Consider the following 282,880-nt stretch of genomic DNA (forward strand, 5'->3'; position numbering starts at 1 on the left):
AGCAACAATGAATGGACATCTGGCCAGATTGAAGCACTGGGACAGCAGTCAGCATGTTAAAGCGCATATTTTTAAACTTTTAACCATTTTTTGGATTTTTTTCCAAGTTTTACCACCTTACCAGGGGCAAGGCCACCCAGTGCAGCCCCTCACCCCAGGGACAGGTGTCAACATCAGGGGACAAGACTCAGCAGACCCGGTTCAACACCTCCAGAACCAGGGAGGCCCATGAAGTGGGCCCTGGACCGCCCTGGTTCTCCACAGGCTTCCAGAACCATGGGGCCCGGTTCAGAACCAGTGCACACCCCAGGGATAGGTGTCGACACCAGGGGACAGTAATCGGCAGGGCCTGGGTCCAGAACCAGGGACCGGGCCCATGGAGATCCTCTCCCCAGAGACAGAGCACACCGTCTGACCTCCACACATCCACCTGCGGGGCCCCTGGACCGGGCCCATGGTCCAGAACCAGGGACCGTGACAAAGACTAAGGAGCTCATAGTGGATCTGAGGAGGACAAAAACACCTGTGACCCCTGTTTCCATCCAGGGGCTTCCTGTTGACACTGTGGAGGAGTAGAAGTACCTGGGAGTGGACTTTAACAATGATTTGGACTGGACTAGAAAAACCGAGGCGGTCTACAAAAAGGGCCAAAGCCGACTATTCTTCCTGAGGAGGATGAAGTCCTTTAGCATCTGTGGGACGACGCTGAGGATGTTTTATGAGTCTGTTGTTGCTAGCACGCTCTTCTTCGCTGTCACATGCTGGGGCAGTGGGCTGAGGGTCGCTGAAAACAACAGACTGAACAAACTGATCAGGAGGGCCGGTGATGCTGTGGGGGAGCAGCTGGACACCCTGACCACCGTGGCAGAGAGGAGGATGCTGTCCAGGTTTCAGTCCATCTTAGATAATGACTCACATCCTCTCCACGACACACTGGTCCAGCAGACCAGCTCCTTCAGCAGGAGACTCCTCCCACCCAGATGCTCCACAGAGCGCCACAGGAAACCATTCCTACCTGTGGTCATCAAGCTCTATAACGCCTCCCTCAGTGATTCAGACCCCCGTAACTGACATTTATTCATTCCTTGCAATGTTTTTTGTACATCACTTTCACATTATCTGGATTTATAGCTATACATATGCACACACATATCTATCTATATATACATCTATATATATATACACACGTTTTTTGTATCTGGATCGTGTAACAAAAGTAATTTCCCTCTGGGATTATTAAAGTATTTCTGATTCTATTATCTTTTAACTCTTCATCGTTAAGTTACTTTTATACATTTTCAAAGGTCCACATTTGTGAGACCATATTTTTCTATAATCTGTTTGCTGCTGAAAACACCAGAATTTCTCCTTTGAGGGACAATAAAGGGATTTTCTAATCTGAATATAAAAAACAGATCTGGCTCATATTTCAAATAATGGGAATTTTACTTGAATGCTTTGATATGGTGAGAATGTTTGTTGAATCTCATATCAGTTTAGATGTATTATTAGACCAGATAACTATTTTCTTACTTCAGTCCAGTTCCTTTATTCTGAGCTAAAAAAATAAATGCAAAAGCAAAGAGATGAGCTGCTGGAGGAACCAGGAGAGAAATCAGAGGAATGAGGAGCAGCAGGGAAGCAAACTGTGTTTAGCCAGTTTAAGAACAGCATTTATTATAATCAAGCTCCGCCTACTGAAAAAGCAAACTTTACTCTGATTAACCAACTCAAATCCTCTTTGTTTAGACAAACTGCTTTTTTAGTCCAGCTGTTCCACCAACATTTCTATGTACAACATTTCTTAGTTCTTTACACTGAATGCAGTTAGTTCTGTTTTTAAAGTGAGAACCTGCAGATGGAAACCAGCAATAACCAACTCTGGTACATCTTGTTTTAAGGTTCTCCACACTGAGAGTAGTGTATAAACAGTGTGGTCCTGTTTCTCTGACTGTGACTAACTGGATGTGCTCTCTTCATCCTCTGACATGGGAGCTGGCTCGGAGCTCGTCTGCCTGGCTGTGTGTTTCCTGGACGGGGCCGCCTGTGGAGCTGGTTGACAGTTGCCTTTTGTATCTATGCTTCTTTTTCTACGTCTGCTTCTGTCTCCTTGAACCCCAGTGGGCCTCAGCAGATGGCCGCTCACACTGAGCCTGGTTCTGCTGGAGGTTTCTTCCTGTTCAAAGGGAGTTTTTCCTCTCCACTGTCGCTACAAGCATGCTTAGTGTGAGGGATTGCTGAAGAGTCAATGAGTCGATGCAATCAGCTGGTTTTCCTTAGATAGAAAACTTTGAATCAATCTGACTGGATGATCTGGTTGATCTGTGAGATGAGATGAGATACTTGCTTTCCAAGTTCTCCCCATCGGATGCGAATCCACTTCCTGTCTTCATGAAGACCCACAGGTCCTCACATATAGACCAATCATCTTCTAGCTCCTCTACATCACGGCACATGCAGCCGTTCACTCGCTGACCGAAGCCATCCTCTGGTCACCATAAAACATGGAGGCGTCGTCCTTTAAGCTCCCAGACACCAAAGGGGATTTTCTGGGTTTGGAATGAAGACGGGACGCATGGCGCTCTATGTACAGATTTATTCTAAGAAAATCAGGGTTATTTACAGGCAGAACGGAGAAGCTGGATCCTCGGCTCACTTCTTGGACACCTTGGCTTGTTTGTTCTTAGGGGGCGCCCACTTCAGACACACGGTGTCCACTGCAAACAGGAAACAGAAGGAAGGTTGAGTCAAACGGCGAGGAGGCTGCTGGCGGCGACGCATTCGGCGCTCACCTGTGATTGGTGGTTTCTTGTACTGGGCACTCTTCAGGTGTTCCTCCACCAGTTTGGGAGTGACGCAGATGACGTGCTGACCCTTCCAGTATTTCACCATGTTGAGGGACTGCAGCGTGCTGATGATGTCACTCTGGGTGATGCTGGTCATCTGACTAAAAACAAAACCAAGGCTGCTGTAAAGCATCAACCATTGCTGTAAAGCAAAGCTCTGTTTACATCTTCAAGCTTTCAGTCAGATTCTGTCCTGAGAAGAAATCCCAGATGGAAACCATTTTAAACATCAAAATAATAACGATGGTTCTCAGAGAACCTGCAGATGTGACAATCTGAGCCATGGATCCGGAAACGATGACAGATGAAAGCAGAGATGATTGTTTTAGTCGTGCTGCACTGCGACACGCAGGCTTTAAGCTAACCATGCCTTCAAAATTTGCTAATCCAGCCTTCCCCAGACCGCCATCTTGAATTCCCCTTCTACTTAGGTAATCTGGTGCCAAGCTCAAATCGCATAAATAGCGAGTCGCATCCTATTGATCATGGGTGACGCAGTGGAAGGGGGCGCCGTTATGGATGGAATGTCTAATATCCCTCCAGATGATTCCACTGACGGAGGAAGCACCTTGCTCTGTTTGCTAACAGCTTAGCTTCAAACTTGGGAAAGTTTCTAACAACTACAGGATTATTTTGGAGGTTATTTTGTTCTTTGGGACGATTCTGTCCGTTAGCGATGATTTAAGGAGGCGTTTCGTTTGCAAACTGTATAGATATTGTGTCGAAGTCTATCACTGAATACTGACACCTGCTGGACATTTAAATTCACTGCAGGCAGTCTCTTTCACAGACGGACACCGATTAGATGACCTATAACAGGCATCCCCAAACTCAGTCCTCGAAGGCCGCTGTCCTGCAGATTTTAGAGGTTTCCCTGCTTTAGCGCAGCTGATTATGATGATTGCAGTAGACCAAAAGCCTGTTAATCAACTATCAATTAAAATCAGCTGTGCTGGAGCACAGAAACCTCTAAAACCTGCAGGACAGCGGCTCTCGAGGACCGAGTTTGGGGATGCCTGACCTATAACATGATTTAAGCTATAATGTATTATTTATACTTTGAATTGAAAATATGTTTGATATTTTTAGACGCAATAAATAAATGTGAACATACAACGTGAAAATGTGAATACGGATGTTTTTGGACTAGAATTTATTTATTTACATTTTTCCAACATAACCAATAAGGAGTTTGTGAATTTGGGGAAAATGAACAGAGGAGAAAAGGGAGAACCACAGAGAAAATCTCCTGCTGATGACTCGGTTACTGGATGCAGGACTAGAGGAATCTGCTGTAAACAGGAGGAGATGTTGCTGAGAAAGAGTCCAAAATGGGAAACCTTCATCTGCTTCAGGTTGGCCATCAGAAGCAGCTCCTCATGAAAGCTGAAATCCTCTGGGCCCTGGATGGCCCCCAGGCAACTCTAGGACACCCCCGCCCCAGAGTTCCCAAGTACCAACCTGAGGTCTTTGATGGACAGCGTTCCCCTGAAGTCCCTCAGGATCTCCAGCAGAACCCAGGACCAGTAGCTCCTGTAGCTCAGCTTCCCCAGATCGGACAGAGGCTTCTCTGGAGAGCCCACCGTGTTCTCCAGCTTGGACAGCTCGTAACCTGAGGACAGCAGAGACAAGAAGAGCAGCCATCATGTCAGGTTCTGCAATGACAAGGTTCCCTGCTTTCAAACGGGTCCAAACTAACAGAACTGAGCCTGAAATCAGAATGATGGAGGTCTGCGGTGGCGGTGGACCCCGGCAGTAACAGGTTTGGGTTGCCCCTCTGAAGGAGACCTATGCTGGAACATGACCTATGGAGCAACTACCATGAGGCGGAGCGTGGCTGGGCCGTCATGGAGGCCAAACCAGGCTCTGGGAGGAGGTCAGACAGACTGTTGTTCTGGCAAACACCTCTAGAGGGGTTAGCTTTGCTAACCCTGTTTATGATGGGAGGGGGGAGCTGCTGACCCTGAAGAGGACATGGTTGGACGGTGAAAGGAAGACTTAATCCAGCTAACGCCTCCCTCTGAGGAGTTCCAGGCACGTCCCCCCAGGAGGACGACCAGGACACCATGGAGGGACTCACATGTCAAACAAGCATCTATGACCTCATCCTGCTTATTTTCACTACTGTCGGAGTGAATCCCCTCCAGGTGTGGACATAAAAAGGCCTCTGGAGGTCAGAGGTCCTGCTGTGACCCCCGAGGTGGGGTCTGAGGGGGCCTAGGCCTCCACAGATGGCTTCTTGTGTCATTCAGAAAATGTTCAGATGTCCTGAAAGCAGGACTCACCAGATGTTTTCTGGTTTTAATGAAGACTAAGTTTCAGAAATAAGCATTCACATGAAAAACAAGTTTTATTTCTGATCTTCACTCAAACACGTCCTTGTTTTACTCACTGAAGGCGATGAGGAACTTTCCGTATCCGCGGCGTTGGTACGGCGGCAGCGTGAGAATACACGCCACATTGTTCCCATCTGGAGACTCTTTTTCCTGCAAAGCATCAGAGCAGAAAGGAAGCAGGTTGAAACAACAAACTGGACCCGTTTCAGAATCCAGGTCAGAACCCAGAACAAGTTCTGGCTTAAATCCCAGCGTGATCGGAAAGGCTGCGTTCTTTACGGCAGACCTAGGAGAGCCGTGCTCTTTCAGGAGTCGATCCATCGGACATATTAGGCAACATTTCTCAGATATCTGTAGGTTTCCAGGCTGAGTTGGAAGCAAACATGGCGTCTCATTCACCAAGATCACATGATGTGTTCAGGTTCTTCTTCCAACTTCTAGTCAGTACGCCTCAAATCTGCTGTTTTTCACATGAAGCCACCAACCAAAGGATTTGCTGTTAAATTTCATTAAATTCTTCCATATTTCATCAGGAACTGGTGCCTGAAAGGATTGTTAATCATTAGCAGTATAAAATCATCCATTTCGTAATCATCAGTCTTTAAGTTTCAGATTCTAAAGAAAGAAAGGCTTCAGGCTGTTGAACATCCAGGAGTTAAAGTAGACCCCCCACGTAGCTGTCCTCCAGCAGTGCCTGAGCATCCAGGCGATTGGGTAACTGTACGCAGAAAGCGTAGTCGTGGATCTCTGCCCACTGGTCACCACCAACCCGTTCACGTTTCTAACCGGTTTTCCCCACTCAGTGACACACCCACTGAGAAGCCCACTCTGGTGATTGGCAGCTCCATAGTCAGAAACGTGGCATTAGAGATAGGGGTGGGTATTGCCAAAGAAGTCACGATGCGATTCTATCACGATGCATCACGATACTTGAATTATTGCGATGCATTGCAATATTTTCTCCTCCATGTTTTGTTTTTGAATGACTCGGCGCAGTATCCCACGGCCGGAAATGCTTGTGACACAAGGCAGCGTGCGTCAACACATTTGCAGCAACATTTACTGGACTGGAAGTTGTATTACACTTGTTTTTGGCTGATGTTCGCCAACCATTCATGCAATTTTATTTATTCATTTTTAAAATTAATAATCGATACTTGGCGTCAAGAATCGATGCAGTAGATCACGAAAATTAGAATCACGATGCATCATCATGACGATTATTTTGCACAACCCTAATTAGAGACACCAGGGACCATAGTCAAATGTTTGCCGGGGGCCAGAACGGGCGACATCACATCCTACCTGAAACTACTGGCTAAGGATAAGGTTAAATACAGTAAGATTGTTATTCACGCTGGTGGTAATGACACCCGGTTACGCCGATCGGAGGTCACTAAAATTAGTGTTGCTTCGGTGTGTAAGTTTGCCAAAACAATGTGGGACTCTGTAATTTTCTCTGGTCCCCTCCCTGATCTGACCAGTGATGACATGTTTAGCCGCATGTCGTCATCCAACCGCTGGTCGTCTAGGTGGTGTCCTGAAAACAATGTGGGCTACATTAATAATTGGCAATCCTTTTGGGGAAAGCCTGGTCTGATTCGGAGAGACGGCATCCACCCCACTTTGGATGGTGCAGCTCTTCTTTCTAGGAATCTGGCCACATTTATTAGTCCTCCAGAACCCTGACCCCCCAGGGTGTGTAGGGGTCTTAACCCCACACTGCTGTGGATGCTGCCGGGATCGAACTGGGTACTTACAGCCTTCTCCTAACCACTAGACCAACACATCTCCCACTGGTGGTGGGTCCGTGGTCCATGCATGGTTCTGCTTCAGCAGGTCTGGGATGGACTCACCTTGGAGAAGTAGCCGACGATGTGCGCCCCCTGCTTGTTGACCTCAGTCAGGATGTAGAAGATGAAGGGCTCCACGTCGAAGTAGAGAGTTTTATGGTCCAGGAAGAGCTTGGCCAGCAGACAGAGGTTCTGACAGTAGATCTGCACACAGTCCAAACATGGTCTCTGCTCTCTCTGAGCTGCACAGAGGCAGACGCTGCTGAGCTCACCACCTACCTTATGATCCCGGCCGTCCACCTCATAGACGGAGATGTTGCTCCTCCTGTAGATCTCCTTCCCTGGAGGCTGCCTCCACTGGCAGTGAGACTGAGGAGCAGAGGGATCAGAGCATCAGCAAGACCAGCTGTCAGGTTGGGAGCAGCGCCACCTGCTGCAGGACTCACCAGGTGGTATCTGAACGTCTTCTCATACTTCATGTATTTCAGGCAGTACTCGCAGATCCACAGCTTGGGCTGCTTGCCGTAGTCCTCTGGGAACGGCGAGAAGTACCAGGCGTCGATCTCAAAGTTCCCGATCTGGATTTTATCCACGTATTTCACTTTGGTGATCTGTGGAGCAGAAACAGCTGTGAGAAGATGGCTGCCGCAGACACATCAGCTAGAGAGAACCACGCACCGCCTCATGCTCCTTCTCCAGCGCCGCCGTCGTCGGGTCCATCTCCGCGTATGTCTGTTAGCAGGAGAGCAACGTCCATCAGACCAAATTTAAATGCAGGCGGTTCTGCAAACAACCCCTCCCACCTTCTGCACGTGGTTGATCTCATCATGCTTCCTCTTCTGGTTGCGCGTGATCTTCCTCTCAGGCTGGTCGCCCAGGTCTCCCACTCCTCCCATCTCAGAGCTCTTCCTCACCGCATCCTTCACCGTCTTGGTAAGCGCCAGGCGGGACTTGCCCACCCATTCGTCCAGGCGGCGGTTAACTGCAGGCAGACACAGCAGCAGCACTAAGTCCTCCTGCAGGACGGCGGCCAGCAGACGGACCAGCAGCTCTATACTCACATCCCACATAGTGAACGTAGAACTCCTCTCTGCCCTCCTGCTCGTTCAGGCGAGACTGAATCACCTCCGCCATGTCTGCAACATCCAACAGGTTTACATTAGAAACAAGCAGCGATTTCAGCAGCAGGAGTAAAACCGCGCCGCGTCAGCTGGACACGTCTGCAGGGACACATTTGGTGGGTTTTAGCCTCCACTCCTCTAGGCGCTGCGTTTCTATGTCTAACAACAGATCCACTGAGCAGCAGCTGCAACATCTGGAGACAATGCGTGCTTTGATTCATAAATACCACCACCATCCGCTGATCGTGCTGCTCTGCACAGATCTGTCTGCTTAGCTCCAAATGTTGCAGCGTAGCGGGGCGGAGAGACACGATGCGTAGCATGAGCCTAGCTTAAAGGAATAGTACACCCAAAACATGATTAGCCTTCATTTTCTACTCACTCCCATGCTGAACAACACTCTGGAGTACTTTTTTGATATCTCAAATGCATCTGGAGATCTGGGAGGCTTCTTGCTGTCTGCTGACATTCAAATAATGGAGGTGCCCAACGCCCGAGGCAGAAAGGTCCATAAAAGTCCACAAAAAACGTGTCAATATTCCTCCATACTGCTCTTCCAATGTATTCCAAGTTTCCTGAGTGGGTAGCATCCAGAATTTACTCGAAACGAAGTCATTTAGAATGTTTTTAGAGCATAAACAGTAGTGTATAGGATTCCCTGAAAGCGCGCACATGCACGCTCACGATTCTACGGAAGCCGGCAGACCAAACCAGCGCATTCAGCTCGGCAAAGAACTCATGCTCTTCCTCAACACTGAAGTCCTCAGACATTTTTCTTTCGTTGTTTCTTTCTTTGCACAGGTAAACAGCACATTTCTTCTTCTACGCTTGCATTATTGGCAGAGCAGACTCTGAATGCGCACTTTCATCTGGTTTGGTCTGCCGGCTTCCGTAGCGTCGTGAACGCGCATGTGCGCGCTTTCAGGAAATCCTATACACTACTGTTTATGCTCTAAAAACATTCTAAATGACTTCGTTTCGAGTAAATTCTGGATGCTACCCACTCAGGACACTTGGAATACATTGGACGAGCAGTATGGAGGAATATTGTAACGTTTTTTGTGGACTTTTATGGACCTTTCTGCCTCGGGCGCCATAGACCTCCATTATTTGAATGTCAGCAGACAGCAAGAAGCCTCCCAGATCTCCAGATGCATTTGAGATATCAAAAAAGTACTCCAGAGTGTTGTTCACCATGGGGGTGAGTAGAAAATGAAGGCTAATCATGTTTTGGGTGTACTATTCCTTTAAGATGCTGCTGGAGCGCTCCAAGGCTACATCCACAGGAAGCAGAATAATGCATCAGCACAGATTAACAGAGCTGTAACTTATTTCGATGAAGAGAAGGCTCAGTGATGTCATCAAACAGGAAACGCCTGAAGAAAAATGATTGTTTCTGAAATGTTAATAAACTCCATAGTTGGTCTGGATGCCGACTCTTTGCTCTGATCCTGGAGGATCTGCAGCAGGTGATTAACATCGTTCCTCCAGGATGCTTCAATAAATCATCTTTTCTTCAGAAAAATTCACGGAGCAGCAGATCAAAGTCTGTAATCAGAAAACGTCATTTTGGGCCCAGAGACATTTTATTCACCAATCCGCCGTTTGATTTACAATATAAACAAGTGGCAGCCTGCTGAGCATAGAGCTATGAATCCAGAGTCCCACTCCCACAGCCTGACACTCTGGGTCCCTGAGCCAGACCTTTAGCCCCCCACTGGGGGGGAGGGGTTAAATACAGAGAGGGAATTTGTTGCTCTGACATCATGCCAGCAGAATGATGTTAATTAATCGGTTTAATCGATTATTGAAATAATCAACTAATTTATTAATTAATCTAGAGACTGTAAAACACGCCTTTAACTGACAGAGAGGAATTACAACACAAAAGTTAAAAATATATATCAACATTTTACATTTGAGATTAAAAACCATTTTCCGTGCTCTATAATCCAGAAATCTTCAAGTAAAAATTTTTAGCTTCACCAGTTAAATTTTCAAAAAAGAATTTTTTTAAGATCAGATCATTAAATGAAAAAAATTATTGACAGATTAATAGATAATGGTAATCGTCAGCTGCAGCACCAATTTATTTATGCATTTATTTAATTTCTCAATAACAAAAGGAGTCCAAATATTGAAAGCATAGAAAAGAACCTGGCCTGGTATTTATAATTAAATTGTGTTTTTTCATTAAATGTAAACTTTATATTTCTGAGACACTAGATTTATGTTTTAATTTTCTGCCATAATCTTCAAATGTATAAAGATCAAAGGCTTTCCATTTCTATCTTTGATCTAGCCTGATAAACCAGACTAAACCTGAGATTAAATGTGTAATCTAGTCTGGACCCGATGAATGAGACATTGGAAGATTGTTGCTGAGATCAACCAAACCACGTCTGTTCCTATTGGCCAACGCTCTGACCAATGAGAGCAGCTGACTGTGACGCAGGAAGCGCCATAGGAAGCTGGTGGGGGGGTGGAAACAAACAGCCTGTCGGTAAAACGGCGAAAACGTCGTTCTTTTAAACGAACGAGCGTAGAGCCGCTTCCTGATCACGTTTCAACGAAAGTCTGATCCTTCCAGATTCCAAAGCTGCGTCAAACCAGATCTGTTCAACCGCTGTCGCCATCTTCCTGGTTGAACTTCTCCAGCGTCGCGCAGCTTTGTCGTCACGCCCTCAAAACCCCGCCCACTTTGCATCCAGACATTCAAAACACATCTCTGTGTTGTGATTGGCCCGCCAGTTCCAGGGCCTGGGGCATTGATGGAGGCTAGACCAATCATGATCCTGGCCGCTGGTGGGCGGGGCTAATTTACCAGACTAACTTTGAGACATTTTCTGGAAAAAGGAGCAAAAAGCAGCTGAGAAGCTTCCAGAAATGTTCTGATCATTGAGATCCGGATCCATTAAACCCACCAGAACCTTCAGAACCAGCAGAACCTTCAGAACCAGCAGTCTGGTTCTGGCTAACCCTAACCCATCAGAACCATCAGAACCAACAGTCTAGTTCTGGCTAACCCTAACCCATCAGAACCAGCAGAACCAACAGTCTAGTTCTGGCTAACCCTAACCCATCAGAACCAGCAGTCTGGTTCTGGCTAACCCTAACCCATCAGAACCAGCAGTCTGGTTCTGGCTAACCCTAACCCATCAGAGGTGGAAGCTGCGAACCGGAAGCTAACTTCAGTGATGTAAACAATCGGTGCTTTAATAAAAACATCATTTGATAATTTACCGACCAAAATATCTTGTTTCAAATAAGCTTAGATTTCAAAGCGTCTGTTAATAATGAGATAAACGCAGATTGTTTCGGTTATTAATGAGTTAAAATGCTAAAATGTCTCGGCTGTAATCGTTAATTCAATATTAGATCTTTTTGTGGTAAAACTATAGATCAACATGAACTAGATCAGAGACAGAGCAGTTAAACGATGTTTTTACTCACGCCATGTTTTATCCGTTCTTTGACACAAATAAGTTTCTCCTATTTCCACCGACACTTCTTGCTCCCTGCCGATCCCGATGTCGCTCCCTCCATCCGGGGTGAGCTGATTACTTGAGCCCCCGGCTTCTCTGGGCCTGCCCAGGCCCTCCGCTTCGTCCTCCTCCCCGCCGCTTCCGTTAGAGGAGCAGGCTATGGGGACACTGCTGTCCAGGTCTCCCCGCTCGCTCTCGGTCCGACTCGAGTCCAAGTCCACGTCCATGTTGAGCTCGGAGTCCTTAGTGGAACAGAAACTCTTGTGAAAAGCGTTCCCGCCAGTCATCTCTGGACGCCTTTAAACTCGCAAACAGCGACTCTTCTTCTTTGTGAGGTTCAATGGCGGAAGGAAAACAACGTGATGCTCTTTACCGCCACCTACCGGTAAGGCCTGTGAAAAAAAGCTATTTTATTTACCTGCTGCAGTGGTGGCTGGCCAGTAGAGGGCGCCATGGCTCCGTCTCACCCACCCAATGACCCTGATAAAAAAATAAAATATTTTTTTTGTAATTTAATTTAAATTATTATGTAAAATATTTTGAAATATATTAATAAATATGTTTAGATTTTTTTTATTGAAAATACTTTATAAAAAAACAAATATACAGATATTACAAACAAACAAAATATACAGAAGGTCAATAGACAGGTGCTGTAAAATAAAATACATACAAAAAACGAAATACATTATTAATTGGAAAATTTCTCATAAATATCCATGGAAGTATGTCTCTGTTTCAAATGAATTAAAGTAAGAATTTCATCCACTCTTTGAATTGGTGCAACAAAACATCTGAAGTTGGCGGACCTTTTGGAATATTTGTTTATACGTTTATAAACAAATATTGTTTATATGAATTTAGCTTAGAAAATGATTAGGTATGTGAAAAAAGTACCATTAGTGTCTCCATGGGCAAATTACAGTATTACACTCCTATAGTCAATTACAGTCTATGTTTTCAGTTTACACATTATATTTTGTCCAAGAAGAGTCCAAAGATTAATAGAGTAGATACAGGGATAGAATAAATTGTATAAGGATTCTGGTTCCATATTTTAAAAACTGCATTTATCTTCAATATCTGAGAATATCGAAAAATATAAATTTGTTGAATATATAGAGAGCAGAATTTTGATATGAATCTCCTCTATCTTATTGGAGATAATAGTTATGGCTCAACTTGAGGATGGCAGTGCAAATCAGGATAGTGACCTACAAAAGATACACAGCAAACAAACAAAAGGAAAACCATGCACCAAACCATGAGCACCACCACCCGGAAGGAAGTCCACAAACTGTAGTTAAAAGCCTTCAACTGATCCAAAATGCTGCAGCCAGAGTTCTGATGAAAATGAAAAAGAGAGATCATATCTCTCCTATCCTGGCTTCTCTTCATTGGCTTCCTGTTAAATCCAGAATAGAATTTAAAATCCTCCTTCTCACATATAAAGCCTTAAATGGCCAAGCTCCATATGATATCAGAGATCTGATTGTTCCTTATGTTCCTAACAGAGCACTTCACTCTCAATCTGCAGGTTTACTAGTGGTTCCTAGAATTTCTAAAAGTAGAATGGGAGGCAGATCTTTTAGTTATCAGGCTCCTCTCCTGTGGAACCAACTACCAGTTTTAGTCCGTGAGGCAGACACCCTGTCTACTTTTAAGGCTAGGCTTAAAACTTTCCTTTTTGATAAAGCTTCTAGTTAGAGTGGCTCAGGTTATCCTGAGCTATCTCTATAGTTCTGCTGCTATAGGCTTAGACTGCTGGAGGACATAGGGACCCCTTTTTCATCATTCTGCTTCATTCTATCTCTATTCTCCCACTCTGCAGAATCTATTAGTTCAATCTCTAACGTTCTGCTCTCTCTGCTTTTTCTCATAGTAGCTTCATCTGGTCTGTTCCTGTTTGGCTGTGACTCCATCCTGGAGAGAAATATCAGCTGTGCTGCTGCCATCAACACCTTTGTTTCTAGATGTTGGAGCTTGGCCTGTTTTCCAGTGTAGTCCTGTTTCTCTGACTGTGACTAACTGGATGTGCTCTCTTCATCCTCTGACATGGGAGCTGGCTCGGAGCTCGTCTGCCTGGCTGTGTGTTTCCTGGACGGGGCCGACTTTTTACAGCTGCTTTTTGTATCTCTGTGGCACAGGAGAGGTATATTAATGAACAATAAAAAACAAGCTGCGGTGAATGTGAGCAGAGCTATAAAAGAGCCTGTAAAAGTAAAAATTATTTATTTAAAAGAATAAATTCACTAAAAAAGCGAAAATGCAGCAGAGTTAATGGATGAGTCTGTTTAACACTAGAAATCCCAAAGATATGAGAATTTTCTTCAGCCTCCAATCTTCCCCAATGCACCATTAGAGCTGTCATTGGACAACCATTTCACCCGCTTCAGTTTTAGCTCAAGTCTCTCTCTTTGAGAGTATTTTACCTGAGAGCAAGGGGGAAATCATATTTGTAATTAAATATAACTAGATCTACGTCATTAGTGTCGCCAACACCACAATGATTTCAGCAGAGCCACCAGCGCAGCGAACAGACGATAACTGATCTGTACAATGATGCATGAGCTGGAACGCTGTAGAAAGCAACAATATTTATACAATAATGACCATTATTTATTTGGGGGGAAATATAACTCCTCCACTGCAGACATGCAGACAGCAACGTAAGACTGCAGTAAAGTTGGCAATAAATTCACAGATTCTGCATTTTTGATTAATAACTCGTCAGCAGATGATTTATTCTACAAAACAGACACCTCTCCACAACCAGAGCAATGCAGACAGTGAGCTACAACCGTAGTTTCCTAAAAGCGAGTCTCCTGTCGCGCTGGGAGAATTACATTGGACCCTATGGGGAGCTCGCTGCTCCACAAATGCTCCGTCTGCAAGTTGCAAAATAATCAGAGAGAAATATTCAAAAGCGTCACCAAGGAGAGGTGGATTATTATCACATTTATTAATATAATACTTTTCTGAGGAATTTCCAAAAGCCTAAATAAATGGCACCTCTATTCTATAATTAGAATAAGTATAAAATGAGCAATGATTAAACTATAGATCACTGTACTGCCTTCAAACTTGTAACCTCATCAAGTTCACAGTACAACTCTTACTTTTGGAAGATAGGCCAAACTTTATTTTTGGAGATTTTTTCTTTTTTATTATAAGCATATAATAGCCAATAATTACACTATAGATTGTTGTAATGCCTCCAAACATAGATAACCTCATCTAGTTCAGACTACAACTCTTACTTTGGGAAAATGTGCTAAACTCTATTTTTTTTTTTAGATTTTTTCATTGTTATTCTAAGCAGGCCAGGTGTGCAATCTCTGCAACAGGAACCACAGCATTGAGGGTTGTGTTCACTGCACAAAGTATACCTGTCACACATGCAGGAAGGACTCACCTTGTCTTAGTGGTTTAATTCTTATTTTGTTGTGTTTTCTGGTTATTTTCAGTTTTCTAGGTTTTTATTGGTTGCCCCCTGCTGCCCTCTTGTGTTCACCTTTTTCCGTAGCTCCTTTTTTTGTTCTGCTCTATGCGCACCTGTACCCAGTCTGCTCATTAGTTCTCTCTTTGTCTCAGTCTCCCTTAAATACCCTCTCTGCTCAGTTCACAGGTTTTCTTCCTTTTATGGTTTGATCATGAATATTTAGATAAGCTGTGCTCTGATTGGTTGGTTTACAACGAGCCAAGCTGCTGAGCAAAGACGCATCATAGCAACAAGCACTCACTCACTGAAACATCGTTGATTTGGTAGGGGGACCAGACGTCCTCTTTTTCCTGGACATGTCCTACTTTTCAGACCAAAAAAAATGTGGTCAGTCGCTCCGCCCCCGGCTGGCAGCTTAGCAACAGAATCAACCTTCCAGCTGCGGTTGCAATGGCCTGGGTTTGTGGGAACAGCCCCTGGTTTCTATAAAATAAGTTTATCAAATCCAGCTTTTAACTTTCCAAGATTTTGAAAGCTGTCTTTGATAAAATGCTTCGAGCAAATGAAAAGCTGAGCATCAAACTCTGCAGGGATCTCCTGATAAATAGAAATAATCTATGCCTGTCGAGTTTTCTGATCGTTGGGGAGACTCTTAAAATGTTCCCTTTTCTCCGGTCAGCCTGGAACGCTGCATTTCCTCCCGTGGTTCTGGCTCATCAATAGAGAAACTGCCTGATTTGTGATTCTTGTAGAAGTTTACCCAACTTTAGGCTGAACAGCTAAACTGCTGTCTTCCATCGACCTCTATTCATGTTCTTGGCCCAGTGAACCAGTGAGCTGGTCTGGATGTCAATTTTGGGGCGTGACAAAAGTAAAGGACCAGAACCAAATAAGGCAACATCCCCGAGTTTATGACAACTCTGTGCTTCATTGGATTCGCCCGTTTTATGGTGGAAGATTAGAATTGTGAGATGTGCAGAGAAAGGAGGTGTTGATGGAGTTTGAACTTCTCTGTACGTCCATTTCACCCACTAAACTATCGTCATTCATCTATGACAATAGAAACTCAGTTTGCATTCTATGACCCCTTTAAACCAGTCCAGTGCAGGATAACGAATGGCCACAAGGTGGCGTTTGTGGTGCCAAAAATAAGGAGCAAAGAACAAAACCCTGCAAAGTTCTTAAGACTGTATTTACTTTTCTAGAAGTTCTCTTTACTTTGTTGTTCACACTCTTAATTGTGTGAAAGTTAAATTGTGATAAATCCCTCGTTTGTTTTTCTCTACAAACTTGGTTAGTTTTGCTGATGTTGCTTAACCAATAAAAACATCCATCGCCTATAAAGTTCTCATCTAATCTGAAGTCCAGAGCTGCTGGTCTGAGGAACACAAACTCAGCTTCTCCACACATTTAAGATCTTCCTCCCTCCAGGTTCATTTACTCTACAGACTCTCCCAGTTAGAGCATCATTTAGTCTGATGGAGACAGAACTGGTGAGTTCAGACGCCAGTGGGGCCGCCTGTCACAGGTGTGCTGTGCTCAGGGAGGAGGAGCAGGTAAGAGGTGCTGGGCATGGCCTTAAACTGGCCGAGGCGTGTCTGCAGACCTGCTGCAGGTTATTATTGCTAAACCAGGTCAGTTGACTTTAACTCGCAGCAATGGCTCTCTACAAGGTGGTTTGTGTGGCTGCTCTGCTGACTCTGCTGACCCAAGGTAAGAATCCCACCTGTCCGGTTCCTTCACTCACTTCATGCTGCATTTACTCCAAGATGAGGATAAAACGAGAGAAAAGGTCAAACCTCAGAACATAAGCAGCTATTAGTCATTAAAGGTTTTAAGGTTACTTCAGGAAACCTGCTGAACTTATTTGCTAACCTGAACTTCCCAAAACTATCATCTTGCTCAGAAATAACTTAGCTGCTAGAAAAACATGAGTGGACATGATACAAAATCCAGATTTTTAGGAAAAACAGGATTTTTGCGTAAAATAAATAATCGTTTGCTGGAAATTATCAGGAATAAGATCAACTGGAAATTAAATACCTAAATGGAAAGTTTTTAAATGTTCAAATTGTAAAAGATTCAACTTGTGGTGATATGATTCGAATGTTCTTTTATATATTTTTCATCTTGAATTGAAGTGTTTAACTCATTTATTAGGATCGGAACCTGTTGTTTTTACGGCTTTATAAATAAAGATTTAAATCTCTGCATTAAAACTAACCTTTAAACAAAGAGAAGGTTTTTGAAAAGGTGATTAGTTCAGTCTAAATGATGCTTTTAGGATGCGTGTTCTCCATAATGTCATGTTTGACATTTATCGGTCATTCATGAAACCAAACAAAAAGCTTTCGGGTGAACATTTGCCACCATGACTCCCAGTTATGACGGTTTCAGGAGAGACTCCTGACTTCACAGCTATTTCTATGAGCTACAGTCTTTGAATAAACGTCAAACCATTTGAGTTGTCAGAAAATATCCTGAATTGTTTGGCTGGATGAAGTGATGATAAGAAAGTCACCGGTGAAGAAAGCAGGAACATTCCTGTAGCTTTAGTCAGAATAAAATAAAAGAAATTATTGTTCTAAAATAAGACGATGGGAGGAGCGGCGGTTAGAGAGCGTCAGCTCTGCTTCGACGACACAATCAACATCCAAATTAAGTTTCCTTTATAAAGGTTTGAATGAAAAATAAAGTCAATTAAAGGATCAAATCCAAACTAATTCTATGAAAAAAAAATTGACATTAAGAATATTAGTCACAGTTATAAATAATCCTAATTCCTCTATTTCTTCTTCTGAATAAAGAATCAGTAAAAATTTTCATCTGTTTATTTTAATCTGAGCTAATTATCAGTGATCTTAACAAGAATTAAAAAGGTTCAGATGAGTGAGACTAACATCTATTAACAGACAACTGCACAATATTTAAGCATAAAGTTCTTCATTTTTAGGTTTTATCAGCCATTAGCTATAAATATAGAAACTTCAGAGGGATTTAGATAAAGCAGAAGAGGAGTAACAGCCAATAAATGTATACATGGATGAATATTTCAGCTCCAGAAGATTTCAAGGCTTCATCTACTAAACTTATCGAATGCTTCTTGGAAAAAGATCCAGATTACAGAGAAAGACAGCAGCACTTTATTGCTGAAATCAAATCCTCGTGAACCTTTGATTCCTGATTCCCAGGCTGCATTAAACACGGAGTCACTATTTATAGAAGATATCAAACAGACAAGTTTGTTTACTCATGATTATTAAGTCCAGCTTTATTGATCCACTCTATTAAATGTTCTGATGTTAAATTAGAAATATGCTACGTTGTGGGGACCGAGTGGATCTTCCTTTGAAGGGAAAATAAAAGTGAGCCCAGAATAAAATACAGAAAAAAGAAAAACGGCCTGTAATGAAACTTCCTCTCAAACGAAGCCCTTCAAACGCCCCAGAGGCTGAACGGGCCATGCGCCCCCTACAGAGCAGGCAGCCGATCATCTGCAGCATTAAACTATGAGCATCATTTAGTTCACATTTTAAAAGATTCTATCTTGCAGAGATGGAAGACGAAGCTGTGATGGACGTCCTACCTCTGCTCCAGCGTTATTTCCCATAAACTGTTTCAAATCTGGTTTTGCTACATTTTATGGCTGCTGTTGTGACATCATCATTGTTTGGAAGGATTGTACCTGCTGTTCCAGCATGATGAAGCAGTAAAAGCTGCCAGGCTGGTTTCAGTCAATGGTTCTTCAGTTCTCCACAGCAGGATGACTGCTGCTCTGAAACATAAAACAAAGATTCAACTAAATGATTTGAATCGCATCCATTTCCTGAACTGATCCAGTTCTTCTGTTTTCTTCTTTCAGATTCGGCTTCACAGCTGTCAGGTAGGAAAATGCTTCCATGGGGGAAACTAACCTGCTGCTTTGCTTTCTGTCATAGTTTCTAGAAGTGCATTTAATATTAAAGCATTTTATAAAATATATTTATAAAATATATTTGCATTAAAGACTGAAGTGAAACAATCCAGTTTATTTCTATGCTCCAGTGTTCATAACTAGTCACCTCAGGTCTATTCATAGATCCAGATCAATGGCAGTTAGTGGCTGAATAACATTGTTCCTCACTTTAGAAAATGTTCTTCCAATGACCTTATCTCCTGACGTTTGTTTACACATCACAGATCTAACCTACTTCCACCGTCTGTGGAATAAGTCAGGTCTGCAGAGAGTAGCAGAATCCTGGCAATGCTTTTCTATCTAACAGGAGTCATTACTGCATTACTGGCAGATGAACAGGAATTCAGCAGATTTAGCAGATTTTACTGAAGAAGTGAATTCATGTCCATTTCCCTGCAGACTGTGGTCGGCCACAGCTGAACACCAGGATTGTTGGAGGACAGGCAGCTCCTGCTGGCAGCTGGCCCTGGCAGGTCAGTCTGCACAGATCGTCTCACTTCTGTGGAGGATCCCTGATTAACAACCAATGGGTTCTGACTGCGGCTCACTGCGTCCCAACGTAAGTCCCAGCAGGATCCGGTCTGAGGCCTTGATGATGGAAAGCTCTGGTTCCACACAGACCGTTGATTTTAGAGACGGAACCACGGCTTCTTCATTGATCCCATAGATTCTAACTGTTTAGTAGAAATAGGATTCCTTATCAGGCCGATGGTCTGGAAATGGTCAGAGGAGCAGAGGTGAAGCATGTTGGGTTAGAAAGGCGGTGCTGACAGCTACGACCAGCCGAGGTCTCATTCCTGGATAATTCACACTCATTCGCCCACATCACCTATTGGCAGAGATGGGAAGTAACGAAGTACAAATACTTCGTTACTGTACTCAAGTAGATTTTTCTGATATTTTTACTTTACTACTTATTTTTATCGCGACTTTTTACTTCTACTCCTTACATTTTTACACAAATATCTGTACTTTCTACTCCTTACATTTTTAAAAATTGGCTCGTTACTTTAGTTTTGAATCATTTCAATGGAGTTACCGTTATTATTTTTCACGTCATCAATACCAAATTCAATCTAATTGGATGGGAATCTACGTTGCATTTGACGCACCACTACAAGATGAATCGACAGATTCGGCGGTATTCATTGGCGGCAAATCATTGCAGCTTGGTGGCGGTGGCGTTAGCATAGTAGCATGGACGACGAGATGATTGAAAATGAACACAACGGAGATCTAGTCCTATTGGCAGACATCCATTTAAAATGTAGGCAACGGCATGAAAAAAGTGGTTTCTACTTTTACTTTTATACTTTAAGTAAATTTATAAGCCTGTACTTTGTTACTTTTACTTGAGTAAAGAAGTTTAATCAGTACTTCCACTTTTACCAGAGTATTTTTTAACACAAGTATCTGTACTTTTACTCAAGTACGGAAAGTCAGTACTTTTGCCTTCTCTGCCTATTGGTTACCAGCAGTGCTGGGCACGTTACTTTGAAAAAAGTAGTTAGTTATAGTTACTAGTTACTTCTCCCATAAAGTAACTGAGTTACTAACTGAGTTACTCCACAATAAAAGTTACTAGTTACTAGCAAAAGAAACTATTGTGTTACTTTTGCGTTTCTCGCCCCCGTAACCCTCACCACCCAGCCCCCACCTTCCGCCGTGTGTTTCAAAGCCAGCTGAATAGAGCGGATGACAAAGACAAGAACCTGCAGAGAGTTTAGCATTTATTGCAACTCAACGTAAATGACATCAGAGGGGAACGCTATCTGACAGCCTATAAACCCGTCAGATGGCGTTCCCCCTGCTTAACCCTAACCCTGAACAAGAACAGCTACAGTTTCCCTTGTTCTTTGTCGGTATCGAAGCAAAAGGTGTCCATTACTGCAGCAGTATTCAGAGCTACGGCTCTGCATGTCTTTGGTGGCGTTTTGCTCCAACTTTGATCCCTTGGCTTGATTTATGTTAAAGAGGCACCGTCAACAGAGAAACATGCTTTAGTAACTTTGAAGTTCTCTTCCATTTACAATCCCAGAGTAGAAGGAGCTCTGTTGGTCCGGGGAACTGTGATGGAAGGAACAGACCAACCAATGCTAACACTCCGTAGCTTCAGTTTGATACCTTCATTCTCCATCCGGTCTGGACTTTAGCTGCTGTTATTGCAAACCTTTGGCAGATGAAACCCAAACCGCTACCATACCATACCAACTTTATTTATGAAGCACTTTATACACCGACAGGACAGGACCAAAGTGCTGTACACAATCCTAAAATACAATGCAATTATAAAATAGAAAGGATCGAGTATAAAATACATATTAGTGCACAAACAGAATAGAACAAAGTGAAACCTCTCAAATTGTGTGAAAAGCCAAAGAAAAAAGATGAGTCTTAAATATAGCAAGAGCAGAGGCCTGTCTTCTGCTCAAAGGCAAGGGTGGGTGCTGGACCGCCAACCCAGCAGTCAATCATGTGTCTCTTCTGGGCGTTTTTCACAGCATGTCCTCCAGTGGCAGGACGCCTGTAACCATGGCCTCAGTCTTGTTCCTGTAAATCAGATCGGCGATGAGGCTAATGACGTTTCACGAACACACGAGGGTTAGGGTTAGTTAGTTAGGGTTAGTTAGTTAGGGTTAGTACGAGTACTCATACTGACAAACAGACCTTTTTCTTTCTTCTTTAAGTTCAGTGGCAGATTACATCTTCACGTTTGGGTGCATCTCGCCGCCTACCATATCGGCTGTTCAAATATTCTGTTCATGCCGTCCCCCGTTTCTGGTCAGACGGGTTTCATGCTCGCAATGTTTAGATAAGAGGGAAACATTCTTTCTATGCGCCTCACAGACAGCTTTTACTCTTTGTTGTAGATCAGGCCTCTTGTTTATCCAGTTTTAATTATTAATAACTGGGTGTTTGCTCACATGCTGGCCTCCTTAAGGTTCGGTGCTCAGATTCTCACTCCTCCACCGTTCATTATGAGGCTGCAGCATATCTCAGTTAGTCCCTGGTTTCAGGATGGCTCCTCTAATTATTAATTTAAATCAAAGCTTTTATTAAATTTTAAAATATCATCTCTTTGCTAATAACCAAATTTGAAATACGCAACATAGAAAGTAGCCCACGTGCTGCTGGTTCAATTCCTGAGAACTTCTCATCATCTTCACATGCAGTTTCACTCCAGAGATGCTGATATAAAATAAAATAAATCAAATGTTGATGAATGTTACCATCTAGGGTCCTCCAGAGTCGGCATCCTGCAGGTTTTCAGCACATCTGATTTTCATTGACAGCTGATTAACAGACTTTTGCTGAACTTTAATCATCACATTCAGCTGTGCTGAAGCAGGAAACCTCTGAAAGCTGCAGGACAGCGGCCCTGCTGACATGGCTAACCTAGGATATAACACTAAATGCAGCTATTTCCAATTAAAACAGTCAATTCACAAAGAAATCAGAGTGAATTTGCACATAAAATCCTCGTTTTACTATTTATTGTTCAGTAATTTAACTTTTTTTTGAATAACTATTTTTATGTTTAAAGTTTAATTTCTTTTTATTCCATAAAGAACGGAGAAATATTTGTAAATTTATGATTCAGCTGTGAACATCAGCCCAAACCCAGCATATTGAGCACAGAAAATGTGGAAACATGTTTATTTTTAGTTTCAAAAGGTCTGTTTATAAAACGATTATAACCTAACATCCAACATTTTTACAAGCATAAAGCAAAGGTTGCAAAAACTGGAACAAATTTTCAGAAATTAAAAGTGAAATAATACATCACCGCCTTTCACTTCCCGATCCGTCCCATCAGCTCATCATCAAACGAACATCTGGGTCAATTTTATTTTCTTAATAAGACATAATTTATGTTTTTCCCTCCCTAAAACTAATAAGCGTACTAAACTATAATGTGTTAAAGGATAATAATGTATTTACTGATGAAATAAAAGCATTTAAATCCTTCCTGTTTCATCCTCTGTTCCTGATCTGTAGGAAATGGGATGCTACGCTACTTCCAGGAGCTAACTTTATCAGCTTTGGATTTAAACAGAAATCTAGTCTTTTTGAGTTTAATGTTTTACTTTCATGTTAACATTATGCTATATAGCGCGTGATCTAAAGAAAGAAACAACTATAATGCAGATAAACATGATTTAATCAGATTTACTGCTCTGATCATGATGACGTCAAAGAAGCTGTTTAACAGAGAAAATGGAAAAAGCATCAAATTATCAGCACATCGTCTACATTCAGCAACAGGATTAGCTGAACAGGACTTTGCATTAACAAGCAGTTGCACAACTATACCTAATAATTCAGCAGGTTAGTGTAGTTCACCAGCAGCAGACTGTTTTATAAAAAGTATTTCATAAGTTTTCATAATGTTTCAGCTAATTCAGCCCGTTGGGTTTGAAAAGACTGCTTTACTTTACAATCTATGCCGTGCCTTCTTTGTCTCCTTACATGATGACCTCAGTGGAAATCCAACCGGTATCACAGTCTATCTGGGCCGTCAGAGTCAGCAGGGATCCAATCCTAATGAAGTCAGACGGACAGTAGCGACGATCATTGTTCATCCAGACTACAACGATCAGACCAACAACAATGACGTTGCTCTAATGAGGCTCTCCTCAGCCGTTACTTTCACCAGCTACATCTCACCCATCTGCCTGGCGGCCTCTGACAGCACCTTCTACAGCGGCACGGACTCCTGGGTCACCGGCTGGGGGAACGTTGGATCTGATGGCAAGTTTTTATACGACAGGTTTTTCCAAGTGCTGAAAGTACAGGGCAGGGCAGCACAGAGTGAGTACCATGGATAAACCTCTTAGAAACTGCTAGGTTGAAGTTCCTGGATCAAGGGTTTCTTTCCACACAGTCCTTGAACCCCCCCAATGTACCAGTAGCAGTGAAAAGCTATGCTGAACTTGATGCTATACATACAGTTAAGGAAATATTCCTAACCAAAGGTGTGAACCGTCTCTCTTGTTCCTGGTGAGGAAACATTTTGAAAGGACTGTACCTTTACCTGGATTTGTGTGTCTTCAGACCCTCTTCCTTTTCCTCAAAACCTGATGGAGGTGGAGGTGCCAGTCATTGGAAACAGGCGGTGTAAATGTAGCAACTATGAAGTGAGCACCATCAATGACAACATGATCTGTGCAGGACTCCTGGAAGGTGGAAAGGACTCGTGTCAGGTGATGATCTTAAACTGTTTAAAGACACCTTCCTTGTTTAATCTACTCAAACTGAAATGTTTCTGCTTTTCAAGGGGGACTCAGGGGGGCCAATGGTGAGCAAACAAAATGGCCGCTGGATTCAGTCCGGAATTGTGAGTTTTGGTTTTGGCTGTGCTCTGCCGGATTACCCGGGAGTCTATGCAAGAGTCTCCCAGTATGAAGCCTGGATCAAAGCCCAAATCAGCAGCAACCAGCCGGGATTCGTCACTTTCACGTCTCCTGGCACGGACAGTGACCTCAGCATCTCCTGCAGCGGTGTGCCACCAGTCACGACCCCCGAACCACGTAAGCCCCCATGTCCCCGCATTTATTCATTTCTAATTTCATTCAAGCTGACTTTGATGAAAGGCGTAGAAAATTAAATGTGAATCTGTTGTCTTAATTCCCAGCCTTGTATTGTGGCCGGGCCCCATTGAATTCTGGGTTGGATGGCAGTTCTGTGGCGACAGCTGGTCAGTGGCCCTTCATGGCAAGCCTGCTAAAGAATGGACAGCATGTGTGTGGAGGAACCCTGGTGTCGATGGACTATGTTCTGAGCAGTGCTGACTGCTTCTCAAGGTGACTTACAGAAGATCCTCATAGGTTTTGCTCAGTTCAGACTGTTTTAATGAATGGATTCGACGTTCAGCTTTTATCTCTATCAGGGGCCCCCAACTGAAAGAAGTCCAGTACCTTAATCATGCAAACAATCTGAGGTCCAAAGACAAAAATACTTTTATATGAAACTGACCTGTTGAAAAATCAGTTGAACAGTAAAGTGAAATTCAGTTTAAGCACCAAAGAGACTGATGTCATCATAACGTCTCTTTAAATTTGCACTCAGCTGATTCAGAACATATAAGACAGACTGACCTTAGACTGGATGCAGGTCAGACCATTGCAAATCCTCCTGTCCATTTATCTCTAAATGCATGTTTTTCAAAGTCAGATTTCTGAACCTTTGACAAAGCCACTCATCTCTACGCCACCAGGTTGGTGTGCTGTGGGAAAGTCACGAGCTGGAAACTTTACAACCTGCCGTAGAGGACTTGGGGCATGTCTTCGTCACTGTTGTCAGGAATTTAAGATGCAATTTGAGGTGCATTACCGCCACCAGGTGTTGACCAAGTCAAACTGACATAGCTGTACACAGCTGGAAAGAAGAACATTTATGTTTTGCTACAGGAGTAAATGCTTTGCGGTCTGGATGTAACCATTTTAGGTCCAGACTTGGCGTTGGGGACCCTTGGACCATGCAAGGTTAGGTTGGCTTGTTTCCTGCCTCAAATCACATTGGGTGCCTGTTTCATGACTGATTATTCAAGAGGTAGATCGTCAGATCGCGGCTCTGATATGATGCAACAAAGATTATTTGAAAGCCATTGGAAACTGGAAGGCCTCCCAAACACAGGAAGGTCATTGATGGCCATAGCCATGGCTGTTCCAGGGCCCATGAATGACTCATAGGTTTCCTTCCAAACTTGTCAAAATGAACTCCTTAATGGTCAGTCTTGTTCTGTGCTTTTTAACAGTGATCAGACCTTAAAAGATCTTTTCTGTCATAAAACGGGACAAATGGACCCAATATTCAAGGTGAGAAAGCCAGTAGGAAGGTTCAAAACATTTATTACAAAAACCCAGAACAAAACAGAAGCATGCTGCTGTGGATGTGCGGCTCCTGCGGCTGCAGGAAGGGGGCGGGGCACCGCCCAATCACTGACACTCTGGTTTAACGGATTAGTCCACTCAGGAATGGACAGATCTGGGTTCCAGGAATCCATCAGAGCATGAAGGCAGGTTCAGAGTCCCGTGCGTCGAGCGTCCAGCTCAGACAGAAACACACAGACAGGCAGAATCCAACAGCAGTCCAACCATGGTTCAGGCGGGCAGATCAGGCAGGGATAGACAGTGGGTGAGAGGGAATAGAATCAGGAAAACAGAATCACTCGGGAAATGCTGAAACTGGTTGAAACCACTGGTTAAGGATTAAACTAGCCTGAAGACACTGGGTTGAAAAAGAATCTCGTTCTGGAAACAGGGACATGAATCATGGAAATAACTAGAACTGACTGACAGGACACTAAAAGAAGGCAAACAGGGAATTTAGGGCTCCAGTAGGAGAGCGACTGCACAGAAACCAAGAGAGAGCATAGGGTTATTCAGAAACCAGCCCCAGACCCCCAGCAGGGACCCCACCTAAGGGCAGGCCACCCAATGGACCCCAGGTCTCCCCAAGCCCACCCGAGATCCACCCCAGCATGATATAACCCCAAAAGACCATGTAACCAGCCTCCAGAAGTCCCACCCAGGGGCTTCCAATGCCCCCCTAGTAGGAGCAAACCTGCCTAGATCTAAACCAAACACCCCCTTCATAAGCCACAGTATCCCACCGAACTGAGCCACAGGCATCACACTCCTACTAGGAAAGGTAGCCGATTGAAGGTGTATAGAGAGATGGATTTGATGATGAGGAGGAGGCTTTCTGTGGGTTCATACACTATATTGCCAAAAGTATTTGCTCACCCATCCAAATTATTGGAATCAGGTGTTCCAATCACTTCCATGGCCACAGGTGTATAAATTCAAGCACCTAGGCATGCAGACTGTTTTTACAAACATTTGTGAAAGAATGGGTCGCTCTCAGGAGCTCAGTGAATTCCAGCGTGGAACTGTGATAGGATGCCACCTGTGCAACAAATCCAGTCGTGAAATTTCCTCGCTCCTAAATATTCCACAGTCAACTGTCAGCTGTATTATAAGAAAATGGAAGTGTTTGGGAACGACAGCAACTCAGCCACGAAGTGGTAGGCCACGTAAACTGACGGAGCAGGGTCAGCGGATGCTGACGCGCATAGTGCGAAGAGGTCGCCAACTTTCTGCAGAGTCAATCACTACAGACCTCCAAACTTCATGTGGCCTTCAGATTAGCTCAAGAACAGTGCGCAGAGAGCTTCATGGAATGGGTTTCCATGGTCGAGCAGCTGCATCCAAGCCATACATCACCAAGTGCAATGCAAAGCGTCGGATGCGGTGGTGTAAAGCACGCCGCCACTGGACTCTAGAGCAGTGGAGACGCGTTCTCTGGAGTGACGAATCGCGCTTCTCCATCTGGCAATCTGATGGACGGGTCTGGGTTTGGCGGTTGCCAGGAGAACGGTACTTGTCTGACTGCATTGTGCCAAGTGTAAAGTTTGGTGGAGGGGGGATTATGGTGTGGGGTTGTTTTTCAGGAGCTGGGCTTGGCCCCTTAGTTCCAGTGAAAGGAACTCTGAATGCTTCAGCATACCAAGACATTTTGGACAATTCCATGCTCCCAACTTTGTGGGAACAGTTTGGAGCTGGCCCCTTCCTCTTCCAACATGACTGTGCACCAGTGCACAAAGCAAGGTCCATAAAGACATGGATGACAGAGTCTGGTGTGGATGAACTTGACTGGCCTGCACAGAGTCCTGACCTCAACCCGATAGAACACCTTTGGGATGAATTAGAGCGGAGACTGAGAGCCAGGCCTTCTCGTCCAACATCAGTGTGCGACCTCACAAATGCGCTTCTGGAAGAATGGTCAAAAATTCCCATAAACACACTCCTAAACCTTGTGGACAGCCTTCCCAGAAGAGTTGAAGCTGTTCTAGCTGCAAAGGGTGGACCGACGTCATATTGAACCCTATGGATTAGGAACGGGATGTCACTTAAGCTCATATGTGAGTCAAGGCAGGTGAGCAAATACTTTTGGCAATATAGTGTATCATCCAACAGAGGGCCGGATCTATCAAAGGTTTGCGTGTATAAAAACGTGAGCTATTTCACTGCGCACGCTAAAAAATGTACAAACTGATCTATCAACAGCGTGCTAAAAGGATTTGGTCTTTAAAACGTGCTAAATAGCGCCTCTTATCCATTTAGTACTTTTTCTGCAATGAATATGCAATATGGGGCGTTTACACGCAAAAGTGCGTCTTGTGGGAGGAGAACATGTAAATATATTAATTTAGCACTCGCAAAGTGATTTATTAAACCTGAAAGCAATTTTGCTAACGGTATCTGACTCTATATTTAACACGTTTCAAAAGAAGGTGCAAATGGTCTGTATGCGTAATTGCGCACACATGGCAGCGGTTATTGCTGCAAGAAGGAGACATGGAAATGAAGCAAGGAGACGCAGAGAACACATTTTTTCACTCCGTGTGAATATTTTTGGAATGAACGAGGAAACGATCATCAAAACATTTCGTTTATCCAGCATTGCCATTTTGGAGCTGCAATTCCAGTGATTTGCTCCTCACAGAGCGTCAGCTGTACTTGTTCCTCAATGCTGGTCAGAGGCATCTCATCTACTGTGCCCCCTCCTGCTTTGTTCGCAGATGTTTTGTTATATGCCAGTTTTTCTTTGGTTCGCCTTCTAATATACTGGTATCTTCTTTTTACTTCATCCACTGTTCGCAAGGTTTCACCAACAGCTTTTACTTTATTACAGATTTTTTCACATATAGCATTCCTCTGTGTGACAGTCACACTTTTTTGCTGTAGCTCACTTAAATGTTTGTTGGCTTCATCCACCAATACCTCCATTTCCATGGGGTCGAATTTCCTTTTGCGCTTTCTGCTGTCCAAACTTGCCATGCCGCAAACCACAAAACGCGCAAAACCATCATTTAAATAGGGCGTCTCCAACAGTTTTGCGCCTGCCACCAGTTACGCAATCGCTCTTGTTAAATCACCCGCAAACCATGGTTCAGCCCCTCGCGCAAAATTCCAGTTTGCGAGCGCAAATTACTGCACGCAAAATTGGATCTTGATAAATCCGGCCCTGAATGTCTTGTTCTGCTTAATTTTTAGCCAGTTTTTATTTTACCAGTTCATGGATTTGACCAATCTCTGATGTTGTTTAAGCATCTTAGATATTTTACAATTTCAGTCCAACTCAGTCACTCTTTTCTCCTCAGTCCACTCAACGTGTCTGAGTGGATGGTGGTGTTGGGTCGCCTGAGGCAGAATGGATCCAATCCTTTTGAGATGTCTCTGAATGTGTCAGAGGTCTCTCTGAGCAACCTGTCAGATCCCAACGTCGCATTGCTTCGACTATCCACCCAACCAACCCTAAGCAGCTACATCCAGCCCATCTGCCTGGACAACGGCAGAAGCTTCCCAGTCGGATCTACATGCTGGGCAACTGGGTGGAGCTCTGGGAGAGGAGGAGGTGAGTCCAGACACAAACATTGGTTCATCAGAAATAAAGACTGGTACATAGCTGCAGGGATGTTTTATTTATCTCTGTTCCAGAGGAAGAAGTTCTGCAGGTGTTTAAAGCTCAGGTCCAGAGCTGTGGTAACAGGACCTCAAATGAGAGCATTTGTACGGAGCAGTTTCCTCTGCAGCAGGTGAGTTAAGATGTTATCATTTATTTTAGAGTCAGTTTGCACCATAATATCCATCTGAGCTGAAGTGACCTCAGAGCTCTGATCCATCCATTGTCTGAACATGGAGAGGATGGACCAACTTCCAGGACATGGATGACCACCTAGACCTGGTATCCCAGAACTTTCAGATATCTTCTTGATCCAACACATCTGAGTTACGGTTCAGTTACCTGCGCAGTAGAGGTTCTCTGCTAAGGACCAACAACTGTGATTCAGGTGTGTTAAAGCAGAGACACAGTCCTCCAGGACCTGATTCTGCCACCCTGACTAAGAAGTGGCCAGAAGTGCATTCATCAGGAGGAGTATGGTGGCTCTGGAGGAGCTGCATGGAGCTACAGCTCAGGGGGAGATATCTAGTGGGGCATGTTGGCCTAGTGGGTTGGAGCAGTGCACTCGTGTTCTAGGAAGGTTGGTAGTACCTTGTTCGATCTCCACAGCCTCTGCTCTGGCTCCCTGAGCAAGACCCTTAACCCCTGATTACTCCCTGGGTGCCGCACAATGGCAGCCCACTGCTCCCCAAGGGGAGGGGTTAAATGCAGAGGTAAGATTCTCCAAAGTGAGATCAATAAAGTTAAATTCTTCTAGAACTTCCAAAACTTTGACAGGAGTTTTGTTTAAAGGTTAGACCTGCAGCAGACCTCCTTTATTTTCACAAATATCGTCACATTCAATAAACTAGTGTTAGATTTTAGCAGAACCAGAACCAGGCTGACCATGAGCAGAAGCTCGGAGTTCCTCCCACTTCAGGGTTCAGGTTGCTCTGTGTCCGTCTGCAGATGTGGAACTTTTAGGTTGTACTGAGGAAATGTTTTCTTTTCCCGCTCAGGGTGACTCTGGAGGTCCACTCATGTGTGAACAGGACGGTGCTTGGTTCCAGGCAGCAGTGGTGCTTCCAGCCAACGCCTCCGCCGTCCTAAATCGAGAGGATTCTGTGATGCTCTTCAACAAACTCAGTCGATATCAGAATTTCCTGACTGAGAAACTTGGGACGTTTTTATCCCCAGAGCCCAGCGCTAACAGTACATCATCCAGCGGAAGCTCTCAGGCTCATTTCTCCTTGTGTTTCCATCTCCTCAACTTTGTCATATTTCTGCCTCTCTTTTCATAGAGATGCCTAAATCCATGATGGAGGACAAAGATCTCCTGAATCTCTGTCTGATTATAGATATTCAAAGAGTTTTTCTGTGGCCTGATTCTCGAGATGATCTTTCTGATCTTACATCCATTACAACTGACTCTGTTTGGACAGTTTTACAGAAAAGAAAACATTTTAATGTTTCAGCACTTCCCCACATGTTGTTTTTTGTTTTTCGGGTTGATAGACATAATGTGTGAATTTTCTGGCTGTAAGACAAACTGAGGAAAAGATAGAAGAGTTTAACTAAAAGCTTAGATTTTTTGATTTTATGTGATTTTCTGCTTGTTTAACTTGGTGAAAATGGAGGTTTTAAAAAGTGTCAATGCTTTTTATTGCTGCTGTAAAGTTTACCAATATGTTGAAAAAGTAGCTTAAGTTGAAGAGTGAAATAAGTTCATAAGCAAAATACATCAAGAGATTGTTGATTAAAGAGATTAATTTTAATGTCAGAAGTCTGATTGGTTAAATATGTTCATTTAATCTGAATTACTGTGACGATGCACTTATTATGCACAATATAGCTTGATAAAGATAATTCTAATGACATTATAATGATAATTCTTAACATGGTGTGGTGCTTGTAAATTAACTGATTGGTTTGGGGAGTTTTATGGTGTATATTGTTTACATAATTATAAACAAATAAAGATAAATATCAATAAAAATATTGTGAGTTTAAAGTTGACTCCCAGTTAGGGGTCTGATATTTACAGGAAACATTTTTCTACACGTGGGACTTAAAGTTGATTCCTGATTAAAGTTAAGATCAAGTTTTTTTTAGCATTTAATCTACATGCGCAGCAATCTCCTTATTTCATTGTTTGTAAATTCTTAGTCTTCATGACAAACACAACAAACAAACACTTAAATTCAAAGGCAACTGGACTTTGGCTGTTTTTCTGAAGATGTTTCCTCTCCCATCCAGGAGTCTTTATTCTGTTGGCTTCACTAGAACCAAGCTCTGATGTATTTAAGCAGCAATTAGGTTCATTCTTCTCTGTCTTAGACTCAACTTCATTTATCCTTTGGGATTACTCCTTCAGAGAAATTCTGAACACAATTTTTCTTTTTTTCTTTTTAAGATGGCAGCGCCTAAAGGCAGCGGCTTGCTGCAGCTCCAGACAAATACACAAAATATGCCGATTAGAACACTTCAAAGTATCTATGCGTCTATGACTGCCAGCGCCTGCTGGAGCTTCGGTAACAAAATGATGTTTCTGGACTCTTAAATACAGAAACTCTTGACCGTTTAAAAGCTGTGGAGTGCTTCGGATGGACATAAACACCAAAGGAGCAGGCCGTGCTGGGTGCGATGGGGTAAACGGGGCTGCAGAGGTGTGCTAATGGCGAAGCTAAGAAGAAATCCCTCAGACCTTTGTTACCATCAATCCTGCTCTTCAACATCTACGACTCAAACTCTCTTCAAATAAGGAGATTAGTAACTGCTGCACCATCATCCTGACTGAATCATGGCTTCATTCATCGATACGGGACAATGCTGTTAGCCTGGAGGGTCTCCCCCAACACCTCCCCGATTGAAACAATGACCTGAGCTGTAAGATTAAAGAAGGTGGGGGGGGGGGGGGGGGGGGGGGGTGGGGGGGGGGGGTGCATGTAAACAGCAGCTGGTGTTAAAATGCTGGATCAGTCGCCAGCTTCTGCTCTCCAGGACATAGAGAGTTCTCGACTGTTAACTGCAGGCCGTTCTATCTGCCCAGAGAGTTCAGTGTTAGCATCACCCCCCCCCCCCCCCCCCCCCCCCCCCACCCCCACCACCCCCCACCCCACCACCCAGCGCTAACACTAAAGAGGCCATGAAGACTCTATACCAGGCAATCTCTGAGCTCCAATCTGCACACAGAGGCTGTTTCCATCATTGCTGGGGATTTTAACCAGGCTAACTAGAAGACTGTTCTCCCTCATTTCTACCAACATCTAGACTTTGCAATCTGGAAACTGTTTAGACCTGGTTTACTCTAACATCAAAGATGCATTCAGAGCAGCCCCCCGCCCCCACCTCGGTTCATCAGACCATCTCTCTGTCATACTAATTCATGCATGTAGGCCCAAGTGCAAAGAATCAGGCACCTTTGAAAAAAGGACCTCAGGGACAAAGGACACACCTTTGAAGACCAGTCTTAAGATTTTGGACAGAGAGGACAGATGGTGTGAAAGAGGGGTGAAGGAATCCTTCTTTATGAAAAGAGAAAATTCATCAATGATCAGTTTGGGAGGACTGAGGTTTCAGCTTCCAAGCATTTACAATTCAGTCCTGAAACTCATTCCAAAGAAATATAGGACCTCTGATCATGAAACAAACAAAAGGCTCCAACAATCCATGAGAACAAGGAACGGCTGTTTGATTAGCATCTGACTGGAATGTTCTTAGGAGAATTAACCTAACTGCTGCTTAAATACATCAGAGCTCCATCTACAGATTGATCTAGTGGAGCCGACAGAATAAAGACTCCTGGATGGGGGAGGAAGTGTCTTCAGAGAAACTAAGCCAAAGTACCTCCATTTAAGCCTGTTTTGTGCTCTTTTTTGACTTAATGTCTAAGTCATAAAAATCCGCTTTTGCAGTTTGATGTCTCAAACTTTGTAAGGTAAGTGACATTGCTTTGAAAGAATTGATGTCACACTTCAGCTGAATCTCTACTTCCTCTTCATACTGGGTTATTTCTTAAACCAATACAATTTCTAAGACTTTCAAACCTAATGAGTATAACCCTGCTTAGAGTTCTTTGAAATCTTATTGGCTAGAGTGAAAAAAAAGGTTAGCTGGCTTCTTAACCATCCCCTTCATGATGTCACCCTCCTATTGTAGTTATCAGAAAGTCCAGTCCAATCCAACCTGCTACCACACCTAGTCTACAATCACTCTTACTGTCTTAACAGCTGCATTCTGAGAAGCCAGTTTTTCCTGTCTCTCTTTCTTATAAACATTTTTCCTCTTCTGTCCTTGTTTATAGAAGACACAAACTAACTGGTTCAGAACTTCCACTATGATACAGCAGCTTGGTGTTCCCGCAGTCTTATGACTCATTTTGAACTTTGTACTTTAATAAACCTGAATAAAAGATTTTCATCATTATATTGTTTAGATAATTATATTTTTCCACCTTAGAAAATTTCATAGTAACAAGACAGTTTAGTAGATTTTCTGTTTAGCTTATTTATTTAGCTCCAACTCACTTCATATAATCTCAGGTCACTTTATAGATCCAGATCAACCCGACCAGCCAGTCAGATATGTTCAAAGTTTTATATTTAAGCAAAACCAGCTGATTACATTGACTCATAGTTTCTTCAGCAAATCATTAACACATACATCATGTCAGTTATTTCGCCCCAAGCCTTTAAAACAGCAATTATCAAACCATTGTTGATAAAGAGAAGCTTGAACAAACAAATCCTGCAGAATTATAGGCCCATCTCATACCTCACCTTCACCAGTAAGATTATTGAAAAAAATTGTTTCAACTGTTTAATGCCTTTTATCGATGACTGGCTGCTTCCAGTCAGATTTCTCCACCAACCACAGCACAGAGATGGCCCTGATAACAGTTTTTTTTTTTTTTTTGATACAACGCATAAAGATCAGATGAAAATCAGATCAGAAAATGCATTGTCCACATGTTTTTTTAGCAAGCTTTTTGAAAGAGGAAATATAGCAGCAAGATTTAAGCAAAATGTAGAAATTAACCCTCCCAACCCCTTTTCATAACAACTGGCAGTTAAGAGGCATAAAAATAGAGCTTTGGAAGCAGATAGCTTGTATTTCTGGAGAGATGAAAAGGTGATAAGAAATTGAGGAAATGCACCTTCTGAACTGAACTGTTAGGACCAGAGATTGAACCCAGGTCACCAGTTTGGCACGTTAGAGTGGAAACCATGGAGCTACAGTCCAGGTCCATTGAAAACCCCAAGTGCAGCGATCCTACTAAAAAAGATTCAGTTTTATTTTTGTATTAAAAAAAAATCAGTTCAGTTTAAAACAGTTCATTTATTTAAAAAAAATACAAACTAAAAAAAAAAGTCCTGGGGCATTTCAGAAATAAAAAAATGACTAATGATCCAAAACAGAACAAAGATGCACAGACTGTATTTTCCAAAAAAGGTTTGAACCTAAACATTTGAGACTGAGATATAAAATACAATATGCCATAAAATGTATTAAAGTAACTATTCAATTAAATTACTTAACCAAACTAAGGGTCTCTCTCACCCCCACCCCCCCACCCCGGCTGCTGAACTGAGTCCCTTAGACGGCAGACTTAGAAGGTCTTTCGTTGCATTACTCATCACCATGGTAACGGTCCAAGCTCTGGCAGCTACTGTTGCCATGATACACAAACATGATGCTCATACCGTAAACATTTAATTAGGCCTAGATTTTTTAAACTTTATTTTAAAGGAACAGTCCACTTATTCCAAAAGAGTTGAAAAGCAATCCACTGGACTTTGTTTTTCGAGTTTCATTGTTGAACGAAGCCTTGTTTTTGTTTAGAAAACATGAAGATTGAAACGTCTTTGACTTCTTTGTTAGCCTGTAATGCCACATACCTGTCTATGCCTCTGAAAGGGGTGTTGGGGCTTACATGATCAGTTCAGGCGGGACTTAATATGGCTTACCCTCCATGGGCAGTGTGAGAAGTTGGTAAGGGGAGGAAGTAGCTACCAATTCGGGAAGGCCCCAGGCCAGGGGTCGGCAACCTGCGGCTCTTTAGTACCCCCTTTTTTCAAAAATGTATAAATTTTTTGTTGTAATATGGTGAGCAGGAGGTCAGACAAACATTCACTGTTTTCCAATGCTGTAAAATGTGTATGATAAATAAATGTAAACAATACATGTAAATATTTCTTTGCATAATAGCCATAGAGAACAGGAGTCATAGCCTACAGCACGTTTCAGCACAGCCTGGTGTCAGATAAACAAAGCAGCAGGTATATGAATCTCAGAGGGAAAAAAGGAAGATAGCTGATGAGAACAGAAGATTCAAAGGAGAATGGAGTGACTCATTTGTTTCCATTATCAATGCGGAAGGATTGACTGCATTTTTGTTTACTAATGTCAAAAACTAACGAGTAATTTGGAAAGGCATTTCCAGGGAAGGCATGCTAAATATGCAGCATCACAAAGTTGGGACTTAGAGAAAAAGTGTGATTGCAGAACTTCTGGATAAATTACAGGAGCGCAAAAAATAGATTTAAGGAGTGGATTGCATCTCCAAACTCCACTTTCTCTGCTAGTTTTGTTGCAAGCATAGAAAACCGTTCATAGATCTAACAGGTAACACTCTGATGCAGGGATGTGAAATTTCTTCCATTTTTTTTCCTAAAAAAACCTCCAAGTAAAAATAACACCAAGGAAAGCTGGAGACAGACTATGTGGGATTTAAGGGTTGGACAGCACTGCTCTGATGGATGTCAGCTGCTGCTTGATTTCTCATGATTCAAACAACTCTTTGACTCACTGTTCTGACTCTTGAAAAAGATGGTTGCATTTTCCTGCTGCTCCTTTTCCTCCCTGCTCTGTCTCTTCTTTGCCGTGTCTTGTCTTTTCTGAGCTCTCTCTTCCTATCATCCAACAAGGGATGATAGGAAGAGAGAGCTCATTTGCATTGAGATCATTTGCATGGAGAGACCAGCTGACCTAAGGCGGATTTATACTTCAAAACTAGGTCTTCTGCATGGGTGTCGCGGTAGGCGCAGAGACATCCCTGCCGCCTCCGCAGACACTCTGCTGCACCTCTCCCAAATTGTAGGTCACCACAGATGGCACAGCAGACAGGAAGAATCTGATTGGTCAAATCTACATCCGCTCTAAACTATGCGTCTCCTGTTTAAACCTTACCGGCTTGCTGTGTTTGTATGACCACGGTTGTGGAAAACGACTCATGCAGTTGGACCAGATAAAAGAACGAGGTGCCCAAAAACGCTGGGACCTTTTTTCCAACTGGATCCCCGCTCATTTTCGCCCTTATGTTCCTCCGTTTTCGCACAAACTGGCCCCCACTTCGGCCGTATCTAGACCCACAGCTAGTTCGTGCTTTTCCCCTTTTGCGTTGTGGGGTGGAATAAACAGACCACACTTCAATATTAAACATAAATCAAAGATGGCTGCGTCATACCCACAACAAGCTTACTGCGACACACTGCTGCGGGACTATAACCAGCCCTTTAGTCCTCCCCGGGTGACTGAGCTCCTCACAATATCTCTATGGGAGAGCCTAGGCACGCTACGAAGAAAAGTCATTTCAGCTGCTTGTATCTGGGATTTTGTTATTTCGGTCATGACCCAAAGCTCAGGGTAGGAACGTAGATCGACCGGTAAATCGAGAGCTTTGCTTTTTGGCTCAGCTCTCTCTTCACCACAACAGACCGGTACTGGGCACGCTTCACAGCAGACGCCGGATCAATCCGCCTATTGATCTCCTGTTCCATCTTCTCCTCATTCATGAACAAGACCCTAAGATTCTTAAACTCTTTCACTAGGGGCAGCACATCCTCCCCGACCCGGAGAAGGCACTGCACCCATTTCTGGCTCAAGACCATGGTCCGGCGATTTGGAGGCACTGATCCTCATCCCGGCCACTTCACATTCTGCTGTGAACCACTCGAATGAGATCTGTAGATCATGCCCTGATGAAGTTAATAGAACCACATCATCTCAGACGCAATCCTAAGGACACCAAAACAGATCCCCTCAACACCTTGGCTGTGCCTAGAAATTCTGTCCATAAAAGTTACGAACAGAATCGTTGACAAAGGGCAACCTTGGCGGAGTCCAACCCTCACCGGAAACGAGTCCGACTTACTGCCAGCAATGCGGGCAAGGCTCTGACACCGGTCATACAGAGACCTAACAGCCCCTATTAAAGGGCCTGGTACTCCATACTCCCGGAGTACCCCCCCCCCCCCCCCCCCCCCCCCCCCCCCCCCCGAGGGACACGGTCGAATGCCTTCTCCAGATCCACAAAACATGTAGACTGGTTGGAAAACTCCCATGCACCCTCCAGAATCCTGCTGAGGGTGTAGAGCTGATCCAGTGTTCCACGGCCAGGATGAAAACCACACTGCTCCTCCTGAATCTGAGATTCGACTACTCGACGGACCCTCCTTTCCTGAACCCCAGAATAGACCTTACCAGCGAGGCTTAAGAGTGTGATTCCTCTGTAGTTGGAACACAGTATAAATAGTGTTGGTACTGCACTGCTTTCTCCTCTTGAGAGGCCGGATTGTGGACCAGAATCACTTCAAAGCCGTACGGAAGTCTTTCTCCATGGCCTCTCCGAACTCTTCCAACTCCAGAGTTTTTGCCTCAGCGACCAGCTGTTGGGATTTTATGTTCAATGCCCATCCATGTTGGATGCCATATTAATGTTCTATTCAATTCCCAGCCAGCTGGAAATTTATATTTCTAATACTTTAAGATGTTTATTTCCTTCCCCTCTAGGGGGGGTAAATATCTTATTAATCAGATATAATTTCAGCTGTTATATATTGTTTATGAACACACACCCTACTAACTGTGTGTTAGAACAATAAATGAAAGAGTGATTCAAGCTCTAATCGTGGTCAAACAGTTAATTCTGCACATAAATGGAATAAATTCACCACAACTTCTGTTCAAAATATAAGAGTTTAACAAAAATTATTCAGCTCCAAGTCAACATATTTCAGTTTAAGTCTCTTAACTAAGACTAGTAAAACTAAACTAACTAAACTACTTTGTACAAAGAGGAAGGAAAACATGGTTGAAAACTACATTACAGTTTAAGGTGGATTTTGTGTTTGAAAACCAAAGTTTATCTGGAAGAATTTGGGATGTGATTAAATTAGCTTTTCACTAATTTAGTAAAATTGGAATTGGAAATTGGAGACGGACGTTAGAAGAAGGAGGTTTTACTACAGGAATGAGCAGCTAAGATCTCGCAAGAGCTGAGAGTAAGGCCCCGTCCACACGAAGTCAAAACGAACACGAAACGCTGATATTTTCCAAAACGTTTGCCGTAAAGACGGAGACGTAAAATAAATGTGAGCGTCCACATGAATGCATGAAAACGCTGCAAAATGTATGCCAGGCCTGTAAGTGGCGCTGTGGTGCCAAAGCAAAAATAAGCGACGAAATGTTGGGCATGCGCAGTAATATTTATACATGTTTGCCCTGCGGGTCCATTTTCGTGGTTCCGTCAAATTCAGGTGATGAACTATGTCGTCGATATTGCTCTGTTCTTCCTGGAGATATTCCAGAAGAAGAAGATTCTGTTGTAAGGCCGACAGCAGGGTGAGTAGCATGAGCAGCAACCATTCAACACAGTACGGCGCCATTGTTGTTGTGATACTGTGTCGCGCATGCGTGTTTAGAGGCGACGCTATGACGCATGCGTGTAAAAAAAAAATGCGGTTAGAGCATAAGATGGAAACGCGAAAACGGCGTTTCGAAATCTTCCCACTCTGAAGGCTGAATAAAAAAAAGATCGTTTACAGACCCCCGAAACGCCGGCTTCGTGTGGATGAGAGGCTGGTTTGGTGAAAAATTTGTGCGTTTAGGCCAGGGTTCGGCTTCGTGTGGACGGGGCCTAAGTAAAATGGCGACATACATGTAATTCAAAACAAATCCATTCAGGTAAGTACAAGCCAATAATTGTAAATTTAAAAAAAGGCAGGTTTAAACTTTAATTATTGTCCCTTATTTTCCGAGGGAATGAACTGAAAGACGAGACCTTGACAAGCCTTGAGAGCTACCAGGACAAGTGTTTTGACAACATCGTAATGGGGAGCCGAGGAATCCCGCATCCTCATCAATGCCTTCTACTAAACGATGTCGATCTAGCTCAACCAGTTCTACTTCTACTTTGTCTCCAGACAGGAGCTTCAGCGATGTCCTGGAATCCATCGATGAAAAGCTAACTAGCCTAGACGCTCGCCTCGCCTTGGTAGGAGTCCCGCATAAGGAGTTTCAAGCTCTCTGAGAGTAGCTGGAATACAGCCAAGCGCAGCTAGCCTCCGTTACCGCTGAGAACGAAGCGCTGAAGGGGAAGGTCACCGAACTCACTGAGGGGATGATCCAGCTGTCCGGCGAAAATAAGAAGATTAAGGAATCCATTCTGGACTTTCAGTCGCGGAGCATGAGAGACAATCTTGTCTTCGCAGGAATTGATGAGCGGCAGGAGGAGGATCCCGAGGCGACAATCCGTGAGTTCCTCCAGCAGAAGCTAAAAATCCCGGCGAATCAGGTAAAAAACATCACCTGCCATCGCGTTAACCGGCTCGGAGGTAAGAAGCCTGATAAAACCCATCCTAGACCGATCTTAGCTAAGTTTGAGCTTTACAAGCAGAAAGAGCAGGTCAGGAGTCAGGGCAGAGAGCTGAGAGGAACAGATTTCAGCGTTAATGACCAGTTTCCAAAGGAAATATTAGATCCATTCTTAATCCTAATCACGAAGAAATATATCAGTAAATGCATCAGAGCTACAGTAGCAGTTGACAAACTTTATATTAATGGTCAGTTGTTCAGGGATCAGAAGATCACTCCTTGGCTTTATTAGATGCACAACAGGTGGATTTAAAACCTGTGACACCTGATTAAAGTGTATAGAACATTTCACCGTGATAAATGAAATATATGTACAGCTCTAGTTCCCTACTGAGTTCTATTAAGAGTTCTGGAACATTCTGGCCCCAACGTTCCACAGAATGCTGCAGGAAACTCAAGTTATTGGCAAATTTCTAGTTAATATGAATTCTGCCACTATTAGTCTCCTGCTTAAGCCAGGCAAAGATCCTATGATTCCCACCAGCTATCGTCCCATATCCTTAATTAATGTGTAAAGCTTTAGCAAAACCATTAGATAAAGTCACTCCTCTCATAATCCACCCAGATCAAGCTGGTTTCATTAAAGGAAGGCAGTCAGCCGCTAACACACGCAGACTGCTGAATTTAATAGAATAATCCTACAGTAAAAATATAAAATCCTACATATTGTCTTTAGATGCAGAAAAATCCCTGCTTGAAATTATCCTCATCAAGGCAAAGAGACAAGAACAGCTGAGCGAGGCGACTATAAATGGGCTGAGAAACAACTGAGAGGAATGAAGGTGATTGGGAGAGCGGCAGGTTCACCTGCTTCTCTAATTAACAGAGCTGAACAGACAGGCAGAGGTAAACAGCCAGTCAGGCCAAAATCAGCCTGAAGCTGCGTTCTAATTGTCTAATGTTTACAGCAGAGCTGATGCTTGTATAAACATTGTCTGCTGGGTAACAATAAATACGTCAAATTTAAAGAGTCTGACTGGTTTGGCGCTCATTAACAAACACAAGTAAACTGTCTGGAAAATAACTTCCTTCCACAGCAGAACTGGTTCATCTAATGATGAATCACTGCAAACAAAAACAACAGAAGATGTTTGTTGGCTGAATTCCTGTCAGCAAAAAGCTTGAAATAGTTTCACTCTTTCCTCTTAACGTGCATTCCCGTTTGTTTTTTCACATTTTTTTTATTTTCCATTGCTCTCAAAACGAGATTAAAACAACAAGATAAAAAAAGATTTTAAAAAAACAATCTTCAGTTCCTGTTTTCCTCTTTCCCTCCTTAACCTGCGTAGAACTTTATTCAACGCAGTATTGATCTTTTTAGATTCATTTATTTTGTTCTGAGAGAACTCTCCTGTCTTCATTTAGATCTCTGTCAGTGATCAGACCAGTTTTCAGAAATATTTCCTTCCTTATCATAAGCTGCTGGCACCAGTAAGGCTGCCAACTCCTTGGCCAGGCACTGGTTTCCACCCTAACCACCACAATTCATCTTTGTTTGCACTTTGCTGTGAAAGGATTTTGAAAACATTTGACTTGAACCTGAGTGTATTTTGACACATATTTTTGTGCAAAATATGGGACCATTGGCAACCGTGAGCACCAGATCTAGAGGCCAGAGGCTCGTTCCATGAAACCCGCTCAACCATCTGGGATTCCCCCCAGTCTAACCAGTCCACATTAACAGTAATCAGAACCAGCTTTACCACCAAGCTGACTGTCAAATCGCTTAATCATCCAGCTTGAACTGGTCATTAATCTGTGATCTGTGCACAGATAAAGGGCGGGCTTAAGGGAGTAGACCAATCAGAACCAGGAGCGCAGAGCGCCGAATTTCTGAGAGGAACAAAAACTCATCTAAAGGTGCAGAGCAGGAGGAAGAGATGTAGTTTAACACAAATCTCTGTATCAATATATATATATATATTGATTTACATATATATATTTTAAAGAATCCTTCATTTGCAGCAATTTTAGCATTGCAGACCTTTGGCACTCAGTTGTGCAACGCGGCCTCCCACTTCTTTTTCTACTCTGGTTGGAGCCTGTTTGTGCTCCTCTCAAGGGAGTAGTACACACCGTCGTAGGAAATCTTTAATTTCTTAGAAATTCCTCGCATGGAATATCCTTCATTTCTAAGAACAAGAATAGACTGTCGAGTTTCAGATGAAAGTTCTCTTTTTCTGGCCATTTAATTTTAATTTAATTGACGCCACAAATGTGATGCTCCAGAAACTCAATCTGCTCAAAGGAAGGTCAGTTTTGTAGCTTCTGTAACGAGCTAAACTGTTTTCAGATGTGTGAACATGATTGCACAAGGGTTTTCTAATCATCAATTAGCCTTCTGAGCCAATGAGCAAACGCATTGTACCATTAGAACACTGGAGTGATAGTTCTCTATACACCTATGTAGATATTTCACCAAAAACCAGACATTTGCAGCTAGAATAGTCATTTACCACATTAGCAATCTATAGAGTGTATTTCTTTAAAGTTAAAACTAGTTTAAAGTTATCTTCATTGAAAAGTACAGAGCTTTCCCTTCAAAAATAATGACATTTCAATGTGAGCCCAAACTTTTGAACAGTAGTGTATATATGTATAAACTCATTGACTCGAACCCCTAACAAAATGACAATAAAGTTTGTCAAAGTCTTTTGTTTTAGAGGACTAGTGGCTCTTTTTTTTATTTTTTTTTATGGAGAGTAGGCTGACAGCAAAGGGGGGATGAGAGGGGAGAGACATGCGGGAAAAGACCAAAGCTGGATTGGAACTCAGGTCCCCCGCTTCGAGGTGTAAGGCCTCCATTTATGGGACGTGTGCAACAACCACTGCACCATCAAAGCACGTTTGCTAGTTTGTTGTGATGTAAGAACCTCATAGCAATCACCTTTCATCCTAATTTAAACAGCTGTGCTTTAACGTTTAACCAATTTAACAGGGACAGGGGAGCAATTGACTGCGGCTCTGTGTGCCAGGGGCCCCTGCGCCTTAAGGGGCCATGAGTCAGACCCCTTAAGGCGCTGCTTTTATCCCTGTGGAAGATAGGAGCCATGAACGCTGTCCAGAGGCCATTTTCCTCGATAAGTTTATCAACTGGTGCTACAGTTCTGAACGCATCCACAGGTGGCGGCAGGTAGGGGAGGGGCTGGTAGTTCTGGGCCCTTCCTCCAATACATCCAGGGGAGTTTTATTAAGGGGGAGATTGAAATCCAAAATAGAGCAGGCTGCACAGAATTTTCCATCAGCCTTGTGGTCGTTTGTTGCTGGGCTCCTCGTGGCGAATCCAATACTCTGAATCTGTTGGGCTTTTCCTCCTTGAAGCGAATGTGAACATCCTAGATATTATCCCATCTCACCTTTGAGTTCAGCGACCGCAGCCAGCCTGCGTTCATCACACCCAGCATACGGCTCAGCTGCTCGCTCACAGCCTTATTGAACGTGGCGTCCACTGTTCCCGATCAATGCTCCGATTGCCGCTGACATCCTCTGTAGTTGTAGAAACATCAGGCATGCTCCACATCCAAGCAGAAGAAATCTAAGTGTCATAAATCCAAACATGTAAACGTTTTCCACATCCTTGAGTGACAACATCGTAAAACTTTAGCCTGTCTTTGATCAAATGCATTGAGAGAGCAGCTGACCAGATCCAGAAACACAGCAAAGCAGGTAAAGAGCAGGGAGATGCGCCTCATCTCAGAGCAGAATACAGAATCATTATATTATTTATTCTTTTTCTCCTCTTTTATCAACATTTTCAACACAGCAGGAACAGTCAGAGCAACCACCACCTTTCCTCTGTCAGAACCTCAGAAAAGCTCATCTCTCAGAGCGGCTGTCGTAGAAATAGAACATTTGGTTTGTCAATAAAGCCTGTGCAAATTTTATTAATCTTATTAATTTATTAACCTCCCATCAAATTATTGGTATAGATTCCTTCAGATAAAACATTATATCACAAGTCATAAAGAGGTTTGGTCAGAAAAAACCCAAATAAAAGAGAAGAGTAATTCATGAGCATTACAGAGAAGTATTATCTAAGAACTATATATCTACGTGGGTAGTTGGCACCTTTCAAAACACGAGCAAATCAAGACAAATTGGAAACTAGAATAAAGATTCTATGTGGGACATGAGACGGTTATCATCAGCAGTCTGTTACTGAAAGAATTTGATCAGATACTCTGATGGACTCCGAGGGACACTGATGGACAACAATGGACTCTGATGGACAATGATGGACTCTGATGGACACTGATGGACACTGATGGACAATGATGGACTCTGATGGACAATGATGGACTCTGATGGACAATGATGGACACTGATGGACTCCGAGGGACACTGATGGACAATGATGGACTCTGATGGACAATGATGGACTCTGATGGACAATGATGGACACTGATGGACTCCGAGGGACACTGATGGACAATGATGGACACTGATGGACAATGATGGACACTGATGGACAATGATGGACTCTGATGCACAATGATGGACTCTGATGGACTCCGAGGGACACTGATGGACAATGATGGACTCTGATGGACAATGATGGACTCTGATGGACAATGATGGACACTGATGGACAATGATGGACTCTGATGCACAATGATGGACTCTGATGGACAATGATGGACACTGATGGACAATGATGGACTCTGATGCACAATGATGGACTCTGATGGACAATGATGGACTCTGATGGACTCCGAGGGACACTGATGGACAATGATGGACTCTGATGGACAATGATGGACTCTGATGGACAATGATGGACACTGATGGACAATGATGGACTCTGATGCACAATGATGGACTCTGATGGACAATGATGGACTCTGATGGACAATGATGGACACTGATGGACTCCGAGGGACACTGATGGACAATGATGGACTCTGATGGACAATGATGGACTCTGATGGACAATGATGGACACTGATGGACAATGATGGACTCTGATGGACAATGATGGACTCTGATGGACAATGATGGACTCTGATGGACAATGATGGACTCTGATGCACAATGATGGACACTGATGGACAATGATGGACTCTGATGCACAATGATGGACTCTGATGGACAATGATGGACTCTGATGGACTCCGAGGGACACTGATGGACAATGATGGACTCTGATGCACAATGATGGACTCTGATGGACTCCGAGGGACACTGATGGACAATGATGGACTCTGATGCACAATGATGGACTCTGATGGACAATGATGGACTCTGATGCACAATAATGGACTCTGATGGACTCCGAGGGACACTGATGGACAATGATGGAGTCTGATGCACAATGATGGACTCTGATGGACAATGATGGACTCTGATGCACAATAATGGACTCTGAGGGACTCTGATGGACTTTGATGGACTGTGATAGACTGATGCACAATGATGGACTCTGATGGACAATGATGGACTCTGATGCACAATGATGGACTCTGATGGACAATGATGGACTCTGATGCACAATGATGGACACTGATGGACAATGATGGACTCTGATGGACATTAATGGACTCGCATGGACTCTGATGGACTTTGATGGACACTGAGGGACTCTGATGGACTCTGAGGGACTCGGATGGACTCTGATGGACTCTGATGGACTCTGATGGACTTTGATGGACACTGAGGGACTCCGATGGACTCTGAGGGACTCTGATGGACTCTGAGGGACTCGGATGGACTCTGATGGACTTTGATGGACACTGAGGGACTCCGATGGACTCTGAGGGACTCCGATGGACTCTGAGGGACTCTGATTGACTCGGAGGGACTCGGATGGACTCTGGTGGACTTTGATGGACACTGAGGGACTCCGATGGACTCTGAGGGACTCCGATGGACTCTGAGGGACTCTGAGGGACTCGGATGGACTCTGAGGGACTCCGATGGACTCTGAGGGACTCCGATGGACTCTGAGGGACTCTGATTGACTCGGAGGGACTCGGATGGACTCTGATGGACTTTGATGGACACTGAGGGACTCCGATGGACTCTGAGGGACTCAGATGGACTCTGAGGGACTCTGAGGGACTCGGATGGACAGCTCCACTGGATGTTTCAGATCAAATCAGTTCAAATTATCGCAGTAAATGAGGGAATGTACTTCCTTCAGTAAAATCTATTCATATCTGTGAGACGTCAAACAGGTAGAAGAAGGCGGGTGTGTGAGCTGAGGTAAAGATAAGGTGAGCAGTGGGCGTGTCCTTAGACAGGTAACTTTTAGAGCAGCAGAGGAAGGAATGAAGATCATTTCTTGCACCGCGGCTGATGCTACCCTGCAGTTATGCTGCTCCTTAAGAAGATCTGTGTGATGGCTCTGCTGATTCTGCTGACACACGGTAGGAACCTTCATCTGCTCCATGAGAACCACCGTTCTTCTTATCCATGGGATACTTTTCCTTCCTAAACAATGTTCAAAACGAGCTGAAGCTGTTGGTTAATCAGGTTCTCAGATGCTGATGGATGTTTACAAATTCATCCCAACATTAAAATGACATCATGACATCAAAATGTTATTAAACTTGGAAAATGCATTTTTCTCTCCCACTTCTAATAGGATTTAATCTTTGCTCTTCGTTTAAGTCATTCTGGGCAGATTCTTACATTGTTCAGTTTTAGGCTGTAAAAGCTTGTAAGGAATTAAAATTTCTGGACAGAAAAAACTGCTTGTTCTCACCACCTTTTGTTTTTTCAAATAGTTCATTTTCAGATTCTTCTTCTTATTGTAGTGTTTTATGACAGGAAACAAGACTCACCACCAGAAAAAAAATGATATAATAATAAATAATAATTTTCCAAACCATTTAATTTAAACAAACATAATAAATAAATACTCAATCAAAGCTGTCCCTATCATTTCTAATTTATCTTAGGTTATCATCACTCATTTTTTTCTGAGTTAAACAATCTGTGGCATCTACTATGAACAGCAGGGGGTGCTGCAGACAACTGATACTAACTGAAAACCTCGAACCTTTAAAGTTATATGCAAACCATGTCAAGTTAGCTGCACCTCATTATTAGAGAGAAATAGGAAACAGCAAATGATTAATATGCTTATAAATGGAGGCAGAACTGCAGACTTATGATCAATGAAGCAGCAGCATTTCATAGGAATAAGCCAATTATTATTACTATTATTATTATTAGAAAATTATAAATTACTGCAAAGCTGCAGATTTAGGTTTGTACAGAACTAGATGAACCAGAGCTGCTTCACTTAAAATCCTGCTGCAGCTGGAAGAAACAAAACAAAGTGGATTTCTGATAGATGTGTTTGGGAATGAGGAGAAAAGTTATATTAATAAGACAAGAGAGCCTCATCTGCTCCTCAGTCTGTTCATCAAAATTAGAACTGATACCTTTGAACAGTCAGGAGCCGAGATGACGTCAGATCAGATGAACAGAGAAAATATAGATATATGGTATTAGAGCAGAATGATAGTTTTTGACACCATTTAATCAGGTTTTACAAGTGAGTATTAGAGATCATGATTAAATAAATTTAACCCCAGAATTTCAATTCTATTCAGTTTATTTCTATAGCAGCAATTCACCTCCTGTCATCTCAGGTCACTTTATAGATCCAGATCAACCAGATCATCCAGTCAGATTGGTGGACTCATTGACTCTCAGCAATCCCTCACACTAAGCATGCTTGTAGCGACAGTGGAGAGGAAAAACTCCCTTTGAACAGGAAGAAACCTCCAGCAGAACCAGGCTCAGTGTGAGCGGCCATCTGCTGAGGCCCACTGGGGTTCAAGGAGACAGAAGCAGACATAGAAAAAGAAGCATAGATACAAAAGGCAACTGTCAACCAGCTCCACAGGCGGCCCCGTCCAGGAAACACACAGCCAGGCAGACGAGCTCCGAGCCAGCTCCCATGTCAGAGGATGAAGAGAGCACATCCAGTTAGTCACAGTCAGAGAAACATAAATGAGGTTATTCATGTTGATCTGGAACCAGTACCTGGACTGCACCAGTACCTGGACTGCACCAGTACCTGGACTGAACCAGTACCTGGACTGCACTGGTTCAAGTCCAGAAACAATGGTGCTAAAGACTTACTAAGACCAGCCATTGGGTTGCCTTTTAACTGGTATGTTATGGTTCAGAGCAGCATTGAATAAGGCTAGTTGTTAATATTTGAGGCTCTAATCATGTTTAATGTTAATGTAAGGTCAATTATCACTAGAATAAAACCATTCAGGTATGAAATCACAGTTCATCTAAAACTGTTCTTTACCAATTTATCCCAGGCAGCATTTCAAAAAACATTAAAAACAGCGATTAGACCATACTTAATTTATTCTATTCATGGTTTTATTTGACAAAGAATCAATTCCTATAATTCGGGTTAGATTTATTCTGCATTCTGTTAAGACTGGTTTAATGACTAAGATTAAACAGGTTCTTTTATGAAGGGGGATTAAAACCCAGTCTGACGGTTTTAAAACTACAAAAAGAGGTAAATTATTGTACTACAAACTTGGACAGAATTGTTTGTTACCTTTTATTTAATGAAAGAAAAACAATGGTCAAATTAATAAATAGAATCTCATAAACTAATAATAAATAAAAGTTTTATTGAATTTTAGAAATAAAAGTTGAAAGTTGCTCTACAGCGAGGCTTCAAAAGAATTAAAAAACAAAGGGACACGTTAAAGTGTGTCGACCAATCAGCATCACAGGTCTCTACAGTCTAGTAATTTGGCTATTGGGCTACAGCTTGGGAGAGGTGGTGTATACCACACTCAACATGGACCAGTGGAAAAGACAGAAAATGATAGAGCAGCATGTTAGAGCTAAAGGCTGTTAATGATAGACTCTGTGCACTTTGAAGCTCTTTTTCTGAAAAGAAATCACACAAACTCTTTAAATAACACTTTATATGTATTAAATAACCAGGAGACCAGAGAACAGATTCTGATTCTAATTCTGATTCTGATTCTAATTCTGATTCTCAGATCAGAGAAGTTGCTCAGAGTCACAGAAGGCAGCTGCTTCCTCTCAGGAAGCGACTCCTTTTAACATTTAAAGAAGCATTTTATCCAGTCTGCCACATCATTTGATGTTACATCCTACATGTTAGCAGATGATTAGGCGTCCATGGCTCCAGCCTGATCAAAATATTCCGCTTCATGCTTAGCTGAAGGACGCCGCTTTCACTCCGTTTGTCACGCAGAGAATGAAAATTATAACTGTTTATCCCGACAGAGAAACTGTGTTAATTAAATTAGCTATTGTGGAAAACATCACTTCTGACCCGTAACAGGCAGCTAATATTAAGGTGCAATAAACTTACGCATCCTCAATGGGTTAGGGTTAGGATTACTAGGCTATCAGATCATCTCCAACCAGCTGATGTTCCTCTGAGAACAGATTATTCCGATATTTAGGATCCGTGGACTGAAGCCGACCTCCTGGATGCGGCTGCAGGTGGAAAACTGATGATAAATCAGAGATGGGTGATAGGAAAGGGGAACTTCATAATCATCATCATCATCGTCACCATCGTTTGATCCAAAGTGGATTTAATGGGAGACGACCAAGGAGGAACCATTGAAGGGAGGCACCCATCAAAACCAGACTGGAGTTCACCAAACTACATGTTGACCAGAAACAAGTCTTCTGGGAGAATGTCCTCTGGACATGGAGACAGACATGGAGACATGCTGTGGAACATGGAGGAGGCTCAGCTGAGATGCCTGCTTTCTGATGAGGAGCGGTCTGACTGACAGGAGCAGGAACCAATGATGGCCGAGACTGAAGCCACCAGGAACCATCATTTCATTCCAGGCCTGTTTATGTTTTAAATCATTCTGGATGAAAACCAACGTCTGACTTTATTCATTTTATGCATTAATTCTTTTGTTAGTATTTCTGACACTATTATGTTGTAAAGTTTGTGTTATAATCAGAACTGAAAGTTCAAATCATTGAATCATCATGGAGGAAGAAGCTGATCTGATGGTGTTAAATGCCTCTCCACCTAAAAGCGTCTCACTTATCAGAAAAACCTCAAATATGAACAGTATGTTCTGTGCTTAAAGGAAACTGGTCTGTGTTTACATTTCTTTCACACAAACTGGTTAAACTGGTCTAAGGAGTCTAGACTCTCAAACATCCTGCTCTTATTTTGGGACGTAATGTCCAAGAAAATCACCAGAAATACGACAAACATGGAATAGAAGAAAAACTGCTCTAATAGAGTTTATTCAGTTTAAATATTTTTGGTTTCTAACAGAGGGATGACTGAGGGATGACTGCCTCAGGACCTCAGGAGCTCCGCTTCCTCTGAACATCTGAACTTAGGAAGCTCCACATTTCCAGCCGCTCTTTCCTCACAGCAATGATCAAAAACTGCAACATGTTTAAAAGTACGGAAGCGTATTACATTCACCAAAGATTAAAAAAATCTGACAGTAATTATGAGATCATATCTATATATTTGGTGATGCTTACTTGAGCCCGTAATGTAGAATCTCTCATAACACTGGTGATCATGATGACTTATTAAGAATATCTGTATCTGTTCCATTGAACAGTTCTCTGGTCTAACATGAAATGCGTTGAAGTTCCGCTCCTGTTTATCACTCGTACTCGTACTCGTAGTCGTCGTCTCCCGCTTTATCCGGAACGGGTCGCGGGGGCAGCAGACTAAGCAGAGACTCCCAGACTTCCCTCTTCGCAGACACCTCCTCCAGCTCTGTTGGGGGAAGCCCTAGGCGCTCCCAGGCCAGTTGAGAGACATAGTCTCTCCAGCGTGTCCTGGGTCGTCCCCTGGGCCTCCTCCCGGTGGGACGTGCCTGGAACACCTCCCGAGGGAGGCGTCCAGGGGTGCATCCGAAGAAGATGTCCTAGCCACCTCAACGGACTCCTCTCGATGTGGAGGAGAACCGGCTCTACACTGAGCCTCTCCCGAATGACCGAGCTCCTCACCCTATCTCTAAGGGAGAGCCCAGCCACCCTGCGGAGAAAGCTCATTTCAGCCGCTTGTATCCGGGATCTCGTTCTTTCGGTCATGATCCAGATTTCATGACCATAGGTGAGGGTAAGAACGTAGACCGACCGGTAAATTGAGAGCTGTTTATCACTTCATCAATAAATCCATCTTTACCTCTGGGTGTAGGCAACTATCGTCCAACAATTAGTCCCTGAGAGGAGACACTGGGGTTACTACATTCCATAAAGTGCAGCAGTGATTGTTGGGACTCAAAATGGTAGAAAAACTGGAACCATTTATTGGAAGGTCAAATTCACATGCTGTCCAATAACACCATGCAGATCATCATCATCATCATCATCATCATCATCATCATCATCATCATCATCACAGCGTCTGAGGCCCCGTCCACACGAAGTCAAAACGAACACGAAACGCTAATATTTTCCAGAACGTTTTTCGTAAAGATGGAGACGTAAAATAAATGTGAGCGTCCACACGAATGCATGAAAACGCTGCAAAATGTATGCCAGGCCTGTAAGTGGCGCTGTGGTGCCAAAGCAAAAATAGGCGACGAAATGTTGGGCATGCGCACTAATATTTATACATGGTTGCCCTGGGGGTCCATTTTCGTGGTTTAGTCAAATTCAGGTGCTGAACTATGTCGTCGATATTGCTCTGTTCTTCCTGGAGATATTCCAGAAGAAGAAGATTCTGTTGTAAGCCCGACAGCAGGGTGAGTAGCATTAGCAGCAACCATTCAACACAGTACGGCGCCATTGTTGTTGTGATACTGTGTCGCGCATGCGTGTTTAGAGGCGACGCTATGACGCATGCGTGTAAAAAAAATATGCGGTTAGAGCATAAGATGGAAACGCGAAAACGGCGTTTCAAAATCTTCCCACTCTGAAGGCTGAATAAAAAAAAAAGATTGTTTACAGACCCCCGAAACGCCGGCTTCGTATGGATGAGAGGATGGTTTGGTGAAAAATGTGTGCGTTTAGGCCAGGGTTTGGCTTCGTGTGGACGGGGCCTTAAAGCATTAACCCCTGAATATGCTGCCTCATCTCAGCCTTATTTATTCCGTCCTGAGCCGTGGAGTCGATGTGTGAATCTGTGTGTCTGTTTTGGCTTTTCCTGAGTGTTTATGCGCATGATAGCTTGATACGCACATAGGAATCTATGTGGAAATCTGTGTTACATGGTCTGAGCTAATTTATCTAAATAGGAAAAAGATGTTATTGCCAATTTTACTTGGTGCCTGGATCTGCTCTTTTACCTCAGCTTACCATTTTTTATGTGTGCAAGGGTTGAAGCTGCAGCATTTTGGATCAGCTGAAGGCTTTTAACTACAGTTTGTGGACTTCCTGATAGTAAAGAATTACAATAGTCCAGCCTTGAAGTAACAAATGCATGGACTAGTTTCTCAGCATCACCCCTGGACAGGAGATTGCTCATTTCTGCAATATTCCTCAGATGAAAGAAGGAAATTCTAGGAACCTCTTTGAGCTGGGATTTAAATGACAGGTCCTGATCAAAAACAACACCAAGATTTTTTACTTTATCATCTGAATTCAGTTTAATCCCATCCAAATGAAGTGACTGACTAATCAGCTTCTTTTTCAGAGACTCTGGTCCAAAGACTATAACTTCTGTTTTGTCTGCTTTCAGAAGGAGAAAGTTAAGAGTCATCCAGGTTTCTATGTCTTCAGACATGCCTGTAATCTATGTAATGGGTTAGCTTCATCTGGATTATAGACAGATATAGCTGGGTATCATCAGTATAACAGTGAAAATTAATCCCATGCTGTCTAATAACTCTACCGATTGGGAGCATGTATAAAGTAAAGAGAATTGGTCCTAGCACTGATCCCTGTGGTACTCCACAGGTAACCTTTGAGTGTGTTGAAGATCTATCATTAACATGAACAAACTGAAATCGATCGGAAAGATCAGATTTAAACCAGTCTAGAGCTGTTCCTTTAATTCCTACTAATAATCCAGGCTACACAGCGTAGCCACTCAACCTGAAAACTTCTAAAACGTTTTTCCCACTGGCTGAAAAAACAGTTTAAGGCAAACAATCGCCTTTTAGTGGCAGTGGGAACAGCTGACTTACCCATGTTAACCTGAGTCTAACAACTTGTCAAGTGACCCGGTTTAAAATTGCTTTCAAGCAGCTCGGCTTTGATCGGCATACAGAGAGAACATAGGACCCGGGTCAACCCGCTAATATACCTGGTATCGTCGAGCACAACATAGTGACATCATCACGCCAGTCGCTTTTGATCTAACAAGTCAAAATAACTATGCTTACAGTTGAATAACATGGAGAGGGAATTAATAAATGACACCCCTGGCTCTCCTCCATGTTGCACTCCATTGTTTACTGATTTCTGTGGCAGTGGTGACATCATCAACACTAATCCAGCGTGATGGCAGGTCAACTTGTGTTAAACCTAGGTTGATCGGCTAATTTCAGAGAGAAAGCGGCTTTAGAAAGCGAGTGGCTGTGTCTGTTTTTAATGATCTATTGCTTGTGTTTGTGAGAACTTTGACAAAGTAGATATCAAGGTGAGAAGCACAATCAACATTTATTGTGTTTATTTTTAATCAAGAGGAAGTTGAACGGAGTCATTGGGCCGCCTGATCAGGAACCCCAGAGCAGACCTGACCATGCATGCTATGAACATACATTTTCAATTATTTATGCTTTTAAATAAATGATGGTGGATTGTGCCTAAACTAGCATGAAGAAACATGTCCAATACTATCTCTATTCTTTCTGTTTTTCAGAGTCTAAATCTCAGCTCTCTGGTGAGTCTGTTTCTGTCCACATTGCCTACAACCATTCAATACTTCCCTCTTCTGCATCACTGGCAGATGAACAGGAAGTCAGCATCATTTAGCAGATTTTACTGAAGAAGTGAATTCATGTCCATTTCCCTGCAGACTGTGGTCGGCCACAGCTGAACACCAGGATCGTTGGAGGACAGGCAGCTCCTGCTGGCAGCTGGCCCTGGCAGGTCAGTCTGCACAAATCATCTCACTTCTGTGGAGGATCCCTGATTAACAACGAATGGGTTCTGACTGCGGCTCACTGCGTCTCAAAGTAAGTCCCAGCAGGATCCAGTCTGACGCCTTGATGATGGAAAGTTCTGGTTCCACAGCAGGATCCGATCTGAGGCCTTGATGATGGAAAGTTCTGGTTCCACACAGACCGTTGATTTTAGAGACCTAAAAGAAAAAACTTACATTAAGATTCCGAATTTCTCCTGGCTTTCTGAAGGAGTAGATATTGGAACTGATCACAATCTGGAGGAATTCAATGAATTCATAGAACTTCTGGTTATTCAGTGAGCTACAGTAGATCATTTCCTAGAAAGAAAAAGACAAACTAATAAAATATCTGAGTGCACCCTAGGAGCACACAGGGTGGTTATCACAGATCCTTCTCCTGGCTGTTGCTTGACTTTATAACCCTCATTTCTCCAAACAGACCTAATTTATGTTTTAGGGACATGGTTCCTTTATCTGATCAAAAATGTATTTCTTCTAATGCATACATTATTTGCACAGTTTGTATTGGGATCAATTTATTCTATTCAGTTTATTTCTTTAGCACCAATTCATAACGCATCTCATCTCAAGGCACTTTATAGATCCAGATCAACCAGATCATCCAGTCAGATTGATTCAAAGTTTTCTATCTAAGGAAAACCAGTTAATTTGCATCGACTCATTGACTCTTCAGCAATCCCTCACACTAATCATGCTTGTGGCGACAGTGGAGAGGAAAAACTCCCTTTAAACAGGAAGAAACCTCCAGCAGAACCAGGCTCAGTGTGAGCGCCCATCTGCTGAGGCCCACTGGGGTTCAAGGAGACAGAAGCAGACATAGAAAAAGAAGCATAGATCCAAAAAGCAACTGTCAACCAGCTCCACAGGCGGCCCCGTCCAGGAAACACACAGCCAGGCAGACGAGCTCAGAGCCAGCTCCCATGACAGAGGATGAAGAGAGCACATCCAGTTAGTCACAGTCAGAGAAACAGGACTACACTGGAAAACAGGCCAAGCTCCAACATCTAGAAACAAAGGTGTTGATGGCAGCAGCACAGCTGATATTTCTCTCCAGGATGGAGTCACAGCCAAACAGGAACAGACCAGATGAAGCTACTATGAGAAAAAGCAGAGAGAGCAGAACGTTAGAGATTGAACAAACAGATTCTGCAGAGTGGGAGAATAGAGATAGAATGAAGCAGAATGATGAAAAAGGGGTCCCTATGTCCTCCAGCAGTCTAAGCCTATAGCAGCAGAACTATATAGATAGCTCAGGATAACCTGAGCCACTCTAACTAGAAGCTTTATCAAAAAGGAAAGTTTTAAGCCTAGCCTTAAAAGTAGACAGGGTGTCTGCCTCACGGACTAAAACTGGTAGTTGGTTCCACAGGAGAGGAGCCTGATAACTAAAAGATCTGCCTCCCATTCTACTTTTAGAAATTCTAGGAACCACTAGTAAACCTGCAGATTGAGAGCGAAGTGCTCTGTTAGGAACATAAGGAACAATCAGATCTCTGATATAAGACGGAGCTTGGCCATTTAAGGCTTTATATGTGAGAAGGAGGATTTTAAATTCTATTCTGGATTTAACAGGAAGCCAATGAAGAGAAGCCAGGATAGGCGAGATATGATCTCTCTTTTTCATTTTCATCAGAACTCTGGCTGCAGCATTTTGGATCAGCTGAAGGCTTTTAACTACAGTTTGTGGACTTCCTGATAGTAAAGAATTACAATAGTCCAGCCTTGAAGTAACAAATGCATGGACTAGTTTCTCAGCATCACCCCTGGACAGGATATTGCTCATTTTTGCAATATTCCTCAGATGAAAGAAGGAAATTCTAGAAACTTTTTTGATCTGGGATTTAAATGACAGGTCCTGATCAAAAATAACACCAAGATTTTTTACTTTATTATCTGAATTATAGTTTTTTTTTATAAAATGTTTTATTGTACTTGGAAATATAAATTTCTTTATCTGCAAAATTCTAACTACCTGAATATTTTTTCTAACTGGCTGCTTCTTTCTGGTTTTTAGTTTAAATGTTCGGTCAGTGAGAATTAATCAATGGATCTTTATTTATACCTAAAACTAATACGTTGGCAGGGAGTTAAGGAATTTTCACATGAAAATTACTCTGAATTAAAAACACTCATCATTTATTGAACAGGATGGAATAATTTCAGATTTAAAGAACTTTTCTTTTAACATTTGTCATTCAGTCTAAGTATTCAGCCTCTTTCTGTTATTTTCCTGAGATGTTTGGTTATACTTTTTTATTTCACACTCACAGATTAAACATCTGATGTCACATGTATGACGATAGAAATCATAAATGTATTCATGTTTATTGACTTACATTTACAAATAAGCTTTCTCTCCCTGATTATTTAATGATAAGAGATTATTGCAAGAAAAACATTTTAAATAAGACTTTACAACTTATAAAGGTGAAACGACTATAAATGATGACGGCAGATTGAGCAGATTTTAGTCTTATTGAAGGATTACTGGGTTTGCTTCATCAGGAAGGAAACAGGATTACATTTAAAAGAAGATTTTTATAGATCTGATGGTTTTTGTAGATCTGATCGTTTTTATAGATCTGATCGTTTTTATAGATCTGCAGTCGCATCCTGCCTCATCATCACACTTCATTCATCACATACATGTTCTTTGAAAATAATGAGACTTCAATGGCTCCAGCCTCGTCAAAGTAACACACAGCACTCTTTATATATAGAATTAGATCATATATAAAGTTTATCATATTAAAGCTCATTGTTTGTTTAATCATTGGATTTGGTCCACTCGCCCAGTTTTTATAGAGTTTTTAGCTAATCACTACTTTGGTTTGGAGAATAGTGATTTTCTCTGCAAACTAAAATTCATGCCTTTTTGTCTCGTTACATGATGACCTCAGTGGAAATCCATCCGGGATCACGGTCTATCTGGGCCGTCAGAGTCAGCAGGGGTCCAATCCCAATGAAGAGAGACGGACAGTAACGCAGATCATTGTTCATCCAGGCTTCAGCTTTTCCACACTTGACAACGACATTGCCCTAATGAAGCTCTCCTCATCTGTAACCTTTAACTCCTACATCTCACCTGTCTGCCTGGCTGCTTCCGACAGCAGCTTCTACAGTGGAGTCAACTCATGGGTCACCGGCTGGGGCAACATCGGGTCCAGTGGTAGGTCACGAAAAGTCCTGATGTCAGTCCAGGAGAACCTTTGTTAGAGCTGAAATATTCTGTGATAGCCCAGGAATGTCTGACAGCCACAGTTTTCCCTTCGGGAGGAATGGGACTAAATTCCAGTAAACTACTGTAAGAAGCTTCTTGAAGGGAACCCAGAACACTTGCCCCTGGTTGCACTGAATAATCAGGACACGGATGGAAGATTTATAGAGAATTTCAAACTCTTTCTCACCCAGTTCATGATGATTTTATCATTTTAAACTGAATCATTTTAATAACACTAATTCAAGCAGAAAACAGTCTGATTTCTTTTCAGATGTTGGACTTAAGGTGTATGTTGTTTTTAAACAGTGGGTGTAAATGTTTGATTTGGACTTTAAGTGCATCATTTTCTCACTGTTTAGATCAACTTCTGTATGCTTTACCTTCAATATAAATAGTGTGAATTTATGTCTCCTCAGCACCTCTGCCTTTTCCACAAAACCTGATGGAGGTGGAGGTACCAGTTGTGGGAAACAGGGGATGTAAATGTAGCTATGGAGCTAGCACCATCACCAGCAATATGATATGTGCTGGCTTAACTGTGGGAGGAAAGGATGCCTGCCAGGTAAACATCTTTGCTGCTAGCTGCTGGGTTCAAGCAGATCATTGCATCTCACCACAACATGTTTCTCATTTTAAAGGGAGACTCTGGAGGTCCAATGGTGAGCAAGCAGAGAGACCGCTGGATTCAAGCAGGAATTGTTAGTTTTGGACAAGGTTGTGCATTGCCAGATTTCCCTGGAGTCTATTCTAGAGTTTCCCAGTATCAGACCTGGATCAACGATCATATAACTACCAACCGTCCAGGCTTTATTACCTACACACCCGATGAAACTACAACTGACCCTGACCTCAGCGTCTCCTGTGCAGATGTACCCCCAATTATATTACCAACCACTACCACCACAACTACCACCACTACTACCACTACTACTACTGCTACCACAACTACTACTACAAGCATTATGAAACCAAAACCTACAACTGGCTCAGTAGCAACAAATCTAAACACAACCAATGTGACCAAGCCAACAACCAAACCTATAACCACCACAGCAACATCCAGTACAAAGACCACCACCACCTCTCCACAGCCCACCATCCCCAGGCGTGAGTACTTATCATTTTCAGGATACACACTGAGACATTTGGTGTCATTTTTTTCTCTCTGTGCTGATTTTGGGGTTCAGCTGCTTGGTCTTAAACCAACGCCTGGGCAGGATTTTCTCGGGAATGGTGTCTGACTACTGTACCGTGATTGGACAGGATTTAGATAGGCATGTTTAGTTTGGAAAAGCAGAGATACCTCACTTATCTTTCCAACTTAAAACTTTAGTTGTGCAGTTCACTAGTGATTTAGGCGCTCACTTCTTTATGAAACTCATAACCAAACCAATGACTATAACTGGCTCAGTAGTAACAAATCTCAGCACAAGACAACATCTGCTCACCTGTTTCCCCAATAAATGACCCTAGTGGGGCATTCCCACCTCTGTGGCCCTGCCCCCCTGCTGTGTTGCAGTCTTTCTAAATATTGCCTGAGCGACTATGAACTCTTTTCTGGTCTGCGCCTCTACTTTCAGTTCTCCACCTGCCCTGTGCTTAGCTCCCTCTTTGTGCCCCCTCTCCCACCCACGCTGCATCGATCTTCAGTGATGTGTGTTAAAACAGGGCGATCTTCGGCAGCTGAGCTTCTCATGGACTGTGAATTCTTGAAAGAAGTGACATCTTTTTTCTTGCTCTTGCCACCTTGAGAACAATAATAATTGCATCTGTTCTTGTGGAATATGTAGAATAAAAACTGAGTGCTGATATCTTAGTGTTTTAGCATTTTAATTGACTGTTGTTTTACCCTTTTCTCTCCAGCTCTAGTTTGTGGGCGAGCTCCACTAAACACCCGTATTGTAGATGGAAGCCCGCTGGTGACTGAGGGTAAGTGGCCGTGGATGGCGAGCTTGCAGCATTTAGGGAAGCATGTGTGTGGAGGGACGCTGGTGTCAGAGGACGCCGTTCTGACCAACGCCAAATGCGTTTCAAGGTGAGCTCAGCTGAGAATGGTGGCCATTTGTGTGACTTGATTTGATTAAAATTTGCTGATTTGTTTCATTTCCTGTCTGAATTATTCTTTTTTAATTGAATGAAATTCAAATTAGAAAAGAATACTCTTACCAGCCACTTTATTACATACGGCTTGCTAGTACCAAGCTGGACTCCCTTTTGTCTTCAGAACTGCCTTAATCCTTATGGCTTCAAATTCAACAAGGTGCTGTAAACATTCCTCTAAGAGTTTGGTCCATTTTGACATACTAGCATCACACAGGTGCTGCAGATTCATCAGCTGCTCATCCATGACGAGAATCTCCCGTTCCACAAATCTTAAAGGTGGATTGAGATGTGGTGACTGTGGAGCAGACATGGGCAATGTGGAGTCAACAAGTCATCTCCATGTCATGTATTGGTTCTACCCAGCCAATTAACCAGGTGAGTCCAATCTGCACAGGTTAATTCACGGTGAAGATTGGACTCACCTGCTTCAGTGGCTGGGTAGAAGCAATACATGACATGGAGATGACTTGTTGACTCCACATTGCCCATGTCTGCTGTGGAGGCCATGAAAGTACAGTGAACTAATTTTCATTTGTTAGAAAAGAGTTTGCGATGATTTTCGCTTTATGACTTGGCGCATTACTCTGCAGGAAGTAGCCATCAGAAGTGGATACACTGGTCATAATGGGATGCACATGGTCAGCAACAATACTCAGGTATTTTGTGGCATTCACATGATACTAGAGGGTCCAAAGTGTGCCCGGAAAATATCCCCCAAACGGGTACACCATTACCACCAGCTTGAACCACTGGTACAAGCAATGATAGATCCATGCTTTCCTGTTGTTGAAGCTAATTCTGACCACTAATGTTCAAATGTCACAGCAGAAATCAAGGTTCATCAGACTAGACAAGGTTTTCTATCGTTAATGGAGAAATGTTTCCACCAATACTATTTCTGCAGTTGTTTGGTCCTAATCAACCATTTCTTTGTCCCTCAGCTCCCTCAATGGGTCTGAGTATACCGTTGTGTTGGGTCGTCTGAAGCAGAACGGATCAAACCCTAATGAGCAGACTTTCAATGTGGCCAACATCACTTTGAGCAATCTAACAGGTTCCAACATTGCATTGCTTCAGCTGTCCACCAAACCCATCCTAAACAATTATGTTCAGCCCATCTGCCTGGAAAATGGCAGAAGCTTCTCAGCTGGATCTACATGCTGGGCCACAGGCTGGAGTTCTGGGAATGGAGGAGGTAAAATCACAGAGTGACTGCATTATCAAATCTACATGACTGATCACTACCATCAAATTCTGGATATTATCAAACACATTTCTTTTCCATATTTTAGAAGAGCAAGTTCTTCTGGAGTTCAAGACCACTGTTGTTGAATGTGAGAATATATCATCTGCTGACAGCATATGTACCCAGGTGTTTACATTGGAACAGGTGAATATTTCAACATTATTGTTATTATGTTATATATTGATATACATTTCACTAATTCTACAAAAATGGCTGGAAAGGCCAAAATATTTCAGGTCCTTTGATCTTAGAAGGTTCTGGGTTCGATTCCCAGCCCAGGATCTTTCTGCATGGAGTTTGCATGTTCTCCCTGAGCATGCGTGGGTTCTCTCCGGGTACTCCAGCTCCCTCCCACAGTCCATTAACATGACTGTCGGGTTAATTGGCTTCTCTAAATTCTCCTTAAGTGTGAGTGTGTGCGAGAATGGTTGTTTGTCCTGTTTGTCTCTGTGTTGCCCTGCGATGGACTGGAGACCTGTCCAGGGTGGACCCCGACTCTGGCCCGTGGACCGCGGGAGATAGGCACCAGCACCCCTCACCACCCCTGCTGGGATAAGCATGACAGAAAATGGATGGATGGGTGGATGATCTTAGAGGAAAACCAGAGACAGATTTTAGAATAGATCAGCACTACCTGATACCAAGGAAGGCCAGAAAGTGTTTGCTGTTGTGGAAACCCATATAACAAAACCGACAAGTTCATCTTAAAGAAAGCTTGTTTTGTAACAGAGCCAGTGAGATGGGTTGAGGAACAGTGTGTGGAAGTCTAAGAGGGAAACCAACCAACCAAACCCACCACAGTCTCAGTCAAATGAACATTTCATCAGGAGAATAAAATACCAGTTGTTTTGAATCAGGTCTAGTTGATCGGCACTAGGTCAAGTTGTTCGGCACTAGGTCAAGTTGTTCACCGCCAGGTCCAGTTGTTTTAAACCAGGTCCAGTTGATTTGCATCAGGTCAAGCTATTTTTGGTGCCAGGTCCAGTTGATTTGCAGCAGATGCAGCTGTCTGGTACCAGGTGCAATTGTTCAGGATCAAGTCGAGTTGTTTAGCACAAAGTCCAGTAGATGGGCATCAGGTCCAGTTGTTCAGCACCAGATCCAGTTGTTTTGCCCAACGTCCAGTTGTTAGGCACCATGCCCAATTTTTCGGCACCAGGTCAGTTGATTTGCACAGGTCCAGTTTTTGGTACCAGGTCCAGTTGTTCTGCATCAGGTCCAGTTGTTTGGCACAAGTTCCAGTTGTTCGGAATCAGGTCCAGTTCTAAAGCATCAGGTCCAGTTGATTGGCATCAGGTCCAGTTGATTTATATCAGATCCAGTTGGTTTGCTGCAGGTGCAGTTGTTCGGCCAAGGTCCGGTTGTTCAATATCAGGTCCAGTTGTTTGGCATCAAGTCCAGTAGATTTACACCAAGTCCAGTTGATTTGCATCAGGTCCAGTTTTTCTGGCATCATGTTCAGTTGATTTGCACCAAGTCAAGTTGTTCGGCACCAGGTCCAGTTGTTCAACATCAAATTCAGATGATCTGCACCAGGTCAAGTTGTTCGGCACTAGGTCCAATTGTTCAACATCAAGTCCAGTTGTTTGGCATCAAGTCCAGTTGATTTGCACCAGCTCTAGTTGTTTGGCAGCAGGTTCAGTTGTTTGGCATCAGGTCCAATTGTTTTGCACCAAGTCCAGTTGATTTACATCAGGTCCAGCTATTTAGTCCCCAGGTCCAGTTGATTTGCAGCAGGTGCAGCAGTCTGGCACAAGGTCCAATTGTTCAGGACCAGGTTGTTTGACACCAGGTCCAATTGTTTGGCATCAGATCTAGTTGTTCCGCATCATGTCCAGTTATTCAGCATCTGGTCCAGTTGTTTGGCACCAGGTCCAGTTGTTCAGGTGCAGTTGTTTGACACCAGGTCCAGTTGTTCAGCACCAGGTCATTTTTTTCAGCATCATGTCCAGTTTATTTGCACCAGGTCCGGTTGTTTGGCACGAGGTCCAGTGGTTCGGCATCATGTCCAGTGGTTCGGCATCATGTCCAGTTGTTGGGCACCGTGTCCAGTTGTTCGGGAACCATATTCAGTTGTTCGGCACCAGGTCCATTTTTTGTTTGGCATCAGGTCAAGTTGATGTGCACCAGGTCCAGTTGTTTGGCACCAGGTCCAGTTGTTTGGCACCAGGTCCAGTTGTTTGGCACCAGGTCCAGTTGCACGACATCAGGTCCAGTTGTTCAGCACCAGGACCAGTTGTATGAAATCAGGTCCAGTGGTGCAGCATCATGTCCAGTTGTTTGGCATCGTGTCCAGTTGTTCAGCACCATGTTCAGTTGTTTGGCACCAGGTCCATCTTTTTGGCATCAGGTCAAGTTGATGTGCAGCAGGTGCAGCAGTCTGGCACAAGGTCCAATTGTTCAGGACCAGGTTGTTTGACACCAGGTCCAGTTGTTCAGCACCAGGTCATTTTTTTCAGCATCATGTCCAGTTTATTTGCACCAGGTCCGGTTGTTTGGCACGAGGTCCAGTGGTTCGGCATCATGTCCAGTGGTTCGGCATCATGTCCAGTTGTTGGGCACCGTGTCCAGTTGTTCGGGAACCATATTCAGTTGTTCGGCACCAGGTCCATTTTTTGTTTGGCATCAGGTCAAGTTGATGTGCACCAGGTCCAGTTGTTTGGCACCAGGTCCAGTTGTTTGGCACCAGGTCCAGTTGTTTGGCACCAGGTCCAGTTGCACGACATCAGGTCCAGTTGTTCAGCACCAGGACCAGTTGTATGAAATCAGGTCCAGTGGTGCAGCATCATGTCCAGTTGTTTGGCATCGTGTCCAGTTGTTCAGCACCATGTTCAGTTGTTTGGCACCAGGTCCATCTTTTTGGCATCAGGTCAAGTTGATGTGCACCAGGTCCAGTTGTTTGGCACCAGGTCCAGTTGTTTGGCACCAGGTCCAGTTGTTGGGCATCGTGTCCAGTTGTTCGGGGACCATGTTCAGTTGTTCGGCACCAGGTCCATTTTTTGTTTGGCACCAGGTCCAGTTGTTTGGCACCAGGTCCAGTTGTACGACATCAGGTCCGGTTGTTCAGCACCATGTTCAGTTGTTCGGCACCAGGTCCAGTTGTTGGGCACCGTGTCCAGTTGTTCGGGAACCATGTTCAGTTGTTCGGCACCAGGTCCATTTTTTGTTTGGCACCAGGTCCAGTTGTTTGGCACCAGGTCCAGTTGTTCGGCACCAGGTCCTGTTGTACGACATCAGGTCCGGTTGTTCAGCACCATGTCCAGTGGTTCGGCATCATGTCCAGTTGTTGGGCACCGTGTCCAGTTGTTCGGGAACCATGTTCAGTTGTTCGGCACCAGGTCCATTTTTTGTTTGGCATCAGGTCAAGTTGATGTGCACCAGGTCCAGTTGTTTGGCACCAGGTCCAGTTGTTCGGCACCAGGTCCAGTTGCACGACATCAGGTCCAGTTGTTCAGCACCAGGACCAGTTGTATGAAATCAGGTCCAGTGGTGCAGCATCATGTCCAGTTGTTTGGCATCGTGTCCAGTTGTTCAGCACCATGTTCAGTTGTTTGGCACCAGGTCCATCTTTTTGGCATCAGGTCAAGTTGATGTGCACCAGGTCCAGTTGTTTGGCACCAGGTCCAGTTGTTTGGCACCAGGTCCAGTTGTTTGGCACCAGGTCCAGTTGTTGGGCATCGTGTCCAGTTGTTCGGGAACCATGTTCAGTTGTTCGGCACCAGGTCCATTTTTTGTTTGGCACCAGGTCCAGTTGTTTGGCACCAGGTCCAGTTGTTGGGCATCGTGTCCAGTTGTTCGGGAACCATGTTCAGTTGTTCGGCACCAGGTCCATTTTTTGTTTGGCACCAGGTCCAGTTGTTTGGCACCAGGTCCAGTTGTTCGGCACCAGGTCCTGTTGTACGACATCAGGTCCGGTTGTTCAGCACCATGTTCAGTTGTTCGGCACCAGGTCCTTTTTTTGGCATCAGGTCAAGTTGATTTGCACCAGGACCAGTTGTACGACATCAGGTCCAGTTGTTCGGCACCAGGGCTAGTTGTTTTGGCACCATGTTTAGTTGACTTGCACCAGGTCAATCAATCAATCAATAAAGTCAGTCAATCAATCAATCAATGAGATGTCCAGGGAGGGGGGTGCTGACCCTTGTCCCTCTTCCTTTTCTCTGATAACAATAACAGGAACATAAACTTCTCTCTGATTCTGAATTACCTTCCCTGTCCAGCAGAGCCGCATATCTCACCGCATGTTTTGAAGTCCACTCTCTCATAAATTCTCTCCATGTGGTGAAATGTGCACCAATTTTATTTCTCCTTTTATAACCGTTTTTTTTCTTCCATTTTTTTATTTTGCTTTTCACTCAATATGAAATATCGATGTTCCTCCATTGCAACGGAAAGTGGGAGATGGAGGCTTCTCTTATCTAAAATACCCACACAGCAGGGCATCTCCCGTTGGGTGCACCACCCCGGATGTATTTATAAACTACTAGTTCTAAGCTCTGGGAATGCTCTCATTTTTTGATCATGTTATCAGACTTTCGCAGAATATGTTTTTATTAAAGCAATACTGGATGGTAGCAAAGCTCTGCTTCCCCCTCCGGAGGTGCTGGACGGTTTCCCAGACCAATAGTCTTTCTCCATGGCGCTCCGCCTCATGGTAGCTGCATGCTGCCTCAGGAGTCACACAGCCAGCCAGGGTCCATAGTTCCCCTTCAGGTGGACAGCCGCCCTTACTGCCGGGGTCAACCACCTTCACAACTACAGACCTTAATGCCAAAGCTATGGGCAGCTACTTTACAAAAACCCTATAGCTTGCAGCTTCCTTGTGATTTTTTTAATAACTACTGCCATATTTTATTTCTTCTCAAACAAAATGTCAGCTGACCCCACTGGAAAGTCTAGATTTTTGTCTACTGAGACAGAGTGTAGAAAGAACCACATTATCAGAGCTACAAACTACTGAGTCAGGGTTCCACCTGTAAACTTGTATATATCTCTCCAACTTTTATTTATCTACCTATTTATGGATCCCATTTAGTCTCTACGGGAGTAAAGACTACTCTCCTGGGGACCTTTTATGATTGCTCTGTGGCTCTAGAGGTAAATTTGGGTTTTAATATTCCTGTTTCAGAAGTTTTGGGTGTCTCTAAAAGTGGAGGTTAGGCCCCACATAAGGTCAGCATATGCCCCGCCCCCCTGCTATAAAATTAACATTGTGGCCACCTTTGCTTTGTTGCTGCTTTGTCACTATATGAAGCAACTTTTCAGACCTTTCCAGCAACTTTATTCACTACTGATACACCTAAATTAAAAAACAAAATGTTTTCATTGGTTTGGGGACCTAAATTTCTATACTTGGTTGATTTTAATTATTGATTAATAAAACATAGGCCTGTGGTTTTTACACGTTCCTTAATGTTCCTAAATGGTTTTCCTGATGGAAGCGAAGTAACAGCTGATAGGATAATGGTCGATCTCATGAGTCTGCTCTGTCCCAGTGGTTCTGGAGAGTCCGGTCCGATTCAGCTCCCTGAGGAACAGGAGCAGTTTTTAGACCCTCTTCTCCAAGTGGGAGGTGTTCTCGGTCCAGAGGAGATGAGAAACTCCCACCTGCAGGAGTGAGGGGTTGGAAGACCTCCTGTAGAAAACCATGACCAATTATGGACCACCTTGGCCCATTATAGACCACCATGGCCCATTATAGACTACCATAACCAATTATAGACCACCACGACCCATTTTAGACAACCAAGACCCATTATAGACAACCATGGCCCATTATAGACAACCACGACCCATTATAAACCAACATGGCCCATTATAGACAACATGACCCATTATAGACAATCAGTGTTGTGCCTGAACGCGTTCATTGAACGAAAGTTCACTCGTTCATATTTTGGGCGAACGTGAACTGAACGTACTGCATTATTGCCTGGTGAACGTTATTGTGAACTCGTTCATTCTGGCGTCTGTGAACGGCAGCTCTCTCAGTTCAACTCCGTTCAATAGGTTGCCAGATTTCTATAAAGCCCTCCAGGCGAAACCCCGGCTAAATCACACCGTAAACAGGCCTTAATATGTAGCGGGAAAAACACCCAATCTGGCAACACCAGCTACCAGCGTCGTAGCCTACAGCCGCGTGCGTCATCAAAACAAAATGCAGCGTGGAAGCAACAGCAGCATGGAGGCGACTTAAAACAGGTTTATGACCAGGTGTTCGGTGAGGATGATGGCAACAAGTTTGCCCGCCGGCTTTCAGTAAAAAAATCCGCACTTCAGTAACCTTAAATTCCTACCTCAGCCTGGTCCCTCAGTTTGTGTTAGTAAAATCTTCTTGAGCGGAGGTCTTCAACAGGGGATCCGCGACCCCTAGGGGGTCTACGGAGGTACTGCATGAGGGTCTGCATGGTTAGTTGATATTTTTATATTCCCCCCCTGCAATTTTTTTCCCCCACTAATTGAAATGTCTTTAAATACTCATTAACATGAAATCAACGCACTGTAGTAAACAGATAAATGGAGGCAGAAGATGTCTTTCAGTCATCAATGCTCACATTCAGCGACACACAGGAGCTCTTTCAAGCTGGGCACCGTTTCCTTCACAACACCTGTCCCATCAACCAGGAATCAGAATCAGAAAAACTTTAATAATCCCAGGGAGAAATTAATTTCTTTACATTACTCCATCTGTAATAGAGTGACTATAGGACACAATTTCATACAATATATATAAATAGGGGGTCCCCGCTCCATCTCGCCATCAGTTTGGGGGTCCTTGGTCTGGAAAAGAAGACCCCTGTTCTTGAGGGTTTTACTATCCATGTAACTTGTTTGTTAAACCTGCCTGGTATAATTTTCCAGGATTCCTTTTTAGTATGTATTGAAATGGAATTTCAAATGGAAAAAATTATAAAAAAAAAAAAAAAAACATTTGCACCTTAAAGACTTTTTTCCTATTTTTCTTTTAATAATTACTCATAAAAAAGACCATTCAAGTAGCACATTTTTCCTGATGTTTTTGATAATATACTGTAGGGGTGAAAGCTGCAGCTGCTACTAGTGTGAAGTGAATGGACAGCAACGAAGCATTAAAGCAACAAAGGGGAAATGCTGTCCCCTCAATGCTAATGTAAACCCTGGTTGGATAAGGATTCAAAACTGGATATGAAGATGAAATTTGACGCACAGTGTCAGTGTTACAACTGATAAAATAATTGCTGTCTGTGGTTCTACAGTAGGCTATGGTGTAATTGAGCAATATATGAAAAAAAAAGAACTATGAACTAGTTCGTTTTTTGGAATTGTGAACTATGAACTGAACTAGTTCATTTTAAAATGTGTGAACTGAACTTTGAACTAGTTCACGTAGAAAGAGAACTTTCCCAACACTGTAGACAATCATAACCCATTATAGACTACCATGACCCAGTACAGACCATCATGACTGATGACCAATTATAGACTTCCATGACCCAGTATAGGCATCCATGAGCCATTGTTGACAACCATCAACCAGTAGGACCACCAATGAACCATTGTAGACCACCATGACCCATGATAGACCACCATCTTCCATTAAACACAGCCATCGCCCAGTTCAGAACACTGATAGCCATTATAGACTACTATCGGCCAATATAGAACACCAAGGCCCATTATAGTTGATTGTGATCCATTATACATGACCGTGACCTATAATGGCCCACCAAGACACATTATAGACCACCCATCATCCATATGGTCACGTAGGCCGCCTGTGGACCTGGTTGACAGTTGGCTTTTGTATCTATGCTTCTTTTTCTATGTCTGCTTCTGTCTCCTTGAACCCCAGTGGGCCTCAGCAGATGGCCGCTCACACTGAGCCTGGTTCTGCTGGATGTTTCTTCCTGTTCAAAGGGAGTTTTTCCTCTCCACTGTCACAACAAGCATGCTTAGTGTGAGGGATTGCTGAAGAGTCAATGAGTCGAAGCAATCAGCTTGTTTTCCTTAGATAGAAAAGTTTGAATAAATCTGACTGGATGATCTGGTTGATGTGGATCTATAAAGTGACCTGAGATGACATGATGTGAAGTCCACTGTTACCTCCTGTAGACCACATGACCTCCTGTAGACCACTGTGACCTTCTGTAGACCACCATGACCTCCTGTAGACCACTGTGACCTTCTTTAGACAACTCAGACCTTCTGTAGATAAGTGTGACCTCCTGTAGACCACATGACCTCCTGTAGACCACAGTGGCCTTATGTAGACCACCATGACCTGCTATGCAATGTTTATGCAGCACCCTGATTTGTGGTTCTTTTCAGGGTGACTCCGGCGGCCCACTCATGTGTAAACAGGATGGATCTTGGTTCCAGGTCGTCGTTCTGTTTTTTGTTGGCATCTCTACCAGACCAAGAAGACAAACTCCTCTGATGGTCTTTGAAAATCTGAATCGCTTTGAGGACTTCCTGCTTCAGTCTCTGGGGACATTTCTGAGTCCGACCATTCGAGAGAACAGCACCGTCACCAACGGCACTGTCGACTCCACAACTGCAACCATCATGACGACCAGTGGAGGGACTCAGACCCACATGTCCTCTGTCTTCTGCCTGTCTCTACTTGTGGTGTTTTTTCTCCAAGTCTTTCTGTAGAAATGTCCAACTCCACCTGTTACCCGTTGCATCGGAAAAATGACTGTAAGCTGTTGTTCAAGGAAGAATCTGCCTGATTTGGACCAATTTCTAAACCTGCTAAGGAATCTTTGAACCTTCTGGTTTCTATCCTCAGTAAGAGTCATGGTAATGCTTTCTTTATTGGGGACCAGTGAAGGACCTGTTTACCTTGCAGCTTTAGAGGTCCCACAACACTTATGTTTCCTACATCTTTGGACTAAAGAGACGAATCAAGCCGCCTTTGGTGAAACAACTTTTTTCTGTGGTTCTGAGACGTCCAAACTTACGTTTCTGTCCCTCATTGATTGGTGTGTTGGTTTTGATGATGGTGTGGTTGGTCTCTGTCTCCTTTATGCTTTGATTAAAATCTGAACCCAGAATCTGTTTAATAAAAATCTACTGAGGAACAATGAGTGCCTGTGGTTCTGCATGTTATAAAAGCTTCACCGTCCAATCAGAACATGGCTGCTGGGCAGAATTACTCCTTTAAATGAATTAAAGCTGAAGTATTCCGATGACACCAGGTCAGTTGTTCGGGAACCATGTTCAGTTGTTCGGCACCAGGTCCATTTTTTGTTTGGCATCAGGTCAAGTTGATGTGCACCAGGTCCAGTTATTTGGCACCAGGACCACTTTGATCTCCTCCTCCATTTTGGATTTGATTCATCTATCTCGTTTACAGAGATATGTATCAAAGGCTTTAAGGCTGCTGGAATAAAATGAACTTTAGCTCTAATTTAAACACTGCTGATCCAATCCTCCATTGTAGCTGCTTTAGGTTTTAACCATTTTCTGGGGACAGTCTTTTAGAAATATAAACCACAGTTTTGTTTTATTTTTTTCAGTGTGCAGTTATTAAATGTTTCCAAAATAGAGGACTGCACATTTAACTCAGATTTTCCCATTAAAGATGTTGTATAAGTGATCAAATCTCTGCTCCCAGAATACTTTGATTACAACTCCAGAAAATGTGAAAATGAAGAGCCTTCTTTGTGCCAACATGTATTTTCATTTCCCTAAAGTCCTCTCTGAGCTAAGGCTAGGGTTGCAACCTTTCTCCCACTTAGAAATCATGGATGGTCTGAAATTATTATTGTAGGTCCATTTCCCCTGGGAGACGCATTATCTAAAAAAAAACATATCACAATAGATTATTTTTTAATTATTTTTTTGTATGATCCAGCTGCAAGTAAGCATTTGAGCAGTCCAGAGGATGAAGAGAGCACATCCAGTTAGTCACAGCCAGGAAAACAGGACTACACTGGAAAACAGGCCAAGCTCCAACATCTAGAAACAAAGGTGTTGATGGCAGCAGCACAGCTGATATTTCTCTCCAGGATGGAGTCACAGCCAAACAGGAACAGACCAGATGAAGCTACTATGAGAAAAAGCAGAGAGAGCAGCAGAGATGGCAAAAGTACTCACTTTCCGTACTTGAGTAAAAGTACAGGTACTTGTGTTAAAAAATACTCTGGTAAAAGTGGAAGTACTGATTAAACTTCTTTACTCAAGTAAAAGTAACAAAGTACAGGCTTGTAAATTTACTTAAAGTATAAAAGTAAAAATAGAAACCACTTTTTTCATGCCGTTGCCTACATTTTAAATGGATGTCTGCCAATAGGACTAGATCTCCGTTGTGTTCATTTTCAATCATCTTGTCGTCCATGCTACTATGCTAACGCCACCGCCACCAAGCTGCAATGATTTGCCGCCAATGAATACCGCCGAATCTGTTGATTCATCTTGTAGTGGTGCGTCAAATGCAACGTAGATTCCCATCCAATTAGGTTGAATTTGGTATTGATGACGTGAAAAATAATAACGGTAACTCCATTGAAATTATTCAAAACTAAAGTAACGAGCCAATTTTTTAAAATGTAAGGAGTAGAAAGTACAGATATTTGTGTGAAAATCTAAGGAGTAGAAGTAAAAAGTTGCCATAAAAATAAGTAGTAAAGCAGTGGCGGCTGGTCAGTAGGGGGCGCTTGGGCGCCGCCCCCTTTAAATTGTTTGGATAATAAATGATTTCTGAACTGCAAAATACTTAGAAATATATTTATTCCTACTGTGTGTCGAATAGAAATGTTAAATTTATTAAAATAGTAAATACATAATTCTATTTAATTGCTCACATTGTACACACTTCCTATCCTGCAGGGCGCCGTTCTAATGAGAGTGTATGTAGGCGCATCAACTTGTGGCAAGCAGGTGATCTGAGGCTGACTTTTAATTGGTTATTTAAGGTTTTCAGCAGGGCGCAGCGCTCTGCGTCCCGGACACACCCATTCTGTTGTGTCATTACTAGTAGAGTGTCAGTACTGGCTAATTTTTTTTTAAAACATTGTGGGATTGGACAATCCCCGATTTGACTCATTAGCGCAGCAGCAGCTGCAGTTCGTTAGGTCGATTCACGTTTACGTTTGCAAAGTGGAGTGGTTTACAAAAAAATGCTTTTACAAAACGTTCACTTGAAGAAAAAAACAGGATACTCAGTGTAGAAGACCATGAAAGGATTGCTGCAGAGGTGACTTGTTGTGGAAAATCACTGTTACAATGGTTTATAGTACTGTTATTTACAGAGGCGTGCACAGACATTTTGGGGGGCAGGTGCTCAGGAGGGGGGGCGGGGCACTTTTTAGCGCACGTGGAACACTTAATTATAAAAAAAAATACATGCATGTTGAATGAAATTTGACTTTTATTTGTAACATTCTCTAAACGTGAGTTTTCAATGAAAAAAAGTCACACCACCAACAGAACAGACTAAAGCTCATCTTTCTTTTTCTTTCATCTGGCTCATCTCCCCGTTTTCCCTCATCCATCTGCTCTCCCTCATCCTGGTCTTTTTCTGTCTCTGTGTCTTCCCTGAACTCTTCCTCATCTCCTGTCCTGGTAGATGTTGATGGTATAGAGCTTCCCTGCTGTGACTGGCTACAATATAATAATAATAACCATCATGACAATAATAATGATAATAATAATAATAATAATACGGTAATAATAATAGCTTTAACAAATATGCCACATTAGTTTAAATAATGGGCTATTAGGGCAACATGACTGGAAGTCTTGTCACGTGGATATGACTTTTGGTAGCCTACAAAATAATAGCTATTTTAATACCTGCTGCACAAACCACTTAAAAATAAAATGTGAACAGCTTTTAAGATTTTTCAATATGATTAACCCTCCTTTCTTGGCATTGTGCTGCAATTATTAAATCAATATACAATTAAGACAATAAAGTGACCAAAATGTGTTAATTTATGTTGCCTAACAAAACCTATACAACAGAAAATGTTTCTGACTTTAATCTCAGAATTCTGACAGAATTCTGACTTTTTTATTGTCAGAATTCAGTCAATAAAAAAAAAAAACGAGTTTCAAAAGGGCATTTTCTTTGATAAAGGGCAAACTTCTTAGTGCTTTAGCACCACCTAGTGTCTATGTATGCACTGAGCAACACCTTAAAAGCCTATCCAGTGCTCAATCGAGGTAAGCTGAAGACAGAGCTTACTCTCATCTACAGCAAGGAAGAGTTCAAAGCCTGTTGTGGTGCTGTGGGCCTATTCCAACAATCTAGAAGAAGTCTTTTCAGAAACTGTCACGCTCTTGAAGATCCTCATCACCACACCCATGACCACAGCAGAAGCTGAAAGGTGCTTTTCAACTCTGAAAAGAATCAAGACTTTTCTGAGAAACTCAATGACTCAGGACAGGCTGAATGCATTGGCCATGTTGTCCATGGAGAAAAGACTAGTCACAGAGATGACTGACTTTAACAAGAATGTAATTGAGAAATTTGCAGGGCAGAAGGAAAGGAGGGCAAAATTCATGTTCAAATAGTGCTATTTTTTAAGATTTGTTTTGTTTGTTTTTCAGTTGTTTGTTTTGTGTGCGCCCCCCTCAGTTTTTTTAGCACCAGCCGCCACTGTAGTAAAGTAAAGTAAAAATATCAGAAAAATCTACTTGAGTACAGTAACGAAGTATTTGTACTTCGTTACTTCCCATCTCTGGAGAGCAGAACGTTAGAGATTGAACTAACAGATTCTGCAGAGTGGGAGAATAGAGATAGAATGAAGCAGAATGATGAAAAAGGGGTCCCTATGTCCTCCAGCAGTCTAAGCCTATAGCAGCAGAACTATAGAGATAGCTCAGGATAACCTGAGCCACTCTAACTATAAGCTTTATCAAAAAGGAAAGTTTTAAGCCTAGCCTTAAAAGTAGGAAATTCTAAAAAAAAAATAAAAAAAACTCTTAAATAGGGGATTTAAATAACAGGTCCTGGTCAAAAATATTCATTATTTAATTATTATCTGAAGTTTAATCCCATCCAAATGAAGTGACTGACTAATCAGCTTCTTTTTCAGAGACTCTGGTCCAAAGACTATAACTTCTGTTTTGTCTGCATTCAGGAGCAGAAAGTTAAGAGTCATCCAGGTTTTTATGTCTTCAGACATGCCTGTAATCTATGTAATGCAAAATTCACTATGCTAGGTGGGTAACCCAGTGTCCTGTCTGGTGATGTGGCAATAAGAATAATTGTCAAAAAAAGAAAGTGGAGCAGAACGGCTATCGCCATAGTGTTCCAATGATTTATGCATAGAAATCGCTTTATTATAATCATGCAGGGAGTTTTATATATAATATGGACACTGCGATGTTAGCAGAACAGGAAAGGAAAAACAGAAAAAAATAGACCTTTTTAATTATGTTAATAATATTTCAGGGCTCTGGGTTAGGAGAATAAATCATCTTTGATGTATTATAAATGCATCTTACATATTTATATTATCTTTTATGGAATAATTTGAATGATTAATTCCAATCATCATATTATATTCGTATATTTATCTAATGAGTTACACTAAAACAGTCTTTATTTCAGTTTATCAACTTTTCCATTTATCTGATTGGTTTTGATGTGTTTGATTTTTAATTTTAAATCTAAACGGACATATGAACAAGGATGTTAAATTCACATCCAAAATGTTTTATTTAGATAAATGTTTAATTAATACCAGTAACCCCAGTAATGTTTGCCTGGTGTGTATTTTCTATCCATGCAGGCTGCCTGTGTTTCCAGTAAAACCATCAAACTGCTCCTGATTCAGTTGGTTTTAATGGCGGCCGCACTAACTGCTGCCAATCAGCTGTTCAGAGAGACGGTTTATTAAAGGAACTAGTGACTCTCTTAGTGAGCGAATAGGTGTCATCGATGTGAACGAACTCAGGAACCAGTAATAGTTCACTCAGCATCCATCATTATCTCTCACCAGTTTGTGGGCAGCGATTCGTTATTTCATCATCCTTCCTCCCTCAGCAGAAATTCGATGATATTAAGGAAATAAAGGAATTACTGGTCAAACTGACAGGTCAGTGTTTCTGGGCTGCATAAGAAAAGAGGGTGAGGATCCCTACTGCTCCAGGAACCAATGATTATACTGATTATAATCAACTGTGTGAAATGCAGCAGTGTGGAATAATGTTCATCCTAACTCTGGAATGTTAATTCAAAAGTGAGTGGTTAAGGGACGATAACTGGCATCAAACATCCTGGGATCTTTGATGGATTCTGCTTCCTGATTCTGGCGCCCAGGGAACAGTGTGTCTTGATCAGGGACCCAGAGTGGCAGTCTGTGGGAGTGGGGCTCGAACTCAGAATCTCAGGGATCCTAGCGCAGTTTCCTAAAGGCCTGGTTCTCCTCACGCAGCAGCGTGTCGCGGATATTTCTGATTTATGCCAAATATTGAAGCGTGTTCTGCGCCATTCCACAAAGCAAGAGGGCCAATCAGGAACCAGCTGTGGGTCTGTGGGATGGATGGATGGATGGATGGATGGATGGATGGATGGATGGATGGATGGATGGATGGATGGATGGATGGATGGATGGATGGATGGATGGATGGATGATGGATGGAGGATGGAGGATGGAGGATCGATGGATGGATGGATGCATGGATGGATGGATGGATGGATGGATGATGGATGGAGGATCGATGGATGGAGGATCGATGGATGGATGATGGATGGATGCATGGATGGATGGAGGATGGATGGATGGATGGATGGATGGATGGATGGATGGATGATGGATGGATGGATGGAGGATCGATGGATGTATGGATGGATGGATGATGGGTGGATGGATGGATGGATGGATGGATGGATGGATGGATGCATGGATGGATGGATGGATGGATGATGGGTGGATGGATGGAGGATGGATGGATGGATGGATGGATGATGGGTGGATGGATGGATGATGGATGGATGGATGGATCGATGGATGGTGGATGGATGATGGATGGAGGATGGATGGATGGATGGATGGTGGATGGATGGTGGATGGAGGATGGATGGATGGATGAATGGATGGATGATGGATGGATGGATGGATGGATGGATGGATCGATGGAGGATGGATGGATGGATGGATGGATGGATGGATGGATGGATGGATGGATCGATGGATGGTGGATGGATGATGGATGGATGGATGAATGGATGGATGATGGATGGATGGATCGATGGAGGATGGATGGATGGATGGATGGATGGATGGATGGATGATGGGTGGATGGATGGATCGATGGATGGTGGATGGATGATGGATGGAGGATGCATGGATGGATGAATGGATGGATGATGGATGGATGGATGGATGGATGATGGGTGGATGGATGGATGGATGGATGGATGGATGGATGGATGGATGGATGATGGATGATGGTGGATGGATGATGGATGGAGGATGGATGGATGATGGATGGATGGATGGATGGATGGATGGATGGATGATGGGTGGATGGTGGATGGATGATGGATGGAGGATGGATGGATGGATGATGGATGGTGGATGGATGATGGATGGAGGATGGATGGATGGATGATGGATGGATGGATGGATGGATGATGGATGGATGGATGGATGATGGATGGTGGATGGATGATGGATGGATGGATGGATGATGGATGGAGGATGGATGGATGGATGGATGATGGATGATGATGGATGATGGATGGATGGATGGATGGATGGATGGATGGATGGATGGATGGATGGATGGATGGATGATGGATGGATGGATGGATGGATGGATGGATGGTGGATGGATGATGGATGGATGGATGGATGATGGATGGAGGATGGATGATGGATGGATGATGGATGGATGGATCGATGGAGGATCGATGGATGGATGGATGGATGATGGATGGATGGATGATGGATGGATGGTGGATGGATGATGGATGGATGGATGGATGATGGATGGATGATGGATGGAGGATGGATGGATGATGGATCGATGGAGGATCGATGGATGGATGGATGATGGATGGATGATGGATGGATGGATCGATGGAGGATCGATGGATGGATGGATGATGGATGGATGGATCGATGGAGGATCGATGGATGGATGGATGATGGATGGATGATGGATGGATGGATCGATGGAGGATCGATGGATGATGGATGGATGGATGGATGGATGATGGATGGTGGATGGATGATGGATGATGCATGGATGGATGGATGATGCATGGATGGATGGATGGATGGATGATAGATGGATGGATGGAAGTGAAGTTGTGTCCATTCTAGGGATGCAGATCTATTAATGGCTGTTATTCGTCATTTTTATACATTAATGTATTTGAGCCCTTTATAAATAATGCAGGCATCTGTCTAGAACTATGAATATCAGAGTACTGTGGTTCTATTGTGTTCTCAACAATAGGAAAGCATTCAATAAGTAGCTGTAGGTCCATCAGCCACCACCCTTAGAGAGGCTCCACCCTTAGAGCTCCTCCACCCTTAGAGTGCCCCCACCCTTAGAGCTCCTCCACCCTTAGAGCGCCCCCACCCTTAGAGGTCCTCCACCCTTAGAGCGCCCCCACCCTTAGAGAGGCTCCACCCTTAGAGCTCCTCCACCCTTAGAGTGCCCCCACCCTTAGAGCTCCTCCACCCTTAGAGCGCCCCCACCCTTAGAGCTCCCCCACCCTTAAAGCGCCTCCACCCTTAGAGCTCCTCCACCCTTAGAGCGCCCCCACCCTTAGAGCTCCTCCACCCTTAGTGCGCCCCCACCCATAGAGCTCCTCCACCCTTAGAGAGGCTCCACCCTTAGAGCTCCTCCACCCTTAGAGATCCTGCACCCTTAGAGCTCCTCCACCCTTAGAGTGCCTCCACCCTTAGAGCGCCCCCACCCTTAGAGCTCCTCCACCCTTAGTGCGCCCCCACCCATAGAGCTCCTCCACCCTTAGAGAGGCTCCACCCTTAGAGCTCCTCCACCCTTAGAGATCCTGCACCCTTAGAGCTCCTCCACCCATAGAGTGCCCCCACCCTTAGAGCTCCTCCACCCTTAGAGCGCCTCCATCCTTAGAGCACCCCCACCCTTAGAGCGCCTCCACCCTTAGAGCTCCTGCACCCTTAGAGCTCCTCCACCCTTAGAGCTCCTCCACCCTTAGAGCTCCTGCACCCTTAGAGCTCCTCCACCCTTAGAGTGCCCCCACCCTTAGAGCTCCTCCACCCTTAGAGCGCCTCCATCCTTAGAGCACCCCCACCCTTAGAGCGCCTCCACCCTTAGAGCTCCTGCACCCTTAGAGCTCCTCCACCCTTAGAGCGCCCCCACCCTTAGAGCTCCCCCACCCTTAAAGCGCCTCCACCCTTAGAGCTCCTCCACCCTTAGAGCGCCCCCACCCTTAGAGCTCCCCCACCCTTAGAGCGCCCCCACCCTTAGAGCGCCCCCACCCTTAGAGCGCCCCCACCCTTAGAGCTCCCCTTACACCCTTGGCAGAATTTTCCAGCCTCTGAGGAATGATGGCAGCAAATCATTTATACAGGTGGGTCATAAAATTAGAATATCATGAAAAAGTAGATTGATTTCAGTAATTCCATTTAAAAAGTGAAACTTGTATATTATATTCATACATTACATACAAACTCATATATTTCAGATGTTTATTTTGTTTAATTTTGATGATTACAAATGACAACAAATGAAAATCTCAAATTCATCATATCAGAAAATTAGAATATTGTGAAAAGGTTCAAAATTGATGGCCCCTGGTGCCACACTCTAATCAGCTAATTAACTCAAACCACCTGCAAAAGCCTTTAAATGGTCTTTCAGTCTAGTTCTATAGGCTACACCAGTGGTTCCCAAAGTGTGGGGCGCGCCCCCTAGGGGGGGCGCAATGCCATTGCAGGGGGGGCGCGGGAAGCGGTATGGATGAATGAAGAAAAAAAAAAAAAACAGCGCTTGCTTGACTGAGCATAATGGACCGTTGTGACACTGCAACCCAGATTTGAGAAGATCTACAGCAACAAGGAGGCTCACTACAGCCACTGAAAAGATGGGAGGATTAAAGTACAAAGAAAAAACTCTCAGGGAGCTGTTCAATGTTTTCACTCCATTTTGCACAGAGGCTTTTTTAATGTATAGATTATAGCAAAGTTAAATATTCTTACAAATAAAAAAAAAATAAATATGTTTAAAATAACACAGACAACAAAGAATCCTCTTCTAATCTACAGTATAGAACTATTAAAAAAATACAGTTACACAAGTGTTCCTACAGATGGTGTAGTTTGTTTTGTTGCAACCTGAAGTGTGAAATAAACTTCAGTGGAGTTTGAAAACAAAATATGTGTATAGATTTTTCATATCTGGTTGAACGATGTGTGTGACCCGTTGATTTGTTTTTTTTTTGTTTTTTGTTTTTTTTGGGGGGGGGGGGCGTGGAAATTTTATTGTAATCCAAAGGGGGGCCCAGAACAAAATCTTTGGGAACCACTGGGCTACACAATCATGGGGAAGACTGCTGACTTGACAGTTGTCCAAAAGACGACCATTGACACCTTGCACAAGGAGGGCAAGACACAAAAGGTCATCGCTAAAGAGGCTGGCTGTTCACAGAGCTCAGTGTCCAAGCACATTAATAGAGAGGCGAAGGGAAGGAAAAGATGTGGTCGAAAAAAGTGTACAAGCAAGAGAGATAACCGCACCCTGGAGAGGATTGTGAAACAAAACCCCTTCAAAAATGTGGGGGAGATTCACAAAGAGTGGACTGCAGCTGGAGTGAGTGCTTCAAGAACCACCACACACAGACGTATGAAAGACATGGGTTTCTGCTGTCGCATTCCTTGTGTCAAGCCACTCTTGAACCACAGACAGCGTCAGAAGCGTCTTGCCTGGGCTAAAGAGAAACAGGACTGGACTGCTGGTGAGTGGTCCAAAGTCATGTTCTCTGATGAAAGTAAATTTTGCATTTCCTTTGGAAATCAAGGTCCCAGAGTCTGGAGGAAAAGAAGAGAGGCACTTCATCCACGTTGCTTGAAGTCCAGTGTAAAGTTTCCACAGTCAGTGATGGTTTGGGGTGCCATGTCATCTGCTGGTGTTGGTCCATTGTGTTTTCTGAGGTCCAGGGTCAACGCAGCCACATACCAGGAAGTTTTAGAGCACTTCATGCTTCCTGCAGCTGACCAACTTTTTGGAGATGCAGATTTCATTTTCCAACAGGACTTGGCACCTGCACACAGTGCCAAAGCTACCAGTACCTGGTTGAAGGACCATGGTATCCCTGTTCTTAATTGGCCAGCAAACTCTCCTGACCTTAACCCCATAGAAAATCTATGGGGTATTGTGAAGAAGAAGATGCAATACACCAGACCCAACAATTCAGAAGAGCTAAAAGCCACTATTAGAGCAACCTGGGCTATCATAACACCTGAGCAGTGCCACAGACTGATCGACTCCATGCCACGCCGCATTGCTGCAGTAATACAGGCCAAAGGAGGCCCAACTAAATACTGAGTGCTGTACATGCTCATACTTTTCATGTTCATACTTTTCAGTTGGCCAACATTTCTATAAATCCTTTGTTTTTATTGGTCTTCAGTAATATTCTAATTTTCTGATATGATGAATTTGAGATTTTCATTTGTTGTCATTTGTAATCATCAAAATTAAACAAAATAAACATCTGAAATATATGAGTTTGTATGTAATGTATGAATATAATATACAAGTTTCACTTTTTAAATGGAATTACTGAAATCAATCTACTTTTTCATGATATTCTAATTTTATGACCAGCACCTGTATTCTCCTTTCAGCACAACGGACAGAGATTCCACTCTTCATCTGTTTAATGGAAAGTTTATATTCAGCCCAGATACACAGAAACACAGTGAGCATCTGAGTCAGCGCCACGTCAGCATGCCGTCAGCGCCACATCAGCACGCCGTCTGCGCCACATCAGCACGCCGTCAGCATGCCTCCAGCGCCACATCAGCACGCCGTCAGCACGCCATCAGCCAACGTCAGCGCCACATCAGCATGCCGTCAGCGCCACATCAGCACGCCGTCAGCCTCTGGAGGGTCGGTTTGTTGGACCAATGACATCCTGTTTGTGTCAAACACATGTGCCTCCTCCCAGCCACCGCCGCCCTTCTTCTTCTTCCTGGCGTCAGCGACGGGAAACGTTCTGCTCCTGATCTCATCAGTCGACCGGGGGAACATGGAGGACGCAGAACTGGCCTGGTGTCAGAGCTGACACGATCCGATCGGCATGACGATGGAACGGCAGATCTATGTATGTGAAGGCCAGAGGCGTCTCTAGGCTCAAAGGATGGGGGAGGCGGGCCCCCGCTGCTGGAGCTCCTGCCTTACTGGAAAAACCGTGGAGGACTAGACCTGGTGGATGACCTGAGGACCTGGCGGATGACCTGAAGACCTGGTGGATGACCTGAGGACCTGGTGGATGACCTGAGGACCTGGTGGATGATGGATGAAGGCTCGGTTCAATCAGCTGGTGTCTCCACCTTGATGTTTAGGCTAGTAGTCCTGCTGGAAGGTGGACCTCCACCTCAGGCACATGTCCTCTTTAGCCTCCACCAGTCTCTTTATTTCGAGCCAGCTTCCTGTCCCACACCATAATGCTGCCTCCACCATGCTTCATTGTTTCCATGGTGATGATCATTGCCTTCTTTCACATCTGGTGGTCTGAATGACGAGCTGGAGGCGGGGCTAGATAGAGCCTGGGATCTAGAAGCTCGGACCGAGAGCGCCCTCTACTGCTCAGCATGGAAATAACCAGTTCAGACCCGCTGGTCAGCCGGAACGGGTCACGGTGAAGATCAGCTCTGAAAAAAGCCTTCATCTCTGCAGGTCAGAGTATAAACTCCAAACGGATCAGAACCGGGCCTACTTGATCCGGATCTCAAAGCAGAGGCAGTTGCAGGAGTCGCAGTCAGGAGGCTGGCAGGTGCAGGCGCAGTCCAGGCTGAGGCACTGAGGAGGAGAGCAGAAGGTAGAGATCAGGTGCACCTAGGAGGCTCTGCTGCTCTTCTACCAGGACCTCATCAGAGAAGAACTTTTGGCTGAAGCCAGAATCTTTCAGAACATAAATGTTGGCAAACTCAGCCACGTCCCAAAACCGCCACATATTTCAGTGACTTGGACCTAACAGAGACGTTTCTGCTGCCTGAACATCTCTCAGCTTCACCATGGAGCTACTGAAGCTCCATGGTGAAGCTGAGAGGAACCGGGTCAGATGTGGTCTCCACTTACAGCAGGAGCGGAGCAGGAGGGCAGGAAGGCGCTGAGGCTCGGCAGGCGGCAGTCACACAGCTGGGCCAGGTGGAGGCAGCGCTCACACAGCGACACATCGGGGCAGCAGCTGCAGCAGCCGGGGGAGCAGCGGTCCTGTGGAAGCAGCACACCCATCGGATCAGTTCCAGGGTCTGATCAGCTCAAAAAGTAAAAAATCTTGGTGTTGTTTTTGATCAGGACCTGTCATTTAAATCCCAGATCAAAGAGGTTTCTAGAATTTCCTTCTTTCATCTGAGGAATATTGCAGAAATGAGCAATCTCCTGTCCAGGGGTGATGCTGAGAAACTAGTCCATGCATTTGTTACTTCAAGGCTGGACTATTGTAATTCTTTACTATCAGGAAGTCCACAAACTGTAGTTAAAAGCCTTCAGCTGATCCAAAATGCTGCACCCAGAGTTCTGATGAAAATGAAAAAGAGAGATCATATCTCTCCTATCCTGGCTTCTCTTCATTGGCTTCCTGTTAAATCCAGAATAGAATTTAAAATCCTCCTTCTCACATATAAAGCCTTAAATGGCCATGCTCCATCTGATATCAGAGATCTGATTGTTCCTTATGTTCCTAACAGAGCACTTCGCTCGCAATCTGCAGGTTTACTAGTGGTTCCTAGAATTTCTAAAAGTAGAATGGGAGGCAGATCTTTTAGTTATCAGGCTCCTCTCCTGTGGAACCAACTACCAGTTTTAGTCCGTGAGGCAGACACCCTGTCTACTTTTAAGGCTAGGCTTAAAACTTTCCTTTTTGATAAAGCTTCTAGTTAGAGTGGCTCAGGTTATCCTGAGCTATCTCTATAGTTATGCTGCTATAGGCTTAGACTGCTGGAGGACATAGGGACCCCTTTTTCATTATTATGCTTCATTCTATCTCTATTCTCCCACTCTGCAGAATCTGTTAGTTCAATCTCTAACGTTCTGCTCTCTCTGCTTTTTCTCATAGTAGCTTCATCTGGTCTGTTCCTGTTTGGCTGTGACTCCATCCTGGAGAGAAATATCAGCTGTGCTGCTGCCATCAACACCTTTGTTTCTAGATGTTGGAGCTTGGCCTGTTTTCCAGTGTAGTCCTGTTTCTCTGACTGTGACTAACTGGATGTGCTCTCTTCATCCTCTGACATGGGAGCTGGCTCGGAGCTCGTCTGCCTGGCTGTGTGTTTCCTGGAAGGGGCCGTTTCTAATAATTTGCTGATGAAGATTCTCAGTCATTCCATGAAAATTTAAATACAATCCACTGGACTTGGTTTCCAAGGTTTAAAGACGTTTCGCTTCCCATCCAGGAAGCTTTCTCAATTCAAATGTCTGGATCCAGAGTGAGTTTGAGTCTTTATAGACGAGGCCTTGTATCGCTTGGAAACATGCTAACAGAAACCGATGAGCGGGTCGTTTGGTTCCATAGTTAGCCTGTAATACCTGAAACCTGTCTATGATTCTAAAGCTTAAGACTGAAGTCTACTATAATCGACACAGGGCAGAAGAGATTCACAAAAAGCTACTTAGTGAGAGGATTACAGACACACTTCACAATTGAAGCTCTCGCACAAAATAGATCAGACAAGGCAGAAGTTATCCAACCTTCTCCCTAAAACCTTGTTTGAAGAAGTTGCCATGTTTGTTCATAAGGTCAAGCTTTCACAACATCAAAAAACAAAAGAAAGACAACAAGCTAAATTCAAAAAATTACAACAGAAAGCAGCGTTTAAACAAGAGAGCAACATGACTTAGGAGGAAGACGCCAACATTGAGGTCGAAGACAGGTGGGTCAAAAACCTGTCTAGCAGACCACTGACTAAACCAGAGACGGATGTTCTGAGTAAAGGCCTGAATTTTGCCATTTCTCCACAAGAAGTACCCATTATGGAGCTGATCACTGGCACTGAATCGGCCTTCAGGAACAACAACTTGGCTGAAACGGAGGCAGAGCGACTCAGACTGATGGTAACAGCCACCCTGTCCAGCGCCAAACCACCTCCTTCCAACCTCACACCCCAGGAGATGAAAGCCATAACATCCCTGAGCCAGGACCAAAGCATCACCATGATACCAGCAGACAAAGATGCACCGTGGTCCTCAACACCTCAGACTACCAAGACAAAATGATCACTCTACTGAACGACACTAATACCTATGAATCCTGGAAAAGAGATCCAACCAGCGGCTACAAAAAGAAAATAATAAACTATCTCAAATAACTTGAAAAAGACACGGTAATTAACAGCACAGGCTATTTCAGATAATATCCAGGGGAGGAAATTCCAGCTTATGTGGACTTCCAAAGATTCCCAAGGAAGGAAAACCACTCAGGCCCATTGTCAGCAGCATTAACTCAGTAACAGACAACATTGCTAAACGGCTTACTAATATCTTAGCTAGGCTTGTCCCGATCCAATCCACGTATCGGATCGGGATGCCGATATTGGCAAAAAAATGCGTATCGGCAAAGCATGTAAAATGCCGATCCAGACTGCCGATCCAGTTTTTTAAAAAAAATCCGGGTCCGTATTTTCCAGCTTCGCCGATTGAAACGATCCATTCCACTATTTTGCGCCAGTGTTTCCCTGTTTTGCATTTTTATTAAAACTTACAAAAATACTTGCACCTTTAACTGTTTATGGTTTTACTGTTCACTGTGCAATTTCAGATTGCTATTCATAATTTTGTCCAGTTTGTGTTTATCTCTTAATAAACAGGTAAGTTTGTTGTTACCAAGCATTGTGTTTTATTCAATCTCACCTAATTTAGCTGGCTAGATGTTATCAAGAGTACTAAAACCCTTTTCAACATGAGTCTTACAACTAAGGCTAAATACATTAACTTAAACTTAAATACATGCTCGGATAGGCTGGTATCGGCCAGTATCGGTATCGGATCGGAAGTGCAAAAACCTGGATCGGGACATCTCTAATTTTAGCTGCCTTGGTAGGAAACACATCACATAGAAAACTCCAAAGACTTTGCTAACAAAGTCAAACATTTGAGGATGAGACCAGGAGAAACCCTGGTATCGTTTGATGTTACTTCACTTTTCACATGCATAACGATAACAGAGGCAGTGGAAACAGTCGGGACGCGTCTTCAACAAGACAGTGACCTAAACAACAGGACTAATTCCACTCCGGACCAGATCTGCACGCTACTGGGCCTTCGTCTTTCCACAACCTATTTCACTTTCAGAGGTAATTTTTACAGACAGAAGCATGGCTGCGCAATGAGATCTCCAGTATCACCAATTGTAGCCAATCTTTACATGGAAGAAATGGAAAAGAGAGCTTTAGACACTTTCAATGGAACACCACCAAGCCACTGGTTTAGATACGTGGATGAAACTTTCATCAAAATCCAGCTAGAGGAAGTGGAAGCTTTCACCAAACACATCAACTCTGTTGACCGTAACATCAGATTCACCAGAGAGGATGCCAAGGACAACAAACTACCCTTTCTGGACTGCCTGGTGAGCCTGGAAGGAGATGGAAGCCTAAACATTGAAGTGTAGAGGAAACCTACTCACACAGACCAGTATCTTCTTTTTGACTCACACCCCCCACTGGAACACAAACTCTCAGTCATCAGAACCTTACAACACCGGGCAGAACATGTCCCTACTAGAACAGAAGCACAAAGAACAGGAACACATCAGAGATGCTCTCCAGAACTGTGGATTTCCAAACTGGGCTTTAATCAAATCAGCAAGGAAATCCAAAAGACACGCAACAGAAGACAGCGATGGGAAAAATAAAAACATCTCCATCCCTCATGTTGCTGCAGTGTCTGAAAAACTCAAGAGGATTTTCTCCAAACACAAAATCCCAGAACATTTCAAACCAAACCCTTAAACAGAGACTAGTTCATCCTAAAGATAAAACCTCCAGACCCAATCTGAGCGGAGTGGGATATGCTGTTCAGTGCAGAGAGGAATGCTCTGATCTTTATATTGGAGAAACCAAACAACCTCTCCACAGACGCATGGCCCAACACAGAAGAGCGCCCTCCTCTGGACAAGACTCTGCAGTACATCTACACCTGATGGACAAAGGACATTCTTTGGAGGACCAGAATGTCCATATTCTAGATAAAGAAAATAGGTGGTTTGAGAGGAAGGAAGCCATCTATGTTAAGAGAGAAAAAACAACTTTAAACAGGGGGGGGGACTCAGATTCAGGTGATCCCTTCCAGATATCACCAAACCCCCCACCCCATCACAGAGGAACGAGGGACCTACCCGCTCCAGCCGGTGAACAATACCTCCTTAACAATCATAGACAGGTTTCAGGTATTATAGGAGACAATTCCCCCCTTTTAACTACAACCCCCCCCTTTTAACGACAACCCCCCCCTTAACGGACAGAACCGGACCAACCTTGAGGCAGTATCGGATCCACAGCCCCACCCCCAGAACCGCCATGTAGAGAGCCACGGTGATCATCATCACTGCAGGCAGCGGCACGGCGAGGCCCCAGACCGGCAGAACCTGAGGATCAGGAGGGGGGACAAAGGTCAAAGGTCAGCGCTGCAGCAGAGCCTAGATCCGTCTCAAACTCCTGACCTGCATGCTGCCGTCTGGCTGGGACAGAAACCAACTGGCCCGGGTCAGTGGTCCTCCGCCAGACTGGGACTGCTTCACAGGAGGAACTTCTGAGCACCGAGGCAGCGAGGAGAGGTTCTCTGTAGATCAATGAAAGATAGAACTCAGAGTTCTGTTCTATTCAGCTTACTTCTATTAACTCCACAGCAACCCCTCACACTGAGTATGCAGAAAAAAGATCGAGCAGAACCAGAACCAGCAGGACCAGTGAGACCAGCAGGACCAGTGAGAGTCTAATCTAGTTTCTGCAGATTTCAATTATTTGGTCCTTGAACGTAGAAAACCCCATGATAGGATCCTTCAACTGACAATATGATGATTTTATTATAATAATGATAATAATGATGATGATGATGATGATAATGATGATGATGATGATGATGACTGCAGCGTTCTATTCTCAGTCAGCAGGAACCAATTAAACATCATTGGGGTCCAAATAAAGAAAATCATCAACCAGTAAAGGTCTGGAGACATTTTTAATGATCTGTTAATTTAAACAGATTTTAACACTGAAATAACATGAGGTTTTTATGCCTCCATGTTATACATTGAATTTTAAAACAAATAGAAAATTTTTCCATTTTAAAATCTAAAGTGTTTTTTATAGTAGAGAACAACAATCGTTCAGTTTGGTTTATAGATAATTTCCTGATTCCCATATTTTCTCAAACCCCTGAACTGAGCGTTTGTTATTTTCTTTCTTTTTTCTGTCTTAATGTTGGCAGTGGGCTTTAGGCTGCCCTGCAAGGCTTTAAACCTGGGTTTAACCGAAGACTAAGCCATTCTCAAGCACATATCAAGGAGCTCATTTTGAGCCTGGATCCAGATTTATTGTTGATTCTGTTCATGGTGGAGAATCCTGCTTCACAGCAGCAGGTTGAGCCAAACATCCTCTAAATGTGCAGGGTCATCTTTGAGCACGCCATTTCACTTTTCTTTCACCAGTTCACCGCAGTTCTTCCAGCAGTCCACACTTTCTCTGCTCTCTTTTTCTCATGGTCTTCTCCTTCTTTCCCATCGCCCGGCTTGCCACAGGTTTGCCTGCTGTGTCTAAAAGTAGCAGCAGCAGCAACCCAGACTGACAGCAGCTCATTGGATCATTTGGATCACGTGCAGCCTGGAGCCGGACACTCCCCAGGGCTTTACCGTATTAACAGGAGAAGAGGAGCAAGCGAAGTTAGACACTGTTGTTGGACAACATGCGGTAATTTATAAATGTTTTACATCAGGTTGGGTCCAGATCCACTATTCTGTGACCTTTGCCTTAAACTGTAAGTAATACGTCTTTCATTACAGAGACAGTTTCTCTCCCATTCTGCTTCATTCTATCTCTATAGTTCTGCTGCTATAGGCTTAGACTGCTGGAGGACATAGGGACCCCTTTTTCATCATTCTGCTTCATTCTATCTCCATAGTTCTGCTGCTATAGGCTTAGACTGCTGGAGGACATAGGGACCCCTTTTTCATCATTCTGCTTCATTCTATCTCTATTCTCCCACTCTGCAGAATCTATTAGTTCAATCTCTAACGTTCTGCTCGCTCTGCTTTTTCTCATAGTAGCTTCATCTGGTCTGTTCCTGTTTGGCTGTGACTCCATCCTGGAGAGAAATATCAGATGTGCTGCTGCCATCAACACCTTGGCCCCGAAGATCTGGATGATGTGGATCTATAAAGTGACCTGAGATGAAATGATGTGAACTGGAGCTATAGAAATAAACTGAATATCAGAGATCTGATAGTTAGCAGTTAGAGAGACTCAGGGTTCAAGCAGCCGATTCTTAGAGCGAGATCTGTTTGCACTGGATCTATAGTGACCTGAGATTACACGTGTTATGTGCTATAGAAATAAAGTGAATAGAGTTTACTCGCCTCAGACCCAGACTCTTCAGACTGTAGCTTGATGTAGAGGCAAAGTTCGGCTGGACATAAACAGCCTTAATGGACCCGAACCGGAACCCGCGGTCCCTCCTTTAACACTGAAGATCCCGGTGGGTTACCATGGAGACGGATGGATCCTCGCGAGGGACAGAAAGAGCGAGATTGATGTTTTTTCTTCTTCTGATCAATTTCAGTTCAATTTATTTCTTTAGCTCTTATTTAATTCTTATCATTTCATCACAGCTCACTTTATAGAAACAAATCAAGCAGATCAACCAGGCAGCGTCATCGGGCTGATGACGTCATAGCGCCATCTCTCCGGATTTAAAGGCTTTTTTTATTATTAATTTCAAAAACTATCAGCTATGAAACAAAGATGGATAAATTCTAGAACAGAACAAGTCTCTCAGGAATATAGATATTAGGCAGCTAGATGCAGATAAAAGCTATAAATATAAAATTAAAACAAATATAAACATCACTAACTTGCAGCAATCAAGATGTGACCAACATAAAATAAAAACAAAAGTAAAGTGCAGTTTCCTTCTATAGAAACGCTTTTATTAGATTTTCTGATGAGAAAAACCATCTGGGAAAGATCCCATCAGCAGAAAGTTTCCTAAACATTCCAGAAGTTTTCACTTTATCTTAAATATTTGTGTTCTTAGATCTATGAATGGAAATCTTAAATTTTAAAAATTGGTTCACAAAGAAAAAATGTTTCAATCTCTCAATGTTTATCAGACTAAATACACAACATTCTGTCATTTATTTCAACTCTGATGACAAAAACTTTTAGTTTGATATACTTCATGAATTATTTTAATCTGCAGAGGCTGAGTTTTATAATTGGTTCTTAGGTTAGAAAAGTGAATGAAATTGTGAAACATTCCTTTAATCCAGACATTTTTAGGCCAAGGAGCCCAAACAGAGTGAGACGAAGCAGCAGGGAGGGACCCCTTCATTTTATTTATATATACAGTAAGAAATGGTGTTCTATCAAATTATAGTCACCCTATTACAGACGGAGTAATGCAACTAAAGTAATCCCTCCCTGGGATTATTAAAGTATTTCTGCTTCCTGGGACAGGTGTTGTGATTGAAACGGTGTCCAGCTTGAAAGAGCTCCTGTGTGTCGCTGAATGTGAGCATTGATGCCTGAAAGACATCTTCTACCTCCATTTATCTGTTTACTGTCTGTTGGAATCATGTTCATTTAAAGACATTTCAATTAGTCAACTCAGCATGTGACATCTAATATTGCGGATCTGAATACCTTCAACCCAGAGCAGTGGGGAACTTTCAGAGTAAAACCAGTAATTTTTAACTATAACAGGAGTTGAAGAGTTTTTCTAACTGTGAAAGTTGACCTGGATCTAGACCCAGTTCAGATTCTATGACCACCTCAGATGTTCTGTTATCTAAGGAAGAACGGAGAACCTTCAGCCTGTGAAGGAATAAGTTTCAGCCCTCTGCAGCTCTGCTCAGCAACACAGGACAAAGGGAAATATTCCTTAAAATGTAAACCTGCACTATCTGATAATTACCTGCTAAAGTGGAACCTTCTTTAGGGGAGAACTCTGTTAAATCCTGAAGGTTATTAAAAAGTCAGAGAGGAAATACTGTTATTTCTTCACATTCTGTGAAGATGAAAATGTGGAACATTTTGAACAAAGCCAATAGTGTCTAAGATAGCATTAAAGGCTGGTCTTAAGCTATCGCCTTCAATGTCAGCATGGATGTTAAAATCTCCCACTATGATGATCCTGTCAGTATTTAATACCAAATCAGAAAGGAACTCTGAAAACTCATCTAAACATTCAGAGTAAGGACCTGGTGGACGATACAAAGTTACAATAAGAAGAGGTTTTCTGGCTTTGCAGTTTGGATGAAGCAAACTAAGGGTTAAATGTTCAATAGATGTAATTATTAACAATCTTTGGATCAATCAGTCGGTCAGTCTGACAGATCAATGTTTCTCTTTGCCCTGAATCGTTCTCAGCCCAGTAAGAACCACTGAAACCAGCAGGTTTATTCCCATCAGCGCTCCAAGAGATCAGAACCGGTCCTGCAGCTTCTGACCCAAACGGGCCAACCTTCCTGCACCCAGCCCCCCCCCCGAAAGCACCCGCTGCAATAAATGGAGACTCGTCGTTTTATTGAAACACCTTCAAAGTACAAAACAAAAACGTTACATGAAGCGGCGGCGCCGGCCCGAGGCGCCTGATCTAAAAATAAAGGAGGGAACCAAAGGGTCATGGAAGGAGGAACGAGCATCACCACTCGTCCCTGATGTGTGGAGCTGCAGCGGCGCGTCTGTGCCCCCAGCAGGGAGGGGGGGTGGAGGCGTTACAGAGTCCCATGTTTCAGAGGTAAGGGGGGAGCAACAGCAGCACATGGGGGGAGGGAGGGAGCGGGGGTCGGGTGTTTGATAGGCTTCCAGGAAGGGGAGGGGGTCTGCTGACAGCTTCTAGAAGCCGTGGACTTTGAGCTGCTCCTCCTTGGCCAGATCAATCTGCAGGACGAAGGAAATCAATTAAACTCTGAGTGGCTAACGAGGCGCTGAGCGAAGGCGGGATGATAATCTCACCTCAATCAGGAACTGGCAGATATTTTTACGCTGATCTCCTTGCAGCTGGATCACTTCACCATACTCCGGGTGCTCGATCACTGTCCCATTGCAGGCGAACTTCTGTTCAACAATCAGAAGAAGGTCTGAAGCGTGAGCCGAGCTGTTAAATGGCTCCATAAACAAACACTGGGATGAAACCAGACTGCAGCCCGGTTCTGATCCGAACCAGAACCGGGCTGCAGCGGGAGCAGAAGCACTTTTACCTTCTTGAAGGCCTTGACTAGCTTCTTCTTGTCATAGTCGGCTGAGATGCCCTGGACAGTGGTGAGGGTCTTCCTGCCGTTCCGCTGTTGGATTCTTATGTGGATGTAGTCCTCTGTCCCAGCTGGGAGGCGGTCATCACCCTTAGTTGCATCAGCAAAGGGGTCTGAAAGAAACAACACATTAACTGCTGATCTATCTGCTCTAGATCTATAGGGAGGGTCACAGCAACTGCGCAGAATCAGCAGCTAAATATACAGACTTCCTGTTTCAACAATAGAGCGATCAAAGGGAAGCTAGCAGCAGTTAGCATCGCTAAGGCCCAGTAATGGCGGCCAGCAGGGCCTGAGCTCCGCGGAGGATTAAAAACTTTATCCCTGAAGCTTTTAAATCCGCTACAGTTTGACATCAGTTCATCACTTTACTGTGAAAAAGAGTCAAATAAAAAGAATAAAAAGAGTAAAGGCCGTTAAAGAGCTGGCTGTGAACTCCCGCCCTTCCCCCACCCTCTGCGGCCACCATCAAGCTCTCACCGAAGGTTTGGAGGTTCTGGATAGCGGACATACGATAAGATTTGCTTTCCTTTCGGATAATAACTTGATGAGCGGATCGGCGGCTGACTTTCTCTGGTTTCTGTCCGGGAGGGTCGGATTCGCTGGGACGCGGAGGCGCTTCTGTCTCACCAGCTCTAACAAAATGGAGACAAGAACGGAGAAAACAAGTCTTTATAGGCCCGCCCCGAAAATGACGTCACTGCGCACAAGACGTACCGATGGAAAACTCCGCCACCAGGACGTTTCTCAATTTTACCGGAAAGTGACGTCATTGCGTCGTAACGCGATCTCATGTTTACGACAAAAACAAACCCCCAAAAAAGTGAAGTGAATCAAATCTGGTTTATTTAGATCAAAGTAAACTGCACTGTCTGCCTGCACCAGAAATATCACCATGACAACAGTAGTGCTTTTACTGAAATTATTTTATTATTTGGGACGTTATTTCAGACACAAGTATACAATATATTTTCTTTATGTTTCAGAACATAAAGAAAGTTTATCTGGAAGAATTTATCTTGAAAAATTCACAAATTTAGAACAATTGGAAAATTTTCCAACAATGCAAATCCATGAGGTGAATAAAACATTATTTGGCCAAATATTTGTTTTATTGAATGATTTGCTTAATCAGGAACCAAAAACCTTTAGTCAAATGATTCTTTATCCTCTAGCAGCGAATAGACATCAGGATTCCACTAATGACTCTTGGTCAGACTTGGTCATGGAAACGTAACGAGCATCTGAGGAACACATGAACACTAATGTTATATCAGGGTTTAAACCCTTAGTGAATAAAGCTGGTCTAACGGGGGGGGAGGGGGTTCTTCCTTTGTCCCGTCTGGCTCAAACCACCGACTTAGACTTATTGTAATTTTGTACAATATTTTGTTTACAAAATGACATTTAGTTTAGTAAATATTTCAGACAGTAAATGAAAGAAAATAAGAGAAAATATGATGCAAAAAACGAATTGATGTGGAAGTTTAGAGCATTAGTTTATATGGTGCAGATGTGCAGTGTTTTGGTTTGGTGTCATCAGTGTGATGCAGAGTTGGTGGAGCCAGTTGGGCTGAGAGGAGGTTGCAGAGCAGAGAGGCCTTTTATAAGCAAAACTACATCCTCTTCTCCAGTGATCATGCTCCGATAAAACATGCATTGCGGTGCAGTGGGGCACCAATTCACATCATCTCAGGTCACTTTATAGAAACAGTTCAACCTGATCATCCAGTCAGATCGATTCAAAGTTTTCTATCTAAGGAAAACCAGCTGATTGCATCGACTCATTGACTCTTCAGCAATCCCTCACACTAAGCATGCTTGTAGCGACAGTGGAGAGGAAAAACTCCCTTTGAACAGGAAGAAGCCTCCAGCAGAACCAGGCTCAGTGTGAGCGGCCATCTGCTGAGGCCCACTGGGGTTCAAGCAGACAGAAGCAGACATAGAAAAAGAAGCATAGATACAAAAGGCAACTGTCAACCAGCTCCACAGGCGGCCCCGTCCAGGAAACACACAGCCAGGCAGACGAGCTCCAAACCAGCTCCCATGTCAGAGGATGAAGAGAGCACATCCAGTTAGTCACAGTCAGAGAAACAGGACTACACTGAAAAACAGGCCAATCAGCACAGCTGATATTTCTCTCCAGGATGGAGTCACAGCCAAACAGGAACAGACCAGATGAAGCTACTATGAGAAAAAGCAAAGAGAGCAGAAGGTCAGAGATTGAACTAACAGATTCTGCAGAGTGGGAGAATAGAGATAGAATGAAGCAGAATGATGAAAAAGGGGTCCCTATGTCCTCCAGCAGTCTAAGCCTATAGCAGCAGAACTATAGAGATAACTCAGGATAACCTGAGGTTTCAAGTAACAAAGTACAATACTTTGTTACTGTACTTAAGTACACTTTTTAGGTATCTATACTTTACTCCATTACTTACTTTTCTTCCTACTTCTGACTTCTAATCATTACATTTTCACACCAGTATCTGTACTTTCTATTCCTTACATTTTAAATCAATTGTTACTCGTTACTCATGGCTTCGGTTTAATGTTTCTAAATCTTTATTTCCCGTCATGTGCTCCATCCAATGCAGATCATTGGCTCCGCCCACATCTAGTGAAAACTAGTGTGATTGGATGAGTCGTAGAACCCAAACATTCATTGGTTAGCTAAAGGAAATCATCAGAAGCAAGCAGGTGTTCTTCAAACTGCTAACGTGAATTGTCTATGCCATGCTACAATGTGGGATTCAGAAAAAGATGTTGAAATGTCTGAAAGGTCGGACACAGGCGAGAGCGTATCTGGAGACGGAGACCAACCAGACCTCCCTCATCCTTGGTCCTATCTCAGAGGATTTAGAGAAATAGGGCAAAAATTGAGCTTTAATTCATAAAGTGGCATCTGGCTGTTTTCATTAAAGGTTACTTTATACTTTAAGTAGTTTTTGGAGCGCATACTTTTTTACTTTTACTAGAGTAAAGAGGTCAGGTTGATACTTTAACTTTTACCAGAGTGTTTTTAAACTGCAGGATCTAAACTTCTACTGAAGTAACAAACGTTTGAACTTTAGACATCGCTGAGGATAACCTGAGCCCCTTAACTATAAGCTTTATCGAAATGGAAAGTTTTAAGCCTAGTCTTAAGTCTTAAATTAGTCATTAACAGAGATTATTACTGAAAGTTCAGACAGTAAAACTGATGAATAATCAGTGATTTTCACTCTCAGTCATCCAGGTCAGGATGAAACATGTAGTTAGAACTGAAGTCTGGATGAGAAGAGAAACATCTAGAAAGCTTCACCTCCTGCTGCTTAAACTGAAGCTTTCCAGCTCCTAACCAGCTGGTGGCGCTAATGCGCATCTGCAGGGTTTACAACCATCCAATAAAGTGAAGAAGAAGAAGAGGAGGAGGAAGAGGAGCAGTGGGAGGAAGGCTGAGGAAAGCTGTTTGCTCATCAGCTGATCCGTCACATGACTTCCAGTCTGTTGAGTTTCCTTCTCCTCACCGACCTGAAAGGTTCGGTTCTCCCCCGGGAAGGCATGAAGCTGCAGACCGAGTGACCAAGACACGCTGCCGGGTTCAACCAGCGAGCTGAGCCTGGTTCTGGTAGGTCTGAGCCGGGTTCTGGTGGGTCTGAGTCGGGGTTCTGGTGGGTCTGAGCCCGGGTTCTGGTGGGTCTGTGTCGGGGTTCTGGTAGGTCAGAGCCTGGGTTCTGGTATATGTGAGCTCGGATTCTGGTGGGTCTGAGCCCGGGTTCTGGTGGATCTGAGCCCGGGTTCTGGTGGATCTGAGCCTGGGTTCTGGTGGATCTGAGCCCGGGTTCTGGTGGGTCAGAGCCTGGGTTCTGGTGGATCTGAGCCTGGGTTCTGGTGGATCTGAGCCCGGGTTCTGGTGGGTCAGAGCCTGGGTTCTGGTGGGTCTGAGCCCAGGTTCTGGTGGATCTGAGCCCGGGCTCTGGTGGGTCTGAGCCCGGGTTCTGGTGGGTCTGTGCCGGGGTTCTGGTGGATCTGAGCCGGGGTTCTGGTGGGTCTGTGTCGGGTTCTGGTGGTTCTGAGCCGGGGTTCTGGTGGGTCTGAGCCCGGGTTCTGGTGGGTCTGAGCCGGGTTCTGGTGGTTCTGAGCCGGGGTTCTGGTGGGTCTGTGTCGGGTTCTGGTAGATCTGAGCCCGGGCTCTGGTGGGTCTGAGCCGGGTTCTGGTGGTTCTGAGCCGGGGTTCTGGTGGGTCTGAGCCCAGGGTTCTGGTGGGTCTGTGCCGGGGTTCTGATAGATCTGAGCCCGGGCTCTGGTGGGTCTGAGCCGGGTTCTGGTGGTTCTGAGCCGGGGTTCTGGTGGGTCTGTGTCGGGTTCTGGTAGATCTGAGCCCGGGCTCTGGTGGGTCTGAGCCCGGGTTCTGGTGGGTCTGTGCCGGGGTTCTGGTGGGTCTGTGCCGGGGTTCTGATAGATCTGAGCCCGGGCTCTGGTGGGTCTGAGCCGGGTTCTGGTGGTTCTGAGCCGGGGTTCTGGTGGGTCTGTGTCGGGTTCTGGTAGATCTGAGCCCGGGCTCTGGTGGGTCTGAGCCGGGTTCTGGTGGTTCTGAGCCGGGGTTCTGGTGGGTCTGTGCCGGGGTTCTGATAGATCTGAGCCCGGGCTCTGGTGGGTCTGAGCCGGGTTCTGGTGGTTCTGAGCCGGGGTTCTGGTGGGTCTGTGTCGGGTTCTGGTAGATCTGAGCCCGGGCTCTGGTGGGTCTGAGCCCGGGTTCTGGTGGGTCTGAGCCGGGGTTCTGGTGGGTCTGTGCCGGGGTTCTGATAGATCTGAGCCCGGGCTCTGGTGGGTCTGAGCCGGGTTCTGGTGGTTCTGAGCCGGGGTTCTGGTGGGTCTGTGTCGGGTTCTGGTAGATCTGAGCCCGGGCTCTGGTGGGTCTGAGCCCGGGTTCTGGTGGGTCTGTGCCGGGGTTCTGGTGGGTCTGAGCCGGGGTTCTGGTGGGTCTGAGCCGGGGTTCTGGTGGGTCTGAGCAGGGGTTCTGGTGGGTCTGAGCCCGGGTTCTGAGCCCGGGTTCTGGTGGGTCTGAGCCGGGTTCTGGTGGGTCTGAGCCCGGGTTCTGGTGGGTCTGAGCCCGGGTTCTGGTGGGTCTGAGCCCGGGTTCTGGTAGGTCTGAGCCGGGGTTCTGGTAGGTCTGAGCCGGGGTTCTGGTAGGTCTGAGCCGGGTTCTGGTGGGTCTAATCAGCACCAACATGGCGGCCAATGGGTTGTCTTTTTTCTGCCATCCAGGTAATAAATAGAGGTCCGTGGTTTGGGAGGAGGAGCAGGAGGAACAGGAAGTGGGAGAGAGCTTTGGGTTCTCCAGCCTCCATCTTGGCTCCCTCTAGATGATTAAACAGTAGAGCTTCTCCAGGGCTAGCTTAGCCTTAGCTGGTGGTAGCATGTAGCTGCTATGATTGTAGCAGAGCCAAGTTAATCTTCTGGCTTCAGGTGTTGCAGTTTTAGTTGTAGATGTTATAAATAAATGAATAAACTTCAGTAAACATGAGGAGATAGCCAGTGTTTGATTGTGTTCCAGTATTTGTGCTTCTCCATGTGAAGAAAGCTTCTGTGAACTTCTTGTCTTCTCCACAGACGTCTCCTAACTGGAAGAGATCTTTCAAAATGGGTCCAGAAGGAAAGAAGCTCCTGAACATCATCATCCTGGGCTTTGGCTTCATGTTCATGTTTACTGCTTTTCAGACATGTGGAAACATAGAGGTGGGTTAGTTTCCATGTGCTGGTCCTGGACCAGCAGAGTGAGCTCCTCCCCCTTACTTGCTGTTTCTTCTTCTTGTGTTTTTAGCAAACGGTGATCAAGAGCTTCAACAGCACCGAGTTTCATGGGAGCGGCTATACCAGGTAAGCTGTTGGTAGGGAGGCTCATGGAGGGACCATGGTGTCTGTGAGGAACCAGCACCATGGACAGTGCTCCAACTCCAACCACCTATCATCCATCAATCATCCATCCATCCATCCTTCCATCAATCATCCATCCATCCAGATATCATCTATCCATCAATCCTTCCATCAATCATCCATCCATCCATCCATCCATCAATCCTTCCATCAATCCTTCCATCCATCCATCCATCATCTATCCATCCATCCATCCATCATCCATCCATCAATCCTTCCATCAATCCTTCCATCCATCCATCCATCATCTATCCATCCATCCATCCATCATCCATCCATCAATCCTTCCATCAATCCTTCCATCCATCCATCCATCATCCATCCATCATCCATCCTTCCATCAATCATCCATCCATCCAGCTATCATCCATCCATCAATCATCCATCCATCCATCCATCCATCAATCCTTCCATCAATCATCCATCCATCCATCAATCATCCATCCATCCATCCAGCTATCATCTATCCATCCATCCATCATCCATCCATCCATCATCCATCCTTCCATCAATCATCCATCCATCCATCAATCATCCATCCATCCATCATCCATCCATCCATCCATCAATCCTTCCATCAATCATCCATCCATCATCTATCCATCTATCCAGCTATCATCTATCCATCCATCCATCATCCATCCATCCATCCAGCTATCATCTATCCATCCATCCATCCATCTATCCAGCTATCATCCATCCATCCATCCATCATCCATCCATCCATCCAGCTATCATCTATCCATCCATCCATCCATCTATCCAGCTATCATCTATCCATCCATCCATCATCCATCCATCTATCCAGCTATCATCCATCCATCATCCATCCATCCATCCATCCAGCTATCATCTATCCATCCATCCATCATCCATCCATCCATCCATCCAGCTATCATCTATCTATCCATCCATCCATCCATCCATCCATCCAGCTATCATCTATCCATGCATCCATAATCCATCTATCATCCATCCATCTATCATCCATCTATCATCCATCCATCCATTCATCTATCATCCATCCATCCAGCTATCATCCATCCATCCATCATCCATCCATCCATCCAGCTATCATCCATCCATCCATCCATCCATCCATCCATCATCCATCCATCCATCCATCCATCCATCCATCCAGCTATCATCTATCCATGCATCCATAATCCATCTATCATCCATCATCCATCTTTCATCCATCATCCATCCATCCATCAATCATCCATCCATCTATCATCCATCCATCCATCCATTCATCTATCATCCATCCATCCATCCATTCATCTATCATCCATCCATCTATCATCCATCCATCATCCATCCATCCATCCATCAATCATCCATCTATCATCCATCATCCATCTTTCATCCATCAATCATCCATCCATCTATCATCCATCCATCCATTCATCTATCATCCATCCATCCATTCATCTATCATCCATCCATCCATCATCCATCCATCCATCCATCCAGCTATCATCTATCAATCCATCCATCATCCATCCAGCTATCATCTATCAATCCATCCATCCATCAATCATCCATCTATCATCTATCCATCCATAATCCATCTATCATCCATCCATCTATCATCCATCATCCATCTTTCATCCATCTTTCATCAATCATCCATCCATTCATCTATCATCCATCCATCAATCATCCATCCATCCATTCATCTATCATCCATCCATCCATCCATCATCCATCCAGCTATCATCCATCCATCCATCCATCCATCCATCCAGCTATCATCTATCAATCCATCCATCCATCTATCATCTATCAATCCATCCATCATCCATCCATCCAGCTATCATCCATCCATCCATCCATCAATCCATCTATCATCTATCCATCAATCCATCTATCCATCCATCTATCATCCATCCATCAATCCATCATCCATCCATCTATCATCCATCCATCCATTCATCTATCATCCATCCATCTATCATCCATCCATCCATCCATCCATCCATCATCCATCCATCCAGCTATCATCCATCCATCCATCATCCATCCATCCATCCATCATCCATCCATCCATCCAGCTATCATCTATCCATGGATCCATAATCCATCTATCATCCATCCATCTATCATCCATCATCAATCTTACATCCATCATCCATCCATCCATCAATCATCCATCCATCTATCATCCATCCATCCATCCATCCATTCATCTATCATCCATCCATCCATTCATCTATCATCCATCCATCTATCATCCATCCATCATCCATCCATCCATCCAGCTATCATCCATCCATCAATCCATCATCCATCCATCTATCATCCATCCATATATCCATCCATCCATCAATCCATCATCCATCCATCTATCATCAATCCATCAATCCATCATCCATCCATCCATCCATCTATCATCCATCTATCATCCATCCATCATCCATCCATCTATCATCCATCCATCTATCCATCCATCCATCATCCATCCATCTATCATCCATCCATCAATCCATCATCCATCCATCTATCATCCATCCATCTATCCATCCATCTATCATCCATCCATCTATCCATCCATCTATCATCCATCCATCTATCCATCCATCTATCATCCATCCATCTATCATCCATCCATCTATCATCCATCCATCTATCCATCCATCCATCAATCCATCATCCATCCATCTATCATCCATCCATCTATCATCCATCCATCCATCAATCCATCATCCATCCATCTATCATCCATCCATCTATCCATCTATCCATCCATCCATCAATCCATCATCCATCCATTTCTACACCTCTGTAATCAGAAGCAGAGGATAAAAGAAAAATGGAGGATATTATGGTAAACGTTGATAGAAGCAGACATGCTAGCAGTTAGCCTGGTAGATGGAGAAGCTTATGACCTTCATGGAGCCAAGATCTAACATTCCTCTGAGAGCAACAGGTTTAAAGCTCTGCTACCAGAAGAAAGGTGGAGTCCACTTCATCCGCTTCCTGTTTAGCATTAGGATCCCATGCAGGTTGTGCTTCATCGTAGATGCTCCTTTCTGGTTTTGGATGTAGAAGTTGGAGCTGAAGCATTCTGATGATGATGGTAAAGGATGAAGAACCTCCTGATGGTTTAGATTGTTTAGAGAAAACTGCAGATGTTTGCACAGTGGGCGTGACTGTATCCACCTGACCGAGGTCTCCTGGCATCTGATCATTCATCTGAAGGTCAACCAGATAAGGTTCAGGATGTTTCTGACCAGCTTCCTCTCCCCTGACAGCATGGCCATCATTTATGGAGTCTTCTCTGCATCCAACCTGGTGGCCCCCTCTGTGGTGACGGTCATTGGGCCCCAGGTCTCCATGTTCCTCAGCGGCCTGTTGTACAGGTTGGTCTCCTCACAGTGACACAGCTGAAGCTTCCTGGGTAGCAGCAGAGCGCTAACAAGTCTCTGTATCATCCTTCACAGCGGCTACATCGCCATGTTCATCCACCCATTCACCTGGAGCTTCTACACGGCGTCTGTGTTGGTGGGAATCGCTGCTGCAGGTAGAGCGAGGCGCCAATCGACCCAGAAGCTCCTCTGCCTCTTGGTTGTGGTGTTAATGTTTTGCTCTGGTCTCCAGTTCTGTGGACGGCGCAGGGAAACGTTCTGACCATAAACTCCACCGACAGAACCATCGGCAGGAACAGCGGCATATTCTGGTCGCTGCTGCAGTTCAGGTAAAGCTGACAGTAGAACTTAGGCCAAGTTCATAGTTACTAGGCCATGAACAGGTCCTACCTCAACATGAGGAGGAACCCATGAGGCGATGAACAGGTCCTACCTCAACATGAGGAGGAACCCATGAGGCGATGAACAGGTCCTACCTCAAAATGAAGAGGAACCCATGAGGCGATGAACAGGTCCTACCTCAACATGAGGAGGAACCCATGAGGCGATGAACAGGTTCTACCTCAACATGAGGAGGAACCCATGAGGCGATGAACAGGTCCTACCTCAACATGAGGAGGAACCCATGAGGCGATGAACAGGTCCTACTTCAACATGAGGAGGAACCCATGAGGCGATGAACAGGTCCTACCTCAACATGAGGAGGAACCCATGAGGCGATGAACAGGTCCTACCTCAACATGAGGAGGAACCCATGATGAGGAAGAACCCATGAGATGATGAACAGGTTCTACCTCAACATGAGGAAGAACCCAGGATGAGGAAGAACCCATGAGATAATGAACAGGTTCTACCTCAACATGAGGAGGAACCCATGAGGCGATGAACAGGTCCTACCTCAACATGAGGAGGAACCCATGAGGCGATGAACAGGTCCTACCTCAACATGAGGAGGAACCCATGAGGCGATGAACAGGTCCTACCTCAACATGAGGAGGAACCCATGAGGCGATGAACAGGTCTTACCTCAACATGAGGAGGAACCCATGATGAGGAAGAACCCATGAGACGATGAACAGGTTCTAGCTCAACATGAAGAGGAACCCATGGCGAGGAATAACCCATGAGACGATGAACAGGTTCTACCTCAACATGAGGAGGAACCCATGAGGCGATGAACAGGTCCTACCTCAACATGAGGAGGAACCCATGAGGCGATGAACAGGTCCTACCTCAACATGAGGAGGAACCCATGAGGCGATGAACAGGTCTTACCTCAACATGAGGAGGAACCCATGATGAGGAAGAACCCATGAGACGATGAACAGGTTCTACCTCAACATGATGAGGAACCCATGATGAGGAAGAACCCATGAGACGATGAACAGGTTCTACCTCAACATGAGGAGGAACCCATGAGGCGATGAACAGGTCCTACCTCAACATGAGGAGGAACCCATGAGGCGATGAACAGGTCTTACCTCAACATGAGGAGGAACCCATGATGAGGAAGAACCCATGAGACGATGAACAGGTTCTACCTCAACATGAGGAGGAACCCATGAGATGATGAACAGGTCCTACCTCAACATGAGGAGGAACCCATGAGGCGATGAACAGGTCCTACCTCAACATGAGGAGGAACCCATGAGACAATGAACATGTCCTACCTCAACATGAGGAGGAACCCATGAGACGATGAACATGTCCTACCTCAACATGAGGAGGAACCCATGAGGCGATGAACAGGTCCTACCTCAACATGAGGAGGAACCCATGAGACAATTAACATGTCCTACCTCAACATGAGGGGGAACCCATGAGGCGATGAACAGGTCCTACCTCCACATGAGGAGGAACCCATGAGACGAGGAACAGGTCCTACCTCAACACGAGGAGGAACCCATGAGGCGATGAAAAGGTCCTACCTCAACATGAGGAGGAACGCATGAGACGAGGAACAGGTCCTACCTCAACATGAGGAGGAACCCATGAGACGAGGAACAGGTCCTACCTCAACATGAGGAGGAACCCATGAGACGAGGAACAGGTCCTACCTCAACATGAGGAAGAACCCATGAGGCCATGAACAGGTCCTACCTCAACATGAGGAGGAACCCATGAGGCCATGAACAGGTCCTACCTCAACATGAGGAGGAACCCATGAGACGAGGAACAGGTCCTACCTCAACATGAGGAAGAACCCATGAGGCCATGAACAGGTCCTACCTCAACATGAGGAGGAACCCATGAGGCCATGAACAGGTCCTACCTCAACATGAGGAGGAACCCATGAGACGAGGAACAGGTCCTACCTCAACATGAGGAAGAACCCATGAGGCCATGAACAGGTCCTACCTCAACATGAGGAGGAACGCATGAGACGAGGAACAGGTCCTACCTCAACATGAGGAGGAACCCATGAGACGAGGAACAGGTCCTACCTCAACATGAGGAGGAACCCATGAGATGAGGAACAGGTCCTACCTCAACATGAGGAAGAACCCATGAGGCCATGAACAGGTCCTACCTCAACATGAGGAGGAACCCATGAGACGAGGAACAGGTCCTACCTCAACATGAGGAAGAACCCATGAGGCCATGAACAGGTCCTACCTGATAGAACAAGGATTCTAGACTTCATCTCCACCTGCTGACAGGTGATTTCTCCTAAATAGATACATTGATCCACCATCATTCAAGAAAAACACCTGTAATGTTATCATGGTCACAACAAACTATGAGAAGCTGTTTTTATATGTATTTGTTTGCCTGAATATGTTTCAAACTTGATAAATAAACATTTAATCAAGCTGATGAAGGTTAAAATGTGTAAATATTTCTAGGTATATAAAACTTAATTCCTGGTGGGATAATTTAGTTTTTACTTTTTGCTACAAAAATGTAATTTAGAAAATATGTTATTACAGTTCTGACTAGGTCAATTTGATATTAAAGGATCTTATTTTACTGATCTACAAATGGAACAACAGAGAGGAGAGTGCTTTTAATAAATGTAAAAACGGCTTGCCATAGCCCACTTCATATAAACCTTCGCCTTAACTTGAGCAACAATCTTCTCCTCCACCATCTTCCGCTCCTGTACAGCTGTAGCGCTGTTTCTGTCTTTTAAACACATTCTTCAATCGTTTTAATTTCTTTATTAAATCTGTGGTTCTAGTAGGGTGAAATAGGCACTTCCTGTTGTCACGGTGACTCGTCGATTCGGGGGTCCAATGATAATGGCTTTTCATCCTTGTTGCTCACGTGCTAAACTCTGAGTTAGAGTTAATTAAATTAATTCACAGCAGCTTTTATGAAACTGAAGAGTTTCCAACTTTAGGCTAGATTTTTTAAAAGTTGCTTGATGAAGCAGACCTCAGGTTTTCGTCCATATTTACGTTGTTTGCTGGTTTAATGAGCTTCTTTCTCTCTACAGTTTGTTCTTCGGGAACCTCTACATCTACCTCGCCTGGCAAGGACACGAGCGCATCTCTGGTAGGAAACCAGCTCTCATGCTGCTCTGACTCAGCCTTCAGCTCATCACAACCATCTGACTCACCTCTCTCTCAGACATGGACCGCAGGACCGTCTTCATCTCGCTCACTGTCATTAGCTTAGTTGGCTGCTTCCTGTTTTTCCTGATCCGGAAGCCCGACCCGGAGGCCTCTTCACGTTCTGAGGTGACAGAGTCTCTGCTGCAGACAGACTCTGCAGACGGCTCCACAGACAGGTGAGCTTCTGATTGACCACAGGTCGTTTAGGTGTTCTCAGACCCAAAGCCCAGGCAGAGGGAGAGATAAATGGCTGAAGCTCTTCTGCCGAACTCCCAGAATCTGGGTTTGCTCCTCTCTGCCCAGCAGAGCAGCAACGTTATGGAGTTAATGAAAACGGTTCCCCGCCCACCAACGCCTCCTCCATCCTTCATGGTCTTTACTGCAGAGCAGCTTAGCACTTCACAGAACCTGGAGCTTAGCTCGCTGGTGACCTGCAGATGCAGTTAGCTTTGGTTTTCACTAATGTCTAACGCTGGTTTGCAACTGAGCTGAGCCAGAAAGGAGCAGAGAGTGGAATCTGAGAAAGACACGTTGCTTCTAAATGGTCAGAATCAGAACATTATCCCTACAAACAGGCATGGTGGTGGCTGTATGATGCCAGCAGCTTCTGTGTCTACAGTCTACCTTAACAGTCTGCATTAACAGTTTACAATAAGTCTGCATTAACAGCCTGCTTTATGTCTACATTGTCAAAGGGATCAATGCTTGACAGTGTCCTGGTTCACTCGGGTCGTCCTGAGTTTTCTAGTTGTGGTGGGTTTCCTGCTCTAGCTCCAGCATAGGTCCAGTCTAGCTCCAGGTCCAGTCTAGCTCCAGGTCCAGTCAAGCTCCAGGTCCAGTCTAGCACCAGGTCCAGGTCCAGCCTGGGTCCAGTCTAGCACCAGATCCAGTCTAGCTCCAGGTCCGGTCTAGCTCCAGGTCCGGTCTAGCTCCAGGTCCGGTCTAGCTCCAGGTCCGGTCAAGTTCCATTTCCGGTCAAGTTCCAGGTCCAGTCTAGCACCAGGTCCAGTCTAGCTCCAGGTCCAGTCTAGCTCCAGGTCCAGTCTAGCTCCAGGTCCAGTCTAGCTCCAGGTCCGGTCTAGCTCCAGGTCCAGTCTAGCTCCAGGTCCGGTCTAGCACCAGGTCCAGTCTAGCTCCAGGTCCAGTCTAGCTCCAGGTCCAGTCTAGCTCCAGGTCCGGTCTAGCACCAGGTCCAGTCTAGCTCCAGGTCCAGTCTAGCTCCAGGTCCAGTCTAGCTCCACGTCCAGTCTAGCTCCAGGTCCGGTCTAGCACCAGGTCCAGTCTAGCTCCAGGTCCAGTCTAGCTCCAGGTCCAGTCTAGCTCCACGTCCAGTCTAGCTCCACGTGCGGTCTAGCTCCAGGTCCGGTCTAGCTCCAGGTCCAGTCTAGCTCCAGGTCCGGTCTAGCACCAGGTCCGGTCTAGCACCAGGTCCGGTCTAGCTCCAGGTCCGGTCTAGCACCAGGTCCAGCACCAGGTCCAGTCTAGCTCCAGGTCAAGTCTAGCACCAGGTCCAGTCTAGCACCAGGTCCAGCACCAGGTCCAGTCTAGCTCCAGGTCCAGTCTAGCTCCAGATCCAGTTTAGCACCAGGTCCAGTCTAGCACCAGGTCCAGTCTAGCACCAGGTCCAGTCTAGCTCCAGGTCCAGTCTAGCTCCAGGTCCAGTCTAGCTCCAGGTCCAGTCTAGCACCAGGTCCATTCTAGCTCCAGGTCCAGTCTAGCTCCAGGTCCAGTCTAGCACCAGGTCCAGTCTAGCACCAGGTCCAGTCTAGCACCAGGTCCAGTCTAGCACCAGGTCCAGCCTAGCTCCAGGTCCAGTCTAGCACCAGGTCCAGTCTAGCACCAGGTCCAGCGTGGGTCCAGTCTAGCACCAGGTCCAGTCTAGCTCCAGGTCCAGTCTAGCACCAGGTCCAGCGTGGGTCCAGTCTAGCACCAGGTCCAGTCTAGCTCCAGGTCCAGTCTAGTTCACGGTCCAGTCTAGCACCAGGTCCAGTCTAGCTCCAGTTCCAGTCAGGCACCAGGTCCAGTCTAGCTCCAGGTCCAGTCTAGTTCACGGTCCAGTCTAGCACCAGGTCCAGTCTAGCTCCAGGTCCAGGTCCAGCCTGGGTCCAGTCTAGCACCAGGTCCAGTCTAGCTCCAGGTCCAGTCTAGCTCCAGGTCCAGTCTAGCAACAGGTCCAGTCAAGCTCCGGGTCCAGTCTAGCTGCAGGTCCAGTCTGGGTCCAGGTCCAGTCTAGCTCCAGGTCCAATCTAGTTCACGGTCCAGTCTAGCACCAGGTCCAGTCTAGCTCCAGGTCCAGTCTAGCTCCAGGTCCAGGTCCAGCCTGGGTCCAGTCTAGCACCAGGTCCAGCACCAGGTCCAGTCTAGCTCCAGGTCCAGTTTAGCACCAGGTCCAGTCTAGCTCCAGGTCCAGTCTGGGTCCAGTCTAGTTCACGGTCCAGTCCCGCCATAATGTGTAGCTGAGGTGGAGGCCCGGGCTGCTACACGCCGTGACCGCCTCAGCTGTCATTATAGGATCCAGGTCAGAACCTACATGTGGAACAAGACAAGTTCCCAAGTTATACAGACCAACCAAAACCTGACTGAGCCTAGCTGTTCTCTGTCGGTGGGTTTGTTCCTCCTGAGGAGGATTCTGGTGATGGGGGAAGATGTGTCCCTCTGTTGGGGAAAGGACAGAACACGGATTGTCCCATCGTCAGACATTTGTCTCAGACTGAGGGATGCGGCTTTAGAGCAAAACGTTTCCTGGAAAACATGAAGAATAAAATGTGGATGAAGGAAAACTGTGGTTCTTCTGTCTCTGCAGCTCCTGCCAGGCGGGTCTATGCTCCCAGGCTCTGGATGCTTTTGGTAGGATCACTGAAGCACCTCCCACTGCTCCCACTGCTCCCACTGCTGCTCCTTACCTTCTGCTTTCCTTTCCAGTTCAAGCCTGTAAAATATCTGTGACCAAAGAGATGCTGCTGCTGAGCGTCTCCATCGGATACACAGGTGGGTGAACCTGGAGGAACACCTCAGCATTATAAACCCGCCCCGTCTGTTCTGCTTGACATAACCAGTGCTGCCCCCTTCTGGCCGAGCTGGGGAGGGGCGTCAGCCTCAATCTGTATAAAAACATTTTCTGTAGATTTTTTTCTTCATGTTAAACTCAGCAGCTCCTTTGCTTCCTGCCTTTGATTGGTGGACAGACTGATTGATGTCCTGCCAGGTGGATGATAACCAGATGTTCTCTCCCAGGTCTGGAGCTGACCTTCTACAGCGGTGTGTATGGGACCTGTATCGGAGCCATGACTCGCTTTGGGTCCGATGCCAAGAGTCTGATCGGTCTCTCTGGAATCTGTATCGGCATTGGAGAGATCCTGGGTGAGCTGCCGTTGCTGCTGAAGCTCTGCAGAGAGGCGGTCTGCAGCGTCCCACTCTTTGCCACCTTGTTTCTGTCCAGGAGGGGGCGTCTTCGGGATGCTGAATAAAAACAAGCGCTTTGGGAGGAACCCCGTGGTGCTGCTGGGACTCATCACTCACTTTGTTGCCTTCTTCCTGATTTTCCTGAACATCGCCAGCGATGCTCCGCTGGCACCAGAAGGCGGGACGGATCTGAAGGCTTTCATCACACCCAGGTAGGAGGACACGGAGAACGCGCTTCTCTGCAGGTTCTGGTTCAGTCAGGTCTCTCCGGCTGCCTTAGAATGGAGAGACTGGACAGAACCAACAATTGGGTCGCTGTTACCCCCCTGCGGGTTTGGACCTGTTGGCCGTTCTGAACCCGTTCTTCTTGGTTTCCAGCGTCGGGGTGGCGCTGTTCTGCAGCTTCCTGCTGGGTCTGGGCGACAGCTGCTTCAACACGCAGCTCCTCAGCATCATCGGCTTCACCTTTCCAGACAACAGCGCCCCCGCCTTCGCCGTCTTCAAGTTCATCCAGGTGATGGGTCCGGGGACGGGTCACTCCGGGTAAAATGTGGTTCTGACTAACGGTCTCTGTTCCTCTTCCCTGCAGTCCATCATGGCCGCCGTGGCCTTCTTCTACAGTAACTTCCTGCTGCTCCACTGGCAGCTGCTCATCCTCGTCATTGTCGGCTTCCTGGGATCCGTCACGTTTTTCGTAGCCGAGTGGGTCACTGAGTCCAGGAGGAGGGATTCCGACTATGACAGCATCTGAAACGGGGCGACTAGATCTGCCGGACCAGAACCGATACCAGCCAGCGGCGGGAATCGAACAAAAGGGACAATCGCTGCGGCCGGTTCCAGCCGGTTTGCTCTCATGCTAACTTAGACACTTTGCTTGATGGGTGGAGGGAAAATATGTTTGATTAAAAAATGATTTCATGTGATGGTGGACCTGCTGCAGACAGAAGGTCTGAGTGGGCCCAGTCCAGACCAGTTCAGTCCAGTTCAGGTCAGCCCAGTTCAACCCAGTTTAACCCAGTTCAGCTTAGTTCAGCCCAGTTCAGTCGAGTTCAGCCCAGTTAAGTCCAATTCAGCCCCGTTCAGTTCAGCCCAGTTCAACCCAGTTTAAACCAATTCAGTCCAGTTTGATCCCTCTCCTAAGTTAAGCCCTTGATAAAAGGATCTTTCCTCTGCTCACACCAGAACCAGTTTTATGGCACCAGAACCGGTTTTATGGCACCAGAACCATTTTTATGGTACCAGAACCAGTTTTATGGTACCAGAACCGGTGAAATCGGTGGTCCAGCATGAAGACTGGATCCAGTTGATCCATCTTGACATGAAAACATCAAATGAAATCAGGAACTGGACCAAAGCAGGACTGATTCCCTGAGTCTGCAGGAACCAGATTAAAGGAACCTTCCATTCCACTTGGTCCAATTGGCAAAAAGTTCAGAACCTTCTAGACGGACTGGAGGCTACAGGAGTACCCAGGAACCGTGACCCATTTCCTCATCAAACCTGATAACTGGTTCTGGACTGGGCCCAGATGGAAGCAGCGTGGTACCGGTCCGAGAAACACAGATCCATTTCCGGCTGGGAGGAACCAGCCGATTCTGTGACCCAGTTAGACCAGAACAGGTTATCCATCATCAGTCTGATGGTTTGCTGTGGTTCTTGGGACTGGTTCTGTCCGGTTTATTTTGGTCGATAAGGGAAATAAGTGATGATGACGATTTTATACTTAAAATGTGTTGATGAAGAAAGGAGCGCTTGTTTTTATGACCAATAAAATTAGGTTCTGAAAGCGGGCCGCCTGTTTGTCTGCTTGTAAAAAGGTTACAGAGCCTAGACCCCCCCCCCCCCCCCCCCCCCCCCCAGCACCCAGGGTGGGGCAGAGGCCCGGCTGGGGCTCCGTCACCTCCGGGTTTGGTTCTGTTGGTCTATGGGACAAAACCCAACAGAATCTGCGTAGAACCAAGCAGATATTTGAATGTTCGTAACAGTAACCCCTCCAGTTCTGGGATCCATTTTGATACAAATATCAGTCCTCAGAACCTCATTAGAATCAAAACCTCATTAAAATCAGAACCTCATTAGAATAAGAACCTCATTAAAATCAGAACCTCAGTGGATCAGAACCTCAGAGCATCAGAACCTCAGAGCATCAGAACCTCAGAGGATCAGAACCTCAGAGGATCAGAACCTCAGAGCATCAGAACCTCAGTGGATCAGAACCTCAGAGCATCAGAACCTCAGAGCATCAGAACCTCAGAGGATCAGAACCTCAGAGCATCAGAACCTCAGTGGATCAGAACCTCAGTGGATCAGAACCTCAGAGCATCAGAACCTCAGTGGATCAGAACCTCAGAGCATCAGAACCTCAGAGGATCAGAACCTCAGAGCATCAGAACCTCAGTGGATCAGAACCTCAGAGCATCAGAACCTCAGTGGATCAGAACCTCAGAGCATCAGAACCTCAGTGGATCAGAACCTCAGAGGATCAGAACCTCAGTGGATCAGAACCTCAGAGCATCAGAACCTCAGAGGATCAGAACCTCAGTGGATCAGAACCTCAGAGCATCAGAACCTCAGTGGATCAGAACCTCAGTGGATCAGAACCTCAGAGGATCAGAACCTCAGAGCATCAGAACCTCAGTGGATCAGAACCTCAGAGCATCAGAACCTCAGAGCATCAGAACCTCAGTGGATCAGAACCTCAGAGCATCAGAACCTCAGAGGATCAGAACCTCAGTGGATCAGAACCTCAGTGGATCAGAACCTCAGAGCATCAGAACCTCAGTGGATCAGAACCTCAGAGCATCAGAACCTCAGAGGATCAGAACCTCAGTGGATCAGAACCTCAGAGCATCAGAACCTCAGAGGATCAGAACCTCAGAGCATCAGAACCTCAGTGGATCAGAACCTCAGAGCATCAGAACCTCAGAGGATCAGAACCTCAGAGCATCAGAACCTCAGAGGATCAGAACCTCAGAGCATCAGAACCGGCATCAGGAGGATTTCATTCAGTCAGCGCTTTGAACAGAACCATCGATCAGAGAAACTATTAGCAGAACTAAAAACCTCTCAGACTGGATCCAGGTCCAAAGACAAAGATTCTGCTGGGAAACCCTCTGATCTCTGGACCCTTTAATAGCGACTGCTCTGAGGGAGCGAGACGCCGGGTCGGACCGGTCCGGGTCAGGTCAGTCAGGGTCTGACTGAATCCTGAATTGAAGCCCACTGGCGGCATATGGTCTGACTAGATGAGCATCAGAGTTCTGCTTCTTCTGCAGGTGATGAAGCTGTGACTGCCTCATGGAGGTCAGAGGTCAAAGCGCAACGAGCCTGATTCTGATCAGAGGAGACGTTGCTGCCTCTAGTGGAGATGAGACCAGCGTGTAGTTTAACCCTAGAAGGTGCCCAGCAGTCATCCAATAATAATACTAGAATTGATTATTAGTTTTATTCCTGTTTTATTATCCATCATATTTTCAGCTGATCCACTTTGTTCAAACGTGAAAAATAAAACCTGTTAGAGCAGAACCACAGAAACCTGACAGATTTCTTCTGTTTGCTTCCGACCCATTTGCTGGCCCAGTTCTAGCCGGTTGGAGATGAACCAGTTTCATTCCAGTGTTTACTGCAGAACCGGAACCATCATCATCATTATTGCTTTATTTTTGTCCTGGACTGTGAAACATGTCAGAAACCTCTAAAACATTCATCTGACAAAACCTGAAAATCTGGGATCTTCTGACCCAAACAGACGGGTTCTCTCAAGGGCCGGCTCTGTTAGAGCGATCCGGTTCTGATTGTGGTTCCAGTTCTGTTTCAAATCAACAACAAATGCAGCTTTGCCGTTACTTGTTGCTTAGCAACCGCAAACGCTCTAGGTTGTCAACGTGGGCTTGTTCCGCCTGAAGAGTCTACTTCCTGTTTACTTTGCAAAATAAAAGTACGGCAGCAATAAGGAGTCTGAAATCTATTACAAGAAGTGAAGCTGTTAGAATCTATAAAGGGTTGAGGGTTAACCATCATTCATCATTCATTCATCCATCCATCCATCATCCATCCATCATCCATTCATCCATTCATCCATCATCCATTCATCATCTATCCATCATCCATTCATCCATCCATCATCCATCCATCATCCATCCATCATCCATCCATCCATCATCCATCCATCATCCATTCATCCATCCATCCATCATCCATCCATCCATCATTCATCCATCCATCCATCCATCATCCATTCATCCATCATTCATCATCCATTCATCATCCATCCATCATCCATCATCATCCATCATCCATCATCCATCCATCCATCATCCATCCATCCATCTATCCATCCATCATTCATCCATCCATCCATCCATCCATCCATTCATTCATCATTCATCATCCATCATCCATCCATCATCCATCCATCCATCCATCATCCATCCATCATCCATCCATCATCTATCCATCCATCCATCATCCATTCATCCATCCATCCATCCATCATTCATCCATCCATCCATCCATCATCCATTCATCCATCAATCCATCCATCCATCCATCATCATCATCCATCCATCCATCATCATCCATCCATCCATCATCCATCATCATCCATCATCATCCATCCATCCATCATCCATCCATTCATCCATCCATCATCCATCCATCCATCCATCATCCATCCATCCATCCATCATCCATCCGTCATCCATCCATCCATCCATCCATCCATCCATCATCCCTCCATCATCCATCATCATCCATCCATCCATCATCCATCCATTCATCCATCCATCATCCATCCATCCATCCATCATCCATCCATCCATCCATCATCCATCCGTCATCCATCCATCCATCCATCCATCATCCATCCATCATCCATCCATCCATCATCCATCCATCATCCATCCACCCATTCATCCATCATCCATCCATCATCCATCCATCCATCCATCATCCATCCATCCATCCACCATCCATCCATCCATCCGTCATCCATCCATCCATCATCATCCATCCATCCATCATCCATCATCATCCATCATCATCCATCCATCCATCATCCATCCATTCATCCATCCATCATCCATCCATCCATCCATCATCCATCCATCCATCCATCATCCATCCGTCATCCATCCATCCATCCATCATCCATCCATCATCCATCCATCCATCATCCATCCATCATCCATCCACCCATTCATCCATCATCCATCCATCATCCATCCATCCATCCATCATCCATCCATCCATCCACCATCCATCCATCCATCATCCATCCATCCATCCATCATCCATCCATCCATCCATCCATCCATCCATCATCCATCCATCCATCATCCATCATCCATCCATCATCCATCCATCCATCCATCATCCATCATCCATCCATCCATCCATCCATCCATCCATCCATCCATCATCCATCCATCATCCATTCATCCATTCATCCATCATCCATCCATCCATCCATCCATCCATCATCCATCCATCATCCATCCATCATCAAATCCATCCATCATCCATCCATCCATCATCAATCCATCCATCATCAATCCATCCATCATCCATCCATCATCCATCCATCATCCATCCATCCATCCATCCATCCATTCATCCATCATCCATCCATCATCCATCCATCCATCATCCATCCATCCATCCATCATCCATCCATCCATCCATCATCCATCCATCCATCCATCCATCCATCATCCATCCATCCATCATCCATCCATCCATCCATCCATCCATCCATCATCCATCCATCCATCATCCATCCATCCATCCATCCATCCATCCATCCATCATCCATCCATCATCCATCCATCCATCCATCCATCCATCCATCCATCATCCATCCATCCATGCATCATCATCCATCCATCCATCCATCCATCCATCCATCATCCATCATCCATCCATCCATCCATCCATCCATCATCCATCCATCATCCATCCATCCATCCATCCATCATCCATTCATCCATCATCCATCCATCATCCATTCATCCATCCATCATCCATCCATCCATCCATCCATCATCCATCCATCATCCATTCATCCATCCATCCATCATCCATCATCCATCCATTCATCATCCATCCATCCTTCCATCCATCATCCATCCATCCATCCATCCATCATCCATCCATCCATTCATCCATCCATCCATCCATCATCCATTCATCCATCCATCCATCATCCATCCATCCATCCATCCATCCATCCATCCATCATCCATCCATCATCCATCCATCCATCCATCCATCATCCATTCATCCATCATCCATCCATCATCCATTCATCCATCCATCATCCATCCATCCATCCATCCATCATCCATCCATCATCCATTCATCCATCCATCCATCATCCATCATCCATCCATCCATCATCCATCCATCCTTCCATCCATCATCCATCCATCCATCCATCCATCATCCATCCATCCATTCATCCATCCATCCATCCATCATCCATTCATCCATCCATCATCATCCATCCATCCATCCATCCATCCATCCATCCATCCATCCATCATCCATCCATCCATCCATCCATCCATCCATCCATCCATCCATCCATCCTGTAGCTCAGGGCCCTGATTGGTCCTTGTCTCCTGTCCAGCAGAGGACGGAGGACCGTTCCAGATAACAATCTGTCCTCTAATAGCAAAGAACTCAGGTCCCCACATCTATCAGACTAGATTAAATTAGATAGATCTATAGATTGGAGAGATTAGCAGATTGGATTCACTGTTTATTGTTTCTTAAGTTCACATGAATATATAAAACAAAAAATGTTTTATTTTTTTCAGTAAATTTGATCAGTTGTTTTTAGTGCAGTTTATTTCTGTAACTCGACTTCACATCATCGATTCATAGATCCAGATAAACCAGATCATCCAGTCAGGTTTACTCTGCAGCATAACTTATTCCCAGCATTTCAATCCTCTATGAACAAATGAAACTGTAGACATGAGGTTTATTGTGAAAGGTCAGTCATCTGTTTCCGGTGAGTTTTACTCGCTGTTAACGGTTGGATGAAAGTTGTGGAGGAGTTGCTCACTAACGGTTCGGTAGGTAAAGCTTAGCGTCGGTCCAAACATGGATCGGAACATCAGCCTGTGGGAGCTGCTGGAGGAGTCCCTGGGAACCACCCACATCGGCTCGGTCAACTTCAGCGCCCTCCACGCGCTGCTGCAGGCGGTGCTGCAGCAGCTGGACCTCCGGGAGGTGAAGACCAGCTGGAGCCTCCCAGAGACCCAGGACTCTGCGTGGGACGGTACCGAGGGGTCCCGGTACCAGGTGAGCACTTCGGTTCTGAACCTCAGCTGGGCTGAGGCGGAGCAGAACCTGGACCAGTCCAGAACCTGCTGGTTCTGGTCCACTGGGTTCTACCAGCAGGCCAGCCGTTTCCATGGTAACCTCTTTTTATTGTGGAACTGTCAGAGACTCAATCTGCCATCATCTAGGAGCAGGGAGCGGTTAGGGTCTGGCTCAGGGACCCACTGTGGGAGTCAGAGACGCCCGGTACTGGTTCGGTTCCCCTGCAGCTTCTGACCCATCTGGGTTCAGTCCGGTTCGGCCCTCCTTCTCCTCCTCTTCTCCCTCCTCTTCTTCGCTACTTTTGGCTCCAGAGGGGAGGTCTGTCAATTAGGGTCCAAACGATTAATTGGATCAATTGATTAATGAACTAATAATTAAAAAACATTATAATTGATTAATGAACTAAAAATTAATTAATTTAATAATTGATTAATGAACTAAAAATTAATTAATTTAATAATTGATTAATGAACTAAAAATTAACTAATTTAATAATTGATTAATGAACTAAAAATTAACTAATTTAATAATTGATTAATGAACTAATAATGAACTAATTTAATAATTGATTAATGAACTAATAATGAACTAATTTAATAATTGATAAATTAACTAATTTAATAATTGATTAATGAACTAATTTAATAATTGATTAATGAACTGATTATGAACTAATTTAATAATTGATTAATGAACTAAAAATTTATTAATTTAATAATTGATTAATGAACTAATAATGAACTAATTTAATAATTGATAAATTAACTAATTTAATAATTGATTAATGAACTAATTTAATAGTTGATTAATTAACTAATAATGAACTAATTTAATAATTGATAAATTAACTAATTTAATAATTGATTAATGAACTAATTTAATAATTGATTAATGAACTAATAATGAACTAATTTAATAATTGATAAATTAACTAATTTAATAATTGATTAATGAACTAATAATGAACTAATTTAATAATTGATTAATTAACTAATAATGAACTAATTTAATAATTGATAAATTAACTAATTTAATAATTGATTAATGAACTAATTTAATAATTGATTAATGAACAGATTATGAACTAATTTAATAATTGATTAATGAACTAAAAATTTATTAATTTAATAATTGATTAATGAACTAAAAATTAACAAAATTCATAATTGATTAATGAACTAATAATGAACTAATTTTATAATTGATGAATTAACTAATAATGAACTAATTTAATAATTGATAAATTAACTAATTTAATAATTGATTAATGAACTAATTTAATAATTGATTAATGAACTAATAATGAACTAATTTTATAATTGATGAATTAACTAATAATGAACTAATTTAATAATTGATAAATTAACTAATTTAATAATTGATTAATGAACTAATTTAATAATTGATTAATGGTTTCCTGCAGACTGTAAATCAGGCCTTTATCCCACTGATAGCAGGAATTAAACCAAGAACATAAAATAACACAAACATTAAAGATAAAACAAACCTTTTCCATCCTTTAATCTGCTCCATAATCCAGAAAGTTTTAGTTTTAGGTTTAATTTCATTAAAAATCTTCTTTAAGGAACATTTGCTAAAAATAATGGTTAGTTACAGCCTGACTGCAAAGCATTCTGGGATATATCTGCTCGTGTAGTGAGCATACACACTATTCTGTTCGAAAACCTAGGACGGGTCCTCCAAGGACGTGGTCTACCTAGACTGGATCCTTCGAAGTCCTTGAAAATAAGGAGACCGGAAGAGTTTAGGCTGTGAATTCGACCGGGTCCACCCTTCGGCGGGTTTTACCGCCATATGCTCTGTTGCTTAGCAACCGTAAACGTTGACACACAAAGCAGGAAAAGAATGAATACAGAAGTTTTCAAAACTGTTTATTTATTTCTTTTTTATTGTGAAGTGAACAAAGACTACACTCACAAGAATCCAGAATGGAATAAATGTTCCAACCACCGGGAGCAGGAACAAATAAAATCAAATGTAATGATAGAAACCTTAGTAAGTTTAATAACCTGCTGCTGTCATTCTGCACATCTCTGATGTTGCTGCTATTTTCAAATATCCATTACTGGGAAAATATCCATAGCTGCATATTGGTTATTAATTCTCCAGTTTTATATTGTTAAAACACTTTACAGAATTATATTGTTTATATTTTAACTCTTCCCTATTATGTTATTCTTAGACATTTTTCTAAGGTCCTCATTTGTGTGACTATTTTCAATAATCTTTCTGCTGCTGTAAATTTGCCCATTGTGGAACAATAAAGGGATTTTCTATTCTATTCTATAAAAGGGGTAGAAATATATAAGTAAATCTAAACAATGTATTTATAAAAAATATATCTGCAAAATCTCTAATATTCAACAACAAAAAATACTTAGTTAAGTATATTGTGCAAAACAGCAATAAAAAGATAAAAATCCTATCAGATTTATAGTCCCCACCCTGCAGATATATTAGAATCTGTCCTTTAATTACAGCCAAACCCATTTAATCAGTAACAGATTAAAACCTTTAGATAAACCAAACATTACCGCCACATATCTGACTCTATAACCATTAAAACAACTATTTTTCATTAATCTCAGACGGAACTATTCACTGACTGGATTATATTAAACTGAACTTCCAATTTTCACCACTGTTCGGTGCCAAGTAACCTTTCCTCTGATCACGGCTTGCTTGGTCTCGCAATGAATGCTGGGATATCCAAGAATACCGAGGATACATCGGACCCGTCCTTCAAATCGGGCAAAAAGAAGGACGCATTTTAAGGCCGCATAACGAGGACTCTTGGAATCCGACCAGACCTCAGCGCCGCGCTATGACGTAATCGGCCTTCGAATCCGGTCTTCTAAGGATGCGTCCTAGGTTTTCGAACAGAGCCCATAAACGCAGATGCCTCATTGGACGCTGCCCAGCTGCGTAGAGGGCGACCATCTTGGATCAGACAGCTGCAGTCAGAATGAACAGGAGGCGCCTTAGAGCCCATTTTAATCCCATGAAAGACGAGTCAGAGATTATATTACAATAATCTCTGACATGTCAGAAACCCTTGTAGATTAAAAACTGTTTAAACTGAACGCAATCCTCAGCTCATCATCATCCAGATAAACATCCGGGTCGTCCTCCATTTTATTTTTAAAATGACCTAAATTACATTTTTCCCTCCCCAAAAATAATAAGCGTACTAAACTATAATGTGTTAAAGGTTAGTAATGTATTTCCTGATGAAATAAAAGCATTTTAATCCTTCCTGTTTCATCCCCTGTTCCTGATCTGTAGGAAATGGGATGCTAGGCTACTTCCAGGAGATAACTTTATCAGCTTTGGATTTAAACAGAAATCTAGTCTTTTATAGTTTAATGTTTTCCTTTCATGCTAACATTATGCTATATAGTGCGTAATCTAAAGAAAGAAACATCTAGAATGCAGATAAAGACGGTTTAATCAGATTTACTGCTCTGATCATGATGACGTCAGAGAAGCTGTTTAACAGAGAAAATGAAAAAAGCGTCAAAATTATCTCAGAAAAGTCAGAAAACATTTTTTAAAGATGTTTATTAGCAAATATTTAGTGAGTTAAGGATAGAAATAAGTTATTTTAGAAATATTATTGGTATGGAAAACTGGATGTATATCTGGTTACATAAATGATCCGATGGGGCGGATCGTGATCCCGGAGCGGATCGTGATCCCGGGGCGGATCGTGATCCCCGGGGCGGATCGTGATCCCGGGGCGGATCGTGATCCCCGGGGCGGATCGTGATCCCCGGGGCGGATCGTGATCCCCGATGCGGATCGTGATCCCGGAGCGGATCGTGATCCCGGGGCGGATCGTGATCCCCGGGGCGGATCGTGATCCCCGGGGCGGATCGTGATCCCCGATGCGGATCGTGATCCCGGGGCGGATCGTGATCCCGGGGCGGATCGTGATCCCCGGGGCGGATCGTGATCCCAGGGGCGGATCGTGATCCCCGGGGCGGATCGTGATCCCCGGGGCGGATCGTGATCGGAAGGGTAATGGCAGGTCGGACACAGCCCTGAATTTCTGTTTTCTTCTCTGCTCAGGCTGCAGCCCAGCAGCCAGAGATTTTGGCGGAGGTGAAGCGGTGCTGCCACCGTGTGGACGAGCTGGAGAAGGAAGTGGTGAGTGTGAGTGATCCCCGGGGCGGATCGTGATCCCCGGGGCGGATATTCATCCCGGAGCGGATCGTGATCCCTGGGGCGGATCGTGATCCCGGGGCGGATCGTGATCCCCGGGGCGGATCGTGATCCCCGGGGCGGATCGTGATCCCCGGGGCGGATCGTGATCGGAAGGGTAATGGCAGAACGGACACAGCCCTGAATTTCTGTCTTCTTCTCTGCTCAGGCTGCAGCCCAGCAGCCAGAGATTTTGGCGGAGGTGAAGCGGTGCTGCCACCGTGTGGACGAGCTGGAGAAGGAAGTGGTGAGTGTGCGCTGCCTCTGTCTGTCCTGTGGGGGCGCTGTGGGTCAGTCAGCAGGAAGCAGCAGAGCTGCAGAGCCGCGGTGCAGAATGACTCCTCATGTCCATGTCGTCTGGTTCCAACAGAACTTCCTAAAGGAGAACTTCCTGAAGGAGAACTTCCCGAAGGAGAACATCCTGAAGGAGAACTTCCCGAAGGAGAACTTCCTGGAGGAGAACTTCCAGAAGAACCCGGAGACCCGGAGATCGGCTCAGGCACATCTGGAGGACCTGAAGCCTCAGCAGGTAAGGAGGAGACTGGGTTCAGGGATCCACCAACAGATCATCATCATCCTCAGCAGCAGCAGCAGTGGATCCTGAATTCATCCACTTCCTCTGATGTCAGCTTTTCCTTTCCACACCTTCCCAGTAGCTCTGGACTTTGACTAGGCCACTCTAAGCCGTCTGGGTGGAGGTTCTGGCTGGTTGCAGGACCTGGACCTCCAGCCCGCTCCGCTTCAGCCGAAACGGGTCAGCCAATCACATCGCAGTATGGCTGAGACGGTACCGAGCCCAAATAGAACCGGAGTAACCATGGCAACCAGGAGGGCGGAGCTTAGCTGCTGCCGTCACACCTGGTTGGTCAGAATCAAGGATCCGTCTCTGAAACCTCCTCCAACTGATTGTCTGAAACCAAACTGGAGGCGGGGACTGGCTGTTGTTTCGTCCAATCAGCTCCCGGTGGGGGCGGACCCAGATGGATCATGTTAGAACTAACCTTCGGTTCTGTGCTTCCTGCAGCTTGGTGCCTCAGCGGGTTCTGATGGACCCGCCTCCATGGAACGGGCCGGACCTGCTCACCCTGCCCCCTCAGGAGCCGGGTCAGAGGGTGGAGGGAGCCGCAGAGGCTCCGACAGAACCGCAGACCCAGGACTGGATGATGAGGCCCAGTCCGCCTTACCAGGTTCTGATGCAGAAGGTCCTAAAGGTCAAACGTCTGGATCCGGACCTGCTGACGTCACTCCTCCTGAGGTCAGCAGCGACCTGAGCAGAACCTCAGCTCCCAGTCCCGCTGAGCCGACTCGGCCTCAGGAAGCCGGAGATCTGGATCAGAACCAGGAGACGACGGAGGCGGTGGGGAACATCAGGGTCATGGAAGAACGCCAGGAGCTTCTAGAACAGAGCGGGGCCTTCAGAGGTGGGACCGGAGCGATCGGTTCTCCAGATCCTGAACATCTGCTTCTCCTCTCAGCTCCTCAGGGCGCCTCCAACCAGCTGACGGAGGAGCAGCAGCAGGACAGCGCCTCCACGGAGAGCCTGATGATCGACCTGCAGAAGGTGAGGAACAAAGCTCTGCTCATCAGCTCTTTCTTCTGGTTCTGGTTCTGATGTGTCTCTGTGTAGCTGGGAGCTCTGGAGGACGATCCAAGCAGCCAGGAGGTGGCGGCAAAGGGAGACGCTGCCCAGGTGCTCTGGAAGCATGTCTCCTACATCAGGTAAAGACAGACGCATCCTGAAGATCTGCTGCAGACCCTGAATCTCTGACCTGACCCTGGGTGGTCCAGAGACCTTCTCATGTTTCCTCCTCTGCTTTGCAGGAACTTCCTGTTCAAGGTGGAGAAAGACCTGGATCATCTGAAGGAGAAACAGGCTGAGAGGGAGGAGAAGGCTGCAGACAAGCATCTGCAGGAGCAGGTCCACTCTGGTCCCCCACGGCTGCAGGTCTGGACTCACCAAGCTGCTCTAACATCTGGTCTCCTCCCTCTGACCTCAGCTGGACGAGCTGCGGGGCGCCATGGAGGACATGATGCAGTCCAGCAGCCTCCAGGAGGACGAGCGGGACCTGGAGCTCAGTGAGAGCACCTGGAGTTCCGCTTTGAGGTCGAGCTGCGCTACCGTTGGCAGGAAGCTCGGACTTCTGCTGCAGCGCCATGAGCAGCTGCAGGACACGGTGGACGCTCTGCTCCAGCAGCAGGATGGACGCCAAGCAGGACGGGTGGAGGACAGGGAGCCCCGCCGAGTCAGTCAGGTCCCACGGGTCCACCAGGTCCACCAGCACCTCATGTTAGACCTTCCACTCATTTGTGTGTCTGGCAGAGGGAGGAGGAGTTCCAGCACTTTGTGTCGGCCATCGTGAAGCTTCAGACTGACTGTGAAGAGCTGCAGAAGACCACCAGGAGCCTCCAGGAGGACATCAGGCAGGAGGCGGGACACGTCCAGGTACGGCTGCAGCTGCTCTTCTGATTGGCTGGAAGGTCGCTGCCTGACTTCCATGACAATCGTCCACAGGAGCTCCACAGGAAGGCCGAGGAGCTGCAGGAGAAGAAGGCTGACAGGGAGCTGCTGGAGAGCCAAATGGTGAGTCTCCTTCCTCAGATGATGATAGGAAGCAGGATGGAACCGGTACCAGTGGCAAGAAGCAGGAAGGAACTGGTACCAGTGGCAGGAAGCAGGAAGGAACCGGTACCAGTGGCAAGAAGCAGGAAGGAACTGGTACCAGTGGCAGGAAGCAGGAAGGAACCGGTACCAGTGGCAGGAAGCAGGAAGGAACCGGTACCAGTGGCAGGAAGCAGGAAGGAACCGGTACCAGTGATTTAACAGACATTTAGTTTATCACAGCTACAACATTTCCATTAAAGTTCAGCAGTGATCAAATGTAAAGAGTTTAGGTGAAAAAGTTCAGAGCATTAATATTTATGGTGTAAATCTGCAGTATTGTTGGTTTGGTGTCATCAGTGTGATGCAGAGTCTGTGATTTAGAGTTTCAACAGTTCATCAGTGTGATGGCGGTGGGGAAGAAGCTGCTGCAGAACCTGCTGGTCCTGCATCGAATGCTGTGAAGCCTCTTCCCAGAGGGCAGCAGGGAGAACAGTCCATGGTGGGGGGGTGAGGGGTCATTGATGATGTCACGGGCTCGGGACACGCAGCGCTGGGATGAAATGTCTTTGATGGAGGGAAGAGGAGCCCCCATGATCCTCTCTGCTGTTCTCACCTTCTTCCAGTCTGAGGCGCTGCAGCCTCCACACCACACAGTGAGACAGCTGCTCAGAACGCTCTCTATGGTGCTTCTGGAGAAGGTGGGGAGGATGGGGGGGGGGGCAGGTGGGCTCTACTCATCCTCCACAGGAAGTCCAAGCGCTTCTGGGCCCTTTGGACCAGTGAGGTGGTGTTTCCAGTCCAGGTGAGGGTGTCTGTGATGAATGACCACCTCTACAGCTGAGCTGTTGATGAGCAGTGGAGCATGGTTAGGCCGCTTCTTCCTGAAGTCCACCATGATCTCCTTGGTCTTCTCCACCTTCAGGATCAGGCTGTTATCTCTGCTCCACCAGCTGCTCCACCTCCTCTCTGTAGTCCAGGTCGTTGTCGTCTCTGATGAGGCCCACCACCGTGGTGTCATCTGCAAACTTCGCCATGTGATCGGTGGTGAACCTGGGGACGCAGTCGTGTGTCATCAGGGTGAACGGCAGGGGGCTCAGGACGCAGCCCTGAGGGGAGGGGCTTAGACTGATGACATCAGAGGTCCGACCCGGACTGACTGAGGTCTGTCTGTCCAACTGAGTAGACTTAGAACTAGAGGTATTAGATGATGGTTCTGGTCACAGCAGAAGCGTTTCTACAGGCAGAGCGTTGGGCTCACTGGAACATCAGCAGGTCAGGTTCATTAGAACCTTCTGAACCTGTGACCAGAGAGCAGACCGGTTCTAGAACAGATCAGTGGACCAGATCAGTTCAGTTTAAATTCTATTCAGTTTATTTCTATAGCTCCAATTCACATCATGTCATCTCAGGTCACTTTATAGATCCAGATCAACCAGATCATCCAGTCAGATGGATTCAAAGATTTCTATCTAAGGAAAACCAGCTGATTGCATCGACTCATTGACTCTTCAGCAATCCCTCACACTAAGCATGCTTGTAGTGACAGTGGAGAGGAAAACCTCCCTTGAACAGGAAGAAACCTCCAGCAGAACCAGGCTCAGTGTGAGCGCCCCCTGCTGCCCAACAGTCTGCTCTGACCTTTCTGATCCAGACCTCAGTGTTGGGAGGTGAACCTTAGAAGATCCCTGGATGTCCACCGGTGGCAGCGGGAGGATCTGCTCCACCTGCTCCTTGGTTTTCCCTGCATTCATCAGGAGGTGGTTCTGCTGGAACCAGACCACCAAGTTCTATTTGTTCCTCCTTTTCCTTCCTCCTTCCTGCTCACTCCTCCTCTTGCCTTCTATTTCCTTGTCTTCCTCCTCTCCTCTGCAGGAAGCGGAGCGGTCTGCTCTGCAGAGCAAAGTGAGCAGTCTGCAGTTCGAGGAGGCCATGGAGCAGCAGATCTTCCTCCACCACCAGCTGCTCCAGAAGATGTCGGACCTGGAGGAGGACTGGCACCGGGCCCGTGAGCAGCTGTCCAATGAGATGGAGAGCAGGGTAAGGGAGGACCGGTTCTGGCCGGTTCTGTTCGGTCGGCGTCGGTTGGTCTGAAGGTTCTGTCATCCTCAGCTGAATAAGGAGGACCTGGACTCCATGAAGACGCAGCTGGAGGAGCGTTGGAGGAGCTTCCAGGAGAAGCTGCCGGCGTACTGTGCGCCACAGCAGGACCATGCTGCCGCCATGAAGAGGTGAGTCACGGTTCTGGTCCAACGGCTGCTGCCCTCATCAGAACCTGAGCTTCAGACTCCAGCTGAAGGTCCAGTTGGATGCCGCAGAACCCGGTCCACTTTAATCCAGAACTTCCCCTCAGAACCAGGACTGTTGTTCTGTTGAAAACCCTACTGGGTCCACGTTCTGACTCCAGAACCAACAATTGGGTCGAGTTTTTAGATTCAGAACTTTACAGCTCCTCAATCTTCTCTGTATGGGTTGGACCAGAACATCCTCAGAACCCGCTCATTTTCTGGTCCGGAGGTCCTCTCTGTCAGCGGTACCGGCGGTACCGGCACTCATTGCTCCAGCATCAGCTAAAAATGGACTCCAGCGAGCAACAGAACCTTAGGTTCTGGCTGAGGCCCGGTGGCCCAACAGAACCCTAAAGTTCTGGATGTGGTTCCTGTGTTTCAGGCAGCTGCTCCCGCCGTTCAAGTGCCTGTCCTGCGATCGGATCATCATGAAGGAGGTTCCCGGAAGGTCAGTCGACCCGCTTTTATTTCCAGCAGAACCCCCTGCTTCTGTGCGCTGATCCGTTTCCTGCCGCAGGGTTCTGGAAAAAGTGCCCCTCTTTCAGGCTACGCACCCCCAGAAGTCTGTCCAGAGCCCGGGGCCGACCCAACAGAACTACAGGAGGTGAGGTTCCCTTCCCACACTGGACAGAACCGGGGAACCGTGTGGTTCTGGTCCAAAGTGTTTAAACCTTCAGGAGTGAAGCTCTGAACCCAAAGTCACCAGAATGGTTCCTCAGAACCCTGAAGTCCTGCCTGGTAGGACCGTTGGGTTCCTGAACCATTGTGGGTTCTGGTTCTGCTGGAGTTGTCCTCCTCTTCAAAGGCAGAACTTTGCGATTAATCCAGAACTCTGTGTTTTGAACGTCCTTTTTGTTTGGAGCAGCGAGCGCGTTTCTGATGCCGCGGCCCGAAGCTGCAGCGTGAACCAACCCAACACCTCTCTGAGTCAGCGAGGCTCCAGCACCCAGCAGTCCAGGCTGCTCCACCGGGCCGACGGAACCAACATGATGCAGGTAGGTTCTGAAAGGGTTCTGGAAACATCTTGATCAGGGAACACTGATTGGTCAAAGCAGAACATGTTTGGGTCCTCAAAGAACCTCGGTTCTCATTTATAAAACATTCCGCTGTAACTTTGGTTCCCCGCAACCAAGAGCAAATGGTGGGGAACCCAGGGTAGATGGTCGAGAACCCAGGGTAGATGGTGGGGAACCCAGGGTAGATGGTGGGGAACCCAGGGTAGATGGTGGGGAACCCAGGGTCGATGGTGGGGAACCCAGGGTAGATGGTCGAGAACCCAGGGTAGATGGTGGGGAACCCAGGGTAGATGGTGGGGAACCCAGGGTAGATGGTGGGGAACCCAGGGTAAATGGTGGGGAACCCAGGGTAGATGGTGCGGAACCCAGGGTAGATGGTGGGGAACCCAGGGTAGATGGTCGAGAACCCAGGGTAGATGGTGGGGAACCCAGGGTAGATGGTGGGGAACCCAGGGTAGATGGTGGGGAACCCAGGGTAAATGGTGGGGAACCCAGGGTAGATGGTGCGGAACCCAGGGTAGATGGTGGGGAACCCAGGGTAGATGGTCGAGAACCCAGGGTAGATGGTGGGGAACCCAGGGTCGATGGTGGGGAACCCAGGGTAGATGGTCGAGAACCCAGGGTAGATGGTGGGGAACCCAGGGAAGATGGTGGGGAACCCAGGGTAGATGGTCGAGAACCCAGGGTAGATGGTGGGCAACCGAGGGTAGATGGTGGGGAACCCAGGGTAGATGGTGGGGAACCCAGGGTAGATGGTCGAGAACCCAGGGTAGATGGTGGGCCACCGAGGGTAGATGGTGGGGAACCCAGGGTAGATGGTGGGGAACCCAGGGTAGATGGTCGAGAACCCAGGGTAGATGGTGGGCAACCGAGGGTAGATGGTGGGGAACCCAGGGTAGATGGTCGAGAACCCAGGGTAGATGGTGGGCAACCGAGGGTAGATGGTGGGGAACCCAGGGTAGATGGTGGGGAACCCAGGGTAGATGGTGGGGAACCGAGGTTAGGGAACCCAGGGTAAATGGTGGGGAATCTAGAGGGGTCCAGAGGGCCCCCGCCCCCCAGCTGCAAGGTGTTTGGTTGTTCCCATGTTATGTAATTCATAGGAACCAGCAATTGTTCTACATCCCTCACCACCCCCCCAGCATGATGCTGCCACCAGCAGAACCAGGTTCCATCAATCAGGTTAATGAGTTCTGATGATTTTGGTCGTTTACAGGAAGGACAGATCTTCAAAGGACGCTCAAACGGCCAGCAGCTCCAGAACACAGAGGCCAGACTTAGAGACGGTGAGGTCTGAAAGCCCAGGAACGTTTCTGTTCTTCTTCTGTGGTTTACGGTTCTGTGCTGCTGCCGCCGCTCTCTGCAGGAAGGACAAAAGAGAAGATCAGGATCTCCGTCCCCCAGAGGCCAGCTGCATCCCCAGGGGAGGAGGCCGATGCAGCCCCCCCTCCTCAGAGCCTGCAGGGCAGTCACTCAGGTAGGAACCAGAGGTCCGGGTTCGTTCAGACATATCCAGAACCCAGCGGTACCGCAGATGACTTCATGTAGTCGTCTTCTATGAGGGCTTTATTGTTGCAATATAATCCACACATCTGTATTCAGATCTACAAATATGTAGATCAATAAATACAGAGAGAGACACTGAAGCCTGAAGTATTTTAGCTTCTACTGCCAGAAACACAGGCACATCATTGGTCACCAGTCAACCTCGGTTGGTTCTCTTTACATGAGATTTTTGCGTTTCGGAGATCTGCAGATGTGTAGAGAGGATGTGTAATATCTGGGTTTACTGCCCTGAGTGCAGACTTGCAGGCCCACCGGCTGCAGATTCTCGTACAGAGACTCAACTCTCTGCACACATTCGCAAATTAAATTGATAAAACAACAAGTCCCTCATGACCTTCTTCTTCTGCCCTGCAGCCTCCGGTGGCTCCGAACAGGACAGGCCTATGTCGACTCTGGTCCACTACTCATCGCAGAGCTCCGTCAGTGAGGCAGACAGCGACACTGAGCCTCTCCCTCTGTAGGGGGCGCCGCTGAGCCACCTGAACCTCTTTCATTGCACCGACGCAAGAAGTTTGACTGTTTCTCTCTGCGTTTCACTTTGTTTCTAATTATAACTGGAGGGAATTTTTTCTAAACTGTTAAAAAAATGAGAAAAGGTGATTTTTTTAGCAGCTAAATCAGGAGGTTTTGTTTTTCTACTTTTAAACTCAAATCACCTTATTTCAGTGAAGAATTTCATGATGAAATGGCAAAATTTGATGTTAATTTGTGCAGTTAGAGCCCTTGATTTCATCTGGTGGAAATAAAACCAGGATTAGTTTAGACTATAAAGGTCAAATCCGGTGTTTTCTTTCATATTCATGTCCGGAATATAAAATATATAAAAGTTTCTTCTATCGGTCTTAACGGGGATCCGGTTCTGGACGGGCTGCAGCAAGAGAACAGACCGACTGCTCCTGAAGACGGGCCCCAGGGAGTTTGGGTCTGACTGGTCCATGATCTGATGACCTGACGCTGTCATTTCAGCCTGTGGCCAGAAGGGGGCAACGCTGCTCTCAAATTGAACAGTGTGAAACATCTCCAGCAGCAGAAAACCAGAAAATCTGATCTTCTCCTGAATTATATCCCTGTACATTTGGACATGTCATTTAATCTTTTTTTGATCCTAACAAGAAATAAAAAACTGTTAAAATGAAAATATCCCACATAGAGGGTAGTTTTTTTATCTGATTAAAGGAAGCAAATGTCAAAAAATCCTAATTTTCATTTTCTTTCTTTGAAACATCACAGTTTGGTGCTCTGCTGAACTCTAGTGGCGATAAAACAAACCTGAATAACAAATGATGGAAGACCTCAGAGCAGCGATGTCTAAAGTTCAAACGTTTGTTACTTCAGTAGAAGTATAGATCCTGCAGTTTAAAAACACTCTGGGAAAAGTTAAAGTATCAACTTGACCTCTTTACTCAAGTAAAAGTGAAAAAGTATTTTCTCCAAAAACTACTTAAAGGGGAACGCCGTTTTTTTTCCATTGGTTCTTGATTTTCCGTTATTCCATCATGTTCTACTCACCCAGATGAGTTTAGTGTCATCTGGAGCTGTTCTGAAGATATTCCATTAGGTTATATCCAGTAACGTCTTCCTATGGGCAACGACTTGAAGGCACAAACTAAACTGTTCATCATTTATTCTTTATGGTACCCCAGCATTCAGAACATGGAGGCCAATCACTGTCTCCCAGACATCCGCCGTTAGATTTTATATTTATATCTTTTAAAAACAAAGCGGCGTGTGTATGATGTCATCAGCGCGCGCCGGCTACCGTTCCTTCATCCTGTCCGCTGAACTGCTGCTAGTTTTCCTCTCATGCCTGGAAGATGTCTAGTGCTACTAAAGATGATCTCGCTCTCCAGATGAACGATTCAGATGAGCTAGAATGAATAGAAGGGGTAGAGCGTAGCCGCCTGTGGCCCCGGCCGCCTGTGGCCCCGGCCGCCTGTGGCCCCGGCCGCCTGTGGCCCCGGCCGCCTGTGGCCCCGGCCGCCTGTGGCCCCGGCCGCCTGTGGCAGGAGAGGAGGACACAGACCTCTGGGCGAGGCAGACATGGGCAATGTGGAGTCAACAAGTCATCTCCATGTCATGTATTTAATCTACCCATCAGTTAACCAGGTGAGTCCAATATGCACAGGTTGATCCACGGTGAGGATTGGACTAACCTGCTTCAGTGGCTGGGTAGAACCAATACATGACATGGAGATGACTTGTTGACTCCACATTGCCCATGTCTGGGGTGAGGGTTCCGGGTCCGAGGCCCGCAGCTTGGAGAACATGGTGATAGCAACCGGGAAGCTGGGCGGCATGGCCGGAGTGTTTCTGGGGGCGCCGACCTGAGGGAGGAGTCTAGACATTAGTGGACCAGAACCAGAACCTGAGCTCATTTAAAGCCTCTAATTCACAGCTGGCACTGGGTCGGACCAGAACTCCTCTGGCTCCAGAGTCCAGGAACAAACGACTGGGCAGCAGAACCAACCGGGTCTGAAGAGGTCCAAAAACTGATCGCTCACACTGATGGAGGAAGATCTCCTCATGGGATGAAGGTCTGATCATCATCATCAGTCTGATCTTCATCAGTCTGATGGTGATGATAGTGAGAGTGATGAAGATCAGACTGATGGTCCTGAGCCCCCTGCCGTTCACCCTGATGACACACGACTGCGTCCCCAGGTTCACCACCGATCACATGGTGAAGTTTGCAGACGACACCACGGCGATGGGCCTCATCAGAGATGAAAACGACCTGGACTACAGAGAGGAGGTGGAGCAGCTGGTGGTGCAGAGATAACAGCCTGATCCTGAAGGTGGAGAAGACCAAGGAGATCATGGTGGACTTCAGGAAGAAGCGGCCTAACCATGCTCCACTGCTCATCAACAGCTCAGCTGTAGAGGTGGTCATTCATCACAGACACCCTCACCTGGACTGGAAACACCACCTCACTGGTCCAAAGGGCCCAGAAGCGCTTGGACTTCCTGCCCCCCCCCATCCTCCCCACCTCCTCCAGAAGCACCATAGAGAGCGTTCTGAGCAGCTGTCTCACTGTGTGGTGTGGAGGCTGCAGCGCCTCAGACTGGAAGAAGGTGAGAACAGCAGAGAGGATCATGGGGGCTCCTCTTCCCTCCATTAAAGACATTTCATCCCAGCGCTGCGTGTCCCGAGCCCGTGACATCATCAATGACCCCTCACCCCCCCACCATGGACTGTTAAGCTGCTCGTTAAATCTTGAAAAGCTTTTTGCATAAAAATTTCAACAATCTTTGTAGAAGATGAAAATAAAGTTGATTTAAAGCTGTAAGAAATTCCTTCATTGTATCCAAAGTTTTATCATCTTATTATCTTATTATAAAGGTTCTGGAATGTTTCTGATTTTAATTATTTTTATTGATCAAATTAGGATGTTTTTTTCTGTTTTTGTCATGAAAATGATTAGATGTTTTTAAAGATTAAGTTCAGGATTTTCTTGGTATTATAAGGAAGTTGAATTGATCAATTATTGGTGTAATTGGTGAAACTGAGTTATAATTAAGAGTTAAACAAACCGATCTATTCTGGATGTTTCTATAGAGACGCTCTTCTGCATCAGTTTATCTGAAAGGAGAAACATCAGGAATTTATCATCGTTCAGCTAAAGCCTCAAAATGCAAAAAAAAAAGGTTTTATTTGTTATTCTATTTTTTAAAGATGCAGGGAGGAAGAAATTGTTTCTTTCTCAGTTCATCTGATATTTGGTGTAAAATCAAATGATGTTTTTTTTATGCAGCAGATTTTGCAGCATCTGGTTTCAAACCAAATATTACATCCAGTTCCTTTCCCAGTGTTCCCAGTTCTGGGAAGTGGCCCCGACCAGTAAGGGTTATCTTTCCCTCCAGAGGGGCCCCTGGAAAGGCCCCGGACCTCAGGCCGGGAACCTGAGCGCTCAGCTTCAGGTTGATTGAAAGTGCATCTCCATGGAAACCGGCGGCCAATGGGGGAGCAGCAGGCTGTTTACACGGGGCTGTCCCGTTACCATGGCAGTCAGCAGGTATTAAACTGGCTCCCCAGCAGAGCCCTCAGAGCGCTGACTGGGAGCCACTGGGCGGCTGCAGGAGTCCATCTCAACTTCTGGAAGTTCTGCGCAGTTCGGATCCAAAGGTTTCCTTTCCAGGTGATTCCAGGTGAGTTTGGATTCAAGTTGCTCTGCAGGATCCTGTCTATCAGCTTCCTGCAGCAGCACAGATCCAGGATGGATGAGGAAAGTTTCCTGAAAACTCACAGACTTCTTCACTTTAAGACCCAGTTCATCCAGGGTCCTGCTGGGCTGGGTTCTGTCTGTCTGCAGCGGCAGGAGGCCGGAGGGGAGCCATGCTGTGTCTGCGCCCGGAGGGCCGGGAGGAGGAGGAGGCCCAGGCTGGGCAGCGGGACTCCGGCTTCAGCGGCCTGGATGACAGCCTGACCAGCCTCCAGTGGCTGCAGGAGTTCTCCATCCTGGGAGCTCCGGGACCGCAACCCGTCCAGCAGCAGCTGGGACCCGAGGGGCCGGCCTCCCCTCTGGCCGCGGACCCCGCCTCCTCCCTGGGGGCGCCCTTGACCCCGGGGAAGCCCACCGCGGCGGCATTCAGTAGGATGCAGACCCTGCCGGGGCTGGTGGCGCACGGCCACTGCCCTGCGGAGGTGGACTACCGGAGCGACCCGCGCGTCAAGCCGCCATATTCCTACGCCACGCTGATCTGCATGGCCATGCAGGCCAGCAAGCAGAGCAAGATCACCCTGTCCTGCATCTATCAGTGGATCACTGACAACTTCTGCTACTACAGGCACGCGGACCCCACCTGGCAGGTAGCTGCATGACGTCACACACGCCTCACACAGCCTACTGTATGCAGACAGCGGACAGGACGTGTCGTTTCCTCCTTTATCTGAGCCCCCCCAGAGGGGGGGTTATTGCTTCAGGATGTTTCATAGCAGGATGTCCTAGTCAAAGGTTTTCCTTCAGCAGGAATTTCCCTGCATAGTTTCATTTAGCAGCATAAATGATTGATGAGGCCTCAAAGCTTTCTGTTATTGTTTGGCAGAACTTGTGCAGATAATGTTTAACAGAGGTCAGCGGGTCAGAGCTGTGTTCACAGAGGAGGAGCAGCACCTCCCAACCTGTTCCTCCTTCATTAGTTTATCAGAATAAATCATTTGGTTTTTCTCTTCAGAACTCCATCCGCCACAACCTGTCCCTCAACAAGTGCTTCATCAAGGTGCCGCGGAACAAGGACGAACCGGGGAAGGGCGGCTTCTGGAAGATCGACCCCCAGTACACCGAACGCCTTCTGAGCGGCGCCTACAAGAAGAGGAGGATGCCTCCGGTCCAGATCAACCCTGCCCTGCAGACCCGGCTAGGACTCAGCCTGCCGGCTCCGTCTGCAGGGACTCCTGCGGGTCTGAACGTGTCTGCAGAGTCCAAGCGGTTCCTCCGGGAGTTTGAAGAGGAGACCCAGCAGCACCAGAACAGGGACCCCCGTCTGTCTGAGGGGACCATGCTGGGCTCCTGGCCCGGCACCGGGGAGAGGAACGGCTACAAGAGGAAGCTGGGGTCCAAGAACGGCGCCTCCAAGGCGTCCCGCCGGTCCAGCTCCCCGCTGTTCTGCGTGGACGAACCGAGGGAGGCCGGACCCCTGAAAGGACCCTTCGACTGGGACGGCCTGCTGGACTCGGCCCTCAGAGGGGAGCTGAGTCTGGATGGAGGGGACCCTCTGAGCCCCGTCATGAAAGAAGAGGGCCCAGCAGAGAGGGGGGGGCAGAGAGTTGCCGCTCCGCAGAGCAGCGATGCTTCAGACTTTGACCAGGAGACCCTCCTGGCTACGGCCTTCCTGGAGACCCCCTGGCCGGAGGACGAGGATCAGGGCTGCGGGGACTTCCTGAACTGCTCCAACCTGGAGCAGCTGTTTGACCTGGGGGACTCCTTAGAGGTGGGGGCCAGCAGCCGGATGGAGCCCCTGCTCTGATGTTGACTTCAGGTTCCCTTTGATACCAGAAGCCTGCAGGGAAACGTCTGTTTAGACCCTCCTTTAGATGACTAGATGTTTGATGGACCTCCATGCCTTCATCAAGCCCAGACATTTCTGAGCAGAAACTGTGATGAATCGACTTCTGGCTTCAGATGCTGACGCACCGAGCAGGAGGCGGCCATTAAGGACTAGAGCATAGAAATGTAGTGAGCGTAGAGATCCTCTGATGTTTGTACGACTGTTCATGAGTTTAGGTACCAACCTGAGGCGGTTCTCCTCCAGTTGGACCTGGTGGAGCCTTCAGATCCACCTTCAGGCTTATTTTATCTTTCTTCATTTACAGTTTTTTATAATGTGCTCAAAATGTCCAATAAAAGCAATTTTCCTAAAACCGTGAGGCTGTCTTCAGGAAGCAGAGTAGCTGGTTCTGGTCCGGTTCTGGTCCGGTCACACCTTTAGTCGGGTCATTGCGGTGAAGCAGCCAGCTTTGGGTCCAGGACGCCTGAAGGACCAGGATGGACCTTCAGGCTGCAGAACGTCCAGATCGACTCCAGCAGGAATTATTGTTTATAATTAAACAAGAAGCAGAAAATATAACATAGAACCTCCTTCCTGTTATTAGAGTTAATAATCATAGATCTGCTTTAACTTTCACCTAGTTTGATGAAAGCAAAGGTGTGATGGTGTTTATTTCCTACCTTCCCAGTTTATTTCCCACATTCCCAGTTTATTTCCCACCTTCCCAGTTTATTTCCCACATTCCCAGTTTATTTCCCACCTTCCCAGTTTATTTCCCACATTCCCAGTTTATTTCCCACCTTCCCAGTTTATTTCCCACCTTCCCAGTTTATTTCCCACCTTCCCAGTTTATTTCCTACCTTCCCAGTTTATTTCCCACCTTCCCAGTTTATTTCCTACCTTCCCAGTTTATTTCTCACATTCCCAGTTTATTTCCCACCTTCCCAGTTTATTTCCCACCTTCCCAGTTTATTTCCCACCTTCCCAGTTTATTTCCCACCTTCCCAGTTTATTTCCCACCTTCCCAGTTTATTTCTCTACCTTCCCAGTTTATTTCCCACCTTCCCAGTTTATTTCCGACCTTCCCAGTTTATTTCCCACCTTCCCAGTTTATTTCCCACCTTCCCAGTTTATTTCCCACCTTCCCAGTTTATTTCCTACCTTCCCAGTTTATTTCCCACCTTCCCAGTTTATTTCCTACCTTCCCAGTTTATTTCTCACATTCCCAGTTTATTTCCCACCTTCCCAGTTTATTTCCTACCTTCCCAGTTTATTTCCCACCTTCCCAGTTTATTTCCCACCTTCCCAGTTTATTTCACACCCTCCCAGTTTATTTCCCACCCTCCCAGTTTATTTCCCACATTCCCAATTTATTTCCCACCTTCCTAGTTTATTTCCCACATTCCCAGTTTATTTCACACCCTCCCAGTTTATTTCCCACATTCCCAGTTTATTTCCCACATTACCAATTTATTTCACACCCTCCCAGTTTATTTCCCACATTCCCAGTTTATTTCCCACATTCCCAATTTATTTCCCACCTTCCTAGTTTATTTCCCACATTCCCAGTTTATTTCCCACCTTCCCAATTTATTTCCCACCTTCCTATTTTTTTCCACTTCCCAGTTTATTTCCACCTTCCCAGTTTATTTCCCACATTCCAGTTTATTTCCCACCTCCAGTTTATTTCCCACATTCCCAGTTTATTTCTACCTCCCAGTTATTTCCTACTTCCAGTTTATTTCTTACCTCCCAGTTTATCTCTATTTCCAGTGTATTTCCACCTTCCCATTTATTTCCACCTTCCCAGTTTATTTCTACCTCCAGTTTATTTCCCACCTCCCAGTTTATTTCTTACCTCCCAGTTTATTTTATTCCCAGTGTATTTCCAACCTCCATTTATTTCCCACCTTCCCAGTTTATTTCCGACTTCCCAGTTTATTTGTCACCTTCCAGTTTATTTCCCACCTTCCCAGTTATTTCCACCTTCCAGTTTATTTCTTACCTCCCAGTTTATCTCTTATTTCCCAGTGTATTCCAACCTCCCAATTTATTTCCCACCTTCCCAGTTTATTTCTTACCTCCAGTTTATTTCCACCTCCCAGTTTATTTCTACCTCCCAGTTTATCCTTATTCCAGTGTATTCCACCTTCCAAGTTTATTTCCCACCTCCAGTTTATTTCCACCTTCCCAGTTATTTGTCACCTTCCAGTTATTTCCACCCTCCAGTTTATTCTTACCTCCCAGTTTATTCTTATCTCCAGTGTATTCCAACCTTCCAAGTTTATTTCCACCTTCCAGTTTATTTCCGACCTTCCAGTTTATTTGCACCTTCCCAGTTTATTTCCACCTTCCAGTTTATTTCCCACTTCCCAGTTTATTTCCACCTTCCAGTTTATTTCCTACCTTCCAGTTTATTTCCCACCTTCCCAGTTATTTCCCCATTCCAGTTTATTCTTACCTCCCAGTTATTTCCACCCTCCCAGTTATTTCTTACTCCCAGTTTATCTCTTATCTCCCATGTATTCCAACCTTCCAAGTTTATTTCCCACCTTCCCAGTTTATTTCCGACCTTCCAGTTTTTTGTCACCTTCCAGTTTATTTCCCACCTCCCAGTTTATTTCCTACTCCCAGTTTATTTCTTACCTCCCAGTTATCTCTTATTTCCATGTATTTCAACCTTCCCATTTATTTCCACCTTCCCAGTTTATTTCTTACCTCCCAGTTTATTTCCCACCCTCCCAGTTTATTTCTTACCTCCCATATCTCTATTCCCAGTGTATTTCATAACCTTCCAACGTTTATTTTCCCAAGCATTCCAGTTTTATTCCCACCTTCCCAGTTTATTTCCGACCTTCCCAGTTTATTTGTCACCTTCCCAGTTTATTTCCCACCCTCCCAGTTTATTTCTTACCTCCCAGTTTATCTCCACATTCCCAGTTTATCTCCCAGTGTATTTCCAACCTTCCAAGTTTATTTCCCACCTTCCCAGTTTATTTCCGACCTTCCCAGTTTATTTGTCACCTTCCCAGTTTATTTCCCACCTTCCCAGTTTATTTCCCACCTTCCCAGTTTATTTCCCACCTTCCCAGTTTATTTCCTACCTTCCCAGTTTATTTCCCACCTTCCCAGTTTATTTCCTACCTTCCCAGTTTATTTCCCACATTCCCAGTTTATTTCCCACCTTCCCAGTTTATTTCCTACCTTCCCAGTTTATTTCCCACCTTCCCAGTTTATTTCCCACCTTCCCAGTTTATTTCACACCCTCCCAGTTTATTTCCCACCCTCCCAGTTTATTTCCCACATTCCCAATTTATTTCCCACCTTCCTAGTTTATTTCCTACCTTCCCAGTTTATTTCCCACCTTCCTAGTTTATTTCCCACATTCCCAGTTTATTTCACACCCTCCCAGTTTATTTCCCACATTCCCAGTTTATTTCCCACATTCCCAATTTATTTCCCACCTTCCTAGTTTATTTCCCACATTCCCAGTTTATTTCCCACCTTCCCAATTTATTTCCCACCTTCCTAGTTTATTTCCCACATTCCCAGTTTATTTCCCACCCTCCCAGTTTATTTCATACCTTCCCAGTTTATTTCCCACCTTCCCAGTTTATTTCACACCCTCCCAGTTTATTTCCCACCCTCCCAGTTTATTTCCCACATTCCCAATTTATTTCCCACCTTCCTAGTTTATTTCCCACATTCCCAGTTTATTTCCCACCCTCCCAATTTATTTCCTACCTTCCCAGTTTATTTCCCACATTCCCAGTTTATTTCCAACCTTCCCAGTTTATTTCCCACCTTCCCAGTTTATTTCTTACCTTCCCAGTTTATTTCCCACATTCCCAGTTTATTTCTTACCTCCCAGTTTATTTCCTACCTTCCCAGTTTATTTCTTACCTCCCAGTTTAATTCTTACCTCCCAGTGTATTTCTTACCTCCCAGTTTATTTCCCACCTCCCAGTTTATTTCTTACCTCCCAGTTTATTTCTTACCCTCCCAGTTTATTTCTTACCTCCCAGTTTATCTCTTACCTCCCAGTGTATTTCTTACCTCCCAGTTTATTTCTTACCTCCCAGTTTATTTCTTACCTTCCCAGTTTAATTCTTACCTTCCCAGTTTATTTCTTACCTTCCCAGTTTATTTCCTACCTTCCCAGTTTATTTCTTACCTCCCAGTTTATTTCTTACCTCCCAGTTTATTTCCAACCTCCCAGTTTATTTCCCACCTCCCAGTTTATTTCCTACCTCCCAGTTTATTTCCCACCTCCCAGTTTATTTCTTACCTCCCAGTTTATCTCTTACCTCCCAGTTTATTTCCTACCTCCCAGTTTATTTCCCACCTCCCAGTTTATTTCCGACCTTCCCAGTTTATTTGTCACCTTCCCAGTTTATTTCCCACCCTCCCAGTTTATTTCTTACCTCCCAGTTTATCTCTTATCTCCCAGTGTATTTCCAACCTTCCAAGTTTATTTCCCACCTTCCCAGTTTATTTCCGACCTTCCCAGTTTATTTGTCACCTTCCCAGTTTATTTCCCACCTTCCCAGTTTATTTCCCACCTTCCCAGTTTATTTCCCACCTTCCCAGTTTATTTCCTACCTTCCCAGTTTATTTCCCACCTTCCCAGTTTATTTCCCACATTCCCAGTTTATTTCTTACCTCCCAGTTTATTTCCCACCCTCCCAGTTTATTTCTTACCTCCCAGTTTATCTCTTATCTCCCAGTGTATTTCCAACCTTCCAAGTTTATTTCCCACCTTCCCAGTTTATTTCCGACCTTCCCAGTTTATTTGTCACCTTCCCAGTTTATTTCCCACCTTCCCAGTTTATTTCCTACCTTCCCAGTTTATTTCTTACCTCCCAGTTTATCTCTTATTTCCCAGTGTATTTCCAACCTTCCCAATTTATTTCCCACCTTCCCAGTTTATTTCTTACCTCCCAGTTTATTTCCCACCCTCCCAGTTTATTTCTTACCTCCCAGTTTATCTCTTATCTCCCAGTGTATTTCCAACCTTCCAAGTTTATTTCCCACCTTCCCAGTTTATTTCCGACCTTCCCAGTTTATTTGTCACCTTCCCAGTTTATTTCCCACCCTCCCAGTTTATTTCTTACCTCCCAGTTTATCTCTTATCTCCCAGTGTATTTCCAACCTTCCAAGTTTATTTCCCACCTTCCCAGTTTATTTCCGACCTTCCCAGTTTATTTGTCACCTTCCCAGTTTATTTCCCACCTTCCCAGTTTATTTCCCACCTTCCCAGTTTATTTCCCACCTTCCCAGTTTATTTCCTACCTTCCCAGTTTATTTCCCACCTTCCCAGTTTATTTCCTACCTTCCCAGTTTATTTCCCACATTCCCAGTTTATTTCCCACCTTCCCAGTTTATTTCCTACCTTCCCAGTTTATTTCCCACCTTCCCAGTTTATTTCCCACCTTCCCAGTTTATTTCACACCCTCCCAGTTTATTTCCCACCCTCCCAGTTTATTTCCCACATTCCCAATTTATTTCCCACCTTCCTAGTTTATTTCCTACCTTCCCAATTTATTTCCCACCTTCCTAGTTTATTTCCCACATTCCCAGTTTATTTCACACCCTCCCAGTTTATTTCCCACATTCCCAGTTTATTTCCCACATTCCCAATTTATTTCCCACCTTCCTAGTTTATTTCCCACATTCCCAGTTTATTTCCCACCTTCCCAATTTATTTCCCACCTTCCTAGTTTATTTCCCACATTCCCAGTTTATTTCCCACCCTCCCAGTTTATTTCATACCTTCCCAGTTTATTTCCCACCTTCCCAGTTTATTTCACACCCTCCCAGTTTATTTCCCACCCTCCCAGTTTATTTCCCACATTCCCAATTTATTTCCCACCTTCCTAGTTTATTTCCCACATTCCCAGTTTATTTCCCACCCTCCCAATTTATTTCCTACCTTCCCAGTTTATTTCCCACATTCCCAGTTTATTTCCAACCTTCCCAGTTTATTTCCCACCTTCCCAGTTTATTTCTTACCTCCCAGTTTAATTCTTACCTCCCAGTTTATTTCTTAGCTCCCAGTTTAATTCTAACCTCCCAGTTTATTTCTTACCTCCCAGTTTAATTCTTACCTCTCAGTTTAATTCTTACCTCCCAGATTATTTCTTACCTCCCAGTTTATTTCCTACCTCCCAGTTTATTTCTTACCTCCCAGTTTAATTCTTACCTCGCAGTTTATTTCTTACCTCCCAGTTTAATTCTTACCTCCCAGATTATTTCTTACCTCCCAGTTTATTTCTTACCTCCCAGTTTAATTCTTACCTCTCAGTTTAATTCTTACCTCCCAGATTATTTCTTACCTCCCAGTTTATTTCCTACCTCGCAGTTTATTTCTTACCTCCCAGTTTATTTCCTACCTCCCAGTTTATTTCTTACCTCCCAGTTTATTTCCTACCTCCCAGTTTATTTCCTACCTCCCAGTTTATTTCTTACCTCCCAGTTTAATTCTTACCTCCCAGTTTATGTCCTACCTCCCAGTTTATTTCCTACCTCACAGTTTATTTCTTACCTCCCAGTTTATTTCCTACGCTGTGACCCGACTGAACGACTGAGAGGGAGAAGGTTCAAGGTTGAAACCTCAGGGTCTGGTTCTGGTGCTGAAACATGAAGTTCTGGTATTTGTTCCTGTAAGGCGGGTTCTGGAGTTATGATCATGATGTTCTTGGAAGGCCCGGTTCTGAGGAACCAGAACCTCCAACCTGCTGAGGAACCACTGGTAAACCTGCAGATTGAGAGCGAAGTGCTCTGTTAGGAACATAAGGAACAATCAGGTTATGCTGACAGGTCAAAGGTCAAAACCCAGAATCAGGACGAGACTTTCCTCGAACCAAGACAGGAAAGTTCCTTATTGTGTAGGACGTGTCCTTCTGGTTGTGTGTTTGTGTGCGGTGTGGGGGGGGTTAGAATAAATCACCCAGTTTATTTCCCACCTTCCCAGTTTATTTCTTACCTCCCAGGTTAATTCTTACCTCCCAGTTTATTTCTTACCTCCCAGTTTAATTCTTACCTCCCAGTTTATTTCTTACCTCCCAGTTTAATTCTTTCCTCTCAGTTTAATTCTTACCTCCCAGATTATTTCTTACCTCCCAGTTTATTTCCTACCTCCCAGTTTATTTCTTACCTCCCAGTTTAATTCTTACCTCGCAGTTTATTACTTACCTCCCAGTTTAATTCTTACCTCCCAGATTATTTCTTACCTCCCAGTTTATTTCTTACCTCCCAGTTTAATTCTTACCTCTCAGTTTAATTCTTACCTCACAGATTATTTCTTACCTCCCAGTTTATTTCCTACCTCGCAGTTTATTTCTTACCTCCCAGTTTATTTCCTACCTCCCAGTTTATTTCCTACCTCCCAGTTTATTTCTTACCTCCCAGTTTAATTCTTACCTCCCAGTTTATGTCCTACCTCCCAGTTTATTTCCTACCTCCCAGTTTATTTCTTACCTCCCAGTTTATTTCCTACGCTGTGACCCGACTGAACGACTGAGAGGGAGAAGGTTCAAGGTTGAAACCTCAGGGTCTGGTTCTGGTGCTGAAACATGAAGTTCTGGTATTTGTTCCTGTAAGGCGGGTTCTGGAGTTATGATCATGATGTTCTGGGAAGGCCCGGTTCTGAGGAACCAGAACCTCCAACCTGCTGAGGAACCACTGGTAAACCTGCAGATTGAGAGCGAAGTGCTCTGTTAGGAACATAAGGAACAATCAGGTTATGCTGACAGGTCAAAGGTCAAAACCCAGAATCAGGACGAGACTTTCCTCGAACCAAGACAGGAAAGTTCCTTATTGTGTAGGACGTGTCCTTCTGGTTGTGTGTTTGTGTGCGGTGTGGGGGGGGGTTAGAATAAATCACCCCCCACCCCAGTTAGTCAGCTTTGCTGACTAACTGGGGTGTGTGGTCCCTTGTTGGGTCAGCGTGGGGTCCCTCTGCATATCACCCCCCCACAGCCGTTAGCACAGCGGCTCTCTGGGAGCTAAGCTTCAGGATGAGGTAATAATACGATGAAGAGTGAAGATAATGTTCTGAAACCAGACCCGGCCTGATGGACACCCGACACTCTGCTCCGGAGCCCGGGTCCTTCATCCTCATCCTCATCCTCAGTCTGTTTTCCCTAGAAAGAGGAGCTGATGCCCCCCCTCCCAGAGAACCCCCTGCACCGATTGACTGGCTGGAATGTGACGTCCAGCTGGATATTGGGCCCGCCGATGGCCCTGTGGGTCAGCGGATCGTCACGGTAACCTGATGCAGGTGTTATTCTGACGGTAAGAGGAGCCTGCAGGTGAAACGCTAACCCTGCTGCGCCAAACGCAGACGCTGCCAAATGAAAGCAGCAACACCTGGCAGCAGCAGAGGAAAGGTTCTGACAAGCAAAACCACATTATGACCCGTTTTAACCAGCCTCCCTGTTCAGATCTCATCTCTACTCTGATACCCCTGAATAAAGCCAGCTCAACCTCCAGGACGGCCTTCAACCAGAGTCCATCTGCATATGTTATGTTTCTGACCTTGAAGGCTTCCAGTTCAGTTTGTGTTGATTCAGTTTTAGTCCTCCAAAACCCTGACCCCCCAGGGTGCAGACCAGGAAGTAGAGTCGTAGTTTAACTCACGTCTCTGCAGCTTCTCTGCTGTTACGCACTCATTACTCCATCGACCACGACCAAAATCGAATAATTAGCAAAGATTCACTAAAGAGTAAATCATGATAATCTAATTAAAATTAAAATAACTCAAATTGGGGAAAAAAGTTAAAACGATTAAATGCGGTCTGTCTCTTCCTCTAAAAGTCTGCTAGTTAATGACTTGATTTGTGATAATCACATTGACTTATGTTGCCTTACAGAAACCTGGCTGCAGCAAGAGGATTATGTGAGCATAAACGAGGCAACTCCTTCAAGCTATTTAAATTTTCACATCCCCAGAAGTTCTGGGCGAGGAGGAGGAGTAGCAACAATCTTCCAGTCTGACTTACTGATTACTCCCAAAACAGTTAATACCTACAACTCTTTGAACATTTAACCCTTAATTTCCCTGATCCAAATTTCAAGGCAAGAAAACCTCTTCTTTTTGTAACTTTGTATCGTCCATCAGGTCCTTACTCTGAATGTTTAGATGAGTTTTCAGAGTTCCTTTCTGATTTGGTATTAAAAACTGACAGGGTCATCATAGTGGGAGATTTTAACATCCATGCTGACATTTAAGGCGATAGCTTAAGAGCAGCCTTTAATGCTATCTTAGACACTATTGGCTTTGATCAAAATGTGAATAGTCCCACGCATTCTCATCTTCATACTTTGGATCTTGTGCTGACATACGGCATAGAATGTGAAGAAATAACAGTATTTCCTCACAACCCTGTCCTCTCTGACCATTTTCTTATAACCTTCAGGATTACTTTAACAGAGTTCTCCTCCCCCAAAAGGAGGTTACATTTTAGTAGATCTTTATCAGATAGAGCAGTTATACATTTTAAAGAATCTGCTTCACTTTCTCTCTCCTCTGTGTCGCTGAGCAGTGCTGCAGAGTGCAAAAGCTTAGCTTATTCCCCTTCACAGGTTGAAGGGCTTAGACTAGGCTTAGACTGCTGGAGGACATAGGGACCCCTTTTTCATCATTCTGCTTCATTCTATCTCTATTCTCCCACTCTGCAGAATCTGTTAGTTCAATCTCTAACGTTCTGCTCTCTCTGCTTTTTCTCATAGTAGCTTCATCTGGTCTGTTCCTGTTTGGCTGTGACTTCATCCTGGAGAGAAATATCAGCTGTGCTGCTGCCATCAACACCTTTGTTTCTAGATGTTGGAGCTTGGCCTGTTTTCCAGTGTAGTCCTGTTTCTCTGACTGTGACTAACTGGATGTGCTCTCTTCATCCTCTGACATGGGAGCTGGCTCGGAGCTCGTCTGCCTGGCTGTGTGTTTCCTGGACGGGGCCGCCTGTGGAGCTGGTTGACAGTTGCCTTTTGTATCTATGCTTCTTTTTCTATGACTGCTTCTGTCTCCTTGAACCCCAGTGGGCCTCAGCAGATGGCCGCTCACACTGAGCCTGGTTCTGCTGGAGGTTTCTTCCTGTTCAAAGGGAGTTTTTCCACTCCACTGTGGGAACAGACCTCAGATCTCCCAGTGTGGGAAGGGGGCACTACCATGGGGAGTAGAGCAGAAGGGTAACCCCCCCCCCCCCCCACACACACACACACACACCTGGTTGCAGGCGTAGGCCGCCGCAAGCTGCGATACCTCCAGTTGCAGTGACTCTATCCCACCTGAGTCAGCAGGCCCTGCCAAAGCCTGATCCTGTTAGAGGACCTCCTGAAGGACACCTGAAGGTAGAAGGTCCGTCTGAAGTTCCTGATGTCTCTAATATTCAGCACCGCCTTCCCAGGCTATAGCCTGATGCTCTGCAGTTCTTTACCAACCCGTTCTCCGCAGCATGCTACTCTTTCAGTCCCAGGCTGCTATGTTTTTTTTAGGACGCCGTCTTGACGGCGTGAAGGTCGTCGCTTCTGGACCGGCAGAAAGCAGACCTGGTAGAAGGTCCCTGAAGGTCTCAGCAGACTTGTGGTCCCTGTGTGGGAAAGCAGCTCCAAACAGGGAAGCAGATTTGGGCCGAGCGGAGCGGAGACCGTGACAGAGTGACCTTGGCGGGGCGAGTCTGGGCCTGCCTGAGCCCCCCCCCCCGCTCCTCCAACTGTTTCTTTTCTCTCCTTTGTTTGCTCAGAGCAGACGGACTCTTTACGCGCCTGCTCTACATTTCTCCCTCTGCCCTCAATAGGTGAGCTGCCGTGGAGACGAGGGCCACAAAGGCCCGCTTCAGCCCACAGACCCCCTCAGCGCCGCTCGGGTCGCTGCAATAAAGCTCCTTGTTCCGACACCAGACGTTTCCACTCAGTGGCTTGATGCGAGTGGACGTGGGTTCTTTCTGTGGCGGCCATCGGTGCCACCAGGGCAGAGTTTGATCTGTGGTTTCAGACGTCAGCAGCTTTATCTCCCTCTCAGCCGCTGGAGCTCCCAGAAGAGCAGCAGCTGATTCTCCTCCTCTGGTAGATCTGGATCAGGGCTCAGCTGATCCAGAACCCTGCTGTTTTGGAACATAACTTGCTGGGGCTCAGAACCGTTCATGAATGCATCCATCATGACTGAAAGCCCAAATCCATCTGTCCAGAAATAAGCCTGGAGCATGTTGCTGCCACCGCCGTGCTTTGAGTGGTCTTTTGTTTAAAGCCCGGCGTACACTGTGCGATTTTTTCCAATCGTTCACGCAGCTGCTGGCCACACTACGACTAATCGCAGGGTTTCATCGTACAGTGTTAGCCCAACGGTCTCATCCCATAGACCTGTTCACCCTGCTCGACTAAAAAGCACGTCGGACTCGGCTCCGCAGTGAGCTGCTCTGACGCGTCCATCCAGAAGCCAAACCAGTAGGAGGGGATATTAAGCTCAGTATAGCGACCCGCGCTGCCTTGGACGTTTCTGCAATTTTGTGCTGAAAGCCCGAAAAAGAAAAGGCGCAAAGTATTTGGACAAAGACGAGGCTGACAAAACGTGGCTGCTGCGGTCCGTCAATTTAACAGACAGAGATGCATTGCCCCCCCGCCATGCTGCTGCGTTTGAATCTGAGAGGAAGAATAAAATCCTGCTTTGCTCCCTGAGCGATTTGCCCCCGATGGTCGGGAGAAAATCAAACATGTTTGACTCCTCCCACTTCCTGATCAGGAGGCGGTCGTGATTGACTCCTCCCACTTCCTGATCAGGAGGCGGTCGTGATTGACTCCTCCGACTTCCTGATCAGGAGGCGGTCGTGAGAGGCTGATCGCCGCTCGTAACCCCCGTACAATACAAGACTCACGATCAGGCTGAAAGTCGCCTCGATCGGAAAATTCTCGCACGACTGGAAAATCGCCCCGAAACATCGCGCAGCGTACGCCGGGCTTTAGGTTTCGTTCCACTTAAAAAGAAAATTCTGCTGCAAGGTTCTGGTTGATCAGCTGGATGTTCTCTGTCTGCTCCTAAGCAGCTGTGCTCCACAGCGCCTCCATCCCGGCATGTTCTCTGGGCACCAAGGAGAACCTTCAGGATTCATCTGCTGATCCTCCTGCCGCTCTAGACCAGAGTGTCAGACCCAGCCAGGGTCTGGTCTGTTCGGGGTCTTGGTAAGGTCTTCTGGGTCTAACTGCTTAGTTTCAGTGGTACGGGCGCACCACAGGAGCAGGAGAACATTGTGAGGTCCAGAAGGTCCACCATCCCATGCTGTGAGATCAGAACCACTGGGGGAACTGGGAGCTGCTCAGCCTGATAACCTGTAGCTTTGCTTTCAGACTTTAACTAGGCCATTCCCAGACGTGTTTTTGGATCATTGTCCTGTAGCAGAACCAGACGGTTGGCCTGAACCAGCAGAACAGACCCAGATCTTCAGGTCTGGCAGCTGTTTAGGTCAGCAGTGGTTCTGGAGTGCCAAGTAGTCTCCTCAGAAGGTTCTGTTCAGATCTGTCTTCTCTACCTGTGGACCATGGTTCTGACTATGGTTCTCTGGATCCCATGAGACGGTTCTGAAAGCCTCTGCAGACGTCCGAGGCTCTTTGGATCGGGTCTGATGGGTCTTCCTGGAACCAAACAGAACCCAGTGCTGGACTGGACTCGGTTTTAATGTGTGATCCAATAATCTCTACAGTCCAGGAATGATTGACTCAAGCAGCAGCAGAACCACTGAGCCCAGCGGAATGGGGCGGGTCGGGGGGGGCAGCCGGCCCCCCAGGCACCAGACAAACACTCATTAACTGAGAGGAATGCAAACAGACGGTTGCTCCTCCTCGACCCACACAGCAGATCCAGAACCTTCCTGAAAGCTGCAGGAAGACGCAGCCATGCAGACGCTGGTTCTGTTACAGAGTCCTGAAGACCTGGTTCTGTTACAGAGTCCTGAAGAACTGGACCCGAACAGGTTCCCAGACCTCAGCAGAACCACTGTTGGACCTCTGATGTCAGAACATGAAGAAACTTAGACAAGCACCGGTTCTCTGGCCTGGTTCCCTCCGCTGATCCAGGATGTTTTGGACTTCTCTCTCAGTTTAGTCCAGGTTCTGACGGGTCAATTCAATCAATTCTATTCAGTTTATTTCTATAGATCCAATTCACATCATGTCATCTCAGGTCACTTTCTAGATCCAGTTCAACCAGATCATCCAGTCTGATTGATTCAAAGTTTTCTATCTAAGGAAAACCAGCTGATTGCATCGACTCATTGACTCTTCAGCAATCCCTCACACTAAGCATGCTGGTAGCGACAGTGGAGAGGAAAAACTCCCTTTGAACAGGATGAAAAAGAAGCATAGATCCAAAAGGCAACTGTCAACCAGCTCCACAGGCGGCCCCGTCCAGGAAACACACAGCCAGGCAGACGAGCTCCGAGCCAGCTCCCATGTCAGAGGATGAAGAGAGCACATCCAGTTAGTCACAGTCAGAGAAACAGGACTACACTGGAAAACAGGCCAAGCTCCAACATCTAGAAACAAAGGTGTTGATGGCAGCAGCACAGCTGATATTTCTCTCCAGGATGGAGTCACAGCCAAACAGGAACAGACCAGATGAAGCTACTATGAGAAAAAGCAGAGAGAGCAGAACGTTAGAGATTGAACTAACAGATTCTGCAGAGTGGGAGAATAGAGATAGAATGAAGCAGAAGGATGAAAAAGGGGTCCCTATGTCCTCCAGCAGTCTAAGCCTATAGCAGCAGAACTATAGAGATAGCTCAGGATAACCTGAGCCACTCTAACTAGAAGCTTTATCAAAAAGGAAAGTTTTAAGCCTAGCCTTAAAAGTAGACAGGGTGTCTGCCTCATGGACTAAAACTGGTAGTTGGTTCCACAGGAGAGGAGCCTGAGAACTAAAAGATCTGCCTCCCATTCTACTTTTAGAAATTCTAGGAACCACTAGTAAACCTGCAGATTGAGAGCGAAGTGCTCTGTTAGGAACATAAGGAACAATCAGATCTCTGATATCAGATGGAGCTTGGCCATTTAAGGCTTTATATGTGAGAAGAAGGATTTTAAATTCTATTCTGAATTTAACAGGAAGCCAATGAAGAGAAGCCAGGATAGGAGAGATATGATCTCTCTTTTTAATGAAAGAAGGACATTCTAGAAAACTTTTCTAGGTCCTGAGGTGGGGGAGGAGGTGCTGCTGCTGCTTCATCTCCTTTGTTCTCTGACGCTTCCTGGTGTCTGAGGAGGAGGAAGGAGGTCCATTAGCAAACAGAGCCTCCATCCTCACACTAACCTGTGAAATCTGTTTGTCTGGTTTCCTCTAACAGAACCTTCTGGGTCAGAAAGTGTTTTTCCTTCATTCATTCATTAAGGGCCACTGTGGCTGAGAACCAGATCAGCAGAACTTCCAGTCTGACCCGTGTTCCTCAGCAGACATAAAGCTCCTGTCTGCTGCGTATTCACAGCTTAGAGAAGCGGAGGATTAAGGTCTCCGGCCGGGCCTGAATGGGCCGGGCCGCTTCATTTAGACCAAGGCTGACGTCAGAAACGGATCAGCTGCTGCCAAGCCTTCCCTCTTCTCCTCATGGGTGGCCCCAGTGGGCCTGGTCACCATGGAGATCAGCAGCACCTAGGAAGTATCTGGATTTACTGGAAACCGGGTTTATTGTGGACTTTTAGGAATGAGGAGGGGTTGAGGGAGACAATGGGGGAGACGGAGGGAGGGAGGGAGGGAGGGAGGGAGGGAGGGAGGGAGGTGCTCGGCTGCAGACCTTCTTGCTTGTTGGAGCCGGTGGAAGCAGCTGAAGGACCTGAGATGCTCCATGAAACACGCTGTTTTGCTGTCCTGCAGGACTTTGTGATGTTTCCAGTTTTCTCCAGACTGTTTACTCTGAGGTTGCAGACCATGTTTATCTTCTGCCGCAGATCCACACAAAGCAGATCAACATCTGAAGGACCACCAATCATGGTTTCCAACCTGAAAAGTGCGGTGTGCTTTTATCTTCATGCCTCTTGAATTTGAACCCCCTCTGGCTGTAGGACCTTCTGGGTTTATCTCCACCCGCTTCCAATGTCTACAGACTTTAGTAGTTCTGAGTGAAACACCTGATCCTGGATCAGATTGGATGGAGAACATCTGAGACTCAGCTCTGGACTTTGACTAGGCCATTCCATCCCATGACCCAGCTGTGGTCTGACTTTTCTGGATGCTTCTCCTGCTGGAAGGTGGACCTCCAACCAGTCTCTGGTTAACTCCACCCGTTGGCCCCACAGCATCCTGGTGTCACCGCCGTGTCTCACAGCAGGGTGATGGACCCCATAGGTTGGTGCAGTCGCTGTCCCTCCTGCTTTCTTCTAACCCATGGAGGTCCAATTTGTGGAGCCGACGATCAGCGGGGTCCTGTTAGCTCAGTTAGCTGAACTGGTTCCAGTACCGATACCAGTTAGAAGCCTTCTGGGATGCCTTGAGTCTGGAAGTGTTCTGATGTTTTAATGGGTTCTAATATCGGCCCAAACATCAGGGGAACCGGTCAGAAGCAGCAGAACTTAACAATGGTTTTTATCATCTTTTAGGTTTTTGAATTATTTCTCATTGGAGTCGGTTGATCTAATTAGTTTGACTTCCTCTGATGTCATCACTGTAAAGCGAATAGGCTCCGCCCAGAGTGATTGACTCTAACTGGGATTACGAGCTGCTGAAGGTGGATGTTTAGGAGGAAGAACCGTCGTTTCTCCCTGATATAAAAGTTTTCTTTTCCTCTCAGACCTTCTGTAATAAAAAAACAACTGAATCAAAACTAACTAACAACAGTCCGAGGAAATAAACAACGGACTCCACTGGTTCTGAAGGGAAGCTGAGGCTGCCTTTTAGCTCCCTCTAGTGTTGGGATGATGCGTTACAGATTAGTGTGCCAGAGTTGGGCTGTTGGTGTGCTGCAGCTGAAGGCAGAGGCCATGGCTGTGGTGGGGCGGCCCCGGACTGAGGGCCGATTACCCGGCTCTGTTGGATGGTTCTGACTGGATGATGAACTTTGATCCAAACTGTTCTTCATTCTTTAATCAACAGAAATCAAAAGGAAATGAAAGGATTTTATTTCTGCTGTTTGCTGATAAATGATCATTTCTTCTTTCTCTACTTTCACTCCAAACTGGGAAAAATGTTGATTTGATCTACCCTACGATTTGATGCATCACTAAATGTTTCAACAATTTCAGAATAAGTAGTAATATTATATAGAAATATATAGAATTATACAGAATAGAAAACTCTGAATTTAAAGTTTGTCCAGATCTACTGTTGCTTCTGCCATCAAAGATGATTTTACAGACAATTTTAAAATGATTGATCGACTTTCTTGTTTTTTTTTCTTTTCTTTTTTCCCTGTTATAGGAAAAGAGTGAATTGCTTTATAATCCATTAAATAAAGGAGATTGATGGTAATTCACTCAGTTAACACTTTATCTTTGCAAAGACAAGAACAACACAATCATAGCAGTCCTCACAGTTCTATGTCTGTTCTGATCTAGACAAGGTTTTTCTAATTAACCTGAAACCTGCAAACAGCTGTGAAGGTCCACAAAAACAGTTAAACTAGTTACAGTCAGTTGAAGAAAACAGTAAAATGCTGAACAAACCTGGAGTCTGAAACATTCTGGCCTCTATTTCAAACAGTCCCTAATAGTCCTAATAGTCAGCAGCGGAGCAAGCAGCGGAACTAGCAGTGGAGCTAGCAGCAGAGCTAGCAGCGGAGTCAGCAGCGGAGCAAGCAGCAGAACTAGCAGTGGAGCTAGCAGCTGAGTCAGCAGCCGAGTCAGCAGCGGAACTAGCAGCGGAGCTAGCAGCGGAGCAAGCAGCGGAACTAGCAGTGGAGCTAGCAGCAACGCTAGCAGTGGTGTCAGCAGCAGAACTAGCAGCGGAGCTAGCAGTGGAGTCAGCAGCGGAACTAGCAGTGGACTTAGCAGGGAAGCTAGCAGCAGAGAAAGCAGCGGAGCTAGCAGAAAACCTAGCAGTGGAGTCTGCAGCAGAGCATGCAACGGAGTCAGCAGTGGAACAAGTAGCAGAACTAGCAGTGAAGCTAGCAGCGGTGACAGCAGCGGAACTAGAGGTGGAGCTAGCAGCAGAGCTAGCAGTGGAGCCAGCAGCGGAACTAGCAGTGGAGCTATCAGCAGAGCAAGCAGCGGAGCTAGCTGCGAAGCTAGCAGCGGTGTAAGCAGCAGAACTAGCAGCGGAGTCAGCAGCAGAGCAAGCAGCGGAACTAGTAGCGAAGCAAGCAGCGGAACTAGCAGCGGAGCTATCAGCAGAGCAAGCAGCGGAGCTAGCAGCGAAGCTAGCAGCGGTGTGGGCAGCAGAACTAGCAGCGGAGTCAGCAGCAGCGCAAGCAGCGGAACTAGCAGTGGAGCTAGCAGCGGAGTCAGCAGCAGAACTAGCAGCAGAGTCAGCAGCGGAGCAAGCAGCGGAACTAACAGTGGAGCTAGCAGTGAAGCTAACAACGGTGTCAGCAGCGGAACTAAAAGTGGAGCTAGCAGTGGAGCTAGCAGCGGAGCAAGCAGAGGAGTCAGCAGCGGAACTAGCAACCGAAACTAAGCAAGGACAAGAGAAGATGTCAGAATTAGAGGGTGTCCTGCGGGAGATAAGGGAGTTTAGGTGGGAGACAGTAGGAGGACTAAATGGCTTCAGAGACCAGGGGCCCGGGGCCAGGAGAGACCACATTCGTTTCCATGGGATCAGAGAGGGGGCTGAAGACGATGCAGAGTCAGTGGAGTCAGCTTTACTCAGGGAAAAGCTCGAGTTAATACCAGCGTATCGGCTCAGTCTGAGGTGAACCAACCGATCGTTAGGCCGCCGCCCATCCCAGGATGCACCACCAACATCCATAGTAGCTACATGTGAAGCTACAAAAGCTAAGATGATATATAGGTGGAGTGGTGGACTAGTGCAGAGGTCTTCAACAGGAGGTCCACGACCCCTAAGGAGTCTGCAGAGGTACTGCATGGGGGTCGTGAAAGTTTTTGTTGTATTTTTTCCACTAATTGAAATGTCTTTAAATCTTCATTAACATGAATCCAACAGACTGTAGTAAACAGATAAATGGAGGCAGAAGATGTCTTTCAGTCATCAATGCTCACATTCAGCGACACACAGGAGCTCTTTCAAGCTGGACACCGTTTCATTCACAACACCTGTCCCATCAACCAGGAATCAGGAATAGTTACACCCTTTGTTTGAACACATAACTTACAACCAAATTAAAACCAAAAACTGTGGAAAAACTATAATGTTTGAATAAAAATGACTGAAATCTTTCATTTTGCTCATCTGTGCCCAATTTGCCCTTTCTCTGCCTGCTTGAGCTTCTTTCACTAAAATGGCAGAAAACAGTGAACCTTAAATGCTTGTTCTCTTCTATGACATATTACACAAAAATCTTTAAAAAGATTTAATTATACACACTAATCATTAAAAATTTCAAAGGAACTTAAATAATAAAAAACAAGGAGAACAATCCCAGCTTCTATCACTAACTGTAGTTATGCTCTCCACCAGTAGGTGGTGACATGTTCACATGAAGCTTCATTTGTCCATCACTACCTAAGCCCCACCCTGCTGCACCATGGCAACCCGCTGCTCCCCAAGGGGAGAAGCTTAAATAATGCTGAGTTCATTCAATCATTGTTATAATGCAAATTCTTCCTTTTTACACTTTTATACTAAAGATTTTGGTTAAACGTTTTAATGATTTGTTTTTAGACTTTATAACCTTTGAAACTTTCTTGTGTTTTAAAGTCAGCTGACTCAGCAGATCTGAACTACGTCACAGCTTTGAGCGGCTGTTTCCGGTCAGCTGACCTGCAGCTCTGCTCGGTCACATGACTCCTCCGCTCAGCCTTCCAGCTGCAGGCGGATCAGAAAACGGTCCGAACCTCCTTCAGCTCCCGCTGCTCCTGGTTCTCCTGCTGCTTCGCAGGCTGTCTGCTGACTGCCGGGTCTTGAGCCTCCCACCGGGTCCTGGCCTGAGCCGAAGGGGCCCCCGGTAGAAGCATCGCCGGAGGTAAGAAGGTGCAGCAGCTCATTAATCGGACTGTTTTTGAACGCATTTTGGTTTAAAGGCGGAGGCCTGGGTTAGCTGAGTGAAGGTCAGAGGTCAAAGTCTGCTCCAGATAAGATCAGATCTGCTGCATCGCTGCTGTCAGCCAGGGGCCGCCAAGGGCCACAGGAGGCCCCAAGCAGGAGTTCACTATGGGCCCCGGGCCAGCTGGCACCAAGGGGCCCTCAGGGACCACATGGGGCCCCACAGTGGGACTTTTCATTTCTCTGTTGCTCTTCTTTTTTAATCATGTTTCATTTATAGAGAAAATTAAAAAAGAAACAAAGAATGTTAAAGACTGAGACTCCGGATCAGGAGGAGGTGATCTCTGCACCAACTGCTACACCTCCTCTCTCTAGTCACCTCCTCTCTCTAGTAACCTCCTCTCTCTAGTAACCTCCTCTCTCTAGTAACCTCCTCTCTCTAGTCACCTCCTCTCTCTAGTCACCTCCTCTCTCTACTCACCTCCTCTCTCTAGTAACCTCCTCTATCTAGTCACCTCCTCTCTCTAGTCACCTCCTCCCTGTAGTCACCTCCCCTCTAGTCACCTCCTCTATCTAGTCACCTCCTCTATCTAGTCACCTCCTCTGTCTAGTCACCTCCTCTCTCTAGTCACCTCCTCCCTGTAGTCACCTCCTCTCTCTAGTCACCTCCTCTCTCTAGTCACCTCCCCCCTGTAGTCACCTCCTCTATCTAGTCACCTCCTCTCTCTAGTAACCTCCTTTATAGTCACCTCCTCTCTCTAGTCACCTCCTCTCTCTAGTCACCTCCTCTCTCTAGTCACCTCCACCCTGTAGTCACCTCTTCTCCTCTAGTCACCACATCCCTTCTAGTCACCCCCTCTGTAGTCACCTCCTCTCTAGTCACCTCCTCTCTCTAGTCACCTCCTCTCTCTACTCACCTCCTCTCTCTAGTCACCTCCTCTCTCTAGTCACCTCCTCTCTCTACTCACCTCCTCTCTCTAGTAACCTCTATCTAGTCACCTCCTCTGTCTAGTCACCTCCTCTCTCTAGTCACCTCCTCCCTGTAGTCACCTCCCCTCTAGTCACCTCCTCTCTCTAGTCACCTCCTCCCTGTAGTCACCTCCCCTCTAGTCACATCCTCTATCTAGTCACCTCCTCTATCTAGTCACCTCCTCTGTCTAGTCACCTCCTCTCTCTAGTCACCTCCTCCCTGTAGTCACCTCCTCTCTCTAGTCACCTCCTCTCTCTAGTCACCTCCCCCCTGTAGTCACCTCCTCTATCTAGTCACCTCCTCTCTCTAGTAACCTCCTTTATAGTCACCTCCTCTCTCTAGTCACCTCCTCTCTCTAGTCACCTCCTCTCTCTAGTCACCTCCACCCTGTAGTCACCTCTTCTCCTCTAGTCACCACATCCCTTCTAGTCACCCCCTCTGTAGTCACCTCCTCTCTAGTCACCTCCTCTCTCTAGTCACCTCCTCTCTCTACTCACCTCCTCTCTCTAGTCACCTCCTCTCTCTAGTCACCTCCTCTCTCTAGTCACCTCCTCTCTCTAGTAACCTCTATCTAGTCACCTCCTCTGTCTAGTCACCTCCTCTCTCTAGTCACCTCCTCCCTGTAGTCACCTCCCCTCTAGTCACCTCCTCTCTCTAGTCACCTCCTCCCTGTAGTCACCTCCCCTCTAGTCACCTCCTCTATCTAGTCACCTCCTCTGTCTAGTCACCTCCTCTCTCTAGTCACCTCCTCCCTGTAGTCACCTCCCCTCTAGTCACCTCCTCTCTCTAGTCACCTCCTCCCTGTAGTCACCTCCTCTATCTAGTCACCTCCTCTCTCTAGTAACCTCCTTTATAGTCACCTCCTCTCTCTAGTCACCTCCTCTCTCTAGTCACCTCCACCCTGTAGTCACCTCTTCTCCTCTAATCACCACATCCCTTCTAGTCACCCCCTCTGTAGTCACCTCCTCTCTCTACTCACCTCCTCTCTCTAGTCACCTCCTCTCTCTAGTCACCTCCTCTCTCTAGTAACCTCCTTTATAGTCACCTCCTCTCTCTAGTCACCTCCTCTCTCTAGTCACCTCCTCTCTCTAGTCACCTCCTCTCTCTAGTAACCTCCTTTATAGTCACCTCCTCTCTCTAGTCACCTCCTCTCTCTAGTCACCTCCTCTCTCTAGTCACCTCCACCCTGTAGTCACCTCTTCTCCTCTAGTCACCACATCCCTTCTAGTCACCCCCTCTGTAGTCACCTCCTCTCTAGTCACCTCCTCTCTAGTCACCTCCTCTCTAGTCACCTCCTCTCTCTAGTCACCTCCTCTCTAGTCACCTCCTCTGTAGTCACCTCCTCTCTCTAGTCACCTCCTCTCTAGTCACCTCCTCTGTAGTCACCTCCTCTCTCTAGTCACCTCCTCTCTAGTCAACCTCTCTAGTCACCTCCTCTCTAGTCAACCTCTCTAGTCACCTCCTCTGTAGTCACCTCCTCTCTCTAGTCACCTCCTCTCTAGTCAACCTCTCCAGTCACCTCCTCTGTAGTCACCTCCTCTGTAGTCACCTCCTCTGTAGTCACCTCCTCTCTCTAGTCACCTCCTCTCTAGTCACCTCCTCTGTAGTCACCTCCTCTCTCTAGTCACCTCCTCTGTAGTCACCTCCTCTCTCTAGTCACCTCCTCTGTAGTCACCTCCTCTCTCTAGTCACCTCCTCTCTAGTCACCTCCTCTGTAGTCACCTCCTCTCTCCAGTCACCTCCTCTCTCTAGTAACCTCCTTTATAGTAACCTCCTCTGTAGTCACCTCCTCCCTGTAGTCACCTCCTCTCTCTAGTCACCTCCTCCCTGTAGTCACCTCCTCCATGTAGTCACCTCCTCTCTAGTCACCTCCTCTCTCTAGTCACCTCCTCCCTGTAGTCACCTCCTCCATGTAGTCACCTCCTCTCTAGTCACCTCCTCTCTAGTCACCTCCATGTAGTCACCTCCTCTCTAGTCACCTCCTCCATGTAGTCACCTCCTCTCTAGTCACCTCCTCTCTAGTCACCTCCATGTAGTCACCTCCTCTCTAGTCACCTCCTCCATGTAGTCACCTCCTCCACACCTGACAGGGTAGCGCTCTAACTTCCTGTTCCTGTACAGGCAGCGTCTGATTGGCTGAGACCATCCGGGGCTTCGTCTCTGGCCTCCTGAGAGAGAGAGACATGCCGTCCAACAGAAGCGTGTCTGATGCTCCGATCCGCCGTTTCGTCAACTGCAGAATCCTGAGAGGACACGCGCTGCAGAGGTACCGGCAAGGTCAAAGGTCACGCTCTGGAGGGAGAGCTATGATGCCCTCAGAAAGCTGCAGTTATTTAACATATTATGGGATAGTTGGAGACCCTTTGGATGGAGGTCATTCCAGGCTGATGCTGGACTGTTTGTTCTATTCAGTTCATTTCGACAGCTCTGATCTAGGTGTACTTTCTATGTCAGAAGATAGCAGCTAACTAGCTAAACTGCTCTGAGATCCAGCTCCCAGGGAACATGAGAAACTTCCTGGATCAGGTTCTGGTTTATGTGGGTAGAACCTGGTGATAGTGAGATGAAGCCTCATGAGGCTAAATGCTTCAGAATCATTCAACTGATCCTCACAGTTCCTGAGGCTCCATGTGAACACGTCACCACCTACTGGTGTAAAGCAGAACTACAGTTAGTAATAAAATCTGTGATTTTTTTCCCCCTTTTTATGTTCCTCTGAAATTGTAAGTGTGTATAATAAAATATTTTGCAATTTTTTTAAGTCTAAAATTTCTTAGAACAATCATTTAAGGTGCAGAGTTTTTCTGCCACTTTAGTGAAATAAACTTAAGCAGGCAGTGAAAGTGTTATTTTTATTCACACGTTATAGTTTTTCCAGTTTTTGCTTTTAATCAGGTTGAAAGTTCTGTAAAATCTTTTTTTTTGGCTAAACCGACCTAATTTGGCAGCGTTTTTACCCAATTTATATTTTTACTCGGGCAAACCAATGCAAATTATTGTCATTATCCAAAATAATTAAGTTTAATCGCAACGTTCAAATGTCAAAGTCAGGTCTTGAACCATCAACCTCTGGAGTGAGAGTCTGTGTCTTACAGATGACGCCACATGTATGGATTACCCTCAAATGGAGAAAATACTACGTAACACTGACGTGCTAACACGAACTTTGTCCGGTGGCGTGCTCAGATTTTGATCATTACATTGTTTATTCTCTCCAAAATAGTTTTAAACAACTAGATTGGTTGTTTTTTCCAACCAATCTATTCTTAGAATCTATCCAAACTCTATCCAGCTGACAGCAGCTCATCTGGACTGAACACTGAGGCTGTTTAGATGCCTGTCAAAGTTCTTGCGCTTCCCGAAGCGGTCGCCTGGTATTACGGTAGCGAGGCCTCGGACATCATCAATTTTGGCCCCTCCTCTAAATGAATCACGCCTCGACACACGCTTTGGGGAAACGCCACCTCCATTACTCGACACACGCCTCGAAGCCTCGGCTCATCTCGCAAAATCACTTGTAGAACCGGATTGGGTTCTGATCAGATCAGAACTCCATCGACAATGAACCAGAATCCAACCCAAATCCAGTTCCTGTCAGGATCCAGCCGGTTTCAGGACGTAGAGTCCAGGCAGCTGCTGCAGCTTCTCAGACCGTCTAGAGGAGCTGGATCAGAACCTGAAGCCGATCTTTGTCTGAGCAGAGAGGACCTGTGGGTGCGTGAAGGGAAGATACTAGATCCAGAGAAGTTGTTCTTCGATGAACAGGGCTACGCCGACCAGCTGGTGGACTGCGAGGACAGCATCATCGCACCGGGATTCATTGACGTCCAGATCAACGGTGAGGAATGTGAAGGAACGTCTCCTTCCTCAGAGGAACGTCTCCTTCCTCAGAGGAACGTCTCCTTCCTCAGAGGAACGTCTCCTTCCTCAGAGGAACGTCTCCTTCCTCAGAGGAACGTCTCCTTCCTCAGAGGAACGTCTCCTTCCTCATAGGAACGTCTCCTTCCTCAGAGGAACGTCTCCTTCCTCAGAGGAACGTCTCCTTCCTCAGAGGAACGTCTCCTTCCGCAGAGGAACGTCTCCTTCCGCAGAGGAACGTCTCCTTCCTCAGAGGAACGTCTCCTTCCGCAGAGGAACGTCTCCTTCCTCAGAGGAACGTCTCCTTCCGCAGAGGAACGTCTCCTTCAGCAGAGGAACGTCTCCTTCCGCAGAGGAACGCCTCCTTCCGCAGAGGAACGCCTCCATCCGCAGAGGAACGTCTCCTTCCGCAGAGGAACGTCTCCTTCCGCAGAGGAACGTCTCCTTCCGCAGAGGAACGTCTCCTTCAGCAGAGGAACGTCTCCTTCAGCAGAGGAACGTCTCCTTCCGCAGAGGAACGTCTCCTTCCGCAGAGGAACGCCTCTCCTTCAGCAGAGGAACGTCTCTCCTTCCTCAGAGGAAGGTCTCCTTCTACATAGGAACGTCTCCTTCCTCAGAGGAACGTCTCCTTCTGCAGAGGAACGTCTCCTTCCTCAGAGGAACGTCTCCTTCTGCAGAGGAACGTCTCCTTCCTCAGAGGAACGTCTCCTTCTACATAGGAACGTCTCCTTCCTCAGAGGAAGGTCTCCTTCTGCAGAGGAAGGTCTCCTTTCTCAGAGGAACGCCTCCTTCTGCAGAGGAACCCGTAGGACCGCGGCCGCTGATGTGGAACTTTCTTCTCCTCCTGCAGGAGGCTATGGCGTGGACTTCTCTCAGCCCTCTGATGACGTCTCTGCTGGAGTGTCCCTGGTGGCCAAGAAGGTCCTGGAGCACGGCGTGACCTCCTTCTGTCCCACCCTGGTGACGTCGCCGTCTGCCGTCTACCATAAGGTGGCTTATCTGAGCTGGAGCTGATCCCACAGATGAAGCTTCTGGATTTCAAATCCAACTCTGTCTGTTTTTCAGGTTCTGCCTCAGGTTCAGGTTCACGATGGAGGACAAAATGGAGCTGGAGTTCTGGGTAAGATTGGCTTCAACCCCAGCAGATGTTCTCCATCTTTACAGAACCGCCCTGAAGGTTCTTCTTGCTCATTGTTTTCATCAGAACTCAGACTGGTTTGATACCCAGACCAGGTGTAGCAAGCAGAACTGGATCCAGAACAGTCCAGAACCTTCAGGTTGAAGCTCACTGAGGGGAACCTCATGGGACCCCTGTAGCTCTGATGGGTCATTACCAGCTGACCTGGTCCTTGAGCTCATGGGCATAATAATGACCCGATTCTGACCCGGGTCAGGAGATTGCTGGATCTTCTCCTCCTTCTGTATAACACCTCCGAGATCCAAATTCTGCTGCTTCTGGTTCAGTCCTTCTTCACAGTTGAAGGTACTGAGAAAAGGTTCCGGTCTGATCGGTCAGGTTCCGGTTCTGGTCCAGTCGATCTGGTCCTGTTTGGATTCTGGTCCTGGTCCGGTTGGTTCGGTTGGTCTGGTTCTGGTCCAGGTTGTCTGGTTCTGGTCCAGTCTGTCTGGTTCTGATTCTGGTCCTGGTGTGGTTTTTGTCCTGATGTGGTTCTGGTTCTGTTCTATTTCTGTTCCTAGTCTGATTCTGGTCCTGGTCTAGTTCTGATTCTGGTCTAAATCTGGTCTGATTCTAGTCCTGGTTCTGGTTCTGGTCTGACTCTAGTCCTGGTTCTGATTCTAGTCCTGGTTCTGGTCTGATTCTGATTCTGGTCTGATTCTAGTCCTGGTTCTGGTTCTGGTCTGATTCTACTCCTGGTTCTGGTTCTGGTCTGATTCTAGTCCTGGTTCTGATTCTGGTCTGATTCTACTCCTGGTTCTGGTCTGATTCTACTCCTGGTTCTGATTCTGGTCTGATTCTAGTCCTGGTTCTGGTCTGGTTATGATTCTGGTCTGATTCTAGTCCTGGTTCTGGTCTGATTCTACTCCTGGTTCTGATTCTGGTCTGATTCTAGTACTGGTTCTGGTCTGATTCTACTCCTGGTTCTGATTCTGGTCTGATTCTAGTACTGGTTCTGGTCTGATTCTTCCTGGGTTCTGCAGGGTTCCACCTGGAGGGTCCGTTCATCAGCGCTGAGAAGAAAGGAGCCCACCCGGAGCGGTACCTGCGGACCTTTGGTTCTGGAGGGATGGAGGACCTGATGGAGGCCTACGGCAGCCTAGAGAATGTCGCCATGGTGACGCTGGCTCCAGAGCTGCCCAACAGCCAATCAGTGGTCAGGAAGCTTCACCAGCAGGGCGTGACTGTGTCTTTAGGTGATTTCTGACTCTGGGTTCTGGTTCTGATTCTGGTTCTGGTGTGTGACATGCAGCGGCTGTTTGCAGGTCATTCGGTGGCCAACCTGTCGCAGGCTGAGGACGCCGTCCAGAATGGAGCCTCCTTCATCACGCATCTCTTCAACGCCATGTTGCCTGTGAGTCCTGATCCATCAGAACTGAAGGCCGGGTCAGAACCTTAAACTCCCATTGATCAAATGTTCCGTCTGTTTGGACCAGTTCCACCACCGTGACCCGGGCATCGTGGGACTCCTGACCAGCGACCGCATCCCAGCAGGAAGGACGGTGTTCTACGGGATGATCTCAGACGGGATCCACACCAACCCGGCCGCCCTGCGGATCGCCCACAGAGCGCATCCATCAGGTTCTGACCCACCGGGCTCCGGCGGGCCCGGATCACCGAGCATGTGCAAACAAACATTAGATCATCTGGAAAAAATAACGTTCATCAGCACATTAACCCACTTGGACGGGTCGTTGCCCACAGTGACATCACGGAGGGAGGCGGAGTCCAACCATAAACTCCCCCGGCGCTGCCTGGTTGGTCTCTCAGAAGCTTTGGGTCAGTCTGAGCATCTGAAGCTGCAGCCGTCTGTCAGCGATCCATAGTCCTGATGGCGCCGGCGTTAGAGAGGGTCGTTCCAGGTCACCGCTGCTGCTCCTGATGGTGCCGGAGTTAGAGAGGGTCGGTCCAGGTCACCGCTGCTGCTCCTGATGGCGCCGGCGTTGGAGAGGGTCGGTCCAGGTCACCGCTGCTGCTCCTGATGGCGCAGAGCGTTAGAGAGGGTCGGTCCAGGTCACCGCTGCTGCTCCTGATGGTGCCGGCGTTAGAGAGGGTCGGTGCAGGTCACCGCTGCTGCTCCTGATGGCGCAGGCGTTAGAGAGGTTCGGTCCAGGTCACCGCTGCTGCTCCTGATGGCGCCGGAGTTAAAGAGGGTCGGTCCAGGTCACCGCTGCTGCTCCTGATGGCGCCGGCGTTAGAGAGGGTCGGTCCAGGTCACCGCTGCTGCTCCTGATGGCGCAGGCGTTAGAGAGGTTCGGTCCAGGTCACCGCTGCTGCTCCTGATGGCGCCGGAGTTAGAGAGGGTCGGTCCAGGTCACCGCTGCTGCTCCTGATGGCGCCGGCGTTAGAGAGGGTCGGTCCAGGTCACCGCTGCTGCTCCTGATGGCGCAGAGCGTTAGAGAGGGTCGGTCCAGGTCCCCGCTGCTGCTCCTGATGGCGCAGAGCGTTAGAGAGGGTCGGTCCAGGTCACCGCTGCTGCTCCTGATGGCGCAGAGCGTTAGAGAGGGTCGGTCCAGGTCACCGCTGCTGCTCCTGATGGCGCCGGCGTTAGAGAGGGTCGGTCCAGGTCACCGCTGCTGCTCCTGATGGCGCCGGCGTTAGAGAGGGTCGGTCCAGGTCACCGCTGCTGCTCCTGATGGCGCTAGATCTACATGCATGACTGCAGAGTTTGGATCTAAAGGGTTCTGGACGGGTTCTGGTCTGCGTTGCTGTTGGGTTGGCGGTCTGCTGATCCCTGATCAGTCCAGCTCCTAATCTACTAACAGCCGCAGGTTTGGGACCTCCTACTCTAATCGGACCCCAGATCAGTCCGGCTCTGCGTTTTTTTTCACAGGGCGCCTGATAGCGCCGGAGGAGCTCTGATCTCCGTTCTCCGATACCAGCGGCGTTTACTGTCCCGCTCATCAGCAGGATGGAATATAGCGGCGCTGCAGAAAGGTTAGCGGGTTTAAAGACGGCAGAATAAAGAGCAGGACTTTACATCCCAGATGTTTCCCTGGAACGTTCACCGCGCTCACTGCTCATCCACGCCGTCCAGCTGGGTCAATGTTCTGATGTCCTGGTCAGGTGGCAGTTATTCAGCGGTAACGCGGCGGGACGGCCCCCACCCTGACAGGGAGGGCCTGTCTGTAGACCGGAAACATTTCCTGTTATCTTTAGCGGCCAACTGCTGCCTGATTAATAAAGAAAAACTCTTCAATTTTAATAACAAAGATATTATTGATGTTTTCTGAATGTTTGTGGGAGTGAAATCCTGTTTCCTCCAAGAAACAATCTATACTTAGCCTCCAGGATATAAACAAAGTCCGGATGTTCAGTCTGGTGACGTGTCGTCGTTTCTCTCTCAGGGTTGGTGTTGGTGACGGACGCCATCACAGCCATGGGTCTTCCTCCAGGCCGCCACACTCTGGGCCAGCAGGTCATCGAGATCCAGGGTCTCCATGCCTATGTAGCAGGTCTGCTTCTCCCTTTGCTCAATGTCTCTGCAGCAGTGAGGGAGTTTTCACCATGTGGGTCGGTGGACCAGCTGAGCTAGAACTAAACGTCCACAAAAACATTATGGTTCAGAGAAGAAGAATTAAAGCCTTCACAGATTTCTGTCAGTCAGAGACGAGTTTCTATAGTTAATGGGAGAGATGAATGAAGCAGGATGATGAAAAAGGGGTCCCTATGTCCTCCAGCAGTCTAAGCCTATAGCAGCAGAACTATAGAGATAGCTCAGGATAACCTGAGCCACTCTAACTATAAGCTTTATCAAAAAGGAAAGTTTTAAGCCTAGACAGGGTGTCTGCCTCACGGACTAAAACTGGTAGTTGGTTCCACAGGAGAGGAGCCTGATAACTAAAAGATCTGCCTCCCATTCTACTTTTAGAAGTTCTAGGAACTCTTATCCCCTATGTCCATTCCGCGGGTTCTTCACTCTCCTAGTTATGGCGGAGAAGAGAAACCTCACACATCGCTGCATGTCTTGATGTTAGTTGCTGCTTATTAGTCCTCTCCATGTCCGGTTTGTGTTCCAGGCACTAAGACGCTCAGCGGCAGCATAGCCACCATGGATATGTGTGTGCGGCACTTCAGACAGGCTTCAGGTCAGATCTCTGCTTCATCCGGTCTGCTTCTCCAAAGCTGCCAGCCCCACCCTGCAGATCAGGACCGCTAGTTCTGGTTTCCAGGGGGTCTGTGCTGATACTGGTCCCACCGGGCCCATCGTCCAGGTCCAGCTGGTCTCACAGATGTTCTTCTCCTTCAGGCTGCAGTGTGGAAGAAGCTCTGGAAGCTGCCTCCCTCCACCCAGCTCAGCTGCTGGGCATCAGCCACAGGAAGGGGAACTTGGACTATGGCGCCGATGCAGGTTAGAACCGCCAAAGCCTTCTCTGGGTTAGGGTCCGTTAACCCTAAACCCGCCCCTCTGAAGTCCTTTAGGTCTGCTGACGTTCTGAAGGCGTCTGTTGGTCAGTGGTGGTCTATCCTGATTAACACTAGTTAAAGGGAAATCATATTAGGGTTGGACATGGATAGAAATGTTCTCCTTATCAGAGCAAAATTTTGGAAATGTCTATTTAAAAAAAAAAAAATAAAGGATTGAGGATTCTGGCAGTTCTAGGATCAGGATTCTGGCAGTTCTAGGATCAGGATTCTGGCAGTTCTAGGATCAGGATTCTGGCAGTTCTGGGATCAGGATTCTGGGAGTTCTAGGATCAGGATTCTGGGAGTTCTGGGATCAGGATTCTGGGAGTTCTAGGATCAGGATTCTGGGAGTTCTAGAATCAGGATTCTGGCAGTTCTAGGATCAGGATTCTGGGAGTTCTAGAATCAGGATTCTGGCAGTTCTAGGATCAGGATTCTGGCAGTTCTAGAATCAGGATTCTGGCAGTTCTAGGATCAGGATTCTGGGAGTTCTAGAATCAGGATTCTGGCAGTTCTAGGATCAGGATTCTGGGAGTTCTAGAATCAGGATTCTGGCAGTTCTAGGATCAGGATTCTGGGAGTTCTAGAATCAGCATTCTGGGAGTTCTAGAATCAGGATTCTGGCAGTTCTAGGATCAGGATTCTGGCACTTCTGGGATCAGGATTCTGGCAGTTCTAGGATCAGGATTCTGGCAGTTCTGGGATCAGGATACTGGGAGTTCTAGGATCAGGATACTGGGAGTTCTAGGATCAGGATACTGGGAGTTCTAGGATCAGGATACTGGGAGTTCTAGGATCAGGATTCTGGCAGTTCTGGGATCAGGATTCTGGGAGTTCTAGGATCAGGATACTGGGAGTTCTAGGATCAGGATTCTGGGAGTTCTAGGATCAGGATACTGGGAGTTCTAGGATCAGGATTCTGGCAGTTCTGGGATCAGGATACTGGGAGTTCTGGGATCAGGATTCTGGCAGTTCTAGGATCAGGATTCTGGCAGTTCTAGGATCAGGATTCTGGCAGTTCTAGGATCAGGATTCTGGCAGTTCTGGGATCAGGATACTGGGAGTTCTAGGATCAGGATTCTGGGAGTTCTAGGATCAGGATTCTGGGCATACTCTACTAGTTTTTTTAATCCATTATTTTGGATCAGGCTGTTCCAGCCTCATGGTCGATTTACCAGAACCTTACGTGTGTGCAAACAATTCCAGATTGACGAGTCCGCCCGGTGCCATCGCTCGGCGCCGAGTCAGACGTGGCTTTTGGTCGTGCAGTGTGACCTTTTAGATTGCGTCAGAGCGTCGGGCCGCACAGCAAAGAACATATTGAGCTGTGAACCTTTAAACCCAGCAGTTTGAGTTAAGCTGAGTTTAACCATTGAAAATGGCTGCCTTTAAAAGCCATCCTGTCTGTTTCCTCTGTTCCCAGATCTGGTTCTGCTGGATGATGCGCTGAATGTCAGAGCCACGTTCATCTCAGGAGAGGAGGTCTGGAAAAGAGACGCATAGAAGAACCTCGGTGCCTTCGGATTCTTTGTTGTTTGCTTCTTAGAGTTTTGGTCTGGAACCAGATCAGCCTCACTGAGGTTCTGTTCATGTAGCTCTGTTCTGGTGGTAAAATGAGTCCACTGACATAAACTTCATCATATCCTGGATTATTGGAGCTCTGAGGATGAGAGGGAACTTCCCTGAAGGACCAACGGCTGCCAGGAAATCAGCAGCGGAATCCTTCCCATCCTCCCCATCGCTGAAGCTCGTCAGCAAGGAGCTGCTGGAAGATCTTCAGGTCCTCAGGAACGGCAGCCTGAAAGCATTAAGAAAGAGGGAATCTGACTTCAACAACAAAAAGGAGGATCCAGGAGGAGGAAAATGGCACCAAGAGATGAACAGAACTCCAGAATGAAAAGCGCTCCTAATCAGAAACTAAGACGAGCCGACAGCACCGAGCAAAGACTAGAACATGAGCTAATGCTGAAGAAAGGACCCAACAGAACCACCTCAGGAACCCAGCCTAGTGGAACCTCCAGGGGTCCAACAGAACCAATAAAAGGCTCCAGTTCATCTCACCCAGTTTGATTCCCATTTTAAGCCAAACTGCCAACAGCTGGATTTCAGTTTTTAACCCAGAGTTTAGTTCTGTGTCCAGAGCTTCCGCTCATTCAGACCCAGTTTGTTTTGGACGGTTTGAAATCTGGAACTGTTTTAATAAATGTTCTTTAATCAATGAGTCGGTCGTGTCTGATATCTGAGGAAGTTTGAAGGTCTGGGATCTGAGCTGGAGTTGATGGATGATCCCAGAAGGATCTCCTCTGGCTTCATCCTTCATGGCACCATGACTTTCCAAACCATCAACGTTCCACAGCAAACTGTCCAACCCTTCCTCACCAAATCATACCCAGCATGCACATAGAACACATTTACTCCAATTCCATGTCCTGCATCATAGCAGCATAGCGTGATGCGTCCTGCTGCAAGGCATCAAACTGCTCCACCATAACCAACCGTACGGTGCTGCAGGGTACTGCACCACATTAACATAGCATGCTATACAGTACCACACTGCACCACATTAGCATAGCATACTGGACCACATTAGCATAGCATGCTATACAGTACCACACTGCACCACATTAGCATAGCATACTATACATTAGCATAGCATACTATACTGTACCACACTGCAGCACTTGGCTCTCTATCTGCAGGGTTCCTGCTGGTTCCTAGAATGTTTTTTTGTATTTATGATCTTCAATGGTTTCTCTTGTTTCTTGTTTTAAAGATTATATATTTAAAACCAGTGTTGGGCACGTTACTTTGAAAAAGTAATTAGTTATAGTTACTAGTTACTTCTCCCAAAAAGTAACTGAGTTACTAACTGAGTTACTCCACAATAAAAGTAACTAGTTACTAGTAAAAGTAACTATTGCGTTACTTTTGCGTTTCTCGCCCCCGTAACCCTCCCCACCCAGCCCCCACCTTCTCGCCGTGTGTTTCAAAGCCAGCTGAATAGAGCGGACGACAAAGACAAGAACCTGCAGAGAGTTTAGCATTTATTGCAACTCAACGTAAATGACATCAGGGGGAACACCATGTGAAGTTTTTTAACAGGGCATTCAGATCTGGTGAAATTAATAATTGGGGATGTCTAATTCTGAAATCCTGTGTGTTTGGGTTGTTATAGATACTGCAACATCTATCTATCTATCTATCTATCTATCTATCTATCTATCTAGATGTATACTCTGCGTGTGACATAAAATATGAATCTCCATCCCTGCCACAAAGGCCATCAAATAATGTTTAAAATAAAAAATACAGTAGGTTGAAAAGGCAGAGCATCCATCCATCCATCCATCCAGATTTCTCCCTTTCATTTGATCGTTCACGCTCTCCATAGTTCTCCTGTGGCGCAAGCACATGGCGACTGTTGCGCGCCTTTAGCGAGCAGCTCGACGTAAAACCGGTATTTCCATGTGGAAAACGCTGTTTTGCTGCTGAAGTCCTCCTCACTCTCCATCTCTCTGTGTGTGCTGTACGTTAACACCCGCCAGCAGAAACACCCACCTACCCAACTGACAGACGGAATCTCACTTTACATCAGCCATTCTCATCCTCCCCTCTCTCATGACAAGGCGCGCACCTCTGGATGACCTAAAAAATAATCTTTAATATCTCTTGAGCAAAAGTAGCACAAACAATATTTTTTTCTGCACAAATCTGCACTAACGTTGCACTAACCATTCAGTCTATTTGCAGAGTTTTTTGACGTGGGTGGGGTGTCAGCTTCACGCAGCTGCGCACGAGTCCTATCATGAAAAAAGGTTCATTGTGCGACCTGAGTAACGCGCAATGTCTGCAATGGTAACTGCGTTATAGTTACAGTCAAAGTAATTAGTTAGATTACTCGTTACTAAAACAAGGTAACGGCGTTAGTAACGCCGTTACTTTTAACGCCGTTAGTCCCATCACTGTTTAAAACATTATATTAAAGATAGTAGTCCACATAAAAAGCAACTAATGAAAGAATAAAGAGTGCAATGAAAATAAAGGGTTTTTCAATAAAAAAAAAGGGAAGACAGAAAAATAATAATATGACATGAAATAAGGAAAGTTCCTTAGAGGTTTTATGGGTGACCTTTAAAAAGCGTGGCGGGGAAATTCCAGTTCCCGGGGGCCGCTGCTGTGCAGCTTTCTGATCCAAACATTGGTCCAACGCCTAACCCTAATCCAACCATATAGACTTTAGAACCCTGGTCCACCAGTGGAAGCAGGACGGGTCTAGATGATGGATAGCTGCTCTATATCTGGATCCAGTGCTGGTCCAGTTCTCATCTCCACACTGCTTCTCTCCAAGGTTCTGTCTTGTTTGCAGATATGAAGCAGAGTTTCTCAGGCAGGTTCTGGTGGTTCTGTTCCAGCTGCAGGGAAACGCTGGGTTCTCCATCACACACAGACTGGTCTACCGGAAGGCCGTCCAGGGTCTCTGGGAAACTGGACTCCCTCCAAGGGGTGTCCAGAGACGGCAGGTCTGCGCCGGCCGAGGCCGCTCTGAGGAGCAGCTGCAGGAACCAGAGAGGAAACCGTTTGGTTATCTAACATAACCCCAGTTCTTAGAATAATATGAGCGAGGTGTCTCGCTATGGGATGCAGCCTCCTGCAGCCCTGATAGAAGCATCTATCTCAATCTGCCAATCCTGATTGGCCGGTGGAAGTGCCCGTCATACGCCACGCCCCGTAGCTCCGACTACTAATCCGTGTGCGGATCACGGCACTCCAATTCAACAAGCAAACCTCTTCTCGCCGCCCTGCAAGAAGGGTCGTCTGGCGAGACACCTCGCTCATATTATTCTAAGAACTGGGGTTATGTTAGATAACCAAACGTTCTTTTTCATAATATTCACTCGGTGTCTCGCTATGGGATATGGTAGCTCCCGTATTGCCAGACAGCTTATCGAACAAGAACCGGCCGATGGGGAAGGTCCACAAGGTCAGTTATGACTCTAGGACCGCACTGGCCACGCACGGTCCAGACACGTCAAGCATGTAGAACCGGACAAAAGTCAGAGGCGAAGACCAATTCGCCGCTGAACAAATGTCCTGAACGGACACTCCCCGAAATAAAGCCCAGGACGCAGCCATCCCGCGGGTAGAGTGTGCATGCAGACCCGCCGGGGGCTGCAGACCCCTGCTTCCATACGCCAAAGCTATAGCCTCCACCACCCAGTGGGCGAGGCGTTGCTTTGTGATCGGCTGCCCCTTACGGGGCTCCGCCCAGGAGACAAAGAGCTGATCACTCATCCTGAAGCTCTGCGTCCTGTCCATATAAGAGCGCACGGCTCGAACAGGGCACAGCGTGTGCGCTCGCCGTTCACCTGGGAATGCGGCGAACGCCGCTAGCTCGATCGGTGAACAAGAACCAACCACTTTAGGAACAAAGGCCGGGTTGGGCTTCAGAACCATACGCGTGTATTCCGGGTCGAACCGGGTACATGCAGGGCTCACAGAGAGCGCATGAATGTCGCTGACTCGTTTCGCAGAGGCCAGGGCCAGTAACAGCACTGTCTTGAGAGACAGATGTTTAAGACTGGACCCCAACAACGGTTCAAATGGGGGTCCCTTAAGCCCCTCCAGAACCACCGACAAATCCCACGGAGGCAGCAAAGGTCTGGAGACAGGGAGGAGCCTGTGGGCGCCCTTCATAAACCGACAAACCAAAGGGTGTTGGCTCGCCGTTTTGTCTCCAAATCCTATATGGCATGCTGCTATAGCTGCCAGATAAACCTTAACCGTGGAAAAAGCTTTTCCTTTATCAATCAGTTCCTGTAAAAACGACAGAATCGCTGGTACAGAACACTGAAAAGGAACGTAGTCCCGTTCAAGACACCACCGCTCAAACAGTCCCCACTTGGAGCCATATAGGTTCCTAGTGGAGGGAGCCCTGGCGTTTTGGATAGTATTAATTACACTCTGAGGGAGCCCGGCAGTGGTTAAATTAAGCCACTCACGGGCCAGGCCCACAGCTGCAGTCGCTCCGGGTGTGGGTGGAACACTGTCCCCGCACCCTGCGAGAGCAGGTCCCTGCGCAGCGGCAGCTCCCAAGGCTGGGCGCACAGCAACTGGAATATCTCCGCCAGCCAGTGTTGCGCTGGCCAGTGCGGAGCTATTAGGATCAGTCTGTGATTGAATGCCCTCACTCTGGCGAGAGTGGGGGGTATCAGGGCCAGCGGTGGAAACGCGTATAGCAGCTCGTGCAGCCAGGCGTGCGCTAGTGCGTCTACGCCCAGAGGGGCATTCAGAGTGCTCAGACAGAAGAACAGCTCGCATTGAGCGTTTTCCCTGGACGCGAACAGATCTATCTGAGCGCGCCCGTAGCGCGCCCATATCTGCTCCACGACCTGTGGGTGCAGCTTCCATTCCCCGTACACTGGCGCGCCTCTGGACAGCAGGTCCGCACCCGTGTTCAAGTCTCCTGGGACGTGCGTCGCTCTCAGGGAGAGAAAGTGGGCACTCTCCCTGAGGTTATCCTGAGCTATCTCTATAGTTCTGCTGCTATAGGCTTAGACTGCTGGAGGACATAGGGACCCCTTTTTCATCATTCTGCTTCATTCTATCTCTATTCTCCCACTCTGCAGAATCTGTTAGTTCAATCTCTAACGTTCTGCTCTCTCTGCTTTTTCTCATAGTAGCTTCATCTGGTCTGTTCCTGTTTGGCTGTGACTCCATCCTGGAGAGAAATATCAGTTGTGCTGCTGCCATCAACACCTTTGTTTCTAGATGTTGGAGCTTGGCCTGTTTTCCAGTGTAGTCCTGTTTCTCTGACTGTGACTAACTGGATGTGCTCTCTTCATCCTCTGACATGGGAGCTGGCTCGGAGCTCGTCTGCCTGGCTGTGTGTTTCCTGGACGGGGCCGCCTGTGGAGCTGGTTGACAGTTGCCTTTTGTATCTATGCTTCTTTTTCTATGTCTGCTTCTGTCTCCTTGAACCCCAGTGGGCCTCAGCAGATGGCCGCTCACACTGAGCCTGGTTCTGCTGGAGGTTTCTTCCTGTTCAAAGGGAGTTTTTCCTCTCCACTGTCGCTACAAGCATGCTTAGTGTGAAGGATTGCTGAAGAGTCAATGAGTCGATGCAATCAGCTGGTTTTCCTTAGATAGAAAACTTTGAATCAATCTGACTGGATGATCTGGTGAACTGGAAAGAGATGATGTTTTGTGAATTGGAGCTATAGAAAAAAACTGAATAGAATTTCCTCAGAATCCTGATGGTTACCAGTTTATTCCTAACCTTAACCCTAACCCACTAAACTGATCCCTTACCGCAGCGGCTCCCAAACCTGTTCAGCTCCACACCACCTTCTGTGTCCATACTGTGTTGATGCATCCCAATCCTCCCACCACAGGATGCTGAGGGTTTTAGCTGTCAGAGCAGAAGCGGTAGACCACTATGAACTATAATTCAAAGAAGAATAACTTCCTCTGAAAATGAAGCATAGATAAAGACGTCTTCTAGCAAAATACGTTTTCCTGTGAAGAAGGCATTTCCTGTCTGTTCCCACTTTGGGAGTCCCTGCCCCCCCCCCCCCTGCTTTAGTCAGCGGGGTCCTGGTGAACAGGGGCCGGGCTCGTTGATGGCTCCAGCTATGGATGCAGAAGGCGTGTGGTTCCCAGCCTTAGCTGGCTTTAGACACATCAGATTCAGTTCAGCTGTAAGTGGCAGAGATAAAGACTGAAAACAGGAACCAGCAGCTAATATTTTCCCACAGGTTCAGTTAAACTGGGAGAGTCTAAAAATCCCAGTTTGTCAAAGGTTGTAATGGTTTCACGGTGATCATGGTTCTGACCCGCTTTGCGTTTTCTCTCTGACAGGAGCCGGCGGCGGGTCAAACTGTGAGTTTACCTTCAACCTTTACTGGTCTGTTTTATCTCTAATAACTGGAGATGAAATGTTTTACTGGTTAAACTGGATCCTCCTCCTTTATGTCTGGATCTCCTGTTTCTGGTTCTTTGACATGATCTCTGCTCCACATCTCAGTTCCTGACCTGTTTTATGTCTGGAAATTGGGACGAGTTCTCCAAAATAAGAGACCCAAAGAACACGACTCAAAGTATTCACAGCCGATCAGAGTTAAAGTCATGATTTAACGTGTTTCTCCAGTTTAGCAGTGATACTGATGTACTGGTTGGACTCTGCATAGCTCATCACTAAAGATCAACCGCCTAACTAGCTCATCACTAAAGATCAACCGCCTAACTAGCTCATCACTGAAGATCAACCGCCTAACTAGTTCATCACTAAAGATCAACCGTCTAACTAGTTCATCACTAAAGATCAACCACCTAACTAGTTCATCACTAAAGATCAACCGCCTAACTAGTTAATCCCTGAAGATCAACCGTCTGACTAGTTCATCACTAAAGATCGACCGTCTAACTAGTTCATCACTAAAGATCAACCGCCTAACTAGTTCATCACTAAAGATCAACCGCCTAACTAGTTAATCCCTGAAGATCAATCGTCTAACTAGTTAATCCCTGAAGATCAACCGTTTAACTAGTTCATCACTAAGTTCTAACTAGCAGGTTTGTGGGAGGAATCGGTTCCAAGCTGCTGAATCTTAGCAGATCTTCAGATGTTTCTCCTGTTTTCTGTTTAACTTCTTCCATCCAAGTCGTTTAATGTGGAGGACCTTCAGCAGACCTGTTTCCATGCAGCTTGTGGAGATGCTCCTCTAAACACCAAGGCAGAGGCCAGGATCGTTGGAGGTCAGGATGCTTCTCCAGGAGCCTGGCCATGGATGGTCAGTCTGCACAAACTCAGACATTTCTGTGGAGGATCTCTGATCAACGACCAGTGGGTCCTGACTGCTGCTCAGTGTTTCTCCAGGTGAGCTCACAGGTCCGTCCCGACTGGGCCATCAGGTGAGGTGTTGTGGCGCTGTCAGAACGGAACCATCTAGATTGAGGAGAATGTTCTCCAGTCCTCCAGGGTCTCAACACCTGCCTCAGATGCCTGCTGACCAGTAGGAAGCATCTGAAGCTGCAGGCTGTGGACCTGGAGGGTCGGTGAAGGATCTATGATCTCCATGATCAGGTTCTACTGCTGGTGGGTCCAATTCCACAGCTGTGTTGGACCAGGACAGAGGAGAAACCTCAAAGGTTTGTGAGGAAACAGAAACCATCTGGATGGTTCTGATCCAGGAGATGCTAGGCTGGTCCAACGTGGTTCCGTTCCTTCAGTTCCACAAACCTCCAGCCTCCCTGGTGGCTGTCAGCCCTACCTGGAACAGAGAAACAAATGGGAACCAGAACCACCCTGAAAGATGGAAGTCCTGGTTCTGATATAATACCAGAGCCTCTGAGTGGGTGTGATGTCATCATGATGTCATGTGGCCTCCTCAGCACCAACCCTTCAGAGGTGACAGTTTACATCGGACGGCACGCACAGGAGGAGCCAAACAGTCAGGAGGAGGTCCGCTCAGCGCTGCTGGTCATCAAGCATCCAAGCTACAATGAGAGGACCAAAGATGGAGACCTGGCGCTGCTGAAGCTGTCGTCTCCAGTGACCTTCAGCCACTTCATCAGGCCGGTCTGCCTGGCTGAACTGGAAAGCTTCTTCCCAGATGGTCTGGAGGTCTGGGCCACTGGATGGGGACGGATTCTGTCTGACGGTAAGATCTCTGGAAAACCCCTCATCATCATCGTCATCATCCATCCATCATCTGAACTAATTGGCCTTATCTGACCCTCATGTTTTTTGCCCTTATAACTTGATATAGTTTAATCATCGGTATAATTTTCATTCCCTTCTCCGGTTTGCTTATTCTATCAAAAATAAGCTGGATTCCACATCCACGCAAACACTGACTGTGGTGAGCTACATTATAGCCACAGCTGCCCTGGGGTTCACTGACAGAAGCCAGGCTGCCGTACACTGACGCCTGAAGTAGTCTCCGTGCGTTTGGAATTAGTCTCCGTGTGTTTGGAATTAGTCGCCGTGCGTTTGGAATTAGTCGCCGTGCGTTTGGAATTAGTCGCTGTGTGTTTTGAAATACTTGCTGTGCGTTTTGAAGTAGTCGCCGTGCGTTTGGAATTAGTCGCTGTGTGTTTGGAATTAGTCGCCGTGTGTTTGGAATTAGTCGCCGTGCGTTTGGAATTAGTCGCTGTGTGTTTGGAATTAGTCGCCGTGTGTTTGGAATTAGTCTCCGTGTGTTTGGAATTAGTCGCCGTGTGTTTGGAATTAGTCGCCGTGCGTTTGGAATTAGTCGCCGTGCGTTTGGAATTAGTCGCTGTGTGTTGTGAAATACTTGCCGTGCGTTTTGAAGTAGTCGCCGTGCGTTTGGAATTAGTCGCTGTGTGTTTGGAATTAGTCGCCGTGTGTTTGGAATTAGTCTCCGTGTGTTTGGAATTAGTCGCCGTGTGTTTGGAATTAGTCGCCGTGCGTTTGGAATTAGTCGCCGTGCGTTTGGAATTAGTCGCTGTGTGTTGTGAAATACTTGCCGTGCGTTTTGAAGTAGTCGCCGTGCGTTTGGAATTAGTCGCCGTGTGTTTGGAATTAGTCGCTGTGTGTTTTGAAATACTTGCCGTGGGTTTTGAGGTAGTACCGTGCATTCTGAAGTAGTCTCTCCGGCGTTTGGAAGTAGTACTGTGCGTTCTGAAGTAGTCGCTGTGCGTTTTAAAATAGTTGCCGTGCGTTTTGAAGTAGTCTCTACAGCGTTTGGAAGTAGTTGCTGTGCGTTTTAAAATAGTTGCCGTGCGTTTTGAAGTAGTCTCTACAGCGTTTGGAAGTAGTTGCTGTGGGTTTTAAAATAGTTGCAGTGCGTTTTGAAGTAGTCTCTACAGCGTTTGGAAGTAGTTGCTGTGGGTTTTAAAATAGTTGCCGTGCGTTTTGAAGTAGTCTCTACAGCGTTTGGAAGTAGTTGCTGTGGGTTTTAAAATAGTTGCCGTGCGTTTTGAAGTAGTCTCTACAGCGTTTAGAAGTAGTTGCTGTGGGTTTTAAAATAGTTGCAGTGCGTTTTGAAGTAGTCTCTACAGCATTTGGAAGTAGTTGCTGTGGGTTTTTAAATAGTTGCCGTGCGTTTTGAAGTAGTCTCTACAGCGTTTGGAAGTAGTTGCTGTGGGTTTTAAAATAGTTGCCGTGCGTTTTGAAGTAGTCTCTACAGCGTTTGGAAGTAGTTGCTGTGGGTTTTAAAATAGTTGCCGTGCGTTTTGAAGTAGTCTCTACAGCGTTTGGAAGTAGTTGCTGTGGGTTTTAAAATAGTTGCCGTGCGTTTTGAAGTAGTCTCTACAGCGTTTGGAAGTAGTTGCTGTGGGTTTTAAAATAGTTGCCGTGCGTTTTGAAGTAGTCTCTACAGCGTTTGGAAGTAGTTGCTGTGGGTTTTAAAATAGTTGCCGTGCGTTTTGAAGTAGTCTCTACAGCGTTTGGAAGTAGTCGCTGTGCGTTTTAAAATAGTTGCCGTGGGTTTTTAAGTAGTCTCTACAGCGTTTGGAAGTAGTTGCTGTGGGTTTTAAAATAGTTGCAGTGCGTTTTGAAGTAGTCTCTCCGGCGTTTGGAAGTAGTCGCTGTGGGTTTTAAAATAGTTGCAGTGCGTTTTGAAGTAGTTTCTACGGCGTTTGGAAGTAGTTGTTGTGGGTTTTAAAATAGTTGCAGTGCGTTTTGAAGTAGTCTCTACAGCGTTTGGAAGTAGTTGCTGTGGGTTTTAAAATAGTTGCCGTGCGTTTTGAAGTAGTCTCTACAGCGTTTGGAAGTAGTTGCTGTGGGTTTTAAAATAGTTGCCGTGCGTTTTGAAGTAGTCTCTACAGCGTTTAGAAGTAGTTGCTGTGGGTTTTAAAATAGTTGCAGTGCGTTTTGAAGTAGTCTCTACAGCATTTGGAAGTAGTTGCTGTGGGTTTTTAAATAGTTGCCGTGCGTTTTGAAGTAGTCTCTACAGCGTTTGGAAGTAGTTGCTGTGGGTTTTAAAATAGTTGCCGTGCGTTTTGAAGTAGTCTCTACAGCGTTTGGAAGTAGTTGCTGTGGGTTTTAAAATAGTTGCCGTGCGTTTTGAAGTAGTCTCTACAGCGTTTGGAAGTAGTTGCTGTGGGTTTTAAAATAGTTGCCGTGCGTTTTGAAGTAGTCTCTACAGCGTTTGGAAGTAGTTGCTGTGGGTTTTAAAATAGTTGCAGTGCGTTTTGAAGTAGTCTCTACAGCGTTTGGAAGTAGTTGCTGTGGGTTTTAAAATAGTTGCCGTGCGTTTTGAAGTAGTCTCTACAGCGTTTGGAAGTAGTCGCTGTGCGTTTTAAAATAGTTGCCGTGGGTTTTTAAGTAGTCTCTACAGCGTTTGGAAGTAGTTGCTGTGGGTTTTAAAATAGTTGCAGTGCGTTTTGAAGTAGTCTCTCCGGCGTTTGGAAGTAGTCGCTGTGGGTTTTAAAATAGTTGCAGTGCGTTTTGAAGTAGTTTCTACGGCGTTTGGAAGTAGTTGTTGTGGGTTTTAAAATAGTTGCCGTGCGTTTTGAAGTAGTCTCTACAGCGTTTGGAAGTAGTCGCTGTGCGTTTTAAAATAGTTGCCGTGGGTTTTTAAGTAGTCTCTACAGCGTTTGGAAGTAGTCGCTGTGGGTTTTAAAATAGTTGCAGTGCGTTTTGAAGTAGTTTCTACGGCGTTTGGAAGTAGTTGTTGTGGGTTTTAAAATAGTTGCCGTGCGTTTTGAAGTAGTCTCTACAGCGTTTGGAAGTAGTCGCTGTGCATTTTAAAATAGTTGCCGTGGGTTTTTAAGTAGTCTCTACAGCGTTTGGAAGTAGTCGCTGTGCGTTTTAAAATAGTTGCCGTGCGTTTTTAAGTAGTCTCTACAGCGTTTGGAAGTAGTTGCTGTGGGTTTTAAAATAGTTGCAGTGCGTTTTGAAGTAGTCTCTCCGGCGTTTGGAAGTAGTCGCTGTGCGTTTTAAAATAGTTGCCGTGCGTTTTGAAGTAGTTTCTACGGCGTTTGGAAGTAGTTGTTGTGGGTTTTAAAATAGTTGCCGTGCGTTTTGAAGTAGTCTCTACAGCGTTCTGAAGTAGTCGCTGTGCGTTTTAAAATAGTTGCCGTGCGTTTTGAAGTAGTCTCTACAGCGTTTGGAAGTAGTTGCTGTGCGTTTTAAAATAGTTGCCGTGCGTTTTGAAGTAGTCTCTACAGCGTTTGGAAGTAGTTGCTGTGGGTTTTAAAATAGTTGCAGTGCGTTTTGAAGTAGTCTCTACAGCGTTTGGAAGTAGTTGCTGTGGGTTTTAAAATAGTTGCCGTGCGTTTTGAAGTAGTCTCTACAGCGTTTGGAAGTAGTTGCTGTGGGTTTTAAAATAGTTGCCGTGCGTTTTGAAGTAGTCTCTACAGCGTTTAGAAGTAGTTGCTGTGGGTTTTAAAATAGTTGCAGTGCGTTTTGAAGTAGTCTCTACAGCATTTGGAAGTAGTTGCTGTGGGTTTTTAAATAGTTGCCGTGCGTTTTGAAGTAGTCTCTACAGCGTTTGGAAGTAGTTGCTGTGGGTTTTAAAATAGTTGCCGTGCGTTTTGAAGTAGTCTCTACAGCGTTTGGAAGTAGTTGCTGTGGGTTTTAAAATAGTTGCCGTGCGTTTTGAAGTAGTCTCTACAGCGTTTGGAAGTAGTTGCTGTGGGTTTTAAAATAGTTGCCGTGCGTTTTGAAGTAGTCTCTACAGCGTTTGGAAGTAGTTGCTGTGGGTTTTAAAATAGTTGCTGTGCGTTTTGAAGTAGTCTCTACAGCGTTTGGAAGTAGTTGCTGTGGGTTTTAAAATAGTTGCCGTGCGTTTTGAAGTAGTCTCTACAGCGTTTGGAAGTAGTCGCTGTGCGTTTTAAAATAGTTGCCGTGGGTTTTTAAGTAGTCTCTACAGCGTTTGGAAGTAGTTGCTGTGGGTTTTAAAATAGTTGCAGTGCGTTTTGAAGTAGTCTCTCCGGCGTTTGGAAGTAGTCGCTGTGGGTTTTAAAATAGTTGCAGTGCGTTTTGAAGTAGTTTCTACGGCGTTTGGAAGTAGTTGTTGTGGGTTTTAAAATAGTTGCAGTGCGTTTTGAAGTAGTCTCTACAGCGTTTGGAAGTAGTTGCTGTGGGTTTTAAAATAGTTGCCGTGCGTTTTGAAGTAGTCTCTACAGCGTTTGGAAGTAGTTGCTGTGGGTTTTAAAATAGTTGCCGTGCGTTTTGAAGTAGTCTCTACAGCGTTTAGAAGTAGTTGCTGTGGGTTTTAAAATAGTTGCAGTGCGTTTTGAAGTAGTCTCTACAGCATTTGGAAGTAGTTGCTGTGGGTTTTTAAATAGTTGCCGTGCGTTTTGAAGTAGTCTCTACAGCGTTTGGAAGTAGTTGCTGTGGGTTTTAAAATAGTTGCCGTGCGTTTTGAAGTAGTCTCTACAGCGTTTGGAAGTAGTTGCTGTGGGTTTTAAAATAGTTGCCGTGCGTTTTGAAGTAGTCTCTACAGCGTTTGGAAGTAGTTGCTGTGGGTTTTAAAATAGTTGCCGTGCGTTTTGAAGTAGTCTCTACAGCGTTTGGAAGTAGTTGCTGTGGGTTTTAAAATAGTTGCAGTGCGTTTTGAAGTAGTCTCTACAGCGTTTGGAAGTAGTTGCTGTGGGTTTTAAAATAGTTGCCGTGCGTTTTGAAGTAGTCTCTACAGCGTTTGGAAGTAGTCGCTGTGCGTTTTAAAATAGTTGCCGTGGGTTTTTAAGTAGTCTCTACAGCGTTTGGAAGTAGTTGCTGTGGGTTTTAAAATAGTTGCAGTGCGTTTTGAAGTAGTCTCTCCGGCGTTTGGAAGTAGTCGCTGTGGGTTTTAAAATAGTTGCAGTGCGTTTTGAAGTAGTTTCTACGGCGTTTGGAAGTAGTTGTTGTGGGTTTTAAAATAGTTGCCGTGCGTTTTGAAGTAGTCTCTACAGCGTTTGGAAGTAGTCGCTGTGCGTTTTAAAATAGTTGCCGTGGGTTTTTAAGTAGTCTCTACAGCGTTTGGAAGTAGTCGCTGTGGGTTTTAAAATAGTTGCAGTGCGTTTTGAAGTAGTTTCTACGGCGTTTGGAAGTAGTTGTTGTGGGTTTTAAAATAGTTGCCGTGCGTTTTGAAGTAGTCTCTACAGCGTTTGGAAGTAGTCGCTGTGCATTTTAAAATAGTTGCCGTGGGTTTTTAAGTAGTCTCTACAGCGTTTGGAAGTAGTCGCTGTGCGTTTTAAAATAGTTGCCGTGCGTTTTTAAGTAGTCTCTACAGCGTTTGGAAGTAGTTGCTGTGGGTTTTAAAATAGTTGCAGTGCGTTTTGAAGTAGTCTCTCCGGCGTTTGGAAGTAGTCGCTGTGCGTTTTAAAATAGTTGCCGTGCGTTTTGAAGTAGTTTCTACGGCGTTTGGAAGTAGTTGTTGTGGGTTTTAAAATAGTTGCCGTGCGTTTTGAAGTAGTCTCTACAGCGTTTGGAAGTAGTCGCTGTGCGTTTTAAAATAGTTGCCGTGGGTTTTTAAGTAGTCTCTACAGCGTTTGGAAGTAGTCGCTGTGCGTTTTAAAATAGTTGCCGTGCGTTTTTAAGTAGTCTCTACAGCGTTTGGAAGTAGTTGCTGTGGGTTTTAAAATAGTTGCAGTGCGTTTTGAAGTAGTCTCTCCGGCGTTTGGAAGTAGTCGCTGTGCGTTTTAAAATAGTTGCCGTGCGTTTTGAAGTAGTTTCTACGGCGTTTGGAAGTAGTTGCTGTGGGTTTTAAAATAGTTGCTGTGCGTTTTGAAGTAGTCTCTCCGGCGTTTGGAAGTAGTCGCTGTGCGTTTTAAAATAGTTGCCGTGCGTTTTGAAGTAGTTTCTACGGCGTTTGGAAGTAGTTGTTGTGCGTTTTAAAATAGTTGCCGTGCATTTTTAAGTAGTCTCTACAGCGTTTGGAAGTAGTTGCTGTGGGTTTTAAAATAGTTGCCGTGGGTTTTTAAGTAGTCTCTACAGCGTTTGGAAGTAGTTGCTGTGGGTTTTAAAATAGTTGCAGTGCGTTTTGAAGTAGTCTCTCCGGCGTTTGGAAGTAGTCGCTGTGCGTTTTAAAATAGTTGCAGTGCGTTTTGAAGTAGTCTCTGTGCGTTTTAAAATAGTTGCAGTGCGTTTTGAAGTAGTCTCTCCGGCGTTTGGAAGTAGTCGCTGTGCGTTTTAAAATAGTTGCCATGCGTTCTGAAGGGACACCAACTGGACGGCCAGGTCTTACTGAGGAGGAGTTTAATCCTGCTCCTCTCCAGATCGGAGGAATATTTATCAATATCAATAAATTACGGTCTATGATTCATTGGCTGTATCTCGGCTCTGACCCGGTTTGTCCTACTGAAGAACTTCTAGAACATGATGCTTGCAGCTCTAGATGGAACATCATCCTATAAGGAGGAACCAGTTTGTCTCTCTGGTGAAATGAAAGATGTTTATAGTTCTGAGGGAGAACCTGTTCAGATCGGTTTAGTCGTGTCGGTTCTCTTCCAGCTTATCTTCCGTCTCCTGAGACGCTGCAGGAGGTCAGCCTTCCCATCGTCTCCAACATCGAGTGTGACGCAGCCTATGGATCCATCACCACCAACATGATCTGTGCCGGTCCTAATTTCAGAGGGAAGGGGTTCTGTGAGGTGAGTTGGGTTCTGCTCCTTCTCATTCTGGGCTTCATGCAGGTCTGCTGGTGCTGACCCACCTCTCCGATTGAGCAGAAGGACGCCGGCAGCCCTCTGGTGACCCTGAACGGCAGCAGGTGGGTCCAGGCCGGAGTGGTGAGCTTTTCCCCGGGGATGCGGGTATCCAAAGTTCCCAGGAGTCTACACCCGAGTGTCCCGGTACCAGACCTGGATCAACAGCCAGATCCTGAAAGACCTGCCTGGATACATCACCTTCTACAGAGCGTCCACCAGAAGCGTCCACTCCGTGTCCTCAGCCCTGCTGCTGGTCGTCCAGCCCATCCTCACCCTTACAGTCCTAACAGCGGACTGATGGTCCGTCTGTGGCGCTGCTCCATTTTACTTCTGATCCAATAGCTTCTGCTAGAAAATAAATCACCTGCTGGAAATAATCCCTTTTTATCTCCATGGAAACCATCCTGTTTGATTAAAACACTAAAACAGTTTTTGTTGTGATTTTATTTTGATCTGCAAAGAGGAAAGACTGATTTATAGGATTTACCGGTCAGATAATTTCCAGCTGTTTACCGAAGCCCGTTAACGACCCAAAGCTTAATTAGAGGACGGATTCAATGATTGAAGTTTTGATTTCAGAAAATGCTGATTTTATTCATTTCTCTTTTTATCACACTCATGAGAAGGACCCAAAGAGGTTCTGGACTCTCCTTCAGGGGATGGCCGTCCCAGTAGAACCTCAAACAGGTCCAAAACCTTCTCAAGTGTTATATTTATGTCTTTAGATTGATAATGCAACATTTATGGTTTTTAGAACCTGAATTAATTCTATCACAACTTTATTCCCCCAAAGCAAAACACATCTTGGACCTTTAACCAAAGAGGTTCTATAATCCAGGCCTTGGAGATGCTGTGGAGGTCCATCTTTCAGCGATCCTGGAGAACCTCTGACTAATGCTAATGGACTTCTGCACGAGTCAAAGGGTGAATTTAGTTTCTCCTAAAAATCCAAACCCTTCTTCTCCAAACAGAAGCGGCTGTTCCGACACATTAGAACCTCAGTCTTTCACGGATCCGACGCGTTGAGACATTGGTCCAGAGTAGAGTCCATCCCAAACCCAATCGCCATCTCCCTGCAGACAGAACCGATTCTTCTGGATTCTGAGGTCAACCCAGGAAGGTTGAGATGAAGACACTGGTTTCCAGGTTGAGGGTGGCGTGCCACCAGTGGTCCGGAAAATACAGAACCTGGAGGGAAAACAGGTCAAAGGTCAGGATTTTAACAGTTCAATGGTTCATTCCAACCTGAGCCTGGCTCACCTCTCCGGGCCTTATGGTACACTCCAGGGGAGCCTCCTCTTCCGGCAGGTAGGGATAGGTCTCCTTCAGCCAGGACAGGGTGGTCCGGTTCGGATGGAAGTGAGGCTCCTTATCTGGTGGGTAGAGGAACCAGCGCTGCGTGGCAGAAAGAGTTCAAGGTTCTGATCCACTTCAAAGAAATTTGATTTAAATAATGAAGATAAAACATCACAGTTTTATGATTCTGTTGGTTCATAGGTCACTCTGGGCCCTTTGTGTGGTTCAGGAACCAAACATCTTCTCATTGATCTAGATCTCCACAGAACAGATCCTGAAATCAGGCCTACTTTACCAGAACCCAACCCAGATTTCACAGACTGGCTCTTTGGGTAAAGAACCTTATTATCTTATTATTATCTTATTATCTACAGGCCTCTAAAGTCCAAAAAAACTTTTATCTGCATTAATCCGGATTGTTCGATTATTGGTGGAGAACATTCACATTGGCAATCCTGAAGAGACAGGTCCAACAGAACCACATGATGCTCTTAGAACCTTTCAACCCAACAAGTTGAACAGACACACTTTTTGGACCTGATCCTCACTGACGGTCAGAGCATTCCTTAGGTGATGCTGACCATGTAGAGTCTCTGGGTCTAAAGATTTAAATTAAATTCTATTCAGTTTATTTCTATAGCACCAATTCACATCATGTCATCTCAGGTCACTTTCCAGTTCACCAGATCATCCAGTCAGATTGATTCAAAGTTTTCTATCTAAGGAAAACCAGCTGATTGCATCGACTCATTGACTCTTCAGCAATCCCTCACACTAAGCATGCTTGTAGCGACAGTGGAGAGGAAAAACTCCCTTTGAACGGGAAGAAACCTCCAGCAGAACCAGGCTCAGTGTGAGCGGCCATCTGCTGAGGCCGACTGGGGTTCAAGGAGACAGAAGCAGAGAGAGATCAGGTCCAGAGTCTCTGGGTCTGATCTTCAGAAGGAGCAAAGCTTCCAATCCAGCAGATAGCTGGTAACTGTGGTGATTAGAACATGCAGATCGTGTTCTAATGACCACGGATGGAGGAAATGCAGATGGAATGTTCACCACAGTCAGAGGTTTTCCACAAAAAACAAAACTACAGCCACAGTTCCAGCCACAAAAACTTAATTTTGTTAGTCTAGAAACCTAGATCTAGAAAAAAGATTATTTTGTTAGTATAGAAATCACTGAATGGCTTCCCTCCAAAATATGTTACAGACTGGTTGGCAGGGGATCGACAGCCAGACCTCAAAGGTCTACTGGATCAGATCTAGAATCAGAACTGAAGAAGCAGCTTCTAGTTCCTCTGCTCCTCTGGATCTAATGCAGATTAAAACTATTTCTTTAGAGAGATCTGAGCATTAGTTTAGTTTTCTGTTCTTCAATCTTCAATCATTAATTAATTCATTAATCATGAACGAGATAACTAAATATATCAATAATGATCAGAAAATTATTGGAGACAAAAAATATTTAAAACTAAAGGTTAACTTTAAAAACAATCATTGTCTGTATTAATATTTTACTTGAACCAGAGCTACAAAAATAATTTTTAATGCAGTCAGTTATAATCTATTTTAATCCAAAGACCCTCAGTGACTGAAGCCAATCCAGGAAGGACTGCAAAAAGCACAATATGGCGTCCCTGGGTGGGCACTCAGTCCTCCACTCCCACTGCAGGCTAGGTTTGCTGCTGAACACCTGATCTGCTCAGTCTGAAGGATTTAATGGATTGTTAGAAAAAATTTGGTGAAAACTTCATTTAAACTCTCTCAGGTCACACATGAATACGCTAGGTTGTTTGGTCCAAAGGTCCGGTTCTAAAGAAGTGAAAATGGTCTCTGTGTTCCCTCCTGCTCTGTGTCTATGTGACCAAGAACTCAATGATTCCTCAAACTGGATCGGAACCAAGTCAGAGAACCAGGGTCCATTTGGACCTCACCTTCCTTCCATAGATGACCTCAGAGTATCCGGGACCATGCCAGTGAAAAGGGACTCCTGTTCCTGGACCTGAGGAGAAGGAAAGAACATGGACATGAAGCATTCCTTATCCAGAACCTGCGTACCAGCAATCAAACTGATGAGAACTATTAGAAAACCAAACAGAACCGTCCAGAACACAGCATCAGAACAAGTGAATAAATGAAATTGGAATTTAATGAAATGAAAAGGGATGTAAACAAACTTTCGATTTACGTCCGTCCATTAAAGTTTTATTAGATTTAATATATTCTGATTAACTGATAAAGTCTGCTTAGTGATAGTCTAGTGGTTAGAGCAGTGCTCTTTGCTCTGGGAAGGTTGCAAGTCCCGTTTCGATCCCCACAGCCTTCACTCTAGGTCCCTGAGCAAGACCCTTAAAACCACCCTGCTCCCCGGGAGCTGCACAATGGCAGTCCACTGCTCCCCAGGGGGATGGGTTAAATGCAGGGAGGGAATTTCCCCATTGTATTTCCCTGACCTGCAATCCCGAAGCTGTAGGCACCGGTCGTACCCGGTAGAAGGTATGGTGGAGGGTGGTACTGATCGAAGAGGTCCTGCCACTCGGTAAAGTTGTTGTCTCCAAAGAAATACAGCGTCTCTGCAGATGAGAACATCAGAGGACTTTCTAAAGGTTATCTACTACAAGACATGAGGGAGGAACTGTGTTGGGCTGAGGGAAGCGGGTAAGGCTGAGGGAAGCGGGTAGGGCTGAGGGAAGCGGGTAGGGCTGAGGGAACTGGGTAGGGCTGAGGGAAGCGGGTAGGGCTGAGGGAAGCGGGTAAGGCTGAGGGAAGCGGGTAGGGCTGAGGGAAGCGGGTAAGGCTGAGGGAAGCGGGTAGGGCTGAGGGAAGCGGGTAGGGCTGACGGGAACGGGTAGGGCTGAGGGAACTGGGCTAGGGCTGAGGAAGCGGGTAGGGCTGAGGCGAGACTGGGAAGGGTAGGCTGAGGAAGCGGTAGGGCTGAGGGAAGCGGGTAGGGCTGAGGGAAGCGGGTAGGGCTGAGGGAAGCGGGTAAGGCTGAGGGAAGCGGATAGAGCTGAGGGAAGCGGGTAAGGCTGAGGCAAGCGGGTAGACTGAGGGAACCGGCTAAGGCTGAGTGAACCGGCTAAGGCTGAGTGAACCGGCTAAGGCTGAGGGAAGCGGGTAGGGCTGAGGGAAAAGGGTAGGGCTGATCTCACCACTGCCTAGTGTTTCTTCAGACTGAGGCCTCAACAACTCCTCCACATACTCCTGGAAGGAAACATCCACTGAAAGAGAAAACAGAGTTAGACAACAAGACCTCTTAGAACCGAGCTGTTCTAAGAAGGTTCTGACCTTTCCGGTATGAGTGGGTGTTGGCTGTGCTCAGCCGGACCTTCAGGGAACCGTAGTTTTCCAGCAGACTGGACCTGGAGCACAGCAGCTGGAACTTCTGAGGAACAAAGAGAGCAGTCAGATGGGAGATGAGGCACCGGAGCAGAACTGCCTGGTTCAACTGGGTCAGAACCGATCTGCAGGCCGAGTTTGGAGATGTCCAGAAAAACCAGTGATTGGTCAGCCTGATGTTATGTTCTGACACCATGATGGACCTGCAGGCGGTGCTGTTCCTTCATAGGATGGAGGTCACCTGCTCCCATGTTCAGACCTTCTGCTGCCTGGAGAATCAAAGCGTGCAGAGAAACTGTTGAAGGTGGCAGTAGATCTTCTTCCAGGGTCAGGCACCGAGAATCAATAGGAACCAGAATGGAAGCAAGGGATGGGAACTGGAACCATTTCCAAGTCCTGCTGGGTGGTTCCTCCATGGCGGTCTTAATGGGTGGTTGCTCCATGGCGGTCCTAATGGGTGGTTGCTCCAAGGCGGTCATACTAGATGGTTCCTCCATGGTGGTCCTACTGGGTGGTTCCTCCATGGTGGTCCTACTGGTTGGTTCCTCCATGGTGGTCCTACTGGGTGGTTCATCCATGGTGGTCCTACTGGTTGGTTCCTCCATGGCAGGTCCTGCAGGGTGGTTCCTCCATGGCAGTCCCTGCAGGGTGGTTCCTCCATGGTGGTCCTACTGGGTGGTTCCTCCATGGTGGTCCTGCAGGGTGGTTCCTCCATGGTGGTCCTGCTGGGTGGTTCCTCCATGGTGGTCCTGCTGGGTGGTTCCTCCATGGTGGTCCTGCTGGGTGGTTCCTCCATGGCGGTCCTAATGGGTGGTTCCTCCATGGTGGTCCTACTGGTTGGTTCCTCCATGGTGGTCCTACTGGGTGGTTCCTCCATGGTGGTCCTGCTGGGTGGTTCCTCCATGGCGGTCCTGCTGGGTGGTTCCTCCATGGCGGTCCTACTGGATGGTTCCTCCATGGTGGTCCTACTGGGTGGTTCCTCCATGGTGGTCCTGCTGGGTGGTTCCTCCATGGTGGTCCTGCTGGTTGGTTCCTCCATGGTGGTCCTGCTGGTTGGTTCCTCCATGGTGGTTCCTCCATGGCAGTCCTGCTGGGTGGTTCCCCCATGGTGGTCCTGCTGGGTGGTTCCTCCATGGTGGTTCCTCCATGGTGGTCCTGCAGGGTGGTTCCTCCATGGCGGTCCCTGCAGGGTGGTTCCTCCATGGTGGTCCTGCTGGGTGGTTCCTCCATGGCGGTCCTACTGGGTGGTTCCTCCATGGTGGTCCTGCTGGTTGGTTCCTCCATGGCAGTCCTGCTGGGTGGTTCCTCCATGGTGGTTCCTCCATGGCAGTCCTGCTGGGTGGTTCCTCCATGGTGGTCCTGCTGGATGGTTCCTCCATGGTGGTCCTGCTGGATGGTTCCTCCATGGTGGTCCTGCTGGATGGTTGTAGAGCTCCACAGAGAGCTGATTGGACCTCTGCTTTGCCTCCTGAGCTGCAGGCTTCATCCTGGGCTTCCAGCAGGGTCCAAACTTGTCGACTCATGGTTCTGATCAGAGAACTCCTGGTTGTCAGCATCACTCTGAACTCTCTGAACAGGCAGTCCAAACCTGATGAAGACCTGTCAATATCAGAAACACCCTCCCCCTCTTCCTTTCCACCTACCGTGTTGTCTGTGAGGCCTCTGAGGATGACTGGTCTGCTGTAGGCATATCTGCAAACAGAACACAGGGCTGGTTTAGGTCCAGCAGGTTCTACTGAGGACCGGTTAGACCCAACCAACACCAGAACAGCAGAACCTGGTTCTGAAGCATTACGTCTATTGAATCATGGTCTATATGCCACCTCCAACACTTCCTGAACTTCAGCCAGATGCTTTGTTTCCTGCATTTAATGGACAAACTGATTATCCAGGTGTGTTACGTTGTCATGATTACTGAGGTAAGACACACCTGGATCAGTCAGTCAGTCAGTCATGTTCTGATAAATGAACAGTAGAATAAATATCAGGTTTTAATCAGTTTTATTCAGTTCTGTGTGCCTGCAGCTCACTGACCTCTCAAGGAACTGCTGGTGAGAAAGTTCTGACCCGTCCAGAATGTCGATGGAACAGCTTCCGTCCGCTCCAAGACTGTGGTCCGCAGGAAGCGCCCTGCCAAGACACCAGGAGGTTCATCCATGAGGCTGAAGTTGGCTTCTGATTTAGGATATCAATAGAGGCTCATTCCACTTAATTTATTCATAACATTCAGCATCTTTAATCTACTCAAATAAAAAACTACAATCCCTAGACACATCAAACCTTGATGAGATTATTCTAAACTAGTTTATGTAAATCCTCAATAATATGCAGCTGTGGTTCTGAATTCATCTGTAGAATATACTGATAAAGATTCTCAGTCATCCAGGTCATAGTCATTCCAAAATAGTATAATTATGTCTGCAGTTTAATGCAGTGAGGAATGCTCTGATCTTTATATCGGAGAAACCAAACAACCTGGGATTGTCTTTAATGGGGCCCCACATCCCTGCAGCAGACGATAAGTATTTAAATTACTTTCCATTACACCTTTGGAAAGCTTGGAGGGGAAACATAGAACTCTGCTCTCCAGAGCAAGTAGATTGGTAACCCCGCCTCCTGCTCTCCTCTATCTTGTCTGTTGTCATGATTCATGCAGCTATTATTTCATCCAAATGAAAAATGGAGAACAGATAAGCAGATCATGGCTTGTCTACAGTGAAAAGAAGGACTGGGTTATTTACTTTGGCCTTTTTGGAAACACAGGAAGGAGCAATCAGCTAAGTGAGCTTAGTGCTTGGAAAAAATCTTTCATTCCTTTAGAGACAGCATGAAAAGTCTTCTCAATTCAGAGGGGCCCCCTGCATGTCTTTGACTAGGGCCCCATATTTCCTAAATCCGGCCCTGAGGGAGAGCAGCTCTCTATCGCCACCAACTGGAGGTTTGAACAAATATGCAACACTGACAGGAAGCCCCCCCATGATGGCATCAGAGATGAAACAACTGAAAGATCAAAAATTGCTACACTAAAGATCAAAGAATAAAGTCAGAGTTTAATTAAAGGAAAAACTAACAGATGTGAGATCAGGAGGATTTATGATCTATCAGCTCAGAAATCCCAGACCTGCTTTTAATTATTCTACTAGTTTAGATTAATCTAGTCCAGCTGAGATGTGTTTATTAGAGATGATGCTGGGGGGGGGGGGGGGGGGGGGGGGGATCGGAAACCAACTTCAGCTTCGTGGACGATCTCTGGAAAAAACCCAAAGGAGCCTCGGTTCGGTGGACTCACCATCCTCCTCCTCCTCCTCCTCCTCCTCCTCCTCCTTCGTGCTCCGCTCCCACGGAACAGATCAGACACGCAGCGACGAACCGAGCTGCTCCGTTTCCCATCCAGAATCCTACGAACCGGCAGCGGCTTTTTGGACTTCCTGTCGGAGAGCCAATCAGAGAGCACCACATTACCCTGATCTATGACGCGTTCACGGACATTGGGTCAATCAGCCTGGTCGCCATATTGGATGGGTTTCTCCTAGCGTCAGAGACAGTGGGTGTAAAGTTTCCCTGCTCTGGGGGTGCAGGGGCATCCATCCATCCATCCATCCATCCATCTATCCATCATCATCATCCATCCATCCATCCATCCATCCATCCATCATCCATCCATCCATCATCCAACCATCCATCATCCATCCATCCATCCATCCATCATCCATCCACCCATCCATCATCTATCCATCATCCACCCATCATCCAACCATCCATCATCCATCCATCCAACCATCCATCATCATCATCCATCCATCCATCCATCATCCATCCATCCACCCATCCAACATCCATCCATCCATCCATCCATCATCCATCCATCATCCATCCATCCATCCATCCATCCATCCATCATCCATCCATCATCCATCCATCATCATCATCCATCCATCCATCCAACCATCCATCATCCATCCATCCATCCATCCACCATCCATCCATCATCCATCCATCCATCCATCATCCATCCATCCATCCATCATCCATCCATCCATCCATCCATCATCCATCCATCCATCCATCCATCCATCATCCATCATCATCATCCATCCATCCATCCATCCATCCACCATCCATCCATCCATCATCCATCCATCCATCCATCCATCCATGCATCCAACCATCCATCCATCCATCCACCATCCATCCATCCATCCATCATCCATCCATCCATCCATCCATCCATTCATCCATCATCATCATCCATCCAACCATCCATCATCATCATCCATCCATCCATCCATTATCCATCCATCCATCCATCCATCCATCCATCATCCATCATCATCCATCCAACCAGCCATCATCATCATCCATCCATCCATAATCCATCAATCCATCATCCTTCCATCTTTCATCATCATGCATCCATCCATCATCCATCCAATCCGATCATCATCATCCATTCATCCATCATCCTCCACCATCATGCATCAATCCATCATCATCCATCATCCATCCATCCATCATCATCATCCATCCAATCCATCCATCCATCCATCATCCTCATAATTAATCATCCATACATCCATCCATCTTCATCCATCCATTCATCCAACTCATCCATCCATCATGAATCCATCCATCATCATCCATCATCCATCCATCCATCATCATCATCCATCCATCCATTCCATCCATAATCCATCATTATCCAATCATCCATCATCCATCCATCTTCATCCATCCATCCATCCTTCCATCCATCCTTTCATCATCATCATCCATCCATCCAACCATCCATCCATCAACATCCATCGCATCATCCATCCACCATCATCCATCCATCCATCCATCATCCACCATCATCCACATTCATTCCATCAATCTCATCAATCCAACATCCCTCATATCATCCATCCATCCATCCATCCATCCATATCCATCCATCCATCCATCCATCATTATCCATTCCATCATCATCCATCCATCCATTCATTCCTTCATCATCCATTCCACCATCCATCATAATCATCCATCCATCCATCCAATCCATATCCAACTCCATTCCATCCCATCCATCCATCAATCCATCCATCCATCCATCCATCATCGTCATGCATCCATCCATCCATCCATCCATCACCATTCATCATCCATCCATTCATCCATCATCCATCCTCATCATCCATCCATCCTATCATCATCATCATCCATCCATCCATCCATCATCCATCCCATCCATCCATCCGATCATCATCAATTATGCATGCATCCAATCCATTCATCCATCATCAATCCATTCCCTCCATCCATCCATCCACATCATCCATCATCCATTCATCATCATCATCCATCCATTCCCATCATTATCATCATTCCATCCCACCGAACCGGCAGCGGCTTTTTGGACTTCTGTCGAGAGAAGCCAATCAGAGAGCACCAACATTACCTGATCTATGACGCGGTTCACGGACATTGGGTCAATCAGCCTGGCAGCCATATTGGGAGGGGTTTCTCTAGCGTCAGAGAAGTGGGTGTAAAGTTTCCTGCTCTGGGTTGAAGGGGCATCCATCCATCCATCCATCATCCATCCCATCCATCCATCCATCCATCCATCCATCCCATCATCATCAGCCATCATCCATCCAATCCATCCCATCTCCATTCCATGCCCAACTTTCCTTCATCCAAATCATCCATTCATCCCATCCATCCATCCATCCCATCCATCTTCTATCAACCCATCCATCATTATCCATCATCCACCCATCAGCACAACCCATCCATCATCCATCCATCCAACCATCCATACTCACATCCATCCATCCATCCATCCATTCATCCATCATCCACCCCATCCAACATCCATCATCCATCCATCCATCATCCATCCATCATCATCCATCCAATCATTCCATCCATCCATCCAATCATCCATCATCCCATCCATATCCATCCATCATCATCATACCATCCAATCCATCCAAACATCATCATCCATCCATCCATCCATCCACCATCCATCCATCATCCATTCCATCCATCCTCATCCATCCATCCATCCATCCTTCCATCTTCCATCCATCCAATCCATCCATCCATCCATCATCCATCCAATCCATCATCCATCATCCATCATCATCATCCATCCATCATCCATCCACCATCCATCCATCCATCATCCATCATCATCCATCCATGATCCAACCATCCATCATCCATTCCACATCCATCCATCATACCATCATCCATCCATCTATCCTATCCATTCATCCATCATCATCATCCATCAACCATCCCATCATCATTCATCCATCATCATCATTATCTACCATCCATCCATCCATCCATCCATCATCCATCATCATCCATCAACCCAGCCTCATCGATCATCCATCCAATCCATCCATTATCCATCCATCCATCCATCATCATCATCATCATCATGCATCCATCCATCCATCCATCCATCCATCATCATCCATCCATTCATCCATCATCCATCCATCAATCCATCCATCCATCATCATCCATCCATCCATCCATCCATCATCATCATCCATCCATCCATCCATCCATCATCATCATTATCCATCCATCCATCCATCATCCGATCTCATCCATCCATCATCCATCCATCAGCATCATCATCCTTCATCCATCCATCCATCATCATCCATCCATCCATCCACATCATCCAATCCCATCCAATCCATCATTCCACAATCCATCCATCCATTCATCCATCCTCATACAATCCAAACCATCCATCATCATTCATCCATCCATCCATCCATCCATCCATTATCCATCATCCTAATCCATGGCATCCATCATCCATCCATCATCCATCCAATCCATCCATTCATCCATCTATCCATCCACATCCATCATCATCATCCATCCATCCATCCATCCATCCATCCATTATCCATCCATCCATCCATCCCATACCATCCATCATCCATCCATCCATCAATCCATCCCAATCATCATCATGCATCCAATCATCATCCATCATCACATCCATCCATCATCATCCATCCATTCATCCATCATCCCATCCTTCATTCCATCCATCCATCATCATCATCCATCCATCCATCCATCCATCCATCCATCATCATCATTATGCATGCATCCATCCATTCATCCATCATCATCATCCATCCATCCATCCATCCATCCACCATCATCCATCCATCCATCCATCCATCCATGCCATCCTTCCATCCATCTTACATCCATTCCGATCTTTATCATCCATCCATCCATCCATCACTGCCGATCCATCCCATCCACATCCATCCTTCCTTCATCATCATCCATCCATCCATCCATCCCTTCATCCATTCCATCAATCCATCCATCTTCTCCAATCCATCCATCATCCATCCATCCCATCAATCATCATCATCATCATCATCCATTCCATTCATCATCCTCATCCATCCATCATCCCTTCATCATCATCATCCATCATCATCCACCATCCATCATACATCCATCCTCAATTCCATCCATCATCCATCCATCCATCCATCCATCCATCCATCCACCATCCATCCATCCTCCATTCATCCATCCCATCATCAATCCATCCATCCATCCATCCTCATCATCATCCTCAATCATTCATCATCATCATCATCATCCCATCCATTCATCAATCCTCTCCATCAATCCATCCATCATCCATCCAATCCATCCATCATCATCCATCCAAAATCATACATCCATCCATCCATCCATCCCATCCATCATCATCCATCCATCCATCCATCCATACAATCATCGTATCATCATCATCAATCATATCATCAATCATCATCATCATCATCATCCATCCCTCCATCATCCACCATCCATCCATACATCCATCATCCATCCATCCATCCATACATCATCATCCATCCATCCATCCATCCATCATCCATCCATCCAGTCCATCCATACCATCCATCCAATCCATCCATCCATCCAACCTCCCATCATTCATCATCATCCATCCATCCATTATCCATCCAATTCCCTCATCCATCCAATCATCCAAATCCCATCCCATTCCATCCACCATCCATCATCATCCATCCATCCAGTCCATCATTCCCATCCATCCATCTCCATCCATCATCCATCCACCCATCCATCATCCATCCATCCATCCATCCATCCATCTCCCATCCATCCATCCCATCATCCATCCAGCCATCATCCATAATCATCATCCATCCATCCATCCATCCACCATCCCATCCATCATCCATCCATCCATCCATCCATCCATCCACCATCCATCCATCCATCCATCATCCATCCATCATCCATCCATTCATCCATCATCTTCATCCATCCAAGACCATCATCATCATCATCCATACATCCAGTGTCATTATCCATCCACCCATCCATCATCCTTTCATCATCATCAACCTGCCATCATCATCCAACCAATCCATCCATCCATTATCCATCCATCCATCCATCCATCCATCATCATCATCATGCATCCATCCATCCATCCATCATTCATCCATCCATTCATCCATCATCCATCCATCATCCATCCATACATCATCATCATCCATCCATCCATCATCATCATCATCCATCCATCCATCCATCATCATCATTATCATCCATCCATCCATCCATCCATCATCATCCATCCATCCATCCATCCTCCATCATCATCATCAATCCTCCATCAATCCATTCCATCTATATCCATCCACCATCATCATCCTCCATCCATCCATCCTCATCATCCACTCCATCCCATCCATACATCATCCATCCATCCATACATCCTATTCATCCTTCATCATCATCCATCCAACCATCCATCATCATCATCCATCATCCAGCCATCCATTATCCATCCTCCATCCATCCATCATCTTCATCATCCATCCATCCATCCATTCATCCATCATTTCATCCCAATCCAAGCCATCAATCATCATCATCCATCCATCCAGTCCATCCATCCCATTTATCCAATCCATCCATCATCCATCCATCATCACATCCACCATCATTCCATCCATCCATCCATCATCATCATGCATCCATCCATCCATCCATCATCCTCATCATCCATCCATTCATCCTCATCCATCCATCATCCATCCATCAGCCATCCATCCATCATCATCATAAGTCATCATCATCATCATCAATCATCCCATCATCCATCCATCCATCCATCATCATCCATCCATCCATCCATCCATCCATCCATCCATCATCATCCATCCATCCATCCATCCATCCATCCATCATCAATCCATCCATTCATCCATCATCCATCCATCCATCATTATCATCCATCCATCGATCCATCCATCCACCAGCCATCCATCCATCCATCATCCATCCATCCATCATCATCATCCATCCATCCATCCATCCATCCATCATCCATCCATCATCCATCCATCCATCCATCATCCATCCATCCATCCATCCATCCATCATCATCATCATCATCATCATCATCATCATCATCATCCATTCATTCATCAATCCATCATCCATCCATTTATCATCATCATCCATCCATCCATCCACCATCCATCATCCATCCATCCATCCATCCATCCATCATCCATCCATCCATCCATCCATCCACCATCCATCCATCCATCCATCCATCCATCCATCATCCATCCATCCATCCATCATCATCATCATCATCATCCATCCATTCATCAATCCATCATCCATCCATCCATCCATCATCCATCCATCCATCCATCCATCCAACATCCATACATCCATCCATCCATCCATCCATCATCATCATCATCATCATCCATCCATCCATCATCCATCCATCCATCCATCCATCCATCATCATCATCATCATCATCATCCATCCATCCATCCACCATCCATCCATCCACCATCCATCCATCCATCCATCCATCCATCATCCATCCATCCATCCATCACCCATCCATCCATCCATCATCCATCCATCCATCCATCATCCATCCATCCATCCATCCATCCATCCATCCACCATCCATCCATCCATCCATTCATCCATCATCATCATCCATCCAACCATCCATCATCATCATCCATCCATCCATCCATCCATCCATTATCCATCCATCCATCCATCATCCATCCATCATCCATCCATCCATCCATCCATCCATCCATTCATCCATCATCATCATCCATCCAACCATCCATCATCATCATCCATCCATCCATTCATCCATCATCATCATCCATCCAACCATCCATCATCATCATCCATCCATCCATCCATTATCCATCCATCCATCCATCCATCATCCATCCATCATCCATCCATCCATCCATCCATCCATTCATCCATCATCATCATCCATCCATCCATCCATCCATCATCATCATCCATCCATCCATCCATCGATCCATCATCATCCATCCATCCATCCATCCATCATCATCATCCATCCATCCATCCATCCATCCATCATCCATCCATCCATCCATCCGTCATCCATCCATCCATCCATCCATCCATCATCAGCATCATCATCATCATCATCATCATCATCATCATCATCATCCATCCATTCATCAATCCATCATCCATCCATCCATCCATCTGTCCATCCATCATCATCATCCATCCATCCATCCATCCACCATCCATCATCCATCCATCCACCATCCATCCATCCATCCACCATCATCCATCCATCCATCCATCCATCATCCATCATCCATCCATCCATCATCATCATCATCATCCATCCATCCATCCATCATCCATCCATCCACCATCCATCCATCCATCCATCCATCATCATCATCCATCCATTCATCAATCCATCATCCATCCATCCATCCATCCATCCATCATCATCATCCATCCATCCATCCATCCATCCATCCACCATCCATCATCCATCCATCCATCCACCATCCATCCATCCATCATCCATTTATCATCCATCCATCCATCCATCCATCATCCATCCATCCATCCATCCAACATCCATACATCCATCCATCCATCCATCATCATCATCACCCATCCATCCATCATCCATCCATCCATCCATCATCATCATCATCATCATCATCATCCATCCATCCATCCATCATCATCATCATCATCATCCATCCATCCATCATCATCATCATCATCATCATCACCATCATCATCATCATCATCATCCATCCATCATCATCATCATCATCCATCCATCCATCCATCCATCATCATCCATCCATCCATCCATTATCATCATCATCATCATCCGTCCATCCATCCATCATCATCATCATCATCATCATCATCATCCATCCATCATCATCATCCATCCATCATCATCATAATCATCCATCCATCATCATCATCATCCATTCATCCATCCATCCATCCATCCATCATCATCATCATCATCATCCATCCATCATTTTATGTTATTATTCAACATGAGGCTCTCAGCCCAGAAAACAACAGAAGGAAACAGCAGCAGAGGTTCATTCCTTTATTATTAATCCATCCTTCATTCCCAGAAAAGTCCAACAGAACAAAAAACCGATTTCCTTCATTTATTCGCCGGATTTATCTAATTTCACAATAAAACACAATAATCACAGTAAATCGACCGTTTGATGATCACACCAGGATCTAAAAGAAAATAAAAGAAAACCAGCAGAGTCAGTTCAACCTCCTCAGAAACATTCAAAGATCTGATTCTGGCTGAAGTTTCAGGATTTATCACCTGAATAACATGTAAACATTAAAGCTTCAGAGTCTTTATTCTGATCTCAGAGCTCAGCAGGGAGGAAAAAGGAAACGTTTTATTCTCATGGTTATAGGATGTCAGGGATAAATAAGGATTGTGCAGAGATCAGCTAAAACCCTCATGAGAGAACAAAGAAAGAGAAGACGGCCGGCGGGACGGACAGCAGCAGAGGGAGCGACATGGAGACAAAGGTCGCTGCTCCGGTTGAACCCTGGAAGTTGATGAATCCTGGTTGGTTGGTGCTGATCTGGTTGTTGATCCAGCTCTGGTATTGTGACACTCGGGCGTAAACTCCTGGGAAGTCAGGCTCGGCACAGCCTCTGCCAAAACTCACTATCCCAGCCTGGACCCACACCGAACCATTCTTGGTCACCAGAGGTCCACCAGAGTCTCCCTGCACACAGAGATCATTCATCACACCAGAAACTTCTCCTGCATAGCTCTGACATCAGGGTTAGGGTTAGGTTAGGCAGGGGTTCCACCTGCCCCCCTCCCCCAGGGTCTACAGACTCCACCACCACAAACATGCTGCATGAAAGACAGTAGAAGCCCAGGTGTCCTCTGGACGGCAGATCTGGACACCCAGGCAGCCCCATGGTTCTCCTCAGCATACATTAACAGGAAGCAGAGGAGATGTAGACTGTCTGGCTAATCCAGACAGAAACAATGATGCTGTTCATCTTCTTCTGCCTGTTCATCCCTCCTCATCTCTATCATTCCAATTTAGATAAAATCACTGTCATCCTATTTAGCTGTCCAATGTTTTCATCCAACTTATCCTCTAAATCTATCCAATCTGAGAATATCCTCCTTATTGTCAGGTTTTCCCTAGTTACCTTTGATCCACTCATCCTCCCTGCCTCTTTTAGAACCTTCATCCCTGTCATCCTTCCACCCTTTTTAGAACCTTCATCCCCCTCATCCTTCCACCCTTTTTTAGAACCTTCATCCCCCTCATCCTTCCACCCTTTTTTTTTTAGAACCTTCATCCCTGTCATCCTCCCAGTCTCTTTTAGAACCTTCATCCCTGTCATTCTCCCAGTCTCTTTTAGAACCTTCATCCATGTCATCCTCCCAGTCTCTTTTAGAACCTTCATCCCTGTCATCCTCCCAGTCTCTTTTAGAACCTTCATCCCTGTCATCCTCCCAGTCTCTTTTAGAACCTTCATCCCTGTCATCCTCCCAGTCTCTTTTAGAACCTTCATTCCCCTCATCCTTCAGCCCTTTTTTAGAACCTTCAGCCCTGTCATCCTCCCAGTCTCTTTTAGAACCTTCATCCCTATCATCCTTCCACCCTTTTTTAGAACCTTCATCCCACTCATCCTCCCTGCCTCTTTTAGAACCTTCATCCCTGTCATCCTCCCAGCCGCTTTTTACAACCTTCATCCCACTGATCCTCCCTGCCTCTTTTAAAACCTTCATCCCCCTCATCCTTCCACCCTTTTTTAGAACCTTCATCCCTGTCATCCTTCCACCCTTTTTTAGAACCTTCATCCCACTCATCCTCCCTGCCTCTTTTAGAACCGTCATCCCTGTCATCCTCCCAGTCTCTTTTAGAACCTCCACCCCCCTCATCCTCTCAGCCTTTTATAAACTCAATCCTCCCAGTCTCTTTATCTTTCATTTCATTTAGCCTAAATGGCTCTTTTATTTCTTTAATGCCTGTTTTCTACCCTGTCCCTCTTTAGAATCTTCCTTCCAGTGATTCTTCAGTTCCTCTTCCACTGCACCTCATCCCACTCATCCCTCTAGTCTTTTCTGGTAACCTTTTTTTTTCTCTTTAAAACATATTCTCCTCATCATTCTTCAGGACCTTTATCCCACTTATTAACCCAGTTGAATCTTTAGAGCCTTCATCCCACTCATCCTCTTAATAGCCAGAGGCCCTTCTTAGAGCTAAATGTAAGCAGTTGGTCAGTAGGTCTCCCTGGACATGACAGCCCAGTAAGGACACAGGTTGGGTCCAGTTGAGCTTTGAAGAGTGTCTTTAATGAGGAACAGGAGCTCACCTGACAGGAGTCCTTCCCTCCAGCAGACAGACCGGCGCAGACCATGTTGTCCGTTAAGGTGTTGTAGGATGAGGCACACCGACTGTTGGACACGATGGGAATATCTACTTCCTGCAGCGTCTCAGGGGCAGGAAGACTGACTGCAGAGGGAGAGAGAACGGACCCATCAATGAACCCCGAATCCAAGATTTACCGGAATGGTTCTGATCCAGATGGAAAACATAAGGTAATCATAAAACAGAGAACAGAGGCTCCTCAACTGATCAGCTGATCAGCTCCCTAGCAGAGCTGCATGTGGATTGAAACATCTGAGATCAATCCTCACCTCCGGTCTGGATGGTTCCCCAGCCAGTGACCCAGCAGTCCAGTCCGTCTGGGAAGGCGCTGCCCTCCGCAGCCAGACAGACGGGCTGGATGTAGTCGGTGAAGTCCACCGTAGAGTCCAGCTGCACCAGAGCGATGTCATTGTCAGATGATTTGGAGTCATAGTCTTCATGGACGATGATCCGTGAGGCTCCAAGTCTCAACTCGTTAGAGCTCAGGGGATTCTGCCGGTTGTGTCGGCCGAGGTAAATACTGACTCCAGAGGTGCTTGTGCTGAGGAAAACACAATAGGTTAAAGGATGGAGGTCACTGTCTATGGTGCTGAACAGGAAGAGCTTTTTATGTCACATGATCAGTGCTCACCTGGTAAAACAGTGAGCAGCAGATAGAACCCACTGGTTGTTGATCAGAGAGCCTCCACACAGTCCGTTCCTGATCTCCAGACTGGCCTGCCACGGCCACGCTCCTTCAGACGCATCCTGACCACCAACAATCCTGGAGTCAGTCTTAGAGTTCAGAGGAGCTCTTCCACAAACTGCAGGGGAAGATTAACGGATAAAATGAGCGGGTTAGAGAAAAGGAGCTCTGCTCTTTCAGAGCTTCATCCACCCTGCTGAAAAGATCAACCACGATAAAAGACCTTCAGTCTCATCCTCTCCATCCCTCCAGCCCGTTCCTACTCCTGCCATCAGACCACTTTCCCCTGACTTCCACACACAGTCTGTCTCTACCTCCCATTAGTACAGCTCCATCCCACTGTAACCCGGGTGTAAATCCCAGTGATTTTCCATTTACATGTTTAGATAATAGAGAAAGATTCCAGTGATCATTCTGTGTATGTTTTTTTCACTTCCATCCCCTCATTGCTACACAGCCAATTGCTGTTGGGTATCAGGGTCACATGTGCAACAGCCTATCAGTTAGGTATATTAGTCGGAGTGGGGAAGTTTGAAAGACTATGGCATGTTGGGAGAAGCAGAGCTGCAGGAGCTAACTACTAAGCCGAGATGACATGGGAAAAAAAACTGTTTGTGTTACATACAAACTATGGAATCGGTGAGTGTTTCTCCTGTGTGGCTTAATATTAGCTCATGATGTCTTTGAAGAACCCTATGTGAAAAATGAGGTGCCTTAAATATTTATTGAGCACTTGTTTGTATTAGTTGTTTTTACATTTCATGTTGACTAATTTATATAGTGCATATTTATTGGATTTTTCATGAATGTAATTTATATGGAACTTTATATTTATTGAATATGCATATTGATTGAAAGTTATTGTTTGGAATTATTTGTAGTGCAAAGAGTACCACTTACTGAATTTGTGTGCACACTAGAATGTTTTGATTTTATATATATATATATATATATATATATATATATATATATATATATATATATATATATATATATATATATATATATCAGATCAGATATCAGATATATCAGATCATCATTGAGAAAATGGTCCTGTTTTATTATTCAGGCCAGGTGTTGATGGCGAGCTGAAGGTCCAGGCCTAGAGCCCAAGAAAGATTGCACTTTGGGTGCACAAAGACTTTAGATCTCCTGCCAAGCTGGTAGGAGGCTCCTTGCAGCCAACGAACAATTTTGTTTCCACTCTGCTCTGACTTTTGTCCGTCCACGACCTGCACTGTACCAAGCACTTTAGAAGGAATTTGCTTGGGAACTTTAATCAACCCCAGCTTGGGGTGAAGGAACTGTGGTTTCATTAATTGTGGAATTTATTAATTTTGTTTTTCTTTTTCCTCTTTATTGTTTTGTTTTCTTTCTTTTTTTTCCTGCGCATTTTATATGGCCATTTGGATGATTCAGTGATGTTGTAAATATGTATAAAATTTTCCTCATTATAAATACAAAGCACTTCCAACTGCAAACTTCTAGTCTCTGTCTGCTGTTTCATGAGTCGTACCTATCTTCTGAGAACTAGCCTATTGACCTTATTTGTTATGATCCATTTGCATTAATTTAAAATATACTGTTTTTACAGATATGCTACACCACTCACCCCCCGCTTCACCCTCCTTTATTGCCTCTCTTAAACACTCCTGTCATTGCACCAACGTCCCCTAATATCCCTTTATTTATGCAACCAAAGAGAGGAAGACATGAGGCAAAGTTCAACAGGCCAGAACTCAAACCCGAAACCTCAGCATCCCTTTTTATCCCAATCATTATAAGATCTGTTTTATTTCTGACTCCTTCGCCATAAGAAGGCTGAATAAGAACCACTGAAGGTGAAACATTTACTAACTTGCTTTTCAATGCAGCCCTTCCAGTAACTGCTCATTAAGCTGTGATTAAGACTTAAAAAAAACAATAAAAACTCACCGTCAATCTGGGCGTCGCTTCCTGTAAGAGAAAGAGCAGAAAGAGTTAGAAACCAGTTCTGACCCGACTGGTTTGTCCTCCGTTTAGTTCTGCCCCCCAGGATAAAAACAATTTTGACTACCGAGAAAATCAACAAAGCTGAAATGGAAAACATCAGCTTAGACCAGAACCAGTTTCCATCCTGATATAAAAACCCGACCACTTCCTGTGGGTTTGATTTCAGTGGCAGCCGGCCAATAGAGGGCGCCACCCCCACCCACTCAATGGCCCTGATTAACCCTTAAAAAAGTATATATATATTTCAAAATATATAGATATATATATTTTAGATGTGCATGATAAAATGCAATCTTTAATGACTGTCAGGGTTTGGTTGCTCGAGGACCCAAATGCAGGAATAAGTTTTTGCAGATTTATTTAAATCCCAAAGGTAGAGACTGACATTTTTTCGGGAATCCCACGGGTCACGGGATTCCCGTGGGATGGGAGTCAGTATTAGTAACAATCACGGGATTGGGACGGTACAGGATTAAACATTAACGGGAGCAGACGGGAGCGGGAGCAAACCAATAGTAACTTCCGCTCTGAGTTTTACACCCGCGCTCAAAAACAACAAGAATGGGAGTGGTGCAGGAGCGGGAGTCATTCTGAATGGGAGCGGGATGGGAGTGGGAGTAATTTCACCAGGAGTGGGACGGGACAGGATTTAGATTTCTACTCTGGCCCGGGATCGGGACGGGACACCATTTTTTTCTGTGGGAGTGGGACAGGACAGGAGTGAAAATCCACTCCCGTGTCAGTCTCTACCCAAAGGCAACAGAAGCAAAGTCCAAAAACAACAATACTGAAAACCAAGTGAGGAAGACATCATGGAAAGCAAACATGGGAGCAAAGAAACTATAAGGAACAATATTTTCTATCTAACACTATTTTCTATCTGCAGATTGTGAATGAATGAAGCCATATACTTTATGCTGTCTGTTCATTTCACTTTAAAAATGTTTGAGTTGCTTTTTTTCTAACATGCAACATATTTAAGCTCATGACTTTTTCCAATGAGAAAAACAACAAACGCTCCAAAAACGACAGAATCATCCACTGAATAAAGATTTACTACATTAACATTTCTCAGTGAATCTATTTCCTCTACTTTCTATCTGCTGATGAAGGTTCTCAGTCATCCAGGTCAGAGTCATTCCGTAAAAATTCAAAAAATATCCACTGGACTTGGTTTCCAAGATTTGAAGACGTTTCACTTCCTCTCCAGGAAGCTTTCTCAATTCAAATGTCTGGATCTGCTTTAAGTTTTAGTCTTATATAGACAAAGCCTGGTATCGCTTGGAAACATGCAAATGGAAACCGATGAGCGGATCGTTTGGATCCATCAGATATTACAGGCTAACAATGGAACCAAACAACCCATTCATTGGTTACCATTTGCATGTTTCCAAGCGATACCAGGCCTTGTCTATATAAGACTAAAACTCACTGTGGATCCAGACATTTGAATTGAGAAAGCTTCCTGGAGAGGAAGTGAAACGTCTTCAAATCTTGGAAACCAAGTCCAGTGGATATTTTTTTTAATTTTTACGGAATCCTCTACTTTCTATTTCCTCTACTTTCTATTTTCTAACCTTAGACCCAATGTCAGTGTCTAACTCAGTCAATGTCTTCCAGTCAGTCTGAGATAGCCAGACTAAAGTTAGTCTGCAGACTAAACTATAGGATCCATCGGCTATAGATGGATTTATTGTGACTGGGAAATGACCTGAGGATCGTCAACAAAAACTGATTGTTGTTGCAGTCAAATGTTGCACAGGGAGCATTTTATGGTGCGTCTCTGTGGCTTAATGTTTTTTGGGCAATCAGCCATCCAGTTAATAGACAGTGATCAGTGATTTACAGGCCATCATCCATTCAGGAAACAAAGCTTTACCAAAGGTCTAGTTTAACTCAGTTTCCTTATGATTAATGATTTAACTTTACTGTCCCAGATTGGAGAAATTCCCTCTCTGCATTTAACCCCTCCCCTTGGGGAGCAGTGGGCTGCCATTGTGTGGCGTGTGGGGAGCAGGGTGGGGTTAAGGGTCTGGCTCAGGGACCCAGAGTGGCAGTCTGTGGGAATCGAACCTTGAACTTGCAACCTTCTCAGAGCACAAGCTGCTCTAACCACTAGGCCATCACTCCCTAAAATAATCTCTTTTAAAGGAGAAGCTCCAGCTGGAAGGTCTTTATACTGGTTTCCAGTGAGCTAGACCAGAGTTAAACAGGCTGCACTGGTTTGAGGTGGAGAACAGACACGAATCAAAGATGAAATAGTTTCAGGTTTTAGAGTCTGAGTCATCCTCAGCTGCTGTTTTTTGTCTGGAACGATTACATCAAAACTCTTTGAACGTCACAGAATCAGCTGTTTTGTTCAAACCCTGAAGAACCAGTAAATCCACCATGGTGGGAAACAATGAAGAACCATTAAATCCACCATGGTGGGAAACAATGAAGGATCGTCAATGACAAGTCTTCAGAAAATGCTCAGATATCATCTTTTTCCTTCTTGTCTACATTTTTTTTTATTTACTGTAAATACAGTCACAGTTCACAGAATGTTGCGAAAGGAGAACAGAGGATGGAAAGGATGACCTCATCATTTCCTTTTACATGTATCGATTTAAGATTTCCGAGTTTCAGGCCTCAGAGCTTTAAGGCTATAACATTTTTGGAGTGTTAACGACTAGGAATACTTTTCCCATAAGCAGCCAGATTCCGGGTTTATCCATAACATGTTTCTGTCATTTGGTTTGACTGAAAACTTTCCACTGTCGGTAGTAAGTGAGACAAACACTGGCTAGATCAGCGCAGGTCTGAACATCATTCTGCCTCGTTCTCTTTTTACGTTGTGAAGGAAAATAAAATGCTGACTGAGTGAAATCCATCGATCTTCGTTTATTTACCTGGAGTCAATAGTTAAATACCTTTTCCCATGAGAGGGGCCAGGAGTATGGAGTCAGGGGCCCTTTGCTAGGGGCCATCCGGTCTCTCTCTCCTCTCCAGGGGGAGCAGGAGTTGGTTCCTCATCTAGTCAGCAGGGCTACCTTCTGGTACCGGTCCTGTTCAGAATCGTTATGGACTGGATTTGTAGGAGCAGCCAGAGACCAGAGGGGGGTCTGGCTCAGGGACCAGTGGATCTCATCCCTGCTTTCTGTGGTTGATGAGCTTCTGTTCTGCTTTGTTACTCTTCAGATTGGAGCAGAGCTCCAGCCTCCAGTATCCTGGACTCTTGTCCATCAGTGAGAGGAGACTTGATGGACACTCCTCGATGCTTCCTTCTGAGGGGTTCCAAGGATGTCCCACCGGGAGGTGGACTAAGAAGAGGACCAGGACACCATGGAGGGACTATGTATGGCAACATACTCCCATGTAAGTTAAGCTACTTCTGCGCATTGTTTATCTACCACAGCAGAACAAAATCGCACAAGCGTGAGAAACTGCCGCTCCGAGAAGAGAAAATCGCTCTTCTTCGCATGTGCTCTCAAAAGCGTCTCTGCCCTCGGGACTGATTTTCTCCCAGCACAAAGGAAAATGTATTTTGATAGGTTGGCGAAAGACAAACCTTTTCGGTAAGCATCCTCCAGATTGGGCCTTGCAAGGGGAATAGTGTCAGCAAGCCTCAGGAACAGGTTCACAGCTGAAAATGTTTCTATCCCATAAAGCAGATTCATTCCAGGATGACGTCCTTATAGTAGGATGAGTTCCGCCAGAGCTCAGATGACTTTTTGAAACTAGCTTCTCGCATCTTGTGCATTCATGTCCAACATATATCCTATCATAAAGTCTTATCTATCTAAACATCAGGATGAAGTTGTCCCATTTGGCAGGAGTGGTACAGATCAGATGCAGATGGCAACAGAAACACAACCAGAAGCAATAACAAGAAATGAAAACCAGGAAATGCCAGGAGGACACGCGAGGAGCAAAGTCATGTGGATAGAATTAGCTCAAAGGTAGCAGGTGTGCATAGAATTGGCTAAAAGGGAGCAGGTGTGGATAGAATTAGCTCAAAGGGAGCAGGTGTGGATAGAATTAGCTCAAAGGGAGCAGGTGTGGATAGAATTAGCTCAAAGGGAGCAGGTGTGGATAGAATTAGCTCAAAGGGAGCAGGTGTGGATAGAATTAGCTCAAAGGGAGCAGGTGTGGATAGAATTAGCTCAAAGGGAGCAGGTGTGGATAGAATTAGCTCAAAGGGAGCAGGTGTGCATAAAATTGGCTAAAAGGGAGCAGGTGTGGATAGAATTAGCTAAAAGGGAGCTGGGGGAAGGAGACTGGCAGAGAAAACACAACACTCCTTAAATACAACTAGAAGACAACTACAACGACACAAAATGAGAAATAAACCAATTACCAAGAAAACACAGAATGACATAATTCAAAGTGTAACTGAAAACTTAACATCATCTTAACTTAATATCATCATCATCATCATCATCATCATCATCATCATCATCATCATCATCATCATCATCATCATCATCATCATCATCATCATCATCATCATCATCACCACCACGTAAAAGCCATAATTTGCCAGCAGCTCAGTAGGACCTCCAGCCAAGCCTGCTATCCCTCCATCATTATCCAGATGTTCATGGACCAGCAGAGACGAGCTGCAGCTGTCAGCCTGATGGATCATCTCAGCTGACGCTCCTATCACACCTGGATTTAGACCAGTGTATGCCTGACCTATAAAAAATCTGCCGAAAACGCTGGCATGCGTTGGATAAGTTATGGGTACGTTTTTTTTTACAAGTTTTGAGCACGCTGAAGCACGCTGGCACATGGCGACATACGGCGAGTATGTTGAGGTGCCAGCATCAGCTATCAGTGGTCCATCAGTTCCAGGTCAGTTATCTGATGGTTGTCATCCGTTCAGTGTCAGTTCCTCATCAGTTATGGCGTCTAGCTGATCCTAAACCTCTGAGTAACTTGTGCATAACTTCTGCGTAACTTCTCTCCAACGCATATCAGCGTATCTGACATGTTCCAGACATGTGTTGTGCTACTTTTACAGTAGCCCAATAAAGCCTTGTTTTTGATTAGAAAAGACGCCCATTCCAAAGGGGGGGAGCCGTTCGTCCGTTTCAATTTGCATGTTTCTATTCAAAAACAAGGCTTTGTTTGTCGGCTCTATAAAACCTGGAACTAAACGCTATTTCTGACATTTTGCATTGAAAAAGCTTCCTGGATGGGAAGAGAAACGTCTTCAAACTTGGAAACAAAGTCCAGTAGATTGTTTTTTGACTGGAATGACTCTGACCTATGTCAGACTCTATAACCTGCCCATGTCATTTACACTGCTCTATTTGCACTACCTTATAAGATGCTATTTTACTTTTTATTTTACTTTTTATATTTTATATCCATATTTTTATCCTAAGTGTATATATTAGTCTATTTTATTGCATGCCTTATTCCCACAGTGTTTTAGATATTTTTATAATTTTATTTACCTATTCCATATTATATGTTTCATATTTTCACGATTGTACCATAAAAAATCCCTAGTTTGTGAACTCCTTCACTAACAATGGCAATAAACCCGATTCTGAAATTCTGAATTCTGACCTGGATGACTGTTACCAAGAACAATGTACCTGACAAAACCAGTTGGGGAGAGGTTAAGAAATAGAACACAACTTAAACATCCTGTTTTATCTTAGGGCTATAATTTCCAGGTGAGTCAGCTGCAGGTGGAAAAGGTCACTAAGCAAGAATGTTCCTTCATCACTCTGTAGAAAATGTTCTCAGTCTGGTTCAGTGACTTTACACACATTTAGTTATTAAAATGTTTTTAAATTCCATGGCTATAAAACATTAAGATTAATTAGGTCAAGTTTGCTCTACACTATAAAGGCTGAACTAAATCTCCACCCTAAAGGGTTCCAAACATCATCCAGGTTGACTTTCTGACTTTTCTAACAGGTGTTCCGGCTGACAGGCAGTGCACAGCGAGGCTGACATGAAACCGACTCTAAGAAGGCAGAACTATGAGCAGATGGAAGGAACATCTGCTCTGAATGTTTCAGTTACTTCCTGGCAGATTAGAGCGTTTTAATGGCCCAAATTAGGTCTTTTTATTTTATTTGTTATTTTTATCTTTGCTACTGCTAGCAAACAGGTGGGATTAACCTGCTTTAATGTAGCTGATTAAAGTGATTCTTCATTTTCATGGATCGATTTTACCAAAATCATCAAAATCACCAAAATCATTTCTTAGAGTAAAAAAAACAAACATTAAAACATTCAAATCTGAATCCAACCCTGTTAAAGTCCAGGGACCATCATCATCATCATCATCATCATCATCTGAACCTCCTGACTGAAGATGAGATGCTCTGTAGCTGATCCATAATGCTCAAAGACGGAGAGAAGCTCTGACCCTCCTGGTTCTGCTGAGAATCACCCTGATAGGTCAGACCAGGCTTTACTTCTTGCCAGAGATGGTCAACAGGTCGTCTCCATGTCATGTGTTGGTTCTTCTCAGCGACTGAACCAGGTGAGTCCGATCCACCCAATTGACCCTGCAGATTGGACTCACCTGGTTCAGTGGCTGAGAAGAACCAACTCATGACATGGAGACGACCTGTTTACTCCAGATCCCCCACCTCTGCCTCTGGCTCTTGTGTCATGGTGACATCAGGACAGTTTAGTTTGCTAATAATCTTCTCTGCCAATAAGACTGGATTTAATTTCTATATAACTGTAGCACAGCCAGATGAGACAGGAAGAACCTGGAATCAAACCCTCAACCTACGGTGAGACACCCCTCTAGCCTGTGAATGTACCGATTGTTAGACCTCCCTCTGAGACCTCTGCCCTCTGTGCCTTTAGATTTAAAGAGGTAGAAAGTGAGACTCACCTGTAGCCCAGAGAACCAGCAGCAGAAGCAGGACTCTGACTGGGACCAGTTTGACCATCATGATGTTTCTGAAGCTCAGCTGTTGACTGAATGAGGAAGAGTTGTTCTGAACTAACCTGTCCGTTCTGCTCTCCCCACTAAACAACGCCCCACACACTGTGTCCTCCCCCCTCCCTCTGCAGAGCCAAACATACGTTCACAGTGACATGCAGTGACTTGAAGTTAATTAGTAGCTTTTAAACTGAACCTTTTACCTCCTATAAACTGCAGCTACCTGCTAACATGGTGGAGACTCTTTAATGACTTTATTTTGCCCAAAACAGAGCTGCTGTCTTCAGCCATAACTCAGACCAACAGCTGCCATGGCTCCACCCCAACCACCACAGAGCGCTTTCTGCATGAAACTCCCTCAGCAGAAACCCGCTATAATAGGAAACCAGTCAGAAGCTACAGATTTTCATTTACATTTGACATAATTCCAGAAGTGATGAGACGTGCTTCCCTAAAGCCATGGAAAATTCAGGAATCTTCTGACACATAATTGTTTGGATGTTTGTAAAGCAAAAGTTACAAGACTGATCATCTTTTTTTCTAGAATATGACTGAAATTTTGTTTTAGTTAAAGCTTTGTTTAGTTTTGGGCTAAACTAAATAATTAGGTTAGTTTCCTTCATCCAAATTTCAAAGCAAGAAAAACCTCTTCTTATTGTAACTTTGTATCGTCCACCAGGTCCTTCCTCTGAATTTTTAGATGAGTTTTCAGAGTTCCTTTCTGATTTGGTATTAAATACTGACAGGGTCATCATAGTGGGAGATTTTAACATCCATGCTGACATTGAAGGCGATAGCTTAAGAGCAGCCTTTAATGCTATCTTAGACACTATTAGCTTTGTTCAAAATGTGAATAGTCCCATACATTCTCATCTTCATACTTTGGATCTTGTGCTGACATACGGCATAGAATGAGAAGAAATAACAGTATTTCCTCACAACCCTGTCCTCTCTGACCACTTTCTAATAACCTTCAGGACTATTTAACAGAGTTCTCCTCCCCCAAAAGAAGGTTTCACTTTAGCAGATAAACAGAAACCTGGATGACTCTTAACTTTCTCCTTCTGAATGCAGAAAAAACAGAAGGCAAGGCAAGGCAAATTTATTTGTATAGCACAATTCAGTACAAAGACAATGCAAAGTGCTTTACATGATTAAAATACAGGAAGATAAAACAGAAAAATAAAAAAATAGAAAATAAAAAATAAATAAAAATAAAAAATGCAGAAACAAAAAAAGAATATTAAAAACAGTTGGACTAAAAAATATATGTTTTAGTTGAACTGTTTAACTAGAACAGTGGAAGGCAATCCTAAACAAATGTGTCTTTAGTCTTGATTTAAAGGAATTCAGGCTTTCTGCACTTTTCCAGTTTTCTGGAAGTTTGTTCCAGATAAGTGGAGCATAGGAACTAAATGCTGCTTCTCCATGTTTAGTTCTGGTTCTAGGTATGCAGAGCAGGCTGGAGCCAGAAGACCTGAGTGGTCTGGAGGGTTGATACACTGATAGCAAGTCTGTGATGTATTTAGGTGCTAAGCCATTCAGAGCTTTATAGACTAGCAGAAGTATTTTAAAGTCTATTCTCTGAGATACAGGGAGCCAGTGGAAGGACTTTAGAACCGGGGTGATGTGCTCTACTTTCTTAGTCTTAGTGAGGACACGGGCAGCAGCGTTCTGGATCAGCTGCAGCTGTCTGATCCACTTTTTAGGCAGACCTGTGAAAACACCGTTGCAGCGATCAATTCGACTAAAAATAAACGCATGGATTAGTTTTTCCAGATCATGCTGAGACATTAGTCCTTTAATCCTGGAAATGTTCTTCAGGTGATAGAAAGCCGACCTTGTAATTGTCTTTAAATGCTTTTGGAGGTTCAAGTCTGAATCCAGCACTACACCTAGACTTCGGGCCTGATCAGTGGTTACTAGCTGAAGCCACTGAAGCTGTGTGCTAACTTTAGATCTCTCCTCTATTGGTCCAAAGATTATTACTTCAGTTTGGTTTTTATTCAGTTGAAGAAGATTATGGCACATCCAGGCATTGATTTCTTCTAAGCATTTCCTCAGTGCTTGAATTGGTTCATAGTCACCTGGTGACATGGTGATGTAAAGCTGTGTGTCGTCTGCATAGTTATGGTAGCTGATGCTGTTGTTTTTTATTAACTGAGCCAGAGGGAGCATGTAGATATTGAATAGGAGGGGACCCAGGATGGACCCTTGGGGAACCCCACATGTGATTTTTGTCATCTCTGATGTAAAGTTGCCTACTGATACAAAAAAGGCCCTGTCCTTTAAGTATGATTTAAACCAGTTGAGAGCTTACCAGAGAGGCCGACCCAGTTTTCCAGGCGTTCTAACAGGATGGAGTGATCAACAGTATCGAATGCTGCACTGAGGTCCAATAGAACCAGCACTGTGCTTCTTCCCCAGTCTGTATTTATACGGATGTCATTAAACACCTTGATAAGGGCGGTCTCTGTACTGTGGTGAGCACGGAAACCTGACTGGAACACGTCAAAGCGGCTGGTCAGATCTAAGAAAGTGTTTAATTGTTGAAACACTGCTTTTTCAATAATCGTACTGATAAAGGGGAGGTTTGATATGGGCCTGTAGTTCTGGAGTAGTAGTTTGTCTAAACTGTTCAGAAATTATAGTCTTTGGACCAGCATCTTTGAAAAAGAAGCTTATTAGTCAGTCACTTCATTTGGATGGGATTAAACTGATTTCAGATAATAAAGTAAAAAATCTTGGTGTTGTTTTTGATCAGGACCTGTCATTTAAATCCCAGATCAAAGAGGTTTCTAGAATTTCCTTCTTTCATCTGAGGAATATTGCAAAAATGAGCAATCTCCTGTCCAGGGGTGATGCTAAGAAACTAGTCCATGCATTTGTTACTTCAAGGCTGGACTATTGTAATTCTTTACTATCAGGAAGTCCACAAACTGTAGTTAAAAGCCTTCAGCTGATCCAAAATGCTGCAGCCAGAGTTCTGATGAAAATGAAAAAGAGAGATCATATCTCTCCTATCCTGGCTTCTCTTCATTGGCTTCCTGTTAAATCAAGAATAGAATTTAAAATCCTCCTTCTCACATATAAAGCCTTAAATGGCCAAGCTCCATCTGATATCAGAGATCTGATTGTTCCTTATGTTCCTAACAGAGCACTTCGCTCTCAATCTGCAGGTTTACTAGTGGTTCCTAGAATTTCTAAAAGTAGAATGGGAGGCAGATCTTTTAGTTCTCAGGTTCCTCTCCTGTGGAACCAACTACCAGTTTTAGTCCGTGAGGCAGACACCCTGTCTACTTTTAAGGCTAGGCTTAAAACTTTCCTTTTTGATAAAGCTTCTAGTTAGAGTGGCTCAGGTTATCCTGATCTATCTCTACAGTTATGCTGCTATAGGCTTAGACTGCTGGAGGACATAGGGACCCCTTTTTTATCATTCTGCTTCATTCTATCTCTATTCTCCCACTCTGCAGAATCTGTTAGGTCAATCTCTAACGTTCTGCTCTCTCTGCTTTTTCTCATAGTAGCTTCATCTGGTCTGTTCCTGTTTGGCTGTGACTCCATCCTGGAGAGAAATATCAGCTGTGCTGCTGCCATCAACACCTTTGTTTCTAGATGTTGGAGCTTGGCCTGTTTTCCAGTGTAGCCCTGTTTCTCTGACTGTGACTAACTGGATGTGCTCTCTTCATCCTCTGACATGGGAGCTGGCTCGGAGCTCGTCTGCCTGGCTGTGTGTTTCCTGGACGGGGCCGCCTGTGGAGCTGGTTGCCTTTTGTATCTATGCTTCTTTTTCTATGTCTGCTTCTGTCTCCTTGAACCCCAGTGGGCCTCAGCAGATGGCCGCTCACACTGAGCCTGGTTCTGCTGGAGGTTTCTTCCTGTTCAAAGGGAGTTTTTCTTCTCCACTGTCGCTACAAGCATGCTTAGTGTGAGGGATTGCTGAAGAGTCAATGAGTCGATGCAATCAGCTGGTTTTTCTTAGATAGGAAAGTTTGAATCTATCTGACTGGATGATCTGGTTGCGATGGCGATCAACGTTTCTGGAATTTCAGCTTGACTCACTGAAACCCAGATGTCAATCATGTGGGTGGGGCTGCTGGGGCCTCTAACCTCCGACCTTCTGAGACAGAAAAAGATCAGTTTAAAGATAAAACAAAGAAAAGTTTCCAACTTAACATTCATGTTTCCTTCATATCTGCTGCTGAGTCATTCTGAAGTGAACTGGTTAAACTGGGGAACTAAACAGCCCCACTACAGGAGGACCAGTCCTCAAGGACCGGAGCTGTCATTAAAGATCCAACAGGTTCTGACTCAAAGAGCCAATAGAGTTGGAGGCCCCATCATTGGCCTGATGGTTGGTTCCAGGACCAAGCCTCTCAGTCGGTGTCCAGCGGCACCGAACCTGTTGGTTGGGTAGATTAGGCCACGCCCACCAGACCAGGACTGACATCACAGATTCCAGGAGGATAAGAAGCGTTTCTCTGTATTCATGCTTGGATGCTGCTTGTCAGTTAACAGAAATGCTGCAGGTGTCGAGCTGAACTGCATCCCCCCCCCCCCCCCCCCCACCCACACACACACACACACACACACACACATACACACACACACCTGTCAGTGCAGTTTTCAGCTGCCACTATAGAGCTGGGCTGACACTAAAACAGAGGAACTGGATGCTGCAGTGATATCTCTGCTGATCTCCATATCTACACATGGAACATCTGACATAAACCATCACCATGGGTGTGGCAGTGGGGGAAACATGGACCCGACGCCCCATAAAGATCCTGTCTTTAGGAAGAGGCCCAGAGCCCGGAGCAGTATGCAGCAACGCAGCAACCAGCCTTGTCCTGCATACAGACGGCATCATTCGGACTCAGCCTTGAGTCAGCATCAGAACCACACCGTTACACCCTGTAGGTTTACGGTGCTGCAGAAAACCATTTACAGCTTTCAGTGGAGGGTCGGCCATATTGGTCTGACAGGTTGGGCTCCATTTGCAGGAGGAACTCTGTGGAAAGGGAAGCGGAGCTCATCGTTTCACTATAAATAACTGGATCTTCTCTATTTCTTCCTCTGACTGAAAACTGGCTCAGAGTTCGTCTGATTAACATTTTCCCTCACAGACAGAGACGCCTGTGGGGCTAGCTTACCGTTAGCTTTTCTAACGTAGATCATTCATAGATCAGTGTATCTATGCTTCTTTTTCTATGTCTGCTTCTGTCTCCTTGAACCCCAGTGGGCCTCAGCAGATGGCCGCTCACACTGAGCCTGGTTCTGCTGGAGGTTTCTTCCTGTTCAAAGGGAGTTTTTCCTCTCCACTGTCGCTACAAGCATGCTTAGTGTGACGGATTGCTACCTACTGTCTCTGCCTGCTCCTCCTGGAAGAGAGAATCCTTTATAGTCGATGACTGGAGGACAGTGGCGGCTGATATGAAGCAAAAACCAATCAAATGTATTTAAATGATCTAACTACTATATTTCTATAAATGCCAACAGCAGCTTTAAGCAGAGCCGATGGGCAAACATTTCTTCACCTTAGGGTGGAAAAACGTCACCAATCCAATGCAAAATGAAAATAATTTTACTCATCATTAAAGATTAAATGTTTATTTTGCACATCTTAAAAATATTTGTCAATATATTTTGAGATGTTTTCATTTATTATTAAAATTTTATTTGTTTTTTTTATGTCTTAATCAGGGTCATTGCGTGGGTGGGGCGGCGCAATAGCGCCCTCTATTGGCCAGTCACCACTGCTGGATGATCTGATTGATCTAGATCTATAACGTGCCCTGAGATAATGTGTGATGAAGACTGCAGCTGTAGAAATAAACTGAGTAGAATATAATTAAATTCATGTATCTAAAAGAAGAGAAAGAGAGAGGAGATAAAATAAAAAAAAAAAAAATTTTTTTTTAAAATAAGGTGAATATCAGCTCCTTCTGATGTCGCTCAATCAATTCAGCATCAAAGTTGTTGTTTGGCTAAAGGAGAGCAGACAGTTTCCCCCCCACCTGCACTACCAGCTGGTGCTGCCTTGGAGCTGACCTCCCTGGGTCCCTGGGGTCAAAAGGTCAATGATCTACATGATATACAGCTTTCCATCAGCTGTAAATCCTTAAAGCGTGGATTACATTTTCTTTTTTTTTTTTGGGGGGGGGGGGGGGGGGGGGGGGGGTAGTCGAGCACTTGGACCATGTGGACAACCAAAGGTCAAACTGAAGCCCTGACTTTAGACCAAACCACAAGCTCCTGATTGGCTGACAGGAATCACTGAATTCATCCCATGAGCTGGAAAAACATCTCAGTTCTTCACACTTTGAGCCACGATGATTATTCTACAGCCGCTGTTTATAGATGCTTCCTAGATCTGCTTCCTAGATCTGCTTTTCACTGCGGTGCTTCAGCTGCCCCCTACTGGACAAAGGAAATATAGCAGCAATGAGATAATGATAGAATAAAAATTTGAGAGAAAAACAGAGTTTATCTGAAGCCTTTTAATGTACAATCAATGCAGCCAAAGGTTTTTGATTTGTAGAAACTTTAAAATTGAAATCACTGTATTTGTTTTTCATTATTATTCCAGCCTCATCTAATAAAATACATTCAAAATGAAAATGCAAACAAATTAAACTATAAATATTTATGGCTGAGAAGTTTTTTTTAAATAAATGATAACTGACTTGAAAAATATATCAACCTAAAAATACATATTTTTATCAAAAAGCTCCGGTTTCCATGGAGATTTCTGCGCTTTATTAAACCAACAAGTTGATAAATTTGTTAGAAAATTCCAGCAGTGATGTCATGGCGCTTGGCTCTGTGCTGCGCTCTGATTGGACGAAGGCTGGAGAAGCAGCTAGAAGTGAATGAGAGGCTTTCAAGGAAAAGTCGCTCATATTCAGAATTCAAACTTCTGAAAGTTCTTTAAATCTGAAATGATTCCATCCTGTTCAATTAATGATCAGTGTTTTTAATTCAGAGTAATTTTCATGTGAATGTGCTTTACTGGAGGCATCCATGTTTGTCAAAGAACACTACTGCCACCTACTGGTTAGTGACGTCACGGTGCGGTATCGGCTGTTGATCAAGTCCCAGTGCTGTATCTGGTGTTTGTCACAACGCGCTATTATCTTCAATAATTGTTGTTGATTGCAGATGTGTCTAGTAGTTCCCATTGATTTTGCTTGTAAAGCGGGGAGAATGGCGCTAGGCTTACCGCAACGTGACGTCACTGCTGGAAGATGGCAGGAGGGAGGGGCTACTATATTTGAGCAAAGATGGCCGCTCCCAGACTCAGTCATGCGATTATTATTTTTTACTGATTAACACTAAATTCATTAAATCTCTGCGAAGGCATTAGCTTTTGGTACAGCTAATGATCCATGGGATGCAGGTGGAACAGTGCGCGTCGTCCCGGCTGGATAAAAGCGGAAGCTGTGAGCGTTTCATGGAAGGTGTCAGCTTCAGTGGGACGCCTCTTGGTTCCACACATTTTATAGATTTGTCAAGAATGTGGGTGACCCTAACCCTTTTTCAATTCCCTTCCTGAACACGTCACACTTCAGCCACAGCCGGGCCCAGAACCGGTACCGGTCCATCCGTATATATTATATATATCTATATATAATTTAGCGACGATCAGAGTCTGAGTGATGTTTTATTTTGAAAAATATAAAAAGTTGCGGCATTCTCTCCCAATTCCATCAGTCGGTGAATCTGTGCCTCTTGACACAAGGTAATTCAGTTCAAGACTCATCCTATCTATAACATCCTGTCTATAACATCCTCTCTATAACATCCTATCTACAACATCCTCTCTATAACATCCCCTCTATAACATCCTATCTATAACATCCTGTCTATAACATCCTCTCTATAACATCCTATCTATAACGTCCTATCTATAACGTCCTATCTATAACATCCTGTCTATAACATCCTATCTATAACGTCCTATCTATAACATCCTCTCTATAACATCCTATCTATAACATCCTATCCAGAACGTCCTATCTATAACATCCTGTCTATAACATCCTGTCTATAACATCCTATCTATAACGTCCTATCTATAACATCCTGTCTATAACATCCTATCTATAACGTCCTATCTATAACATCCTATCTATAACGTCCTATCTATAACATCCTATCTATAACGTCCTATCTATAACGTCCTAACATCCTATCTATAACATCCTGTCTATAACATCCTCTCTATAACATCCTATCTATAACGTCCTATCTATAACGTCCTATCTATAACATCCTATCTATAAAATCCTATCTATAACGTCCTATCTATAACATCCTGTCTATAACATCCTCTCTATAACATCCTATCTATAACATCCTATCCAGAACGTCCTATCTATAACATCCTGTCTATAACATCCTGTCTATAACATCCTATCTATAACGTCCTATCTATAACATCCTGTCTATAACATCCTATCTATAACGTCCTATCTATAACATCCTATCTATAACGTCCTATCTATAACGTCCTAACATCCTATCTATAACATCCTGTCTATAACATCCTATCTATAAAATCCTATCTATAACGTCCTATCTATAACATCCTGTCTATAACATCCTATCTATAACATCCTCTCTATAACATCCTGTCTATAACATCCTATCTATAACGTCCTATCTATAACGTCCTATCTATAACATCCTATCTATAACGTCCTGTCTATAACATCCTATCTATAACATCCTGTCTTTGTGAAGCGGGATTTTCTGCGGTTACAGCGACTAAAACAAAGGAGCAGACTGGACATCAGGAGCCACTTCATCTGTCATTGTCTCCGATTACGCCTCAATGGGACGGCTTGTTGTTTTATTTTTATGCTGTTTGTATTTGATGGGGTATGCCTATCTGATGGGGTATGCCTATCTGATGGGGTATGTTGGTCCGATGGGGTATGCCTATCTGATGGGGTATGCTGGTCTGATGGGGTATGTTGGTCCGATGGGGTATGCCTATCTGATGGGGTATGCTGGTCTGATGGGGTATGCCTATCTGATGGGGTATGCCTATCTGATGGGGTATGTTGGTCTGATGGGGTATGCTGGTCTGATGGGGTATGCCTATCTGATGGGGTATGCCTATCTGATGGGGTATGTTGGTCCGATGGGGTATGCTGGTCTGATGGGGTATGCCTATCTGATGGGGTATGCCTATCTGATGGGGTATGCCTATCTGATGGGGTATGTTGGTCCGATGGGGTATGCCTATCTGATGGGGTATGCCTATCTGATGGGGTATGCTGGTCTGATGGGGTATGTTGGTCTGATGGGGTATGCTGGTCTGATGGGGTATGTTGGTCTGATGGGGTATGTTGGTCTGATGGGGTATGCTGGTCTGATGGGGTATGTTGGTCTGATGGGGTATGCCTATCTGATGGGGTATGCTGGTCTGATGGGGTATGTTGGTCTGATGGGGTATGCTGGTCTGATGTGGTATGCTGGTCTGATGGGGTATGCTGGTCTGATGGGGTATGCTGGTCTGATGGGGTATGCTGGTCTGACGGGGTATGTTGGTCTGATGGGGTATGCTGGTTTGAGGGGGTATGCTGGTCTGATGGGGTATGCTGGTCTGATAGGGTATGCTGGTCTGAGGGGGTATGCTGGTCTGATGGGGTATGTTGGTCTGATGGGGTATGCTGGTCTGATGGGGTATGCCTATCTGATGGGGTATGCCTATCTGATGGGGTATGTTGGTCCGATGGGGTATGCCTATCTGATGGGGTATGCTGGTCTGATGGGGTATGCCTATCTGATGGGGTATGTTGGTCTGATGGGGTATGCTGGTCTGATGGGGTATGCCTATCTGATGGGGTATGCCTATCTGATGGGGTATGCTGACCTGATGGGGTATGCCTATCTGATGGGGTATGTTGGTCCGATGGGGTATGTTGGTCTGATGGGGTATGCTGGTCTGATGGGGTATGTTGGTCTGATGGGGTATGTTGGTCTGATGGGGTATGCTGGTCTGATGGGGTATGTTGGTCTGATGGGGTATACCTATCTGATGGGGTATGCTGGTCTGATGGGGTATGCTGGTCTGATGGGGTATGCTGGTCTGATGGGGTATGTTGGTCTGATGGGGTATGCTGGTCTGATGGGGTATGTTGGTCTGATGGGGTATGCTGGTCTGATGGGGTATGCTGGTCTGATGGGGTATGTTGGTCTGATGGGGTATGCTGGTCTGATGGGGTATGCTGGTCTGATGGGGTATGCTGGTCTGATGCGGTATGCCTGTCTGATGGGGTATGTTGGTCTGATGGGGTATGCTGGTTTGAGGGGGTATGCTGGTCTGATGGGGTATGCTGGTCTGAGGGGGTATGCTGGTCTGATGGGGTATGATGGTCTGATGGGGTATGCTGGTCTGATGGGGTATGTTGGTCTGATGGGGTATGTTGGTCTGATGGGGTATGCCTATCTGATGGGGTATGCTGGTCTGATGGGGTATGTTGGTCTGATGGGGTATGCTGGTCTGATGGGGTATGCTGGTCTGATGGGGTATGTTGGTCTGATGGGGTATGCTGGTCTGATGGGGTATGTTGGTCTGATGGGGTATGCTGGTCTGATGGGGTATGCTGGTCTGATGGGGTATGCTGGTCTGATGCGGTATGCCTGTCTGATGGGGTATGCTGGTCTGATGGGGTATGTTGGTCTGATGGGGTATGCTGGTCTGATGGGGTATGCTGGTCTGATGGGGTATGCTGGTCTGATGGGGTATGTTGGTCTGATGGGGTATGCTGGTTTGAGGGGGTATGCTGGTCTGATGGGGTATGCTGGTCTGATAGGGTATGCTGGTCTGAGGGGGTATGCTGGTCTGATGGGGTATGTTGGTCTGATGGGGTATGCTGGTCTGATGGGGTATGTTGGTCTGAGCTGGTATGTTGGTCTGATAGGGTATGCTGGTCTGATGGGGTACGCTGGTCTGATAGGGTATGCTGGTCTGATGGGGTACGCTGGTCTGATAGGGTATGCTGGTATGACAGAACACCAGCAGCCTGATTAATGCCCAAATTGCAGCCGACATCCTGTGTGTCCTAAACCAGGTATCCTCCAAATACAAACAGCTGTAGGCAAACACTCTTATTCATGGACTTTTTTAGTATTGGAGGAACTATTTTTATTCTTTTGACTATTGACTTTTGACTATTCTTGTGACAGTTTTTCCCATTTCTTTTAGTGAATGAGGAATGAACCAAAGCCCCACCACCTCACCGCTGCATCAGTCTCTGCAGAGAAAAGGTTGATGTTGCATAGAATGGAAATATTGTTGCTCTACTTGAAGCCCTCAACCTCTGAACTACCGGCAGGAGGACAGATCTTCTTCTTCTTCTTTTCTATTATGGCGGATTGCAAGCAACTTTAAGGTGCATACCGCCACCTACTGTACATGAGTGTGTAGCAACACTACTTTACATAAAATTCTATTTTCTAATTTTGTATTCTGTATGTATGAATAAATAATATTTTCCTGAATCTGTGAATATCCTTTATATTCCCTTCATTTCCCAATATTCCTTTACGACTCCATTCTTGGCCCGTCCTTCAGGAGGACAGATCAGGCTCCTCCCACTGCAGGTGCTTCAACCTGTACACCTGAGATTCATGCTTCACCGGCTTATAGATTCCTGCAGCCAGTTTATAAAAGCAGGTGGTTGAATTTAAATGCTCTTTTATAAAAATGCTGTTTTATAAGCGTCCAGATTGACGTCATCAGCCGCCCATGCAGGCGCAGTTATCGCCCCCTGCGGTGACTGGCGGCCATTACAGCTCATCTGCTTCTTTATGTAGGTCGCTTTATTTTGGAAGCGGAAGTCCCACCGGAAGTGGAGCTGGTGCCGCTCGGTCTCCCGCCCCTGAGCCATCTTGTGTCTAGCAGGAACAAAAAACGGGAAGAGAAGCGGGTCCAGGCGGAGGATGGGGTTCTGGTTTTAGGGCCACAGCAGGAGCTTTAAGGGGATGTTAGGAAGGGAACCATCAACCACACCCCGCCGAGCTGCTAATGTCCCCGTTAGCCTGCAGCTAATCAGGCTAAGCTATTAGCTCTGCGGACCTGACCGTTAGAGACACTAAAACCCTCCTATTGTCTCCGGAACCCGGTGCTGGACCCCAGCGGCCCCCCGAAGCCCAGGAGGACCGCGGTGGACATGAGCCAGGACACCCTGTGAGACAAAACCCGGGATATGAAGACCGGCGCGCGCCGCTAGCTTCCTGCTAACCTTCCCTTTTCGGTCTGTAGAGGATCCATCACCAGCTGCGGTAAGATCCACCACAGGGGGGGCAACAGGGGCCCGGGGGGCCATAGAGGGTCTGACATCGATGGCCTACAGGCCTAGGCTATCGGTGGGGGCCAAAACACAGGCTTACTGGGGGCCAAAACACGGTCTGACTGGGGGCCAAAACACGGTCTGACTGGGGGCCAAAACACGGTCTGACTGGGGGCCAAACACGGACTGACTAGGGGCCAAAACACGGGCTGACTGGGGGCCAAAACACGGGCTGACTGGGGGCCAACAGGGGTCTGACTGGGTGCCAACAGCGCACTGACTGGGGCCAAAACACGGGCTGACTGGGGGCCAACAGGGGTCTGACTGGGTGCCAACAGCGCACTGACTGGGGCCAAAACACGGTCTCACTGGGGGCCAAAACACGGTCTGACTGGGGGCCAAAACACGGTCTGACTGGGGGCCAAACACGGACTGACTAGGGGCCAAAACACGGGCTGACTGGGGGCCAAAACACGGGCTGACTGGGGGCCAACAGGGGTCTGACTGGGTGCCAACAGCGCACTGACTGGGGCCAAAACACGGGCTGACTGGGGGCCAACAGGGGTCTGACTGGGTGCCAACAGCGCACTGACTGGGGCCAAAACACGGGCTGACTGGGGGCCAACAGGGGTCTGACTGGGTGCCAAAACACGGGCTGACTGGGGGCCAACAGGGCACTGACTGGGGGCCAAAACACGGGGTGACTGGGGGCCAACAGGGGTCTGACTGGGTGCCAACAGGGCACTGACTGGGGCCAAAACACGGGCTGACTGGGGGCCAACAGGGGTCTGACTGGGTGCCAACAGGGCACTGACTGGGGCCAAAACACGGGCTGACTGGGAGCACCACAGGGGGCTGACTGGGGGCCAACAGGGGTCTGACTGGGTGCCAACAGGGCACTGACTGGGAGCCAACAGGGGTCTGACTGGATGCCAACAGGGCACTGACTGGGGCCAAAACACGGGCTGACTGGGGGCCAACAGGGGTCCGACTGGGTGCCAACAGGGGTTTGGCACCCAGTCAGGGCTCTGACTGGGAGCCAACAGGGGTCTGACTGGGAGCCAACAGGGGTCTGACTGGGTGCCAACAGGGCACTGACTGGGGCCAAAACACGGGGTGACTGGGGGCCAAAACACGGTTGGATTGGCTGGATGGAGGAGCAGAGCGTGTTCAGGGATCCCTGGAGGTTCTTCCTTCAGTCTGACATCAGGAACAGTTGGTTGATCATAGAGCAGCTGGTGGCTGAGGAGGAGCCTCCATGTTTTCTCCATGACCACAGTGGTTAGTTTCTATCTTCTGATCTGTGGTTCTGAACTGGACGGCGGTCCATAAACCGTCAGGTCCAGTCTGGGTTCTGATCTGGACGGCGGTCCATAAACCGTCGGGTCCAGTCTGGGTTCTGATCTGGACGGCGGTCCATGAAGCGTCAGGTCCAGTCTGTCCTGTGGACGGCTGACTGACAGCTCTCTATTATTAGCTCGTTAAACGCCTCCCACTCCCACACTCTGTGAACGTCCCTGACAACAGGCAGCGCCGCGCTGGACTCGCCGTGGCAGATCAGCAGGAACGCCATCAGGCTGGTTCCCCTTTTGATGGTCTGACTTGGTTTTTCCCGCAGGAAGTGAAGGAAGCGTGTTTTCCAGGTGTGACGGCGGCTCTGTTCGCGCCGCAGCGGCAGAAATAGATGCAGGAAGATGTCTGAGGAGGTCAGACTGCAGATGGTGACGAATACGTTACCCTGACTGAGCTTTAAGGGGTTAAAGGTCAGCTTCAGGTCTCAGCCTGTGTCTAACAGCAGCGGGGCGTCCAGCGTAAATGTCACAAAACTGCTGATATTAAATAATGTCAAAGACAAATAAAGTTTATTTTTCTGATCAGCCGTCCTCCTGGTTTATTATTTTCTAGTTGTGGTTGAACGCAGCTTCGTGGCTCTGATGGATGTTTTTGGACAGAAGAAGAAGTGAAGCTGCCTGTTTCTCTGACCTGCATCATGTTAGCAAACAATGAAAGCTTTGATCTTAGAGACACCCTGTAGCTTTAAGGAGACCTTTGCTTCCTCTGTCCTCCATGTTTACCCCATCATTCAACCATTTTAACTGATGTATTTATTTATTGCTCTGAACATCAGGCTCATGGAGCTTTACCTGCGCCTCCATCACTTGTCCTGCTCCTCCTTCTGCTACTGAGACGCATGTTTAATATGTTCTAATATAGAGTTTCTCCGGGATCATTAGAACAGAAGGTTGGTTCATTAATGTGTTTAGAAGCAGGAAGAGCTGCAGATTTACATTTGAAACACTGGGAAATGCAATAAGATAAATCCTCAAGTTTACCAGAAAGTTTACAAGATAAAAATATACTTTGCTATAATTAAATTCTTCACATCTTTTGTGTTTTTTGGAATTCAGCAAAGTTTTTAAGAGCTACAATAAAGCGATAATGTTGATTCCTTCCTGCTATCATCACAATCCGCGCCCCCATACAGCCCGCCTGTTCAGCCAGGCCAACTATTCCCTCTAACGACCCCCCTTTCAGAGGCATAGACAGGTATGGGACATTGCAGGCTAACTTAGCAGCCTAACGACCCCCATTCCAAAGGGGGGGACCCGTTCATCCGTTTCTATTTGCATGTTTTCTAAACTAAAACCAGGCTTTGTTGGGCTGCTGGATAAAACCTGGAACTAAACGCTATTTCTGACATTTTGATTGAAAAATCTTCCTGGATGGAAGAGAAACGTCTTCAAACCTGGAAACAAAGTCCAGAGGATTGATTTGAACTTTATGAACTTTTTTGGAACGACTATAACGTGGATGGCTGAGAGTCTTTCAGTACTGGCAGTACTTCTTTAATTAAAGGAATCCTATTATTGCCTTAGTTTATATTGTTATGCTGTATTTAATTCTTTATTTTATTATTTTCAGCTATGTTCTGCATTTTTTCAGTGGTAGCTTTAAATGCGCTGTGTTGCTTTAACAGTTGATGGATGTGTGGTCGCCATGGCGAGCGCCCTCAGCATCAGCAGCAGCAGGTCAGCTCTGGATGATGGAGCTGCAGCGTCCATCGCCGCAGATTATTTACGTTCCAGTTGAAACATTCCTGATGTCTGGCGACATGCTAAAGTATTCAGACCCCTGGAAACGTTTCCACACTCGACCACAAACATCTGGCGTAGATCACCGCCGCAGGGGCGAGGAAACTAACAGGAAGAACTTCCAGGAACTGAAAGTTCTCTGCAGGTTCCGCTCAGTCAGATCAGTGTTTAGCTTTGGATTCGGAACTCGGTCCTTGTAACACTTTTAATTTCCTATTGCTAACCGTTCCCCCGCTGCCCTGGCTTAAAGGAATAGTACACCCAAAACATGATTAGCCTTCATTTTCTACTCACCCCCATGCTGAACAACACTCTGGAGTACTTTTTTGATATCTCAAATGCATCTGGAGATCTGGGAGGCTTCTTGCTGTCTGCTGACATTCAAATAATGGAGGTCTATTGTGCCCGAGACAGAAAGGTCCATAAAAGTCCACAAAAACGTGTCAATATTCCTCCATACTGCTCGTCCAATGTAATCCAAGTGTCCTGAGTGGGTAGCATCCAGAATTTACTCGAAACGAAGTCATTTAGAATGTTTTTAGAGCATAAACAGTAGTGTATAGGATTTCCTAATAGCGCCCCCATGCGCGCTCACGACGCTACGGAAGCCGGCAGACCAAACCGGAAGAAAGTGCGCATTCAGCGTCTGGTCTGCCGATAATGCAAGCGTAGAAGAAGAAATGTGCTGTTTACCTGTGCAAAGAAAGAAACAACGAAAGAAAAATGTCTGAGGACTTCAGTGTTGAGGAAGAGCATGAGTTCTTTGCCGAGCTGAATGCGCTGGTTTGGTCTGCCGGCTTCCGTAGAATCGCGAGCGCGCATGGGGGCGCTATTAGGAAATCCTATACACTACTGTTTATGCTCTAAAAACATTCTAAATGACTTCGTTTCGAGTAAATTCTGGATGCTACCCACTCAGGACACTTGGATTACATTGGACGAGCAGTATGGAGGAATATTGACACGTTTTTGTGGACTTTTATGGACCTTTCTGTCTCGGGCGCCATGGACCTCCATTATTTGAATGTCAGCAGACAGCAAGAAGCCTCCCAGATCTCCAGATGCATTTGAGATATCAAAAAAGTACTCCAGAGTGTTGTTCAGCATGGAGGTGAGTAGAAAATGAAGGCTAATCATGTTTTGGGTGTACTATTCCTTTAAAGGGAACGCCGTTTTTTTTTTCCATTGGGTCCTTGATTTCCGTTATTCCATCATGTTCTACTCGCCCAGATGAGTTTAGTGTCATCTGGAGCCGTTCTGAAGATATTCCGTTAGGTTATATCCAGTAACGTCTTCCTATGGGCAACGACTTGAAGCACAAACTAAACTGGCGTACCATAAAGAATAAACTATGAACAGTTTAGTTTAACGGAATATCTTCAGAACGGCTCTGAATGACACTAAACTCATCTGGGCGATTAGAACATGATGGAATAACGGAAAATTAAGGACCAATGGAAAACAAACGCTGTTCCCGTTTAAGGCTTTTAGCTAGGAATATTTCATAAGGTGTCCACCTTGGTGTGTTCCATCTTTAGGCTTAGCGCGGCGTAGTAGGGGGGCCCGGGGAAACGAAGCTTCTCTGAAACGCTACTTCCTGCATTATAGCGGCGCTGCGCTGTCACTGGGAATCCCCAGCAGCAGCTGCCTCAGGCCCGCTCGCCTCTTGGGGGTTTTCCCCTCCTGTTGGTGGCGGCTGGAAGTAGATGTTAGCGTTTTTCAGGTCTGTGCTACAAACTGCAGGCAGCAGGATAATAAAAGCCAACATATTCTGCCGGCAGGTTTCTACATTTGAAGTTAATTTAGGCGTTAATAAACAGTTTCAGAGGAGTGATCATAGCGCTCTGCATCAGCAGTGCTGTGTCTGACTCCCTGCCAGCTCCCAGATCAGCTTCTGATTGGTCGATGCGTTCAGCTGCTGCTGATAAAAAAATTTTACATTTAGCAAAAAACAAATAATTAAATGTTTATTAACAAATCAAACAAAACAAATAGCAAATGGAGAAGAGCAACAATGCAGGAGCTCCATCTTCTCCATCTTCTTTGGTTTTTATTTCCCTCTGCTGGTTTTTCAAATCCTGGTCAGATATGTTGATGTTTTTGTTAAGATGGGACCCGGTGTGGGCGTGGAGACTTAAGGGGCCTCCAGATGAGGCCGGGGCCCCCAGATGAGGCCCTGGGCCCCCAGATGAGGCCTGGGGCCCAGTGTTTATCCCATTAGGCGCTCACAGAGACGGGGTGATGTTACTGGTTTAACTGGAGCTAAAGCGTCCCGCAGGGCGGCCCCATTAACCCCGTTCCCATGGCGCTGTCTGTGTCAGAGCGGCCCAGAGGATCCAGGCTCATTTCTTCTTCTGTGGTTTTTCCAGGAGTTGCTCCGTGTTTGTGGTGAAGCCGTAAACATCAGTTTCTGTTGGATGAACCAAACCGTCCGGTTACTCAGGATGGAGCGGCCATTTTTCTCCCTGTCTGTTTGTTTTCTCCTGTGACTGTTGAGCATCCGTGTTTTCCCACTAACTCCCAGCGTGTTCCAGCTCGCCTGCCATTCCCACATGAAGAACCGGTTTGGTGCAAGCTGGTTCCGGTTCCTTTGACCCGGAATGTTCTCAGCTCTGCTCCAGATGTTAGTCTAGATCAGGTGTTGGGGGTCCAGTCTAACGCTGTGATGTCTCTGTCCTGCAGGCCCTGGCCATGCCCTCCAATGCGCGGGCGGGCAATCTGAAGGACCCGGACGTGGCGGACCTGTTCTGCAAAGATGATCCAGAGAAGCTGTTTACGGATCTGCGTGAGATCGGCCATGGCAGCTTTGGAGCCGTCTACTTTGTGAGTAACGGGGGGGGGGGTTAAGAAGCAGCAGGGCTGTGGGGGCGGAGTCTGATCAGGGTGGTGACAGCATCACCAGTCAGCCAGACTTTAGGCCTGGATTGTTCAGCAGTCAGTCAGACTTTAGGCCTGGATGTTTCAGCAGTCAGTCAGACTTTAGACCTGGATGGTTCAGCAGTCAGTCAGACTTTAAGCCTGGATGGTTCAGCAGTCAGCCAGACTTTAGGCCTGGATTGTTCAGCAGTCAGTCAGACTTTAAGCCTGGATTGTTCAGCAGTCAGCCAGACTTTAGGCCTGGATGGTTCAGCAGTCAGCCAGACTTTAGGCCTGGATGGTTCAGCAGTCGGCCAGACTTTAGGCCTGGATTGTTCAGCAGTCAGTCAGACTTTAGGCCTGGATGTTTCAGCAGTCAGTCAGACTTTAGACCTGGATGGTTCAGCAGTCAGTCAGACTTTAAGCCTGGATGGTTCAGCAGTCAGCCAGACTTTAGGCCTGGATTGTTCAGCAGTCAGTCAGACTTTAAGCCTGGATTGTTCAGCAGTCAGCCAGACTTTAGGCCTGGATGGTTCAGCAGTCAGCCAGACTTTAGGCCTGGATGGTTCAGCAGTCGGCCAGACTTTAGGCCTGGATTGTTCAGCAGTCAGTCAGACTTTAGACCTGGATGGTTCAGCAGTCAGCCAGACTTTAGGCCTGGATGGTTCAGCAGTCAGCCAGACTTTAGACCTGGATGGTTCAGCAGTCAGCCAGACTTTAGGCCTGGATGGTTCAGCAGTCAGTCAGACTTTAAGCCTGGATGGTTCAGCAGTCAGTCAGACTTTAGACCTGGATGGTTCAGCAGTCAGCCAGACTTTAGGCCTGGATGGTTCAGCAGTCAGTCAGACTTTAGACCTGGATGGTTCAGCAGTCAGCCAGACTTTAGGCCTGGATGGTTCAGCAGTCAGCCAGACTTTAGGCCTGGATGGTTCAGCAGTCGGCCGGACTTTAAGCCTGGATTGTTCAGCAGTCAGTCAGACTTTAAGCCTGGATTGTTCAGCAGTCAGCCAGACTTTAGGCCTGGATTGTTCAGCAGTCAGCCAGACTTTAGGACTGGATTGTTCAGCAGTCAGCCAGACTTTAAGCCTGGATGGTTCAGCAGTCAGCCAGACTTTAGGCCTGGATTGTTCAGCAGTCAGCCAGACTTTAGGACTGGATTGTTCAGCAGTCAGCCAGACTTTAAGCCTGGATGGTTCAGCAGTCAGCCAGACTTTAGGCCTGGATGGTTCAGCAGTCAGCCAGACTTTAGGCCTGGATGGTTCAGCAGTCGGCCGGACTTTAAGCCTGGATTGTTCAGCAGTCAGTCAGACTTTAAGCCTGGATTGTTCAGCAGTCAGTCAGACTTTAAGCCTGGATTGTTCAGCAGTCAGCCAGACTTTAAGCCTGGATGGTTCAGCAGTCAGTCAGACTTTAGGACTGGATGGTTCAGCAGTCAGTCAGACTTTAGGACTGGATGTTTCAGCAGTCAGTCAGACTTTAGGCCTGGATGGTTCAGCAGTCAGCCAGACTTTAAGCCTGGATGGTTCAGCAGTCAGTCAGACTTTAGGACTGGATGGTTCAGCAGTCAGTCAGACTTTAGGACTGGATGGTTCAGCAGTCAGTCAGACTTTAGGACTGGATGTTTCAGCAGTCAGTCAGACTGTAAGCCTGGATGGTTCAGCAGTCAGTCAGACTTTAGGCCTGGATTGTTCAGCAGTCAGTCAGACTTTAATAACCAGACTTCCAGGCTGAGGAACCTGAATGAATGAAGGAGGCGATTCCAGAGATCCCAGTTCAACATCAGCTTGGAGCTCCTAAAAAAACACTGTTGCCATGGAAACGCCCTGTTAGGATGCATTAAGGAGGCAGACGAGTTTTAAAGGCTCTAGTTTTAAAGTTGTAGGGAAGCGGCTGTTCCAACCGTTGCGTTTCCGTATTTTCCTGAGTGGCGCACGCCTTCACAGGGGTGATTGGTGGAAACTTCCTGCCGTTAATATTTTAAATCGACTGTCTAAAGCATTTAGTTTATTTTTAGCCTCCATCAGCGTCCGCATTTAAACCAATCAGATTCTTCTTCATCAAATTCTCCTAAACTCTAATTCATTTCCTGAACAGGTCGCTTTACTGTTCATTTCTCTCAGACTGTTTATCTTTCATTTAGCCAGAAGTTTCCAGCCTTGATCATAATCGGTGTGGTTTAGTGGCATTAAGCTTTTTACCGCTTTGTAACGAAAGCTTGTTAGACTGTCAGGAGTCCAGTTCCTTTAGATGATTGACGGACTGCATCCTGAGGAGAAGGTAACTCACGTGTGTAGGAGCCGTGCTGAGAAGAACCAGTAGAACCAGTTTAGCGCAGTTCAGTTTAGTTCTGCGAACCATTTAGACTCATCAGTTACCATGGTTACTGTATTCGGACCAACCTCAGCCTGGTTGCTAAAGGGTAGTGGAAATGGGGCTGGTGTTTCCTTCCATCATCACTTACAGGTGCTGGTCATAAAATTAGAATATCATGAAAAAGTAGATTGATTTCAGTAATTCCATTTAAAAAGTGAAACTTGTATATTATATTCATACATTACATACAAACTCATATATTTCAGATGTTTATTTTGTTTAATTTTGATGATTACAAATGACAACAAATGAAAATCTCAAATTCATCATATCAGAAAATTAGAATATTACTGAAAACCAATAAAAACAAAGGATTTATAGAAATGTTGGCCAACTGAAAAGTATGAACATGAAAAGTATGAGCATGTACAGCACTCAGTATTTAGTTGGGCCTCCTTTGGCCTGTATTACTGCAGCAATGCGGCGTGGCATGGAGTCGATCAGTCTGTGGCACTGCTCAGGTGTTATGATAGCCCAGGTTGCTCTAATAGTGGCTTTTAGCTCTTCTGAATTGTTGGGTCTGGTGTATTGCATCTTCTTCTTCACAATACCCCATAGATTTTCTATGGGGTTAAGGTCAGGAGAGTTTGCTGGCCAATTAAGAACAGGGATACCATGGTCCTTCAACCAGGTACTGGTAGCTTTGGCACTGTGTGCAGGTGCCAAGTCCTGTTGGAAAATGAAATCTGCATCTCCAAAAAGTTGGTCAGCTGCAGGAAGCATGAAGTGCTCTAAAACTTCCTGGTATGTGGCTGCGTTGACCCTGGACCTCAGAAAACACAATGGACCAACACCAGCAGATGACATGGCACCCCAAACCATCACTGACTGTGGAAACTTTACACTGGACTTCAAGCAACGTGGATGAAGTGCCTCTCTTCTTTTCCTCCAGACTCTGGGACCTTGATTTCCAAAGGAAATGCAAAATTTACTTTCATCAGAGAACATGACTTTGGACCACTCACCAGCAGTCCAGTCCTGTTTCTCTTTAGCCCAGGCAAGACGCTTCTGACGCTGTCTGTGGTTCAAGAGTGGCTTGACACAAGGAATGCGACAGCAGAAACCCATGTCTTTCATACGTCTGTGTGTGGTGGTTCTTGAAGCACTCACTCCAGCTGCAGTCCACTCTTTGTGAATCTCCCCCACATTTTTGAATGGGTTTTGTTTCACAATCCTCTCCAGGGTGCGGTTATCTCTCTTGCTTGTACACTTTTTTCGACCACATCTTTTCCTTCCCTTCGCCTCTCTATTAATGTGCTTGGACACTGAGCTCTGTGAACAGCCAGCCTCTTTAGCGATGACCTTTTGTGTCTTGCCCTCCTTGTGCAAGGTGTCAATGGTCGTCTTTTGGACAACTGTCAAGTCAGCAGTCTTCCCCATGATTGTGTAGCCTATAGAACTAGACTGAAAGACCATTTAAAGGCTTTTGCAGGTGGTTTGAGTTAATTAGCTGATTAGAGTGTGGCACCAGGGGCCATCAATTTTGAACCTTTTCACAATATTCTAATTTTCTGATATGATGAATTTGAGATTTTCATTTGTTGTCATTTGTAAACATCAAAATTAAACAAAATAAACATCTGAAATATATGAGTTTGTATGTAATGTATGAATATAATATACAAGTTTCACTTTTTAAATGGAATTACTGAAATCAATCTACTTTTTCATGATATTCTAATTTTATGACCAGCACCTGTACATTTAGACTTATCTCTAAGGATTTAATTTGTTTTTCCAACGTTTCCATGGTAACCCTTTGCTCTAACTAATGATTCCCCTCTAATGAAAGAAAAGAAGAAAGAAATTATTTTAATGGATCTCACATTGGATACATTCCCTCTCTGCATCTAACCCCTCCCCTTGGGGAGCAGTGGGCGGCCATTGTGCGGCGCCCGGGGAGCAGTGTGGGGTTAAAGGAATAGTACACCCAAAACATGATTAGCCTACATTTTCTACTCACCCCCATGCTGAACAAAACTCTGGAGTACTTTTTTGATATCTCAAATGCATCTGGAGATCTGGGAGGCTTCTTGCTTCCGTAGAATCGTGAGCGCGCATGGGGGAATCGTGAGCGCGCATGGGGGCGCTATTAGGAAATCCTATACACTACTGTTTATGCTCTAAAAACATTCTAAATGACTTCGTTTCGAGTAAATTCTGGATGCTACCCACTCAGGACACTTGGATTACATTGGACGAGCAGTATGGAGGAATATTGACACGTTTTTGTGGACTTTTGTGGACCTTTCTGTCTCGGGCGCCATAGACCTCCATTATTTGAATGTCAGCAGACAGCAAGAAGCCTCCCAGATCTCCAGATGCATTTGAGATATCAAAAAAGTACTCCAGAGTGTTGTTCAGCATGGGGGTGAGTAGAAAATGAAGGCTAATCATGTTTTGGGTGTACTATTCCTTTAAGGGTCTTGCTCAGGGACCCCGAGTGGCAGTCTGTGGGAATCGAACCGGGAACTAGCGACCTCCCCTCCTCTAACCACCAGGCCATCACTCCCCATCAGGAAATGTGATGTTTGCTTTAAATGCAGACAGCCAGGGGCTGCTTTCATCTGTATTTCATTTAAAAATAAAAGTCTCTTTTAGTTCTCACATGTTTAACAAAGTGCCGGTCCTCTAATCATCTGACTTCTGATCACCAGATAGTGGGATTATGACCTAATCTGTGTTATGCATATTACAGAATAGCAGCATGGTTGCTCACTCCTCTGCTGTCATAGCAACATCGTTGACAGGAGATCTCTAGAGACAGTGATCCACACGGGAACCAGATCTCTAGAGACAGTGATTCACACGGGAACCAGATCTCTAGAGACAGTGATCCACACAGGAACCAGATCTCTAGAGACGGTGATCCACACGGGAACCAGATCTCTAGAGACGGTGATCCACACAGGAACCAGATCTCTAGAGACGGTGATCCACACAGGAACCAGATCTCTAGAGACGGTGATCCACACGGGAACCAGATCTCTAGAGACGGTGATCCACACAGGAACCAGATCTCTAGAGACGGTGATCCACACGGGAACCAGATCTCTAGAGACGGTGATCCACACAGGAACCAGATCTCTAGAGACGGTGATCCACACAGGAACCAGATCTCTAGAGACGGTGATCCACACGGGAACCAGATCTCTAGAGACGGTGATCCACACAGGAACCAGATCTCTAGAGACAGTGATCCACACAGGAACCAGGTCTCTAGAGACAGTGATCCACAAGGGAACCAGATCTCTAGAGACGGTGATCCACACGGGAACCAGATCTCTAGAGACGGTGATCCACACGGGAACCATCTCTAGAGACGGTGATCCACACGGGAACCAGATCTCTAGAGACAGTGATCCACACGGGAACCAGATCTCTAGAGACAGTGATCCACACGGGAACCAGATCTCTAGAGACGGGGATCCACACGGGAACCAGATCTCTAGAGACAGTGATCCAAACGGGAACCAGATCTCTAGAGACAGGGATCCACACAGGAACCAGATCTCTAGAGACAGTGATCCACACGGGAACCAGATCTCTAGAGACAGTGATCCACACAGGAACCAGATCTCTAGAGACAGTGATCCACACGGGAACCAGATCTCTAGAGACAGGGATCCGCAGAGGAACCAGATCTCTAGTGACAGGGATCCACACAGGAACCAGATCTCTAGTGACAGGGATCCACACAGGAACCAGATCTCTAGAGACGGTGATCCACACAGGAACCAGATCTCTAGAGACGGGGATCCACACGGGAACCAGATCTCTAGAGACAGTGATCCACACGGGAACCAGATCTCTAGAGACAGTGATCCACACGGGAACCAGATCTCTAGTGACAGGGATCCACACAGGAACCAGATCTCTAGAGACGGTGATCCACACAGGAACCAGATCTCTAGAGACGGTGATCCACACGGGAACCAGATCTCTAGAGACGGTGATCCACACAGGAACCAGATCTCTAGAGACGGTGATCCACACAGGAACCAGATCTCTAGAGACAGTGATCCACACGGGAACCAGATCTCTAGAGACAGTGATCCACACGGGAACCAGATCTCTAGAGACAGTGATCCACACAGGAACCAGATCTCTAGTGACAGGGATCCACACAGGAACCAGATCTCTAGAGACGGTGATCCACACAGGAACCAGATCTCTAGAGACGGTGATCCACACGGGAACCAGATCTCTAGAGACGGTGATCCACACAGGAACCAGATCTCTAGAGACAGTGATCCACACAGGAACCAGATCTCTAGAGACAGTGATCCACACGGGAACCAGATCTCTAGAGACAGTGATCCACACGGGAACCGGATCTCTAGAGACAGTGATCCACACGGGAACCAGATCTCTAGAGACGGGGATCCACACGGGAACCAGATCTCTAGAGACAGGGATCCACACAGGAACCAGATCTCTAGAGACAGTGATCCACACAAGAACCAGATCTCTAGAGACAGTGATCCACACGGGAACCAGATCTCTAGAGACAGGGATCCACAGAGGAACCAGATCTCTAGTGACAGGGATCCACAGAGGAACCAGATCTCTAGAGACTGTGATCCACACAGGAACCAGATCTCTAGAGACTGTGATCCACACGGGAACCAGATCTCTAGAGACAGCCCTCCTCTGGACAGTGGGCCGGTCCGGTTCTATTGGACACAGAACCAACCTGTTGTTTTGTTGCCCTTCAGGCCCGAGACGTTCGCAGCAACGAGGTGGTGGCTATCAAGAAGATGTCCTACAGCGGCAAGCAGACCAACGAGGTGAGACACTGGGATGTCTTCTGGCCCCTAACCTGTCCCCTAACATGTCCTCTATCCTGTCTTCTAACCCGTCCCCTATGCTGTCCCCTAACCTGTCAACTATCCTATCCCCTAACCTGTCCTCTAACCTGTCTCCTAATCTGTCCTCTGACCTGTCCTCTATCCTGTCCACTAACATGTCCCCTAACTTGTCCTCTATCCTGTCCTCTATCCTGTCCTCTATCCTGTCCACTATCCTGTCCACTAACCTGTCCTCTATCCTGTCCACTAACCTGTCCTCTATCCTGTCCTCTAACCTGTCCTCTATCCTGTCCCCTATCCTGTCCACTAACCTGTCCTCTAACCTGTCCTCTATCCTGTCCATTAATCTGTCCTCTATCCTGTCCTCTATCCTGTCCACTAACCTTTCCTCTAACGTGTCCCCTAATCTGTCCTCTAACCTGTCCACTAACCTGTCCACTAACCTGTCCTCTAGCCTGTCCTCTATCCTGTCCACTAACCTGTCCTCTGTCCTGTCCACTAACCTGTCCTCTATCCTGTCGTCTATCCTGTCCTCTAACCTGTCCTCTATCCTGTCCTCTATCCTGTCCACTAACCTGTCCTCTAACCTGTCCTCTATCCTGTCCACTAACCTGTCCTCTATCCTGTCCACTAACCTTTCCTCTAACGTGTCCCCTAATCTGTCCTCTAAGCTGTCCACTAACCTGTCCTCTATCCTGTCCCCTAAACTGTCCTCTATCCTGTCCCCTAAACTGTCCTCTATCCTGTCCTCTAACCTGTCCACTATCCTGTCCCCTAACCTGTCCCCTAAACTGTCCTCTATCCTGTCCACTAACCTGTCCTCTATCTTGTCCACTAACCTTTCCTCTAACCTGTCCCCTAATCTGTCCTCTAACCTGTCCTCTAACCTGTCCTCTATCCTGTCCTCTACCCTGTCCTCTATTCTGTCCTCTATCCTGTCCTCTACCCTGTCCTCTATTCTGTCCACTAACCTGTCCTCTATCCTGTCCCCTAACCTGTCCCCTAAACTGTCCTCTATCCTGTCCTCTATCCTGTCCACTAACCTTTCCTCTAACCTGTCCCCTAATCTGTCCACTAACCTGTCCTCTATCCTGTCCACTAACCTTTCCTCTAACCTGTCCCCTAACCTGTCCTCTAACCTGTCCTCTAACCTGTCCGCTATCCTGTCCCCTAAACTGTCCTCTATCCTGTCCTCTAACCTGTCCACTATCCTGTCCCCTAACCTGTCCCCTAAACTGTCCTCTATCCTGTCCTCTATCCTGTCCCCTAACCTGTCCCCTAAACTGTCCTCAATCCTGTCCTCTAACCTGTCCTCTATCCTGTCCCCTAAACTGTCCTCTAACCTGTCCTCTATCCTGTCCCCTAACCTGTACCCTAACCTGTCCCCTAAACTGTCCTCAATCCTGTCCTCTAACCTGTCCTCTATCCTGTCCCCTAAACTGTCCTCTATCCTGTCCTCTAACCTGTCCCCTAAACTGTCCTCTATCCTGTCCTCTAACCTGTCCACTATCCTGTCCCCTAACCTGTCCTCTATCCTGTCCTCTATCCTGTCCTCTAACCTGTCCTCTATCCTGTCCCCTAAACTGTCCTCTATCCTGTCCTCTAACCTGTCCCCTAAACTGTCCTCTATCCTGTCCTCTAACCTGTCCCCTAAACTGTCCTCTATCCTGTCCTCTAACCTGTCCTCTATCCTGTCCCCTAAACTGTCCTCTAACCTGTCCCCTAAACTGTCCTCTATCCTGTCCTCTAACCTGTCCATTATCCTGTCCCCTAAACTGTCCTCTATCCTGTCCTCTAACCTGTCCTCTATCCTGTCCCCTAAACTGTCCTCTAACCTGTCCTCTATCCTGTCCCCTAACCTGTACCCTAAACTGTCCTCAATCCTGTCCTCTAACCTGTCCTCTATCCTGTCCCCTAAACTGTCCTCTATCCTGTCCCCTAACCTGTACCCTAACCTGTCCCCTAAACTGTCCTCAATCCTGTCCTCTAACCTGTCTTCTAACCTGTCCACTAACCTGTCCTCTATCCTGTCCTCTACCCTGTCCCCTAACCTGTCCCCTGTCCTCCAGAAATGGCAGGACATCATCAAGGAGGTGAAGTTCCTGCAGAAGCTGCGCCATCCTAACACCATCGAGTACCTGGGCTGCTACCTGAAGGAGCACACGGCATGGGTAGGTTCTGTTGGACCGGCTGGAGGTCCCTGCTGCTCCGCTGGACTAACTCTGTCCCTCGTCCCTCCCTCAGCTGGTCATGGAGTACTGCCTGGGCTCCGCCTCGGACCTCCTGGAAGGTGAGTGCGTCCCCCGGCCTGCCGGTTCTGCTCCGTGTCTCTCCCTGTCCTCATGTCTGCTGTCCTCCTCAGTCCACAAGAAGCCGCTGCAGGAGGTGGAGATCGCCGCCATCGGCCACGGAGCGCTGCAGGGCCTGGCCTACCTGCACTCCCACAACATGATCCACAGGTACGGCCCGCCTGGACCCGCCTGGGACCCAGCAGAACATGGAGGGTCCAGAAGCTGCTGGTAGCACCGACTGGTTCTGCTCTAAACCAGCCCTGATTCTTCTGGGCCCAGAGGATTGGGTCGGAACCGGTCCAGTCTGGATCCACCCTGCTCAGTGGACCAGCTGCTGGGCCGGGCCCAGTTCCTGTTAGCTGGTTCTGGTTTTTTTTCTGCTGATGGTGTTTGTCTGCTGCAGAGACGTGAAGGCCGGGAACATCCTGCTGACTGAACCGGGTCAGGTCAAACTGGGCGACTTCGGGTCAGCCTCCATCGTGTCTCCAGCCAACTCCTTCGTGGGAACGCCGTACTGGTGAGTTCTGGACCTGGTTCTGCTTCAGACCGAAAGGTTCTGGATGTCTGGGTTAGTGTGTAACGGGTCATTAACCCTTCATGGTCCGGCGTCTCATTACCAGAGATAAATCTGTCAGAAAAAGGACCTGAAGAGAGGAAACAGAAAAATATCAAGTTTTAACTGGAGAGCAATGAAATCCTTCAGAAGAGACACAGTAGAATGATATTATTTAAACTTTATAACAGATAAACCCTGATTTAACCACAGATGGAGGAATCTGATTGGAGGAGCTGGTCTCTAAACACATGAAGCAAGGCGACTCCCAGTCAGCCGTGTGCTGACGGGCCTGCAGCTGCCGACCCAGTCTGACTCGGAGCAGGTCGTTACAGAGACCTGTTAGGCAGCTGCCGACCCAGTCTGACTCGGAGCCGGTCGTTATAGCAACCTGTTAGGCAGCTGCCGACCCAGTCTGACTCGGAGCCGGTCGTTACAGCGACCTGTTAGGCAGCTGCCGACCCAGTCTGACTCGGAGCCGGTCGTTACAGAGACCTGTTAGGCAGCTGCCGACCCAGTCTGACTCGGAGCAGGTCGTTACAGCGACCTGTTAGGCAGCTGCCGACCCAGTCTGACTCGGAGCCGGTCGTGACAGAGACCTGTTAGGCAGCTGCTGACCCAGTCTGACTCGGAGCCGGTCGTTACAGCGACCTGTTAGGCAGCTGCTGACCCAGTCTGACTTGGAGCAGGTCGTTACAGCGACCTGTTAGGCAGCTGCTGACCCAGTCTGACTCGGAGCAGGTCGTTACAGAGACCTGTTAGGCAGCTGCTGACCCAGTCTGACTCGGAGCAGGTCGTTACAGCGACCTGTTAGGCAGCTGCTGACCCAGTCTGACTCGGAGCAGGTCGTTACAGCGACCTGTTAGGCAGCTGCTGACCCAGTCTGACTCGGAGCAGGTCGTTACAGCGACCTGTTAGGCAGCTGCTGACCCAGTCTGACTCGGAGCAGGTCGTTACAGTGACCTGTTAGGCAACTGCCGACCCAGTCTGACTCGGAGCAGGTCGTTACAGTGACCTGTTAGACAGCTGCTGACCCAGTCTGACTCGGAGCAGGTCGTTACAGCGACCTGTTAGACAGCTGCTGACCCAGTCTGACTCGGAGCAGGTCGTTACAGTGACCTGTTAGGCAACTGCCGACCCAGTCTGACTCGGAGCAGGTCGTTACAGCGATCTGTTAGGCAGCTGCTGACCCAGTCTGACTCGGAGCAGGTCGTTACAGCGACCTGTTAGGCAACTGCCGACCCAGTCTGACTCGGAGCAGGTCGTTACAGCGATCTGTTAGGCAGCTGCTGACCCAGTCTGACTCGGAGCAGGTCGTTACAGTGACCTGTTAGGCAGCTGCCGACCCAGTCTGACTCGGAGCAGGTCGTTACAGCGATCTGTTAGGCAGCTGCTGACCCAGTCTGACTCGGAGCAGGTCGTTACAGTGACCTGTTAGGCAACTGCCGACCCAGTCTGACTCGGAGCAGGTCGTTACAGCGACCTGTTAGACAGCTGCCGACCCAGTCTGACTTGGAGCAGGTCGTAACAGCGACCTGTTAGTGTGTCTGGTGACATCATCACACTGGTTTAGCGTTGGTGATGTCACCAGTGCGACAGAAATCAGGAAAGTAAACAATGGAGAGCATCATGTGAGGAAGCAGGGTGTAGTCGGTGAGCTTTATAGTTTCTCTCTACTATCGGACTGAATCCATCTCACCAGAGCTGCTCCATGTTTATCGCATTTCTGCTTGTTGGATCAGAAGCAGCCGGCGCCGTGTGATGGCGTCCGTACGATGCGTTCGATGGTATCATAATTTAGCGGGTCGACCTGGCTCTGGTGTTCCCACAGGATGCCGATCAGAGCCTGGGGGAGTTTAACGCGTGTCGCCATCCTAGTCGTTTGACCCGGATTGACACGCGTCAGTGAGCTGTTCCCACTGCCACTAGAAGCCCACTGGTAAACTGGCTTAAACTGGTTTTAGGCCAGTGGGAAAGGGGTAAAAATGAGGCGGGACTGGCAGATCCAGCCTCATGAGGAACCCAAGACCGACCGCACCAGCAGGTCGTCTCACCAGGGCGCTTTGATTTAAAACAATATAAATCTAACGGCGGATGTCTGGGGGACAGTGATTGGCCTCCATGTTCTGAATGCTGGCGTTCCATAAAGGATAAATGATGAACAGTTTAGTTTGTGCCTTCAAGTCGTTGCCCATAGGAAGACGTTACTGGATATAACCTAACGGAATATCTTCAGAACGGCTCCAAATGACACTAAACTCAGATGGGTGAGTAGAACATGATGGAATAACGGAAAATCAAGGAACCAATGGAAAAAAACGGCGTTCCCCTTTAAGTGGGAAACACCACGGTTAAAAATATGCACACATGAGAACCCCCGAGGGTCAGACACCCCCCCCCCCCAGTCTCCTAAAATCCTGTAGAAACACGGGATTATATTTAATCCTCGTCATGGAGAGAATATATCTGATCCTAAATCAGCTCAGCTGTGTCCATAACCAGAATAATATACTGAAGTTGGTCAGATTTCATCTAAACATCCAGATCAGCGGTCTGGATTATTGATCCTACTGGTTTTAGACTCTGAGCCCTCTGGCGCCCCTGCTGGTCATAAAGTCCTGTGAGGCTGAGGTCGAGCGGTTTGGGTCTGAAGTCTCTGTGTGGCGTTGCAGGATGGCTCCTGAGGTGATCCTGGCCATGGATGAAGGTCAGTACGACGGGAAGGTGGACGTCTGGTCGTTGGGGATCACCTGCATCGAGCTGGGTGAGAGCCGCCGCCGCCATCTGTCCCTCAGAAGGTCCCTGATCTTTAAAGCTCTGTTGTCTCCTCAGCGGAGAGGAAGCCACCGCTCTTCAACATGAACGCCATGAGTGCCTTATACCAGATCGCCCAGAACGAGAGCCCCGTCCTGCAGTCCAACCACTGGTGAGGAACCTCTGCTCCGCCGGCGCCGCTGCCACAACCTGCCGCTACCAACGCCTCCTCTGTCCCTCCCGCAGGTCTGACTCCTTCCGCAGCTTCGTGGACTCGTGCCTGCAGAAGATCCCTCAGGACCGGCCCACCTCCGACATCCTGCTCAACGTAAGCTCCGCTCTCTGCGTCCTCTGCTGTCTGAGCCGCCGCCCGCCTCATCCGTCTCCTCCCCCTGCAGCATCGCTTCCTGTGCCGCGAGCGTCCGCTGACGGTCATCATGGACCTGATCGCCCGCACCAAGGACGCCGTCAGGGAGCTGGACAACCTGCAGTACCGCAAGATGAAAAAGATCCTGTTCCAGGAAACGCAGCAGAACGGTCCGGTGTCTGAGGGAGGAGAGGATGAGGAGGTGAGCAGAGCACGCATCACGGGGGGGGGGGGGGGGGGTTGGGGGGGGGGGGGGGGGGGGGGGGGGGGGGGGGGGGGGGGACGTCTTCTTTAGCCTCATCCAGCCCGGCCATGATGGAGGACCCGCCAGACGCCTGATGAAGATGATGGCGGTCCATCAGGAGAGGAAGGAGGTCCGTCATTCTAGGTTCTCCTTTATGGAAGTTCACCTGCAGCGTAGCTAGCATCTCTGATCAACACTGCAGCCTTATCTGGGAGGAGCCTGATGGTGTCTGCCTAGCAACAGAGCAGAGAGACTTCTGATTGGATTCAAACAAGAAAAGTTGAATAAAATGATCTCTGATCTAGAAGTAGGTCCAGTAGGGAGCAGATGTGGTCTGGAGGGAACTCAGTCCTGCTGATTGAAGATGTTTCTGCCGCCTCAGATGGAGGGTTAGGGTTAGTGAGCTGTTTCTAAGTTAATGCTGCTGCTGCTGACGACGATGATGATGATGATGACGACGACGGCGGGTCCGAGGGGCGTTCCTTCCTTAAGGACTCCATATAAACATGGAACGTCCTCCCTGGATCTAATCTGAAGTCTCAGTCTAGCTGTCGGAGGCAGTCTGTGATTCTGTTTTTGGAGGCGTTGGTCGGTACGGAGGCCCCATCCTGCCACCGTTAGAAACACCTACAGAAATAAATCACTGAATTATAGAAAACTGCTTGAAAAAGTTCAATGGTTTATTTCAACCGTGACAGGAGGGGGCCGCCTCTCGTAACAGTTTAGAAACGGAGCGGCTCGCCGGCGCCGCCGTACCTGAGGTCCCGGTTCAGTTTACCTATGGAGGGAAAAAAAACAAAGAAGTAGAAAATATAGAAAGTGTAAAAAGAAGGAAATAAAAGAGCAGGTAAAAAAAACAGAAAGAGGCAGAAATAAATAATTGTTTCAGAAATACAAGGATTTAAAAACCAAATGAGAAGCAATATTTATGGTGAAGAAAAAACATGATTTAAAATGCTGTGGTGTAATTAAATAATGAGATAAAAATAAAAACATCTTTTAAAAATGTTGGTGTGAATAAATATGAAAAAATAAAGGTTGCAGTGGAAATACGGAACAAAAAAAACACAGTTGGAATAAATACAGAAAGACAAAATAAAAATGTATCACAGAAAAGAAGTGGGTTAAAAATGAGTCAGCATCAAAGCAAGAAGAAACGTAAAAATAAAAGTGTAAATTGAAATATATATTTTTTGATGAATAATTGATCAATTGAAATATTTTCCTTTTATTATTTTGTAACATTTAAAGGCAAATATTCATATTATTATTTACTTTTCCAAGCAGTTTTCTAAAATGAAGTGATTTATTTCTGTAGGTGTTTCTAACGGTGGCAGGATGGGGCCTCCGTAGCTCGGATCCCTTTCAAAGATTCAAACTGGTTTTTATTTTTTCTGAGCTGAAACTGGGCCCTAAAGGCCCGGAGAAGCCGGCGGCCATGTTTGACGTCAGGTACTGAGGCGTTGTTAGCTGTGACCTGTGGCGCCTCTGGCCCTGAAAGGCCTGGGGAAGCCGGCGGCCATGTTTTACGTCAGGTGTTGTTAGCTGTGACCTGTGGCGCCTCTGGCCCTGAAAGGCCCGGGGAAGCCGGCGGCCATGTTTGACGTCAGGTTCTGAGGCGTTGTTAGCTGTGACCCGTGGCGCCTCTGGCCCTGAAAGGCCCGGGGAAGCCGGCGGCCATGTTTGACGTCAGGTTCTGAGGCGTTGTTAGCTGTGACCCGTGGCGCCTCTGGCCCTAAAGGTCCGGGGAAGCCGGCGGCCATGTTTGACGTCAGGTTCTGAGGCGTTGTTAGCTGTGACCTGTGGCGCCTCTGGCCCTGAAAGGCCTGGGGAAGCCGGCGGCCATGTTTGACATCAGGCGTTGTTAGCTGTGACCTGTGGCGCCTCTGGCCCTGAAAGGCCCGGGGAAGCCGGCGGCCATGTTTGACGTCAGGTTCTGAGGCGTTGTTAGCTGTGACCCGTGGCGCCTCTGGCCCTAAAGGTCCGGGGAAGCCGGCGGCCATGTTTGACATCAGGCGTTGTTAGCTGTGACCTGTGGCGCCTCTGGCCCTAAAGGTCCGGGGAAGCCGGCGGCCATGTTTGACGTCAGGTTCTGAGGCGTTGTTAGCTGTGACCTGTGGCGCCTCTGGCCCTGAAAGGCCTGGGGAAGCCGGCGGCCATGTTTGACATCAGGCGTTGTTAGCTGTGACCTGTGGCGCCTCTGGCCCTGAAAGGCCCGGGGAAGCCGGCGGCCATGTTTGAACCAGCGTGTGTTTGTCAGGAGGCGGAGCAGTACCTGCTGCAGAGCGGAACGGTGAACAGCATGGAGAGCTCCCAGTCCGTTCCCAGTATGTCCATCTCAGCCAGCTCCCAGAGCAGCTCCGTCAACAGCCTGGCGGACGCCTCCGACGACAGCAGCAGCGAGATGGCCATCATGCAGGAGGGCGAGAACACGGTGACCTCCAACAGCTCCATCATCCACCGACCCATGGTGAGCAACACAGCCGCACCCGGGCCCCTGCACCCGGGCCCCCTCCTGGAGGCCCTCAGTGACCCCTCCTCCTCCTTCTTCTCTGCAGGGTCCCGACAACATCTACGACGACCCGTACCAGCCGGAGATGGACCAGCCCCAGGCTCCGTCAGCGGGGCACCGCCGGGCCTTCTACCGGAACCGGGACCACTTCGCCACCATCCGCACCGCCTCCTTGGTGAGTTCTACGGCACCGGGTCAGAACCGGACTGAGCTTCTGGTGATGGAGGGAAGGACAGCCTGACCTCTGACCCCTCTGACTCCTCCCACAATGGAATCAGAGTAGTGATGATGTCATCAGCAGCCAGTTTAAATATTAAATCAATGAATGATTGAAGTGTTGATAGTAAAGAACCAGCAGAACATCACTGATACGGGCCGGGCCTCCCAGTCCCAGAACCCTGCGTACCAGAACCCGGCCTCCCAGAACCCGGCGTACTAGAACCCGGCCTCCCAGTCCCAGAACCCGGCCTCCCAGAACCCGGCGTACTAGAACCCGGCCTCCCAGTCCCAGAACCCGGCCTCCCAGTACCAGAACCCGGCCTCCCAGTCCCAGAACCCGGCCCGTCCAGGTGATGGTGAGCTGTGGACCTCCAGTGGGTCCAGAATGTTCTAGAACACGTGTCAAACTCGAGGTCCGCGGGCCAGATGTGGCCCTCAGCCGTCATTTTGACGGTTCTGAGATTTTAAAGGGAAAGAACTTTATTTAAAATGAATCTTATGTTGCTCATATTAACTGACTCTTCCTGTTTCTATATTTCCTTCATTTTCATTTAGTTTTTTAAATAAAATTAAAACTTATAAATTAAATATGGTTAATTCGACCTCCATCCCCCACAGCCGGCTCTATTAGCTGCATTGTAAATTCTTCCCGCGGCTGATTGACGTTCGGTACCGTTGCCTAGCAACCAACATTCTACCTAGAACTCTGGCTAATATGGAAAAAGTGGCGTTCAGGAGGAACCTAACAGCGAAACAGGCTTTAGAAATGCTTCAACAGATCGATGATGGCGATCTGATGATGGCAAATCATCGGCGGAGAGGGAGAGACCGATGAGGAGGACTGGGCAGGAAGCGGCTCAGATCCTGACAGCCAGTCCGAGGATGATCAACCATCGCCGGGGAAACGCAGATCAGACAATAGTGAAACTATGTTCAAGCACCGCCCACACCTCAGTCGGTCCACTCAGCGGCCCGGAGCCAAACCGGTCCGGTAGTCTGCTAGAACCACGCAGGTCTGGGTGGATGTTTGGATCAGATGATTAGAAAGCATTCTGTAAAAGCTCCGACGCGAAGGCGACCTGTGGCTGTAATTTATAATCTCCTGGAAATATCAGCTATAAACGCGTCGGTCCTGTTTTATATGCAGAGATTTTATCCTTGAACTGGTAAAAAGTTGCAGACAGAGTGCAGGTTTCCAGCCCCTCCCCTGCAGGAAAGCAGCCTTGGCGAGGCACAGAAAACAGCAGCGGGATCTTCACAATAAAACGCCCAAATTACGTTTGTCATAAATGTGAAAAGATGGTCTGCAGGAATGTTGGCAGGTTCCTGCAGGTCCTTAAAAAGTCTGGAAAAGCATTGAATCCTTCAAGATAAAACTAAGGCCTTAATTGGCATTAAAAAGTCTTGAAAAGTCTTGAGTTGAACTTGCTCATGCTGTTGGAACCGTGTGTTTGGGGGGAAATCATACAATTTATGTAAATAAACGTGAATGATTCTGTTGTAATTATTTGATTATTTAATGTTTGCATCAAACCATCAGTCGATGCAAAGCTGTTATAGATTTCTATTTATTTTTGTAAAATGCTACGTGTGTCATACGGTGCGGCTCAGTTTTATGTTTTTATTGACTTGGACAGTTTGATCCTTCATTAATGGAGTTATGTTGGTTTATATAAGCTGACAACATTTAAAAGGTTTTATTTATGTTAGAGCAACACGCAACATGTTTTCTATGCAAGTGTAATTTTCACTTGAATAGGTGATGATAAATAATGACTTATTTAACATTTAGGAGTAGTTACATTTATTTTACATTACATTCAGTTACATTTAGTTACATTTCTAAGTTACATGTGGCCCTTTAAGGGCAGCCATTAGGCTGCTGTGGCCCTCAGGCCTCTAGAACCTGCTGGGAATGTCTGTTAGGATCTGAACGGAAGGTTCTCCTCATGCAGGGCATCTCGGTACCGCTCTCTGATTGGTCCGTTCAGAAGGTGCTCTGGGGGCGGGGCGTTCTGTCTGACCTGCGGCCTCCTCCTCCAGGTGACCCGTCAGATCCAGGAACACGAGCAGGGCTCGGCGCTGCGGGACCAGATGTCCGGCTACAAGCGGATGAGGCAGCTGCACCAGAAGCAGCTGATGGGCCTGGAGAACAAGCTGAAGGCGGAGATGGACGAGCATCAGCTGAAGCTGGACAAGGAGCTGGAGAACCAGAGGACCAACTTCTCCTCAGAGTTGGACAAGCTGGCTCGGAAGAACCAGGCCATCCTGGAGAAAGAGGTGCTGGTTGACCTCCACAGGCGGCGGCGCCGCGCCGTTCCTGCTTCCCCGCAGCTTCACCACATGTTTGGCTTCTTCCTGTCCTGTAGATCAAAGCGGCTCTGGTGGAGGAGAAGAAGTTCCAGCAGCAGATCCTGGGCCAGCAGAAGAAGGAGCTGAGCTGTCTGGTGGACTCTCAGAAGCGCCAGTACCGCCACCGCAAGGAGCTGCTGAAGGAGGTAGGAGCTGCCTGGATCAGGCCAGGAGGAGGAGGCGCGTCCTCCTTTGTTCTGAAGCAGCGTCTCAGATGTTCCTCCTTCCTGCCGAGCAGGAGCTGAGCGAGAACCAGTCCACCCCCAAGAGGGAGAAGCAGGAGTGGCTGGTCCATCAGAAGGAATGCATGCAGCAGATGATGGCGGAGGAGGAGTCCAACCTGCTGCGCCGCCAGCGCCAGTACTACGACCTGCAGTGTCGCCAGTACAAGAGGAAGATGCTGCTGGCTCGCCACAACCTGGAGCAGGACCTGCTGCGAGAGGTAAGCGGCCCGGGGGGGAGGGCCCGCCGTCCCAGAACCCTCCCTAACCCCCCTGTCTCTGGCAGGAGTTGAACAAGAAGCAGATCCAGAAGGACCTGGAGTGCGCCATGCTGCTGCGGCACCACGAGTCCACCCAGGAGCTGGAGTTCCGGCAGCTCAGCACGGTCCAGAGAACCCGGGCCGAGCTGATCCGGACCCAGCACCAGACCGAGCTCACCAACCAGATGGAGTACAACAAGCGGCGTGAGGAGGAGCTCCGGCAGAAGCACACCGTGGAGGTTCGGCAGCAGCCCAAAAGCCTCAAGGTATGCAGGACCTTCCAGGATCCTGGAAACTTCCTGGAAACGCCCCAAATTTTTTGAAACCTCCCTGGAAACATTTAGGAATAAATTTTAGGAACTCTCTTGAGGTTTCTGAACATTCTCCAGAAAGTTCTGGAGATTTTCTTTAAACATGTGAAACTAGTCGCTGTGCGATCATTCATGGAACTTTCTAGAAGCGTCTTCTAGTCGTTCCTCTGAAACAGGGAATCTAACCTTTGTCTGTTTCAGTCCAAAGAGGCGCAGATTAAACGGCAGTTCCAGGAGACCTGCAAGATCCAGACCCGGCAGTACAAAGCTCTACGGAACCACCTGCTGGAGACCACCCCCAAGTCTGAGCACAAGGTGGTCCTGAAGCGGCTCAAAGATGAGCAGACCCGGAAGCTTGCCATCCTGGCCGAGCAGTACGACCACTCTGTCAACGACATGCTGTCCACGCAGGCTGTGAGCAAGGCAAGTGCAGCCGGTCCAGAACCCGGTCCAGAACCTCAGCGGGCCGGATGATAACCCTCAGTGATGTTTGTCCCTGCAGTTGCGGCTGGATGAGACCCAGGAAGCAGAGTACCAGGGGCTGCGCATGCAGCTGCAGCAGGAGCTGGAGCTGCTCAACGCCTACCAGAGCAAGATCAAGATCCACACGGACGGGCAACACGAGCGCGAGGCCAAGGAGCTGGAGCAGAGGGTGTCAATCCGCCGCGCCCTGCTGGAGCAGAGGGTACGACCCGCTTCTGGCCCCGTTCCTCCCCGCCACGGGGTCTCTGCAGGGGCCCCAAAGACCGAAGGTCATACAGTGATGGAGGCTCTAAAGCCTGGTTCTCCAGGCCAGTCCTAGTTAGCTGCATCTCTGCTCCCATCGACGACTCCAACCTGAGCACAGCTAGCTTAGCCTTTAGTATCAGTTGATTCGCTAGTTTAGCCGTCTGATTCTCTAGTTTAGCCGTCTGATTCCCTAGTTTAGTCTGATTCTCTAGTTTAGCCGTTTGATTCTCTAGTTTAGCCGTCTGATTCGCTAGTTTAGTCTGATTCTCTAGTTTAGCCGTTTGATTCTCTAGTTTAGTCTGATTCTCTAGTTTAGCCGTCTGATTCACTAGTTTAGCCGTCTGATTCGCTAGTTTAGCCGTTTGATTCTCTAGTTTAGCCGTCTGATTCTCTAGTTTAGCCGTCTGATTCGCTAGTTTAGCCGTTTGATTCTCTAGTTTAGCCGTCTGATTCTCTAGTTTAGCCGTCTGATTCGCTAGTTTAGCCGTCTGATTCTCTAGTTTAGCCGTCTGATTCCCTAGTTTAGCCGTCTGATTCGCTAGTTTAGTCTGATTCTCTAGTTTAGCCGTTTGATTCTCTAGTTTAGTCTGATTCTCTAGTTTAGCCATTTGATTCTCTAGTTTAGCCATCTGATTCGCTAGTTTAGCCGTCTGATTCTCTAGTTTAGCCGTCTGATTCTCTAGTTTAGCCGTCTGATTCACTAGTTTAGCCGTCTGATTCGCTAGTTTAGCCGTCTGATTCCCTAGTTTAGTCTGATTCTCTAGTTTAGCCGTTTGATTCTCTAGTTTAGTCTGATTCTCTAGTTTAGCCGCTTGATTCTCTAGTTTAGCCGTCTGATTCGCTAGTTTAGCCGTCTGATTCGCTAGTTTAGCCGTCTGATTCACTAGTTTAGCCGTCTGATTCGCTAGTTTAGCTATCTGATTCCCTAGTTTAGTCTGATTCTCTAGTTTAGTCGTTTGATTCTCTAGTTTAGCCGTCTGATTCACTAGTTTAGCCGTCTGATTCGCTAGTTTAGCCATCTGATTCCCTAGTTTAGTCTGATTCTCTAGTTTAGTCGTTTGATTCTCTAGTTTAACCATCTGATTCCCTAGTATAGCCGTCTGATTCTCTAGTTTAGCCGTTTGATTCGCTAGTTTAGCCGTCTGATTCGCTAGTTTAGCCGCCTGATTCGCTAGTTTAGCCGTCTGATTCGCTAGTTTAGCCGTCTGATTCTCTAGTTTAGCCGTCTGATTCTCTAGTATAGCCGTTTGATTCGCTAGTTTAGCCGTCTGATTCGCTAGTTTAGCCGTCTGATTCGCTAGTTTAGCCGTCTGATTCTCTAGTTTAGCCGTTTGATTCCCTAGTATAGCCGTCTGATTCTCTAGTTTAGCCGTTTGATTCGCTAGTTTAGCCGTCTGATTTGCTAGTTTAGCCGCCTGATTCTCTAGTTTAGCCGCCTGATTCGCTAGTTTAGCCATCTGATTCCCTAGTTTAGTCTGATTCTCTAGTTTAGTCGTTTGATTCTCTAGTTTAACCATCTGATTCCCTAGTATAGCCGTCTGATTCTCTAGTTTAGCCGTTTGATTCGCTAGTTTAGCCGTCTGATTCGCTAGTTTAGCCGTCTGATTCGCTAGTTTAGCCGCCTGATTCGCTAGTTTAGCCGTCTGATTCGCTAGTTTAGCCGTCTGATTCTCTAGTTTAGCCGTCTGATTCTCTAGTATAGCCGTTTGATTCGCTAGTTTAGCCGTCTGATTCGCTAGTTTAGCCGTCTGATTCGCTAGTTTAGCCGTCTGATTCGCTAGTTTAGCCGTCTGATTCTCTAGTTTAGCCGTTTGATTCCCTAGTATAGCCGTCTGATTCTCTAGTTTAGCCGTTTGATTCGCTAGTTTAGCCGTCTGATTTGCTAGTTTAGCCGCCTGATTCTCTAGTTTAGCCGCCTGATTCGCTAGTTTAGCCGTCTGATTCGCTAGTGGGGCTCAGTCCAGTCTCAGTGTTAGCATTTCCTGAGCCTCGGACTGCCTCCCTGAACAGCCTGGATAGTTAGTGACGGTCTGGAATGAGTGCCTGTTGGATCAGAATGTCTGATATCTGCAAAGACAGACAAAGAAAAGGTTCTGGTTCTGGACTAGAAAGGTGACAATATGTTTTGGTTCCTGGATGTTCAGCTGACGCCAGACAGTAGTCTGATTTCAGAACCAACCAAAGCTAAATGGGTCGGTTCTTGACTTGGTGCCATTGGTTCTCCTGACAGTGAGAATGTGCAGAAATGAATGAGGGGTTTTCTGGGTCCTAATCCATCCATGAATCCTGCAGAACCAGGGCCAGATCCAGACAGGGTTCTAACATCCCGTTCTCTCCTTCAGATCGAGGAGGAGATGATTTCCCTTCAGAACGAACGCTCCGAGCGGATCCGGACCCTGCTGGAGCGCCAGGCCCATGAGATCGAGGCCTTCGACTCGGAGAGCATGCGTTTGGGCTTCAGCAACATGGCGCTGACGGGCATCTCTGCTGAGGCCTTCAGTCAGGGCTACCCGACACCCAGCCCGTCGTCCGGTTCCGGGGGCTGGCCGTCCCGGCCCGTCCCACGCTCAGGCAGCCACTGGAGCCACAGCGTCCAGAACTCTCTGGCCACGCCCACCTGGCACAGTCAGAACCACGGCGGGAGCTTCAGCCGGGCCGAGTCTGTGGCCTCCGCCCACGGCCTCATCAGGGACAGTGAGCTGAGCAAGAGCGGCCGAAGCCACGCCCCCTCATCCTCATCTTCCTCCCATCATCACCATCATCATCAGCAGCAGCACTACCAGCACCATCAGAGCACGCCGCAGCTGTACCGAGACGACCGGGACTCTAGAGAGCGCGAGCGGGTCCGGGAGTGGCCCTCAGCAGGAGGGGGGGCTCCCTACTCCCACCATCCATCCAGAGGCCTCCAGCAGCTCTCCTACCACGCCTCCTCCCAGTCCCTGGCCGTCCTTCCTCCTGCTCCTCCTCCTCCTATCTCCTTCTCCTGCTCCCCTGCATCCTCTGCCTCCTCCTCCTCCTCCTCCTCACAGGGCGGCTACGGAGGGGGCGGTTTGAGCGTCAGGGGCCCAGGCATGGCCCTCAGGAACAGCCCCCAGCCTCTGAGGAGGACGGCCTCTGGGGGCCCCAGTGGGGGCGGCAGTGATGGAGGCCTCAGCAGGAGCACATCAGTCACCTCCCACATCTCCAACGGATCCAACCTCTCCTTCTCCTAAATCAGTCCGCTTCTGCTCCGCCCACGGTCCCGCCCATCAGCTACGTCCTGCTTCCACAGGAGACCAGCTGGAGAACTCCACCTGGTCTCCATGGAGACCTCCACCTGGTCTCCGTGGTGACCTCCACCTGGTCTCCGTGGTGATCTCCACCTGGTCTCCGTGGTGATCTCCAGATGGTCTCCGTGGTGACCTCCATCTGGTCTCCGTGGTGACCTCCATCTGGTCTCCATGGTGACCTCCAGCTGGTCTCCGTGGTGATCTCCAGATGGTCTCCGTGGTGATCTCCACCTGGACTCCATGGTGATCTCCAGCTGGGATCTCCTCTGAAGGGACATCAGAAGCAGGCCTCTCAGGGAGGGAGTGGGTTGTGGTGAACTTGCAGGAAGGTTCGGACCTCTCGGTCTCTCTGAGGTTCTGGACCGCTGATCCTAGAGTTGCACAGTGACATCATCAGGAGCCTGAAGGTTCCAGAACCAGCAGGTGGAGCTGTGGCGTCTCCTCCTTGGTTCTGACCCGTTGAATTGCACAGAGATGAACTTTGACCCAAGCTTTGGGTCGAGCCACAGATGTGGAGCTTCCATTGAGCCGCGGTGCTTCCAGAACCCCGGCTCCGTTTGTAAATACTCTAGAGGTCCAGTAGGGGGCAGCGGCTGGGATCTGCCATCTTTGCTTGGTTGACCAAGATTGCTCAGAACTTCTAATGGTTCCGATCCATTCTGTAGATTTCCTTGGTTCTGGTCCTCAGTCAGAACCTTTTAATGGTCCGGCTGTTAGACCCAATTTCAGAAACTATTAACACTAAATCGCTCTAATTGGAGCCTTTGATCTTTTCAAATGATCTAATTGGAGCCTTTGATCTTTTTAAATGATCCAATTGGAGCCTTTGATCTTTTTAAATTATCTAATTGGAGCCTTTGATCTTTTTAAATGATCTAATTGGAGCCTTTGATCTTTTTAAATGATCCAATTTGAGCCTTTGATCTTTTTAAATGATCCAATTGGAGCCTTTGATCTTTTTAAATGATCCAATTGGAGCCTTTGATCTTTTTAAATTATCTAATTGGAGCCTTTGATCTTTTTAAATTATCTAATTGGAGCCTTTGATCTTTTTAAATTATCTAATTGGAGCCTTTGATCTTCATTCAGGGTGGTTTACTCCGGTTTAACATTAAAGCTGTGATGTTTCACCTGGTTTAAAGGACCCATCTGGGTTCTGATCCGCCGGAGCTCAAGATCTTTGTCCTTCACTGACAGAAAGCTGATTAGTCCATCTAACTCATCCAGAACCGGTTCAGAGCTCGGTGGTGTGAACAGGTATTAGACTGAAGGTCTAAGGACTGAGGAACCAACAGACCAGGGAACCCTGCAGAACCGTCCCCCAATCAGACGCTGCCGCGGTATGTGTGTGTGACTGTGTGTGCGGTTGGAAGCTGCAGCCGGCGGATCTGCGGAGCGGCCGGTGGGTCTGCAGCTGTAGATCAGTAGAAGGTCTGTCAGACTGGCTGCATTGAACCGCTGTACAGTAGAGAATCTGCACACTACCTATTTATAGAGCGGGCTGCCCTGCAGGTCTGCGGGGCTCCTGAGGAGGGCGCTGCGCAGCGCTTTACTTACTGTTGTACATAGAAGCACTAACGTTAAGATTGTGTTAGAGTTATGATGATTATTTTGTCACTTAATTGAAGCCAATTTGTAATAAATGCAGACGAAGGGATGCCATCCTTCCTGTTGCTATGGATACAGACGCAATATTTATGTTCCTGTTTTGACCACTAGGTGGGAATCGTTGCTGTAGAACTACAGAGATAGAAATGTTTCCCTGTGAGGTCTCCGCCGTGGGCGGGGCTTCTGCTTGTTAGTGCTGAGCCAGTATTAAAGCGTGGAGCGTCCGCCTTAAATGGACGTCACATGACCTCACTACGTTGGTGCCATGTTGTTTTTTTTTTTTTTTTTTCATGAAGCGACAGATTCATGGAGGAAAAGAGCCGTTGGAAATAGAAGCTGAGCTCTAATCTGGATTACAATGTTTCTAAATCAAAGGAATCTAAAAATTTAAACTAAAAACCTATTTTTGAATAAAAATTGGATATTTTTCTTTGACCGACTGCTGAACGAGTCAAACTGAGAGTTTAAAGTGAACTAATTCAGCTGAACATCATGTTACATAAAAATGATCAAATTTATCACAAATATTTTCAAGTTTATCATTTAAAGAATTTTGTAAATTTTCCTGAAACTAAAAAGTGAAATAAATACATATTTTCCCTTCAGGTGATTTTAAGATCAATAAAATAACATTTAAAAAAACTTTTAGGATCTGAAGTTTTTCAAAATAATGAATTTGAGGTAAAATTTCCCTAAAATGGTTTTAGAAGAGGAGGTGAGATGGACGGACGATCCGTCTTTCGCGTCTGGGACCAGTTGGTTTAGTTCTGTCCTCTCTGGGCCTCCGTAGGGGAACCCGCTACCACATCATGTTTTAAGTTTATGTTTTTTGCACAGTCTGAACAGGATAAAAGCCGTGATCTCTGCAGGGGGCGCTACCGTCTCTGTCATGTCTACCTCATTTGCACTGATAGAAGAAGAATGTCTGAGTGAATTTTAATGAGTTCTTTAAGGCTTTTCTTGGTTTTCATGTTTGTGCAAATGTTGACAAGGCGAGACAAAGGGACATTTCCTCAGTGAAAGGACTGGACATGTTGGACATGAAGGGAGTTCTGCTCTGGGAACGTTGGACCAGACCCTGCTGGCCTTCCATGGAGGAACATTGGACCAGACCCTTTTCTAACTGTGAGGTTTCATTTTGCCAACTTGTGCTGATCTTCCCGTTGGTGGACAACCTGCAGGTGTTTCCTCTCCTAAAGATGAAATCAGATTCTTTTTCACTCTAAATTTCATACAAACTAGTTTGTTTTTTCACTACTAGATGTCAGCCATCTTTGTTCCAACCTTTTCACGCCATTTTATTTATTTTATCTGTTTTGATATAAAGAAACGGGCCAATGTGTAGATGCAGTGTGACGGACTCATAATGACATCACTTCCTGTAAGCTGAGGTCGTTCTCTGAGCTGAATGAATCCATGTGAAATATTCAGAGCATGTTGGTTTTATACAGCAGAAACGTTTCCTGTTGAATCCGTTTCTTGGTCGCTGCCACAGACAGCCGTCCATCCAGCTGCTGTGATGTCAGAGGCCAGCAGGTGTCAAAGCCACGGCGGTGAGGATGAGGAGGGTGGGGATGGATGTTGATGTTCAGGTTTGATGGAGGAAAGTGTGCTGTACAGAAACATTAAATACTTTTGAGGAAATAAAAGAACAAACATGAAGTTGTTTTATTTTGACTCATTCGTTGATCTAAAGGCCTTCAAAGAAAATGAGAGCAGAGAGTTGGTTAAACCGCTAACCAGCGGTTAGCTCCAGATCTAAAACCACACACTGTTGCTGCCGACCTTCGACCTTCTTAGCCGACCTTCACCCTGCTGGCCGACCTTCAACCTTCTTAGCCGACCTTCACCCTGCTGGCCGACCTTCACCCTGCTGACCGACCTTCGACCTGCTGGCCGACCTTCGACCTTCTTAGCCGACCTTCACCCTGCTGACCGACCTTCGACCTTCTTAGCCGACCTTCACCCTGCTGACCGACCTTCTTAGCCGACCTTCACCCTGCTGGCCGACCTTCGACCTTCTTAGCCGACCTTCAGCCCTGCTGGTCGACCTTCAACCTTCTTAGCCGACCTTCACCCTGCTGACCGACCTTCGACCTTCTTAGCCGACCTTCGACCTTCTTAGCCGACCTTCACCCTGCTGGTCGACCTTCAACCTTCTTAGCCGACCTTCACCCTGCTGACCGACCTTCTTAGCCGACCTTCACCCTGCTGGTCGACCTTCAACCTTCTTAGCCGACCTTCAACCCTGCTGGCCGACCTTCGACCTTCTTAGCCGACCTTCAGCCCTGCTGGTCGACCTTCGACCTTCTTAGCCGACCTTCAGCCCTGCTGGCCAACCTTCAACCTTCTTAGCCGACCTTCAGCCCTGCTGGTCGACCTTCTTAGCCGACCTTCAGCCCTGCTGGCCAACCTTCAACCTTCTTAGCCGACCTTCAGCCCTGCTGGTCGACCTTCTTAGCCGACCTTCAGCCCTGCTGGCCAACCTTCGACCTTCTTAGCCGACCTTCAGCCCTGCTGGTCGACCTTCTTAGCCGACCTTCAGCCCTGCTGGTCGACCTTCTTAGCCGACCTTCAGCCCTGCTGGTCGACCTTCTTAGCCGACCTTCAGCCCTGCTGGTCGACCTTCTTAGCCGACCTTCAGCCCTGCTGGCCAACCTTCGACCTTCTTAGCCGACCTTCACCCTGCTGGTCGACCTTCAACCTTCTTAGCCGACCTTCACCCTGCTGACCGACCTTCAACCTTCTTAGCCGACCTTCACCCTGCTGGCCAACCTTCAACCTTCTTAGCCGACCTTCACCCTGCTGACCGACCTTCAACTTTCTTAGCCGACCTTCACCCTGCTGGCCGACCTTCAACCTTCTTAGCCGACCTTCAGCCCTGCTGGTTGAACTTCAACCTTCTTAGCCGACCTTCACCCTGCTGGCCGACCTTCAACCTCCTTAGCCGACCTTTAACCCTGTGTGCTGACCTTTAACCCTGTTGGCCGATAGCTGTTAACTGATGTTAACCTGATGGTACCCCCATCCCCACTGACTGCCACTATGGGTCCCTGAGCCAGACCCTAAACCCCACCCTGTTCCCTGGGTGGCACAGCCCTCTGCTCCCCAAGGGGAGGGGTTACATGCTGGGAGGGAATTTCTCCAATAAAGTTTTATTATTATTATTAGTAATCTGCACAGAATAAAGTGAACTACATTAAATTCTCTTATTTCAGTAAAATATTGCATCATGATTTATTGACAGGATTTTCAACAGTCTAAGAAAAGGACTGAGACGCTCTTATTGTGAAAGTTTGCACCGGAAGTAAAGAAATCAAAATTTTCAGAATCTGAATAACTACAAGAAATTACAAGCAAATGTAAGAAGAATTATTAAAAATGCAAAAAGAGATTATTCAGTAGGGAGGGAGACAGATGTTTCTAAGGTGTGGGCAACAATTAAAAGGATGAATGGGATTAAAAGAACGAGTGGATCCAATATTAAATGAAGGAGAAAAAACTGCAGTTACTGACAGAGAAAAGGCAAAAATGTTGGTAAATACTTCTGTTAAAATTCATAGTTGTGAAAATATTAGTGAAGAAAAAAGGGAGAGAAAAGACTAATTTAAAGAACAAGGATTTATTACAGCAAATAGAAACAAATGAACCGTTGAACATGTTTACAATAACAACTGAATATAAATGATCAGCTCCAGGAAAAGATCCAATTTATTATGTTATGATTAGTAATTTAAGTGAATCTTCAAAAAATATTTTATTAGAAATATATAATAGGATATGGGAAGATGGGGAACTGCCAAAGAGTTGGAGGGAAGCTGTGATTGTTCCAATCAGAAAACCAGGGAAAGATGAATCAAAACCAGGAAATTATCGGCCAATAGCGTTAAAATCGGACTCATGTAGAATAATGGAGAGAAAGATAAATGAAAGATTAATATATTATGTTGAAAAGAAGGGACTCGTATCATCTTATCAGAGTGGTTTTAGAAGAGGGAGACGAACAATGGATCCGGTTTTATGTTTAGAGCAGGAAATTAGAAAGGAACAGGTGAATAAAGGAAGTGTTTTTTGACATTGAGAGAGCAGATGATATGATGTGGAGGGAAGGCTTATTAATTAAATTAGAAGAATGGGTATAAATGGTCAAATGTTTAGATGGATTAAAAATTTTCTAGAAGATCGACGAATACAAGTGAGGATAGGGGAGGATTATTCTGAGAGTTGTAAAATTGAAAATGGAACACCACAGGGAAGTATAGTAAGTCCGTTATTATTTTCAGTGATAGTTAATGATATGTTTAAAGAAATAGAGGGTGGAATGGGATTCTCATTATTTGCAGATGATGGAGAAATGTGGAAAAGAGGAAGAAATTTAGAATTTATCGTAAAGAAACTTCAGGAAGCAATTTCAGTTGTAGAAAAATTGTCATATAAACGGGGTTTTAAATTTTCAGTAGAGAAAACTAAAATAATGTTTTTTTTACAAGAAAAGAGTTGATAAAAAAAATTAACTTAAAATGTTATGGTCAGGATTTGGAAAGAGTTAAGCAATTTAAATTTCTCGGGATGTGGTTTGATGACAGAATGACATGGGGGGTGCACATTAAGAAAATAATCGATAAATGTAGGAAGGTAATAAATCTAATGAGGTGTTTAGCTGGAACAGAGCGGGGAGCTGATAGAAAATCATTAAAAGCCATTTATACTTCAACATCAGGCTTTAAGAATATCTACTGGAGCTTTTAGAACATCTTCACCAGCAGCTTTACAGGTTGAAATGGGAGAAATGCCTCTTAAAGTTAAATCAATTATCTTTAAGCTACTGGTCAGATTTACAGGCACAAAGGAAGGATCATCCAACATTAGAGCTGCTTAAACCTGGATGGGAAAGAAACAAAGAGCTTTAGATAAATAATAAACACTAAAGTTAATGAAATTAATTTAAATCAGTTAGATAGACAGTTCCATTAACAGCAATACCACCCTGGATACTTCCTGATGCTAAAGTTGATCTTTCATTATTAGAAAAGAAGGAAAAAGATAAATATCAAATTATGAATAAATATATAGTACAAGTACACTAAAACAAATATTATAATTATGTACAAATATATACAGATGCATCAAAAAATACAGCTAATAGGGAAGGGATTGCTTTTATTATACCACAGTTTGATATTAAGGTTGGGAAAAGGATTAGTGATGGAGTTTCAGTAGCGGTGAAATGCTAGCTTTGCTGTTAGCAGCTCAATGGGTGGAAGAGCTAAGACCATTAAAATCTATCATTTGCTCAGATTTTAGTTCATCATTAGTCAGTTTGCAAAATAATCAGTCAGACAGTCGACTAGATATATTAATGGAAATACGACAAACATTTTACAGAATAAATATGATGGGGATAGTAGTAAATGTTGTTTGGGTTCCGGCACATAAATGAAAAAAGGAAATGAAATGGCAGACAGGATGGCTAAGGAGAGTACCAATAAGGTAAGGGTAGATATTAATGTTAATTTTGGTATAACAGAAATAAAGGCTATAATTAAACAAACAGCAAAAGAGAGGTGGCAAAAGTTATGGAATGAAGAAAGAAAGGAAGGCGGCTTTATAAAATACAAAAAGAGAATTGGACCAATGAGAAGATCAGAAAGGAGATGATTATTTCTCGACTTAGAATGGGACACACTGGATTAAATAGATGGTTAATTTCATCAGGCAGGGAAATGAGACTGTGAGGAAGATGAGACTGTGAGGAAAATGAGACGGTGGAACGTGTCATTTTAAATTGTAGTAAATATTGGATACAGAGAAACAGGTTAATAAGGAAACTTAGTGACATGAAAATGAAACTTTGTCGATTTATTGCAGAAGGAATCAGGAAGCAGAGGATATCGGGTTATATTTGAATTTTTGAAACAGATTAGGTTTTATAATAGGATAGTTTTTTTTTTCTGCCATGTGGTTCACATTCCATACCAGTTGGTGGCGGTAATGCTCACCTAACGTTTTTTGCCAACCGCCAGTAAAACTGAAGAAGAAGAAGCGGCATCCGGCTGAACCATCGGAAGCAGCAGAACCATCAGAGGTTCTGGTCTCAGCAGATCTCTGAACCCAGACAGCAGCAGCTCCTCTGAACCCACGATGGACCAAGAAAACATTTTCCTCTTCGTTCCCAATTTGATCGGTGAGTTTCCTTCCTGTTAGCTTAGCATTAGCCATCATGGCGGCGCCTCCAGGCTGACAGACATTCATAGAAATAATGAACTATTTTAATTGGTTTGCAAAGTCGAGCTCGTTCATTTTCTGTATTTTAGATTCTATATTCTGTACATCTATTTTCTCTAACGTGAGATCAATAAAGTTCAATTATTCTTAATCTGCACCATCAACCGTCAGATTAACAACAAATCTGATCTTTAATAAAAGTCCCTGAAATGTGGCATTTAATGAATGAGGAGAATCTGCTGATATATCGGTTAGATGCTGGAGGGCCCCATGGCATGCTCCTTCCTACATCTGCGCTGCTAGTCAGCTAACATCAACAACCTAGAAAAGATCAAAGAAATGCGGCCGGTATTAACCAGGCACCGCAAAGGCGTCCTACGTCATGTTCACTTTCACTCTGTTCGAAAACCTAGGACGGGTCCTCCAAGGACGTGGTCTACCTAGACTGGATCCTTCGAAGTCCTTGAAAATAAGGAGACCGGAAGAGTTTTGGCTGTAAATTCGACCAGGTCTACCCTTTGGCGGGTTTTACCGCCGTATGCTCTGTTGCTTAGCAACCGTGAACGTTGACACACAAAGCAGGAAAAGAATGAATACAGAAGTTTTCAAAACTGTTTATTTATTTCTTTTTTATTATGAAGTGAACAAAGACTACACTCACAAGAATCCAGAGTGGAATAAATGTTCCAACCACCGGGAGCAGGAACAGATCAAATCAAATGTAATGATAGAAACCTTAGTCAGTTAAATAACCTGCTGCTGTCATTCTGCACATCTCTGATGTTGCTGCTATTTTCAAATATCCATTACTGTAAAAATGTCCATAGCTGCATATTGGTTATTTATTCCCCAGTTTTATATTGTTAAAACACTTTACAGTATTTTATTGTTTATATTTTAACTCTTCCCTATTATGTTATTCTTATACATTTTTCTAAGGTCCACATTTGTGTGACTATTTTCAGTAATCTTTCTGCTGCTGTAAATTTTCCCATTGTGGGAAAATAAAGGTATTTTCTATTCTATGAAAGGGGTAGAAAGATATAAGTAAATCTAAACAATATATTTATAAAAAATATATCTGCAAAATCTCTAATATTCAACAACAAAAAATACGTAGTTAAGCATATTGTGCAAAACAGCAATAAAAAGATAAAAATCCTATCAGATTTATAGTCCCCACCCTGCAAATATATTAGAATCTGTCCTTAAATTACAGCCAAACCCATTTACACAGTAACAGATTAAAACCTTTAGATAAACCAAACATTACCGCCACATATCTGACTCAATAACCATTAAAACAACTATTTTCATTCATCTCAGACGGAACTATTAAATGACTTGTATTATATTAAACTGAACTTCCAATTTTCACCACTGTTCGGCGCCAAGTCTCGCAATGAATCCTGGGATATCCAAGAATACCGAGGATACATTAGACCCGTCCTTCAAATCAGGCAAAAAGAAGGACGCATTTTAAGGCCGCATAACGAGGACTCTTGGAATCCGACCAGACCTCAGCGCCGTGCTATGACGTAATCGGCCTTCGAATCCGGTCTTCTAAGGATGCGTCCTAGGTTTTCGAACAGAGCCGAATACTTAGAAGACCGGATTCGAAGGCCGATTACGTCATAGCGCGGCGCTGAGGTCTGGTCGGATTCCAAGAGTCCTCGTTATGCGGCCTTAAAATGCGTCCTTCTTTTTGCCCGATTTGAAGGACGGGTCTGATGTATCCTCGGTATCCTTGGATATCCCAGGATTCATTGCGAGACTTGGCGCCGAACAGTGGTGAAAATTGGAAGTTCAGTTTAATATAATACAAGCCATTTAATAGTTCCGTAGCTAACCCTGAGGTCAGAGGGCCCCGGAGACCAGGGTTAGATTAATTAAAATAGTTGTTTTAATGGTTATAGAGTCAGATATGTGGCGGTAATGTTTGGTTTATCTAAAGGTTTTTAGCTGTTACTGTGTAAATGGGTTTGGCTGGAATTAAAGGACAGATTCTAATATATCTGCAGGGTGGGGACTATAAATCTGATAGTTTTATCTTTTTATTGCTGTTTTGCACAATATGCTTAACTAAGTATTTTTTGTTGTTGAATATTAGAGATTTTGCAGATATATTTTGAAAATTGGAAGTTCAGTTTAATATAATACAAGTCATTTAGTAGTTCCGTCTGAGATTAATGAAAAATAGTTGTTTTAATGGTTATAGAGTCAGATATGTGGCGGTAATGTTTGGTTTATCTAAAGGTTTTAATCTGTTACTGATTAAATGGGTTTGGCTGGAATTAAAGGACAGATTTTAATATATCTGCAGGGTGGGGACTATAAATCTGATAGTTTTATCTTTTTATTGCTGTTTTGCACAATATGCTTAACTACGTATTTTTTTTTGTTGTTGAATATTAGAGATTTTGCAGATATATTTTTTATAAATACATTGTTTAGATTTACTTATATCTTTCTACCCCTTTTATAGAATAGAATAGAAAATCCCTTTATTGTTCCACAATGGGCAAATTTAGTCTTTGTTCACTTCACAATAAAAAAGAAATAAATAAACAGTTTTGAAAACTTCTGTATTCATTCTTTTCCTGCTTTGTGTGTCAACGTTTACGGTTGCTAAGCAACAGAGCATACGGCGGTAAAACCCGCCGAAGGGTAGACCTGGTCGAATTCACAGCCTAAACTCTTCCGGTCTCCTTATTTTCAAGGACTTGGAAGGATCCAGTCTAGGTAGACCGCGTCCTTGGAGGATGCAGCCCAGGTTTTCGAACAGAGCCCTAATGTCGTCACGGCCGTAATAAACAGGAAGTAGAGGCCTTTTTTTAGCTTTATTGATATTCACACTAATTACAAGTTCAAAAAAGAATCTCCACTTTGCATTCTCACAACAAAAACAAATAAAATAATAATTATTTACAGGAAATCAATTAACTTAAACAAGACAAAGGAAAAAAAGTCTAATTTACAGATTTTTAAATCAGTGGAAGCAAAATCCAAAAAAACAAGACATTAATTTAAGAATTTAAATGAACAGAGAGATGCTGCCTTCAGCAATGACACTAGTGTTTCACCATTTGGTGAAAATATGCGATGATGATATTATTAATGATGGCGTCATCAGGACTCAGAGAAACTCCTCTTTTCTTCCAGCTGCGGGAAAATCCTGCATGTTTCTATAACCTGCTGGTTTCCTGATTTTTCCTGATTTTTGTCTAAATTAGAATCGTTTGATTTTCAAAGGATGATTTTAGTCCATAAAATGCTGAAGGTTTAAAGATTAAAGCCGGTTAACAAGTTAAAACATAAATAAAGGAGGCTGGAAAATAAAAATTAGATGGATAAACAGGAATATTAGCGTCTCTTTAAGCTCCACTGCCTTCATGACGACGCTGGCGTTGTCTGTAGCTATGGTAACCTGACCCCCCCCCCCCCAGCCAAAGCCTCCATATTGTCTTTCCCACTGAGAAGAGCTGGTTAAAACGTGGCCGACCCATGGCCCCCTTCCATTGGCGGATAAATCTGACCCGCTGTGACATCATCGCCGGCCGTGCGGTAAAGTCTGAGTGTTTCCAGGTTATCTGACCCGCTGTGACATCATCGCCGGCCGTGCGGTAAAGTCTGAGTGTTTCCAGGTTACAGCCGCGTCCTGCTGGCGCTGCTCTCCTTCTACCTGATGCCCTGCTGCCCCTGGCCCGCCGTCTGCTGCTACCTGCTCAGCGCCCTGCTGGACGCCTTCGACGGCCACGCCGCACGCCTGCTCAACCAGTGTAGGTGTCCAGAACCGCTCCGCCTCCAGAACCGGGCCTCGGCCTGTCTGAGGAGCAGGGAAGGGTTTGGTTCTGCAGGTTGTTGTTGACCCGGTTCTACCGGGGAATGGTCCAGACTGACCCGGTTGTCGTCCCTCAGCCAGCAGGTTCGGCGCCATGCTGGACATGCTGACGGACCGCTGCGCCACCATGTGTCTGCTGGTCAACCTGGCTCTGCTCTACCCGTCCTACGCCTTCCTGTTCCAGCTCAGCATGGTTCTGGACGTGTCCAGCCACTGGCTGCACCTGCACAGGTGAGCTGCAGCAAGCAGAACCGGTTCTGGTTCTGGATGTGTTGACGCTGTGGTTGTTGTTCAGCTCCACCATGAAGGGATCTGGGAGCCATAAGAGCATCGACCTGTCGGGGAACCCGGTTCTACGCCTCTACTACACCTCCAAGGTGAGAACAGAACCGGCCCGGCGGCGCGGCTCCGGGTCCCAGCAGAACTTTTAACCGCTGTGTTTGTTTCAGCCGGTTCTGTTCGTCATGTGCGCCGGGAACGAGCTGTTCTACTGCCTGCTCTACGTCCTGCACCACATGGAGAACCCTGCAGGTGAGAGAACCCAGCAGAACCAGCCGCTGAACTCTGACCTTATTTGGTCTTCCTGTTGGACCCGGTTCCGGCTGGGACCAGAACCACGGGGGTTCTGGGCGTGGCGCTGACCCGTCTCCTGTGTCTCTGACAGGCTGGCTGGTTCTGCTGCAGGTCGTCTGCGGACTCGTCTGTCTGTTGAAGTCGGCCATCAGCGTGGTGCACCTGGTCACCGCCGCCCAGAACATGGCCGCCATGGACGCCGCCGAGCGCCAGATGGCGGCCAAGAAGCACTGAGGGAGGGGGGTGTGGGGGGGGCTGGGTTTCCTGTTCTGCTCTGTGATGTTTATGTTCCATCCTGTTAAAGCAGGATGATCATTGGATCAGAACCAGAAGGTCCAATCAGACTCTGATCAGAACAGTTCCAGGAGGAAGACCATCTGGACCCGTTTTCCACCCAGAACCTCTCCGGCCAGCAGGGGGCGCCGACTCCTGGACCCGCTCTGATTTCTAGAGGTCGTTCATTGATGCTGAAGAACATCTGGTTCTGAATCATTTCCTCGGTTCTGAAGTTCTGTCTGCTTCATGCTGTCGAGTTCCTGTCATGTTCCACCATGTTGGCTCGTTGTTCCAGAACCCGGATCAGAACCCAGACCCGTATGCTGGGACCCGAAAGAAACAACCAGAAATGAAACGAGGGGAAAGAGGGACCCCTCTGGTTTCCTGGAGCCTTTCAGGGTTAGCTAACCCTGGTCTCTGGGGCCCTCTGACCTCAGGGTTAGCTAGCCCTGGTCTCTGGGGCCCTCTGACCCCAGGGTTAGCTAGCCCTGGTCTCTGGGGCCCTCTGACCCCAGTGTTAGCTAGCCCTGGTCTCTGGGGCCCTCTGACCCCAGTGTTAGCTAGCCCTGGTCTCTGGGGCCCTCTGACCTCAGTGTTAGCTAGCCCTGGTCTCTGGGGCCCTCTGACCCCAGTGTTAGCTAGCCCTGGTCTCTGGGGCCCTCTGACCCCAGTGTTAGCTAGCCCTGGTCTCTGGGGCCCTCTGACCCCAGTGTTAGCTAGCCCTGGTCTCTGAGGCCCTCTGAGCCCAGTGTTAGCTAGCCCTGGTCTCTGAGGCCCTCTGACCCCAGTGTTAGCTAGCCCTGGTCTCTGAGGCCCTCTGACCCCAGTGTTAGCTAGCCCTGGTCTCTGAGGCCCTCTGACCCCAGTGTTAGCTAGCCCTGGTCTCTGAGGCCCTCTGACCCCAGTGTTAGCTAACCCTGGTCTCTGAGGCCCTCTGACCCCAGTGTTAGCTAGCCCTGGTCTCTGAGGCCCTCTGACCCCAGTGTTAGCTAGCCCTGATTTATCGGACGGCTCCATTTGGGGCCCAAAGGGAAGTTGGGTTTCTGCAGAACAAATGAAGGCACTTTGTTGTTAAATTATGGGAACATTTTTATCAGACTTTAGGTTTTTGATGAGAGAAATGTTGGAATGTTGTTTTTTTTTTGTTTGCTGTAAAATGAAATAAATGTTTTTCTTCGCTGATTTAAACTGGTTCTGCTTCATTAGAACCGACAATAGAAAGTCTTTCACTGTGAAATGTCTTTATTCAGTGATGATGTCATTCACTGGATAATATAAATATTTGACCATATACATGTTCGTGTGTGCGTGTGTGTGTGAGATTAACAGACATGTAATTCAGTCTTAAAGTAAAACCTTGTATTCCGTATCAGATGGAATCAACAGTTTCATCAATTCATGTTTATTACATTAACATCAATTTATCACTGTAGGCTCATCTGTATTATTCTGCTCCATTAACATTAATTTTATTGTGATGGATTTATATAAAATGTTATATTAAATGATTTATAGACTTCATAATGACTCTGTAATGTGATGGATCTATTTATTTATTCTAAGTTAATCTACTGATGCTCTGAAACAGCCAGTCTGAGTCAAACTGATGAATTTATCTTTATTTTAAAAGTCTTAAACTAATAATGAGAACTTCATCATTGTTTGATCCTGTAGCGCACAGATTGAGACCGGTCTAACTAGGGAGTACCAATATGGCGGCCGGCTTTACTCCGCCCTGGCAGTGAGTAGGATCAGTGGTGCAGCTTCCTGTAGCAGAAGTTCTCCACTAGAGGGAGACAATCAGAACCAGATCTTGCTTTTCATGCATCATTCATGGGATCTAATCTGTCTTTAAATCGGATAACCTTCCTGAGGAGCTTCAGCAGCAGTACGCTCGTCTCAGATACCAGATTTATAGTCCCCGCCCTGCAGAGATAGTCTGAGCTTAAATTACAGCCTAACCCATTTGCACAGTTAGATAAAAACCCATGCAGTTGGTCTCGCAATGAATCCTGGGATATTGGAGGCTGCGGAGGATACCGCGGCGTCATCGGCCACATGACAAGGAGTCTTCCAATCCGAACGGACCTCAGTGCCGCGCTATGATGTCATCGTCCTACGGCTGTTCAGAGGACGCAGCTGCTGGGTCCCAAACTCCGCCTTTCTTGGTTCTGGTCCAACATCTGTCGATTTAATTCAATCATTGAACTTTATTGATCTCAGATTGATTAACATGATGCAACATTTTACTGAAATAACAAAGTCGGTTTAATTAACTTTATTCTGTGCAGATTAATAATTCTAATAATAATTGAACTTCCATCTAGCCCCTCCCCTCGGGGAGCAGAGGGCTGCCATGGTGGGGTTAGGGTCTGGCTCAGGGACCCAGAGTGGCAGTCTGTGGGAGTGGGGCTGGAACTCAGGAGCTCTGGATTCATAGCTCTATGCTCTAACCACTAGGCAGTTTCTATAGGTACGGTTCTATACGTTCTAGATCTGTTGAGGAGCGGCTTTCAGATCAGATACGATGAAGAAGATCAAACTGGGAGGATCTCCAGTCTGAGCTGTACTGGTTCCAGGCTCTGACCCAGAACCTTCTACTGGGCCTACTGGGAGGTTCTGGGTTCATCATCACACACCTGATCTACACACTCTATATCTGGGTGAAAGGAAATAAAAATAGATCTGTCAATTAAATTAATCCCCATGGTAACAAGTCACTTATCAGTTCCTTCCTTCCTTCCTTCCTTCCTTCCTTCCTTCCTTCCTTCCTTCCTTCCTTCCTTCCTTCCTTCCTTCCTTCCTCCTTCCTTCCTTCCTTCCTTCCTCCCACCTTCCTTCCTTCCTCCCCCCTCCTTCGTCCCATCTTCCTTCCTTCCTTCCTCCCACCTTCCTTCCTTCCCTCTTCCACCCTCCCTCCCGCTTCCTTCCGCCCATCTTCATTCCTTCCTTCCTTCCTTCCATACTCCTTCCTTCCTTCCTCCCATCTTCCTTCCTCCCCCCTCCTTCCTCCCATTTTCCTTCCTTCCCTCTTCCTTCCTTCCTTCCTCCCATCTTCCTTCCTTCCTCCCTGCCTCCTTCCTTCCTACCTTCCTTCCCTCTTCCACCCTCCCTTCCCCTTCCTTCCGCCCATCTTCCTTCCTCCCATACTCCTTCCTTCCTCCCATCTTACTTCCTTCCTTCCTCCCATACTCCTCCCTTCCTTCCTCCCTCCCTTCCTTCCTTCCTTCCTCCCATCTTCCTTCCTTCCTCCCCCCTCCTTCCTGCCATCTTCCTTCCTTCCTTCCATCTTCCTTCCTCCCATCTTCCTTCCTTCCTTCCTCCCACCTTCCTTCCTTCCTCCCTGCCTCCTTCCTTCCTTCCTTCCCTCTTCCACCCTCCCTCCCCCTTCCTTCCGCCCATCTTCCTTCCTCCCATACTCCTTCCTTCCTTCCTCCCATACTCCTCCCTTTCTTCCTCCCATACTCCTTCCTTCCTTCCTCCCCCTCCTTCCTCCCACCTTCCTTCCTTCCTCCCTGCCTCCTTCCTTCCCTCTTCCACCCTCCTTCCCCCTTCCTTCCTACCTCCCATCTTCCTTCCTTCCTCCCACCTCCTTCCTTCCTTCCTTCCTCCCATACTCCTCCCTTCCTTCCTCCCATACTCCTTCCTTCCTTCCTCCCCCTCCTTCCTCCCACCTTCCTTCCTTCCTCCCTGCCTCCTTCCTTCCCTCTTCCACCCTCCTTCCCCCTTCCTTCCTCCCTCCCATCTTCCTTCCTTCCTTCCTCCCACCTTCCTTCCTTCCTTCCTCCTTCCTTCCTTCCTTCCTTCCTTCCTTCCTTGCAGATGAACCAGATCCTTAAATTCTGGTTTTTCTGAATGGAGTTCTGCGGCGCGCGGTCAGACGCAGACGTCACGCTCCATCCAGCTGTTGCACCTGCGCGAATCGTTACCTTTAAGATGCTGGAGGGATAAAGCCTCGAACCGGACTCCGCTTCATCCAGAGGTTCGGTCGGACCGGTTCGGACCGAACGGCCGCAGCTCGGTTCTGTTCCGGACTGAGGACGGAGCGCCGGCCCGCTGCAGCCTCTGAATGTCGGAGGAGACCCACGGCACGAGACGGGGCCCACGCAGAGGGAGCACGAGCCCAACCCTTTCCCTTTAAAGAGCCGACAGAGGGGGGGCGGGGGGTGAGATCAAAGAGGAGAGGGAGGAGGGGGGAGAAACCGGAGAGGGAGGGGCCGGCAGGGGGAGACCCGAGGAGGCGAGGAAGAGCAGGAAACACCGAGGCCTGGATCCTGCAGCGGAGGCCTTCTGGAGATCCGGACCGAACCAGACCGGAAGATCTGCGGATCAGAACCGGTTCGGCTGCTCCTCCGAACCCTGCTTACGTCACAGATTCCAGTCCGTAGCTGTTTGTGTTAAAAAGCACGATGGTCACTACTGGGCCATAAGGGACCACCGAACCGAACCGAACCGGGTCACCTCAGCTGAAGTTCATCAGTAGACCAGCCACCCCCCCCCCCCCCCCCAGCATGGACACCTCATGGAGCAACTTCCTCTTCCAGGAGGTAATCTGGGGGGGGGGTTATTGCTGTTAAACAGCTGCAGATTATTAATCCAGATGTTTTCACAGGCCACGCCCACTCAGGGCCAGCCAGAGGCGGCGCTGCAGGCCGAGCTGCTGCCAGAACTGACCGGATCCACCCAGAGTCCTCCAGCAGAGCACATGGGGACGCCCCCGTCCACCGTGGACACGGCCGCCCTGAGCGAGGAGCCGCTGCCAGGTGAGGTTCCTCTGTGAGCTTCTGGAGGCTCCTCCTTCTAGACTAACGCGACGTTGATGTTTCTGCCGTCAGTCAAGCCGCTCTCCAAACCCAACCGCCCCGCCCACATCTGCTCCACCTGCAACAAGGAGTTCAAGAACAGCTACAACCTGCGGCGGCATCAGTCCGTCCACACCGGCATCAAGATGAAGGACCGGGCGGCGCGGGAGAAGGAGGACGGGGTCAAGGTGGGGCGGCTGGAGAAGCAGACCATCCCCCTGTCTCTGCTGCAGCTCACGCTGCCCCCTCAGCCTCTGCCCGCCGCCCCGGACCCCCTGCCCCAGCCTCTGGCCAACCAGGACCCTGAACCCGTCTCTGTGTCCATCGCCCCGGCGACCGTTACCATGGCTGCCCCTCCTCAGCCCATCCAGGCTGCCATCGTGGTGATGGGCTCCATGGAGCAGGTGGGTTTGCAGTTCTTCAGGTTTGGACCCCGATTCTGAACCCAGACCCGGTTTCCTTTGGGCTCTTACTGGTTTTAGTTGAATGGAACCAGTAAGAAACCATGAAGGAACTTTCCTTTGCTCTGCTGCACAGAATCCCAATCCCAACCCCGCTCCCAGCGCCACCCATGTGAGGAAGAACCACGCCTGCGAGGCCTGCGGGAAGGCCTTCAGAGACGTCTACCACCTGAACCGCCACCGCCTGTCCCACTCCGACGAGAAGCCGTATTCCTGCCCCATCTGCCAGCAGCGATTCAAGAGGAAAGACCGGATGAGCTACCACGTCCGCTCGCACCAAGGCGGCGTGGAGAAGCCCTACATCTGTCCTCACTGCTCCAAGGCCTTCTCCAGGTAGGAGCTCAGCTGGACCGCGGTTCTCCTCTGGAGACCAGACCTTTAATCACCTTCTGCTCGGCAGGCCGGATCACCTTAACAGTCACGTCCGACAGGTGCACTCCACAGAGCGGCCCTTCAAATGCACGGTAAGCATCGGCTCCACTCTGCTTTCCTTAAAAATGCTCAAGTCCTGTTTCACTTCCCTTTCCTCTCAGTGCTGGGATGTTATAATAATAACTTGTGGAGCCTGTGGGAATCGAACCGGGAACCTGGAACCTTCTCAGATCCCAGAACAGACCCGCTGCTAGACTACGGCTAGCTGACAGACCCGCTGCTAGACTACGGCTAGCTAACTGACCCACTGCTAGACTACGGCTAGCTGACAGACCCGCTGCTAGACTACGGCTAGCTGACTGACCCGCTGCTAGACTACGGCTAGCTGACTGACCCGCTGCTAGACTACGGCTAGCTGACTGACCCACTGCTAGACTACTGCTAGCTGACTGACCCGCTGCTAGACTACGGCTAGCTGACAGACCCGCTGCTAGATTACGGCTAGCTGACAGACCCGCTGCTAGACTACGGCTAGCTGACAGACCCGCTGCTAGACTACGGCTAGCTGACAGACCCGCTGCTAGACTACGGCTAGCTAACTGACCCGCTGCTAGACAACAGCTAGCTGACTGACCCGCTGTTAGACTACTGCTAGCTGACTGACCCGCTGCTATACTACGGCTAGCTGACAGACCCGCTGCTAGACTACGGCTAGCTGACAGACCCGCTGCTAGACTACGGCTAGATGACAGACCCGCTGTTAGACTACTGCTAGCTGACAGACCCGCTGCTAGACTACGGCTAGCTGACAGACCCGCTGCTAGACTATGGCTAGCTGACTGACCCGCTGCTAGACTACGGCTAGCTAACTGACCCGCTGTTAGACTACAGCTAGCTGACAGACCCGCTGCTAGACTACAGCTAGCTGACTGACCCGCTGTTAGACTACTGCTAGCTGACTGACCCGCTGCTAGACTACTGCTAGCTGACTGACCCGCTGCTAGACTACTGCTAGCTGACTGACCCGCTGCTAGACTACGGCTAGCTGACAGACCCGCTGCTAGACTACGGCTAGCTGACTGACCCGCTGCTAGACTACGGCTAGCTGACAGAGATGGTAATCTGTAGTTTGTCTTGAACCTCTGGGCTGGTCTGGGTGGATTTTTCAGGAATGACAAAATAAAAGTTTTTTTTTTAATTTAAATTGAAAAATGTTGTTTCTTCATGTGTCTGTTAATGAGTCTGTTTTGCATCTGAAGCCCATCTTCTGATTTTCAGACGTGTACGTCTGCGTTTGCCACACGGGATCGCCTCCGTGCGCACCTGATCCGCCACGAGGAGAAGGTGCCGTGCCACATCTGTGGGAAGCTGCTGTCTGCTGCATACATCACCGACCACATGAGGGTCCACAACCAGTCGCAGCACCACTCCTGCCACCTGTGCAACCGCAGTAAGGCATCACGCCCACGCAGGGCCACCGCCGTGTTAGCGCTGCCTGTGCTTCTCAGCCAATCATGGCCGCCGTTTTTTAACACAGACGCGTTTATTTTCCCTGCAAGAAAATGTCCCCGCCGCTAAAAATAGACACGTTTGATGAGAAGCTTCCAGAAAGTTCCAGATCGAGGCCTCAGACTTCTCTGGACTTCTGGAGGCTCCAGGCTCTGATCTCTTCCCTGCCTGTGTTTCAGGTTTCACCACCCTCACCTACCTGCGCGTCCACGCCCAGAAGCACCACGGCCAGGAGTGGAAGGAGAGCGGTGGGGCCCGAGGGGCCTTCGGTGGGGCGGGGGCCGGGGGCGTGCTGCTCTGCCAGCTCTGCGGGGTCCAATGTAAGACGACTACGCAGCTCCAGGGTCACATGGGCACCCACACCCAGCAGGGGGACCCCGCCCCCAACCAGCCGAGCATGGAGCCCGTGGGCAGCGCCAGCGTTGGTCCAAACACGGTGGGACTGCTGGTCAGTGACTGCTCCGGCATCGGCCCCCCGCCGCACAGTTAGCACGCTCACAGGGAGGGGGCGGGGCTTGGAAGGAGGAAGAGCCAGCAGCAGCCAGGAAAGGTGGGTAAACCTGAGGAGGTAGGGAACATTAGAGAACCTGCAGAGGTAGGGAACATTAGAGAACCTGCAGAGGTAGGGAACCTGCAGAGGTAGGGAACATTAGAGAACCTGCAGAGGTAGGGAACCTGCAGAGGTAGGGAACATTAGAGAACCTGCAGAGGTAGGGAACATTAGAGAACCTGCAGAGGTAGGGAACATCAGGGAACCTGCAGAGGTAGGGAACCTGCAGAGGTAGGGAACATTAGAGAACCTGCAGAGGTAGGGAACCTGCAGAGGTAGGGAACATTAGAGAACCTGCAGAGGTAGGGAACATTAGGGAACCTGCAGAGGTAGGGAACCTGCAGAGGTAGGGAACATTAGGGAACCTGCAGAGGTAGGGAACCTGCAGAGGTAGGGAACATTAGGGAACCTGCAGAGGTAGGGAACCTGCAGAGGTAGGGAACATTAGAGAACCTGCAGAGGTAGGGAACATTAGAGAACCTGCAGAGGTAGGGAACATCAGGGAACCTGCAGAGGTAGGGAACATTAGGGAACCTGCAGAGGTAGGGAACCTGCAGAGGTAGGGAACATAAGGGAACCTGCAGAGGTAGGGAACATTAGAGAACTTGCAGAGGTAGGGAACCTGCAGAGGTAGGAAACTTTAGAGAACCTGCAGAGGTAGGGAACATTAGGGAACCTGCAGAAGTAGGGAACATTAGGGAACCTGCAGAGGTAGGAAACATTAGGGAACCTGCAGAGGTAGGGAACCATAGGGAACCTGCAGAGGTAGGGGACATTAGAGAACTTGCAGAGGTAGGGAACCTACAGAGGTAGGGAAAATTAGAGAACCTGCAGAGGTAGGGAACCTGCAGAGGTAGGAAACATTAGAGAACTTGCAGAGGTAGGGAACATTAGAGAACTTGCAGAGGTAGGGAACATTAGGGAACCTGCAGAGGTAGGGAACATCAGGGAACCTGCAGAGGAGGGGGACATTAGAGAACCTGCAGAGGTGGGAAACATTAGGGAACCTGCAGAGGTAGGGAACCATAGGGAACCTGCAGAGGTAGGGAACCTGTAGAGGTAGGGAAAATCAGGGAACCTGCAGAGGTAGGGAACCATAGGGAACCTGCAGAGGTAGGGAACATTAGAGAACCTGCAGAGGTGGGAAACATTAGGGAACATGCAGAGGTAGGGAACATCAGGGAACCTGCAGAGGTAGGGAGCCATAGGGAACCTGCAGAGGTAGGGAACATTAGAGAACCTGCAGAGGTGGGAAACATTAGGGAACCTGCAGAGGTAGGGAACCTGCAGAGGTAGGGAGCATTAGATAACTTGCAGAGGTAGGGAACCTGCAGAGGAGGGGAACATTAGGGAACATCAGGGACCTGGCAGAGGTAGGGAACATTAGAGAACCTGCAGAGGTAGGAAACATTAGGGAACCTGCAGAGGTAGAGAACCTGCAGAGGTAGGGAACATTAGAGAACCTGCAGAGGAGGGGAACCATAGGGAACCTGCAGAGGTAGGGAACATTAGAGAACCTGCAGAGGTGGGAAACATTAGGGAACCTGCAGAGGTAGGGAACATCAGGGAACCTGCAGAGGTAGGGAACCTGCAGAGGTAGGGAACATTAGAGAACTTGCAGAGGTAGGGAACCTGCAGAAGAGGGGAACATTAGGGAACATCAGGGACCCAGCAGAGGTAGGGAACATTAGAGAACCTGCAGAGGTAGGGAACATTAGGGAACCTGCAGAGGTAAGGAACATAAGAGAATCTGCAGAGGTAGGGAACATTAGAGAACTTGCAGAGGTAGGGAACCTGCAGAGGAGGGGAACATTAGGGAACATCAGGGACCCGGCAGAGGTAGGGAACATTAGAGAACCTGCAGAGATAAGGAACATTAGAGAACCTGCAGAGGTGGGAAAGATTAGGGAACCTGTAGAGGTAGGGAACCTGCAGAGGTAGGGAACATTAGATAACTTGCAGAGGTAGGGAACCTGCAGAGGAGGGGAACATTAGGGAACATCAGGGACCCGGCAGAGGTAGGGAACATTAGAGAACCTGCAGAGGTAGGAAACATTAGTGAACCTGCAGAGGTAGAGAACCTGCAGAGGTAGGGAACATTAGAGAACCTGCAGAGGAGGGGAACCATAGGGAACCTGCAGAGGTAGGGAACATTAGAGAACCTGCAGAGGTGGGAAACATTAGGGAACCTGCAGAGGTAGGGAACATCAGGGAACCTGCAGAGGTAGGGAACCTGCAGAGGTAGGGAACATTAGAGAACTTGCAGAGGTAGGGAACCTGCAGAGGAGGGGAACATTAGGGAACATCAGGGACCCGGCAGAGGTAGGGAACATTAGAGAACCTGCAGAGGTAGGGAACATTAGGGAACCTGCAGAGGTAAGGAACATAAGAGAACCTGCAGAGGTAGGGAACATTAGGGAACCTGCAGAGGTAGGGAACATCAGGGAACCTGCAGAGGTAGGGAACCTGCAGAGGTAGGGAACATTAGAGAACTTGCAGAGGTAGGGAACCTGCAGAGGAGGGGAACATTAGGGAACATCAGGGACCCGGCAGAGGTAGGGAACATTAGAGAACCTGCAGAGGTAGGGAACATCAGGGAACCTGCAGAGGTAGGGAACCTGCAGAGGTAGGGAACATTAGAGAACTTGCAGATGTAGGGAACCTGCAGAGGAGGGGAACATTAGGGAACATCAGGGACCCGGCAGAGGTAGGGAACATTAGAGAACCTGCAGAGGTAGGGAACATTAGGGAACCTGCAGAGGTAAGGAACATTAGAGAACCTGCAGAGGTAGGGAACATTAGGGAACCTGCAGAGGTAGGGAACCTGCAGAGGAGGGGAACATTAGGGAACATCAGGGACCCGGCAGAGGTAGGGAACATTAGAGAACCTGCAGAGGTAGGAAACATTAGGGAACCTGCAGAGGTAGGGAACCTGCAGAGGTAGGGAACATTAGAGAACCTGCAGAGGTAGGGAACATTAGAGAACCTGCAGAGGTAGGGAACATCAGGGAACCTGCAGAGGTAGGGAACCTGCAGAGGTAGGGAACATTAGAGAACTTGCAGAGGTAGGGAACCTGCAGAGGAGGGGAACATTAGGGAACATCAGGGACCCGGCAGAGGTAGGGAACATTAGAGAACCTGCAGAGGTAGGGAACATTAGGGAACCTGCAGAGGTAAGGAACATAAGAGAACCTGCAGAGGTAGGGAACATTAGGGAACCTGCAGAGGTAGGGAACATCAGGGAACCTGCAGAGGTAGGGAAGCTGCAGAGGTAGGGAACATTAGAGAACTTGCAGAGGTAGGGAACCTGCAGAGGAGGGGAACATTAGGGAACATCAGGGACCCGGCAGAGGTAGGGAACATTAGAGAACCTGCAGAGGTAGGGAACATCAGGGAACCTGCAGAGGTAGGGAACCTGCAGAGGTAGGGAACATTAGAGAACTTGCAGAGGTAGGGAACCTGCAGAGGAGGGGAACATTAGGGAACATCAGGGACCCGGCAGAGGTAGGGAACATTAGAGAACCTGCAGAGGTAGGGAACATTAGAGAACCTGCAGAGGTAGGGAACATTAGGGAACCTGCAGAGGTAGGGAACCTGCAGAGGAGGGGAACATTAGGGAACATCAGGGACCCGGCAGAGGTAGGGAACATTAGAGAACCTGCAGAGGTAGGAAACATTAGGGAACCTGCAGAGGTAGGGAACCTGCAGAGGTAGGGAACATTAGAGAACCTGCAGAGGTAGGGAACATTAGAGAACCTGCAGAGGAGGGGAACATTAGGGAACCTGCAGAGGTAGGGAACCATAGGGAACCTGCAGAGGTAGGGAACATTAGAGAACCTGCAGAGGTGGGAAACATTAGGGAACCTGCAGAGGTAGGGAACATCAGGGAACCTGCAGAGGTAGGGAACATTAGAGAACTTGACCTGCAGAGGAGGGGAACATTAGGGAACATCAGGGACCCGGCAGAGGTAGGGAACATTAGAGAACCTGCAGAGGTAGGGAACATTAGGGAACCTGCAGAGGTAAGGAACATTAGAGAACCTGCAGAGGTAGGGAACATTAGGGAACCTACAGAGGTAGGGAACCTGCAGAGGTAGGGAACATTAGAGAACCTGCAGAGGTAGGGAACATCAGGGAACCTGCAGAGGAGGCGGACATTAGAGAACCTGCAGAGGTAGGGAACATCAGGGAACCTGCAGAGGTAGGGAACCTGCAGAGGTAGGGAACATTAGAGAACTTGCAGAGGTAGGGAACCTGCAGAGGAGGGGAACATTAGGGAACATCAGGGACCCGGCAGAGGTAGGGAACATTAGAGAACCTGCAGAGGTAGGGAACATTAGGGAACCTGCAGAGGTAAGGAACATTAGAGAACCTGCAGAGGTAGGGAACATTAGTTAACCTGCAGAGGTAGGGAACCTGCAGAGGTAGGGAACATTAGAGAACCTGCAGAGGTAGGGAACATCAGGGAACCTGTAGAGGTAGGGAACCATAGGGAACCTGCAGAGGTAGGGAACATCAGAGAACCTGCAGAGGTAGGGAACATTAGAGAACCTGCAGAGGTGGGAAACATTAGGGAACCTGCAGAGGTAGGGAACATCAGGGAACCTGCAGAGGTAGGGAACCATAGGAAACCTGCAGAGGTAGGGAACATTAGAGAACCTGCAGAGGTAGGGAACATCAGGGAACCTGCAGAGGTAGGGAACCATAGGAAACCTGCAGAGGTAGGGAACATTAGAGAACCTGCAGAGGTAGGGAACCATAGGGAATCTGCAGAGGTAGGGAACATTAGAGAACTTGCAGAGGTAGGGAACCTGCAGAGGTAGGGAACCTGCAGAGGAGGGGAACATTAGGGAACATCAGGGACCCGGCAGAGGTAGGGAACATTAGAGAACCTGCAGAGGTGCAGGGAACCTCAGAGAAGGTCCAGGCTCACCTACTTCGCTCTGAGCTGATCCAGTAGAACCATGAAGGTCCCTGATGGGTTCCTGCTTTTCTTTCAGGTTCTTCCCAACTATGAACTTGGAGCAGAAGAACGTTTATCTTTTCGTCATGAAGAACCTGATCAACCTGTTAGATTCTGACCGGACCGAACCAGGACTGGTGGCTGATGGCACAAAAAACCTGTTTGTTCCAAAGGTTCTGCTCCCCTGGTTCCCGTTTAGCTCCCATAATGTCACCAGTTTAGCTTCAGCCAGAGCAGATTGGACCTGCTGGTTCTGTTTCTGACCCAGCCATCCTCCATGTTTCAGCGTTGGTTTCTGAAGAACTGATTTATACTGTTTTGGGTTTAAAGTGAAGTAGGTCGCTGCGGATGGTTATGTGGGTCACAGCCTGGGATGGGCTAACTAGTCTTAGAGCTGGTACCCTACTGGACCTGGTACCATTCTAAAGCTGGTAGCGTCCTGGATCTGGTACCATTCTAGAGCTGGTACCGTCCTGGATCCGGTACCGTTCTAGATCTGATAGCGTCCTGGATCCAGTACTGTTCTAGATCTGGCACCGTCCTGGATCCGGTACCGTTCTAGAGCTGGTACCGTCCTGGATCTGGTACTGTTCTAGATCTGGTACCGTCCTGGATCCCTTACTGTTCTAGATCTGGTACCGTCCTGGATCCGGTACTGTTCTAGAGCTGGTACCGTCCTGGATCCGGTACCGTTCTAGACCGTCCTGGATCCGGTACCGTTCTAGAGCTGGTACTGTCCTGGATCCGGTACCGTCCTGGATCTGGTACCGTTCTAGATCTGGTACCGTCCTGGATCCGGTACCGTTCTAGATCTGGTACCGTCCTGGAGCTGGTACCGTCCTGGATCTGGTACCGTTCTAGAGCTGGTACCATCCTGGATCCGATACCGTCCTGGATCTGGTACTGTTCTAAATCTGGTACCGTCCTGGATCCGGTACCGTCCTGGATCTGGTACCGTTCTAGATCTGGTACCGTCCTGGATCCGATACCGTCCTGGATCTGGTACCGTTCTAGAACAGGTACCGTCCTGGATCCGATACCGTCCTGGATCTGGTACCGTTCTAGATCTGTTACCGTCCTGGATCTGGTACCGTTCTAGATCTGGTACCGTCCTGGATCCGGTACCGTCCTGGATCCGGTACCATTCTGGAGCTGGTACCGTCCTGGATCTGGTACCGTTCTAGAGCTGGTACCGTCCTGGATCAGATACCGTCCTGGATCTGGTACTGTTCTAGAGCTGGTACCGTCCTGGATTTGGTACCGTTCTAGATCTGGTACCGTCCACTCCCAGCCTGCCTTCATTGGACCATCCTGATGGACCGGGTTGGGCCTCCATGTGCAGAACCTTTTTCTCTGGTTTATTGTAAAGACTGATTGTATTTGGTTCTGGTACATCAGGTGTTTGTTCTCCTCTGTGCTCCGTTCTCATCCTAGATCATCATTAAACAGACTGAAAGGCAAACCTCTGGTTCTGTTCAGTTCCATCTGTCCATCCAGAGTCTCCTCCAGAGGGTATCGGGTTCTTCAAAATGTTCCCAGAAAGGAAGGGATGTCCTGCTCCTCCAGAGAGTCCTGGTTCTGTTCTGAGGCCAGTGGGGTGGTTCTGTAGAGCCTCTCAAAGCCGGTTCTGGTTTAGCTGTGATCCAAACCTCAGAACCAGAGGTGAGGTATGGGTCAGCTGGTTCTTCTCTAGAAACTTCTGCTTTGATTCCACTGGTCCATCTCACCATGAAACCGGATCATCCAGAAGCTGAACCAGGAATGAACCTAGAGAAGTCCACCGCCTCCCCGATTCTGCAGGTTCCCATTATGGGTTCCTGTCTCTGGGTTCCTCTGGGCCCGGTTTAGGTTCTGATCCATGTCTCACATTTGGTCTGTTTGGACAGAACCGGGAAACCAGAACCTTTAGTACCGACCGACCAAGCCCCGCCTCCTAGCATTTTTGAGTCATTCTTAAAAGGACTGGAGGTGGACCAGAAAAAAACAGTTAGAACTGATTCTACTGGAGCAGGAGGAGAGGAAGAGGATGAATGAGGAAGAGGAGTTAATGAGGAAGAGGAGTTAATGAGAAAGTGGATGAATGAGGAAGAGGAGTTAAAGAGGAAGAGGAGTTAATGAGGAAGTGGAGTTAACGAGGAAGAGGTTGAATGAGGAAGAGGAGTTAATGAGGAAGAGAAGTTAACGAGGAAGAGGAGTTAACGAGGAAGAGGATGAATGAGGAAGAGTTAACGAGGAAGAGGATGAATGAGGAAGAGTTATTGAGGAAGATGATGAATGAGGAAGAGGAGTTAATGAGGAAGAGGATGAGGAGTTAATGAGGAAGATGATGATTGAAGAAGAGGAGTTCATGAGGAAGAGGATGTATGAGGAAGAGTTATTGAGTAAGATGATAAATGAGGAAGAGGAGTTAATGAGGAAGAGGATGAGGAGTTAATGAGGAAGAGGATGAATGAGGAAGAGGTGTCAATGAGGAAGAGGAGTTAATGGGGATGAGGATGAATGAGGAAGAGGAGTTAATGAGGAAGAGTATGAATGAGGAAGAGTTATTGAGGAAGATGATGGATGAGGAGGGGGAGTTAATGAGGAAGAGGATGAATGAGGAAGAGGAGTTAATGGGGAGGAGGGTGAATGAGGAAGGTGTGAATGAGGAAGAGGAGTTAATGGGGAGGAGGATGAATGAGGAAGAGGAGTTAATGGGGAGCAGGATGAATGAGGAAGAGGAGTTAATGAGGAGGAGGATGAATGAGGAAGAGGAGTTAATGAGGAGGAGGATGAATGAGGAAGAGGAGGTAATGAGGAGGAGGATGAATGAGGAAGAGGTGTGAATGAGGAGGATGAATGAGGAAGATGAGTTAATGAGGAGGAGGATGAATGAGGAGTGTATGAATGAGGAAGAGGAGTTAATGAGGAAGAGTATGAATGAGGAAGAGTTATTGAGGAAGATGATGTATGAGGAGGAGGAGTTAATGAGGAAGAGGTGTGAATGAGGAAGAGGAGTTAATGGGGAGGAGGATGAATGAGGAAGAGGAGTTAATGGGGAGGAGGATGAATGAGGAAGAGGATGAATGGGGAAGATTTTTTTTAAGTAAAATGTTCTGTTCTGCTGAGTGAAATGTTGCCATGTTAACGGAAGAAGGGACCCGGGAGAAGAACCGACGTCCTGTGGGCAGAACCAGAACCCGGTCCATACCCCCCCCCCCCTTGTTTACAGCGCGGCTAAGCGCCGCCCCTCCCCCACCGGCTCCTCCTCCTAGCGGCTAACCAGCTAGCAGCGGCTGAAGCTGCAGCTGAAGTGGGACAAACATCAGATTTGGGCCGGTCTGAAGGGAAGCCCGAACCCTGAGCTCCCGCTGGATGACTTCCTCCTCCAGGCTGCAGGCTGAGCCTCCTCCGCCATGGCGGACAGTTAGCAGTTAGCAGCAGTTAGCAGCGGTTAGCTCCCGGAGCAGCGGAGCCTCTACGCCGCTCTGCAGCCCCCAGAGGTCGGATTATCTGCTATGTCATCAGCCGTTCACAGCAGTCAGGTCGGTTCTTGTTCTGGTTCTGGTTTGGTTCTGGTTCTTTTGGGTTTAATGTGAAGTAGGTCGCCGCGGATGGTTATGTGGGTCACAGCCTGGGATGGGTTAACTAGTCCCCTGAACAGCTGGTTAGCCGCGGAGCTAACGAGCATCTAAAGGAACCTTCCAGATTATAATCTGCTTCCTGGCTGCTAGAACCTGGAGACTAGGATTAAACCCGCTTCTCTCTGTCCGCGTTAGCCGGTCGGAGCAGCAGCCTGGAGCGGACAAAGGTTCCTGGAGCCTTCGGGTTATGGTTCGGACCGGGAGCGCAGAACCGAGCCGGATTCCGGTCCGGTTTGGTTGGACCTCCGTGGTTCCGGAGGACCTTCTGATCCGGTCCAATCAGCAGATCTTTAGACCCAGACTGGGTCCGGATCCACGTCTGGAGACCTGAGACCCATCAGACCCGGAGGGTCCAGGTCCGATCCTCCAGAACCACCAGGGTCCAGGTGAGGGTCTCTGAGGAGCAGGATGATCTGGACCTCTGATCGGTTCGGTTCTACAGGACTGGCTGGTCCAGCAGCAGGAGGAGAACCTGCTGCTGGACCAGCCAGTCCTCTAACGTCATCAGACGGAGCCAGAAGATCATGAAGGTTCAAAAGTCCAGAGTTCTGGTTCTGGAAGAGTTTTTCCTGCTGTTTAGAGAACTTGTGAAAGATGGCGCCTAAAATGGCCGCCGGTCCACATCGATTCTGGTCAGCGGGTCAGAGACCACCTGAGACCAGCAGGCCCGGAAATGCTCCCATAACCAAGCTGGTCCGGTCCTGGATCCGGTACCCTCCTGGTTCCAGTATCGTCCTGGATCCGGTATCGTCCTGGATCCGGTATCGTCCTGGATCCGGTATCGTCCTGGATCTGGTATCGTCGATCCGGTACCTCCCTGGTTCCGGTACCGTCCTGGTTCCGGTACCGTCCTGGTTCTGGTAGTCCGTCTGAAGGTCTGTGTGGTTTCCATCTGCCTGCAGGGAGCCATCGGGTCATGCTGAGCGAGCGGCGCCGGTTCCTCCTGTGGTTCTGATCCGGTCCAGCATCAGCAGCTCGGTTCCGTTCCCGCTCCCTGGACTGTTCGTCGTTTCGATGGCGTTCCACGGCGCCGGCCGGCAGACCGTCTGCGGGGATCTGTTTCCGGGCTCCGATCTGGGCCACAAGTTCTTCTGCGGCGCCCCCTCCACGGGCCTCGGCGCCACGCCCTGCCTGACCGGACCCAGCGCCCCGGCCGGGACCCCCCGTCACCCCACGGCCCTGGGGGGCGGCGGCGGCGGCGGCGCAGCGGTTCCTCAGCCCTACAGCAACCCGGCTAGCGAGGTGCCGAGCCCGGCGGAGATGGAACCGGACCGCCCCATCGGATACGGAGCCTTTGGAGTGGTCTGGTAAGGTTTAGAACGCTAGGAGGCTGTTAAGGTTCTGGTCCGGTTCTGATCCTCTGGTCCTCCTCAGGTCGGTAACTGACCCGCGTGACGGCCGCAAGGTGGCGCTGAAGAAGATGCCCAATGTCTTCCAGAACCTGGTCTCCTGTAAGCGGGTCTTCAGGGAGCTGAGGATGCTCTGCTTCTTCAAGCACGACAATGTAAGGCCCGGTTCTGGTTCAGGTTCCGGCTGGAACCCATCATAATGCTCCGCCTTCTCTCTGCAGGTCCTGTCGGCTCTGGACATCCTCCAGCCTCCGCAGATCGACTGCTTCGAGGAGATGTATCCTTTGGGTTCTGACCCGTTCCATCCTGGTAGAACCGACCCGGTTCTGATTGGGTTCTTTAACAGCTGACCCGCAGATACGTGATCACGGAGCTGATGCAGAGCGACCTCCACAAGGTCATCGTGTCTCCTCAGCCGCTCACCACAGACCACATCAAGGTCTTCCTCTACCAGATCCTCCGAGGTCAGAGTCCGGTTCTGATCCAAACATTCAGGGTCCTGTTCTGATCCAGACCCCCGGGGTTCTGTTCTGGTCCAGAGCCTCAGGGTTCTGTTGATTCGGACCCCCAGGGTTCTGTTCTGGTCCAGACCCTCAGGGTTCTGTTCTGGTCCAGAGCCTCAGGGTTCTGTTGATTCGGACCCCCGGGGTTCTGTTCTGGTCCAGACCCCTGGGGTTCTGTTCTGGTCCAGACCCTCAGGGTTCTGTTGATTCGGACCCCCAGGGTTCTGTTCTGGTCCAGACTTTCTGGGTTCTGTTCTGCCTCAGGGTTCTGTTCTGGTCCAGACCCTCAGCGTTCTGTTCTGCCTCAGGGTTCTGTTCTGGTCCAGACCCTCGGTGTTTTGTTAATTTGGACCCCCAGGGTTCTGTTCTGGTCCAGACCCTCAGGGCTCTGTTCTGCCTCAGGGTTCTGTTCTGGTCCAGACCCTCGGGGTTCTGTTCTGGTCCAGACCCTCAGGGTTCTGTTCTGCCTCAGGGTTCTGTTGTGGTCCAGACCCTCAGGGTTCTGTTCTGGTCCAGACCCTTGGGGTTCTGTTGATTCGGACACCCAGGGTTCTGTTCTGGTGCAGAGCCTCAGGGTTCTGTTGATTCGGACCCCCGGGGTTCTGTTCTGGTCCAGACCCCTGGGGTTCTGTTCTGGTCCAGACCCTCAGGGTTCTGTTGATTCGGACCCCCAGGGTTCTGTTCTGGTCCAGACCTTTGGGGTTCTGTTCTGCCTCAGGGTTCTGTTCTGGTCCAGACCCTCAGGGTTCTGTTCTGGTCCAGACCCTCTGTGTTTTGTTGATTTGGACCCCCAGGGTTCTGTTCTGGTCCAGACCCTCAGGGTTCTGTTCTGCCTCAGGGTTCTGTTCTGATCCAGACCCTCAGGGTTCTGTTCTGGTCCAGGCCCTCGGGGTTCTGTTCTGGTCCAGACCCTCGGGGTTCTGTTCTGGTCCAGACCCTTGGGGTTCTGTTCTGGTCCTCAGGGTTCTGTCCTGGTCCAGACCCTCGGGGTTCTGTTCTGCCTCAGGGTTCTGTTCTGGTCCAGACCCTCGGGGTTCTGTTCTGGTTCAGACCCTCGGGGTTCTGTTCTGGTCCAGACCCTCTGGGTTCTGTTCTGCCTCAGGGTTCTGTTCTGGTCCAGACCCTCGGGGTTCTGTTCTGCCTCAGGGTTCTGTTCTGGTCCAGACCTTCTGGGTTCTTTTCTGGTCCTCAGAGTTCTGTTCTGATCCAGACCCTCCAGGGTCCGGTTCTGGTCCGGTTCTAACCAGCCCGTGTTCCGTCCAGGTCTGAAGTACCTTCACTCGGCCGGGATCCTCCACAGAGACATCAAACCCGGGAACCTTCTGGTCAACAGCAACTGTCTGCTGAAGGTGAGCAGAAGCTTCTGGATGGTTCTGGTTCTGGTTCACGCTGCAGATGGAACCCAGAGGGGGGGCCTGGATCCAGATCCACCTGACCATGCCCCCCCTTAGGAACCAGAACCAGAACCGGGCCCAGAGGGAACCTAGAACCCCATGTTTGGCCCCCAGACTCTGAAGCTTGTCTTTTCTCCACCCAGATCTGTGACTTCGGCCTTGCCCGCGTGGAGGAGCCCGACCCGTCGCGTCACATGACCCAGGAGGTGGTGACCCAGTACTACCGGGCCCCCGAGGTTCTGATGGGCTGCCGCCACTACGGCTCGGCCATCGACGTCTGGTCAGTGGGCTGCATCTTCGCCGAGCTGCTGGGCCGGCGGATCCTGTTCCAGGCCCAGAGCCCCATCCAGCAGGTGAGGAGGTTCTGCTGCCCCCCGCGGGCCCCCGCCGGATCCGAACCAGAACCAGACTGAGTCCTCTCTCTGTGATCTGCAGCTGGACCTGATCACCGATCTGCTCGGAACGCCGCCTCTGTCCGCCCTGGCCTCAGCCTGCGAAGGGGCCCGGGCTCACATCCTGAGGGGCCCCCACAAACCGGTACGTGATTGGCTGGCAGAGTGTGGGGGTGTGGTCTGTCCCAGGACGTAGAAAACAGGGAATCTGGTTTCTATGGTAACCTCGGATGAATAAATGGAGGCAGCTGGTTCCTATCTGAGCCATCAGGCTCCGCCTCCCCGTCTCTTAACCAACCATCATGCTGCTGCCTCGTTTCCATGGTTACTCCTCTAAAGTAGGGTTCTGTGTCTGCAGCCGTCGCTGTCGGTCCTCTACATGCTGTCGGACGGCGCCACGCACGAGGCCGTGCACCTCCTCTGCCGCATGCTGGTCTTTGACCCGGTGAGTCCGCCGACCGTCGGTCCCGTCCAGAACCGCTCCTGCCGGTCCAACCTGAACGTCTGTTTGCAGGCCAAGCGGATCTCTGGCAGCGACGCGCTGTCCCACCCGTACCTGGACGAGGGCCGCCTGCGCTACCACACCTGCATGTGTCAGTGCTGCTACTCCGTCCCCACCGGCCGCGTCTACACCCGGGACTTTGAGCCGGCGGCGGAGCGGCCGTTCAGCCACAGCTACGAGAACAGCCTGCTGTCCGTGTGGCAGGGGAAAGGTAGGTGTGGTCGCAGCGGCGGTGGCGGCGGTTCCTGGCGGACCTAAAGGTTTCCTGTCTGTGTTTCCAGAGCTGATCCATCGCTTCATCACGGAGCATCAGCAGGGAAAACGGGTTCCTCTGTGCATCAACCCTCAGAGCGCCGCCTTCAAGACCTTCATCAGGTGAGCCACCTGCTGCTGGTTCTGTTCCACAGACGGCTCTCCGCTCTGATTGGCTCCTAACTCAGGATGCAGTCCAGTAGAACCGGTACCAGAACCGGGTCAGACCTTTGGTTCTGGATGGAACACATTTATAGGCTGAGAAAGTTCTTGGTTCTGATGGACCCACCAGGAGGACTGGTTCTAATAAGGTACGGCGGCGTACCATCACCAGTTTAAACTGGATCAGAACCAGTCAGTAGAACTGCGGGCCCGACCTCTCAGACAGGAAGTGTGAATGAAGGCGTTGCGCTCCTTTGGTAGCGCCGATGGTTTAGCTGAACGTTTTTCACCATCCGCCATTAGAAGAAGAAAACAGAACCAGCGGGCGTTCCCCGCGAAAAACAAAGATGGAGGCTGCGTCTGAGCGTCTGACCTCAGATGGCCTGTCGTCCAATAGATGAACATCTATACCTTCACTATAAAGCTCCGCTCTAGATATAGATGGAGGGGTCAGAGGTCAGCCTTCTATAGATGGTTCTGTTCTTCCTCTGCCTCTCTGGCTCCACCTGCTGGTGAGAAGTGAACGGCGCCGCCAGGTTGGTTCTGCTGAATTCTGGGCTTTGTTCTTGTGGTTCCGTCAGGTCGTCCAGGGTTCCTGCAGGTCCTTGAAAAGTCTGAAAAAGCATTGAATTCTTCAAAATAAAACTAAGGCCTTAATTGGTATTAAAATGTCTTCAATTAGTCTTTCCTAGGTCTTATTTTTTAAGCATCATAAATAATTTAACGACCTTCAGAATCATAGACTGGTTTCAGATATTACAGGCTAACTATGGAACCAAACGACCCGCTCATCGGTTACCATTAGCATGTTTCCATGGATATCAGGCCTCGTCTATTAAGACTCAAACTCACTGCGGATCCAGACGTTAGAACTGAGAAAGCTTCCTGGATGGGAAGTGAAACGTCTTCAAACCTGGGAAACCAAGTCCAGAGGATATTTTTTTTTTACTTTTACGGAATGAGAATGACCTTCATCAGCATCATGAATAGGATTATTTTATTACGATTTAATCTAAATTAAACATTAAAATTGAAAACATTTTTTTTTTATTTCAAAGAAATAACGGCTCTCTATCATTGGTTCCGTCCCGATAGCGGAACCAATGAAGCGTTGTTGCTGCCGGGACATTTGGGAGATGCAGCATTAACTGGAAAATATCAGCAGGTGTAAATATAACGAAAACGTCTCCAGCTCAGAGTTTCCTCCACGGATAAAACCAGGAAACATCCATGAGGCACAAGAAGTCATTGAAGCTGGGAACGATGGGAATGAAGGCAGTGGAGTCGCACGCGAAACGCGAAACACAAAGCGTCACAATCGAGTTA

The 282,880-nt window shown here is 46.6% G+C and overlaps 15 protein-coding genes, 2 long non-coding RNA genes and 1 pseudogene across 22 annotated transcripts in view; 11 read left to right on the forward strand and 7 right to left on the reverse strand.

The window, feature by feature from the left end:
* Positions 1-2,581: 2,581 nt before the first annotated feature.
* kat8 (K(lysine) acetyltransferase 8) lies at positions 2,582-11,931 on the reverse strand. Its single transcript, XM_038295218.1, has 11 exons — positions 11,550-11,931; positions 8,037-8,111; positions 7,779-7,957; positions 7,654-7,707; positions 7,422-7,586; positions 7,255-7,344; positions 7,039-7,179; positions 5,239-5,332; positions 4,308-4,458; positions 2,793-2,947; positions 2,582-2,717 (listed from the first exon to the last, which is right to left on the reverse strand). Exons 1-11 carry the CDS (start codon positions 11,866-11,868, stop codon positions 2,653-2,655), a joined length of 1,488 nt encoding a protein of 495 aa, XP_038151146.1. The 5' UTR covers positions 11,869-11,931; the 3' UTR covers positions 2,582-2,652.
* A 4,658-nt stretch (positions 11,932-16,589) lies between these two features.
* LOC119789989 lies at positions 16,590-69,770 on the forward strand. The gene is made up of 22 exons (XM_038295270.1): positions 16,590-16,736; positions 18,886-18,906; positions 19,378-19,537; positions 23,462-23,730; positions 24,034-24,182; positions 24,257-24,509; positions 24,614-24,782; positions 29,147-29,400; positions 29,484-29,581; positions 30,447-30,725; positions 37,257-37,317; positions 39,630-39,700; positions 39,743-40,040; positions 53,849-53,869; positions 54,005-54,164; positions 57,034-57,302; positions 57,770-57,915; positions 57,992-58,460; positions 59,217-59,388; positions 60,398-60,651; positions 60,749-60,846; positions 69,010-69,770. Exons 1-22 carry the CDS (start codon positions 16,682-16,684, stop codon positions 69,334-69,336), a joined length of 4,053 nt encoding a protein of 1,350 aa, XP_038151198.1. The 5' UTR covers positions 16,590-16,681; the 3' UTR covers positions 69,337-69,770.
* A 10,917-nt stretch (positions 69,771-80,687) lies between these two features.
* si:ch211-198p11.6 (keratin-associated protein 9-3) lies at positions 80,688-88,521 on the reverse strand. 3 transcript variants are annotated; one of them, XR_005281664.1, is made up of 6 exons: positions 88,424-88,521; positions 86,513-86,631; positions 86,327-86,437; positions 81,937-82,071; positions 81,141-81,657; positions 80,688-81,080 (listed from the first exon to the last, which is right to left on the reverse strand). XR_005281664.1 is itself a non-coding variant. In XM_038295220.1 (5 exons), exons 2-5 carry the CDS (start codon positions 86,516-86,518, stop codon positions 81,571-81,573), a joined length of 339 nt encoding a protein of 112 aa, XP_038151148.1. In that variant the 5' UTR covers positions 86,519-86,631; positions 88,424-88,521; the 3' UTR covers positions 80,690-81,570. The 3 variants fall into 3 exon arrangements, 1 of the variants encoding a protein (XP_038151148.1); XR_005281663.1 differs by having other exon boundaries at positions 80,688-81,072; positions 81,121-81,657; XM_038295220.1 differs by having other exon boundaries at positions 80,690-81,657.
* A 2,048-nt stretch (positions 88,522-90,569) lies between these two features.
* On the reverse strand, positions 90,570-91,992 carry eif1 (eukaryotic translation initiation factor 1). The gene is made up of 4 exons (XM_038295209.1): positions 91,799-91,992; positions 91,268-91,431; positions 91,023-91,124; positions 90,570-90,947 (listed from the first exon to the last, which is right to left on the reverse strand). The coding sequence occupies exons 1-4, from the start codon at positions 91,827-91,829 to the stop codon at positions 90,903-90,905; spliced, it is 342 nt and encodes a 113-aa protein (XP_038151137.1). The 5' UTR covers positions 91,830-91,992; the 3' UTR covers positions 90,570-90,902.
* A 2,724-nt stretch (positions 91,993-94,716) lies between these two features.
* On the forward strand, positions 94,717-109,354 carry mfsd11 (major facilitator superfamily domain containing 11). The gene is made up of 14 exons (XM_038295269.1): positions 94,717-94,925; positions 96,911-97,036; positions 97,122-97,177; positions 100,492-100,599; positions 100,681-100,760; positions 100,838-100,934; positions 104,045-104,103; positions 104,179-104,338; positions 106,966-107,009; positions 107,085-107,150; positions 107,397-107,522; positions 107,602-107,776; positions 107,943-108,078; positions 108,154-109,354. The coding sequence occupies exons 2-14, from the start codon at positions 96,941-96,943 to the stop codon at positions 108,313-108,315; spliced, it is 1,365 nt and encodes a 454-aa protein (XP_038151197.1). The 5' UTR covers positions 94,717-94,925; positions 96,911-96,940; the 3' UTR covers positions 108,316-109,354.
* Positions 94,899-96,530, reverse strand: LOC119789990 (extensin-like). Its single transcript, XM_038295271.1, has one exon. It carries the CDS (start codon positions 96,528-96,530, stop codon positions 94,899-94,901), a length of 1,632 nt encoding a protein of 543 aa, XP_038151199.1.
* A 5,207-nt stretch (positions 109,355-114,561) lies between the features above and the next one.
* LOC119790011 lies at positions 114,562-127,724 on the forward strand. Its single transcript, XM_038295295.1, has 18 exons — positions 114,562-114,872; positions 118,986-119,063; positions 119,287-119,364; positions 119,488-119,646; positions 120,142-120,678; positions 120,745-120,836; positions 120,939-121,035; positions 121,115-121,360; positions 121,438-121,560; positions 121,630-121,698; positions 123,592-123,756; positions 123,829-123,947; positions 124,387-124,452; positions 124,522-124,608; positions 124,870-124,999; positions 126,237-126,306; positions 126,387-126,497; positions 126,941-127,724. The coding sequence occupies exons 1-18, from the start codon at positions 114,672-114,674 to the stop codon at positions 127,045-127,047; spliced, it is 2,535 nt and encodes an 844-aa protein (XP_038151223.1). The 5' UTR covers positions 114,562-114,671; the 3' UTR covers positions 127,048-127,724.
* Positions 127,725-130,600: 2,876 nt separating this feature from the next.
* On the forward strand, positions 130,601-132,944 carry foxj1a (forkhead box J1a). 2 transcript variants are annotated; one of them, XM_038295296.1, is made up of 3 exons: positions 130,601-130,732; positions 130,849-131,393; positions 131,759-132,944. In XM_038295296.1, the coding sequence occupies exons 2-3, from the start codon at positions 130,920-130,922 to the stop codon at positions 132,548-132,550; spliced, it is 1,266 nt and encodes a 421-aa protein (XP_038151224.1). In that variant the 5' UTR covers positions 130,601-130,732; positions 130,849-130,919; the 3' UTR covers positions 132,551-132,944. The 2 variants fall into 2 exon arrangements, with proteins under 2 accessions (XP_038151224.1, XP_038151225.1); XM_038295297.1 differs by having other exon boundaries at positions 130,897-131,393.
* Positions 132,945-151,432: 18,488 nt separating this feature from the next.
* Positions 151,433-164,276, forward strand: amdhd2 (amidohydrolase domain containing 2). 2 transcript variants are annotated; one of them, XM_038295279.1, is made up of 12 exons: positions 151,433-151,623; positions 154,704-154,879; positions 156,315-156,451; positions 157,322-157,461; positions 157,537-157,591; positions 158,632-158,844; positions 158,914-159,002; positions 159,085-159,229; positions 160,996-161,103; positions 161,668-161,736; positions 161,898-161,999; positions 163,479-164,276. In XM_038295279.1, the coding sequence occupies exons 2-12, from the start codon at positions 154,797-154,799 to the stop codon at positions 163,556-163,558; spliced, it is 1,221 nt and encodes a 406-aa protein (XP_038151207.1). In that variant the 5' UTR covers positions 151,433-151,623; positions 154,704-154,796; the 3' UTR covers positions 163,559-164,276. The 2 variants fall into 2 exon arrangements, with proteins under 2 accessions (XP_038151207.1, XP_038151206.1); XM_038295278.1 differs by having other exon boundaries at positions 151,434-151,623; positions 154,735-154,879.
* Positions 164,277-169,905: 5,629 nt separating this feature from the next.
* On the forward strand, positions 169,906-179,079 carry LOC119790006 (annotated as a pseudogene).
* A 136-nt stretch (positions 179,080-179,215) lies between these two features.
* Positions 179,216-186,741, reverse strand: jmjd8 (jumonji domain containing 8). Its single transcript, XM_038295272.1, has 9 exons — positions 186,572-186,741; positions 185,317-185,412; positions 184,926-184,974; positions 183,232-183,328; positions 183,096-183,164; positions 182,397-182,516; positions 181,878-181,945; positions 179,915-180,049; positions 179,216-179,842 (listed from the first exon to the last, which is right to left on the reverse strand). The coding sequence occupies exons 1-9, from the start codon at positions 186,739-186,741 to the stop codon at positions 179,762-179,764; spliced, it is 885 nt and encodes a 294-aa protein (XP_038151200.1). The 3' UTR covers positions 179,216-179,761.
* Positions 186,742-195,071: 8,330 nt separating this feature from the next.
* Positions 195,072-206,784, reverse strand: LOC119790007 (anionic trypsin-2-like). Its single transcript, XM_038295291.1, has 6 exons — positions 206,628-206,784; positions 199,718-199,738; positions 197,729-197,900; positions 197,367-197,638; positions 197,042-197,181; positions 195,072-195,426 (listed from the first exon to the last, which is right to left on the reverse strand). Exons 1-6 carry the CDS (start codon positions 206,686-206,688, stop codon positions 195,151-195,153), a joined length of 942 nt encoding a protein of 313 aa, XP_038151219.1. The 5' UTR covers positions 206,689-206,784; the 3' UTR covers positions 195,072-195,150.
* LOC119790009 lies at positions 198,150-218,001 on the forward strand. Its single transcript, XR_005281667.1, has 4 exons — positions 198,150-198,421; positions 198,852-198,945; positions 202,955-203,131; positions 217,897-218,001. It is a non-coding gene; the product is annotated as an uncharacterized LOC119790009 (long non-coding RNA).
* A 531-nt stretch (positions 218,002-218,532) lies between these two features.
* On the forward strand, positions 218,533-249,084 carry taok2a (TAO kinase 2a). Of its 2 annotated transcripts, none has more exons than XM_038295243.1 (20): positions 218,533-218,975; positions 224,758-224,898; positions 232,023-232,094; positions 234,185-234,286; positions 234,360-234,405; positions 234,478-234,574; positions 234,810-234,923; positions 237,632-237,723; positions 237,792-237,885; positions 237,960-238,041; positions 238,112-238,282; positions 240,585-240,794; positions 240,883-241,011; positions 243,099-243,335; positions 243,425-243,553; positions 243,646-243,849; positions 243,915-244,154; positions 244,401-244,622; positions 244,702-244,884; positions 247,271-249,084. In XM_038295243.1, the coding sequence occupies exons 2-20, from the start codon at positions 224,767-224,769 to the stop codon at positions 248,138-248,140; spliced, it is 3,426 nt and encodes a 1,141-aa protein (XP_038151171.1). In that variant the 5' UTR covers positions 218,533-218,975; positions 224,758-224,766; the 3' UTR covers positions 248,141-249,084. The 2 variants fall into 2 exon arrangements, with proteins under 2 accessions (XP_038151171.1, XP_038151172.1); XM_038295244.1 differs by having other exon boundaries at positions 244,702-244,851.
* A 6,772-nt stretch (positions 249,085-255,856) lies between these two features.
* On the forward strand, positions 255,857-262,241 carry cdipt (CDP-diacylglycerol--inositol 3-phosphatidyltransferase (phosphatidylinositol synthase)). The gene is made up of 6 exons (XM_038295222.1): positions 255,857-255,989; positions 259,675-259,809; positions 259,949-260,102; positions 260,167-260,248; positions 260,321-260,402; positions 260,536-262,241. The coding sequence occupies exons 1-6, from the start codon at positions 255,947-255,949 to the stop codon at positions 260,676-260,678; spliced, it is 639 nt and encodes a 212-aa protein (XP_038151150.1). The 5' UTR covers positions 255,857-255,946; the 3' UTR covers positions 260,679-262,241.
* A 73-nt stretch (positions 262,242-262,314) lies between these two features.
* LOC119789963 lies at positions 262,315-265,221 on the reverse strand. Its single transcript, XR_005281665.1, has 2 exons — positions 264,650-265,221; positions 262,315-262,903 (listed from the first exon to the last, which is right to left on the reverse strand). It is a non-coding gene; the product is annotated as an uncharacterized LOC119789963 (long non-coding RNA).
* On the forward strand, positions 264,494-274,839 carry LOC119789961 (myc-associated zinc finger protein). Its single transcript, XM_038295221.1, has 8 exons — positions 264,494-265,267; positions 265,333-265,483; positions 265,556-265,926; positions 266,060-266,316; positions 266,384-266,447; positions 267,634-267,805; positions 268,044-268,414; positions 273,415-274,839. The coding sequence occupies exons 1-7, from the start codon at positions 265,232-265,234 to the stop codon at positions 268,352-268,354; spliced, it is 1,362 nt and encodes a 453-aa protein (XP_038151149.1). The 5' UTR covers positions 264,494-265,231; the 3' UTR covers positions 268,355-268,414; positions 273,415-274,839.
* Positions 274,840-276,597: 1,758 nt separating this feature from the next.
* nlk1 (nemo-like kinase, type 1) overlaps positions 276,598-282,880 on the forward strand; it is an 8,571-nt gene continuing 2,288 nt past the window's right edge. Inside the window, exons 1-11 of the mRNA XM_038295238.1 lie at positions 276,598-276,901; positions 277,903-278,307; positions 278,375-278,504; positions 278,571-278,626; positions 278,707-278,813; positions 280,116-280,201; positions 280,390-280,599; positions 280,682-280,783; positions 280,997-281,083; positions 281,153-281,351; positions 281,422-281,515. Coding sequence (XP_038151166.1) covers positions 278,015-278,307; positions 278,375-278,504; positions 278,571-278,626; positions 278,707-278,813; positions 280,116-280,201; positions 280,390-280,599; positions 280,682-280,783; positions 280,997-281,083; positions 281,153-281,351; positions 281,422-281,515 — 1,364 coding nt within the window. The 5' untranslated portion in view covers positions 276,598-276,901; positions 277,903-278,014. The remainder of the gene's footprint in view (positions 276,902-277,902; positions 278,308-278,374; positions 278,505-278,570; positions 278,627-278,706; positions 278,814-280,115; positions 280,202-280,389; positions 280,600-280,681; positions 280,784-280,996; positions 281,084-281,152; positions 281,352-281,421; positions 281,516-282,880) is intronic.

Source organism: Cyprinodon tularosa, unplaced genomic scaffold (assembly GCF_016077235.1).
Source record: "Cyprinodon tularosa strain WSP-4 unplaced genomic scaffold, ASM1607723v1 ctg352, whole genome shotgun sequence".
In the NCBI taxonomy this organism is placed as follows: Eukaryota; Metazoa; Chordata; class Actinopteri; order Cyprinodontiformes; family Cyprinodontidae; genus Cyprinodon; species Cyprinodon tularosa.

Excerpts from the sequence above, each read along its gene's own strand:
- kat8 (XM_038295218.1), bottom strand. The coding sequence starts at position 11,868 with ATGACTGGCGGGAACGCTTTTCACAAGAGTTTCTGTTCCACTAAGGAC. Across the intron at positions 5,333-7,038 it reads TCGTCGGCTACTTCTCCAAG|GAAAAAGAGTCTCCAGATGG; the intron begins GTGAGTCCATCC and ends GATGCTTTGCAG. Across the intron at positions 2,718-2,792 it reads CAAGAAACCACCAATCACAG|TGGACACCGTGTGTCTGAAG; the intron begins GTGAGCGCCGAA and ends TCCTGTTTGCAG.
- LOC119789989 (XM_038295270.1), top strand. The coding sequence starts at position 16,682 with ATGGCTCTCTACAAGGTGGTTTGTGTGGCTGCTCTGCTGACTCTGCTG. Across the intron at positions 23,731-24,033 it reads GGGGAACGTTGGATCTGATG|ACCCTCTTCCTTTTCCTCAA; the intron begins GCAAGTTTTTAT and ends GTGTGTCTTCAG. Across the intron at positions 24,510-24,613 it reads AGTCACGACCCCCGAACCAC|CCTTGTATTGTGGCCGGGCC; the intron begins GTAAGCCCCCAT and ends CTTAATTCCCAG.
- si:ch211-198p11.6 (XM_038295220.1), bottom strand. Across the intron at positions 82,072-86,326 it reads GGATCCGATACTGCCTCAAG|GACCGCTGCTCCCCCGGCTG; the intron begins GTTGGTCCGGTT and ends CTGCTTCCACAG. Across the intron at positions 81,658-81,936 it reads CCTCCTGCTCCGCTCCTGCT|TGCCTCAGCCTGGACTGCGC; the intron begins GTAAGTGGAGAC and ends TCTCCTCCTCAG.
- eif1 (XM_038295209.1), bottom strand. The coding sequence starts at position 91,829 with ATGTCCGCTATCCAGAACCTCCAAACCTTCG. Across the intron at positions 91,432-91,798 it reads CCAGAACCTCCAAACCTTCG|ACCCCTTTGCTGATGCAACT; the intron begins GTGAGAGCTTGA and ends TGTTTCTTTCAG. Across the intron at positions 91,125-91,267 it reads TAGTCAAGGCCTTCAAGAAG|AAGTTCGCCTGCAATGGGAC; the intron begins GTAAAAGTGCTT and ends ATTGTTGAACAG.
- LOC119789990 (XM_038295271.1), bottom strand. The coding sequence starts at position 96,530 with ATGTTGGTGCTGATTAGACCCACCAGAACCCGGCTCAGACCTACCAGA.
- mfsd11 (XM_038295269.1), top strand. The coding sequence starts at position 96,941 with ATGGGTCCAGAAGGAAAGAAGCTCCTGAACATCATCATCCTGGGCTTT. Across the intron at positions 97,037-97,121 it reads AGACATGTGGAAACATAGAG|CAAACGGTGATCAAGAGCTT; the intron begins GTGGGTTAGTTT and ends TTGTGTTTTTAG. Across the intron at positions 104,339-106,965 it reads GCAGACGGCTCCACAGACAG|CTCCTGCCAGGCGGGTCTAT; the intron begins GTGAGCTTCTGA and ends CTGTCTCTGCAG.
- LOC119790011 (XM_038295295.1), top strand. The coding sequence starts at position 114,672 with ATGGATCGGAACATCAGCCTGTGGGAGCTGCTGGAGGAGTCCCTGGGA. Across the intron at positions 119,064-119,286 it reads ACGAGCTGGAGAAGGAAGTG|GCTGCAGCCCAGCAGCCAGA; the intron begins GTGAGTGTGAGT and ends TTCTCTGCTCAG. Across the intron at positions 123,757-123,828 it reads CCAATGAGATGGAGAGCAGG|CTGAATAAGGAGGACCTGGA; the intron begins GTAAGGGAGGAC and ends TGTCATCCTCAG.
- foxj1a (XM_038295296.1), top strand. The coding sequence starts at position 130,920 with ATGCTGTGTCTGCGCCCGGAGGGCCGGGAGGAGGAGGAGGCCCAGGCT. Across the intron at positions 131,394-131,758 it reads ACGCGGACCCCACCTGGCAG|AACTCCATCCGCCACAACCT; the intron begins GTAGCTGCATGA and ends TTTTCTCTTCAG.
- amdhd2 (XM_038295279.1), top strand. The coding sequence starts at position 154,797 with ATGCCGTCCAACAGAAGCGTGTCTGATGCTCCGATCCGCCGTTTCGTC. Across the intron at positions 157,462-157,536 it reads CGTCTGCCGTCTACCATAAG|GTTCTGCCTCAGGTTCAGGT; the intron begins GTGGCTTATCTG and ends TCTGTTTTTCAG. Across the intron at positions 162,000-163,478 it reads GGACTATGGCGCCGATGCAG|ATCTGGTTCTGCTGGATGAT; the intron begins GTTAGAACCGCC and ends CTCTGTTCCCAG.
- jmjd8 (XM_038295272.1), bottom strand. The coding sequence starts at position 186,741 with ATGTGGTGCTCTCTGATTGGCTCTCCGACAGGAAGTCCAAAAAGCCGC. Across the intron at positions 184,975-185,316 it reads CACCAGCAGTTCCTTGAGAG|ATATGCCTACAGCAGACCAG; the intron begins GTCAGTGAGCTG and ends TTCTGTTTGCAG. Across the intron at positions 182,517-183,095 it reads TGAAGAAACACTAGGCAGTG|AGACGCTGTATTTCTTTGGA; the intron begins GTGAGATCAGCC and ends TCTCATCTGCAG.
- LOC119790007 (XM_038295291.1), bottom strand. The coding sequence starts at position 206,688 with ATGATGGTCAAACTGGTCCCAGTCAGAGTCCTGCTTCTGCTGCTGGTT. Across the intron at positions 197,901-199,717 it reads AAGCGACGCCCAGATTGACG|TTTGTGGAAGAGCTCCTCTG; the intron begins GTGAGTTTTTAT and ends CTTCCCCTGCAG. Across the intron at positions 197,639-197,728 it reads GCTGCTCACTGTTTTACCAG|CACAAGCACCTCTGGAGTCA; the intron begins GTGAGCACTGAT and ends TGTTTTCCTCAG.
- taok2a (XM_038295243.1), top strand. The coding sequence starts at position 224,767 with ATGCCCTCCAATGCGCGGGCGGGCAATCTGAAGGACCCGGACGTGGCG. Across the intron at positions 232,095-234,184 it reads GCGGCAAGCAGACCAACGAG|AAATGGCAGGACATCATCAA; the intron begins GTGAGACACTGG and ends CCTGTCCTCCAG. Across the intron at positions 234,575-234,809 it reads TCCCACAACATGATCCACAG|AGACGTGAAGGCCGGGAACA; the intron begins GTACGGCCCGCC and ends TGTCTGCTGCAG.
- cdipt (XM_038295222.1), top strand. The coding sequence starts at position 255,947 with ATGGACCAAGAAAACATTTTCCTCTTCGTTCCCAATTTGATCG. Across the intron at positions 255,990-259,674 it reads CTTCGTTCCCAATTTGATCG|GTTACAGCCGCGTCCTGCTG; the intron begins GTGAGTTTCCTT and ends GAGTGTTTCCAG. Across the intron at positions 260,249-260,320 it reads GCCTCTACTACACCTCCAAG|CCGGTTCTGTTCGTCATGTG; the intron begins GTGAGAACAGAA and ends TGTTTGTTTCAG.
- LOC119789961 (XM_038295221.1), top strand. The coding sequence starts at position 265,232 with ATGGACACCTCATGGAGCAACTTCCTCTTCCAGGAG. Across the intron at positions 265,268-265,332 it reads GCAACTTCCTCTTCCAGGAG|GCCACGCCCACTCAGGGCCA; the intron begins GTAATCTGGGGG and ends ATGTTTTCACAG. Across the intron at positions 265,484-265,555 it reads GAGCGAGGAGCCGCTGCCAG|TCAAGCCGCTCTCCAAACCC; the intron begins GTGAGGTTCCTC and ends TTCTGCCGTCAG.